At 43.3% G+C, this 282,940-nt stretch overlaps 20 protein-coding genes across 23 annotated transcripts; 14 read left to right on the plus strand and 6 right to left on the minus strand.

Moving 5' to 3' along the window:
- Positions 1-19,054: 19,054 nt before the first annotated feature.
- Positions 19,055-24,931, minus strand: prdx6 (peroxiredoxin 6). Its single transcript, XM_041934670.1, has 5 exons — positions 24,743-24,931; positions 22,786-22,942; positions 20,889-21,032; positions 20,472-20,618; positions 19,055-19,393 (listed from the first exon to the last, which is right to left on the minus strand). The coding sequence occupies exons 1-5, from the start codon at positions 24,832-24,834 to the stop codon at positions 19,268-19,270; spliced, it is 666 nt and encodes a 221-aa protein (XP_041790604.1). The 5' UTR covers positions 24,835-24,931; the 3' UTR covers positions 19,055-19,267.
- A 1,801-nt stretch (positions 24,932-26,732) lies between these two features.
- Positions 26,733-34,785, plus strand: plpp6 (phospholipid phosphatase 6). The gene is made up of 2 exons (XM_041934669.1): positions 26,733-27,509; positions 30,593-34,785. Exons 1-2 carry the CDS (start codon positions 27,017-27,019, stop codon positions 30,958-30,960), a joined length of 861 nt encoding a protein of 286 aa, XP_041790603.1. The 5' UTR covers positions 26,733-27,016; the 3' UTR covers positions 30,961-34,785.
- A 411-nt stretch (positions 34,786-35,196) lies between these two features.
- Positions 35,197-40,667, plus strand: LOC121604925 (flavin-containing monooxygenase 5-like). The gene is made up of 11 exons (XM_041934559.1): positions 35,197-35,212; positions 37,187-37,325; positions 37,448-37,636; positions 37,731-37,896; positions 38,030-38,172; positions 38,250-38,449; positions 38,576-38,711; positions 38,803-39,022; positions 39,116-39,188; positions 39,758-40,010; positions 40,146-40,667. Exons 2-11 carry the CDS (start codon positions 37,194-37,196, stop codon positions 40,305-40,307), a joined length of 1,674 nt encoding a protein of 557 aa, XP_041790493.1. The 5' UTR covers positions 35,197-35,212; positions 37,187-37,193; the 3' UTR covers positions 40,308-40,667.
- Positions 40,668-43,657: 2,990 nt separating this feature from the next.
- LOC121604924 (dimethylaniline monooxygenase [N-oxide-forming] 2-like) lies at positions 43,658-51,903 on the plus strand. The gene is made up of 11 exons (XM_041934558.1): positions 43,658-43,720; positions 45,679-45,821; positions 46,021-46,209; positions 46,327-46,492; positions 46,625-46,767; positions 47,461-47,660; positions 49,201-49,434; positions 49,944-50,065; positions 50,156-50,228; positions 50,337-50,406; positions 50,482-51,903. Exons 2-11 carry the CDS (start codon positions 45,690-45,692, stop codon positions 50,848-50,850), a joined length of 1,698 nt encoding a protein of 565 aa, XP_041790492.1. The 5' UTR covers positions 43,658-43,720; positions 45,679-45,689; the 3' UTR covers positions 50,851-51,903.
- A 6,215-nt stretch (positions 51,904-58,118) lies between these two features.
- On the plus strand, positions 58,119-60,124 carry LOC121605269 (flavin-containing monooxygenase 5-like). The gene is made up of 5 exons (XM_041935130.1): positions 58,119-58,250; positions 58,547-58,735; positions 59,365-59,530; positions 59,675-59,817; positions 59,924-60,124. The coding sequence occupies exons 1-5, from the start codon at positions 58,119-58,121 to the stop codon at positions 60,122-60,124; spliced, it is 831 nt and encodes a 276-aa protein (XP_041791064.1).
- An 8,432-nt stretch (positions 60,125-68,556) lies between these two features.
- Positions 68,557-74,318, plus strand: LOC121605210 (flavin-containing monooxygenase 5-like). Its single transcript, XM_041935034.1, has 9 exons — positions 68,557-68,694; positions 70,607-70,795; positions 71,136-71,301; positions 71,479-71,621; positions 72,235-72,431; positions 73,030-73,165; positions 73,324-73,543; positions 73,671-73,743; positions 73,919-74,318. The coding sequence occupies exons 1-9, from the start codon at positions 68,563-68,565 to the stop codon at positions 74,316-74,318; spliced, it is 1,656 nt and encodes a 551-aa protein (XP_041790968.1). The 5' UTR covers positions 68,557-68,562.
- A 2,266-nt stretch (positions 74,319-76,584) lies between these two features.
- Positions 76,585-81,393, plus strand: LOC121605245 (flavin-containing monooxygenase 5-like). Its single transcript, XM_041935088.1, has 9 exons — positions 76,585-76,716; positions 76,811-76,999; positions 77,121-77,286; positions 77,712-77,854; positions 77,951-78,147; positions 80,220-80,367; positions 80,483-80,690; positions 80,800-80,872; positions 80,979-81,393. The coding sequence occupies exons 1-9, from the start codon at positions 76,585-76,587 to the stop codon at positions 81,391-81,393; spliced, it is 1,671 nt and encodes a 556-aa protein (XP_041791022.1).
- Positions 81,394-92,473: 11,080 nt separating this feature from the next.
- LOC121605251 (flavin-containing monooxygenase 5-like) lies at positions 92,474-95,047 on the plus strand. The gene is made up of 9 exons (XM_041935099.1): positions 92,474-92,605; positions 92,697-92,885; positions 93,064-93,229; positions 93,319-93,461; positions 93,566-93,762; positions 93,874-94,021; positions 94,137-94,344; positions 94,454-94,526; positions 94,633-95,047. Exons 1-9 carry the CDS (start codon positions 92,474-92,476, stop codon positions 95,045-95,047), a joined length of 1,671 nt encoding a protein of 556 aa, XP_041791033.1.
- Positions 95,048-97,200: 2,153 nt separating this feature from the next.
- On the plus strand, positions 97,201-120,457 carry prrc2c (proline-rich coiled-coil 2C). The gene is made up of 34 exons (XM_041934969.1): positions 97,201-97,567; positions 103,655-103,824; positions 104,026-104,200; positions 104,404-104,513; positions 104,774-104,899; positions 105,039-105,346; positions 105,464-105,543; positions 106,341-106,477; positions 106,587-106,674; positions 106,989-107,172; positions 107,275-107,920; positions 108,044-108,216; positions 108,659-108,914; positions 109,034-109,244; positions 109,352-111,799; positions 112,375-112,538; positions 113,272-113,426; positions 113,577-113,976; positions 114,100-114,185; positions 114,278-114,472; positions 114,572-114,829; positions 114,945-115,037; positions 115,187-115,288; positions 115,396-115,567; positions 115,658-115,879; positions 116,103-116,224; positions 116,315-116,469; positions 116,598-116,829; positions 116,959-117,069; positions 117,235-117,429; positions 117,646-117,746; positions 117,886-118,012; positions 118,106-118,348; positions 118,440-120,457. Exons 2-34 carry the CDS (start codon positions 103,710-103,712, stop codon positions 118,716-118,718), a joined length of 8,469 nt encoding a protein of 2,822 aa, XP_041790903.1. The 5' UTR covers positions 97,201-97,567; positions 103,655-103,709; the 3' UTR covers positions 118,719-120,457.
- Positions 120,458-121,142: 685 nt separating this feature from the next.
- myoc (myocilin) lies at positions 121,143-128,200 on the minus strand. The gene is made up of 5 exons (XM_041936177.1): positions 127,490-128,200; positions 124,507-124,572; positions 124,340-124,432; positions 122,378-122,589; positions 121,143-122,287 (listed from the first exon to the last, which is right to left on the minus strand). Exons 1-5 carry the CDS (start codon positions 127,974-127,976, stop codon positions 121,706-121,708), a joined length of 1,440 nt encoding a protein of 479 aa, XP_041792111.1. The 5' UTR covers positions 127,977-128,200; the 3' UTR covers positions 121,143-121,705.
- A 2,832-nt stretch (positions 128,201-131,032) lies between these two features.
- Positions 131,033-140,245, minus strand: vamp4 (vesicle-associated membrane protein 4). The gene is made up of 8 exons (XM_041936078.1): positions 140,047-140,245; positions 138,213-138,314; positions 136,374-136,420; positions 135,928-135,978; positions 134,732-134,832; positions 132,739-132,818; positions 132,531-132,582; positions 131,033-132,445 (listed from the first exon to the last, which is right to left on the minus strand). The coding sequence occupies exons 2-8, from the start codon at positions 138,276-138,278 to the stop codon at positions 132,420-132,422; spliced, it is 423 nt and encodes a 140-aa protein (XP_041792012.1). The 5' UTR covers positions 138,279-138,314; positions 140,047-140,245; the 3' UTR covers positions 131,033-132,419.
- Positions 140,246-140,863: 618 nt separating this feature from the next.
- Positions 140,864-141,895, plus strand: rangrf (RAN guanine nucleotide release factor). The gene is made up of 2 exons (XM_041936076.1): positions 140,864-140,905; positions 141,043-141,895. Exon 2 carries the CDS (start codon positions 141,062-141,064, stop codon positions 141,635-141,637), a length of 576 nt encoding a protein of 191 aa, XP_041792010.1. The 5' UTR covers positions 140,864-140,905; positions 141,043-141,061; the 3' UTR covers positions 141,638-141,895.
- Positions 141,896-145,834: 3,939 nt separating this feature from the next.
- itpa (inosine triphosphatase (nucleoside triphosphate pyrophosphatase)) lies at positions 145,835-147,680 on the minus strand. Its single transcript, XM_041935785.1, has 8 exons — positions 147,600-147,680; positions 147,298-147,355; positions 147,151-147,215; positions 146,989-147,062; positions 146,869-146,900; positions 146,651-146,763; positions 146,448-146,524; positions 145,835-146,216 (listed from the first exon to the last, which is right to left on the minus strand). Exons 1-8 carry the CDS (start codon positions 147,660-147,662, stop codon positions 146,084-146,086), a joined length of 615 nt encoding a protein of 204 aa, XP_041791719.1. The 5' UTR covers positions 147,663-147,680; the 3' UTR covers positions 145,835-146,083.
- A 168-nt stretch (positions 147,681-147,848) lies between these two features.
- On the plus strand, positions 147,849-151,819 carry mettl13 (methyltransferase 13, eEF1A lysine and N-terminal methyltransferase). 2 transcript variants are annotated; one of them, XM_041935841.1, is made up of 9 exons: positions 147,849-148,051; positions 148,684-148,956; positions 149,047-149,515; positions 149,625-149,824; positions 149,922-150,111; positions 150,417-150,581; positions 150,702-150,914; positions 151,021-151,152; positions 151,386-151,819. In XM_041935841.1, the coding sequence occupies exons 1-9, from the start codon at positions 147,899-147,901 to the stop codon at positions 151,676-151,678; spliced, it is 2,088 nt and encodes a 695-aa protein (XP_041791775.1). In that variant the 5' UTR covers positions 147,849-147,898; the 3' UTR covers positions 151,679-151,819. The 2 variants fall into 2 exon arrangements, with proteins under 2 accessions (XP_041791775.1, XP_041791777.1); XM_041935843.1 differs by having other exon boundaries at positions 147,862-148,051; positions 148,770-148,956.
- Positions 151,820-152,237: 418 nt separating this feature from the next.
- On the plus strand, positions 152,238-173,795 carry dnm3a (dynamin 3a). Its single transcript, XM_041936171.1, has 21 exons — positions 152,238-152,817; positions 154,829-154,902; positions 155,610-155,759; positions 155,872-156,075; positions 156,302-156,400; positions 157,293-157,453; positions 157,529-157,671; positions 157,778-157,913; positions 158,088-158,155; positions 158,287-158,425; positions 158,531-158,617; positions 158,734-158,804; positions 158,889-158,949; positions 159,798-159,824; positions 160,604-160,717; positions 165,396-165,505; positions 168,803-168,914; positions 169,515-169,676; positions 169,995-170,218; positions 170,313-170,480; positions 173,440-173,795. Exons 1-21 carry the CDS (start codon positions 152,657-152,659, stop codon positions 173,471-173,473), a joined length of 2,505 nt encoding a protein of 834 aa, XP_041792105.1. The 5' UTR covers positions 152,238-152,656; the 3' UTR covers positions 173,474-173,795.
- Positions 173,796-174,626: 831 nt separating this feature from the next.
- On the minus strand, positions 174,627-177,273 carry pigc (phosphatidylinositol glycan anchor biosynthesis, class C). Its single transcript, XM_041935849.1, has 3 exons — positions 177,139-177,273; positions 176,612-176,843; positions 174,627-176,501 (listed from the first exon to the last, which is right to left on the minus strand). Exons 2-3 carry the CDS (start codon positions 176,837-176,839, stop codon positions 175,845-175,847), a joined length of 885 nt encoding a protein of 294 aa, XP_041791783.1. The 5' UTR covers positions 176,840-176,843; positions 177,139-177,273; the 3' UTR covers positions 174,627-175,844.
- Positions 177,274-178,006: 733 nt separating this feature from the next.
- Positions 178,007-183,408, minus strand: tmed5 (transmembrane p24 trafficking protein 5). Its single transcript, XM_041935468.1, has 4 exons — positions 183,113-183,408; positions 182,274-182,371; positions 182,009-182,189; positions 178,007-180,580 (listed from the first exon to the last, which is right to left on the minus strand). Exons 1-4 carry the CDS (start codon positions 183,299-183,301, stop codon positions 180,362-180,364), a joined length of 687 nt encoding a protein of 228 aa, XP_041791402.1. The 5' UTR covers positions 183,302-183,408; the 3' UTR covers positions 178,007-180,361.
- A 1,118-nt stretch (positions 183,409-184,526) lies between these two features.
- On the plus strand, positions 184,527-225,194 carry suco (SUN domain containing ossification factor). 3 transcript variants are annotated; one of them, XM_041934861.1, is made up of 24 exons: positions 184,527-184,777; positions 202,311-202,431; positions 203,782-203,883; positions 204,263-204,594; positions 205,434-205,574; positions 205,934-206,117; positions 207,041-207,152; positions 207,717-207,844; positions 207,996-208,063; positions 208,189-208,296; positions 209,546-209,651; positions 211,591-211,611; positions 211,916-211,971; positions 212,920-213,011; positions 213,455-213,520; positions 214,319-214,402; positions 216,510-216,591; positions 216,741-218,111; positions 218,241-218,328; positions 218,436-218,540; positions 219,693-219,847; positions 220,164-220,255; positions 221,146-221,201; positions 221,794-225,194. In XM_041934861.1, the coding sequence occupies exons 1-24, from the start codon at positions 184,725-184,727 to the stop codon at positions 222,361-222,363; spliced, it is 4,293 nt and encodes a 1,430-aa protein (XP_041790795.1). In that variant the 5' UTR covers positions 184,527-184,724; the 3' UTR covers positions 222,364-225,194. The 3 variants fall into 3 exon arrangements, with proteins under 3 accessions (XP_041790795.1, XP_041790796.1, XP_041790797.1); XM_041934862.1 differs by lacking the exon at positions 211,591-211,611; XM_041934863.1 differs by lacking the exon at positions 205,434-205,574.
- Positions 225,195-226,022: 828 nt separating this feature from the next.
- Positions 226,023-232,928, plus strand: mysm1 (Myb-like, SWIRM and MPN domains 1). Its single transcript, XM_041935555.1, has 20 exons — positions 226,023-226,079; positions 226,302-226,374; positions 226,465-226,535; positions 227,258-227,332; positions 227,419-227,497; positions 228,604-228,702; positions 228,899-229,448; positions 229,535-229,763; positions 229,845-229,975; positions 230,074-230,177; positions 230,280-230,357; positions 230,454-230,536; positions 230,636-230,690; positions 230,885-230,935; positions 231,203-231,277; positions 231,357-231,545; positions 231,630-231,762; positions 231,907-232,012; positions 232,155-232,212; positions 232,333-232,928. The coding sequence occupies exons 1-20, from the start codon at positions 226,024-226,026 to the stop codon at positions 232,699-232,701; spliced, it is 2,664 nt and encodes an 887-aa protein (XP_041791489.1). The 5' UTR covers position 226,023; the 3' UTR covers positions 232,702-232,928.
- A 361-nt stretch (positions 232,929-233,289) lies between these two features.
- Positions 233,290-242,986, plus strand: oma1 (OMA1 zinc metallopeptidase). Its single transcript, XM_041935504.1, has 8 exons — positions 233,290-234,103; positions 235,738-235,966; positions 236,238-236,411; positions 236,603-236,710; positions 238,202-238,330; positions 238,598-238,672; positions 239,356-239,505; positions 241,616-242,986. Exons 1-8 carry the CDS (start codon positions 233,712-233,714, stop codon positions 241,946-241,948), a joined length of 1,590 nt encoding a protein of 529 aa, XP_041791438.1. The 5' UTR covers positions 233,290-233,711; the 3' UTR covers positions 241,949-242,986.
- The last annotated feature ends 39,954 nt before the right edge of the window (positions 242,987-282,940 follow it).

A 282,940-nucleotide genomic window follows, 5' to 3' on the forward strand; every position in this document is an offset into this window, starting at 1 on the left:
CAAACATTCTAGTTGCGTCCTGCACGTGCACGCGGCCGCCCGTGCGCATGTGCAAACATGTGCATGCGGTTGTGTACAACATAATGACCCACCAGCAGAACTGCACGTCAGGCAAATGACAGACCTGCAGAGATAAAGACTGTTCTTATGTTCATGTAATTCAAACAATAATCTGCTGTGGACTCGCTGATCCTGCCGAGCTGGGCATCTTCTCTGTAATCACACTCCTCACGTTTGGACTGAAGACAAGAGCAACAGTTCCTGTCCTCCACCACGTCTTTTATGTCCTTCATTAATAATACATGAAACCCTTTATAGCGGGGATTCTAAGTCTTTGAAGTGAAATGTATAAATATATTGCTTGTCCAGACACCTAGACTTATTTAAGCGTCTTAGTATTGTTTTCATGTGAAGTCAAATAGGCCCAAACTGAGGGCAGCCTGTATTTCCTGTTCTCATTCTGCAGGCCTGTAAACCAGCAGTCATCTCTGCAAGGACAGAGTGTGCAAGATTTTAACGTCTTCCTCTGACACATGAGTGTCAGCTCTGTGGACATGTGTATTTGTCTCTGTCAGCAGCCCTTCAGCGCCAGCGACGATCAAAAACCGTGAAATAACAACCCGGGAAACCAAACTGACCGAAGTCTCCAGTTTCAGCTGGCAGAGGAAATTAATGAAAAGCTGGAAGGAGGCAGAGTTTAAAAAAGGAGAAACCGAATCAAGGGAGAGAGAGAGAGAAAAAAGAGGCAATTTCTCCTGAAAATATTAGTAATTTTCTGACCCAGGTGCTGTTATGCAGCTCTAGTGAATCACTGTCAGTGGCATTTGCTTCCAGGAAGCATGTGTGGGTATTGCTGCTTCCCACACCAAAACCAGTGTATCCACCCATTCAATTATTCAGTGCTGCAGCATAAATAAGTAAAGTCAGTAAAAAAAAAAAAAAAAAGGATTGAACTGAATGTAAAAGTGCAACCATACATGAAATCTTGTTCAGATTTACTGCTACGTTACATCAAACCACAGCGGGAGTTAAGCGCCGGTGTAGCGCAATGGCTGACGAGAGGGGGACGGGGTATTCAAAGTAGGCCCGGAGTGTGTTTTCACAACTCGAAGCCGAGACTCCGTCCTCTCATCTCACACTACCAGCTGTGTTTTTGTTGTCTTTCCCTCGTTTTCTGTCTTTCTTTTCATTTCAGAATAAGTGCTGACAGGGTCTTTCAAACACTGTAAAAACTTCTCTGTTGCCGGACTCTTTGACTATTGTTCGGTTTGGAGTTGAACTGTCAAAGCCTTTATGTCGAGACAATGCGTGCGTGGACCACATTTAAGACCTTGCGCACTGTAAAGGGTCTAGCCACGCTCCATTCTTTGCTCTGATTTGGGTTGTGTGGATCAGCCTCGCGTAAAATAAACTGTTGTGTGACTGACTGGGTGAAATGTATTGTGCAGATGTGTCCACACTGGATCAAAACCTGCATATCTGCTTGAGAAATCCCCCCCCACCAAAACTCCCCCGCGTCCTAAACTCTAGACCTCCCCATGCACCCCCTTCGGACTCTCCGGGGATCCACTTCAGGCAGCCTGGCTCCAGCGTTCTGCACTAACAGCCAGGGGGTCTCCATGGAGGGCATACCCAAACTGTGAGTCCCTCCCGGGGGCACAGGTACACTCATCGCCCTGGAATCGCAGTGGAGGAGGAGGGTCACGTGTGGTCATAAACACGGTATGAGCAGACTTAATGAGTCACAGTAAATCCCTGATCTTGGCTGACATTCTGTGTTGTTTGGTGGAAATTTCGGCAGGAAAGTTCTTGTGGAGAGTGGGAGGAAAAGGCCTCTGTCCTCTCTTCTTGACTCACTCATTATCTACGTGCACTCACTCTGCCTCTACATAAACCTGAAGTAAGAAGCACCTCACCTGAACTCAGATGGAAAAAGTTGAAAAAAAGCTGTAGCTGTGTGAGACATTTACATCGCTGATAGAACAAAAGGCTCAAAACCTTTTGATGCCATATGCATGTAACTCAAAGTGCATCATCCATTAAAAAAGCCTCATTCCCAAGACTTTTCCCTTAAGTGGCTTCAAAATAAGATAAAATCTTTTCTCCAAGCAGCTTCTGTATATCTGAGTTGTGATGAGTTAAATAATCACATCTTTTGTGACTGAACCATTACAACAAATGACAGATTAGACGTTTTATGCAACAGTTTACAGACAGCTCTGTTACTTTGCTTCCTCTTAAGTTACCTGATTTAAAAGCTTAAGGCCTCAGCTATTGTTAGCCATGTTAGCGACATGGTGATTAGATATTTCAGTGTCAGTCTGTTCACCTCTTTGATCCAGACCAGGAAATATCTCAACAACCGTTTGATGGATTGCCATGAAAGTTTGGGCAGAGGATGAATCCTAATGATGCTAATGACCCCCTGACCTTTCCATCATGCCGCAAGCAGGTCAAAGTTCAATATCTCAAGATCTCCTCGATGGATTGGAACAAACTTTTATACGGACGTTCACGGTGCCCAGACGATGAACCCTAAAGACTTTGACGAGCCCCTGACTTTTCATCTAGTGCCACCATCAGGCCAACGCTTAAAATTTCTCCATTTTTGTCACTGAGAGTTATTAGCAAGTGCTAGCATGCTAACATGCTAAAGAGAGATGGTGCACATGATAAACCTCATACCTCCTTAACATTAACATGCTAGCATTTCCAAATCTTTGCCTTTTGTAGTTTGATATGATAAAGTATCACATCTGTATCAATGCATGAAACTAAAATTTCAGTGGGAGCAGATTTTTTAATTATTGCCTAATGGGATATTAATAATATAATCACCTTCCACTGAACAATTAGTACACCTGACCACACAACATACAGTACAACAGGTGAACTAAACGGTACCTGCTAAGGCGCAATACCTTATAAAATAGCAAGGCCTGGGATTTTTGCTCACTAACCATGAAAGCTAACAAACTGATCTTTGGTGCTGCAGCTCTGTTCATTCTCCCCTGTAAGCTTCTGTTGTCTTCTCACTGCCACAGATTCATTTGCGAATTGCCCTGTAAAAGAGCCACAGGCCACTTAGAGCCTGTTGCCCTCTGACCTCTGGGGGGGGGTTAAGTATGGGAATGAGAGGGTCACAGAGAAGCTAAGGGTTAATTGTAGTCCCTCTTAGAAGTAATCGCCAACATCACCCACGCCTAGCGCTCCCCACTGCCTCCCAGCTCACACACACATACACATTTGACAGCTACAACAGCAGTCCAGCTCTCTATCCTCTGCTGTGTCCCTTCATATCCTGGCCTGCAGGCAAACAGTCCCCCTTTTTATGTAGACAGATAGATGCTCAGCTTGTTTCCTGCTGCATATTTAGCATACCACAGAGCGCTAGAAGGTCAGGCCTTGCCCAAGCCTCTTCCCCAAGGGACTGGATGGGGACTGCACCCACGGGTCACCAAAACACACAACCAGGCATAGTCTCAGACATCTAGACGTCCTCGTGGGACTGAATTCAGCAGGGACCCAGCGCCGTCTACTATAGCTCAAGACACACATGAATGGTGCCTGCTATTGGCAGGATATCTGTAGGAAGAGGAATGTTAATTGAAGAGGAATTTTCTCTCTTTTTTTAATCAGGCTCAACTTATTCTCTTGAACAGTTGCAGTTTGTCATCGTATTTGAGCTTTTCATTTCAAGGACAGTGTGCGGCTGTGTGTGCATGTGTGATGAGTGACATGCAGATGTGTGTGTGTGTGTGTGTGTGTGTGTGTGTGTGTGTGTGTGCACTCATGTGAGGCAGAATGGATGCGATTAGAGGACTGGATTGAGCGCAGCAGGGTAAGAGGGCGAGATGGAGAGACAGAGGAAAGCCGGGTTGGAATGGGAGGGTAATTGGCTGAGATGAAAAATGAGAGTCCTTGACCTTTTGTTACCTCCAGGGATGGCTGATAGCATGAGAGCCCATCCAATCGCCCCATCCCTGTGCCACTCCCTCACCCATAAAGATCTTTAACTACAGGGAGGGAGGACATAAGGGATGAAGGTAAAGACAGGCGGTGGAGCTCAGGGGGGAGTCACTTGGTTGCTCTTGGGCGTGGTGGTCTTTTACTGTGTGTGTGTGCGCTTGTGTGTGTGTGTCAGGGTCTCAGCTGTCTCAGCCTCCATTAGTCTCTAATAGGGCTGTCACTCAGGGCTTTTAACTCTGCTTGTTAGCATGGCAGACAACCAACAAACCTGCTGCCCCTCGCTTTCTGTGCAGCCAGTCCCAATCCCACAGATGTTACCATTAGCATCACTCCCCGCCCACCCACTCATCCAGGTCTCTTCATGTGCAAACATAGACAAGCGTGCTGGCTGAGATGAATCCTAGCGCAAACCGCAGCACCTGCGGGGGAAAAGATTCTCAACAGCGCTGCTTTTCTGGAGCAGAGCACCAACTACATGCAGGCTCAGTAATCTGATGTACGTACAGTTTTAGCGGGAATTCCCCAGCGTCCCCACAGTGACCTGCTGGGTCTGTGTGCAGCGTGGTGACAGGTGTGTCCGTTAATTAAAGCTCAGAGCTAATGACAAGGCGGCAGACCTGAAGCCTGGCTGAAAAGATAAAGGGGCCCAGGGGATGGAGAACTGCCAGCACGAGCACACTGAAGACCGAAATCCTCATTGTTGACAATACATTGAAGAAAAGGGGGCACTTGGTGGTTTGTCTCCATTATAAAAATTCAATTTTACGTTAACGAAACTGCCGGTCAAGGTATTTCTCAAGAGTAAGAGAGCGAAGGAGCAGAACGGTGAATTGAATAAAAGGAAGGAATTTTAAAAAAGGCTTAAATTAGCATGACTTGCTCAATATGGCCCCAGTAACCTCAAGAAATTCCAACTTTTTTTTAAAGAAATAGTCTGGACTTTTGTGGTTAAGACTGTCGCAGGAACGTAGCAGCACACAATAAACTGGAACTCTTCGTCCCACTGCATAGCAGTCAGGTCTTCACTTGTAGCTCTGCAGCACACCGAGAGACAGTGCAGCCAGACTGTGGACTAGTCGGGAAAGGGGACAAAGAGCTCAGATACATGGGAAGTAAATTAGGGCCGAAAAAGGCAGGAACGGGCAAGGACGGAACCCGAGAGAGCAGGCAGCTGTGAGGAGGTGCAGTTTGTCCTTGTTAAACTCACAGCCATATGGCCGGCATCTGAGCTGGTTCTGGAGGTGATTTTTATAGCTGCTTTTATAGCTTGGCAAGCTCGACCTGCTCCAATGAGAGAGTGCCTGCCTACCTGCCAGTGCACGGCCATTCAGCTGATGGAGAGGAATAAACATGAATAATGTCCTGAACTTTATTCTGCATTTGGAATATTAAAAAGCACCAAGATCCTACGCCTTGGAAAGAGATTAGTTGGGTTATACGGTTGAGGCTGCTCCCCCGTCCTTCCCCTTTTGTCTCTTCTTTGCTGCAGTCTTTGCCCCCTGCTCTACCCATCATCCATTTCTCTAGGCCTTCTTCAGCTATTAGAGGGTCATGGAGATATACATCCACTTGAAATGAAAACATTGTTGATTTTAGTCGCATCAATCCCCGCCCTGATGGATAATATTATATGTTATAATAGGTGTACAATGAAGACCTGATGATGATGATGATGACCTGTTCAGGGCTAAGTATCTGTCAAGTGGGAACAAATCACAGTTTAGGTTTCACCAACAAACACGATAAATATTTCAGTATACAGCAGCTCTCCATCACATGTACCCCATTACTTGGCCATTATAATCAATGGCAAATGGCTGCATTTTCAAGATAAGCACATGCTTGACTACGCACACACACACACACACACACACACACACACACACAACATCAGTACTTCAAGATCACTGTGCACATTTTCTTCTTCTTTAAATAGTCATAGAAGCACAGTTCCTTCTAAGTAAAACCACACGATGGGAAACTGTCTCCACTCATACTCACACACATACATTATATCTGCCATGCAGCTAATTTCTTTTCATCTTTTCTCACAAAGTTCATTAGGTTTTGCTGCCGTTGTTGTTTGAGCTGCCAAGCCTCTCCACCAAATTGCATTTCTCAGCCATTTCTCTCAGTGTTTGAACTGGAAATATGAAGAAGATCAGGTTTCCACTGGGGGGAATTGGTGTGTGTGTGTGCGTGTGCGTGTGTGTGTGTGTGTGTGTGTGTGTGTGTGTGTGTGTGTGTGTGGCTAAGTGGAGGTTTCTCGTCCTTTGTGAGACTCTTTTGTGGACAGATGTTCCATGCACATATGGCGAGGCTTGGAGTGGACAGGCGAAGATTATGCACTCAGAGTTTGAATAATTTTTTTTTGCTCTGGTCAGTTTGCTAAACTTGATCAGCAGGAAAGTCCAGAGTGGTAAAAAAAACAAAAAATCATGTGATGTGAACATTATGACAATGAAAGTAAAAAGGCCAAAAATGTTTAGGAAAGAAAAAAAAATGAATGCACAGGAAACAAAGATTTAACCTGCTGTCAGTCAGTGTTAAACAATCCTTTGGTTAGCAGCTTAATTGTCAATGCGTGCAGATGCATCTTCGCTGCAAACTGCAATGGAAACAGACTCAGAGAATAAATCGTGACACTTAACGTCATTTGTCGGCGAAGAGATGAAAAATAGCAGCAGACGAAAATGTCAGACCTGTGTGGACCAATGAGGAGACTGCAACGTTGCTTGAATTAACACACATCCATTGCATTTTCTGCTTTCTGGTTTTCCATAATTTGAGGTTTGAGTGGCACTTTTTTAATTACCTCATCTGGTTGCAATTCTTTAATGGCATCAGACTGGAGAATTAACGCCACCAACTGTTTGTCTTGGTGCGCCCAACTCCTAATATTTGCATAACAGCATGCAAACAGGCTTTAATTCATACTTTATTTTGCCGATTTTATGGAAATTCTGTTCATATTTGGGCCACAATGACTATTGATTTCTCTGTGTCTATAATTGGCCACTTCTCTGAACTAATGAGCATTTTAAATGTGTCATCGTTGGAGGTAAAAAGTTTGAAGCTGCAATTACAGAAAGTAACGCAGAAAGACTTATCTACTCTCAGTCTGTTTGAAAAGATCATCAGAGCTACAATCACCGACTGGCTGGATTGAGATGTGCGTCAAAAGTGAAACACGCACTGACGCACATGTTGGCCGCAGACATGACTGAGAAAAGTGATCGTTTATCTCTGTGCCAGGTGACCACATCTGTGGGGCCCGCGTTCATGTTTACATCATGATAATAGAGTCTCGACTCACCACACTGCCTCACTCCAACTCTCTCTTCCTCCTTCTCTTTTTCATCATGACGTTGTGTTGTGGAGGGCTCGTGGATGGTGGCCAGCTTAAACAGCTCCCCCTCTCTTCCCACCATCCCCCCCTCCCACTTGCTGTCACATCAAGCCTGACCTTCAGAAACTGACTGCAGGCTCGCTTTAAGTGTGTGTTGTGGTTTTGGCAAATGGCAAACAGGGGATATGTAGGAGGGAGACGGAGAAAGAAAGGCACAAATTCAACGGAGAGAAACGTCGGTTAAAAATACTTTGATTTGACAGCATTCATGCAGATGGAGGCAGGCGGAGAACGGCACGGCGGAGAGGAAGGAGAGCTGGAAAGACGGGTGGTACAAAGCTGAAATCTGAACTCCTGCCAAACTATTGTAAGAGTAGCCGCTCCGCCTGCAGCTGTCCTGGTAATCTTTCCCACTGCTCGTTCCCCCTCCACATCTGTCCTCATTCCTCCTGCGATGCCGATCTGATCGCAGAAACAGAGAGGCTTTCTTGGCGCTAAAAACCCTGGCCACACACTAACATAAGGGTACCTCTATGGCCAAACGCACTCCTGCATGATAGGCTGATATGTCGTGAAATCTAAAAGTGTGCATTCCGAAGAAAGAGAGAAGCAAGGTGGAAATAACTCCGGGTTGATGCACGCTAGGGTGAAATGGAGGAGAAAGGAGGGGACGTTAAATGGAAAATGGCCGTTTGCCAAGTGGCAAAGTGCCCTTTCAGCTGTCTGCTTGTTTTATACACACTCCTCCATCACAAACATCTCATCGCTGAGTGTGTGTGTGTGCCTGCAATAACTTGTTCCTTTGACCATAAAACGTTGAAGGCTTTGTTTTGCCGAGGGACTGCTAAGAAGCAACCATTCTCTTCAGCAGACAGGATTGGGGACACAGAGACGTGTAATTTAGAGCCTTACTTCCTGTCAGAGACTCATAAAGAGAGATGATAACACACTCATGGAGATGTGCCTGTCACAAGTTTCTCGACAAGCCTGCCAATGTGTGTGTGTGTGTGTGTGTGTGTGTGTGTGTGTGTGTGTGTGTGTGTGTGCCTGTAAGCGTGCTCATCAGTCAAACCCCTCTCCTCCCTGGCTGCATTCAAAGAAGCGTATTGTCTGCTCTTATCTGTGCATCTGTGCAGAAGGAGGAGAGGAGGCGCTGCAAGGTTGTAGTTAAACCTCCTGTTGCCCCTTCGCTTTTAAGCAGTGATTTATATTCACCTCTCAACCTTTACAAAACAGACGGGGACTGCGTGTTACTGAGTGATGAATGTGCCATTGATGGAAGAAGCTGGGGTCATCTCAGACTTTCAAGACAACTCCGCTTTTCTCCAGTCAGCTGTGAGCTACAGACAGGTGACCGAATAAATGAAAACCTGAATAAATGACTGGAGAAATGCAACTGCCACGCAGGGCTCGAAGACAGGTTTGATGAGTATAAAAATTAGTAATTTTCTTCGGCCTTTGCAGTCACCAGATCTCATCCCAGCTGAACACGGGGGATTTTAGAGTGATGTGTTCGACCACCATCGTCCAAACACTTTTGGAAAAATGTATCAGATCAACCTTTTCATTTAGAGCGCTTACCACCGCGCCACCTACCGACTAATCCGTCCTCAGCTCAGTGATGCTCTCCAAAGCTGTCACCACAGAAAAACGACCTTTTGAAAATACGTTTTAAATCAGCAATAACTGTTTTTTCTTTGTTTTTTCTTTGTTTTTTTCTTTTTTTTTTTTTGTCATTAGGGGGCAGCGCCAACAAGCTGCTAAATGCTCCATTACTTTATATACGCCAGCTGTCTGCTGTTTGGTGCTTGGCAAATTAGGCTACTGCACAAGGTGAGACTGAACCAAAGTGGTAAAGTAGCCGAAACAATGAGCTGAAAGATGCTAAAAGGAGAACTGGAGAATCGTGTGATAACTATCTGAAGATTCCTCACTACGAGTGACATTGTTGATCCACAAATATACTGATCATAGCGCCTTAAATGGATGATCCTCCACTGAAACACAGCAGTCTCGCTTGTAACAGTGAATCAAAAACCTACTTAAGTTTAAGTATAACAGAACAGATGTCACAATGTCGGAAAGTACAAAACAAGCTCTCCAATCACAGTAATGAGGGTACTTGTGATTAGATTGTTGTTTTCCGTCTACGTTCGAATGTTAGGCACTCGGAGCTGCCAAACATGTGCTTTTCAGCACGGTGTGGTAGCACTGGTGTATAACACTATTCTAAGTTGTACAGTATAAGTATTGTTTCTTGCTGTATTTAGAGCTCCCAGCTGAGTAGTAACCACAGTGAATGCAATAAAACAAAGACCTCTATTTGAAAAGGGCTCTGTTTGCTGTTAAAATGCTGGAGCAGTGATCAGGGTATCTAGCAGATTTTAGTTGCTATTTTGGAAAGTAAAAAAAAAAAATGCTCAAAATTCCCCCGCATCCACTATACCACACCGTGCCTGATTGTCAGTGCCCCGACATGAGAAAACCTGGCTGGTCTCGGGCCAGCTGGAGCAGCCCTGAGCTCCTCTGAGAACCAGAGTTACAAAGGCTCACTGTGCTGGAGTGGCACTGAGAACTGCACCCTGGCAGCAGCTCTGAGACTCAACCAACGCTGGGCAACACTTGAAAAGACCTGAGATTTTTCTGTCTGCTATTCACCTCCATCCACCTCGTTCTATTTCCTGCTGGCGTCGCCCTGTCTTAGCTTCGCTGTCTGTCTCTGCCTGTCTGTCCTCCAGTGTCCCTATTTGTCTATAAAACACATTTTCATGGGTGGACTTGGACAGGCCAGATGACTCAACCTGAAATTTTCTTTCTGTTCTCTTTCACCTTCTTTCTCTGTTCATTCCTCTCTCCCTCTCTCAGTATCAGATTGCCACTTTCCAAAATAGCTTGCCCTTTCACACAGTAATCCATTGGCAGCATTGTTTTTCAAAAGAGAGAGTGACAGTAAGAGACTTGGAGACTCTCCTGCCCTGTTTGCACAAGTTTTTTGCATCAAATCCCTTGACAACATGGCTGTGACGTCATCAGCGCGACACGGCTGGGCTAAGATCTGGTGCGGCGAGGTAGAAACATGGTACTAATCCTGCTGTAAGAGGCCTAAATGGCACCCACTAACTAGCAGCAGGGAGGAGGGATAAAGTATTGGGTGCAGGTGATAAGAGGGCAGACAGAGAGAGTCAAGCAGCGGGGAAATCCCTGCTGAGGTCACACAACTATTCTGAGAGCTGACCCCCCCCCACTGGCTTTACCTCAAACTGGGCCCAACTAAAGCTGTTCAATAAAAAAATCCCACCCAAAAAAGCTGTCAGAGGGCAAATACCCTGCCTGATGCAACCTACTTCAATGATAGATGCAACATTATTTGCAATCGGTTTGTATCATTAAATCACATTTTCTTTTTTGTGAAAAAACATGCGTAACCCTGTGGGATATCTGTGACATTTAGCAGGATTTGTGATACTCTATTTGAGTTCAGTAAATCAGGAGTAAAGACAGACAGCCAAAGAATGTCTTGGACTGAGCTTCGGGTCTAATCGCTTTATCCCTGCGTGTGACCACAACACTACTGTCCCAAACACCATTATACAAATACTGTACCGCAACGAGCATTAATATAACTGAGGCCTTTGTGAAAGCTATAAATAACTAGGGTTACTCAAACAAGTCACATTTTTCGACCATTCTTGCACCCGCTGCCACTGAATCAGGTAGGTTTGTCCATAATCCAAGAACAAACAGCCAATATTTGACTTTCCGTTTGTTATTCAGTGTCACAGATAAGCTCAGATGCCACAAGTCGGGTGACGCCCACCAGCCAAGTTGCAACCTTGAGGCTCTGGTGTTAAAAAATGTTTTGTCCCTGTGCCACTGCTTTGGGAAGCAGAGGGTTTTAATAAGCTTTCTGTTATGATGGTTATGGTTAAAGCACTATATATATACTCAGCATCGGCAAATACAGTCGCTTGCTGGTCACTACCACGCTCTCAGCAGCTTGGTTTGCTTCGTTTTGGTGGACATGTCAGCGTTTGCAAGCTAGCAAGCTAGCTTGTAACCCAGAAAACTCACTGGTTCCTGGTGGGTTGAAGCCCGCGAGCTACATTATAACATGAGAAAAGAATATAAGCTAGCTTGCTCATCGGCTAACAACCTGCATTTTCTCTCACAATTTATGCAACGTCGTGCCAAGTAGCATTTTACACTAAACTTGCTAACCCACCAACGGATTGCTAATTAGTTTCTGCAGGATGCATTGTGGTGTGCCGCCATTAGCAGGCCTTTACTCAAGCTCAAGACCAAGACATTATATCATGTTTAAAACAATAATTTGCAAAGGTTATGTGCTAGACTGTTTCCAATCTTTATGCTAAGCTAAGATAGCTGTCTGCTGTATGCTTCATATTTAGCATACAAGCATGAGAGTGGTCTCATCTAACTCTCAGCAGGCCCACAAATAAGCATACTTCCTAAAACAATGAACTGTTAAATAAAACTTGCAAACTGTATAGTGTGGCTTTTAATTTCTCTTAGATGTGATAAAGAAAAGTTAGTAGCCATAGTTTCTGCTACTCTCGTGTCGCGTCTTTTAGCTGAACGTGAAGTGAAATGCTCACCAGCAGTGAGAATGTTGAACTTTTTGGGCGTTCGCACATGTGTGTTAGTTTGCAAAGTGTGTTTGCTGACAGCAGTTTGGTCACATAACATCGTTTGCGTCCAGCTGCAGCCTCGGGTGGGATGCACCCTCACCTATGCAGTAAAGGGCAGCTCCTGACCCTTGATCCCCTGAAGGTTCAGCTCAGACTCGAGGTGATGAGCGGCCACCCTCAGCGGCTTTGTGTCCGGCATGCGGGCGGCGGAGCTGATCTCGGCATCATGGCCACCGGGTCAGTCCAAGGTGTGAAGCCACTGACCCGACTTCTAAGCTGTTGTCTCTTTGCCTTTTTGCTCCCAGCAGACGAACGTGGCTGTTTGCTGGAACCCAAACACAAATATCAAAGTCACACCAACTCGTTCTCACCCGCCTATTTCCTCCTCCTCAAATCCTTTGCCCTACCTATGTATAAATAAACATGTGTACAGGCGGTCGACTCACCTTTCCTGCCCACCATCCCCTACTTAAATAAACATGCAGGGGGAAGCTAGGGGTTAATAGGGCCAAGTTTAGGGAAAAGGAGGAGAAGGGAGGGAGCGAGCGAGGCACTGGAAGGAGGGGTGAAGGTGAGGGAGGCCCAGGGGAGCTCATTATACTCAGACAGAGGAGACATTAACTCACATACACACACTTTGACACACACCTCCAAACTTCTTTAACACACACACAGAGACTTATTACTCTCCATGTGTAACATGTGCTGGCTTAAAGCCCCATTAACACACAAAGTTTTATAAGCGTACTTATTGAAAGCAGTAACCCAGAAAACTCACTGGTTCCTGGTGGGTTGAAGCCCGCGAGCTACATTATAACATGAGAAAAGAATATATGTCTGCACTGCAGGATATTAAAGCGTGTGCAGCACAGATCTGATCTCTTCTATGTGTCGTTTTAAGGTTTGGATTTTCTTATGGAAGCTTCTCTTTATGAAGAACTTTTTTTTCAGGAACAGGCAGGTATATGTGTGTTATTATAATAATATTACAGTGTTCCTTTTGTCTCTCCCGGCCTCGCTCTGTGTTAGCCTGGCTGTGTTTATTTACAAGTGCTTGTTTTATGATCATCGCTTTAATTGATAGTTAACCATGGCTCTGCTCTCCCACTGTTGGATGAACATAAACAAGTACTAAAGCAAAACATGTGTTACTCTCTCAGCTCTGTGTTTGTGTGTGTGTGAGTGTGCGCACATGACCCGGAGTGTGAGAGCCAGGAAAGCCAGACTGGTTTCATTATGCTCCAAACTAGCCCATTATGGTTAAGGAAAATCATCCAAACCCTAAACAGTTGCTATGGCAACGCCATGTCACCTCTCCCTTTTTTTCAGCCTCCCTCTCTCTCCTCGTTCGCTCTCTCACTCTCTCTCTCCCAGTTTCTCCTCGTCCCTCACCTCCGCGGCCTCCACCCATTCTTTGAGCCCCCCACCCCCCCACCCCCTCCTCCTCTGCTCTCTCCACCACATCATACTCGACACACACGCGAAACTTCCACGCACACAAACACACACACAAACGTGGCACCCGCTCTCTCCACCCCGCAGCGACCGGGTTTCACAGCCCCCCCCCCACCTCTCACACCGACTGCCCTCTGCTTAAAGAAAAATAAACCAGTGGAAAAGAACACAGAGCATAAAAAGCAGCAACAGGGTCTTTTTCTTTCCCCCCTCTGCTTTATTTTCTTCAGAGGTTATTGTTCTTAGTTATTGGCCCGTTTATTTCCTTCTCTGTAAAGCTCAAGGCAGGTTTCTGTGTAGGGATAACAGCACAAGGGGTAATTGTATCAGATCCTGTTGATGGTCAGTTTCAACCAGGTCAACATAATCAATATTAGCCTACTGGAAGACTTACACAGATTCTGTGTTCATCTTGATATTGGAAATATTTTGCCTTAGATTATACCAGAAATGGAACTTCTGAGTCCATCATTTTTAGTCTAGCCTTCCTGTCTTAACTACTTGTTGTAAGCCCATTACACTTATTGACCCAATGGTGCAAACTCATGATCTGGAGCCAAACTTTGTTCCAACCTGCAGAGCATTATTTTACATCATAAAGTTTCAAAGGACATAAAATATGCCTGTATGACTGAATTCTGGAAAAATGCATGCAAAATGATGCACAAGACAAGAGGAATATTTCGATTTGAGTGAACAGTGCAGCCATTTCACTCATTGTTAGCATTGTGTAGCTGGAGTTGGACCGAGCAGATACAGTAGTGATACTGTGACAGTGTGAAGTAAGATGACTTTTACAGCCTTAAAGTAATTGGAAAATACACTTGCTCACTGTCCTGATGAGAATTAGGTGACAAGATTGATACCACCCTCATGTTTTTATGTTAAAAATAAAGCTGCAGTAAGCAGTTGGTTATCTTAGCTTAGCATAAAGACTGGAAGAAGGTAAACAGCTAGAGTGGCTAAAACCTGCCAGCACCTCTAAAGCTCATTTGTTTAATCTGTACAGTGAGAAAAACAAAAGTTAGTAAAAACAAAAACAAAGATCGAGTGCAGGAGTTCTATCCTTGGACAGCTTTCCTCATGTGCAGTCTTTATGCTAAGCTAAGCTGTTGCTGCAGCTAATCCATCTAACTGTACAACATACGAGCATTAGAGCAGCATCAATGCCATCGTTTTAAAGCTAGCAGAGAGAAAAAAAAATGAGAGAAACTGCAAGTAAAAGGGTTCAAGTATAAATATCCTTTAAGAATACTGAGAGTGCGGCTCGAGGAACCTAAAACCTCACGCACACATGCTGAAAACATTATTAATGACTTAAAGTGGTCTAGTAGTGCAGCGCTTTGTGGCAGGTCTGGTGGTCTGTGATCCTTATTGGCTTGTGTTTGATGTCTCCTCTTAATGGCAAAGTCCCCTGCGTTATGATCACACACACACACACACACACACACATATACAGAAGCACACTTTATTATGAGAGCAGCCATTTGCCTTGTCGCCGTGATAAAGCTCTTGGCGCTCTATTGAGGTTGTTTTAAAGCCCAGACACCCTTAGCCATTACTCAGGTGATATGCCAGCGTCTGGTGATCAATGTGTCTCTAATAGAGAGAACGGGGGGTGAGCAAAAAGCGAGAGAAAGACAGCGATATTGATAGAGGGAGATAAAGATAAGCACAGAGAGTGATTGCACTTTTACCTTCTCATTCATCACGCTGTTGGTAGAGCACTAACTGGCCCTAACCTGCTCTGCAGTAATAGCCTGTCTGGGTGCTGTATTTACGAGGTGCCATCAAAACAATGGCATTTATCTCGGCACTCGGATCACACACTTTCATCGCTTTTATCATTATGTCTTCGCCTCTGTGTGCAGGTGTGTGTGTGTGTATGAGTCTCGCCCATTGACCCATGCTTTAGCAGAAGTGAGGAAAGCTCAGGGGTGAGTGTCGACTGCGAGGCGGCTAATGCTCCTTAAAGTTCAGCCAAATCCTGAGGTCAGCGTGCATGTTTTCTGTTTGCCTGTCTGACCTTCAGTCTGCTCATCTGTCTTACTGTCCATCAGTACCTCTGTGTTGCTCGTGCTCGCAGACAGAAACGCCTGCAGGTTTTGCAGGGGTTTCAGATCGCAGCCACTGCGGATCATAAGGTGGATTAAACAAGCACCGCAAGTGAGGAAGAAATAAAAAGACGAATTTGACTGTGCAGCGTTTGGTCTGTGCATGGGAAAGGGAAGCTGAAGAAGCAAAAACTTTGATAAGCAGGGTTGAGTGAGTTGGGGGAGGTGCCAGTGTGTGTGTGTGGGAGAGGTGGAGAGTAAGGAGGGCGAGAGTGCCAGGCGATGTAGGAGGGAGAGAAAGCGAGGGCGCGTCTGGAAAGCATCAAGCCATAGCTCGGCATATGTGCGGGTGCGTGCGCATGTGTGTGTTTTGTTGCTCCTCTGGTCTCTGGCTTGTTAACCTGCAGGTCACGGGCAGCTTCAATGCCTGGCACACAGCATGGGAATAATGACCTCTTCCACAGCAAAGCGCCCGCTCATGAATAAACACACGTACATAGAAACATACATCCTGAGTGCGTTCATGGCGTTTTAATGCCGCTGCCTCTCTACGTCAAACGTCCGCAACACCTTTGAAGGAATAGTTAGCCTTTTTGGCGGAACACGTGTATTCGCTTTCTGGCTGAGAGTTGCATCAGAAGATTGATACCACTCTTATAATTGTCTGCCATTTGCCGCTAGCTTTGCTTAGCATCAGACCAGAAACAAAGGGAACACTTGCACAACAACACTGCATATCTTGTTTGCTTGATGCATACACAAAAACAAAGCATAAAAATGACAATTCCTTAGAAGCCCACTGTTTCAGGCCAGGCTCGCAGACTTCCTGGAGTCTGAGACACCAAACTACAACTTGTTCTCTTCGTCTTTTTTTTTTTTTTTTGTACAGCTAAAACACATTAGATAAAATGTGTTTGTGAGCTTAGTGGTTGGCAAATTGGGTTAATTTTGGGCAGAGCTAGGCTAGCTATCTTAATGCTAAACTAAGCTAACAGCGAATGGCTGTGGCTTCATATTTAGCCCTTTTTTGCCATTTATACAAGCCCCTGGATCTTCACAGGAAGATTAATGTGAGAACTACTAGCATGCGCCAATAGCATAGAGCTACTAGCTGGTTTAGCTGGTATGGATTTTCTCATGTTGCCACTTTTCTTGTCTAAAGTTGGAAGTTTGTGGGGGGGGGGGGCATACCTCTCAGAGCAGTCTTTATGTCTTTGATCAGCAGTGTGCATGTGTGTGTGTGTGTGTGTGTCACAGAGAATGGTAGAGAGAGAGCAGCAGCTGCTGAGCTGTGTTTTGCCCTGTGAGACCTGGCCCGGCCTGGTGTTGTATTACATGTAGTGTTGCTGAGGCGAGGTAGGGTGCCAGCGTCTGACACCCGGAGCACTTCTCATGCTCTGGCACAGGCTATTGTAGTTTGGAATTCGAGCAATGCATTTGATCGGTTCGGTGTGTCTGTGTGGGCTTTATTTTGGACGACTCCCGGGGACAAAACAGCCACCAGAGAAGGGAAAGAGAGAAGAGGCAGAGGAGGTAAAGGGCAAGGGTTACCTGACGAATACATGTACTTTCATGGCACATCCTAGACGCCAGCGCCCAGCGTTTTCGTTTCGTTTTTCGTTTTCGATGTGATTCTGTAAAGTGAGCAACTGATTGAAAGAGGGGAAAGAAAAGAAGAATAACATTCCAGTTCACATTGTGTGGATGACAGGAGTGAACAGGAGGAGGACCCACAGATATTTTATCTGGCTCTGCTCGCTCCGCTCCGCTCCCCTCCTCGCTGCGAGGGAATCCCATCTTTCCTCTTTGACCTCGGCGCTCCTCTGACTCACAGCGAATGCAGGGCTGTGCATGTGTGCGTGAGATCGGTGTTCACCTTCAGACCGCTCAGAGTAATTAATACGAGCCTCGGCCGTGCAGTTATGAGGGCTGAATCACTCAAAGAGGAAACCTACACCTGGGTCTTGGCTTCAGCGTCTCGTCTACAGTTGAGGCCGAACGGCTCAGATGGTTCACTTTAAAGTCTTTCATCTGTGTTTGCGCCACAGTGATGCAATGCTGTATAGCTTTATATATACATGACTCTGTGTATTTTCACAGAGGTAATTACTGTGTTTGTCTTCCACTGCACTGAAATGAGATAAAGACAAATTTGTTAGTCTCAAAAACACATGCTTGGCATTGTGAAATGACTGCGAATTAATCCGATTGTGTTATTCCAGCAAGATCACGCAGAATCTCAGTAACATACTGTATCTTCAGGGGTGGAAGAAGTACTCTGCTCCTTTATGTAAAAGTACCAATATAACAATGTAAAAATACTCAACTACAAGAAAACTTCTGCATTAAAATTTCTAGGCCAGAAGTGGCCAGACTTTTTCTCTTTAAGGGCCAAAACTGCAACTCCATGGTGAGCAAAGGGCCAAAAGCAACCACCTGTTTATATTATCATTTTGTTCTATTTTATCTTATACAACTTTTGCCCACTGCCCCCATTTTGAGCATCCCTGTTCTAGAAAGTACAGATGCATTATCAAGATAATATAATTAATATATTATTAATACTATTGCATCAAAGTCTTCATCATTTTACTGCTGTAGCCTGTCAAAATGCAGCTAGCTTTAACCAATTTATAGACAGTTAGGTAGGTTTAGTCCAGTGGTTCTCAGCCCCTCCCAAGATAAATCTGAGGGGTCGTGAGATGATTAATGGGGGAGGAAAGAAGAAGAATCAAAGTTCTACTGCACAGATTTGTGTTTTACTTTGTCGCTTTGTGAAATATTGAACAATTGTATCTCTAAACTGAAATGAAACCTTCTGAGAAGTTTAAAGAGGAAATGTCTAATAACTCAGACCCTTGAAATCATGGCCACAAGGTAAAAGGAAACCACTGGTGTTGAATTTTCTAATCATATTATAAGTAACTGTCAGATAATATAGTGGTGCAGTAGAAGTATAAAGTAGCATAAAATGGATATACTCAAAGTAGTACTTTGAAATTGTAAAACAATAGTTCAGTAAATGTGCTTTGTTCCTTTCCACTGCTGCACCCTCTCAGGCTGTGCAGCTGGTAAGTTTCATCTGATAATGGCATTTAAAAGGCTTTGAAGCACAGAACAAACAGAGCTATCAATTTAAAAGACTAATCAATGGTACATTAAGACATTTAGACAGCTCGGGCATTAGCCTGTAATGCTGAGTTGGCAAAATGATTAAAAATGCAGAGTAAAAGTTTTGCAAGTGTCTCCGTGTACTTGAAAATGTGCCTGAAGAACATAGCTGAACGCAGGCAAGCACTTCATGTCCTCTTTTGAATGAATGGAAATGTAAATAAACCAGTCATTTCAGTCCATGTGGTACCACTCCCTACCGCTGCTATTGTTAAGACCACATTGGTGCAGCATAGTGCATATACTGCCACTTGTTGATATAAAGAGAGTATTGCAGCAAAAGCGCCTGGTAATATTTTTATTTCAGGTTGTAGAAGGACACCTAGTGGCACATGAGGGCATTGCAGAGGAAGTTGATAAAAACTTCCTCCCAAACTGTGTGAAAAGACTCAACAATTCAGCAGACATGTGTGAAAAGTGTGTTTATTGAAGGGAAGTAAACAAGGCACTGTACAACGGCACAATAAACACTCCTGATTTACCGCTGGACACATTGGAGGACTGAAATAATAACCAGTCCCCCAACCAGATAAGTGCATCTATGCTGTTGGTCAGCTTTATGTGTGATTTCCAGGTGATAGAGCAGGAAAGGTGAGCAGGATGTTGTCTTTAGTGTCTCCTCAGGGCTGGGTGTAGCGCAGGTATTTCTTCCCAGAAGGCAACTCTTTAGTGGTCACGCCGTTGGGGAAGAGAGCGGCAGCCTCGGCGTCAGAGAGCGAAGGAATGACCATGACTTTGTCACCAGGCTGAAAGAGACACAAGAACGGACAAATGCGCTTTAGACGCAGGGTCTAGTTTCCAGAACAGTCTGAGCGGAAGCCCTCACTCTGATGCTTTTCTTCAGTGTTGCAAATGAGGTCACATTACAATTAAATTGTTTGTTTGGAAGGAACACACTTCCGATTGTTGTCTGACATCCAGCTGTTGTTCCTATCAAGGTTCCACGCACCTGTTGCAAGTTATTTTGAAAAAAAAAGTGTCGGCTAAACAACTTTTCTTCTACATTTTATTTAACTGGAATTTCACCTGTATTCTCATGTGTTCTTCAGTTCCTCTTGCAGCACGACTGTTTTCTACATAGCTCGTTTTTAGAGTGCTGCCTGTTTTTGTGGAGAGAAGTGAGAGTCCTGAACTGTTGAAAGTTTGCACCGACTGTGAGGTCCGTATTTTGACTGACTTTGTTTTCAATCATTTTCACTTTATCTAAAAGGGAAAAATCGGCAGCGAGGAGGAGATGAAAACAGAAAGGACGTTAGATTTTTCAGTTAAAGAGTTAGATGAGAGGAAACTAAATAGAATATGTTAATGAGTGTTTTACAGGTGCTCACAGGGGGATTTTGTCAACCTTCCCCCCCGCTTTCAGCAATGCTAAGCTAAGCTAAGCTATAAGGCTGCAGCTTCAAGAGGAAGAATATAAAAAAGAAGATGAAGAAGACTAAGCAGAAGATGATGAAAAAGACGACAAAGAAAAACATGATGATGAAGAAGATGATAAAGAAGAAGATGATGAAGAAGAAGGTTTAGTCAGAAGCTGTGAGCATATTCATGGAAGTAAAACTGTTTCAGTAGGAATAAATGTCATTACTGCTGCCTTCACTAGATTAATGTTAATGAGTCGTATTGATCAGATGTTGAAAGTATTATTTCATTTATCTGTTATAATAACATTATCTTGGTGTCACAGCATGTATTTTCTATCTTCAGTGGCTAAACTGCACTGAAGGCTCAAATGTCGTGCTGTGTGTGTGAGTGCACAGTAAATGTAACCATCATAACATCATCTGTCGTTGCATTCATACTTCAGAGTGACTACACAATGATTACCTTCCAGTCCACAGGTGTGGCGACCTTCTTCTGTGCAGTGAGCTGCAGGGAGTCGATAACTCGCAGCAGCTCATCAAAGTTCCTCCCCGTGGTGGCAGGGTAGAGGATGGACAGCTTCAGCTTCTTGTCGGGGCCAATCACAAAGACCTGAAGTGGGTTAAGATGACACCGGATCAACACGACGCCCAGAATATGCTTCTTTCTTTTTTTTTTTTTACTCTAAATACATCCAGAAACACAAACCCATAATGTTGCTCTAATTTGATTGGCTCCCGGCCAAATGATGTGGTAGTCAACAGCAACAAAATTAAATGAATCAAATAGAAAGTCGACAGATTTTTCTACCAAAGACAAATTTTGTTGGCATATGGCATCCGTTGATTTTGGACCATGATCAATGGGGGACAGGTTTCTTACACAGCGGGCGGTGAGGGGCAATCCATCCTTGTCTCTCTCATCGGGGTCCAGCATGCCCAGCTGGACGGACAGCTCTCTTTTGTCATCAGCGATGATGGGGAAGGGCAGAGCGCTTTCAGCCTCACTGTTGAATGCCATCACATCCTGCACAGAGGGAAGGGACCCAATCAGCTTTGTTCATGCACCACGACCACAAGTCCAAAAAAAGTTGGGGCGATGTGTAAAACGTACATAAAAACCGAATGTAATCATTTGCAAACAAACTGTTTACCGCCATCAGGTTTATGAAGTGTTCCAGAGCCCCTGTATTAATCTCCGTTATCCAATCATGTGTCCACAAAGTGGTGAACCTCATTCTATCCTCACTTGTGAGCGACTGAGCCTTTCCAGGATGCTCCTTTCATACCTAATCATGATACTATCACCTGTTACCAATCAACCTGTTTACCTGTGGAATGTTCCAAACAGGTGTTTCTGGAGCGTTCCACATCTTTCCCAGCCTTTTGCTGCTGCTGTCCCAACTTGTTTGAAACGTGTTGCTGCATCAAACTTCAATGACGCTGATGAGCTCAAACATTAAATATATTGACTTTGTGCTGTTTTTTTATGGAGTATGTGCCAAAAAGGATTATAAATTATCACATTCTGTTTTATTTATGTTTTACACAGCATCCCACAGGTTTGATGAGTGACCAGAGGCTTTTAATCTTTAACTCTTGTCTGAGACATCAACAGTGATTTAACATGTTACAGCATGTTACTACATGAACTCAATGAACTGAACTCTGAATGTCAATATTGTTTCCTCCCAGATAACCTGTGAGGACAGAAAAAAAAAAAAGCAGCATGCAGTTTTCAGCTTTTTTGGCAGGGAGTCAGGTGGAGTTACCATGAAACCACACAGTTCATCTAACTGACACTTGGCCAGCGAACATTCCCATTTGGACCAATCGCAGGCCTTTCTGAGGAGGCGTTGTTGTAATGTGGTAACCCAGTTAAAAGCCAATCACAGCGAATCCACGTCTGTGTTGAGGGTTTAACCCATGAATGTCTGACTCGTGAGTTTCCACCAAGATACCACGGAGGCACACGCAGAATTGCAAATGCTATTCAGAGTTAGAGGCGAGGAGGAGTGAGTTTTATTTATCTTGACTGACAGATAAAGTTTAAAGTTTCATGATAAAGTTTCATTACAGGGATTCACAGTGAAAATTCACTGGATTAAATAAAAAACTGACTATATTAAAAGGTAAAGCATATCAAGTATTCTATTAAATTAAAATACAAATTATTTAATTACATGTGATTTAATTTAAATAAGAAGTTCCATTGGATTAAAATTAATTGCCTTAAATTTTCGATTAGTATAGATTAGATTTAATAGAATAAAAGCATAAATTCAAATTAAATACATTTATTATATATAAATTCAATTTAATTCTAATTAAATAAATAAATATGAATAAAATTAATATGGACGGACAGGTAAAATGGTTAATATTTAATGCACACACTAGATCTGAAGGACGCTTTTTAGTTTTGAGGAAAAATTCAAACACAGCTGAGATACTTCAAGTTCATCAGTTATGCAAGCCACATTTTTCACGTGTCCAGGGTGCAGAGAGTTATGCAAACTGTCATCTCCTGTGTTTCTGGATTGGTTTTGGTCAGACTGGGAGGACTGAACTCTGATTACAGGACAGCAAAGCGAGGACAATGTGCACAAGAGATTAAAACAGTGAAGCTGGAAGCTGATCGGCATGCGATCACAGTGACTGATGACTGTGCTGCCAGTGTCTCCAGCTAGGAAGCCACTGAAAGTTTTAAAACGCCCATGTTATGCAACAGAAATATATTATTCCGTGTTATGCAGTGAACATGTGTGTGCATCCCCAACCTTGCTCCAGTTGCTGTGATCCTCGACGCTGTCAATAGACAAGGCAATCATCTTCACACCTCGTTTCTTAAACTTGTCGCTGATCCTAGCGGCGCAGGCGAGCTCAGTGGTGCAGACGGGGGTGAAGTCCCTCGGGTGGGAGAACAGGATGCCCCATCTATAGAGCAAAACACACATAAAGCAACGAGGTCTTTGTTCTACACATCAGAACTCTGCACTCATGTGTTCCTATTTAAAGACTGACCTTGCATAGAGCTTACAGTTTATGGACTTGCCATGTTGCACAGCTCAAGGGCTACCTGTGCTGAATGAAGAACTAAAGGTCGAACCTGCACCAAAGCATGTAATGCACACTGAATAGCTAATCTAAGGTTTGTACATTTATTCTGTTTCATGTGTTTCCTGCATACATGCCTTTATGCACAAATGTGTCCCATAGATGAAGAAGAGGCCAAGAAGCCTAACTGCAAGTAAGAGCACAAGCAGTGGAGCTGAGGCAGAGGAGGAAGAAATGCTGATGTGAAAAGGGGAAGCCGGAGAACATCAAGTCCCAGTAGAGGAAATTCCAACCAAAGATTGAAGCAACAGGTGTCTGCAGATTTGACTCAAGCTCAAGACATTAGCCAGCTGTGCTGTGCTGGATATTTATAATGTGTTTCACATGGAGGGGGCGAAGGGTAAGAAAAACAAGAGTTTTCCTGTGAGAACATCACAGGGCGAGGGTTAGGGTGTGTGTGTGTGACAACTGAAAGTGTCGATCTCGGATCACATGAGTTTTCTACCCCCCGTGATTTGTGTGGATTTATTCTTCAGCGCGTAACAGCGAGCTATCACATGAGGCCGAGGGAAGGAAGCTTTGCTCCTCACAGGCATTGTGATCGGCTGATTACGGACTGACCAGACGCTCAGATTAGCTCAATTCGTAACAGCAGAACAAACCCATTGTCACTGACGCAGTTTCTAAAAGGCACGTCATCAGAGGCTGGTGCTCATTTAAACACAGACAGGAAGTTAAATATTAATCGTTCGATTTTTGGCTGCAAAACCTTCATCTGTGAATTTGCATTGCACAACTTAGTTCAAAAATGGGCTATTCTAAGGCAGATGATTCCTCACCAAACATGCATTGAATGCATTTGAATTGAACACTTTTTTTTTTTTGCTTTGCTGGGATTGCAAGGTTGCACAACTTTTCCACTTGGCAACAACAGGCACACACACAAAAAAAACAAGCTCAGTCGACCAATTGCTTAAAAAACAAAGGGGGCCTTCAAACGACGCCACAGCCGCAACAGTTGACGGCCTCTCCCGGCCTATTCCCACTTAGAAAAGTAAGAATGAAGTCACTGTGCAGCTGCTGTGACTGGAGGGTTACTTATGTTGATGAGCACAGTTTCAGCAGGATGTGACTGTTTGGATAGAAGTTGCTCTCTGAAACAAGTAGATGTTAAATTAAATAAGAATAACACACTCTATGTTCAACCCTGGCTGCATGTGTGCGGTTTATGTAATAGATGCAGCAGTGATAACATTACTTTCTCTCTATGCACAAGCCAGCCAAACCTGACAGGGCTGGACATGAGACTGGATGGCAGGAGCAGATAACATTGTTCACAAAGACAATCAAAAGGCAGAAAAGGTCCACACTGTGTGCACACTTCACTGATGGAATGACCAGAGAGGCTGAAAGACAGAACAGCTGCGCTTTATATCACATTTGTGGTACATTAATATTGTCTGATCCAACCTAGTCACGCTTGTGTAACCTGGCTGTGCCATCCAGCAGGTGTCGCATGAATTAAAAAAAAAAATCATGAGCCTTTGCTGTTCATCAGCACAAAACTGAACAGGCCCGCAGACAGGCGCGGCTCGATCAAACTATGCACCGTTACAAGCGCATCTGCCAAAGCTCTGAATAACACAAGCGGGGTTATGATGGGATGCCTGCGCAACTTACGAGTTGCCCAGGAAGTCGTGGAACTTGATCCTGCCGATGGTGGTGTCGGCCTCGAAGTTGGGGAACTCGTCTCCCAGCAGAAGTCCAGGCATGATGGTCTCTTCTCTGCAGCTCCGGCACGAGAGAACGGAAGAGGGGGCCGATGGGTTCGCCTGCTCGACCTGCAGCGATCAGGACTACACGAACAGACCCGGATAGAGGCGGAGTTAACTGCAGTCACACAAATGCGAGTGCTTTTTTTTTCTACTTCTTCTTTAAAACTTTATTAAACGAACACAAACACGTTACAGAAAGGAGAGATGTATAAACACAGATTCACACAGACGATAAATAATCCACAACATATTCAAAGCTTTTTTGATTTTAAAGGCAGAGTCATATTCAAGTTGAACATAAAAGAAGATAAAAACACATGGCTGATTAAATGTTTTTTCTGCTGTTGTGGGACAATGCAATGGATATTACAATTCAATGTGGCAACATTTTTATTATATTCTTATATGTAATGTACATATAGAGTATTTTTACTCTGCATCCTGTTGTTATTGTCCCTTTTTTAATCTTTTTCTGTCTCTCTTTTATTCTTTGCTATCTGTAACAGTTTAATTTCCCCCGGTGTGGGGTTAATAAAGTTTGTCTTAACTTACCTTTTCTAAATTGAAGGGACAGATGGCACGTCTGTTTTAAGAAGCAGGTAGGTGTGGTTGTCCTGCCCAGTAACACAAGCCCTTAATTGCATTTTGCTGTGTGTGCTTCATGTTTGGTTTTGCCTCATATTGCATCTGACTTGTTTTTTTGGTTTTTGTCCTGTGTGTGGGTGATTGAATGCTTTTCTTTTTTTGTGGGATAAATTCCAGACGGCAGGTTGGTTTTATGAAGCAGGCAGAGGCAAGTCTGTTTTTGTGCAGTAGGTGCATGTTTCCCAGGTTAGAGAAGCTGAGAAGAACACTTTCTGCATCTGTTTGTAGTTTGTTGACACTGCAATGTGAGGCAGTAATACCTAGAACTGACTGATTGATCTAGTAGTCATTTATCATCAACAGTCGCTGGTTTCAGCTTCTCAAATGTGAGGCTTTTCGGCTTTTCTTCAGTTGCTGGATTGCTGTTTGGATGACAGTCAGTTTTAAGATGCAGCCGTGGGCTCGAGCAAACTGTTCTGAGCATATTTCACTGTAGTACTGCACTCAGTATTGTGCAAGTTTACATGTGATGTAGGAACTGAAATGTTGACGAAGCAGTTTGTTGTTTGTATTGTCACATCCTGAGCGTATTGCATGATTGACCTGGGTTGCTTTTCATGAAAGCTGACGAGATGGGTGCAACAAAAGTCATATTTTAAAAGGAATGAAATGTAGAAACTGAAGAGATCTGACTTTTCAGAAGAGATGTTTGCCCAAGAACATTACAACTATCCCAGAGTTCAAAAGTCCAAAGTCTGCTTTGAATTTCTCTCATTTCTTAGGGATAGAAAAAAAAATCTAAATTCGATCTAAACATTTATTTTAATGTGAGGGGAAACTAACAGACATTGATTCTGAACAGAAGTTAAAGGAAAAGCAAATGTAAAGATGAAAACCAACAGTTAAGTAATTACACAAGTATTTTTTTTTTTTTATCCAAAGCCTGATATATGTTATTCCTCTGTGCCACAGAGCTACAATCAATGAGCCACACTGTACTGTACTGGGTGAAATACTCAGTCCCACATACATCATCCCAGTCCAGTAAATACTCAATAATACACTTTTTGATGTTTTATGTCTTCAGGAAGAAGGATTGGGGCTTAGTAAAAAGTCAGAGAGATGGGTGTTGGTTTGCTGACAGTAAAGGCATGAAGTAACTCCACCATTATCGTTTAAAACATTTCTGAGATGAGAGTTATTACAACATCAACCAAAGAGACGCTCTCCACCCAGGTACTAAATGTGTCCTTTAGTCATGAACCATAAAAAAATCACTGACAAAACTGCTTTATTTTATCTTATCTGTATGTTTAATGCCAACGCAGTGCGATGTGGTATTGCCTTGTCCTCATGCGCGCAGTCAGAAGAAACCAGCCACCTGTACTTTTCTGCAAAAACACACCTTCCCAGGGTGCTTTGCGAATAGAACAACAAAAATGGCGATTGAGCTCAGCGACGCTAGACGTGATAAGAATTGTGAAACGTCCAACAGATGAGCTAAAGGAGCGACAAACCGCGCAGCACTGCAGAAAATCTACCCCTGCGGTACGACTACATCCCGCCTGACTGTCCGCGTCGGTTGACAGACAACATGCCTTCCCCTAAAGCTAAAAACCCCGGTCGCAGCGGAGGAAGCCCGGTGCTAGGTAGCTCCAACGGCCGCTACGACTTCATGTCGTTGACGAAGCCGCTGAACCGCTCCTCCCCGCCGCACCTCCTCCAGCGGCAGGGCTCCGACCCGACCACCGCCCGCCTCCGAGCCTCGGAGAGCCCCACTCGGCGCCGGGGCTCCAGCTCCTCCACGGGCTCGGCGAGCGGGCAGGGGCTGTCAGAAGAAGACGGCATACGGCTTAACCCCTCCCTCATCCGCGTAGCGCTCAGCTCCCTGCTCGCCATCGACCTGTGGCTGTCCAAGCGGCTGGGGGTGTGCGCCTGCGAGGACTCCAGCTGGGGCAGTGTGCGCCCGCTGATGAAGCTGATAGAGATATCGGGACATGGCATCCCTTGGCTGGCTGGCACCGCTTACTGTCTGTATAAGAGCGACAGTGCTGCAGGACAAGAAGTCATGCTCAACCTTCTCATGGGTAAAACGCTCCCCCTCGTCTTCCTCCATGTGTCGTCACTCCTTCACACACAGAAATCTGTGCTTATGCAAATGCAGACATGTTTCCAGGTACCACTGCGCCTGGCTGAGGTGCGGTATTTGTGTCACAGTCCCCCCCCCTGGTCCTCCCCTCTTCTCATCTGCCATGCGCAGCTCTTCTGTCAGATCTCACAGGTGGCCCCATCTCCCGTCGCCATTCATGTTGTCATGCTTCTGACCCATTTTACCTCTCCTCCATCAATGCTGGCAGATTCTCACCTGTAGAAGCCATCTGTTGGTTCATTCTGGCCTCAATCCATCCCAGTCCTCCCTCCTCGGTTCTAGTTATAACCTGTATGTTGCCTTGTAGGATGTAAATGAGGGGATGCTTCTGATTTTGTGAAATGTTGCCTGCAGGTGCACCATCGTGTGATGATCTGATGTCTTGTGCTGCAGCTCCTCAGCGCCATCAGACAGTCGGCTGCTGTAGCCTCTCAAAATAATCCCAAAGTCTGTCTGACTGACACTCAGTGGAAGATGATGGTTTAGGTGGGAGGTCGGTTTCATGAGAAAAGTGAGGTGTAGACCAGTGAGCTGCGGCGGGCCATCAACGAAAGTGTTCCTCGATCTCGTCTTCATGAGGACGGTCCCACCCTGAGTAAACCACGGTGGCCTGAGGAAGAGTTGGGAGTCAGGTTTTCACTTTGATGGCTTGCATTGGAGCTCACACTGGTCTGCAGTTAGAGGCATTGCAAAGGCACTTTGTTAGGCTTTAGATTGATTCTATTAACGTTGATGCAGCTTTTATTTGCACTGCGGCAGTTCAGTTCTAACTAATTCTGCTTGCCGACAGGCTTTTAACTTTCCTTGTTGAAACACATAGTAGTAGAGCGAGTTGATCCAGTTTGTACATTAAGAATTGCTTAATGTTAGTGGAGAAGGGTTCGTTTGGCTCCTCTGTGTGTTTGGCAGTTTCACAGTATTTGAGATAGGTCACATCATGTTCCCAGATATGCTCACATGTGGTCGTCTTTCCTGGTAACACGAGCCCATAATTGCAGTTTACTTTGTATGCTTCACGTTTGGTTTTGCCTCATATGAGCATCTGACTTGTTTTTTTTGTTTGTTTTTTGTCCCGTGTGTGGGTGATTGAATGCTTTTCTGTTTTGGGATAAATGACAGATGGCAGGTTGGTTTTAAGATGCAGGCAGAGGCAAGTCTGTGTTTGTGCAGTAGGTTCATGTTTCTCAGGTTAGAGAAGGTGAGAAGAACACTTTCTGCATCCGTTTGTAGTTTGTTGACACTGCAGTGTGAGACAGTAATACCTAGAACTGACTGATTAATCTAGAAATCATTTGTCATCAACAGTCACCGGTTTCAGCTTCTTAAATGTGAGGATTTTCTGCATGTTAGTCATTCTTAATTGAATATCCTCAATTGTTGGATTGCCATTTGGATAAAACAGTCATTTTTAGATGCAGCCGTGGGCTCGAGCAAACTGTTCTGAACATATTTCACTGTTTTCTGACATTTTCAGTTTTGCCGTGGTCAGTAAGTTTACATGTCAAAAAATTTGATGTAGGAACAGAAATGCTGACAAAGCAGTTTTGTGTTGTCGAATCCTGAGTGTATTGTATGATCTCATGGCTTGCATTTTTTCTGAAAGCTTACGAGATGGATGCAACAAAGTCTGTGTTTTAAAAGAAGTTAAATGTTTTAAATGCCCCCGTAGATTAGGAGGTTTCCTGAAGGGCATCTCACCTCACTGTTTTCAGGAGGTACAGCTGCAGTACGAAGGGTTTTCTCCAAGGGTACCTTGAAGGTTAATTGCACTGGATAAAGTTTTTTACTTTATCGAAGTTTTTTTTTTAACTTTATTTTGCCATCAAACATCTCTCTGTGGTCATTTAATATTTACTAGTCCACCCTCCTGAATGTTTGATGTCAGACAGCAAGTGACAGCCTCTGGTCCTCTGCATAGACTGCCTCTATCTGCATGAATATAGACCTGTTATAAGCAGCAGAAGGCTGTTTCTAAGGGACATTTAATGGTGTGATTGTGCATGTTAACCAGTTAAGGATGAAGAAAGACATAAGTCACTGTTTCTTGGACAAATGAAACTTAAAAAGGAACAGCATGCTGCACTCACATTTCTGAACCAGTTTCCCGCTGTAGTTAAGAGCAGCTCTTTGACTGTTGACATCAATAATGAATAAAATGTAAACCGTAGTATTGCATATTTTGCTGAAATCCTTTGATTGAACCCCCAGCAGTGATGGCTCAGTGCCACCCGAGTGTTGCATTAATTTTCCAGCACTGCGGCCCTGCAAGCAACTGTTCATAAAATAAAATATTTTTTATATGCTCAATGCAATGATGCAACTTAAAAAAGTCCACTAGTCCCAAATGAAGTGCAGCAATCGCTGTTTTTAAATATAAGCTGCAGATATAAACTGCAGTTTTCCTCCAGATGTGTTTTTCTTACGAAAAAGATCGTTATCAGAGCCCTGAAACACCTAAATGGAGTGTTGCCATTGTCAGTGTTATTAATTACACCTCTGTTTCACAATAGCAAGAAAGTTCTAGCCAGGATCATCAGTGTTAGGTTTGTTGAGTCTGAATAACTTCAGACTGAGGCAAAGTGACAAACAGCAGGCCCTGGGCATTACATGAGTAATAGCATGCACTGGTGTCTACCGTCGTGTCAGTGTTGATACAACCACCAGATGTATTCCCCTCTCTGGCCTGTTCTAGTTAGGATAATGTATAGGCAGGCCAATTATGCAAATCAATACCACAGAAAATATAGGTGCTGGTCCTGATTTGTGCATATCACCCCAATGAAGGATATTAAACCAATCAGTGATATCATTTTGTTCACAGAGAGTTTGATGCAAATCTGTATCCAGGACACAAAGATGACCTCTGTTGTTGCTGTTACAGTATATATCTGCTATGTCTCTAAATATGTAATTAAAGTGTCTGTCATCTGTTTTTGTTAGTGGTTTTTGGGTTAATCTGATTACATCGCTGCTTCTTCATGCAGTATAACACACCTTTGTCTCCCCTTTCAACCCCTCCAGGCCTGCTGTTGGACCTGGTCCTGGTTACCATTGTTAAGGCAGTGGTGCGTCGGCGTCGGCCAGCGCACAACCGTATGGACATGTTCGCCACCTTTTCCGTGGACCGCTATTCCTTCCCCTCGGGCCACGCCACCCGTGCCGCCATGTGTGGGCGGTTCCTGCTGGCCCACCTCGTGCTGGCTGCCCCGCTGAGGGTCCTCGTCCTGCTGTGGGCCGGCCTGGTCGGGCTGAGCCGCGTGCTGCTCGGCAGACACAACGTGACTGATGTGTTGTTTGGGTTCTGGATGGGCTATTGCCAGTATAACCTAGTGGAGATGCTGTGGCTCTCACCTCAAACCCTGCAAGGGCTGCTGGGACAGTTAGTTTAATATTAAGCACTGTGGGAGGAGGAGACATGGCGCTTTAAATCTTGATTGTTAGAGCGCCTGCACCTTTCGACTTTTAAAGTGATGTGTGAGAAACTGTTTTTTGACCAGAGAAGAAGTCCTCAAATGCAGTTTTGTTCTGCTGTTATCTGACAGTTAAGTTCAAAAGCCCACTTTCAGCTTGTTTCAAGCTTGCAAAAAGTAGCCTGTCTGTAATACATAGTAAACTCACGCCCATAACTGCCATGAATCAATTAAACCCCTTTTTAAGTCCAACATTTGTTTTTGACGCTGCAAGTTAAGTATATTTTTGTTGCTAAAGGAGAGTTAGTTTCACAGTCTTCCCACTTGAGGATTTGACTTAGATTTATTCTATAATTTTATATTATAGACATCAAAAAATTAATGCAAATCACTTTCTTTGGAATAAGAATACGGCTATCCCTTTTCAACTAAGCTTTAAGTTTAATTAAGCTAAAACAACTTTTATTTCCTCCTCACATGACTGCGTCTGACAGGACGAGACATTGCACACACACACCCTCATAAACATGAATTTCACCGCTTTATTTGACCCCGTCATTCTCATTACTCATCAACCAACACATATCACGGATTGCTGTTTCCTAATTAACTGTGATAGACCGATTGACCTTGTTGTTATCAGATGATAATTAAAAACACCAGTCACTTACAGGCTGTTATCATGGAGTGTATAGTTGTAAAATCAGATCTGTGTATGCACGCTTTGGTGTTTCAACACCAACGTCGTCTTTTAATTATTAATATGTTTCCGCTTCTGCAGGGAAAACAGCTTTGACCTGATTTGGAGGTCTAAGGAAGGAAATGTCGTGATTTTACAGCACAGTTTATTCGAAGTCAGAGGAAGAAGTGTGTGGAATCCTCTTCTCTAGGCATCCACAGTTTCAATTGTTGTAATGAGGCTGAAGACTGAAGGAAAGCTGCCTTTTGAACTGGCTCCAGTCTGAGCTTTAGCTTTACATCAACATCTGACAGTATAAAAGTAATGAACCCTCGCTTCGCTATAAATATGGCACTACACAAAACCACAGCTTGGCTCTGTTGATGGTAAAGGAGTCGTAGGTTTGCTGTTTTGCTGAAGGAAAATGGAAGACTGTACATTTCCAATACATCGATCTGTCTTTTCAGTCCTTTTCACTTCCTGTTAAAAGTTAAATAACTTGATATGAAGGGCAAAAGGCGGAGTTACTGTGACAGAGAACAGCGCCTCCTGTATGTGGAGTTCAGTTTAGTTTTGTCTGATTTTCCCAACATTTTGTAGAATCCATCTCTTTTCTACTACAGACTAAGCGCTTTATGGCATGACGGGAGCAAATTTGAAACTAGCCGCGACTTAAGATCTTTCGTAAAACTCGCATTATTCCAACTTTTGACGGGTTTTTGAGCTGCCACGGATCCGCATACCTTTTATAAAGTATGAAGCAAGATGTGACTGAGGTATAACTGCACCTCTGGGGAGCATCGCATGTGTAAATACCCACAGTATATTCCGTTACGCCGCAAGTTCATGCTTGCTCACTGGCTCTGCCTGAGGAGTTTATGTAATAATGACAGAATGGTAAACTGACTGTTTTTATATTGCGCTGTTCTAGTCTGACGACATCTAATTTGAATGCACCCGATTAAAAAACTTGGTCGTTTGTCACATGAAATCTTCATAAAATGACAGCTGGCTAGAATTCTGCACTGTGAAAATGTTCCTACAGACACTGGCTTTTTTTTTTTTTTTGCTACAGCCATACTTACAGGCACTACTAGTCTCACAGAGACACCAGGTTAGTCATTGGTAGACAGTTAAAATGAATTGTACCAGAATGTGTAACTAAATACGTCATTTCCCGTCAGCGCCATGGCAGCACTCAGTTGTATATTGACATCGAGGTTGAACGAGGACGTGGGTTATAATGGCCTGATGGGCTGCAGGGGTTCACGAATCAGTGATTGGAGTTTGAAGGCACGTTATGAAACTGCAGGACGAGAGTTTTTACAGTAGTACAGGGTGCCTTATAGCAATGTTGAGACCCTTTGGCACATTTCAGTGTGAGCTCTGCACAGTTTTGTGAAAATGCATGTGAATATATAGAAAATCCTTGCCATAAACTCTCTAACAGCTCTAACATGATATCACATATGTCAAATAATGGTTGGATAGACTTCTCATGACTTAAATCTTTTGTTTTCATGTGTTAATTTTTTTAGCATTCTCAGTTGAAGATTCACAAAGGCAATAATCTGTGAAGGAAACGACAGCTGGGAGCCACTGATCTGGTTCTGAATCTTCATGTTTAGATGGAGACGTGAGCTTGTATGTATGTACAGCATATGTCCGGGGGTTAATTTAGGTGCATATACTGTTTCTCAGAAGCGGTGTGGTTAATGATTGAGGTTGTATGGTGGGCAGGGATCCAACATTCATATTGACCTTCGAATGGCGCCAGTGGTCTTAATGTTGTAACGGATGGCTGCCCTCCTTAAGTCCCATCTTTATTGTTAAATACTTCACAAAAAATGAATTGCTAATATTTTTCCAAAAAGCTGTGTTGAGCTGGGACTTTGCAAGATTTAAAGAAAAGTAAAGGAATTGCTGTGCATGTGTTATTGCACACAGTTCTCCTCTCTGAGTGAGTTTTGCTGTTGTGCTGGTGTTTAGGACATGACACACACACACACACTTGGCACTGCCACAAAAAACAACACTTGTTAATCTACAAGTGTATCCTAATTTTTATGTCTGTCGGTCTGTTTTAATTTGTTTATTGATTAGGAATATGATCAGATGTGTCGACATATGATTTCTGTGCAAATGTATGATGTGTCAGCTATTGTTGAGTCTTTTTATTTGACGGAAAGAATGTTAAGTCTTTTGTGTATTTGTAGTTTTTACAAATATCATGCTTTTTAAAGTCACTCACAGTCGAGTCACTTTATGTGGCTTGTGCCAGTCGGTCCACAGCAGGTCCAGGTATCTGGTATGAGCAGACTGTGCGCTGGAGCCCCACTGTAGACTCCATTGACCTCTTACATGCTGTGCCCTCTCTGCAATAATTGCCCAATGATCTTCCCGGTGTGAGCGATAAGACGACCAAGTGAGGTGGTGGCTTCCATCCTTTTTATTCCTTTACCTTCTTTTTGCAATCAACACGTGCTGGACCCTGAACTTTGTGACCAAATATTTTTGTTTTTTTTAAGATTATTTCTTGGGCCTTTATTGGACAGTGACAGGTGAAGAGGGATGGACATGACATGCAGAAACGGTCGCCGCCTAGAACCCAAACCAGCAAAGGTTGTGACATGTGCTGGCAACCATTCTGCTACCAAGGCGCTCTGATCAAGTGATTCTTATGATTGATTTTTGTGTTGTTTTACATGTTGATATTGAGGTCATGCGGGAGCCTAAGACAAAGATATTTATCACAGTGATTGCAGATTAGATTTTGCACATTCCACACGTCACCTGTTTACCTCCAGGTTGGGAAGCACCACCGCGAAGAAAGATGCGTTTCATTTGCTTGTTCGGCGCTCAGAGATTGGCAGCAAATGTCACTCTTGCTCTTGCACATTGTCAAACATGAAGCCAGCTTCAATAGATTTCACTGCACTGAGTTTTTGCCTGCTAAATACTATAAATTGTATTGTGTATTGTTATTCTTAATGTATATATATATATATATGCCTGTACGGTGTGTCATATTTAGTGGATTTGAATGTGCTCTTCAATATTCCCTGAGGTGTCATTCCTGAATGATTGATTGTAATGATTTTTAAATAAATGGGTGCCACTACCCGATCCACACAGCCTACCTGCACATGTTTCCCCGAACTGCTCCCCAACTAATTAGGGGCCACAGTTTTGCACTTGTACAACCAATCAGTTTTCTGGTGAGGATTGGGCATGGACAGTTGAGAATAGATGTAAAACTGTCTCATGGCATGATAGACAGACAGTCTGAGAGAGTGTATAGTCATTGTTACTTGAAATCAGCACCAAAGTTCATCCCCTTAATTTGACTGTGAGGACACAAATTGAACTTTAGTCAAAGTCAAACCCATTGGATTTTGGTAAACACAATTTAACTTGATAGTCGTCTTTTTGGGCAGGATAAGAGAGGAGGGAAAAAAGAAAAGAATGCAGCTCTTCAGTCACGCCTCAGTATAAAAGTTTGCTCAGGTGATACTTGGCCCACTTGACTGGCACAGGAAACCAACACAAAAGGTAAGAAGAGCTGGCACACCTGAAGTTCTGCTCATTTTACAACAGATGTGTAGATTGCACCGATTTGCCTTTTTCAGATCATTGTGAGGTTTCAGATTTAATAACTGATTAACAATTATGATAAAGTGCATCCCAGGTCAAAGAGAAATGCTTCTACTTGCACTAAAATTTATAGTTTATGCGTATTCTTACTAGAGCCTACTCACTTGACGGACAGTTACAATAGATTTTCTTGCACTGATGATGTGCTGGCGACCTGTCCATGGTGTTTTCAGAAACATAAATAAGACTAGGCTGGTTGTATTTCAGAAAAATATAAATTCTAACATGAACTGCAAAGTATTTAAAAAAAAAACATTTTATTCAGTCTAAAATTACTTTTCTTGTATGTATGCTGTTAACATTTAACCTTCAACAGTGCAGTTTGAGCACTCCACTCAAAACCTGTAAACGTAGTGTTCAGTACCAGTACCTGTAGCTCTAAATAATATAAAACATCTGGTTTACTCATTACAACAGCTACAAAATCCAACCTGCAAATCACCTACTCCATTTGTAAGTTTTCCATTACAGGAGACTTACAGTCACTCATGTCAGTCCCTGTCAGTATTATTTAGCAGACCACAAACATTTTCTCTTTAAATCGGTCATCACACAGCATAGTGTTGGACTCATCCCCTCATGAAGAGTCTGTGCAAAGTTGCCTCCTGGACCTGCAAAGCTCCTTAATCAAAATAATCTCATTCATGCACACATGGTTAAAGTGCAACTTTAAGGTTGAATTTTTTACTACAGATTGCTTAATGTATTCTGAACATGATCATCTGAAGCGTTTATTTAGGATTTGATATATTTTGCAACACACAAGATCAGAAATTAAGAGGAGAAAGTGTCTAATTTCAACAATGCTCTTGATTCCATATTATGTAATATGACAATTTTGCTTTCGAGGATGGTAACTAAAAGTCAGGTTTGTTCATCCAGTCAAAGTAAACAAACAATCTTGGCATCAACCCTAAGCAGGTCAGTGTTAGGGTAGGCTGGGGAGGCCTTTAACCTTGACTGGATGATTCTGTTGCCATCAAAAAAAGGCTCATGCAAAATTGGACCTGTGTGCGTGAGTGTGTTGTAGTTGGTGGTTGTGAGTCTGAGTTGTTCTAATTTATGCTTCTGGTAGTTTTATATTACATTAAAGCATTTTTCATCATGCTGAATTGTGCTGCCAGTCAGGACGTCGAGTCCATGGCGCCAGCTTTCGTGCACGAGCGTGCACGTTTCCGACCCCTGCCATCAACAGTGGAATCATCTTGACGAAAACATGAACTGTGCACCATAAGTCTTGTTTTGTAATATTTGCTAACTTCCAAATTAACCAGTATGATAATTTCAATAATGAATGACAACCAAATCGTGGTTAGTATTAATTGTGGCTGAGCGATCTTGAAACCCGCCACTTGATAAGGCTAATGTTAGCTAGCATTCGCACCACATTTGTAGCAGTGAGCTACAAACCCAAACCCAAGAAACCAAGTAATTCAAGTAATAGATGAATATTTGAAAAGCGTGCTACAAATTGTTCCATTTAAAGTAGCTCTGTCGTATGATTTCACTGATCTATATTTTATTTGAATTCATTTGGTCAAGCTGATTTACTCCGTAATCTATATAGGGAATTTATTTTTGTCTGTAATGTACACAACAAGATACACATTAAAGGTTTTCTGGTCTAAGTAATAGTTGTGAATTACACTGAGCACTACAAACTGCATTAAAATATACTATCTTAAAACTGAACTTTTCTAAAAGAACACTGAACAACAAACAACAATTAAAGCGTGATCTGGAAAGCATATTACCTAACTGTCTCATGACAGTGGCTTCGACTGACAGTTACACATTTGGATTTATATATTTAAATCAGATGACAGCAATGAGTTGCAAAATAAACTAGCTTTTTCCCTTTTGTTCATGCAGCTCCATCATGGTGCAAAGAGTAGCAGTGATAGGGGCAGGCCCCTCTGGTCTGGCCAGCATGAAGGCTTGTTTGGATGAGGGCATGGTGCCAACCTGTTTTGAAAGCAGCGATGACGTGGGCGGGCTGTGGAAGTTCAAGGCAAGTCGCTGCAACTCCTAAAAAAAACAACCATATTGTGTTCATGCTCCAAGCTATTCAAGTGAAACTGGATGAGAACGACGAAGTTGCTGCCAATTTAATTTCAAATGTCTTGTCTGCAGGAGGTGTCAGAGCCCAACAGAGCCAGTATTTACCGTTCGCTCACCATCAACGTCTCCAAGGAGATGATGTGCTACAGTGACTTTCCCATCCCCGCTGACTTTCCCAACTACATGCATCACTCTAAAATCCTGAAATACTTCAGGATGTATGCAGAACACTTCAAACTGCTGCAGCACATTCGCTTCCAGGTGACAAAGTGTTACCTGAGCAGAAAGGAAAGGTTCATTCAATGTATCGCTGTGGTTTAAAACTATATCTATCTATGTTTTTTATGTATTTTAGACCTCAGTGAAGAGTGTCAAACAGAAACCAGACTACTCACGCACTGGTAAATGGGAAGTGGTGACTGAGAACAGAGAGGGGCGAGAGGAGAAGCATGTGTTTGATGCCGTAATCTGCTGCTCTGGTCACTACACCTACCCTAACCTGCCGCTCAAAGACTTCCCAGGTAAAGACGTGTTTTGCATGCATCTTGCCCACGCTTACATTCTGCATTCTTACATTCTACGCTGAGCGATTTCTTGCCCTTGGCACAAGAGTAACATGACATACTGTGAAGACCTCATTCTGCTGTGTTGCAGGAATTGAGACATTCGAAGGGAAATACTTCCACAGCTGGGACTACAAGGGGCCCGAAGACATGTACGGGAAGAGGGTGGTGGTTATAGGCATCGGGAACTCAGGAGGTGACATCGCTGTGGAGAGCAGCAGAGTGGCCGAGCAGGTTGGGAGTTCTTAACTGCTCTGATCCTTTGACATAACACACAGATTCATGCATTCATTCTTGCTCTCGTCCCGCAGGTGTATCTGAGCACTCGCCGTGGCGCCTGGGTTATCCGTCAGGTTTCTGACAACGGCGTTCCAGTGGACATGAAGTACAACACGCGGTTTGTCGCCATCTTGCTCCAGCTCTTGCCGCTCAACTTTCTCAACTGGCTTTCCGAGAAGAAACTCAATGCCATGTATGACCACACCATGTATGCCCTCAAACCCACACACAGGTATGTGCTGTTAGGACCTCACAGATTGTGTCTCGGCATAAAGTCAGACCTTCTCGTATTGTTTCTGAAGTGAAGAATTATCATTATTATTATCATCATCTGCTCTACCTTCTCTTGCCTCTTCAGATTCCTCAGTCAGATCCCTGTGATCAACGACGATCTGCCTTTAAAGATTCTGTCTGGGTCCGTCATTGTCAAACCGAATCTGAGGGAGATCCGTGGCTCCACCGTGGTGTTTGACGATGGCAGCATGTTGGAGAAGGTCAGAGGACTTTCCAAGAATACCTTCAAGAATATTTAATTATGGACACAATTTAAGATCATCTCTAACTAATATCTCTTCTCCGTTACAGGTGGATACGATTGTGTTCGCCACAGGCTACAACTATGATTTTCCGTACTTGCCGAGCAATGCTATGTACAAGTCTGGGCACCGTGTGGGTCTCTACAAGCACGTTTTTCCTCCCAACCTGGAGCATCCCACTCTGGCCATCGTGGGTTTCATCCACGCCTTTGGAGCCATCATGCCCCAGGCTGAGATGCAGGCCCGCTGGGTCACTCGTGTCTTCAAAGGTGAGGCTGCGTGTCCTCCTGCCACTTGTCCAGATACTTTCCAATCACATCAGTCCATTTACTTCCGTCTGCTTTCTGTCTGTTGCTCTTCAGGACACAAAAAATTGCCCTCAAACCAGGCCATGATAAAGGCTGTTGAGAAGGACACCAGTGATATCCAGAAAACGTAAAGCTAACAATATTCCTTTCCCTGATTATTTGTTGTTGTAACTTTTACTTATATCCCGATGGTGTGAATGGAAGATGACATTTCATGATTCATTTTTAAAACTGCATTTATATGTTTTGGCCACTTGGGGGAAGCCACTGACTCGTTCTTACCATGTAAACGTGTTAAGAGCAACATGCTAGCAAACATGCCAGCTGTGGTTTAGTCAATCGTTGAGGGAAATAGCTCACTCGTTAGCTGCTGCAAGCCCCACTATGCCCACCAGCTGGTCCCTAACTGCATTACATTTATGGGTACGTAGCGTACAGTGAGTTAATCAGAGCTTCTTTAATGAAACAGCTGCCTGCTGCAGCTGGAAATAAAGTTGACAAGAGCGGAGTTGTAACTCACAAACCAAAACAACAGCCTGAAAGCCACTAAAATGCTTTCGCATTAAACATATTCATTTGATATGTTGCTAATATAAAAGTATTGATTCTTGCATCTTTAACGTGACATCAACAAAGCCTATTTAAGCGCTCGTTTGGTGGATTCCTGCATTCTTTGATGGTATATCCTTCCCACAGCTTCTTCGTGTCAAAGTTGACCCCCCTGCAGGTGAGCTTTGTTCCCTACATGGACGACTTAGCGAGAGAGATTGGGGTGCGGCCAAGTCTCCTCTGGCTCTTCTTTACAGACTACCCACTGTTTAAGAGGATTCTGTGGGGACCTGTCACAGCTTACCAGTACCGGTTGGTGGGACCAGGGAAATGGGAGGGAGCCCGCAAAGCAATCTTCACCCAGTTTGACCGCATGTGCCAGCCCCTGAAAACCAGACAGGTCTGAAATGAACAAAGTTTTTTCCATATTCTGTGAGCCTTATGCTTTGTGGATGCTTCAAAGGGAAGAAGTGAATGTATTAAGCATACGTCATAAAGCAGAATTAAATAACCTTTTCCCTCCCGTCTCTTCCAGCTGAAGGAGCAAGAGGCCTCCATCACTGGCAGCCTGATCAAGTTGAGCCTGATCATCACTGCTGGAGCAGCCTCCGTCTACTACGTCCATGATCGCAACCCAACCACCATCCCTACCCTCCTGTCCAAGCTCCGTCTACAAACAATGTGGCTCCATCAATGAAATTGTGTGAATAAGAGAAATTCTGAAACACTCAAAACAAATACCATATTTACTGTTACTAGATCTCTTAAGAAATCTATTTCAGTGTACTCCTGTTTGGTTTATGATTATGGGAATGATTCTTATCACTGTCTGAGCTTCTGATTAATGTTAGAGGTGTTACTGGATCTGCTGCTTAAACTCAAATGTTCATATGCAAATGTTTCTACAAAATATGTGTCAGAGGAAACGTATCCGATATTTAGTGGACTGTTAAAGGTCAAGCACAATTAAACTTACCAGACGTATTTACATCATATTTAACTTTTAAGTCAGCCTGAATGTGAAGTGTTTTTCCTGTGTGAATAAAGTGATATATTAGACGCCTCAGCTGAGTGTCCAGTTTTATTTAAACTATTACAATATAATGGAATAGTACGCCTGCAAGTAACCATTCATGACATAAACAATAGAAATGAATCAAGATGCACGAGCACATAATTATGTGGAACCTGTGTTAAAGGGCCTGCACACAGATGGCCCATCCACACTGGTATTATAACTTATTTCACTGATTACGTCTTCTCAGGAGTGTGTGGGCATGTACAGTCTGATTGACAGCCCCCTACTCTGCAGTTAATTTTGTTGCATCTGTTTGAGTGGTACAAGTTGCACCTTTGTTCTATCTGTTAGCACATTACCACAGGCTGAAAACACCCGTGTGTAAGGCCTTTAAAGGGACAGTTCAGCCCAAAGTCAAAAACAAATTTTTTTCCCTATCACTTAGTGCTATTTATCCATCTAGATAGTTTTAGTGTGAGTTGCAGAGTGCAGGAGATATCAGCTGCAGAGATGTCTGCCTTCTCTTGGATAGATAGGAACTAGATAACACGTGGCTTATGTATTTCAGAGCTAAAGTTAAACCTATCACTGCAGGAAGCGTGCATTTCATGACAATGCAGGGTGTAAACATTAATGGCATCCTCCTGGGCTAAGCTGTCACGTTAATTACCAGTATTGTATGGAAACACAGACTGACTGAGCAGGCACTATGCTCTGGCAGGGTCGATGTGGCAGAGCTGAGACTTTGTAGGAGTCTTGATTACAGGATAGGATGCAGCTGGAGAGGCTCTGGTCGGGGCTGGTGACATTTCATACATGCATGCTTCAGCTGGAACTATGGAGCCCTTTGATGCTGTTTATGCTGTTTGGACTAAGATTTATTACTGGTGATGATTGTAATACTCATCATCGTGAGTTGTAAGCCAAGGACGAATGGCCCTCTCTCTCTGTAAGGTATGATTTATTTATCTATTAGATCCTTACTGTTTTTTTAACCCCTTACATTACTTCTTTCCTGTCTTTTAATGTGAGCCCTTATCGATCATGCTCGCATGACTAGATTACATAGCAGGTAGCGGCTGCTTTTGCTGCACTTTGAAAATCCATTTTTTCTCATTGTGCTCCTGCAACCTGGACTGACCTGCAGAACGATTGAAAACTTACCCCATTTTTATCTTTAAATTAAAAAATTAAAGAAATTAAAGTTTTTAATCTCATAATTTTTCACTTCCTGCTGATCTTGTTTTAGTTGATTCATGCCTGAATTTTGAATTGCTTTATATAGTCCTAAGGTTTTATTGTTTTACTGATCTGGCTTTTTATTATTTGTACTTTTTATTTCCAAACTATGTTAAAAATATATTAGGCATTACAATTATTAAATGATATCATGATGTCACTAAAACTGCTAATGATATGATATGATAAACTGACTGAATCAACTGGGGAGCTGAGTCGTGACATGAGTCCTCTGGCCACTGGTTGGCATTTATTCCCCAACATCCATTCACTGGGGAGGGTATGAGCAGTCAGAAAACCTGCACAGGCATCTAGACTTTACTGCAGTCCAAATGCTTCACATGTCATTCTTAATAATAATAATAGTAATAATAATAAACTATATTTGTCTCATACAAGAATTGAAGCTCAGAATTCTCACAGCAAAGAAATTATAGGCATCAAGTGCTTCACATAAAAAAAGACAAAGAATTAACATTAACTAATAATGTAAAATAGGATGGAGAATAAAACATATTTAATCACAATAGTAAAAATAAGATAGTAGGCACAGTGTCCACACATGAGGTGGGCGAGTTGCGCTCAGTGACAGTCTTGAAGAGCTCAGTTAATACCACATAATTTTGCCATGGTGGCATATTTTTACTGGGTTTGCTGAGGTCATCTGTGTTTACATCAACAGCAATGCTCGCTTGATAAAGTCTGTTATGAAAGAATGATGCAAGTTCTTCACAGTTGGATGCAGAGCAGGTGGGGGCAGAGTTGAATCAGTGGTCAATAGTAGAGAATGATATTCTACAGTTTCCAGCATTCTCCTTAATAATCTTTGAAAAGCAATAATTTCTTGCCAGATTTGTAGTTATGGCTTGGCTTCTTTGTATATATTCTGATGAAGTGTGAGTCCACTTTTCCTCCATTTTCTGTCAGCTGCTGAACAAATTTTCCTTCCTCTCATTAACACCATTGTTGTTTAACCATGGGGAGATTCTGTCAGTCTGCCTGTTTTTAAGTTTTTCAGTAAGATATGATGTACCTTCACCCAGGTCAATATCATTACACACAAACTGAGTAGAAAAAATGGCTGCAATGTGTCCTCCTTTCCTGTTTTGTCTGACTGACTGATAAAAGTTGTAATTTGGAGGATAAGCCTCTATCAGTGTTGCCACACCAGTGTGATGTTCAACCATTTCTCAACTAGAAACATCAAATGCAAATTCCTTTCAATTATGGGATCATTAACTTTTTTTTATATGATGGGTTAACAGGAAAGATGTAATGCTTCCCACTTCATGACCGCCTAAGATACAGATACGATAAGATAAAATGTATTAATCCCCAGCTGGGGAAATTTGGTGTCACAGGCAGCATCAGTAGAAATGGCAATAGTGAGACAACGGAAAGTAAAAAATATAAAATAAAAAGTTAACTATATGTACATTTTATACAAAAAAATAAAAAAATATTACCAATGGAAAGTAGTGAGAAATATTGAAACATTGCACAAGGATTGAAAAAAAATGCATATGGTTGGTTAATACAACCAGCTGATGAGAACATCTGACGTCATAAATGGACAGCCACAGACAATGACAGCAAAGAAATTGTGAGTAAGCATGCATGAGAGGAGTGAATGCAGGATGGCGTGAGGCGTAAGCTAAAATGATAGCCTTCCTGGCTAACTTTCACTGGAGCTTATTTCAAACTCAAACAAGTTCAAACTGGTTCAAAGTCCCTCCCCTGCAATACTGTTTAGCTGACTAGGTGATAAGCGACAGCTCAGTTCATATGAGCTTAGGGGCTGTTTAACATCTGACTGCAGCTGCATACGACCTGCAATCAGCTTGCTGGAGAAGGTGAGAGCAGTCTTTCGGATCTCAACAATAGGAGTATTGTAGTTCAACATAACAACAAAGTGACCTATTTTTGTGCCCCTTGGACAAATGGGATACTTGATATGCAGGAATACACATTCTGCAAGCTGATTTACTCAGCTCAAACTTTTGGAAGTATTCCTATGAGATTTAAACAATTGAATGATATGAGATGTTTGATATTACTGTGCTAATAATAGTGTTACCTGTTCTGTCATAAATGCTTAAAACATGATGAAAAGAACTCTTTTTTTCTGTGCTAGAGCGTAGAAGTGAAGAGGCACTCTGTTCACTCTGTACATTTAATTTGTCCATCTTGTCTATTAAAGTAGCCTAACACTTTAATGCTGCTGCATGCTGTAGTGTTATTCTGAGCATCCATTAGTGCTAAAGTGTTCCTCTGCAACAAGCTGTCCTTCATGAAACAGGGTGGATTATTAACAGAAATTATAGTTATATACAGGGTTTTGTTTAGCAAGCCTTTAAAATATAAAGTCATAAAGTATGGAGGCACTGCTGGAAGGACTGTCATAAACTCCTAGTGTTAAGAACATGTGGTCATATTTACAGAGCTTATTACTGTAGATGTTGTAATGGCAATGTAAGTAGTTTGGATCTATGTATGGTAATATCAGTGGGCTGGTCCAGTACTTTGGGTCATGTTCTCCACCGGATGAATTCTGCTGACTGGGGACATTTTATTTAGTGTCACTATAAGGCTGGCATGTATGTGCTTCAGAGTGGAATTGGATGGATTGCTGTGAAACTTGCTGTGTATATTTAAAAGTACACTATGTACGAATGTGACGCAATGTACATGCATTCATAGCTTTGCATTGCCAATGTGTGGATGGATTGTAACATAACTGACTGCAGTTCACTTAGAGTAACAGCTACCAGCTACCATCAATGAAAACAACGATTTCCAGTTCCACAGTTCCTTTGAGATCCCTAGAGGGTATTCCAATGACTTTAAACATTATTTTACATTTCTTGTAGCTCCACCAGGTCTCTTTGTTCACTTAGCATGTTTTCTCAAGATGGAAATTACTTGTCAAATAAAAGTGACTAATGGGCAAGGGCGTGGTCGACATGAACAGTGGCTGTCATAGTATGTGCATGCCAACTAACCATAATGTATATTTCCATTGCTTTAATTTAAGACATTTAATATACTCGTAGGTGTGTGTTGTCCAAAACTATGTTTAGTAACGTACGAGAGCCACAAGATGCCAGTAGCTACATTTCAAATGCAGTATGGGAACCTTGCACATCAACAAGTTTCCCACAACATGTACCTGCAAATGTTTAATAATAAAAGCCTTAAGATATTTAAGATATGAAGGGTTTCTGTCCACTGAAACACTACAGGGCTTTTAATTTAACACTGATCGAGGAAGTGTTGAGTTTGCATTAACAGCGTAATACAGTAACTTTCAAAGGTCAAACAGCTGCAGATCAAAATGAGGCTTTGTACTAAAATATGATAAATTGTACTTATGAAACAGAGGTAATTAAAAGGACAAATAAATAAAGGCCTGTCTCTAATACAAGCCTGCTTAAAATAAAGGCCTGTTACTTTAGGCAAAGAAAGGCCCCGGTCACTATTTGTGACAATACAGTATGCAGGAAAAGACCTTGACAAATACTGGATGGAGTGGCACAAAATTTTATACAGCATTCATGGTTCACTGATGATTGTCCTAGTAACTATAGCGCCACCATTAGCTAATTGGCAAACTGTAGCATGCAAACATGTTAAAATAACATGCCGACTATTACCTGCTAAACATTACCAAGTTAGCATTGTGTCTGTCACTGCTACCATTTAGCTCAACCTAATGTTGTAAGCTAAGAACAGCCTCACAGAGCCACTAACATGGATGCAGACTCTTTTCAGACAAGACACATTTCTGACTCTTTCTGTCCCTCCCTACAAGAGTGCTCAGCAATGGTTCGACGTGTGGCAGTGGTTGGAGCAGGCAGTTCTGGACTGGCCTGTATCAAGATCTGTGTTGAGGAGGGCCTGGAGCCCGTCTGCTTTGAAAGCAGTACTGATATTGGCGGCCTGTGGAAATTTAAGGTGAGTTGGGCCACTATTTTAGAGAGTATTCAAAAAAATGAATCTTGTTCCCAGTTCAGGATTTGTCTTATAATGCTGTATGGCCAAAGTGCCTTCCTCCTCAACTACAATAAGCTATGATATATGAATGATGGTCACTTTTGATTAAACAGTTAAATCATCTATCAGCTCTATTTCTTGTTTTCCTTTTTGTCCACAGGAGTCACCTGAGCCAGAGCGATCCAGCATCTATCGCTCCTTGGTGGTCAACACCTCCAAAGAGATGATGTGCTTCAGTGATTTTCCCATGCCAGCCAACTATCCAAACTACATGCACAACTCCCAGCTGCTGCAGTACTTCAGGCTCTACGCTGAGCACTTTGACCTGCTCAGATACATCAATTTCCAGGTCATTCCAGTTTTATCATGACAGGAGCATCATGGTCTTTTCAAAAGTTTCTACAATCTGCTCACACAATTTACTAATGTGCGTGTATGTGTTTGTGTGAATGTGGACATGCTGCAGACCACAGTAAGGAGTGTCACACAAAGGCCAGATTTCTCTCTGTCCGGTCAATGGGACATAGTGACCACTAACAGAGATGGAAAGGAAGAGAGACACATCTTTGATGCAGTTCTGGTGTGTTCAGGCCACTACACCCGTCCAGCCTTCCCCCTGTCAGACTTTCCTGGTCTGTGGACAAATAAATCAAATTTTTCAGACATTAATTAATGAACTCTAGTGGGTTGATGTCCTTTACATCTGTACATTCTTGCAAGAAACTCTTATTTTCTTTTGATCTAAAGCACATGTTTCTCTGCAGGACATGAGAGGTTTTCTGGCAAGTGTTCTCACAGCTGGGAATATAAAGATGCAGACGCCTACAGAGGGAAGCGGGTGGTGGTGGTCGGTATTGGCAATTCTGGTGGAGATATTGCAGTTGAGATTAGTAGATCTGCGGAGAAGGTAAGACAGAAGAATAGAAAAGCTTCATTGTTGCTTGGCCAAAACTCACGGGACCTTAGAGAAATGACAAAAATGTGTGCTTTCAGCCGATCCATTGATTCACACAAGTGTAACTTCTTGCTACCTCATCTTGGCTGCTCTTCCCAACACACTTCACAGGAGTCGACTCTTTGGAGCAATTTATTCTGAGACAATGGGAAATAAGTACAACCACAGCTCAGCATAGGTAGTTGGTCAGTGTTCGTTTGGCTCAAGTAGAAAGTTAACGAACGCTTTTAGAGTAAAAGATCAATGCAACCACACGTTCTACTAGCCTCTCTTTCAGAGTTAATATCAACAGTGAATTCCTGATTATTTTTACACATTACATAAAACATAAATTACTTTTATTCCTTAATTTCTGTAGGACTGGACCAGAGACTAACTTACCCACAATGCAGGATCTCCATTCTGCTATGGATCAACCACAATGCACTCCTTATAATACAAAACTTATTGAGATTTGATATTAACAAAGTAAAATACACAGTAGCGCTGTGGCTGGCAGTCTCAAGTTTAACATGAATTTAACTATGTTATTTATTTACTCTGTTACACAAGCATCAGTTTGTTATTTGTTAATGTGTTTTACTTTTAATGTGCAATGAGTTTTAAATGTTTTAAAAGGTTTGTGAGCTTCTTACTCTCTGACAGACATTTCTCAGCACACGCCATGGGGCCTGGGTGATCAGCAGGATGTCCAGTAATGGCCTTCCCGTGGACATGACATCTATCACCAGGCTCAACGACATCCTCCAACTGCTTCTACCCGCCACGCTGGTCAACTGGGCAGTAGAGAGAGCACTGAACCAAAAATGTGACCACAGTTTGTACGGCCTGAAGCCGAAACACAGGTGACACAATGTGACCTGGATAACATCTGTTCTTGTTTGCCTCATGATGCCAGGCCACCGGGGTTTACTGTGCACTTCTGTCAAACAGCTTCAGACATCTCTTTTTTTATGTCAGTGTTTGCTTCGTTCATTCTACTCTGTGATTCATCTTTAAAGCCCCAATTCCCATTTTATGACCACCTAGATTACAGTTGTAGCGTTGTCATCTGTAAATGATTAGTGAAATGCTGGGCGGCGCAGCGACTGACCTCCAATGTTTACCGTGTATTGGATTTTCTGGATGGGTTTGCCCAGAGTTTCTCTTGCAAAAGACACGTGCGTTGCACCTGCCATTGCCCTTACACTTCTTTGCTTATTAGTCTGTTGACACATTTCCCCACAATACCAAAAAAATAATCATTTAGTGCACTTGTCAACTGATCACAATTTAAAATTAAAAACGTATTTCACTGTTTTAACATGCCCACAATGAGATTGCTAACATAAACCAAAGTACTTTGGCCTAGTGATAATGCCAAATTAGAAGTCACGAGATCATCAATAACGTATACCACAGTTATTGAGATATTTTAGTCGGGACCAAAGTTGGACAGACTGTCCTTGTTAACCCTTGAAGAAGCCGGTCACTGCCCTATGCGCTTCAGGGAGGTGTTCAATGCGAGCAGCTCTCCAGCCATTCCCTTTTTTTTCTACCTATGGTTGATGTTAACCATAACAAACGTAAATGTAAAAAAATTGACTACTTGAGCAGTAACTTGAGCAGACTACACATAGCCTACATATGAAAGCTTAATTGATACTTAGGTTGTTTTCAACTTTTACTATTTTGGTATTTCCCACTGCTTTGCTATATTGCGATTTTTAAAGGACCCCACTTTTTGTTTTTGTATAATCTAGTGTAATTCAGCGAACAGGTCAATTTGCAACTGCATCCTTAATTCTTTGCATGCAGGCAGTGATTATGTTCAACATGTACTATGATGTGGTAAATGTAATGCATGGCTTCCACCACCAGGCGGTGCCTTTGAGGAAGTCTAGCAAGAGTTGAAGCAGAAGTAGTGGAGGCAGAACGATTCCTTTTAAGATAAGCTAAAACTTTATTCACCCCACGCTAGGAAAATTAAGATGTTACAGACAGCAAGAATAAAAGAGAGACATAGACAAAGAACAGAAAAGGAAACAATAAAATAAACAATACTACATAATATGCAAGAGTTAAACCACAACCCAGCTTCTTTTTGAGTGCCCAGCTACAATATAAACATAGTACAAAACATTTTTAAATTAAATGCCTTTTGCTTGTTTTAGAACTTTATGGCTATTATTTTATTTTCAATATCTTATGAGACCCCATAGTGTGTTATAGGAGATGAGAGTCCCAAAACAGAAATATTCAGCAACAGTGATGACACATTCTGGGATGTGACATTGCTGCAAGCATGGTGTCATCTGTGCAGACAGTTAGCTAATACTATGGTGTAATGTTGAATGTGACTGTGGAGCGAGATAGGTTTGGTTGATCATTTCCTGTCTTTCCCAGACTCCTGGACAGGAAGCCTTTGCTCAATGATGACCTTCCTCGTCAAATCCTCCAAGGAGCGCTAGTAATGAAGCCCAACCTGAAAGGCTTCAGGGACTCTGGAGTCATATTTGAAGATGGCACTGTGGAGGAGAACATTGATGCTGTGGTCTTCTGCACAGGTTACAATAGAGACTTCCCATTTCTGCCCCTAGCTCTGTCTGAGGGGCCTCACGGAGAGCTGACATTGTACAAGTAAGTACAGTATGTGGTGGTTAGAATTTTTTCACTGAGATATGTGGTACAAGAATGAGAGCTTTCCATTTGTGATTGAATAAAAGAGCATTTGAGAGGCGTAGGCCAGATTCAAGCACTTTTTTACAAAAATAATAGAAGAAAAACACATACAAGAGGGGAAACGGTGCCACCTGATGGCTACAGTAATACAGTTGGGTGGGGATGGATTTTTCAATTCAATTTTATTTATATAGGGCCAAATCACAACCAAGGTTGTCTCAGGACACTTTACATATAGAGCAGGTACAGACCAAACTCTTTATCTACAGAAACCAAACAATTCCCTCATAAGCAAGCACTTGGCGACCGTGGTGAGGAAAAACTTCCTTTTAGGAGGCAGAAACCTCAAGCAGAACCAGGCTCTGGGTGGGTGGCCATCTGCTTTGACCGGTTGGGTGGGGTTGAGGGAGAAAGAGAGTCGGGGTTTGACAAAAATCACAGTTGGGTTTTTTTTTTTCAAATTTCAGGAGGCTGTTTCCTCCTTCTCTTTTACAACCCACACTGGCCGTCATGGGTCTTTTCCAGGCAAAAGGACCGATCATGCCCGTTGTGGAAATGCAGGCGCGGTGGGCTGTTAAGGTTTTTGCCGGTAAACAGTTGTGAGCTTTCCATGTTTGCACGCAGACATACTCAGGGTTAAGCAGCCAGACGTGTCAGTCGGTGTGTTTTTATCTTCAAGGTCTGAGCCATCTTCCATGTGAGAAGAAAATGCTGGAGGTCACTGAGTCTGATATGAGGAGAAACATGAAAAGGTAAATCTTTTTATCTTCACATTGATAATTTTTACATGGACAGGCAGATTATTAATGCTCTTCATGTAGAAAGCAGAATACCGGTTCAAATATGTCTTGTTTTCTTAGCTATCCTAGCCAGCAAGAGGCTGCTCTCCAAATAGATTACATCCCCTACCTGGATTTCATGGCTGGGGAGGTGAGTTCAGCTTTATATAAGACTGTGTATTTGTATTTACAAGACACACACATCATAAAGGTCCTCTACTCACAGGTCGGGGTTCGACCAAACCTCCTGAGACTACTACTGAGTGATCCTGTCCTCTGGGCGAAGGTCTTCTTTGGTCCCTGCACTCCATATCAGTATCGTCTCACCGGGCCTGGAAAGTGGGCTGGAGCGCGTCAGGCTATCCTCACCCAGTGGGAGCGGGTGGTTCGGCCTTTCAGAACCAGAGCAGTACCAGAACCAGAGAGGAGGTCTTTCTTCTGTTCGGCCTGGCTGCTCTTATTTTGGGGAACTGTGATAACAGCTGTGCTTCTGTCTAAAAATGTGTTTGTTCCAGTGCTGCAGGGTACGACTCAGATTATGGACAGATGCAAGATTTTCCTCAAGGACCCCTGGTTCACTGGTTTACCACAGTAACATAACACACGCACATACGTAAGAGGTCTGAGAAGTCATGCACATTACATTCAGCCTCCCTTTTGATGTGATGCACAAATGCTGCACGTGTCATAATATGGGATTATAAAATTGTGAAATTAGTTTCCTCTCTTCTAACAGGTGTGTCAGTTTCAAAGGTCGGAACAAACTGCACACCACCATTAAGCATGCAGGAAATCCAAAATTGAAATCATGGTTTAACATGACACACACAGTCATAAACCTTGGTCAGGAAGAACATTATCAACAGTCACATGGTTCAAACAAAACCATAATGTTCTCATACGGAATCTAAGTTCAAGGTAACTAAACTTGTGTTACACATCATAAGTTTAATTACCAGAACCACTGAGACTCCACACTGGGGAGAAGAGCGATAGGTAGTATTCTGTCGGTGACGAGGATTATTATTATTATTATTATTATCAAAATAACTTCATTTATTTAAGTCTATGTTAACTTTCTCTCTGTCCTTTTAACTTGTGGAAGTGTTTGTCGAATGGGCTTCAGTTCGTAACATGGTTGTGTTTTTACTTATTTAAGTTTATTATCATTTTATTAAAAAAAAACTTTATCTGATTAGTTGCACAGGGTTAGATGAGACGATTCTTACCACTGTCATGTCTGTATGAGTGATACGTAGCAGGAGACGGCAGCTGATTAGCTTATCTTAGCATTAAGACTTGAAACAGGGGGAACAGCTAGCCTGCCTCTGTACAAAGGCAACAGAACCCATCTAAAGCTAACTAATTTACACCTTGTGTGTTCTTTGTTTCATCCATCGCAAACAGAAGTGCAAGAAGCAAATCCAGGCGCAACATACAGGTTTTCTCTTTTGACTCGTGCAGCAACTGGTTTCTGACTCCGGCAAAAACATGCAACTGCAGTACAACAAAGGGCAATTGCTTGAATCTAACCTGTGCATCTAACACTTTGATTTTAAAATTAGGAATTTCTTATTCTTATTTTTTATTTTGATTCTGCTGCATGAAATGTCTCTTAACAAATAGCCAATAAAGTTTGAGACTGTGACACCTGGTGGTTAATATGCTGTTGAATTTAAAGAGTTTACACAGACACACACTGCTTCATTAAAGGCTTGATCATGTGTTTAAATCGTTCATCTTGAGAGACTGAATATGCAGACCTCCACTTTACATTGAAGGGATACTCAGAACACTAAGACAGCAGACCAAAGTTGCAAATTGTGGTGTAGTTGATCATGTTGTTTTCATGACTGTACCGACACTATCCGCTATTTTCAAATGTAACAATGAATTTAAAACACAGCCTATTAATAATGAACAGGATACGTGTGCTTTGTATTCACCATTAATCCTTTCCATCTTTTCTCAGCATATAAAAAAGAGATACATTTTCTTTATCTCAGATCTAAATAGTACTTTGAGACACACATCTGTGGAGGAATTAGCCTGCCAGCCAGACAAAAAGGAAAAAATCCCAGCCTAGAGGAGCCTGCAGCTCCATGAAACAGGCTTTCCTCAGCTCCAGAGAGAGTCATTAAAAAGTACAGTCGGCAGATGGATGACAAGGCTCCTGATGTAAAAGGGGAGTTTGATCTCACGAAGATGCTGTTCAGCATCCATCAGCGAACACCTGAGGAGCCCCAGCTTCCCACATCACCTGTGGAGCCTCAGCCATCAGCAACACTGGAACCAGTTCCGGTTGCACAACATCTGGAACACAGCCTGCGGTGACACCAGAACCAGATCTGACTGTGACATTCACAAGGAATCACAACCTCCTGTGACACCCAAATCACATCCCATAGACCACATATGTCAAACCGATTCCATAAAGGGCCGTGTGGCTGCAAGTCTTCGTTCCAGCCAACGAGGAGCACAGCAGGCCAACCAATCAACATCAAGGGACCACTTAGTTATCAGACTGAGATCAGCTGATTATTTGATTCCAGCCTGGTGTGCTCCTCCTTGGTTGGAAAGAAAACCTGCAGCCAAACGGCCCTTTCTGGAATCAGTTTGACATGCCTGCCATAGACACTCCTGAACCACAGCAGGATGCTGATGTGAAAACCAGCGATGAGATGGAGGTTTACCTTGAGAAGTCCCAGCAGGGTCTGATTCAGTTGGCTGGGCTGGAGCTACATTGGCTCCTGGATGAGAAAGATGTGAGGATATCCAACCTCGTGAGAGAAAAGGTCGGTGAAGTAGAGCAGCTGAAAGAACTGCACAAAGATCAAACAGCAAACCACAAGATGGCGCTCCTCCTGAGACAGAAAGAAATGCTGTCCTTGAAATGAAAAACACTAGAGGAAGCTCTCTAACTGAAAAAGAGAAGCAGGAGGAGGAAGAGACGTGAGGAAACCTCCAGAGTGAAGGCTGCACTGGCTCAGGTGGACGAGGACCTGGAGAACAGGAGACACCAGTCGGAGGTGGACAGGTCCCGAGCAGTTGAAACCTCCAGGATGAAGGCAGCACTGAGCCTGGCACAGGAGGACATGGACGATGAGACACACAGGATGCTGGATGGTAAGTCCTGGCTCCTGGAATCAATCAGAACCATCAAGAGGGGAGTGAGGGATGAAGAACCTGTGACATCCTCTGCCACATCTGTTCAACCAGAACCCAGAACCCTGTCAACGCCCTTCCCCACACTCCCGAACCACACCTCACCCCCACCCCTAATTCTAACCCTGAAAAAGAATACCCTTAATATTAAATTTATAACCAGAAGCTTCATAATATCAAACAAAATATCCAAAACCATTGAAGAAAGCATGTCAGAAGCTTTGGTTGTTATTGTTTTGTATTTGTTTTTGTCGTATTTTCCTGTTTTCCATCTGTTGTTGTAATTTTCACCATGTTGGTGTTGCTCCAAGACCATCATTCATGTCGATTTGATATCATATTTTTGCAACTCAGCGAGAAAGACCAGAAGCGTGGGGGAAGTTAGCGTGTCTAACACGTGGTTAACGTTGTGAAAGGGTCTGTATTGCCAAAACATGATCTTTTCCGCAAACTAATCACGTAGATTTGATGTCTAAATGTAACCAAACTGACAATAAAGAAACCTGAAATTAATAAGTGAGCTTAGTCTAACAATGATCTAACATTAAGTTCCACAGAGGACACAAACCTCAGTCTTCCCTCTTAAATTCCTGTGTTTGACCCATCCATCCATCTGCTTTGCATGTTGCTATGATGTCCCTGGAGCAACATTAATTATAATGTTGGAGGGACAAAACCAACATGGCGACATCAGATAAACCCAGTTAAAATGTTTATCTTTCTCCTGCCCAGTCATGTACATTTTTCTGTGATTACGCGCTGGAGTTAGACTTTGGAATTACAGGTTTGAAGTTTTGCCAGTAATCTTGCAGGACAGATTAATAATTCATCATATTCATCAAACTTTGATTTTGTTTAATTCTTCAACACGAGCTGCAAAGAAGTCTTGTGTGAGTGAATGATGCAAAATGACTACTTGTTCTATACTTCAGACTTTATGACTTGTGCCATGATTCAGTGGTTAAACTACTGGTGTATGTTTAAAATCAGAAACAAGTCTTTGCAATGGCTTTGGCAGACTTCTCGTTCATTTGATGAACTAATTATTATTTTCTAGACACGTCACAAAGGTGCAAAGCTGTTAAAAATCAACATGAATGAAAAAGTACGCCCTGCGCGCTCACTCCAAGACACGGCATTCATTCAAAATACAACGTTTTGATTCAAGGCAGTTCCTCGTCTCACTACTCTCATACAGCAGACTACTACTACACTAACAGACTGACAGGTTTTATGATGACAGGTGTGGTCCGCCATCCCGTCCGCCCAGTGCCTGCACCTCATTGGGTATTAAATGAAGGGAAGCTGTCAAGAGCACAGGATCATCCAGTCAGGCAACAATGTTCACAGTGTGACCTAATAAGATTTTACAATAGAAGGATTCTGAAGGGGGTACAGCTGCACCTACAAGGTAAGGTGATTGATCTCAGATTTCCTTGTGCTCAAATAGATATGCACCATATTACCATCTACACGTTAGTTTGCAGATGACGCTAATTCGTTTTGTGATTTTTAGTGTTTTATTTGGATGCTCAGACAGTTTAAAAACCCTTGTAAGTGTTGCCTATTTGAGCAGAGAGGCTCTCTTCACGTCCACATTTTGGGTTTTTGTTTTTCTGCATGTTCCTCATTCAATGTGATTCAATATCTGCTGATTTGTCAGTAACATCAACAGCAGTGGTGATGTTTGATTGATTATTTGTGTGAGATGAGATTCAGAATGGCTGTGGTGTGAAGTTTAGCAGCACTTTATTAAATTTCTTCATGTTTAAATAAAATTGCTTGCCAGTACATTTGTTATGAATAAGCTGAGAAGTTATTGCTAAAAGGAAAACTGTCCTGAGGTTATTAGATTACAGCTTGAGACCAGTTTCAAGCATTCCTTTTTATTTATTTAAGAAGAAGCTTTTATTTCTCTGTTAAACACAAACTGTGATCTTATGCTCTTTTTCACTCTCTTCATTTTAATTTCTAATTGATTGATGGTAGCAGTGCATATCAATAGAACATGCAAAAGCCAAGCAAGGTTCAACTTGTGATTCAGCTGGATTTGCGAGATCATGCGACGCAGCAGGTTAAAGCAAGGTTAGACCAAGTTCAAGAGCAGGTCAATCTGTATTGATCCATTCACATCTACAGGTTTTATTGTGGGTCCTGTCTTCAATCTCAACAGTTGGAAGTCAGCCAAAAGCAGATTTTGATAAAAGATACTGGCATCTTGCAGTTTATTGCTCCATCAGTGTTTGAAATATTCTGCCCAGTCAGGGAATGTCTGACTCATGTTGTAGGATTCATTAGGTCACTTGCACTCATGATGTTTTACAGGGTCATCTCATGAGAGGCAGTAAATAACGTCATCATGTAAACACACCTACACACTCGCGCGGCAAATGTGGTGTAATAAGTGTTGTAAAAGTGAGACAAACACAGCTCCAAGGTTTAGTGAGGGCGGGTGTGAGTGGCCGATTTTCTTTTGGCTGCTGCTGGAAACCTGCAATAAACAGTGCAGTGTTCTTGAAAGCAAATAACAATCAAGGGATTTAGAAATGTAGCTTGGTCCTAGTCCAGTAAGGGCTTTGTCTACGAGGAGGTGGACCTTAAAATCAGTTCTGAATGTTACAGGAAGGCAGAGCAGCTGGAACTGCACTAATGTGATCTCTCCTCTTGGTTCTGGTCACTAGCCGAGCTGCAGAGTTTTTAATGAGCTGAAGTCTTTTTGTCACCTTGTGATGTGGGACTTGAAGGTTAGAATTTGAATCTCGGACTAACACCAAGACTTGACATCTCCTGCCATGGCCCTGCCTGACATCCGCTGCAGCTTCTATTAACATCAGTTATACTACCATTATTAGATCCACAGTGTATGGTGTACATAGACTGTCTGCTACTAATATGTACATACATTACATGCAGAAATATCACAAATGTATGTAATATGCCATATATACTTTATATAGCTACAAGTCTATTATTAGAGCTGTCACTGTTACTCTGATTGCATCTCTGTCCACGTCCGACCCCTTACCCCTCTCTGCCTCTCTCTGTCTCTCTCAGAGGCAGATGGCCACCTACCCAACAACAGGATCTGCTTGAGGTCTCTGCCTGTTAAAAGGAAGATTTTTCTCTCCAATGTCGCCAAGTGCTTGCTCATGAGGCAATTGTTGAGTCTGGTCTGTGTCAGCTCTATATGGGCAGTGTCCTGAGACCACTTTGGTTGTGTTTTGGCGCTATATAAATAAAAGTGAACTGAATTGAATAGAACTGAATTGAATTCAAACCTCAGATTTAATCCAGGGAGTAAATTTCCCCAGATTATTAAACAGCATCTCTCTTTTTGTTTTGGGGCCAAGTAGCAGGATTTCAGTTTCGTCAAATTTAAGAAATTATTGCTCATCCAATTATTTATTGACAAAAGATAGTTAGTAATGATGTCAATAGCTGCATCATCATTCGTTTCAGCAGAGATGTACAGTTGTGTGTCATCTGCATAAGTAGTCTGAATTTGCTGACTATTTTAGTCAGTGGATTCTGTGACTGTGCCACCGGCTGTATGTCGGTATGTTTAAGGAAGCGGCATGGATTCTGTCTCATTTCTGATAGACACCTGAGTGATGATGTACGTGGTTACTGTTGTTCAAAATTTCACCGATTTAACTGAGCTTCAGTTTGGCAGCTTTAACTTACTCCTTGATTGGTGACAGTGCAAGAGAATGTGATGAAAAGCGTGAAGAGAGGTGTTGGTTCTTGTTGGTTGTTGATTTTAGCGCCTATCTGTGCATTCCTCAGCAGTTTATCCCATGGGTGAGGCATTCTGATGTCAACCATGTATTCAGGGCAAAGAGTCTGCTAAAAAAACAGTTTCTCCAGTGGCAGGCAAAAGACTTTTTTCAGGTGTGATTGACTTTCCTGGCCTCAACATAGTTTTTATTGTCACACCTATTGTCATTCAGCGTCAGTGGGTCATATCTGTTTTGCAGCGAGAGTTCAGGTGGTAGAGTGAGCATCGGTGCCCTCTTATTTAATTTCTTGCTGGATTTGCCTTTACGGCAGATGACATTAGATCGAGTCCAGGCTGGAGTCTTTGCTCTCAGTCGGGCTCCAGTGTTGTGCTAGTAAGAAGCATCATTAGGAAAGGCTAGCTTGGAAGCTTCAGCAGCTGATCCAGTGGCGTTAGGACACATCGGGGATGCTCTACAGCTGAAGTAATCTGTAATTTGTGTACAAAAGTCTGTCCATTTTCAGCAACATGTACAGAGACTGCTAAAGAGTCAATTAATTGCTCATTTCACGTATTTGATGCTGCATTGCAGTCTTTTCCAAACTGTGGAGGTTTCTCACAGTTTGTCCATATTGTCTCCATCCTCATCCAAGGTTTCCAGTCACAGACACAGCGAAAAAGGCTTGTGCTGTTTGGAGGTCACGCTTGCACAGTACCCAGAAATAATGAAAGCGATGAAAAATAAATGGTGCTAGCCTTCTGTTTCTTCCATTAATTTAAACCCCTGTGGTTTATAAGGATCCAGGATCAACTATCCAAATCTTATGGCAGAGAAAAACAAGGATATTTGCAACAGAATGTAATGTATGTATGTCACACCACAAAACAACACACACATTTCCTCTTCCACCTTTTTTCCAACACCAGTTCTGACCTCTATATCGGATCAGAGTCCTCATTGGTCGTTCGTCCTCTCCAGCATGGTTCAGAAGGTGGCCGTGATCGGTGCGGGGATTTCTGGTCTGACCAGCATCAAGGCCTGTTTGGATGAAGGTCTGGAGCCCACCTGCTTTGAGAGCAGCCATGACATTGGGGGTCTATGGAGATTTAAAGTGAGTATTAGATGGACAGTACAATTTGAGAAAGTACCAAGCACAATTAATCTCCTCTTTTGGTCACTTGAACTTCTGTGAGATTTACACTCATGTGCATCCAGTATCATATTAATGTATAGTAGTGCATATTCTCCAGTTGTTATCAAGAGTTTTATATAACAACTGGTGCTGAAGTTGATTTTTTGAGGCTCAACTTGCATTACAGTCACATGTGAGGTGAGTTATTAAGGTGCACTACTAAGTTAAAAAATCATTGTGTGTCTTACCATCTGTCCACTTTTGTCTGTCTGCAGGACGATCCAGAGCCTGGACGGGCCAACATCTATTTCTCTGTGATCATCAACAGCTCCAAAGAGAGGATGGCCTTCAGTGACTTCCCTCCTCCAGCTCATTTCCCCAACAACATGCACCACTCTGAGATGCTGCAGTATCTACGTCTCTACGCTCAAGCCTTCAAACTGCTGCAGCACATACGCTTCCAGGTTAGAGGTCAATATATAGACCATTCAAGCACAGCATTAAAACCACGGACAGGTGAAGCAATAACAGTGATCATCTCGTTACAATGCAATGTTCTGCTGGGAAACCATGGGGCATTCATGTGGACGTTATTTTGACATGTAGAACCTAACTAAACATTGTTGCAGGCCAGTACACCCCTTCATGGTAACGGTATTCCCTGATGTGGCAGTGGCCACAGTCAGCAGTATAATATGCCGTGCCGGACTGCAAAAATAGTTCCGAATGTTTTGAGGAACATGAAAAAGAAAACGTAAATCGTAAATCCGATCCAGCATCTGTGGGATGTGCAGAAAGAAGTCCGATCTGTAGAGTCACCACTTCGCAACTTACAGGATTTAAAGGATCTGTTTTCCGTTTTGGTGCCAGATACCACAGGACAGCTTCAGCGATCTTGTGTCCATGCCTCAATGGGTCAGAGCTGTTGGTGACGATACTATGATACACACTTAAGATTAAACTTATTTATACTAGTAGGTGTGTTCCAGTTCAGAAGCCTCATCATCCAAAGGACGCTCCACCAATGATTTGAACAATCGAATGGCAATATTAATGGAGGATGATCAACAATGTATGTGTGTGTGTGTCTCAGACGACCGTGGTCAGTGTGAAGCACAGGACAGATTTTGCTGCGACAGGCCAGTGGGAGGTGGAGACAGAGAACAGAGAGGGTCAGAGGGACACTCATGTTTTTGACGCCGTGCTGGTTTGTACCGGACACTTCACCCGACCTCACCTGCCACTCAAAGACTTCCCAGGTACCATGACATTGTCACACATACTACACATGAAAAAATTTGTGTCAGTGTAGGAGTTACCATCTCAACTCTAAACAAACTACACCTAGAATTGTTAAGTCTGTGAGTGTCTCAGTTTGTTTGTTCTTTGATTTCCTGTTTCAGGTATTGAGAGCTTTGAAGGCAGATATTTCCACAGCTGGGATTACCGCAACGCTGAGGGTCTGCAGGGGAAAAGAGTGGTGGTGATCGGGATTGGGAGTTCTGGAGGTGACATTTCTGTGGATATCAGTAGAGTTGCTGAGAAGGTATGGTGTATGCATATTAATGAGGCTTTCAACTGAATAGATGCTGAAATTTAAAAGAAAATAAGAACATTGATATTTACCCTCTCTTTGCTGGTCTCATATGCAGGTGTACCTCGCTACCCGGAGCGGAGCCTGGGTTGTGAGCCGTGTAGGAGAGGGGGGACTCCCAGTGGACATGTTAGGGACGTCCCGAAAGGATTTAATGCTGCAGAAGCTCTTCCCCTCATGGAGCGCCAGGATGTTGGAAAAGAAAGTGAACAAAGTATTTGATCATGGACTATATGGCCTGAAACCAAAACATGGGTAACAAAATCTCCTTTTAGTCACAATCATTTATGTCAGCTAATTAACCAATCTGTATTTGGCTCTATCATAAAAGGAGATTAGACAAAGTCAGCAACACCGACAGGTTCAACAGATAAGGGGGAGATTGGAGATTGCAGCAGCAAACAGATTTGGCACGACTGTAGCAGATGAGAACTGGCTGCCCTTCACATCTACGTTAATATGAATAGATGTTCCTGGTCACCTGGTAGCCAATCAGCTGATGCAACACCCTTCAATGGTGTGCCTGAAGAAGCTGCACTTTTTTCCCCTACACCATGTTTTTGTGTCGTTTGCATTTCAGTCTAGGGGCATTTCTGCCCCTTGTAATGTGCCGTGCAGACACTGCAGACAAGCGGCAGTTACTTAACAAATTTAAATTTAATTAATAAACATTACTATGAAATTACAAAGTTATTGAGATCATTTAGCATGCAGCACAGAGGCTCATAATACAAGACATGAGGGGTGTTAATGTTAATCGAAATATGGGCTAAAGACAACATTGTCTCAATTTGCTGCTAAGATAAGATAAGACTTTAGTGATCCCATGCCGGGGAAATTCACTCATTACAACAGCAAGAATAAACAGGAGAGGAAGAAAAAAGAACAAATAAACCATAAAAATATACAAAATAGAATCAACTATTGATGCTTTGTACATAATATACAAAAGAGTATGAAAAATGCTTATATTATATGATATGCATGGTGCAAACATAAGAAGCAAGACATGCATGCAGGTACACGGGGGCAGACTGGTGATAGCAAGATAGCCACAGGGGACAGCAGACAGTAGGGGAAGGTATACAAATTATGGCGTGCTGATAATGTCTGATAATGGTATGACATTTTGCCACTCCGTCCCCAAATCAAACGTTTTAAATTTCTCTTGGTTTAATGTGTATGTTCATGTTCCATTGCCTCTGGAGCGCTCCTTGAACCATATTCAGGGTTCACTCATGCAGCTCTGATGTTTTGTTGGCAGGATTTTCGCACAGAATGCTGTCGTGAGTGACGACCTTCCAGCTCGGATCATCTCAGGTCGGGTTCGGGTGAAACCAAATGTCAAAGAGTTCTGTGGTTCCAGTGTGGTCTTTGCCGACGGGAGCGTCATAGACAAGGTGTGTATTATCAGTATAGTAAAATTTATTCTAAACTTCACTGTGGCACAAACAAGACCTGAACCCAAAAGCCTGACACAGAGGCAGTGAGATAAGATTGAAAGTTCTTAGAAGATTTAAGCTAAAACCAGGAAAGGGTGAAAACCAGGAGATCAGTCAGAGAAGGCAAACCAGACAAGCGACAGGTGAATAATAATCAAACCGGGAAAAGGGCAGGCTTCAGACAGGCGGGATCAGGCAGCTAGAGCCGGTGAGGGCTGGTTAGCTCGGGAGAAGCAAACAGGACAATCTGGTGGGGTACGAGAGGACATGAGAAGCAGGTGAGTAAGCGAGCGGGGAAGGTCAGATTGACGGTGGGAAGATGGTTACTGTAGGACAGGAGGGAGTGACTTCATCTCAAATCACATGACAGAATGAATGTTATGACAATGTTATGACTTTTTTCAGCAAAATCAATATTGAATGGAATTTTGCAAGTAACGGTTATATCCAGTCATGGACGTGTGTGTCATTCAGGTGGATGTGGTGGTGTTTGCCACAGGGTACAACTACAGCTTCCCCTTCCTGCCCTCAGCTCTGCAGGATAAATGTGGTTACAGGCTGCGTCTCTACAAGCACGTGTTCCCTCCTGCATTGACCCGGCCTACGCTGGCCGTGGTGGGCTTTGTCCACGGCCTTGGATCCATCACCCCATTGGCTGAGATGCAGGCCCGCTGGGCTACGAGAGTGTTTAAAGGTAAACTTGAATCTTAGTTCAGTGATTTCATTTTAATTGTCTTTTTAACATATGTTTTTCACTGAATTATTAAATTCATTTTTTTTTATTTGTTAATTTTGGCATTTTAAATCTTCCATAGTTCTCAACGTTGATGGTTTGACTTTAATGAGACTGTTATTCCTTTTTTAACTCATCTATCCAAATTTTCCAAAGGTTTAACAGACTTGCCCTCTGAGGAAACAATGATACAGGAAATTGAGAAGGACACAGAAACCATGCATAAGAAGTAAGGAATTAAACTGATCCGCCAAATTCCCGTAAAACTGTCTACATCATACATTGCAGCATACTTATAAAGGCCGCTGCCATGAGAAAAGCATGACACTATTACATGTGACTGTAGGAAAACAATCATGTAACATCATGTTTCTGAGGACCTGGGTTCACTGCTCTTCATCAGCCTTGTCAGATACTGGAGCCATAAAATCTTAATTTAAGCAAAGAGGAAATAATTTCAAGAGAGAACTTTTTTTAAGCCAGTATTTATCTTCAGAACTGGGTTTTAATGAAGTTATGCATCAGCTTTTGACCACGATGGTGACTGACACTCATGACTGACGCTGTTCATCTCTTCTTGCTGCTCCGTCTCTTAGATATACCTGCTCTGAACGCACCCCCATCCAGGTGGACTACATCCCTTACCTGGACTCCCTGGCAGAGCAGGTGGGGGTTCGGCCAAACATATTACGGCTTTTGATGAAAGACCCCAAACTGGCACTGCATGTTTTTCTGGGTCCCTGCACTGCTTATCAGTACCGTCTGACAGGGCCGGGCCAGTGGGCTGGAGCCCGTCAGGCCATTCTCAGTCAGTGGGAGCGGGTGTTCCAGCCTTTCAGCACCAGAATGAAACCAGAACCAGAGACCAGACCTTCTTCTAAACGGAGCATTGTAGTGATTTTCTCAGGTGTAGCGCTACTGTGCTGCATCTACTACAATAATCACTGCCACACCTTCTCCTTTCCTCTCACATTCAGTTAATCTTAAAATGGTTTAGTGTTCAACCAACATGGCTAAACTATTTAAATCTTGTCAAAGCCTACAGGATGCTCAAAGTTCTCCTCTGTTGTGGTGCGCGCCAATCCCGTTAAACATTACGAGGAGACTGGCCTTTAAATCCAAGAAAGCTAAAGTCCTCCTTATTCGCTCTGAATACCCTCAAGACCAGGTTCTACCACCTCTGAGTTTGAATTGATCACAGTCTCAATGTTGTACACCTCAGGAGTTTTGTTTCATGCTGCTTCCCGTCTTACAAACATATCCAGCGCTGGGTTGCACCAGCGATGCATAAGTTCTCCCTTTCACTGCCAGTGTATCCCAGAGATTCTATTGGTCAGTGCATCGGGTCCTCTGAACATGCAAAATATAACCAGGTTACAACAAGGACATTACAGTTTCTACTATACCAAGTGCCAAGTGACATTTTTTCAGGAAATTTATGGAAATTATTAGTAGATTAGTAAATTATCAAATGACTGACTCATTAAATAAAGCTGCAGTCAGCTCTGATCAATGTTGTGTTATGCAGTATCAGTGAGGAACAACATGACATAACACATGCGACTGTAACTGGACTGAACTGACACCTTTCTTCTTGACTGGCCTACCTCTGACTTCTCATTTCAAATATCACTGCGCTGACAAAATAGTCCCATTACAACACAACCAATAGGACAAAAAAGCCCAAGTGCAAAACAGCAGGGACTTTGAAATACAGGAACTTGCAGGAACTTGCACAAAGGTAGCAACAAAACAATGAATAAGCTTCAGCTGAGCAGAGTGAGTTAATTTCTATGTAGGGTAATAATTAGCTCATGAAGTAAGTCTGTCAATGAACATGTTTCCCTGTTTACTGTGAACTTAGGAGGCAGTGAAGATGCGTTTTTATTGATGTCAGTGCAGTCAGACTGTTCATATTCTCTTGAAAAGGAAGAAACACTGCCTGTGCTCACACCCACATCATGATTTGGCTTGATCAGACAGCAAACAGTTTGCTTACCGGCTTCACGTGTGTCACTCAGACACTGGACATGAAACATGTGCCCAGCATTTGCAAAATAAGATGAGCACCTCAGTGCAGGCGGGTTTACTTTGAAGAAAATCCTCCTAAAGTGGCGAATCTGGGAGAGAAGACCCCAAAGTCCAGAGGCAGTGTCAATTACATGGAAAACAGCACCATCTTGTGACCTGTTTGTGTTACTTCAAGTCAGAAACCAACCCACCAGTGATTGTAAGCTTGTGTTCAGCACTATGTAAGCTACTATAACACTAAATTAATCCATGTTACTAAATACTGCATTTGTTTCATTTTGGTATTTCTTTGTTTGTCAAACTTTACCTTTATTAACCAGAAATAGAAATGCACATAATTTCTTACACATTCTGCCAACAACCTCAAAATAGAAAAATGAAATAAAGATAATATTAAAAATTCAGTGGCTGCTGTGTTGTGTCTACATATCCACCTTGTTTTGTTATGTAGGTTCCTGCTGAGGCATTCAGAACCCTCAAAATTCACTAGTAAATATAAATAATAATGATAAATATAAAATAGTTGTAACATTTTCAGATTAAAATAATCAAATCTGACAGTCTGACAACATTTAACACTGTTACGACACAACAGTAATGCATGAGGTTTACACCATGTCTAAACAAAGACAAATAATTAATTATAAATTAGTAAAACATATGAATAACAAACTGGAGAATAAGCTTCAAACATGTCAGGCCTGCACATTTGATACATTTCTACTCAAAACAGAAAAAAAATATTGAAACTGTATAACTGTTGTTGATAAACACAGTTCATTTGCATATGATTGCACTCTGTTTTTATCTACATTTCACGCAGCGTCTCAACTTTCTTAGAGTTGGGGTTGTCGTGAAACTGTCTCTACGATGCCGTAGGATAGATGCTGGCCTACACGCTGGGAAAGGGAGGGGTGAGGCGAGAGGTGTTCAGTTGGTTGCAATCTGCAACTTCACCAATAGATGCCTCTAAATCATAAGTCATGTTTCAAAGGTTTATACAAACCACAAATTATTATTATTATTATTAATAATAATAATAATAATAATAATAATAATAATAATAATAATAATAATAATAATAATAATAACAATAATTATTATTATTATTATTATTATTATTATTATTGTTATAATCACAATTATTTTACAATTATTTAAAGATAGGGTTGTCCCTGGCTCACTATCATTTTTGTGATTTTTGTGTATCCGATTGGATTTATTATGAAATTGAGGAGAAAGAAGAAAGTGAAGAGAACCACAGAGCTGAATTACGACAAAGATACCCTGCAAACAGGAGGTGGTTCAAGCTCTTTTAAAGCTGAAAGTCACAGTGAGCAAAAAGCTCTAGATAAGACAGTGAAGGGCTGGTTACTTGCTGGGCTAAGTGTCAAAGCTGCAGTATGCATTTAAAACCAAATAAACTGGCAACAGGTCTAAAAATTAAAAGAGATGCTCTTAATATATAGAAACTGGTATCAAATCTGCACATTCCACCAAGCACAAAATGCACAGAAATAGTGCTTTAAAGATGCAAAAGGCACAACAATGACTTAGATGAGTAAGGTGTTAGAAAAGAAGCATCATGTGACTGCTGGTCTTTAAAGATGTAGATTAATCATGTAGATTATAATCTTTGTCTAAGATTTTATAAACTAAATGCTGTTTATTGCAGCATGAAAGCAAATATATTTTCAGTTCATGCAGACTTTAGAGGTTGCACTTTGTCTCCTGTTTTGCATTATCTTGGTATTTATTAAACAGGGAGCACTCACCAGCATAATTGTTCTAGTGACACTGTAACCCCTCTGTGTCAGATCCTGTGTTACTTCTTCTATAGTGCATTTTCTAGTAATGCTGGTATTCTTTGATGACTCCAGAAATCATGGTTAGACCAATAATTCACTACTGAGGAAGGTTTTTGTTCCATTCATTTCCTCATGTCTTCACTTGTTTTGAGGAGCCACACTGGATCAATCATCAATCTGCCCTGTCTATATGCTAAAACCAGAGCTGTAGTTCATTCTACATCTCTCCCTGTGAAGAAGAGGTAAGGCTGATGCATGTTCATGCAGGTGTTGGTACATTTCGCACTTATCTTGGCAAGATACGACATTCATGCATGTGCATCTGTGTTAATGAGAGAAGCAATGGTGGAATGTAATGTACATAACTGAAGGAGAGCGCTTAAAGACAAGTTACAGGTGCTTGTATTTTTTTACTTCACTACAATCTGACGACTTTAGTTACTAGTTACTTTACAAATACATCAGAAACTGTTCTTTGAATAATATGAAAACCAGTTGTTAAGTATTTTAAATAATATTTTTTTTATCCTTTTTAATGCAAAAGCATTCAATGCTCATTCCAGCTTCTTCAAGGTTTGGACTATTGGTTGGACAAAACAAGCTTTGAGCTTTTTTTTCTTTACAAACAAACAATCAATCAATTATGGAGAAATTAGCTGGTTAATCCATGCTTTAAATAATCATTAGTTTTCAGTCCTTTACAAAAAGATGTTAAAAATTAGCTCTACCTCAACCAATTACAACAGTAAACTCCTGCTTTAACATTAATGTATGAGTAATAATAATCTTATGATGTGCTGTATATAGTCATAGGGAACACTGAGTAATTTTCTAATACTTAAATAACATTTTCAATGCAGGACTTTTACTTGCACCTGAGTATTTTTTACTGTATGGTACTTTTACTTAAAGTTAAGGGTGTGAATACTTCCTCCACCAATGGAGAGAAGGACTGTAACTGACGCACAAAAATGATTGCTATTTAGCAGTATTAAGTGTCTCTCTGGGCCTGAGGTACACGTCTCTTCACATGCTTTTACTCTGAACACTGAGAAAAGTCTCCTGTTCAGTGCTTGGTTGTTTAACGGGCAGAAAATACTTGTGTAAATGTTTGTAAATCAAAATATGTACAAAATGGGAACTTTTTTTTGTAACTTCAGTGGCTTCCATGTTTACCTCTGTTTGTTATTGTTCTTTTGCATGCAGTGACTTCAGGACCGAGACCAGTTCACACAGGCCACATTTAAAAAAAACAAACAAACAAACAAAAAAAACCAGACATGAACATGTAGGCTTGCAGAGTGAACGTAGTCTTCCACAAAAAAGAATGTGCAGACATAACTCACTAATTACTGGGATTGCCACAACCGTGCAGACGCGTCATACAACGTCACAAGCTGGGGGTGCATGTGTCGTCCCAAAGTTTTGATATCTGGATTTTTAAATATCTTTATTTTACGTTGTGGCTATGATTTCCATAATTTACCTCTATAATCATTTTGTATTATGAGTCAAACGTATTATCCCAATTATGGCGAGGATCATACTACAAAATTTAAGGCCGTCCCCCTTTCCCCGTTGTTTTGGTTTCTTCCACAAATTGCAGAATGAAGTCGATGCCAAACAGCATGTACGTTCGCACTGCAGCCAGGCCAGGTTTCTGTACACAACGGTAACAGTTGCGCATCACTTCTTGAGGATATAAGGGCTCCATCTTAACGGTGTGTTGCTGAAGAGGTTCGTAGAGCATCCATCCCTTTTTCCATACGTGTGAATACAGTTAGTTTAGTTATGCACATTTAATTGCATTTCAGACATGTAGGCATACTTACTTTGCAACTTTGCAAAGTTGCTTTGAACCATCTTAGTATCCGTCCCCCAATGCTGTTGTTCCTCCTGCAGTCGTGGCAGAGGACACCGGAAGTGGACATGGAGAGAGTGAGGGGTTTCTTTAGGGGTCTTGTCTTGACAGACGTTCATCTTTGTCTGAAAATTACAGGTTATTTATACCTTTACATGTACAGCTCTGAGCATGTTGGTAACTCCCTTTAACCTGTTGCTATGTTCTCTAAATTAATTTGCATCCCAGATTTAGTCCCTTTTTATGTGAATTTATGCCCCTTAAACTTTTTGGGTGTGGCAGAAAAGGTTCAGCTCATTCTCCAGGAAAGCGGCTGCAGAGTAGAAGCTGGTGTAGAAGTGAGTGAATCATTTTCAATAAACATAGCAGCATGAATAACTGATGTGAAACTGTCTGAAGGAAAACACAGTTTGCCCTAAAATAAAGTTGAGCAACAAAAACTTGAAGTTTTTAAAATAATCCCCGATACTCTTTGAATATATATATATATATATATATATATTAAATTGTAGAAAATTATGTCCTTATTTTCTTTTTTTCCAGAGGAATGATGGAGCCACTGATCTTTAAAGTGTGATGAAGCTTAAATCTGATTTGCCACTGATTTGTCTCAGCCCCAAATTGATATAATTAACCTTGATTGACTCAAGCCACTTGAGGCGCCGTCATTTATAAGCAAATTAATTAAAAAACAATGGGTGTGAAAGAGAGTCAACATGAAACTGCTTCACGTCACACCTCAAAACATCTCCTGTTCCTCCAGTTCTGACCTCTCCGTCAGATCAGAGTCCTCGCTGCTGCCAGTCGTTCGTCCTCTCCAGCATGGTTCAGAAGGTGGCCGTGATCGGTGCGGGGATTTCTGGTCTCACCAGCGTTAAGGCATGTTTGGATGAAGGTCTGGAGCCCACCTGCTTTGAGAGCGGCCATGACATCGGGGGTCTTTGGAGATTTAAGGTGAGGGACAGTGCTTTTATACAAACACTGACACAAACAAGCTCATGTTTTCACTGCGCCATGCACTGCAGTCACACTCATTTGTACATTAATCTGTGTATTTATACACATGTCAATCTGACCGTAAATGAAATAAAGTAAAACCTCGGTGGCTCTAATGTTGTTGGAAGATTACTGATGCTAAAAACGAGAGCTGACATTGGTAGTTCAGCTTTTAAAGGACTACACAAAGTTTTATTAAAGTTTGACCCTCTAACTTCCCTTTAATGGTCAGACTTTTTCTCCACTTTTCATCAAACCGGGAAGTTTTTCTGATGTTCTGAACTGGAGCAGCAGCTGTGTGGGATATGTAGGAGACGCAGACAAGGGAAGCGGGCTAGAGGCATTTCGCACATCTGGCCAATGCCTGCTCTCTAACAAATAAGATGGATAAACTGCAGCTCCTAAACAGAACAAACACAGTCCGTCGCCCTGTGCTTCACTGAAACCTGGCTCTGTTAGCACACATCAGACACCTGCCTGGCTTTCACCGCTTCCAAGCGGACCGCCTAGCGGAGCTCTCTGGGAAAACCAGGGGAGGCAGAATCGATCTGTTAAACTCCTGAGGTTTGCCGACGACACAGCATTCACCAACCTCATCTGAGACGATGTTGAGTCTGCATACAGACGTGAGGTGGAACAACTGGTCCTCTTGTGCAGTCAGAACTAGAGTGAGAAGTTCAGGAGAAGCCCCTCAAGACTGCCCCCGATCACCATCCTCAACAATGCTGTTGAACTATCCACTATCTCCTGGGACCTAAGATGGACCTCAATAGACCTCAATGGACCTAAGATGCACTTCCTGCTTCAGCTGAAGAAGTTCAACAACTGCTGATCCAGCTCTGCACAGGAACAATCGAGTCTGTTCTATGCACATCCATCATCATCTGGTTTGGGTCTGCAACCAAACAAGATGAGAGAAGACTGTAATGGACTACAAGGACCGCTGAGAAAATCATTGGTGCCAACCTGCCTTCCATTCAGGACTTATACATCTCCAGACTGAGGGAACGGGCAGGAAGCATCACTGCAGACCCCTCACATCCTGGACACAACCTGTTCTAACTTCTCCCCTCTGGGAGGCGCTACAGCTCACTGAACGGCAAAACAACCAGACAACCCTGGTGAACAGTTAGTCAATCATACAGTGTCACTAAGCCTCTGACACCAAAAACATCCACTGACTGGCCATTATAACCCATTAATGCACAGATTTTAACATGTGCATTCATCACTCACTGTTGCTGTTTTTTTTTTTATTTTGCATTATTTAACTTTTTGTTCAGTTTTTTGTTTGTTTGTTTTTTCCTTTCCTTCTAAACCAGAGTTACATTACTTGTATGTGCGCACATACTTGGCCAATAAAGCCAATTCCGACTCAGATTCTAACATTTCCTGTATCTTTCAGTTGTCACTAAGGACAGCTCTGACTTTGGTAGATTGGTTTGCTTTCAATATAGCAAATAAGTATGTTAAATAATTGCTGAGTATCATTTTTGTTATTCATTATCATTTAAATGACAACATGTGGGCTTGTAGCAGCACTGAAGCAGGATACAAACATACTTTGGTTTTTACTGGTAATACTGACACAATATTCATCAATAATAACACTTTTAAATCCCTACAAGACGCTGAGCTTAAGTTGTTCACACAGGAAATCAAGAGTGTAGAGTCTTAACATTGCTCTTTCTCGCTCTACAGATCATATAATTAAAACAGTATCCTTACTTTGTATTTTAATTGCTGCTGATTAATGTAGCATATCAATATATTAAAACTTTGTACCAGAACAGTAAAAAATCTTTCACCTTGAATTGCAATAACCCTTTAAAGAGACGCTTTAATTACGGACAATGTCATCTTTCTCCAGGAGAAGCCCGAGCTCGGACGTGCCAACATCTATCAATCGGTGGTCATTAACAGCTCCAAAGAGATGATGGCCTTCAGTGACTTCCCTCCGCCGGCTGAGCTCCCCAACAACATGCACCACTCGGAGGTGCTGCTGTACATGCGCCTCTATGCTCAGGCCTTCAAACTGCTGCCGCACATACGCTTCCAGGTGAGTGGGCTGAAGGTGATAAGAAGCTCAGGTAAGTTTTTCACATGGACCAAAGCTTATAAGCCTGCCCAACAGGTCGCTCAACACAACAATCCTTTGAGTCATGGAGGCTTTAAAAATGATTCAACTCCCAACCTGCAAGAAAAATATAACAATAAATTCTCGTTATGGCAGATAAATTGGTGAATTATATATAGATATTGGAATGTACAAATGATACGAATGTATGTTATAGCTGCACATGAATACATTATAGTGTGTTGAAAACTATTTATTGAATGTTTTTATAATGCTTATAAGTGCTGAATAGGGGAACTGTGTGTGTGTGTGTGTGTCTCAGACGACCGTGGTCAGTGTGAGGCAGAGGCCAGATTTTGCTGCGACAGGCCAGTGGGAGGTGGAGACAGAGAACAGCGAAGGTCAGAGGGACACTCATGTTTTTGACGCCGTGCTGGTTTGTACCGGACACTTCACCCGACCTCACCTGCCACTCAAAGACTTCCCAGGTACCATAACACTTCCATTCACTTTTAGCGGCTTCATAACAACAAGGTCAAAAATGCTGCACATGAGAAATGTTGTTTTCAGCCTTTGTATCTCTTGCAGCAGATCTCCCAAATGAATACAGGTTACACATTCAGCACAACGAGTGACTGATTGTTCTTAAACAATTGTTGTTTCAGGTATTGAGAGCTTTGAAGGCAGATATTTCCACAGCTGGGATTACTGCGACGCTGAGGGTCTGCAGGGGAAAAGAGTGGTGGTGATCGGGATCGGGAACTCAGGAGGTGATATTGCGGTGGATATCAGTAGAGTTGCTGAGAAGGTACAAAACTAAACCGAAGTTCTGTACTTTTGTGTCCTTTTCAAATAGAGCAGTGCTTCCTCCAAGTGGCAACCTCATGAAAAATGAAAGCAGTGCTTTCTGTAGTTCCTCGAATGACCACTTGACGCAGACTCCAAAAATGAGTCAATCCCCATTACCCCCCCATATATGAAAAAAAAAAACATGTTTACAGCCTGGTACAAAAAACAGCTTTGGTCTCTGCAGCTAATTTCCCCTTAATTTTAATATAAAACATTCATTTAAATTATATTAAGGCTTAAAGTTATGCACAATTATGGCCATGGCTGCTTTTGAGTGACAGCTCCCCACTAGGTATCAGATCAGCAACCAGGCTTCATTTAGCCGCCTCAGCTCCACCCATGCTCCACCTGTTTGACAATTTTGGTATTAGTCTGGAGTTTTGTGGAGTCAGGCACTGCCAAGATGGCGATGGCTGGAGCCACTGTCACTGAGCTTCACAATGGAGACTACGCCCATGTTTTATGCAGTTTGCGGTTGCTTCATGTTGAATAACTGCTGCCTTTGACTGTATTCTAATAAATGTGATCTAAAAATATAAACGCTGAATGCTATGTGCTTACCTGACCCGCAGGTGTTCCTCAGTACCAGGAGCGGAGCGTGGGTGGTCAGCCGTGTAGGAGAGGGCGGGCTTCCAGCTGACCTTATCGGGACTTCTCGAATGGATATGATGATACAGAAGCTCTTCTCCTCGTGGATCAACAGGATGTTGGAGAAGAAGCTGAACACAGCATTTGACCACACACTATACGGGCTGAAACCAAAACACGGGTAACAAGACAATTTAGATAGACGTCTTGATTGTCTTGATTTTATTGTGTGGTCAACTAAAAGTCTATCTAGCAGTGCCTCAGACCACAGTATGAAAGTAATGGCACAACGTAAGACATGCTGATGACTTTGCTGCTTGCCAGAGGGCCCAGGAATTTCTAGTTTGTCTTGCAGGTGGTCTGAACATAACATGACTAATGCACAAAACAGGATTTGCCTTTGTGCAGAGTGACCTCTTCATGCAGACTTTTCAGTTTTCTTCTGTAGCTTGTCCACTTTATAGTTCTAGTCCCCATGTGCCATAGTTAAAAAAAGCTTTTTCATATATACTTTGTGCACCAATGAAACATTTGGCCTGATGATGGTCCTAGAAGATACTGTAGATCATCTGGGTTCCAGGTGTTTATAGTGCAGGTGCAAAATAAAAACTACCGTTTGTAATTAAGGAGTGTGAACAAGATGTAAATTGGAATATTTTGTCTGGTCTGATTTGACCTAAAGGGAACAATTTTTTTGTTTCCTAGACGACAGTGTTTTTGCGCCTCTGAGGCACTCTGAGATAAAGCTCCCTAACACAGCCCTGCTCTCTTTCTGGCAGTTTTTATGCACAGATCCCTGTCGTGAATGACGACCTGCCAGCTCGGATCATCTCAGGTCGGGTTCAGGTGAAGCCAAATGTGAAGGAGTTCTGTGGGTCCAGTGTGGCTTTTGCAGATGGGAGCGTTATAGACAAGGTGTGTATTAGTACAACACTGTGACATGTGTGTGTCACATCATGTAGAAAAACACATTGTTGGGTTCAATACTGTCATATGGCACCATCCATTTTTGGCCTGTCCTTCCTTTTTCAGAGCTTGATTTTAAGTTTAAGTTTTATGTGTGAGTCATTCAGGTGGATGTGGTGGTGTTTGCCACAGGGTACAACTACAGCTTCCCCTTCCTGCCCTCAGCTCTGCAGGATAAATGTGGTTACAGGCTGCGTCTCTACAAGCACGTGTTCCCTCCTGCACTGACCCGGCCTACGCTGGCCGTGGTGGGCTTCATCCATGGCTTAGGGGCTATCAACCCTCTGGCTGAGATGCAGGGCCGCTGGGCTACGAGAGTGTTTAAAGGTAAAGTACAGCACAGAAGCTAACTATGAGTTTTATGCACATGTTTGCTGACAGCATTCATCACTACACAGGATGTTTTATAATTATTGGTAATTACTTTTTTACTAGTACTATTTATTTCATGCAGGCTTAATGACCCTCCCCTCAGAAGACACCATGATGAAGGAAATTGAGAAAGACACAGTAACAATGCATCAGAGGTAGGAAATAAGACGAATTGTAGAGTCTGCAAGATATTAAGATTATATTATTACGATTTTACACAACGCGCAAATGATCCATCCCTCTGCTGTCTATTAGGCAGTTGCAGTTAGCAGCAATTAGCAGTCGTTTTATTGTTTTTAAAATTTTTTTTTTTTTCTTTCTCTCTGTTAGGTTTGCCTGCTCAGAACGTAACCCCATCCAGGTGGACTACATCCCTTACCTGGACTCCCTGGCAGAGCAGGTGGGGGTTCGGCCAAACATATTGCGGCTTTTGCTGAAAGACCCCAGACTGGCACTGCAGGTTTTGACGGGTCCCTGCACTCCCTATCAGTACCGTCTGACAGGGCCGGGCCAGTGGGCTGGAGCCCGTCAGGCCATTCTCACTCAGTGGGAGCGGGTGTTCCAGCCTTTCAGGACCAGAACGATACCAGATCCGGAGACCAGATCTTCTTCTAAACGGAGCATCGCAGTGATTTTCTCAGGTGCAGCGCTACTGTGCTGCATCTACTACAATAAACACCCTCTCTCCTCTTTCTTCTCTCCTCTGTCATTCTTCAGATCTCCTCAGTAAGCCGAATGGTTATGTGCATGTATGAGCCGTGTTTTTACTCTGTACTAATCTGACAATTTGAATGAGAAATAAAGTTTTTAAAACATCTATGTAATGCTCTGAGCACACTGAACACCTTTGCTTCCTGCTCTCTCTCGTAGCTTTCTTGGCACTGGAAGGTTTGTACAAACCACTTCGTCATATTCACTGCTGTACATTTGATATAATTCAGCACAATTAAGCTGTCTTCTGGTGGTGAATGACAGTATATGTGGAGACATCTCATACATTTTAGTCTTGCCGGTAAAAGTGATTGGAATCAGCCCCGTCGACTACTTGTTGGGCCTCATGCCTGCAGGAGCCAGGCCTGATCTGGGCCTGTAGAGAAACCTTCCTGAGACAAGAGTTTCTATTGCTTGCTTATTGTGTTTGCAGAAAAGTTAAATGTGGGTTACGCAGAATGACTGGAACAAACAAATAAAATCATAAACGTGATGGCCTTCATTTTACGGTAAGGTCAAGTCTATCTGCAAGGTGCTAACAATTGAAATAGTGCAAAGGGAGAAATAATGAATGGATTTATACTGACAGTGACAGTGCATGATGATATTTACATGTTAAAAACAGCACATTTCAAACTGTTAGATGTTATCTATTATGGAGGTAAGTGGATATGCTGGTGTTCAAGGTCTATTGACACTGTAGCTGGTCATCAGAGTGAAGGCCTGTGGGAAGAAACTGGCCTGTCTGATTGTTTGGTACCTGTAGAGGAGAGAAGTTGGCATTGCAATCAGTAATTCAGCGTATTCAAAAAAAATTAAAAGTAAAACCAGCAGACTGAAACACAACCTGAATACCCTTTGCTCTTTCAGTGTGACATGCTTGTTTGTAGAGCTTCCCAAACTTTGAACACTTGCTGCATAAATCATTAATTTAAACTGCTGGAAATCAGTAAACCTATAACAAACAGAGCTTTTAGTTTAAACTGTCCACCTGTATTATAAATTCCTCTTTTTATTTCGCATTTTAACTCATCATGATTGCTCAACTTCTGACTTATAAAAGACTTGATGAGAGCAGACAGTGAGCAACTTATTAATTAACAACTTGCATGTCTAAAAGCACACTTCATGTATGTCTGTATGCATAATTTCAAGACTAAATATGGCCTACCCTGGACTGTGGCTGACATAACACACTCTCAGTCACCGTGATATCGTTGTCCGTGAACTCCATCTTACAGTGCAGCCTTATCTGTATGCCTTTGCACCAATTAAGCAACCGGACCGCTGCGGTGACTCAAGAGTAGCAGGATACTGATAAATTTACACAGTCCCTTTCAGAGCCACTCCTCCCACCGTGCACCGTTGCATGCAGCACGAAAAAGCCGTCTCCGTCTTCAGATCGCACTTGGTAAGAAAATGTAAAATGCAGGCTCTTGGATACGAGGTGTGAACCTGCGTGTGCATGATGTGTTTGAGGAAGCGACAGTTGCAGCGCAGTTAAACGAGTTAATATTGAACTCGGGAGGTTGTCAGCGCTCGCGCAGAGTCACAGGAGAGAGGAAGGTTGTTGTTCGGTGTAGAAGGAAGATTTGGTTGGTTTCACGCCTTGCTTAACGTTCAAAAAGTTAACACGCGGCTTTGAGCCACATATTAATTCGTGTTGAACTTTGCATATGGAAAGTGCGCGCAACATTCCAACATGGTGTTGGAACAAAAAAAAAGAAAAAAGAAAACAAGCGAGCGGATTACTGTCCCTAACAGACAAGTCAAACATTGCTGATGTCTCATGCGTGCATCTTTTTATTTGCAGATAAAATATTTTGCAGACAGACAGACTCTGAAGTATCCGAATCAACAGGCCAGGTAGGAGAAATACCTAATAAAAACCCATGACCAGTTCCCTGTGATGTGCTCCTACATGGATGCATCTTCTTGTTTACGCATACATAGAGCTGCAACAATAAATCAAATAGTGCTCAACTGTTATATTAATCATAAACTATTTTCATAATCGAGCTTGAGCCTTTTTTCTTTAAGAAAAAAAGCCAAAATTCTCTGATTCCAGCCTCTAACGTGAATATTTTCTGTTTTTTTCACTCCTTTATGACTGGTTTTATTTAGGTTTTGGACAAAACAACACATTTGAGGACATCGTTATAGACTGAACAACTAATCAGCTATTCGAGAAAATGTTTGATAGATTCATCAGCAATGAAATGGTTCGTTGCAGCCTTACACAGCATTTTCATGCTAGTGTTTGTCTTCCCTCGTAGAGCTGAACCATGACTCGTCGCGTTGCAGTGGTTGGAGGAGGCAGTTCAGGTCTGGCCTGTATCAAATGCTGCCTGGATGAGGGCCTGGAGCCTGTCTGCTTCGAAAGCAGCAATGACATTGGCGGTCTGTGGAGGTTTAAGGTGGGTCAGGTGCAGGTGCAGGTTGGACTTTGTCTCACTCGCACAGTTTGTTGATAAGGTTAGGATGACTCCCACTTCCTGGCTGCTCTTGCAGGAGAATCCAGAGCCTGACAGGGCCAGCATCTACCACTCTGTCATCATCAACACCTCCAAGGAGATGATGTGTTTCAGCGATTTTCCCATTCCTGCACACTTCCCCAACTTCATGCACAACTCACTCATCATAGACTACTTTCGCATGTATGCAGACAACTTCCAGCTCACCAAGCACATACGCCTCAATGTAAGGATGCTTTACCAACTTGCAAAATGTCGCTTATTTCTGTATGATAGATTGAATGTATAGCCAGTAGAAGCAACTATATAACACCTAGTTTAAATGTTTCTGCCTTTCCGTATTTCAGACTAAAGTCTTGCAGGTGAAGCAGAGACCAGATTTCTCTCATTCGGGCCAGTGGGATGTTGAGACAGAGAACAAGGATGGCACAAGGGAAAAACACATTTTTGATGCTGTGATGATCTGCATTGGACATCACTGCCACCCCAACATGCCACTCCATGACTTCCCAGGTAGGCTGTAAATATCCAGAATCCACCTTTGACACTGTATAAACAAGCCTGTGTTGGCAGCCGTGTGGTTACATAATGCTTTATCAACAGAAAGCAGCAGCACCCAGAGAGAATAATGTCAGTATAATGACATTATAATGGCATAGATTATATATTTGGGCAAAAGGTATAATGTCAAATGCAGAACAAAGTGTTCTTGCGGCAAAAGAATGTTGTTTTTTTCACGGATTTTTTCTTTTCTTGTATTTTAAAAAGTCTTTATGGCATTTTATTGAAACCAAACCACAGCATTAGATCGAAAATTTATATTTCATTTTTTACGTCAATCTTGCAGCAAAAGCGTACAGACATTTATTTGTTTGCTGTAAATGGCTTTGGACAAAAAAAGACAGAAATGTAGTTCAGTCACATGTCTCTCCTCTCAGGCATTGACACTTTCAAGGGAAAGTACTTCCACAGCCGAGACTACAAGACTCCTGAGGAGTGGAGGAATAAAAAGGCTGTAGTGATTGGAATTGGAAACTCTGGAGGAGACATATCGGTGGAACTGAGCAGAGTCACCAAGCAGGTTTGGATGAGATGGTTGCATATATATATTTGGTGTCTGACAACACACTCGTTCACAGCGGCTTTACAGTAGAATGTCCATGTCTGTTCTTCCCAGGTTTACCTGAGCACTCGAAGAGGAGCCTGGATTCTGAACCGAGTCGCGGACAATGGGCTTCCACTTGATTTGTTTTTCAACAGGGTGCTGCTTTTTCTGCAGAAAATCCTTCCCTTTGGTGTACTTTGTCGTCTGGGAGAGAGCCGACTCAACCAAAGATTTGACCACGCTCTGTACAATCTTAAGCCAAAGCACAGGTACAGTATAAGTATTGCATGCTTTGACGAGTTTTTGGACTGGAGGATGTTTTTGCCCTACGAATGGCAGACTCTCTGCACTATCGCTGTAATCCAGACGAGATATCTCCACGATTGTGTGCCGGTCCACAGACAATAGATCTGAACAGCGGTGCTGCCACCTTGACATTCCCTAGGGCCACCCAGGCCTTAATTTATCCTTAAATTATACTGTTTGAAGAGTAAGTGCACTTTGTGCTGTTTTTGTCACCTTCAAGTATACTCAAGTGCACTCAAGTAGTCCTTGAGTGTGTAAATAGTGTTAACTGTAAGTAGTTGCTAAATTGGCACAACCTTTTACAAACCTTAAGTGTACTGAAGTGCACCAGTGAAAATCAGGATTCATGAACATTCAAAACACACTTGCAGTACAATTGTATTATATCACCAATGTGTTGAAAACATACTTAGAAGGAGGTGAAATTAAAGTACACTTTGATTAAAATGCTAATTGTGGAATACAAAGGACTTGAAAATAAGTATGCTTTTCATAACTACACTTTATTACAATTCAAGGTATATGCAACTTAGTACACTTTTTAAAGTACAATTTATAATACACTCACAATAAAGTAAGTACTTTGAAATACCACCAGTTTTGCAGAATTAGCATATTCATTTTTAATACATTTAAGTAGAACTTAATGGCATTTATTTAAAATTATGTGTCAAATATACTTTAAGCACAAAAAGTGAACATTTGCTTGTAATGACTTTTGTATACTTACATCATATTTCTAATACAGTGGAGTATACTGCTTTTTGACCTGGGTGCCGTCAGGGCTAAAGCAGAGGTTTTCAAACTGTGAGGTTGAAGAGGAGGTGTGGAGGGAGAGAGGTGAGGTAAACATACTGTGTGAGCTGCAGGAAGTCAGTTGTTGTAGTTTGTCTGGTTTTGATCTGCCTCCCGACACAGTCAACAGTTGAAGCAGCAGCAGTGGCTGTGACACACAGCTCATGCAGGCAATTCAGGTACATCATCATATTACATATCGAAAATCGTCTTCTCTTTTAGAGTCACAATCTCAACACAGACATGGTACACATATTTTTCGACTGAATGTGACTTACACTTACCAAGGATACGGTTCTCAAATGAATGCTTAGAAATCATAGGAAAAGGACCTCATAACTCCAGAACTTGCTTGAGAATTATCATTTTTTTAAGTTTTCATCAGTATCAGAGTCGTCCAGTGACACCTAATTGTACATTCATGGGTACATTGCAAATAGGGGCTGCAAATAGCTATTACAGCATATTTCTAATGGTGCCAATTTGCCAGAATGTGAACAAATTTAGGAAAAAACACTGTTGTTGTAGCGTAACCCAGCTCCAAAACTTCAAGCATGATTATCCCCCAAAAAGAATTAAGACAAAGAATAAAAAGAGCAGTGTTAAAATCCATCTCTCTGCACTTTTCATGTTCCTATCAATTGACTGTTGGAGAGGCGCAGTTATTTCAGTTTAGTTTTAGGAGAGCCAGGGTGTCAGATTTTGAAAACCCCTGTACTAAAGAATTATAAATTTGATGGGCAGACGATTTCAAATAAATAAAACACTTACTGTATTCATCAAGTTGCAGTAAGAATTAGTTGATGTTGTATGACAATTTCTATTAGTGCAATATTGCATATAATTTACTGTTTTTGTATATTTTACTTTCTGTGCAATAGTAGTAACACTATTTATTAATATTTTTAATTTGAAGGCAGCTTACATTGTTCGTTTTCCACAGCTATTGGGGCAATAAATACTTTTTACATATTTTTTATATATATTTTTTTTCTACATACCTTATTTTTCTTTTATGTAGTCAAATTTCTTTTTGTTTGTATAATATGTGCATATATATAGCCTACTTTTTATTTTGTATTTTGTTTTTTTCAAATGTTCTCTATCTCTGCTGCTATTTTTCTTCCCGCTGCTACACATGCTGCTGTAATGCCCACATTTTCCCGGCTGGGGATAAATAAAGTTTTACCTTATCTTATCTTATCTTAAGATAACTTAACAGTGTGAATGTAAATCTCAGGTTGTTCAGCCAGCATCCCACAGTGAATGACGAGCTTCCCAGTCGCATCCTATCTGGAACAATTCAAGTGAAACCCAACATCCGCAGATTTCACGGCTCCAGTGTGGAGTTTGATGATGGGAGTGTAGAGGAGGATGTTGACCTGGTGGTAGGTTATTTTTGTAGTGACACTCACTCGCTCACACTAACAGCCTCCCTGTTCGTACACATTCATAGACTGTTGGTCAGTCGTGCGTCACTGAGACGAGTCCTCTGTCTTGCAGGTGTTTGCCACAGGTTACAGGTTTTCCTTTCCGTTCCTGGCCTCACAGGTGGTCTCAGCAACTGAGAACAAAGCCTCTCTGTACAAATATGTGTTTCCTCCTGAGCTGGAACGACCTACTCTGGCTATCATTGGTTTAGTGCAGCCACTGGGGGCCATCATGCCCATCTCTGAGATGCAGGCCCGATGGGCCACACGCATCTTTAAAGGTAATGCAGTTTCTGTGCAAACATAATTCATCCTTTTCTCATCACTCAGTCCTTTTATTTTGTCTTTAAGACGGTGAACCACTTTGTCACAATGTCTCCTCTCAAACAGGCTGCACAAAGCTTCCCTCAGTGACTGCCATGCTAAAAGATATCAAATGCAAACAGGAGGCAATGGCTAAAAGGTACTGGAGTGGATGTACTCAACTTTGTGATGACTCATGTACTTCGGATCTGAAAAGTACCAAATCTTGTTGTCCATAACATGTTCAACTCAGGTCCTTTTTTCAGGTATGTCACCAGTCAGAGACACACCATCCAAGTTGACTATGTCAGCTACATGGATGAGATAGCACAGCTGGTTGGGGTTCGACCCAACTTCGCCAAGCTGCTGCTGACTGATCCCAGGCTGGGGCTGAATGTGATGCTCGGCCCCTCAACGCCGTACCAGTATCGTCTCAGAGGGCCAGGAAAGTGGGCTGGAGCCCGTCAGGCCATCCTCACTCAGTGGGAGAGAGTGGCTCAACCCATGCAGACCAGACCCTGTGATGAGCCCCAGCAGAAGAGATCGTTCATGTGGCCTCTGATTCTGTCAGCTGCTGCTGTGGGCTTGGCTTTACACCTTAACAAGAACAACCTCCCAGCTTTCCTGCAAGATCCCACTGCATTGCTGGACTCCATCAAGGCGTACCTGCCTGCACAGTGATGTGCAGTTCATACTTTCTCCTTTTCAACTGTGTACACATTTGTGTAAACATGTCACATGTCAGGGTGGCTTCAAAGGCCACCTGATATTATACAATGCTTAAAAATTGCTATTCAACATATCACATGGTGTGATTGCTAGGACAGTGATCTGGGATCTATATGCTCATATTAGTTGTTGAATAGCTGTTAATCTACAGTTTGAATTATTCTGCTCATTCTTGTACAATTTCTAAATGTGTTTTGTCCTTGTCTCTGACTCTCTTGAAATCATATGATACAGAGGATCTCTCTCTGACATCTCTTATTAATCTTTCCCACCGTAGGCTCACACAGCCTTTATCACAATGCCTACATACCTTGCATTAGCTTGTATAGTGCTCCAAAAAGTCTGATCAGTCTGATGTGTTGAGCTACACATGATGTACCGGGATCTATGGTGTAGTACGTGGGGTAAGAATGTGCCCAACACTTTTATGCTGTTTGTAATTTGCATTGAATACAGAATATTCTGAAAAATGCAATGCGAAAGCAACAAACAGAATAATGTATAAATAACAAGAGATCAGGAAATATCATTGATGTTCTGTTCTTTACATTGATATAATTGTTTACTTATGTTATTAATTCATATGTAACTTGCATCAACCTGCTGCTTTCTACAGTATCTAATAAAAATGGATCACTGTGTTATGGTGCATACATTTTTAATACCATATTTAGCAAAGCTAATGTTTTGCCCATTACATGGCTGCAGGGTAGAGTATCTAAAGATTATAAGGTAGTTACATACTTTACACATCACATTACCATTGGACTGCTCAGGTTAAGCACATCTTGCCATAGAGAAACAGGCCAGTGTTCCGAAATTCATGTAACCAGCTATTCCAAGTTTTTTTGTATGTACATGGCTCTCTTTCATTACCGCCAAGGTCCACCTTCAACCAATGACACCTCAAATGCATCAGGGTAAGAGAGGATGGAAAAGGTCTTGGTATGGGAGCTGTGGGTGTGCATTAGGTCAGATTACTGCTGAATGAGCACAGTGCCTATTTCAATCAGGAGAGACTAGTGAATGAAGTAAAGATAACTGTTTATTATGGCAGATGATATGTGATCATTAAGTTTTTCCAAGTCTTTGGTGCTTAGACTGCAGGGTGATTCTGTAATCGAGGGGTATCGCCCTGAGCAGCAGCAAGATAAGTCCCCCCATGGAGTCCAGACACTGGTGGTGGTTGTGATGGTGGTATTGGCTGATGGGGATGATGAAGCTGAACTGAAGCTGCGAAGACTGGCTGGTGATGGGGAGGTGAAGGGGTTTACATAAGGGCGGCATGAAAGAACAAGGGCAGAGAATCATATTTAAAAAGACAGCAGCCAGATGATAGGCAGAAGGTGAAGGTGTGTTGTTGCTGTGCTATTGGATAGATAAGAAAATCTGAAATATTTATTGGCAGCCCCAGACAATGACAGCAAAGACATGATGAGTGAGCATGCATGAGAGAAGTGAATGCAGGATGGTGTGAGAAATGATCTACAGGCTAAAGCATGCAAAATGACTGACTTTTGCGGAATGATTGACCAGTGATATATATATACGTAGGCTACAGCAGACCAGGCAATGGTGAGATAATGGCTAGGAAGATTAGACAGGAGCTTAGAGCTTCATTAGTCTTCAACTGCTCAACTGCTGTCTTACCCGTGCAACAGGTGGGTGGTTTACATGATTGCTGTACCAAAAAAGAAGTCTTATTTTTGTTTTTCTGTTAATTTCAGTTGTATGCTGTCTCTCCACTGTGTGTACTCTCCTCTGCAGCTGGCACTCACTCCGCTGGTGCGCGCAGATTCAGAGAAAGGTTTGAGGTGAAGCTATAAGGTTATCTCACCATTGCATAGTCCACTGTAGCCTACGCATATATATTTCTGGGGTAATAATGCTTCTATGTTTATTAGGCAGGCCACAGGTTGGCATTCATCTAGATAACTAGTTTGTTAGGCTAATCTTTTTACCCCCTAACACACGGATTCATAGATGTCATCACTGTTATATGGTTATTATATCATGGTCAACATCCAATCAGATTGCTTTATTTGAGTCCTGTGTTCAGTGTTTGATCTCATCAGCTTAATTGATTTTTATAAATATTTGTTTATTCTGAATTTGATGCAGCAACATGTTTCAAAGAAGTTGGGACAGGAGCAACTAAAGACTGGGAAAGATGTGGAACCTCCAAAAACACCTGTTTGGAACATTCCACAGGTAAACAGGTTGATTGGTAACAGGTGATAGTATCATGATTGGGTATGAAAGGAGCATCCTGGAAAGGCTCAGTCATTCACAAGTGTGGATGGAGCGAGGTTCACCACTTTGTGAAACTGTATTTAAAAAGATAAATAATAAATAAACTTCACCTGCAGTCTCAAATGTAAAATGTTGCTTATTTCAGGATGATAGTTGAATTTATAGCCAGTAGGTGCAACTATAGAACACCTAGTTTAAATGTTCTGCTTTTCTGTTGTTCAGACTTGTTCAGACAAGTCTTGCAGGTGAAGCAGAGATCGGATTTCTCTCATTCAGGCCAGTGGGATGTTGAGACAAAGAACAAGGATGGCACAAGGGAAAAAAAAACATTTTTGATGCTGCATTGGACATCACTGCCACCCCAACATGCCACTCCATGACTTCCCAGGTACCACTGACAGGCTGTAAAAATCCTTCATTTTATGCTACAGAGGATGAGATGCATTTTTTCTGACAGTCATGAATCTGTCCTCTCAGGCATTGACACTTTCAAGAGAAAATACTTGTCAACCAGTCAGCTACATGGATGAGATAGCACAGCTGGTCGGGGTTCAACCCAACTTCGGTGTGATGCTCGGGCCCTCCACGCCTCCATACCAGTATCGTCTCAGAGGGCCAGGAAAGTGGGCTGGAGCCCGTCAGGCCATCCTCACTCAGTGGGAGAGAGTGGCTCAACCCATGCACACCAGACCCTGTGATGAGCCCCAGCAGAAGAGATCGTTCAAGTGGCCTCTGATTCTGTCAGCTGCTGCTGTGGGCTTGGCTTTACATCTTAACAAGAACAACCTCACAGCTTTCCTGCAAGATCCCACTGCACTGCTGGACTCCATCAAGGCGTATCTGCCTACACAGTGATCTGCAATTCATACTTTCTCCTTTTCAACTGTGTACATATTTGTGTAAATGTCATGGTGGCCATCTGTTATACTGTTATGCTTACGACAGGCTGGAGCAGGAGAGGAGCAGTGCTAATCACCTGACGGAGAGCGCTGAGACGCACCTGTCCACAATTGGCTAATCACCGGCCCTTTATAAGCAGCCTCCGCTCTGGTCTCGTTGCCATTCCCTGTGTCATTTCCTCTCGCCACTCTCTCTTGTGTTCACCTGTCTCTCGCCTCACTCCTCCTAGTCAACAAAATTTGTTCCACGTTGTGAGTTTTGTTTGTGTATTTTTTCATTATTCGCTAGATCCAGTTTTTCCCATAATGGTGATTTTTAGTTCCTCCTTTACTTTGTCACTTTCTTATCCTTTGAGCGTTCTGTTGGTACTTTGCCCCTCGTGGCTTTTTTTTGTTGTACTTTGTTTTTGAAGGAAGATTTTTGAGTATCGCTTGTTGTAAACAAACCTTGTTTCACATCTGTGCATCTAGGTCCTGGCATCGCTCTTTGTGAACCGTAACAAAGTATGAACAACAAGAGATCAGGAAAAATCATTGATGTTCTGTTCTTTACATTGATATAATTATTTAATTATTTTGTTAATTCATATGTAACTTGCATCATCCTGCTGCTTTCTACAGTATCTAATAAAAATGGATCACTGTGTTGTGGTGCATACATTTTTAATACCATATTTAGCAAAGCTAATGCTCTGCCCATTACATCCCAGGCTGCAGGGTAGAGTATCCAGAGACATCTAAAGATTATAAGGAAGTTGCATAGTTTACACATTACATTACCATTGGATTGCTCAGGTTAAGCACATATTGCCATAAAGAAACAGATCAGTGTTCTGAGATTCATGTAACCAGCTAGTCCAAGTTTCTTGTGTGTGCACAGCTCTCTTTCAATACTGCCAAGATCCACCTTCAAGGAAAGAAATTATGAGTGAGCATGCATGAGAGAAGTGAATGGTGTGAGAAATAATCTACAGGTTGAAGCATGCAAAATGACTGACTTTTGTGGAATGATTGACCAGTGATATATATAAGCTACAGCAGACCAAACAATGGTAAGATAATGGCAATCGCTAGAGCTTCATTATCCTTTAACTGCTAAACTGTTCTCTTAACCCATGCAACAGGTGGCTGGTTTACATGGTTGCCAAAAAAGAAGTCTTACTTTTGTTTTTCTGTTAATTTTAGTTGTTTGCTGTCTCTCCACTGTGCGCGCAGATTCAGAGAAAGGTTTGTAAAGCATTTTTGAAATTGAAAATGAAACTCAATTTTAAGAAAAAATGTGATAGTGTGGGATGTGAAGCTATAAGGTTATCTCACCATTGCCTGGTCTGCTGTAGGCTACGTATATATATATTTCTGCGGTAATACTGCTTCTATGTTCGTTAGGCAAGCTACAGGTCGGCTTTCATCTAGATCAGGGGTCACCAACCTTTTTGAAACCGAGAGCTACTGATTAATGTGAAGGGCTACCGGTTTGATACACACTTCTGAAATAGTCAATTTGCTCAATTTACCTTTAACTATATGTTATTATTAAAAATTAATGATATTCATCTATGTGGAGACACCGATCATGTTGATGATTTCTCACAATAAATATCAACAATGATTTAACAAGATAGGAAACAGATAAATATCAATATGCAACACTTTATTTCTATATTTTCTTCAAGTGCAAGTGTTTTTCAAATTGAACTTTTTCAAATGATCACTTCCACAACAGTCCTAGGAAATCACAATGTCCCATTCTCACGAGCCACTAACATTTTTTAACAAATCATGAATTACTTTGCACCATGTTTTTACAAATAATAAATATATAATATATAATATAAATCATAAATCAACAAAGATCCACTTTCAAATTTTTAAATAAATCTGACTCGTCACACTGGATGCTAAACCACCTGCACCTCGCCAGATCATGGTCCAGCTGGTTGGCCAAGTTCCTGGACTTACCACTGTAGTTGCCCCCAGTTGATCATCGGAGAGAGTGGAGATTACATCGGTTCCATATTTCTCGTCTTCAAGTGCAGTTTTAGCAACTAGCATCATTGCTTCTTTGACAACCTCCTCGTCTGAAAAGGCCTTCTTCATAGTGAAAATTATATGTTTTCTTCCTTTTTTCTGTCATCTTTTTGGGGGTCAGCCATCTCCTCATTTTCGCTTCACTCGCTAGCTTGTTTCCACCATGTTTGTATGATCTCCATCAAACGCTACGTTTTGCTCATGCACACATACTGACGTTTGAACTATACTTGACCAGAGTTCATTCAAGTGGTTCAAGTTTTTTTTAATATATTGTCATTTCCAGTTTACACGTAAGTGCAATTTAATCAAGAATAGCAAAAAAAAAAAAAAAAAAAAAAAAAAAGAAAAGCTAACTGGCGCTATTTGAGCTATTTTTGAAACAGGCCAGCGGTCGACTCCTGTGGTCCTTAGGGGCGACCTGGTGCCCGCCGGCACCATGTTGGTGATCCCTGATTTAGATAATTGGTTTGTTGGGCTAACCTTTGTACCCCCATAACACACGGATTAATAGATGTCATCACTGTTATATGGTTATTATATCATGGTCAACATCCAATCAGATTGCTTTATTTGAGTTCTGTGTTCAGTGTTTGATCATATCAGCTTCGTTGATTTTTGTAAATATTTGCTTATTCTGAATTTGATGCAGCAACGCTCCAAAAACACCTGTTTGGAACATTCCACAGGTAAACAGGTGTGGTAACAGGTGATAGTATCATGATTGGGTATGAAAGGAGCATCCTGGAAAGGCTCAGTCGTTCACAAGCGTGGATGGAGCGAGGTTCACCACTTTGTGAACACATGACTATATGACGGATGTTACCACATGGACTAAAGTTATGTTAGAGTTAAGGTTTTAGTTTGAGAGACATGTAGTCATATTTGCATCACTCCTGCTTTTTGTTTATAATATTCCTGCATATAGGTGAAACTCATTTATACATATGTTATCCTTATAGAAACCACAGTCAGACATAAACACAGCTGTTATTGACCACTGGGATCCCTGCCTATGTGCCTGCACATTGGAGAATTAAACAGCATATGAATCATCTCTCAGATCCTCACTTCATACTCTGGAGAATTTGTCCTTCAGTGGTTCTGGTTCTGGTGTTCTGGCCGACACAACGGGTTAACCCTACAGACAAACACCGAACTGGTGCCCACACTGAGCATATCCATATTATCTTCACTACACTGTGAACACAGTTTGTTTGCAAATGCATTCTGTTTTGTTCAGATTTTACACAATACTCAATAAACACTGAAATTGTCACACCGCGGTGAGGTCTGTCTTGTCATGGGATTTTTGTCTTGTCATTTCCTGTTTTATTTTGAAGGTCTAACTCTCGTTCAGAGCACTTGCCCTTCCTCATGTGTCCCGTGTGTCCGCCCCGATCACCTGTTGTCTCCACCTGTTCCTAATTACCCTCCACGTGTTAAATAGTCTGCGTCTCCCTTGTCTTGTGCCAGTGTGTCTTTGTCCGTTGGCGATTCACCCGAGCCTGTCTTGCCCCTTGGTCTTGCCACAGCCACAGTATTGATCGTAAGCTCTTGTTTCCTCTTCGTGACTGTTTTTGGTTTGCAATTTTGATAATTTAGTTTCTGGTTTATTTTCATTATTTTTAGATCTTAGCCGAATTGTTTTCCTGTTGAGTGATTTTCTGTTGGATTTATTTTGTGATTGTGATTCTAGTTCCTCCGTTTTTTAGGAGTGTATTTTGAGTTCATAGATTTTCTTATCTAGCTTCAGTAAGTCATTTCCGTTTTCATAGCCCTTTGTGTTTTCCTCCTTCGGGAGCGTCTTTTGTTTCTTAAATTTCATAGCCATAGTGAGTCATTGTTTTTCCTCCTTGTTGAGCGTTTTCAGTTTCTTTGTTACTTTCATAGTATAGATTTATTATCGAGATAGCTTTTTGCCTAGACTAAAATAACACTCAGCGAAGTGGTTCTTGGGTTGTTCAATAAAGAACTGTGTGAATTCATTTCTGCGTCTGAGTCCTGATCTGAGTCCCTGCCTGACAGTACACACTGGCCAGTATGGACTCAGCAGAGACCAGCCAGCTCACCGCTGTGGTTCATGCACAGGAAGCTCGTCTTTCCCGTCAGGAAGAGTTCCAGGCAGCCATGACGTCGCAGCTAGGTCAGCTGTCGTCACAAGTGCAGGATCTGATTGATCACCTCCGTCAACCCACCAGAGCCCCTGCAGCGCCACAGCCCTCCACCGCGGCGACACCGGCTCCAAGTTTCCCCGTCGCCGTAGTTGGACCCAAGCTTGCTCCACCGGAACGCTATTCCGGAGAACCAGAACACTCTCCCTTTGCATTTCCCACAGAACGATCAAAAATTGCCTTCATGATCTCACAACTGACCGGTCGAGCGAGGGCTTGGGCTACGGCAGAGGGGGATTGAGAATCGCCACTCTGCGCCTCCCTAAAGGACTTTAAGGAGGCTCTGGTGAGAACTTTTGACCCGGTGACCACCAGCCAAGAGAAGGCTCGAGAGCTGAGTGGCCTAAAACAAGGCCACAGCTCCGTCAGCGACTATGCCATCCACTTCCGCACACTGGCGGCAGAGAGTGGGTGGAACTCCACAGCATTATACAACGTGTTCCTGAAAGGACTCTCCACCTCCATTTGGTTGGTTCCCCTGGACCTCCCCTCGAACCTGGACTCGCTGATCGCTCTAGCTATCCGAACGGATAACAGGATCCACAAACTCAAGCAACGGCGAGGCAACTGGACGTCGGAGGAAAGAGGCTCACGCGCACTAACCCCACACGGCTGGAATTCTGCCACTGGTCTCCGGACTCTTCCCAGCACTCGGGCACCGAGGGAGGTAACGAACCCATGCAACTGGGGCGAACTCAGTTGACACCCGAAGAGCGCCAATGCCGACTGACCGAGGGTCGGTGCTTTTACTGCGGGGAGACGGGTCATCTGATTGCTTCATGTCCATCCAAAAGAGCCAAGCCGGTGAGTCCAGCCTCCCCGGCGGTTGCTGCTCCACGAACACTCACGCCAGTCGAGGTAAAGCACAACACCATCATCACTAACCTGAACGCACTCATAGATTCAGGGGCAGATGAGAGTCTTATGGCTTGGGACTTGGCAGCTAAGTTGGGGCTCAAGTATGAGCCTCTGACTACCCCCGCACGAGGTCGTGCTCTGGACGGTAAGGAGCTGTTCACTATCACCCACACCACGGAACCCCTGGAAACACACATCCAGGGTTATAAGGAAACTATGAACTTTTTCTTGTTTCACTCTCCTTCACAGACTCTGATTCTTGGTTATCCCTGGTTGCGTGAATACAACCCGCACATAAACTGGAAAACGGGGACTATTATGGGGTGGGGTAATGAATGTGTTAACCATTGTGAGTGCCATCAGAACCAAGGTAATAACGTGTCTACGTTTAATCATGTTTCTCTTCAGACACCGAGACCAACCTGAACTCCGTACCTGCCTGTTACCACCACCTCAGAGAGGTTTTTAGCAAAGCCAAAGCCCTGTCTCTACCCCCTCACAGACCATACGTCTGCGCCATAGACCTGCTCCCTGGCTCCACCATTCCAAAGGGCCGTTTATATTCAGTCTCCGGGCCGGAGGAGATGACAGAATACATCCAAACCTTTCTCAAGGCAGGTCTGATACACCCCTCATCCTCTCCGGCCGGAGCAGGTTTTTTCTTTGTTGGTAAAAAAGACAGGTCGCTTTGGCCATGTATTGACTATAGCCCTCTAAATGACATTACGGAAATAAAAAATGTTATCCTCTCCCCCTCATGTCCTCAGTTTTTGACCAGCTTCAGCAGGCGAGAATCTTCACCAAATTAGACCTAAGAAATGCATATCATCTGGTTAGAATCAGGGAGGGGGACGAGTGGAAGACGGGGTTTAACACCCCCAGTGAACATCATGAATATTTAGTCATGCCATTCGGACTCACTAATGCTCCCGCAGTTTTTCAAGCCATGATCAATAATGTGCTAAGAGATTTCATAGATGATTTTTTTTATGTTTACCTGGATGACATTTACTCTCCCAATCTAGAAACTCACCAGAGGCACGTAGTGGCTGTATTACAACGTCTACTCGACAGTAAGCTGTAGGTCAAAGCTGAAAAGAGTGAGTTCCATGCCGAAACCATCTCCCTCCTGGGCTTTATTGTAGCCCCTGGAAGAGTGCAAATGGACCCAGCTAAAGTTAGCACTGTGGCTGAATGGCCCAACCCTGATAGCCGCCGAAAGGTTCAGCAATTCCTAGGTTTTGCTAACTTTTATAGGCAGTTTATCAGAGGCTTCAGCGCAATAGCAGCTCCCCTGCATGCTCTCACCTCCTCCAAGGTCCGATTTTCCTGGTCACCCGAAGCTGAGAAGGCGTTTCAGAAGCTCAAAACCATCTTCACCACAGCACCCATCCTCATCATGCCTGATCCCCAGCGGCAATTTGTGGTAGAAGTGGACGCTTGCAATGAAGGCATCGGTGCTGTGCTCTCACAACATGCTGAGCGAGATGGCAAGCTGCATCCATGCGCCTTCCTGTCACAATTACCCACTTCAGCCACTGGTTTTTCACCTTTCAAATGCGTTTATGGTTATGATCCTCCAGTGTTAACAGATCAGGAACCCGAAGCCTCAGTTCCCTCCGCCCATGCCATGATCCGCAGGTGCCGATGCATCTGGGCGGCAGCTCGACAGGTCCTCATTCGCCAAGGGGACCGGGTCAAAAAAGCAGCAGACTGCAAGCTACAACCAGCACCCTCCTACCAACCGGGCCAGAAGGTCTGGCTCTCGACCAGGAATCTCTACTCCAGGTGCCCTCCCAAAAGCTGGCACCGAGATTTGTCGGCCCGTTTCTGGTCGCCAAGGTCCTTCCGCCTTCCCCGCTTTCTTCTGGTCCACCCCACCTTCCATGTGAGCCAGGTCAAGCCTGTCAAAGAAAGCACCATGGTCCCTGCCCCCCCACCCCCTCCTCCTCCGGAGATGGTAGACAGGGGTCTGGTCTACAAGGTTAAGCGCTTATTGGCTGTATGCAACAGGGGCGGGGGCAAGCAGTACCTGGTGGACTGGGTGGGGTACGGCCCAGAAGAGAGGCAGTGGGTTCCCTCACGCTTCATCATTGATAAGTCCCTCATCAGGTACTTTAATCTGGATCATCCCGAGCAGCCTGGACCGTCTGGTAGCCGGTCTTAGGGGGGGCGTTATGTCACACCGCGGTGAGGTCTGTCTTGTCACGGGATTTTTGTCTTGTCATTTCCTTTTTTATTTTGGAGGTCTAACTCTCCTCTCGTTTCAGAGCACTTGCCCTTCCTCATCTGTCCTGTGTGTCCACCCTGATCACTATTGTCTCCACCTGTTCCTGATTACCCTCCGCGTGTTAAATAGTCTGCGTCTCCCTTGTCTTGTGCCAGTGTGTCTTTGTCCGTCGGCGATTCACCCAAGCCTGTCTTCTCCTTTGTCCTTGCCACAGCCACAGTATTGATCGTAAGCTCTTGTTTCCTCTTCGTGAGTGTTTTTGGTTTGTAATTCTGATAATTTAGTTTCTGGTTTATTTTCATAGTTTAGATCTTAGCCGAATTGTTTTCCTGTTGAGTGATTTTGATTTTCTGTTGGATTTATTTTGTTATTTTGATTCTAGTTCCTCCGTTTTTTTAGGAGTGTATTTTGAGTTTATAGATTTCTTATCTAGATTCAGTAAGTCATTTCTGTTTTTATAGCCCTTTGTGTTTTCCTCCTTCGGGAGCGTCTTTTGTTTCTTAAATTTCATAGCCATAGTGAATGTATCTTTTTCTTATCTGATAATGCATTCTCATGCTAGTGTTTGTCTTCCCTCGCAGAGCTGAACCATGGGTCGTCGTGTTGCAGTGGTTGGAGGAGGCAGTTCAGGTCTGGCCTGTATCAAATGCTGCCTGGATGAGGGGCTGGAGCCTGTCTGCTTCGAAAGCAGCGACGACATTGGCGGTCTGTGGAGGTTTAAGGTGGGTCACCACTGGGTGCAGGTTGGACTTTGTCTCACTTGCACAGTTTATTGATGTTAGGATGACTCCCACTTCCTGGTTGCTCTTGCAGGAGAATCCAGAGCCTGACAGGGCCAGCATCTACCAATCTGTCATCATCAACACCTCCAAGGAGATGATGTGTTTCAGTGATTTTCCCATTCCTGCACACTTCCCCAACTTCATGCACAACTCCCTCATCATAGACTACTTTCGCATGTATGCGGACAACTTCCAGCTCACCAAGCACATACGCCTCAATGTAAGGATGCTTTACGAACTTCCTGAGAATTATGTAACTGTCTTTAAAAAGATGCATAAACTCCACCTGCAGTCTCAAATGTAAAATGTTGCTTATTTTAGGGTGATAGTTGAATGTATAGCCAGTAGGTGCAACTATAAAACACCTAGTTTATATGTTCTGCTTTTCTGTTGTTCAGACTAAAGTCTTGCAGGTGAAGCAGAGACCAGATTTCTCTCATTCGGGCCAGTGGGATGTTGAGACAGAGAACAAGGATGGCAAGAGGGAAAAACACATTTTTGATTCCGTGATGATCTGCATTGGACATCACTGCCACCCCAACATGCCACTCCATGACTTCCCAGGTACCACTGACAGGCTGTAAAAATCCTTCATTTTATGCTACAGAGGATGAGATGCATTTTTTCTGACAGTCATGAATCTGTCCTCTCAGGCATTGACACTTTCAAGGGAAAATACTTTCACAGCCGAGACTACAAGACTCCTGAGGAGTGGCGAAATAAAACGGCTGTTGTGATCGGAATCGGAAATTCTGGATTAGACATAGCAGTGGAACTGAGCAGAGTCACCAGACAGGTTGGACAGTTATGGCTCATCAGGGGCACACACACCAAGACTGATCTCTCAATCTTAAATGAGTGTTGTCACGATGATTTACTTTCTGTGTCGTATATTTACAGGTATATCTGAGCACTCGGAGGGGAGCCTGGATCCTAAATCGAGTTTCCGTCAAAGGTCTTCCCCATGATATTCTCCACACCAGGGTAGTGCTCTTTCTGCGCCAAATCCTTCCCTTTGGATTACTCTGCAGTCTGTCAGAAAGAAGTGTCAACCAAAGATTGGATCACAGTCTGTACCGCTTGAAGCCAAAGCACAGGTATTCAAGCAACAGCATAGTTTAGTCAAAATGTATGGCTTTTGTACTGTGAAAATGTTTTATGACTGACATGCTTGTAAAATTAGCAACCAGTGTGTATATAAATCTCAGGTTGTTCAGCCAACATCCCACAGTGAATGACGAGCTTCCCAATCGCATCCTATCTGGAACAGTGCAGGTGAAACCCAACATCTGCAGATTTCACGGCTCCAGTGTGGAGTTTGATGATGGGAGTATAGTGGAGGATGTTGACCTGGTGGTAGGTTATTTTTGTAGTCACACTCACTCGCTCACACCAATGGTCTCCCTGTTCTTACACTTTCATAGACTGCTGGTCGGTCGTGCGTCACTGAGACGAGTCCTCTGTCTTGCAGGTGTTTGCCACAGGTTACAGGTTTTCCTTTCCGTTCCTGGCCTCACATGTGGTCTCAGTGACCGAGAACAAAGCCTCTCTGTACAAGTATGTGTTTCCTCCTGAGCTGGAACAGCCTACTCTGGCTATCATTGGTTTAGTGCAGCCACTGGGGGCCATCATGCCCATCTCTGAGATGCAGGCCAGATGGGCCACACGCGTCTTTAAAGGTAATGCAGTTTCTGTGCAAACATAATTCATCCTTTTCTCATGACTCAGTCTCTTTATTTTGTCTTTAAGACAGTGAACCACTTTGTCACAATGTCTCCTCTCAAACAGGCTGCACAAAGCTTCCCTCAGTGACTGCCATGCTAAAAGATATCAAATGCAAACAGGAGGCAATGGCTAAAAGGTACTGGAGTGGATGTACTCAACTTTGTGATGACTCATGTACTTCGGATCTGAAAAGTACCAAATCTTGTTGTCCATGACATGTTCAACTCAGGTCCTTTTTTCAGGTATGTCGCCAGTCAGAGACACACCATCCAAGTTAACTATGTCAGCTACATGGATGAGATAGCACAGCTGGTCGGGGTTCGACCCAGCTTCGCCAAGCTGCTGCTGACTGATCCCAGGCTGGGGCTGAATGTGATGCTCGGCCCCTGCACGCCGTACCAGTATCGTCTCAGAGGGCCAGGAAAGTGGGCTGGGGCCCGTCAGGCCATCCTCACTCAGTGGGAGAGAGTGGCTCAACCCATGCACACCAGACCCTGTGATGAGCCCTGGCGCAAGAGATCGTTTCTGTGGCCTCTGATTCTGTCAGCTGCTGCTGTGGGCTTGGCTTTATACCTTAACAAGAACAACCTCCCAGCTTTCCTGCAAGATCCCACTGCATTGCTGGACTCCATCAAGGTGTACCTGCTTGCACAGTGATGCACAACTAATCTTCAGCTCATATCTGATGTGATTATGAATATATCTGGCCTGTGAAGGACATAGTGCTTATGATAATTAACATAAACAGCATAAATTGAATTTGATCAAAATAGATATATAAATCTCAAAAGTAAAAGTACACAAAAGCCTATTAAGTGGCCTGTATTATTAATTCTGAATTCAGTAATTCTTTATCAATGAATACACAGGCAAGCAGCAGCATTTTAACGTTCATGCTGGTGAATGTATGTACTTGTAGACTCTTTGGTGATTTAAACTGAAGTGATGCATTATATATCCTGAGTTTATATGTAAAATCTTTATCTGGAAAATTTGCAGTAACTACAGTGGTGCGTTACTGGTGTAAAGACCAATAAACAATACAATTTCCCTCATTTCAGTTTAACGTCAGACAGAAAAGAAATGGCTACTCAAGTAACATTGTACTCAAGCACAGTACTAAAGGAAATGTACATTACCATCCACCATCTCCAGGCAGGATAATGTGCATTGGTCAATGATGCCACCTAATGGCAGCTTCAGAATCCAGCTGATGCTTGATCTGAAAAAAATAATATTGTATTGTACCTTGTGCATCATACTGGGATCATGTGATCAAGAATCCCCCTCTTAAAGCACATTGAATCTAATGTGGTCAGAGTTGGGAAAGTTGAATGTGAGTTTGTTGTTGTTGTAGTTGTTGTTGTTGTTGTTGTTGTTTTGAAAGATGACATGGTACAAATGAGACATTACATTAAAAAAAATCAGCAATACTAGTGAATATGGAGTAGGGAAAGCTATATCTGTTATTTTCTTTTTGCATTAGTTTTTTTGATAACTGAAATTAGGAAAGGTATAAGCAGAGCAGCAGAGACACTGACACAGGATGTCCTGTTCAGCAAATTTTCACACCATCATTAATAAGGACACCATTGGCTTTGATAATATGAAAAGCTAAGCAGTACGCTCAATTGTTTGTCATTCAATTAATTTGTGGTCAGTAGGATTATAAACCATTGTCAAGCTGATGTGTTTTGGGTTTTGAGTACATATTCATTTAAAGCAGTTCAGGATGGGCTAAAGAAAATCAATTTATTCTTCTTTATGATTTGTAGTCTTTATTTGAAATAAAGATAAAGGTCACATTTTTGATGCTGATAGAACATGCCCACATTTATATCCAAATATAGGCTACTTTTTTGACGTTTTAAAAAGTATACAATCAAAAGTATAAAAAGTCTTCAGCGGATTTATTTTTAACTGGACTTTGAATGGGCTTCGAACTCACCGCGGCTCGTGAACCACCGGCAGACCCCGGAAGAAGAATCGTCCACGCGTGACTCGTTAACATTTGGGTTGCCAGGTTTAGGGACTCATGGTAATTTGAGGGATGTCAACGATTTGACACATTTGAGAATATATTTAGTTAATTCAGATGTGTTTCGTGGTTTTAAGCTTCAACACAGCTGTGTCTTATGAATGTAGCAGTCCACTAAACGTTAGACTGCAGACTAGAGTTAGACTACTCACAAAAATAGTGCTCTTAGCAGCAGCATACATTGACTTTAACGCGACAATGGGCTTCACTTACCACAGCCTCGTTTTAACTGATTGAGGCATACTCCTAAACCAAAAACCTACAATTAGCACTTGCAGGCCAGTAGATTTGCCAAATATTATTCCAGCCAACATCACAGAATTTTCTAACAATACAATATAATATAATATGCTTTTCATGTCTCAATGCATAATATGTACAGACTTAGTTAGCTACTATTATTAGGCCTACCATGGATTATTTTTACTCTAATCCTATGATTAATGCTAGCTATCCACCGCAGATAGTGAACATTGAAAGGAAAATATCTTTTGGGCTTGATGGTGTCAAATATGTCTGTTTGTTTGTTTTGCTTTTGCATACCACTGTCAAAATGTAGAGCTGGAGTTTCAGTACCATTAATGTCAACAGATTAGATAAGAAGTGTCTTGACAAACAAACTGGATCTAGGACCGTGCTCTGAGTGAGTGATATTTCTTGGTGACAGATGTACGACTGAGCACCTGCACAGGGGGTTAGGGTTGAAAGGGGGATATGAGAACGAAAATCTGGCAACTACAGTCTGCCATCTTTGATTGTGCGACAGGCCGCGGCGCGAGCGGGGCCTCACTCAACTAGAAAAACGGTCTGGCACGAGATAACGGGTGGGGAGAGACACAGAACCACGGGACGATTGCGTACCGGTTCCCGCTGTAACGGCCGAACAGACAAGAACAGACTGGCGTCTTAAAAACGGCGCAGAACACATAAAACGGTAGCCGCGCATGTGGAGAGCGGTTTGCTGGCAGCCACCGAGCAAAGTAGCTAACCATCGTTAGCTGAACTGGGTTAGCAGGGTAGCCAGCTTTTGTAATCCGCCGGCCAGACACATATTCGTCCACCACAAACCAGGCCGAAACCGGATTCCAAGTCAGGCCACACAACAGCCGAGAGGACAAAGAAGGCACCGGCGGTGGCAGGTGGGTCAGCATGTCATGCAAGTTGAAAATTTGAAGTTCTGCCCAGTAGCTGATGTGTTGGTGTTCACACAGCGCTAGCTGGTTAGCATGTTTGGCCACCAAAGGGCTGAAAGTGGATGTGATGGCGACTAGTGAGAAACGAAACTATGCTAAACGATGCAAGCTGGCGGCCTGCTCTCTAACAGCACCATATTTCATATTAGACATCAGTGTCGGCGTTGCTGGCTAGATTGTAATGTTAGCTTTTTAGTGTGTAACTTTTGCGTTATTAAAATGTTATTTGAGCCCAGTCTGGTTGAGTTCCGGGCGAACAGGGCCTCTACTCCCTGCCGGTATGAGGCACCCAGCCCACCAGTACTTTGACTCATGAAGAAGGATGGCCTGCATACTCATCAATGGCAGTGATTTACAGAATTCTCAGAAACAGTACGACGTTATAAATTTGGCTGTCACCTCATTTGAATTAGACTAAAATGCTGGCTATGTATAATGTCTTATTACCGTTACTTATAACGTTAATTTCTGTGCACTGATTAACACATTGGTTTCCCTCTCTGTCATGATATCTAGCAGAACCAACAGATGTAGTTATAAAGAAGCAATTTATTGTTATGTGAGTGTGCGCATTTAGAAGTTTGGGTTGTTCAATGTGAAAAACTCATGATTCATAAACTCTATTTGTACATGTGCAAACCACCTGGGAGATTATTAATAGGCAACATGGTGTTGTTTCTATATTGCTTCCATGATTAAAAAGGTGTCTGCATTTAATTAGGTTTAGGGAGGCCATTCAGACCGATATTGATTGGAGTAGTGCTTATTGATTTACCATTCAGTGATATGGCTGCATCAGAGATAGGTAGAAGATGCTGTAGATGGGACTATCTTTTGACTGATGTAAAGAAAAAGAGATGCTAGTGATTTCTGTGTTGTGGTCTTCTACACAATGCACTTAACTTTAATGTAGATGGATATCAAACTCAGCCTTTTATACAATGTCGGTTAATCCCCCAAAATGTTCCCAGGTGTGTACCTCAATCTGTCATATGCAGTAACAAATGTTTCATTTGGGCGTTGAATTCAAGCACTTTGGTGCCTAATGATTGAAAGCAAAGCTACCCTCCCATTTCTTGTGTGCTTGATGAAATTGCCCACAGGTCCCAAGGGAGACCATCTCAGTGGTATTGATGGCCTGGCATTGGAGAATCACACTGATCTTAAATGGATTCCAGTCCTCATCTTTTAACATGCTTTTTGCTCATTTGGCCAAAAACAATAAGCCAATGTAGAGATGATAGAAGAAGCCCTTTTCACATCTAAGTGAAACTTAAATGGTAGATCTTTCATGTGCTTATCAGTTAGTGGATATAACATTGCATTTATACATACTTATAGTTCAGTGTCTTCATGTTTATGTCCACTGTCTACTCCATACACACATTTAAGGATACAAAATTTAAAAACTAATCTAATTGTTGTAACTTTGGCTAGAATACCTAAACATGATTGACACAATATGTCTACCATTGTCATTGTAGAGATTTTGGACCTTAGTTCTTCACTTGACACAACATTACAATACAAACCAATAGAGACAATGACATACAAGCCTGTTCTTCCAGCACCCATCATTTAGGCCATCTACATGATTTCTCATTCTGTGACTTCACTGTTGCATTAGACAGGTCAGTTCCATGACCCGCTGCAAACAAAAGAATGGGGTGCACAAGCACTGTACAGGTAAGTCATCTGAGCCTACCCGCAGGTTGAACCTGGAAACAGATCTACAATGTTAAAGAGTAAGAATGTGCTACTGGGGCACTAACTTTTTGTGTTCCCTTTTCATTTAGACCTCCAATATAACTGCTCCAAGGCTTGTATTTTCTTGATGCTACTGGACACCTTAGTGTGCATAAGCAACAGCCATTCCACTATTAAAATGAACCTTACAATACTGTGAATTGTAAAGCCAAATGCTTGATTTGTTACGACAAAGTATCATCCACAAGACAGCAAAGTAATTTTATTAGCAAGATGGTTCGATGGATGCCAGCCAAATGAAAATTCAGCAGACAGCCAAAATCTGGGAGGATCCTTCTAAACACATACACACAAATAGACTCGGTCTTGTCTAGTAGAAAGACAAATGTTGGTGTTTTGTGTGTATTAGAAAAAGGGAGGAAAAGGGCCTACCTTAATGGATGGACTGCAGGGCTTTCCTCAAGGACCTGTAGTAGTCTAGCAATCTGGTTGTGTCGGGGGAGAAAAAAGCCCAAATTTGGTGGCCCCTGGCACATACTAATGCCTCTATTCCATCCTTTGCATTTATCTTAAGTATTGTTTATTTTAATGAGTTTGCCTGCCCATTTTTAAACATGCAGTGAATTATTGTAAGGGAGACTTAGGCTTCCTGTGTGTTTTAGCCCATACTGTCTGCAAATGGCTACTAATGTTTAAAATCACACTGACTCTGACTGTTCAGAACTTATGATTAATAATAATTAAACCTTATAAATATTTTTTTATTCATTGACACCTAAGCCTGTTACTTTGACAACCTTGCATGTTTTAGTGTGTGTTTCCAATGTATCTAAGAGATGGCTATGCTATAAAAAGCACAGTGTAACTAAAGATAATTAATTCGTTTAATATTAAGCCCATACATGTCTGTTAGTGAACTTTTTAATGTTTGCTGTGCAATCGTCAATTCTCTGCTACCAGTGTTTTCTGAAATGGCGCATCTAATGAGGATGTATAAACATAGCGACTTGCAAGTTGTTAATCAAACTGTGTCATTAGAATCAAAAATTAATATAATGAAGTAGTTGGTTGGTAGGACTTAAAGGAGTAGTTTGGTGTTTGGCCTGCAGCTGGTGCTTAGGAAAGTTATTGAACTGTGGTGCAGGGGTGCAGGGTCATGCTGGAGGTTGGGCTGAGCTGGTTGAGGCTGGGGACCAGGGATGCTGTTGTATGCTTGGTGGCAAATCTGGGGTCTTTTTTTTTTTTTTTTTTTTTGAGAGACGGAGATTGTACACTAACTTGACGCCATATGTTTGGAGGACGCATCCCCAGGTGACTCCAGGGTTCTCCTGTGTTGTCATTGACAGTGAACAGGTAGCATAATTTGTCATCAGTGCACAGAGGAAGTAGGACTGTCATTTGGGCTGGTTGGCCTCTTGCTGGTGTTCTCTCTTCCTGTTTGTTCTCTTAATGCAAACACATCCTCATCCTGTATCCCTCTGATATTAGAATGTATCTATACTCTGGCACACAGACAACCCAGTCCCTCTGCCCATCCTCTGCCCAACACTCTTTAAGCTGACCTTTCACAACAAGAGAATCGTGGCCAATTGACAAAAGATCTTTTCCTGGTGAATCAGCTTTATTTCCTTCTGTGTGGGGTTTGTAAAGATTCAGTCTTGACACCTCTATCTGGTTGGGGACTCTTTAAAACCCTCTGATTGGATCAGGCAGTTTTGATAAAATCATTGTGTGTTCTGTAGTGTGTTGGAGTCCGAGACAAACCCTCAGTAGCCAAGAGAAGGTGATGGTCTTCTAATACTTTACAGAGTGTTTTAAAATGAAGGGCTCCTGCTCCATTCAAATTGTCTTGCATCCCCACTTCCTGCCAAGCATCCTGACTGAACAGGACCAAACTGTACACGAAACACGGATTTATAATGATGATAAATACAACAGTTTCACTTGTCAATTCCTCATAAATTGTATCTGCTGATCTGTGAGCAGTTTTCTCTGCCAAATTTAGAAGCCACACTCAGTCTGGTTCTTCGCTTCAGCTAGATCATTTTTATGTCTTTTATTCTTCCGAAGTACACGCAGCATACAAATCAAGAAGCATGTCTTCAGAGAACTCTGAAGTGTGCAAGTTTGTGACAGCACTTAGACAAGGACTAGTGGTTGGCCTAAAAGACTGCAACAAGACCAGTGTAAACACTAATCACAGTATGTGGTGTCACCTCTTCAAAATTTTAAATCTCTTGTCTGTGCCAAGCTTCAGTGTCCGGTATTGTTTCTGGAGAACCATTTTCAGACAGCTGGAGAGTGTATCTGCAGATTCTTGGGCCCAGAGCCTCAATTGTCGTAATGTATCAAAGTGTCACCATTCCTCAGCCTTCAGGGATCCTCAACTACAGCCAGAACTAGAAAAATGTAGAAGAAAACAGTAAGAGAGCGTTGTGTTGCTTGCACTGTTTCGTTACATTGTCACTCCTTTGAAGAGCTGCACTTAAGCTACATGTTGTACCCTGGTCTTTTAATGGACACTGGACATTTTATTTATAGATCTGGGTATCTCTGATTAATAATGGTTCAACCATGATCCCTCTCAAAGCCCCATTACCTATGTGATGAATTGTATTGTACCAAAAAAAGGCGCTTCCTGTTTGTACATTTTTCTATATTCACTGTGTTCCACCTCCTTTTTGTGTTTTGTAACAAGCATGGCTTCCATTTGTATTCTTCACAGTACTCCATTGTATTGTGCATACTGCCATTGATAGAATGGGATTGGTTATTTGTACCTGCCTGTCCATTGTTGAATCATGTATGCTGTGATGTGATTTGACCAAAAGCTCAAAATGAAGTGAAAGACTGCATAGATCGAAGTGTGCAGAGGCACAGAAACACTTTCAGTTTCTTGACATTTGCCATTACAATACTTACTTTTTCTACATTTTATTTTACAATTACAGTCATCAGCGTCATCATAACTTCTCAAATGAAGCAGTGTTTATCTGAAAAGCACATAAATATGGTCATTCTATATTGTATTATACTATTTCTTTCATTAGAAGACTCATTATCCCACAGCGTAATCTAAAGTATTGATGGAACTGGACAAATTCATATAAGTACTAAGGAGCTGTATTGGCTAACATCAGTACTGATCCCACAGTTAAGTTTTACCGTCATGGTTTGGGCTCTCACAACATTTTTGCAAATAAAAGCACCTGGCTCTTTTTAAACGAAAGGACTTTTCCTTTAAGTGGATGTTCCTTTGCAAACTGTTCCAATGCCAAGTTGCAGAGAGACTGAGCTCATCAGAGCTGTCAGCTCCCCCCAACACACACCACCTCACACACCTAACCACACACACTCACAGACACTGTTCCACCGTTGCTCCGTTAATAATAAATGACCTCTGTGTGACTTAGAAAAGACACTGCAGCCCCAAACATGCTGTCTCTCTGTTCATAGTACTGCTCACTCCAGTTCACTTTTGGCCTTGTTTCTTGCTGCCCCTCCAAGTATCGTAAATCCTGCTCTATTTGCCTTCAGTCCCACCCCCCTCACCCCTGTCAGTATCGCTTGCTGCTTTATTATATGGGCTTCACAGTGCATACAAGATAAAAGTTGGTGTTTTGTCAATGGTAGTTTTTTGTTGTTTTTTTTTTGCCCATGCACAACATATCATTAATTGAAACAGCTGGCTACAGCGTTCTCTGAAATTCACTCACGCTCCGTTTTTTTTACAAAGCTCCATGGGGCCTTTTTTACAGCTGGCTTACTTGGAACAAACAAAGGTCAGAAAAAGTTTGGGCTTTACATTACTGATACTTATTAAAAAAGAAAACATGGGAGCACCCCCTGTCTTATAGATTTGCTCAGGCCATTTCCATTCAGGCAAAATAGTGGATTTGCGACAAAGGTCCTACATTAGGCTTCTTTTGTGTATGCTAGCCTCAAATACAAAGCTTTGCACCGTTGAAATTTAGATCAGGGCAGATACTGACATTGTTAAGTGTACCGGGTGTTGGAGTAATTAATAGTAATTAATATGCAGCATATGTATCATATCATTGTCCATCACAATATTTCACTGTGGACATTGTCGTCATATGACAATACTCAACCCTACTTTGTACCTACTCAAATTCCCCTACTGTCCAGTGTCCAATTATGGTTGTAATTGGTGACCCCCAATACATTTTTGTCTCTAAGTGGTTAATGTCATGTGGTTTGTTATGCTTTTGGATCTATGTAATTATTGTGGGTTGTGGTCTTGTGTCCAGAGCGTAACCTCTAACTTTTGTGGTGCTCTCATTTTTGTCTCACGCTCTTCTACAGGAGGCTGGTTCTGGGGGCGAGGCCAAAGGACCAGACTCAATGAGTTTCCAGCGAAATGTCCGAGAAGTCAGGGCAGAGCACCAAGGCAAAGGATGGCAAAACAAAGTATGCAACCCTTAGCCTCTTCAATACCTACAAGGGTAAATCTCTGGAAACCCAGAAAACTGCAGGTAAGCTCCCATAATTATTCCCGGTTGTATGCTATTGCATGTCATAATGACTGAATGGACTGTATTTGCAGTAGTTTTGCCTTAACTGGGTTCAGTTGATCAAGGGAATAGAATCATAAAAATGATCAAGATCCTACCCTGACCTTCTTTAAAACCCAAATCTTGCTTTTCTCCTACACATGAAACGCTTCTTCATCCCAGTGGCTGCCAGACATGGGCTCCAGAGTTTGGGCAAAGTTGCTGTCAGCCGGCGCATGCCCCCTCCGGCCAACCTGCCCAGCCTGAAGGCAGAGAACAAGGGAAACGACCCCAACGTCAACATTGTCCCCAAAGACGGTAGTGGCTGGGCATCTCGAACTGAGGCAGGGGACGAGAGGTGAATTTCATTAACTTGTGCATGTGTGTATGCATATTAAAACTGAAACTAAGCACTGTCCCTTTTGTGCTTCTCTAAATGAGGGTTTATGTTAAGTACTACAAAATAACTGGTCATATCTAAGTCAGAGGAGGAGGGCTCTGTCATTCACGCTTCAAATTTTAAATTTTTATGGAAACGCTGCCCTGTTACATGTGCCACAGGCAACAGGAGACACCCCCACCCCAGAACAAAGCAGCAGTGCTCCAGTCGCAAGAGCTTTCTGTTGGGGGCAGCCGCTCCTGGGCCAACAACAAGCAGGCACAGCTAGACGGTAAATATGCTCTACACAAGCTTCCAAGCATTACACCTACTCATAAAACATAGATTACCTGTGTTGTAGGCCCATGGTCCTACAGCACTCCAGCATTACAGGCTACATTGAATGCGAACCATTTGATCTCTACTAAATGTGATGTTGTGTTGGAAGGGGTGCTGTACTCCAACTGAGATTGCTGTTTCTCTCGAAGTCACGTTTTTTTATTCAGTCTTGTGATTTCTGTGCATTTCGAATAATGTGCATGTATTGTACAGGGGCTCCTCGTGTGAGCAGCCAATTTCACCAGGAGTTTCCCAGCTTGCAGGCGGCTGGTGAAGGGGAGAAAGGGGAAGGTCAAGAGGAGGAGCCTTATGGACCAGGCCCCAGCCTCAGACCTCAAAGTACGGCCACACTCATGCACATAAACATCATTCAGTGTTCACTGATTGCTTTCTGCTTGCTTGGTGTTCAGGAACCACATGCTTCCTGACTATAAGTCAAGTCCACCAATAAATATCTCTCTTCCTTCTGTCGTCTTAGATGTTGGCAGTTGGCGTGAGGGTGGAGGCAGGAATTTGAACACTGCACCCAGCCCCCCTGAGATGGACAACAGGGCTCCAGAGGAGGGTAGTACGGGCAGTACGGGCCTTGGTACCTCTACACCACCGGGGGAAGCTGATGAGCCTGGCCGAAATGTACCCACTGATGGTCAGAGGGAAAAGAGGGATGGCAGGGAGAGGTTGCCCCCCTCTGGCCCTCCTCAGCCTAAACTTAATGGGGGGCAGCAGCCTCCTGCTGGGATGCCAACTCACTTTGACCCCGCTTTCAGGAGCATGATGCCACCCTACGTAAGTCAGAGTTTGAGATTCTGGGCAGACCACATTCACGTATCAGAGTTACAGTATCTAGTTATAGTGTTGATCTCTTCTTGACCCTGTGTGATGATTACTCTGTTTGTTTTTTAGATGTTCCACGCCTATCCTCAAATGTCTTTTGGCCCAGGGCAAGCAAACTTCAGATACCCTGTACCACAAGATGGAGCAAAGTGAGTTCACATCTTAATGGCTAGGACCTAGATCCCTGGGTTGAAGCAAAATCAAAGATACATTTTTTTATTATATTTTTGATTATACTCTGGATTTTTCCTTGATAATTAACAAACAATTAAAGGTGATTTAAAATGCTTATATAAGATACATACCACCTTTCCTTAACAAGTTTCCTAAACAACAAGCATAAGATGTCGTAAGATCACACTGAAGCACATATTCCTCATATCAGTTCAAAAGGAGTCTTGTTTGTTTTTGGCATGATACTGCATCGTAGTACCTTGTATAGCAGGGGTGAGGAACCGTTTTTCTGTCAACGGCCATTTCACTTTTTCTAATATTCTTCAAGGGGCACACTGAATTATTGAACACATATCACACTAACACTAACTAGCCTTTGCACCCTTCATCTCCATGAATTATTTGAGATGAACTGACACTTTGGAACAGTTTTACTTTGTTTTGTACACTCTGCATCTGCTTTTGTTTTCTTGACAGTCACCAAGGTGCATTGACGTAGTATCAAACACTGTGTGCGTGTTAGGTTCAGGGACTGCTTGGAAAAATGTTACAGTCTACCATTTTTTATGTTTTGGAGGGGGGGGGTTTGTCACTGAAAAAAAAATTGCTTTTTTGTGTTTATGAATTGCCTCGCGAGTTGGATCAAATGGTATAAGACCTGGAGAAGGAAGTTCCCCACCCCTGTATAGAGTTCATTAGAGAAAATAGTTAATGTACTAGACCAGGTCCCATAATTAACCTCACTCTCTCTTTTTCTCTGTTGGGTATTCAGGGGTCCTCGTTCAGCACGACCCCAGCAGGCTCCCCCTCAAGCCTGGCTCCAAGACCCAGACAGACCCTCTATTGTCAGTGCAACAGAACTGAAAGAGCTGGACAACTTAGACACTGATGCTGATGAGGGCTGGGCAGGTTAGTAGCTATGCGTTAGCCCTGAACTCTAGTATTTAAGTAATCAGTCGAAAAAGGAAATTTCGCAGTAGTTACAGTATCTCTCAATCCTGTCCCTTCTACAATCCAGGAGCTCAGATGGAGGTGGACTACACTGAAAAACTAAACTTCAGTGATGATGAGGAGAACCAGGCTGCTAAAGAGAAGAGAGAAAACTGGTGGGTATTTTGAAGTTTGTTTTATCAGATTATGTCATTGTGCATAGTTGTCCGTACCAATGCTTACTAATTTTTACTTGCAACTGTATTACCGTAAAGTTAAACATGATGCTCACTCTGATGGGTTTCCTGTCTCGAAAAAAATTAAATCCTTTGCAAGTCGATTTTCATACTGTACACAAATGAATGGAGATAGGTATGGCTGCCTGCTTGTTAGGAGGTTGGTGCCTTAGGAGAGCTATCTTATGGGGATGATTGTCCGTTGAAATAACCTGTGATGTTTTTTGTCTTAACTGTATTGACATTATTTTCAGGGAGTGGATGGGCAAGGTGGAGCGTATAAGATCTCGGCCTACAGACAGTCAGGAGGGCTGGAAGGAGGGGTCTGAGGACCGCGGGAGCAGTAAAACTTCATGGGCTGACACTGTAGATCCCAGAGCGCCATCACCTGGCAGTGTGGGGCAGTACAATAAGTCGGCTGCTCCACAGGACTACCAGGTAAAGCTGAATACACACCACACAAGCCTCCCATCATGTATGCACTCTTCATTTTAACAGCAGCGTGATGACTGTGTCTGTCCTAATTTCTTTATTCTCCAGGGTGGCAGTCGTCCTGTTGGTGGCGGAGCAGCACGTGGGAGCAAGCCACAGGCTGCAGCACCACCTGGTGCCGAGGAAGACTCTGAAGCCTGGCGACAAAAACGCAAGAAGCCTGCAGAAGTTTCTGAAGCTGTAGAACGAGCCAGACGGAGAAGGGAGGAAGAAGAAAGGCGTATGGAAGAACAGCGACTCGCTGCCTGTGCTGAAAAACTTAAACGTCTCAATGAAAAACACCGCCAGGCAACTGAGGGCAAATCTGCCCCTGCTCAGACCACCAGTGATGACACAGGAGTGGCTCTTGAGGAATCCTCCTCATCAGCTCCTGCTCCTGTATCCAGTCCTGTACCTTCAATCCCAGTTGCACAATCACAGGCCCCAATCATGCAAGCTCCTCTACCTGAGAGGGCGGATCCAGACGTGGAGAGGAAGGAGCGAGAACGAGAGAGAGTCGAACCAAGTGTGGATGAGGAGGATCACTTACCTCGTCAGCCTAGCCCCCCCGTCCAGAGACCTGTGACCATAGCTCCAGAGCCTCAGAGTGAGGGAGAGAGCTCTTTGGTTGAGGTTGGCCCCCTGATTGAGGAGAACCAGGGTGACAGGACAACAGTGCCTATACGAGACTATTTCAACATAGAAGACAACAGAGGTTAGCTATGCTGGAGTATTTCTTTGCAGTTGCATGTATATGATCATTGTACAGGTGCAACTGACTGCCAACTGACTTTCATTAGTCACAGATGCCAATACTCTTGGTTTTGTTTTCTTTCAGTGGATGAGCCCCACCTGTCTCTGCCTCACATGGACACCCCCAGTGGTGAGGAAGTCCCTTTGGCACCACCACAACTGGAAGGAGAGGCGGCAGCTGCTATGCGTCCCTCTGTCACCTCAGGCTACTCCAAACAATTTCAGAAGTCTTTGCCACCTCGTTTCCTTAGACAGCAGGTAAGGAGATCCACATGTTGGCTTCTTGATGATGGCTTGGATGTTGCTGGTTAAATCATAGTAAATGGCTGTGTCAGGGATAATGAATATTAGTTTGATGTTGCACCTACTCTTTCAAAGAAAAAAGCATTTGAGGTTAATTAGATCTTTCAACAGTGGATGTGTCAACCAGTGATAGCTGGAGAAGTATAGGTGTACCTAATAGCATAATAAATAAGTGTATTGGGGCTAACGCCAAGGCTTTGGTTGAAGCAAATGATGATCTTAGGTGGAAATTTTGACAGCGTTGTGTTGTGAGAACAAGCAGATATGATGATATTGAACTGTCTGTAATACAGTGACAGCTGCTTACAATGTAGTATATACAAATTATTTTATTATTATTAGAACAAAGGTTCATTGATCACATTCTCTTTGTTGCTGTTCCTCATTGGTCTTGCAGGAGCAGATGAAGCAGCAACAATGGCAACAACAGCAACAGCAGAGTGGAGGCTCCGTGTCCCCATCAGGTGGTGGTGGAGTTCCAGCTACCCAACAGCAGCAGCAACACCGCTCCATGTATCAACCTATGGGCCCCCACCACCAGCACCTAGCCTCCATGGGTTTCGACCCCCGCTGGCTCATGATGCAGTCCTACATGGACCCCCGCATGATGTCAGGACGTCCTCCCATGGACATGCCAACTAATATTCACCCTGGTAGGGGGTTATGTGGAATAGCAATGGAGAATGAATATCTTTGTTTGTGCTTAATCTACCTAAAAACTGACAGATGTGCCAAACAGCCTGTTAAAAGTCATACTGTTCTGTTCCTCCAGGGAGGATGCCTCCTAAGCAGATTGTGCGCAGAGAGCCTGGTGACAACTCCAGCTCCAGCTCTGACTCCTTTGACCACTTGACTCGACCAATTCGTGACCATGGTCTGCCCTCAGACTCACGGATGGTATGGGGATCGGACCCATACCCACAGTCTGAGCCGTTGCCATCTGTAACTCCTCCAAAAGGACGAGATGAAAGCAAGGAGCCAAGGTGTGTATGTGTGAATGAATGATTGAATGAACTAATTAATTAATTAATACATAAGGAAAAGCTTTTGTTTTCTGCTCATGAAACAATTAAATATTTTTTCTCTACAGGATGGACTCTGGTTTGGATCTGGACAGGGGTCTCCCAGCTATGTATCCCCAGGACCACAGTGCATTGGACTCGCATAAAAGTAACTTTTTCCAGGACCCTACAGAGTCCCTGTCAACATTTACCCAGGGCCCAGAGGATTCATCAGGGCCTCTAGACAGAGTCTCTGTAGGCCCGGCCTTTGACCCTGAGGAGCCAGGACTACCCAGTGGGGAAGAGGTAGAAGCTCTTGGTCAAGCTATGCTCCAGAGGAGTGTCTCGCAGGGCTCCAGCCACTCCCTCAAGCTGGATGAGCCCAGGTTTGATGGGCTGCCCGTGGGAGCAAAATCACTAGAGCTACAGGACACAGGAGAACGGGTTGATGATAAGCCCCAGAATGAACTCTATCCCCAGGCTGCAGTGGCAAGCAACAGGGCTACACCTCCCGCTGATGGATTACACAAACAAGAGAAGCTGCCTCTGCCAGCCCCTAGCAAGCAGAAAACTGACCTGCGCTGGGGTGGGAGATCAGGGGCCGGACGCAGAGAAGGGCCAGGCGGAGAGAGACCTGTCCGCAGGTCTGGCCCTATAAAGAAGCCTGTCTTAAGGGATATGAAAGAAGAGAGGGAGCAAAGAGAAGAGAGAGAAAAGCGTCACGAGAGAGGGGAAAGAGGAGACCGATCCAAAAAGGATCAGTCCTCCAAAGCTCCTTCTGCAGCTGCTGCTGTGTCGGAGGGCTCCAGGCCTCAGGGTGAGGGGAAGAGAGAAGCTGCTCAGGTGGAGGAAATACCAGCTCTTCATCAGAGAACCAGGGACTCCCAGCTTTCATCTGGGGCTCCCACCTCTTCCTCCCAGGAGGAGAAAGCAGACAAGCCACCCAGCAATGACAAACATCCAGAACCCAAACTGCCCTCCAGGAAGGAGTCCAATCTTCCTCCACGTGCCTACCGACGAGAGGAAAGAGAGAGGGAACGTGAGAGGGAGAAGGAAATGGACAAGGACAGAGAGAGAGAGTGGCCGGCTGACTCAAATTTCAAAGGACGTGGTCGGGGGGAGTATTACTCCAGAGGACGGAGCTACCGGGGGACTTACAGTGGCCGAGGCAGGGGGAGTCGTGGTCGTAGCCGGGCAGAATACCCTTACCGAGAACCCCGATCACGCTCTGATTTACCTTCTGCTGGAGGTGCTGCTGCCTTCCGCAACAGGGAGGAAAGCGAAACACGCAGCGAGAGCTCAGACTTTGAGGTTATACCAAAACGTAGACGCCGCCGTGGTTCGGACACAGATTCTGAAAGTGAAGGTGGGAGGGAGTCTGCCAGTGATACTGGACCCTCTGACCGTGAGCCTAGCACCAAACCTAGCCGTCCACTGAGACGAGAGCTCCCTGGGGAGGCCCGGTCTGGGCCCCACAAGCCAGGCTTCGGACTTCCTCACATGGGGGAAAAGGTTGGATCTAGAGGGGATGATGAAAGCAGGCCCAAGCCAGGATTTCTTCCTAAAGGAGAGCCTTCTCGGCGAGGAAGAGGAGGACTATACAGTAGACGAGGTGGGGCGAGGGAACGCGGCGGCCCTCGCTCAGCTCCTCTTAGACGGCCAGCAGCTAGAGAGTCCTCCTCTCAGTGGCCCTCTAAACCCATGGAGACATTCAGGCCGGAGGACACAGAGTCCACACCAAGATATGACAATCCTCCCACTGACCGACGACCCCCTAAATCTGATGGCAAGAAATTTGGCGATGGGGCTCCTCAGAGTAGTAGAGAAAGACCTCGTCGATCCAGACCAGCACGGCCCCCCAGGCAAGATAAACCTCCCCGCTTCAGGCGCTTGAAAGAGCGGGAGGCTGCAGTGTTAGCTAGTGGAGAGACAGCCCCAAGTCCCCCTGTCCCTCTACTCCCAGTGCCTGCTGCTGCTGTCCCTAGCTCTAGCTCTGTCCCTGCCCCAATCTCACTCTCCCCAACCCTGTCTAGAGCTCCAGGAACCCCTGTAACTGTGCCTGCGGATGTGGCAGCCACTATGCCTGCAATGGATTTGCCTTCTCCTATAGAAGCTCCTTTGCCAGAGACCAGCAGCCCCAGCATCACTGCAGTAGGTACCAAGTCCCCTGACTTGTCCAACCAGAACTCTTCGGATCAAGCCAATGAGGAATGGGAAACTGCCTCTGAGAGCAGCGACTTCAACGAAAGGAGAGAGCGAGAGGAAAGGAAAGGAGCACTAGAGGCCGCTAACGAAGCAGCCACTGCCTCTGCCCCGGCACCTGCGCCCCCTCAGGGCTCTCTGACCCCCAATAAAAGTCCTCCTGATGGAGGGGTTACTCAAAAACGTGAAGGGGCTCCTGCAGCCAAGAGGAGTTTCTCTAGTCAGCGGCCTACAGAGAGACAGAATCGTAGAGGCAACAGTGGAGCCAAACCAGGCCGGAGTTACACAGGGGGCAAGGGAGAGCGGAGGGGAGGGGCCAAAGCCGGTCGTAAAGGGTGAGTTTGAACAATCAGGCTTTGTCTGTTGTTAAGCATTTATTTTGTCTGCTTACATTAACACTTGCACAATGAAGTTGACTCAGTGAACAGTGGGCAGTAGAATAACACGGCAGGTTTATTCACACACAATAAACCTTTTGTGCACTATTCCTCCTAATCAGTATAGTAATTAGGTTGCGCTGCAGAACACGAATGCAGAATCTACATGTCTAAATTTGGTTGACAGGTAACTAAACATGGCATAACTGTGGTGGTATTTTTAGATTCTTACTGGACATTGGCTATAACATTTCTATTGCAGAACAGAGTGGAAACGTTTTCTGCCTTCAACTAGTACATCAACACACTTGTTGTCTAGTGGCTTCTATATCGTCTACTTCAGTGAGAGGATGGTGATAAATAATAGAAGCACAATTTTTTGCTTGCAAATGAGAAATTTATTTACACAAATCTTATGTCACTGCATTATTAAGTTACATGTAAGCATTCTTTGTGTCCCAGGCTTTCACTACCACACTGTCAGCAACTCAGTTGTTCTCGCTGTCTTCAACATGTGTCTCTGAATCAAACAGTCCTGCAGCCCAGCAGAACCCAGATGCGATGGCACCAACAGCAGGTGGAGCAGCCCAGAGGTCTACAAAAGAGCAGTCTGCCCGCCGCAAAGATGAGGCCAAACAGGCCGCCAAGAAGCCGAAGGAGAATGCTCTTTCTCAGTTTGATCTTAACAATTATGCCAGTAAGTAAACACATTGATACTCTGACACGTCTCTCTTACTGATGAGTCAAGAGCCGTTACCAGGCTCCCACTGCTCGTCACCTGAAAAGTGAATATAAATAGTGATTAATCGATCTGGCATTTTAAGATCAACGGCATCGTCTGATTGATTGAGCAAAAAATGTCTGCAAACATGTCAGAGACGATGCGCCTTTTTTCCCAAAAAATATTTTTCTGTGTTCAAGTGAATGATTCATGCACTAGATTTATGTAAAAAAAAATGTTAATTGGGACCCCAAACAAAGAAAAATGCTGCTGGGTGTTACTCTGTGCACCAACATTATTTATTTTTGAATTGATTTATGTAGGTTTACAAATTTTTGTTGTCTCTCAGAAACAAGGAGTTGGTGCTATCTACTGATAAATGCTGTTGTGCATTAAAAAAAAAAAAGATTTTTCATTCATAAGCATTTTTAGAAAGTTCAGTTTTTTGATTGAACATGTATTTAGTTAATACATTTTTTTATTTAGTAATTGCTCTGTAGTGTGTTATTTTATAAATGTTAATTTAAGTTCTGCAATTGTCTCAACTGTTATTATAAAATTGTATTTTATACAATACAAAAAAAAACGAGATATCGTGATATTTCTATGGGCCCTCAGCTGCCCTGTATTGACATCAGCCATTGAAAAACCCATATCAGATGACCACAAAATGTAAATGTTTGGATCCCTCTTTGTCCCGTCACTGTAGGTGTTGTGATCATCGATGACCACCCAGAGGTCACTACCACAGAGGACCCACAGTCTAGCACCAATGACGACGGCTTCACAGAGGTGGTTTCCCGTAAGCAACAAAAACGCCTGCAGGACGAAGAGAAACGGAAAAAGGAAGAGCAGACTACTCAAGTAAGAGGAGGCCCAGCTTGTGTTATATTATTTAAAAACTTTTCCTTGAATAGCAGTGCTTTGCTTTGGTGATAATGAGCTGTACCTCTTTGATAGAGTATTGCCTCTATGGATACAGCGTACTGTAGTAATTCTTCTTATACTCGACAGAACTGGAGTAAAAAAGGCTCTGGTGAGAAGGGCAGAGGAGGTGGAGGAAAGCTGCCACCAAGATTTGCTAAAAAGCAGTCATCACAACAACAACAACAACAGCAGCAGCAGCAGCAACAGGCCTCACAATCTCAACCTCCTGTAGCTCCCACACCCCAAGCCCAACAGCAGCCTCCCATTTCTGCTCCCCAGCATCCTCACCTTGCCCCGTCCCAGCCCGCTGCATCCCCTCAGACTCTGGAAGGAACAGTGGCTCCTCTGCCCTCCATCCCCCCTGCCACTGTTGACTTTACCTCAAAGAGCCTACCCCCCGCACCTACGCAGACACACAGCAATCTAGGTACAGAACTGTGGGAGAACAAGGTAGCGGGCTCCACTGTCCTTCCTGATGTCAAGAAACGTGAGTGGATACATCAATTCTTGTTAAAAATGCCTTAAATTTGTCTTGACTCTTGAATCTGGAAATCCAGAAGTTAATTTATCAGCAAGTTGTTATCTAAAATATGTAATATGTTTATTCCAGTTGGTCCAATCAGCCCTCCCCAGCCACCGTCTGTGAGTGCCTGGAACAAACCTCTTACCTCCTTTACTGGCACTGTCTCCTCTGAGGTATGTCATCTTTTGCCATTGTTTTGATGAATGTATGCTCCTTCTGATGCTTTTAACGTGCTAAACCATGAAAAATGTTGTTTTTGTGTCAGAGTGTGAAGCCTGGATCAGAGGGCAGTGTCGAATTGGCAATAGACAGTATTCAGTTTGGAGCACCATCGTCTGCAGGCAGCACTGACAGTGATGGAGTTCCAGCGTTGCTTGAAACTGGCTCTGAAAACAAACTACCTGCTCCCAAAGAACAGAGACAGAAACAACCTCGAGCTGGCCCAATCAAAACACAGAAGGTAACTCTATGGTGGTAGAAACTTTTAAGCTGTCGAACAAACATCACTGATTCCTTGTAATTCTTTAAAAACTCCACTTAAATGTTGAATCCCCCACAGCTTCCTGAAATGGAACCAGTTGAAACCAAGGAGTACAAGCCAGGTCCCATCGGTAAAGAGCGCTCTCTAAAGAACCGCAAGGCCAAAGACGCACGTGGAGGTGAAGGTGAGGGGCTGGAGGGGGGAGTCCCTGGAGGAGTCGTCAGCAGAGCCACAGACTCCAGTCCACCCACCAGTGATACCGCAGTACCAGAGCTGGGAGGAGACATCGAGGGCATGATCACAGTCCCCTCAGCAGAGTACAACAGTAACTCTAAGGTATATCACTGTCACATAACCTCACAGCTCAGCCTTATGTTTGTTTTTGATGAGTGAGTCACGTGAACCAGTTTTTACTAACTCCAGATAACATTTTTATGTCTTTCCCTCTCAGGAGTCTGTCACCGACTACACCACCCCCTCCTCCTCGCTGGCTGACAGTGTCCCCACAGGCGGGAACAAAATGGAAGAGAGTTTGGTGGCAAATGTGAGTACACATCCTTACACCGGCACAAAACACTGTACAGCTTTTTTTTTTTTTTTTTTAATTTGAAGAGATCACACAGTTGTTTTAAGATAGCATTACTCAAACACTGCTTTGGTGTTTTTTTTTTTTTTTTTTGGTTGTGTTTTTAGGTGGCACTACCTCACTCGTTGCCCCTTCCTCGACGAGAGACCCTGCAGCAGAGCTCCAGCCTTAGCACCGTCTCTCCTGCCACTGTTGACCTAACACTAAAGGTACACGATTCAGGAAACTTCAACATGACTTTCTTGAAGAAATATCTCTGTGTAGAGTGTCTGTGAAACATTACCTGAGCTTTCATTTCTTTCTGTCTCCTCCTCAGATGGAATCGGCTCGTAAAGCGTGGGAGAACTCCCCGAGTCTGGAGAAGAATTCTCCGGTCACATCCTCTTCCTCCCCAATCACCTCCTGTGCATCTTCTTACTCCACCTTCTCCTCAGCCTCCATGCCACAGATCCCTGTGGCCTCTGTTACCCCCAGCACCTCACTGTCAGGTAGCATCTTCAGCATACCTCCAACGGTATTGTTTGACTGGCATTGTACAGAACACTGACTCACCTGTGTGCCCCTGTGTCACCCTGCAGGTTCTGGTACCTATACAACCTCATCCCTCAGCACCAAGACCACCACAGCCTCTGACCCCCCTAACATCTGCAAGGTGAAGCCCCAGCAACTGCAGGGTGGAAGTCTGTCCTCCTCCAGCAGTAGCAGTAGTAGCAGCAGCTTCTCTCAGTTGGGCTGCGTGCCCCCCCTCCTGCCCCAGCAGCAGCAGACCCCACAGGTGTACGTCTCTCAGTCTGCAGCAGGTGAGAGAAACATGACGCTGGACCGTGATGTTAGTTACGCTATACCACATGTTGGCTGCTTTGAAATGAGGTTTAGTAAGTGCAGATGGTTTGTTCTTGAACATGATAATCATGTTTTTAATATCAAATTAGAATGCAGACTTTTGTTTTTTGGCAACCACATTAGTTCCATACTTGGAAGAGCTGTTCATGTCTGCTACTAATCACCAATATTTAATCCCAGGTTCTGCAGCTCAGATCCCAGCCTTCTACATGGACACAAGCCACCTCTTCAATACCCCCCACCCTCGCCTGGCACCTCCCTCCCTGGCGCAGCAGCAAGGTTTCCAGCCCGGCCTATCGCAGGTAGGGTTTTCTGTGAGTCAGTGACATGCTCCAGGAATGGTTTTAAATGCCCAAGGTTAAACTGCCCATCTGTGTTTCTCCACCTTATAGCCGACAGCAGTGCAGCAGATTCCCATCCCTATTTACGCTCCACTGCAAGGTCAGCCACAACACCAACACACACACCAGGCTCAGCTAGGACTCAGCACCGGTCCTCCCGTCTCCCAGCCGCAGGACCTGTTCAGCTCCTCTCTGCAGCCTTACAGGTAACATATTACACTGCAGGCATTCTGTTCTCTGCTTTAAAACATAGTGGAAACGTTGTTCCATTTTGACTGACTGACTCACCACTGTTTTGTCATCTGATCCTATGTCCTGATCTGTCCTCCATCAGGTCTCAGCAGGCGTTCATGCAGAGCAGCCTGTCACAGCCCTCCATGATGCTGTCAGGACCATCCCTGCACAGCTATCCCGGCGTGCAGGCACCTGAGCTGGGCAAGCCTCAATCTAATCTGGCCTATCAGCAGCCCTCCTCTACCCAGCACATTCCCATTCTGTTTGAGCCGCAGCTCAACCAGCCGTCTGGCATGGGAGGCTCCCAGCTCATTGACACACACCTGCTGCAGGTAACCAATCTGTTCAAAGGAAATATTTCATTCTTCTTTGTAATATAGCCTGAGATTTTCTCACAGATATCTGTATTTATTTTTTTTGTGCATGTACTTCTATCTGACATATTAGCATCTTTGTTTTAGGCTCGACAAGGGATGAATCAACATTCAAACATGTACTCTGGGCAGGTGCAACAGCATGGCCAGAGTAGCTACTATAGCAACACTCAGTCGCCCAGTTCTGCAATGCAACAGGTAACCTGATACATGAACATGATAATGGACACTTAATGTGTATAAATTTGGACTTGGTGTGAAAAAAAGCAGCATAATTTTCTGTTATTGATAAATTGGTGACTCGATTAATTGCTTGCTCGTTTCTCATGATGTAACATTTGTGTGTCTTTAATCTCTCTCCAGGTGACAGTCCCTCTGCCCAATTCCCAGTTGTCCCTGCCAAACTTTGGCTCAGGTGGAGGCCAGCCCCTCCTGGCACTGCCCCCGACTCCTCCCCAGGCCCAGCCCCCCAACATAAACCGACAGCCCCCTGTCTCCCAGCCATACCGAGGCATCATGGGCCCCAATCACAGCATGATGCAGCCTCCCACCAGCAAGGTACTGTAGACTGTGTGTGTGTGTGTGTGTGTGTGTGTGTGTGTGTGTGTGTGTGTGTGTGTGTGTGTGTGTGTGTGTGTGTGTGTGTGTGTGTGTGTGTGTGTGTGTGTGTGTGTGTGTGTGTGTGTCTCAGACACACACACAGAGGCTGGTTTTGATTTTTAGAAGTGGAGCTGTTACAGTTTTTTTTTTTTTTTTTGTGCTGGCACTTTGCAGATGGACATGGATCTGAAACTGTTTGGCAGTGGGATGGATGTGAAGCCTGGAACCCCTCCTGTCAGTGCCAGGAGCACTACACCCACCTCCAGCCCTTACAGGTACCACCCCCAGATTCACAGACAGACACACACAGGGGAACCAGAAAGCCACAACAAGCGCAACAGACTGAAGTCAACAATGTGGTTAACCCATCATGTGTCATTTTGTCATGCACATTATTCTCACTGTCATCTGCAGGGCCAGCTCCACCTCTCCTAGTAGCCAGTCCAGTAAGATGAACAGTATGCTGTACCAGAAGCAGTTTCAGCCAAGCTCGGCCGGCATGAGAATGACACAGCACTTCCCTGGCCAGTTCAACCCACAGGTGGAGTACTGATCACACAGTCTGTGTTTTGATTATGTTTATATAATTCACTGGTTATCAGCATGAAAGACAACTGTCACCTCTTCATTTCAGATTCTGTCTCAGCCCAACATCGTCTCTCCTCTGGTTCGACCTCCTCATGCTAACTCGTTTGCTGGAGGTGTCCAGCGCTCTCCCATGGGCCCTCCTATGTCACCCAATGTGGGCGGTGGACTCATGCCCCACCCTCGACCTCAGCACCCGCAGCACAGCCAGCACCCTCCCCGAGGACCCCCCGGACCCTCCCTTGCACCCAGAGGAACACAGGCGGCTCTGAAAGCTGAGCAGGACCTAAAGGTCTGGTTCTATATTTGATCTGCTGTGCATCTGATTTATTAACTGGGCCGTCAGAGGGTGACTTCAATTTTTGCTCTGTCGCTCCATGTAGGCAAAGCAGCGGGCGGAGGTGCTCCAGTCCACTCACAAGTTCTTCTCAGAGCAGCAACAGCAGCAGCAACAACAGCAACAGCAGCAACTCAAGGCCCCGCAAGTCAGCAAAGTGTCCCGGCTCGATCAGGGAGGAAAACCCCCGCTCGACACCTCAGCCCCAAATCACCAGACAGGAGGCGACCGCCCAGATTCTGACAAACCCCCCATCTCCACGGCCAAGCCCATACGGACTGGCCCCATAAAACCGCAGGCCATCAAACCAGAAGAGGGCAAGTAAAGAGCGGCCGACCCTCTTCAGATGACGATATGCATGGATGGAAGAGAGAGAGAATCTAGCCCCATTCACTCAGTCACCACCTCATATCAGCCCTGGGGGACAGTGTGGGGGAGGAGGATGAGTTGAGATCCAGATGGTAGTGGTTGCGGAGAGTAGGCGCTGTCCTGCGTATACATAATCCTCTTCTTTCTTCCCCTGTCTTGTCCCACTGTAGGTGACGGCGTTTGAGTTGGATTCTTCCATCGTATTTAGATGGCGATAAAATGGCCGCACAAGTTGTTCCATAGAAATCTACTGTGACAGTAGATAAGAGGCGAGTCGGAGGAAGAAAATTGAAATGAGATTTGCTGCTGAGTTTGCCATTTTTATAGCTCCTGATTTCTGTTCCTTTATTTTATTTCTTTTTCCCCAGTAGGATCACGCGTACTATAGGAGAACCGTGTTTTGTTAACGAAAGAATGAATCAGATTTGTTTTTGTAGTCAAAACCATATGTTAAGGAGATGTCATTTAGTGAAGCACACTTTTTGTTGCCCGCTCTCCCATCATAACTAATCCAGAGATTTGTGCACGTGGAGATGCACCACATTGCCACACATGCGCGCGCACACACACACACACACACACACACTCAACGGTTTCATCCACGGTTACGGCACAGAGACATGAAATCAGAAATTCTGTTGTCATTTTTTGTTTTGGGGGTTTTTTGTTTTGTTTTGTTTTACCAGAATGGAAATGTGAAAAATTGCAGCAGTTAATTGAATTTAATGATTGATTTATTGATTAGTCTGCCTGTGAGCCTTTGCTCATGCCTTCTGCTCTCATCTCCTTGCCTGAGAATTATTGACGTGTTGGGGTGTGTGTGTCGGGTGTGTGTTTGTGGTATGAACAGAGGGGGAAAGCTTGTTGCTGGACTCTCCTGTATATTTAGCCAAAGGTTAAAGCAGCGCAGAGATGATGTCACGGCCTTTTACGATTGCTGTTGCCATGGCAGCACAGTTTCGAGCGGGACTTCAAGGATTACATGGATGATGTATGATCACTACTTACAGTTTAGGGGCTACTGTCACACACCCTTTCACTGCTGTCACACCCATCCTTGCTGTCACACAAACACACACCTATACACACTTCACTGTAAAGCACCCAGACCTGCTGCTATTGACTGATTTCAGTGCCCTTAGCTAGAGTATAGCAGGATAGGGCTATTTAGAGGGATAGTAAACGGTGAGGAGTTGATTGTTGAAACCGTAGAAAACTTTTAAGTGTGTCTTGTTCTTGTTCCCCCTCTTCGCGAGGGTTGACATACACAGAACGAGGAAAAAGATGGAATGAGAAGCCTCGTGTTCTGAAGGGTTTGGGCAGAGGGACACTTATTGTTTTGTTGTCTTAACTGATGAGAGCAATCAGTGCTGTTTTCTGTCTCTGCCTCACCTCCACTGGCTGTCCCACCCACAATGCTTTCATCTCGGGGTTGTGGTGACAAGGGTCCTTCAGATATGTACAGTAGTATGCACCCTGAGGTGGGGAGGGTGTCCTCCTCACCTCAACCCCAGCCAGGGGAAGAGTCCTTGCTTTGGAGGATGAAAGAGGGGAGGGAGGGTAATGTTTTTTTTGTTTGTTTGTTTTTTCTTTTTTGTTCTTTTTTTTTTGTTGAACTTGTACAGGGGTTTCATCGCTGTATTAAAATATGTACGGTCTTATTTACATTCTCTCGGTTTGGTTACAGAAACTAATAAAAATAATATACTGTAAAGATTTCTTTTCTGGGATGTTTGATTTTTACTCGAAGACATCTTCCACAGTTTTTCTCATTTATTTTGCTCTGCAGCTGAATCAAAATCAGCACGAGTTACTTCTGACCACCAGGTGTCACTACAACACTTAACAACTAATAGCATTTCAGGGTGCCTAGATAAGTAATGGGGTAATGCTATGCATGAGTACCACATTTAAATGATCTACTATTTAATTGGGTTGATAAGGTGTAAAAAGATGGCTGTATCAGTGGGAATGAGTGAGTTGGTGATGGTTTATTGATCAGATATTAGCTGTCAGAGCAATGTTTGATTTGCAAGGTTTTGCCTGGTCTTTATCTCCCTGCAGTATGTGAAACTTGTTTATTTATTACCTATTAACATTTATATGGAAAGTACAGATGAATGTGTTGACTCAACAGCCAGAGAATTTTCACCTTTCAACTTTAACATTACAACGAACAGCCTTTAACTGATTTATAAAGTATGTTTATTTATCTTAAGAAGTAAAATCATTTTTCAGTCTGAAGGTTTCCCCGGAGGCTTTGAAACACTCAATCTGGAAGAATTGTGATTTGTTAACCATTAATGAAGTGATTACAGCTGACAATCACTTACCCAATGGTACAAATACTTGACATATATAACATAATAACCACAAACTGTTGAAGTTTTAGAAGGAGTTTATTTCATGAGAATTTTGAACATTACATCATTAAATGTACAAGTACATGCAATATTCAATAAATGCTGAGTGAGAGCGGTTTATTTGATAAACACTTGCTGGTGAAACCCTGTCGGGGGTGTAGTACCACAGGAGTTTGTGTTGTAAGTTGCATTAATTATCCCACTTAGCTTGTGAAATTAAACTATGCTTCATCTGTAAAACCTCAATATATATATAGCTTAACAAGAAAACAAGAAAATCATACATCTGAATAAAAGGCGGTACAAAAATAATTCCTCTAAAAACATGTTTGTGGACCGTGCCACAGCGAAAGCCCCCCCTCCCTACTGAAGAAAAGAAAAAGCAGACCTGCAGGGGACACTGTTCCTCAAACTTCTTCATTTCACTTTGGGTTTGGTAGTTGGGCTCTTCTACACATTGACTCTGACGGTGTTGGCTTTGTAATTTCTACCACCACACACATAATGCTTTAAAGCTTTGAGTCTTTGAAGCTGGAACAGGTGAGCAAATGTCACTTTTCAGCAGTCACTAATGGCGACCTTAGTTGGCCTGCGGGCGACCCAGCTTGATGTCATAGGACACCATGTGGAAGTTGTCCCACGCAAAGAGCTTCCTCTGAGCCAGGTTGTAGTCGATCATGCTGTTGTAGCGGTGCTTGTTCCTGAAGGGGATGTTCACGGCCTTCCCCTGGCTGCTTTCAGTGTCGTACATGTAGTTGATGATGGTGTCGGGCGCCGTGTAGCTGGCCACGGTGTACAGCTTGCCGCAGATGATGAAGGAGTTGGCCACGGAGTTCTTCCTGATGTTGGTCTCCCAGCTCTTCTTCACCTCCAGACTGTGTGGGTCCAGCTGCGAGATCACAATGGCTCCTTTGGCTTTGCTGGTGGAGTAGACGGCCCACAGCCCCTGTTCGTCCACAGCCAGGTCTATGTCCGTGTAGCCTCCCCAGGAGTAGGGGTACTGGCCGTGGAAGCCGGCGTGGGGGAGGTCGCGACGGGCCGCGACGCTTTCAGAGGCCAGGTCGTATCGGATGAGGGTGCGGCTACGACGCCTCTGATAATACAGAGAGCCTCGGTACACAGTGGCACCGGTGCTCTCCACCTGCTCCGGCAACAGGAGGACCTGTGATGGGAAAACACGCAACAATAACTCGGAATGACCTCCGATTTTTGGCTCATTCCTGTCAACGAATATCGTCCAAGTGACACCTACCTTGGATGGAAAGCCTTTAGAGAGTTGCTCCATGTCCTCATACCCAAAGAGCTTCCTGACATCAGCGCCAATGGTGTCAATGCGCCAGACCATGTTGGATCCGTAAGGGGAGACACCCTCAGGATCCTGCATCCAAACACCATATTTACCTTCTATGTTGTCGGCCTTCCTGTGAGTGACCGGCTCTCCAACCGAAACCAGCTCCCCACAACCTGTGAGCAGGAAGGAGAGGAGACATGAGAAAAGGAATGATAAAAAGATTTGTTGTATATAATCAAGACCTTTCAAATTTGTCCGTGTGAAAAGTTGGGCAAGAGCTGTGCCCTAAAAGAAGGCACCTGCTGACTTGCTGCTGACTTGCAGATCTTGTATCTAAGTCTGTTCCACCTTTGCATAATGTTTTCTGTAGCTCTGTGGTCAAGATTAGGGTTTATCTTATGGTTGACGGGTTGGGTTTAGGTTGGGGAAACAAATTGATCATGAAAAAAGCTGCGACACAAACATTTCCTTTAATGGTCCGGTGTTTTTTCCGACAGCGCAGATCTACCAAGTCGCACAGTCAGCGGTAGATCGACGTGTACGGTCCTCGTCTGACGGACGATGAAGGTAATCTGAGAGCTGATCAGGGGTGTGGTGAGGTCATCGTTTCTCATCATGGAAGCAGACAGCAGGTCTAGAGATGCTGCTTGACATCTCTGTTAGCCGCAACTTTGTCTGAGTCACTGCCATCAGAGCAGCTACTGGGCTACAACTCATCCAGGGCAGGGTCGCGCCGCTGCTTGTCTTACTGGGAAAACGATAAGGCAGGCTGTATATTTACCACTGCCTAAAATACACCCCTGCTCTCGGGTCCAGGACGTAGCACCGGATAAAGGGCTAAATAGGAACATGTCTTATAAATACACCTATTGCCATGTAACTTCCCCTCATCAGAGATTGTATGACTTCACGTGGTGGCTGCACGCGCGTTTTCATGATCTCCCAAACAATCGAACCTGCTGGGAGGAATTCAGCAGAGCGAGCTATGACGCCGTTTTGGGAAACCCATTGAGGGACGGTGTAAGAGAATGTGTGACGCCTTCTTTAGGGGTGCTTTCCCTTTACATTTACGAGGCAAACACGAAGTTCAGGCGGGCCCCCATACCTACGGATTGGCACGACTCTGGTATTCTCGGCCCAAATGCTGCAGTATTAATAGCAGTATTTGCTTTGAGGTTGTCAGCGGGGGGTGAGTGTCATGTTTGTCAGGTCAGAGGGGGGAGGAGGAGGACGGAGGAGGGGTGAAGGAGACGCGTATTAGCTGCCAGGACGGGACTACACTGGACTGTACTTTCACTACAATGCACGAGTTCTTCACATTTTTCGCTGCACGTTATTTTTGGCAGCCTTTGGGCCTCCTTTATGAAACATTTCGTACACACAGATTTGATCTAAAAGGGGTTTTTTTTTTGCAAATTAGCAAAAATTCAGTTTACTTGATGGTTTCATATGTGTCGCTTGTAACCTTAAGGGCCTGACAAATGTGATGAATGTATTTCTCTACTCATATAAACATCAGCAAAGCAGATTATCTCTGATTCTCTGTGGGCGTGTTACTGCGCCTCTTGCATTATTGCATCAATCAGTGGGATATCATGAAGTGTGCACAATACAAACAACACAGGGATCCACTTGTGATAACTTTGCTCCATGCTACTAGTGGTCAAAAAACTCCACAGGGGGGCTTTAACTTGTGTCCACAAGCAAAATAAGATCTTTTGTTGTTTTTTTTATTTTTTATTTTTTATTTTTTTGCACAATACAAAAACAGCTTGGGGATTTGCATGATGCCACTTTTTGCAAAAGCTGCGTTATTATTGCTTGGTAAGGCCGCTAAAGTACAGACTGATTTGAAGTCTGCATTTCTGACAGAAATGAATGCAAACTAGTGGATGTCTGGCACGTGTGTTGTCCCGCTCAGACCTGTGTTGTCCTCGGAGGCGTCAGGGGCGGGTACCTCCGTCACCTCGGCCTTCAGCTCCTGGAAGCCTGGAGATCCATACTGCCACGCCGAGTCTGTCAGGAAGAGATGGATTAAGTTGACTAAGAAACAGCAAGCTGGAGGCGTCTCTGCACAAAACGTGTCCCACCTCTCAAACTGCTGCTGTCTCCCTGCCTGTTGGGCCTGGTCATCAGGTGAGACATCAGACTGGAACCTAAACACACACATATACGCACACTTCAGTGATTTCTGTCCCACATTTCACATGTGGCATACAATAGTTAAGAGAGCGTTTGTGTACCCCAACGTGGATATGGCCCTACTGACAGCAGGGAATGTGACAGCAGGAAACAAACACCCCTGAACGGATTCCCAGCTGCTCCGGAGTCAGACAGTCGGTAGATTGGCCGACCATAACACACATACTTGACACACTGGACACCCCATCCCACCCCAGCACCGCCGACGTCACGTCCTCAAAACTTCAAACCAGTCGTTTGGCCCTTTCTGCCCTGTATCGCTGTCAGGTACCGGCCTCCTTCTCTTCTCCTCTCGTTTCTCACCCCCCAACCCTGTCCTGCTCGAGCTCAGCCTCAGCCTCGATGTCAAACAATGTCCGTAAACCCTCAACGGCCTCCAAATACAAGGAAGCCGATGTTTGCAAAAGCGCTTTTCAAACAAGGTTTCATGAAAATGGATGAGAGGGTGGAAGCGCGTGGCTGTGTGTGCGAGCACGTGGCTGCCGGGCTCCTGCACGTGCAGTGTCCGGTGATCTCAGGCGCGTAACGAGCCCTAACGATGCAGAGAATATTAAACACTAGCATCTGGACGCTGACGCTGATTCTCGACATTGATGAAGAGGAGCGGGAGGCTTTCAATGGGGCAGATGAGGAACGGCAGCGACTGGGGGAATGTCGCTGCACGCTAAAGGTGAGGTGAGGGTTGAGCCTGTTTAGAAGCTTGTAAAACTGAAAGGTCAGCAGTGTTTTGAGGGTTAAGGGGGTTTGCTATGAGGCTGTTCCCACAGGACACAGCCATTTATCATCATCACAGGTAAACAGCCACATTCTCCTACTGTCTTTTCCCTTGTGTTTGTGTGTGTGTGTGTGTGTGTGTGCACCACATGTGCCCTCACATCCTGCCTCTTTGTTTGGGATGTCACTGAGCAGAATACCATAAACCTCACATAGACCACACAGGCCCTAAGTTCCCAGAGGAGGCTCAGTCTGAGGAGACTAATCGACCCCTGCTCATAGAGCTCAGCGGAGATGCTGGACCGCAAAGTTCAACTCAGCATTCCCACAATGCCGCTGTCCTGAAACATTTTGCATCTGGGCAGCTTTTTTTTTTTTTTTTTCATAATTCAGGGTATAGTGTGTAATCAGACAGAAGAAAGACATTTGCATTTCTTGACTCGATTTCATTGATCGCCTCTGACTATAACCTGAAATAAACTTTATATAGACACAGTAATATTTTTCTTTATTCAAGTGTGTGTAAATGTGGCAACCTCACGCTGCTGTAGTCTGCCGTTGTGCTCCTCAAGCTTAGCAAATTTTCACTTTTAAATGTGATATTTTTCGTCTGTGTGCTATTGAATGCTGTCAGTCCGCCCCCTTTGATTTTGTATTGAGTTCTGCTTTGAGCTCAAGCCAGGTCTCCCTTTTCTAAAGAACGTTGCTGCTTTTAGCCTGCAGGCTCGCTGGCTTGTGTTGTCACTACTGGTGCAAATTTTATGCGAGGGTCTATTTTTAAAGTCCTAAAATGACATTACAGAATATCGGCTCATATATTTGTGCGACTGAAGCTCATAACCACCGCTTGAGTTGTAAATGCTAAAATTTTCCTGTCAAGGTGACGAACTTCCTGAAATGCTTTGACATTAATCCCCTCTCCTCTGGTGCTGCTCATCTTCCTCTCGCTATGATCTGCTCTACATCTTCCTCTCACCCTCGGCGGCCCTCTCGGTGTATTTCAGTCTGCAGGTGTAAACATGAGGAGCTAAGCAGGTAACCCAGGATATGCAGGAGGTAGAGTTTATGTACTCCCGATGCAGAGCGAGCAGGAATGTAATTCACTCTGAAAGCCAAGGGGGTAAACAGAGAGATGGCTTAACTGAGAGAAGAAAGGGGCATGGGGGGTGAAAAAACGAGCACGGAGGCTAATTAGACAGATGTTTGGCCACTGCAAATACACAGAATACCAGAGCTTAACCTCGCCGGCTCCAAGATAACTCTCAAGCTCTGTGCAGCCCTCTGACCCCTGGACGTATAGTGTTCTTGGCCCAAAGACCTCTGCGGCCCCCTCCATCCTCACCAGCCCTGACCCACCAGGCGTCATCAAAAGCCCTGAGATGAGACCTTGGCATAGAACCACCACTTCCACAGCGTGCATCACATTTCAGCCCACCCCGGACAGGCTATTCGCACCCTGCTCGTCATGCAGAGGGAAACACCAGTCATAAAGACAGCGGGATCTGCTCATAAATAATGAGCCGACCCTCTCTGGCCTGCCACCATCACCCCTAAATGCGGGCAGGAAGCAGGGAGCAGAAACCTGAGCCGAGCCTCTGTGCGGACTAATGCGGCAACCAAAACATTAACCACACACACACACACACACACACATGCATCAAAAGACGATGCACACAGATTACTCGGTTTATTAATATTATTATTGTCGTTATATTTGCTTTGAGGGGATTTGTGAAGGCAGAGATGGGTTCAGGAGGAACCTGAGCTTCGCCTCTGTACAGTGGTGAGTGTACAGAAACATGCATACACAAACACACACACACGGGGTCCATGTGCCTGTGCTATGTACTCTATATGTGCACGGTATTCCATGCATAGATGACATTTGTGTGTCATCACTTCTCTGCTCCAGTTAACCCATTATCCTTCAGCCAGAATTACCAAATGCATATTTCAACAGAAAGACAACCTGTCTGCAGGCTATTATAGTGTCTCAAATGCAGGATGGATAGAATTTAAATATAAAATGCAAAATGCACAATTATCTAAGAGCTGAAAATTAAATAAATTGTAAATTTTCCTTTTATAAATGTCACCAAACTTTGAACATTTTTTAAATAACTCTTAAGTGTGTAGCGGTTTGAGTGTATCTCTTACCCCCGGCAGGCCTCATCAGGCCACCGCCTTGCAGAGAGGGGCTCGGCGGCACCATGGGGGTCTGCGGAGGACAGGGTCTGTTCCTCAGCCTCTCCGTCTCCCTCCTCATCTCCTCCATCCTGCGCTGAAGCTCCCCCACCTCCTGCTCCAGACGTTCCTTCTCCCCCTGCAGCAGATTCTTCTCCCCCACGGCCCGGTTCAGCGCCTCCTGAAGCTCAGGCTGAGGTCTGGCTCCGGCTCTCTGGGGACCCCCCGTGGCCCCTGCGGTCATCTGGGCCACGAGCACCTCCAGCATGCTGAGCCTGGCCTTCAGGCCCTCCACCTCGGGTCCTCCGGTCTGCGGGCAGCTGGTCTCGGCGGGGCTGGGCACGGTGAAGGTGTACTGGCATCGTCCGCTGCGGTCGTTTCCCCTCCACAGAGCAGCTCGGTCCTGTGCGTCACCTCGCAGCAGGAGACCACACATGCACAACGAGAGGAGGAGGAACATACTGGAGACGGTCCTTCCACACAGACAGATCACAGCTTTACTTAAAATTCTCCCTCTGAAGAATTACTTTCTACTGACTAGTCTTCTTTTAATTCTTCAGCTCTCAGCTGGATTTCTCCTTTAAAAATCTCTGTTTCCTTTCTTATTCTGTCTCGCTCTTGTCTCAGGTGTCTCTTCTTTCCTCCTGCTCTGCTCTCCTCTGTCTCTCCTCAGTGGACAGGTCCGTAACACTGAGCTCTCCCCAACAGCTCACAGATATTTATACTATCTGGAGGGGACAGAAGGAGGGGAGAGAGTGGAGAGGTGAAAAGGAGGGAGGGGAGGCAGGGAGAAGGTGGTGGTCGGAGGGGGTCAGAAGCAAAGAGGGAGGGAGGAGGAAAAGAGAAAGTTATGGGATGCTGGTTGTTTTGGGGACAGAAAACAGCCCATTTTCACACAAGTTTGAGTGTCTCTGCAAAAGAATTTTTAAAGCTCCAACATGACAGCTCTGTGTCTTTTAGATTTGTGTCTTTCAGCGCCTCCAGTGACAATTCTTCAAGTCCGATCTGTAAAATTGTCCCCTGATATGTGTGATGCAACCCCTGTGTCGTAGGGGATTTGGCTGAGGATTGGCCCCAGCGCGGCGCAGAAAGCTGGGCCTCATTGGATACAATTACCTCCCGAGGAGCCGGTGTCCCCTTTCATATTGGTAGGGGGCCAGAACGTGACGCAAGCAGCCGATAATGCCTGTCATTGGGACGGGTCGAGGTTACAAGTCAATCGATGACCTGATACCTGATGCTGACCCCGAGCCCGACGTAAACCGGGTCCCCTCTGAGCCTGGGTTTGCTGTGATAGTATGTGTGTTTGTATTCATGCCGCAGGCTCAAATCACTGCAGTTTTTTTTTACATTTATATTTAATACAACATGAACGAGCTGCCGGGAGCCATTCCTCCCTGAGCCCACTTCCTGTCACTTGCTGCCCAGCTGGATTTGTTGCAGTCTGCCTCTTCTCGTATCTTCATTTTAACGCAGCATCGGAGGCACGTTGAAGTGAGGCCCGCTGCCGCAGTCATGCGATATGGAGGATGATCCCTTGTTTATTTTCAGAGAGGCTGGATGAGATGCATGCAATGAGGCAGGTGTGCAGACACACACACACAAACACACACACACCTACCAAACTCAACAATCCCAGCTTTTTCAGCTTTCCCTCATATCCTGCCTCTTTGTTTGGCTTCTTAAACTCTGTTGTTGCTCCTCTCCCGCAGGTCTTCTTCTTACTTGTTCTGCCTCCTTGTACATCCATCTCTGCTGACCTGCCGTGTCACCCCGAACCATAAGACATCACCTGACCCAGATGCTTCACTGCAGGGAGGCCAGAGGGCAGCGGGTGCAGAGGGGAAGTGTTCACACTCTTAAAAACACACACCGCCTCTTGCAGGTTGATGCCAGCCTCACCTGCTTCCGTCGGTGCTCGTTTACAGACAGCTGGTGGTACCTGAGACACGTCTTGATTGATGAGGCCAGTCAGTGATTGGTTGGACAGATGGATGAATGAGGTATGACATGTGTTTGATTTTGAAAACACTGAGTTGCGATGTTCACGGTTCAGGGTGCATCCTCTTACAGGAAATATCTTAAGAATGAGAAACTGAAGAGAGGGAGGAAGGTGGGACACACGAAATGAAGGACTGAATAAATCATCGCAGAAGGAAAAGCTGGGACTAAAACCACATGTAACCAAAAGTGGAGACAATAGAGGAGAAAACAGTGAGGAATGAAGCTCCTGGGAACATAAGAGGAGTGAGAGGTCAGCTGCAAAGATGGAAATTAAATAAAACATTGGAATAATGTTTTATTCACTATAATCCCAATGAGTATCAAATGTGGAGATTTGTTTTCCACTTCCTCTAGATAGTGACACATGCATGTCTCCCCGTACAGGGACAGAGTCTCCACTGGACAGGGTGTGTGTGTGACTGACTAATGCTGGTTGGCACATTGTCCACTCTTCTCTCTTGTGAGTTTAGTTCACTTTTACAGGACTCATATAACCGCTGCTATGCCCGGAATCTGAAGTCATCCAGCATTAGCCCCTAATGGAGGACCAAAACATCCTGTGCTGCCAGCGTGGGTGTGTCTCTGCAGGCGGAGAGGATTAAAATGTCCTCTCATGCGCAAATATTTTGTTTAGTTTTAACACCGAATTCTGTTTTTTTTTTTTTCCTTTGCATATGTCCAGACCAGAGGCAAATTCAAACCTCCAGGCAGCCAGTTTGCAGTTAAAGTAAATGACTTGTGTCTGCCTGCAGCAAATGTCTGTGAGTCCTGAAAAGAGCTGTAACATTTTTACAGCCACTTGTCCAACCAGGACTTTACTACCTTTGATTTCAGTGCAATTGAGCAGGAACGCAGGGACCGTCCAATGGTACGCAGGCTTTTCATCACATCAACATAAACGAGTGCATGAGATGAAATGACCTGTCTCCTCTTCATCTTCAAAGCTGAAATAAAGCCGCCACACCCTCCCACCGTGCGCACCAGCAACGAAGTGTGAGCCGAAAGGCCATCTGCCATAGATCAATGAAGTGAAAGACCCCTGGGGTCCATTTTAATTTGTGCTCCCTCAGAAGAGGTGGGCAGTGCTGGCTGGGCAAAGAGCAGAGCTGTCAGAGTGTGTTTGTGTCTACTGTCCTGAGAGGATGAGAGCAGCGGGTCTGCCAGAACAATAACGCTTCACGGACCCCAGTCCATCCAACTTTAGTGCCATCGTGGGACTCGCCGCTGCCAGTAAAGTCACAGACCAATAAAAAAAAGTCGAGTAATGAGAGGAGATAAAAGAAAGCTCAAGACTTCACTGGCTCTCCAGAATGGTCAAGAGTGGAGGGATGGCATGGCAATTAAGTTTTTCCCTCTTTACCTCCACTCATCTTTCTTTCCATCAAGCCATTCAACCTTTTCTGTTTGCCTCTGAATGCTCTCCATCGTTACCATTTCAGTTTACAAACTGCTTATTCTCATTTTGTTTTCAATGATAACCCCGGTTCTTTAAATCACAGTAAACCAGACCAGTGCCAGTTAAAATCAGTTTATTTCAGAGCAAAACAGATCAATATATCACAGTCTTCCAATCCAATGCCAGAGTATTGTACATCATTACAGAATCAATATTTACAGCTAAAATAAATTACATTAAAAATAATAAAATGACAATGTAGAGTTGTATGCATTGTAAAGTTAATTAATTCAGACACGTTGACACCTAAGTTTGTTTCACAGCTCTATTAAATTATCCCTCCTTGAACATAATGTAACAGTAGAGAGATGAACTCTGCCTTCAGTGGGAAATACCAGCATTCATACAAGCATCACACTGAGCGACCAGCAAAAATAAAAACTTAAAAACTGTGAAAAACGACAGAAAGCGGTATTAAACTCAAACACAAACATGTGCAGAGTAACAGACAGGTTAATGTCACGAGCAGGAAAGTAGGATAGCCGTGACAAAACCGGCCCAGAGCTCAGCACGACCCAGGAGGAAGGTGAGAGGTTGAGGGTGTAGAGTGGCGAGAAGACATTCATAACCTGGATGATTTGGTTTGTCATGGTCCTGCTGTACAGTATAAGATGCTATCAGGAGGCAGACGGAATGGAAAAGCGGTGATTTATGGTGTAGAATACGCAGCATGTTGTCTGAACAGATGGCGTTCCTTTCTAATCCCTTTTCCAATCACCTGCACTGATGAGGAAACATACCTGATAAGTTTCTATCAGAAAGCCTTTCTGATGATTAAAAGAAGCGACCTTTGACTACGCAGATGAACCTCAGATGTTCCCTCGCCTTGTGTTGAACCGCCGAGTGAAAATGCTCCCTTTGAACGTCAGGTGGTGAGAAGACGGCACACGAGGAATCATGGGTAGACATCTGAGGTTCGCTAAATGTTAAAGCCCCGTTACAGGAGGCTGCTGCAGCAGATACAGACCAGCTAGTCGGCATGGATTCCCTGCCTTTACAGTATCTATATATGATGTAATATGCACAACCTGGAGTTTCCCTCTTGTCAAGGCAAAGACAGGCCCTACATGTGATATGTATCATGGAATGGAGCACTCCTTCACATTGACTAGAGGGCTGAGAGTCTGCAGTTTTCTCCAAAACTGCTTTAAAATATCTCCCCAAATGTCCTGTGTCCCCTTTCTCTAGCTTAGTTAAACCAAGGGATCGAACCGAGCCTTAGTACTGATCCCACAGCAGATTTATGTGGAAAAACCAATGATAAGATCTGTACTAAGGGCAAGTTGAGGCCAGATCTCAAAGGGTACACAGGCCGACACTGAGGGGGGTGTGGGAGGCTGGCTGGCGCCCCCTAGCGGGAGTGAAGAACTATGTGCGGAGAAGAGAGAGAGAGTGAGGAAGGGGAGGAAGAGAAGGGTTCTCCCCCATCCTCCTCGTCAGACACTAGCGATATCGCAGGATCACTGGAACTGAAAGAGAGGAAGAATATTTAATGAGTTCTATACGTTATCTGAATTTAAATGAATGTGCGAGTGCGTCTGGTCAAATACTCACTGATGATAATGAGCAGGAGAGCGACGACTACCAAGGCAATAATCATCTTCATCTGTGGAAGAAACAACACACATTAAAACACATTCCACTCTGAACACTGGACGCCTGCGACATCAGCTTCGATGCAAACAAACAAAGACACGCCGAAGACGTCACACGCTCGAACACACACACACACACACACGTTAAACAGGCAGACGGCACACACCTTCATGTCTCTCCACCACATCCTCCTGTGCAGCTGTTTGGCTCGGCTACTGAAGGCAGACGCGTTGTCCGATAGGCTCTCTGGAGCGGCACGTGACCGCAGCACAGTTGTGGACACGTGAGGACAAACATAAAGTGGAGTAGAAGAGGGGGAAAAAATGTTAATCACAAGGCAAACAATAAGCTGCCGATTGTTTTGATTTTGATTGTTGGACTGCTTGGCTCTGTGTTGTGCATGTGCAGTCCGAAGGTGTTACAGTTATGTAAGCCTTAGCTCTGGTGGTGAGATCACTGTTTTTTTTTTTTAAATATTGGCATGAAACACTGAACAAGTTGCCGAATTTATACACATTTGCTCAGATTTCCACCCTTCTGTCCTTGTCGTGATGTCCCTCTCCAAAATGCTCGCCCACACCGCTCTCTGTTTCTTGGATACTGTTGTTAACTTGATGTTTATGCATGCTAACAGGAAGGTTACAGCTCCCTAGCGTGCGGCGCTGTGCTTGTCCAAGCCCCCGTCCCTCCTCAGAGCCTTTGTGTCTGTCATGTGTCTGCCGTTTCCACGTCCACATGTCTGTTAACGACCTCCCGCCACTACAAAGAGGAGCGCTCAGAAGAGGCTTCTGAGGAGATGCTTGTTAATCTCAGGGAATTTAACAACGGGTTCCCTGCACATGGGTCAGACAGCAAACTGCAAGTGTCAATCACAGGATATTATATTGCTCACATAAAGACACCTACTAAGGACAACGTGTTCTCTAGAGACACGCAACCAGCCACACAAAGGTCCACAGACCCACAAATACAGCGAAACTCAGAGACTCGTGCAAACACAGATGTGCTCCAGATGTGCATCATTGTCTTGGTTGGCTGGTACAGAGAAGAAGTTATACAATCTCTGTGAGGACGTCCCTGATGAGGCCCAATAGACGAGGCAGGAGACACGAGAGCTTCAGGCTCACCTCTTCATCCCTAGAGGATGAGGAGGAGAAGATGAGCTGTGCGTGTCTTGTTGAAAGAGTTGCATGTGAGTGAAGTTGCGAAACGGAGCGAGAGTTTTGCACACCTGCCTGATGCACACCGGGCGAAAAAAAGAGCGAGGCTGTGTGAATGTGAGCGTGAGACCTGTCGAAAGGTTTCAGACACACACCTGGCAAAACACTAAACCTGGACATATCATTACCAGCTTTAAAGTTTGCCGAGTGTATTTGCATGCACGCAGCTGTTACTACAGTGCACGCTCCAGGTCCTGCAGGAGAGACAAGTTGCACCATGTTGTTAGACTACCTCCGGACAAAGTTAATGTTTTGTTGATTTTTCTGCAAGTCGATTAATGGAATAGTTGATTGACAGAAAAATAATCGGCATCTATTTGTGAATTGAATAATTGTTTCATTTTCAGTGTGGTTCCAGCCTCTCAAATGACAGGATTTGATTATTGTTTCTTTGTCATATATGTCACATAAACAGAATATCTTTGGGTTTTGGACTGTTGGGGAAAAAAACTCCCAAAAAACAAGACATTTGAAGGCATCACCCGAGACTGTGGGCAATCTTAACAGTATTTTCCACTACTTTCTGCAGCAAACTACTTTTTACTTGATTAATCTAACAGACTGACAAAGAAACTGTAGATGCAACATGTCTATTTAGTCAGTACACAGTACTTCTTCTGGGCAGGGATCACAGCTGCCAAATATTAAAAATATTCTAAGTTTGTCTCATATGTGGGCAGGTTTGAATTAATTAACAAATGCTTTTCTTTTAAAACTAATGCACAACATAGAAATGTTTCCATCAGTAGAACCAAATGCTGAAATAAAACGAGGATAACAATCCCCAGAGCCATGTGCAAACCATCTGTGAGCTACCTGAAACAAACCATTAAAACAAACCAGATTTATAAAACATTCCCTGTAGGGTTTGTGTTAACTTCATATCATTTTGTGTATGTGGATGCACACAAAAACAGATGCTTTCTCAGCGTGACTCACCCGACTTGTCCTGCAGGTCGTCGAGACGCTCGCCCCTCTCTATCACCTTGGAGATGTTCTCCTGCATCACATCGATCACCTCATCAACCTGCGACTGCACCCTGAGGACACAGGTTGGTGTGAGGCACGGAATTATAAATAACAGACATGAATCAGAAATGACAAAAAGTAGGATTTATCACGGATTTATCTTTTTATGTTGTTGTTGTTCACTCACAGCAGCACAAACACCTGTTTTTCCTAACAATATCCTCTTCTATATCTAGCCTTTTCCAGTTGGCAGGCAATAAAAAGCCTGTCAAAAGGTTTTACAGCCTCACTGTGACCTGCCAGCACCTGTTTCACGTGTGCAGAATTACATTCAAATCCTTGCTTTATTCACAGCACTCATACCTGAGCATGGCATGACTAGTCCGGATTACCCGTCAGTTACTCTTATTTAAAAGTAATTCTCAGCAATACCTCTCAGAGGGGTGCAGGGTCAGCAGGAGGGAGGACATTGGCAAAGAAATAAAAAAGGCGGAGAGGCTCATAAGTGAGATACAAGACAAAGGAATCTGTTTTCTCTCATGACAGATCACATTTTCCATTACCAGTACACTGATTGTCTCAGACAAGGGAATGTGGGAAATTATCAGTCATGGACTTGTGCTTGATTGCACTTGAACTTTATTAAACATGCAAAACCATAGCCAGAGCAAAACAAACCATCAGGAAGATGCATGGGCTGCCACAAACACACATAAACACACTGTGAAGACCTGACCGATGGGGTTCAGGATCAGACGCACACAGAGGTGAAGAGCCCGGGCAATGTACACACAACATTCCTGAATTCGGTAATGGTGGCATCTGGTTTCATGTGCTCACAATGACAAACTGTCAAGAATGAACAGAGTGGGGAGAAACAACCCTGGGTGCCAGACAGTCTAAACAATGCCCTCCTCTGCTCTCTGCCTGGTTCTGGCTGGGGGTTAATGTGGAAACACGCTGCAGAGGGGACTGGGACTTCTTGAGAAGGTTGCACAATAACCTGCACCAGCCGGCCTCTCTTACACAATCCACTAACAACCTGCAGCTTCTGGTAAACATGACGAGCCATGGTTGCATAACACCAACACCAAAACTCAAGACTGCTGGCAATACTGCTCTGACCTCTAGCTTTTAGATGTCATAAAGAATGTGTTTGTACTCACTGCTTCATTTTGTCATTCTGAGGTCCAAATCTGGGTCCTGTGGGCCCTCTCCTGGAAAACAAGCATAAACAAAGTCAAACCAAATGCATGTATGAATTTTCTTCTGTAACAGTTTACACACTGTTTATTTTGTGCATTAGGGTTGCAACGGCTAAAACAAATCAGGGTTTCATGGCATCACAATTTATTACACGACTATTATTACTGTTATCGGTTACAGTGACCCTTTAAGGAATGAAAACAGAAGGTTTTTTTTTTTGATTGAACAAATGCTTTATTATAACTTAACAAAATACTATGTGCTGACAGACATGAAACTAGATATAAATTTGATTTCACTAATGTGGCCAAATGCAACACAGTAGATACTGCTGCAACCTTAAATTAGTACTATTGATCCTAGCATCTGGGTTGTCTAACATGCATTTGAAATAGAAAAAACTCACAGAAAGAAGTCTTCTTCCTCATCAGAGTCTTCCTCCAGTAGGTTCCTCTGTAAAAGAGGAAAGAGGTCAGAGGTCAGATAAGGTTGTGTCCGGGATATAAAATGACTTCTGTCTCGTAATCAGAACATCTCATGGGGAGAGATGGGACCACTGAACACTGAAAGCTTTCCTACACTGATCCTGGACAGTTCTGGTTGCCTGATAACAACTTTGGGTTTTGGTGGTGGTGATATCACCCTGTCACCTACAGTGTGTCACAATGGTTCCTTGATTTTGGACAACCAGGTTTAAAGGGCCAGAATTTTGTATTTTAGCACTACAAATTATTTGGGGTCAGGGACAAGCTTCAGTTCCAGCATCTTGTCAGTTAAGGGGTCCAGACAAAATACATTCCAGGCACCCACAACTGGTGTTGCTGGTACAGAGATATGAAACATACATCACCAGATAGCTGCTGTACTGATCATTAGATGCGTTTTTTTGTCTGTCTTGAGATGGCAGACATGGCCAAATACACTGCTATCATAGTGCACACTATGAGGACTTACTTACAATAAATGACTGTTGTTGCTCTGCTGTTGCCAAAGCTCAATAAAAACTCTTCCTCTTGTGCTCACTCAACATCTAACAACTCAAATCAGTTTGCTGAGACGCCAAAACGACCTTGAACAGAATCCAAGAAAAGAAGAGAAAGGTTTATAGGATCTCTAGGTAGATCATCTAAAGAAACAGACCGCCATGATCACAACCATGTCTGAACCAACTGACGGCTTTATAGGGGCAGAAAGTAGCCTGTGTAAAATGCTATTCATAGAGATTTAGTGAGGACAGCAGCATTAAATTCTCACAGGAGAGGAACTGGAGCAGGAGGAGACTGGAAGAGTCTGTTTCTCAGTGGATAGCACACAGGAGTACTATATTCACTGCCACTGGGAAAGAAAGGTCTGAGGATAGCAGACAATACATGCATGCAGGATGTTGTTCCATTAGTTTAAGAGCTGCATCATTTACAGTGTGCAGAAGTGTTTGAGTAGTAGTTTAGCTTAAATCTCTAATTTGTAAGTCAAATTTGATTTAAGAGCTGAGAGAGGTAAAAGCTGTGGATGCTCTGTAATGTTGACAGCTGCCAGCAAATGCTGTGCCAATATATGCATTTTATGTTGCTGTAAATAGAGTCATCTGCAAAAAAGCTGAGGGAACGGTGGCCATATGATCATAAAGAACTTTATAAGTGGAGGCACTAACTCGCTCCTGCTGTACAACCTCATTCTTTCTTTCTTTCCACTGTCTTGCATGGGAGACACATGGGAGAACTGGTAGCTATTATCAGAGGACAGGAGGTAGGGCTGTTAAAGGAAAGCAGGGAAGATTGAAGGGAGATTTTGTTATGTGAGTCTCCCTGTAAGCTTGGCTTTGATCCCAGTTCAACACAATAACAAGCAGGCTTACAGAAAAGAGGGCTGAATAAAGTGAGGAATCAGGAGGAGGACAGGGAAGGTGCAGGTGAGCGGGTGGGATGATGTTTGATGAGAACCAGGCTTATGGCCAGAGGAGTTTCTGGGGTTTTTTCACTTCTTCCTCTTTGAAATTCTTACCTCCTTCAAAGGTTAACTCTCTCCTGTAGTTTTTACAACAATTGACACTTCAAATGAAATGTTCCAATAAACATTTCTTACTTCTATGATTTCCATGTAAAGGAAAACAATGCATAGTTGTTTTTAGAGTGCCTGACAGCGTTCAACCTTTTTCTGATGACAGCACATTGGCTTTTTCTATCCTGGGCTGTTTGTTTCCTCCATCCCCAGATAATCCCAAACACTCCCTCCATCTGTGTCTCACCCTCTCGCTGCGGATGGATCCTGTGACCTCGTCGTCATTGAGGTGTCGTTTAAACTTGGGGGGCATGTTGTCTTCAGCCTGCTCCTCCCGATCTGGCTCCCTCTGTAGGATAGGAAGAGAAACAGCTCATCAGTTCGGATCTGCAGCACTGTGAGGAGAGCTCTGTGAAAACATGGACACTCCTCTACACACCTGCACCAAGTCACAAAGGACCTGTTGCTCATAAGTGTTACACATGGCAGCATGCTAAAGGAGAGTACTCTAATATTGGTGGGTGGAAGTGAGTGATTTGACTTGCAGGCCTAACCACAGCCAGGTCCTGCCTGGAAGCAGCAGATGCAGAACAAAGCATTAAGTGTGTGAGGAGCAATCTGAGGAGGCCTCTGGTCCCGACACTTCCTGTTAAACAGCCTGACTTTGTTATGAGTCACAGAGTAGATTTTGTTCATTTCCTCTGCAATCTAATATTTACCTCTGGTACATGTTATGAAAGCGGTTCTTCCATTATGCCAGCTGTGTGGGAAATTTTGTTTCATGCCTTGTCAGTTTACAAAGACATAAGAAATATTACGGTAACCTACTAAGATACTACCTTATATTTTTGGTGTGAGCAGGCATTCAGTCTCACTAGCCATGAAAGGAAATGTCATCATATCTCCATGTAAAAAACTACTTTTTTGGATGTGGAATACAAGCTGTTCTTCCAATTACGCCCCCTCAAATCTGTATTTAGGTGTTACTTGTTCCAAACAGTGCGACAAAACAAAACGGTGCCTCAATAAAGTGCCTCTGTGACACTGAACTAAACAACATGTGATCCTCAGGCCCTACAGCAACCATCAGGGGGGAACACAGCAGCCTCACACATACACACACCACCTCTCTCAATCCAGCAACTTATACCATTGAATCCAGTTCAGTCAGACACTGTGGCTTTCTCAGCAGCGTCCTTTTCTGGCAATGCGTTTGGAAAAAGGCCTTGCAGTGGCCAGGAGAGGAGAGGAACTTTCCAGTGAGCAGAGGAGAAGAGAAGCAGAGGACAGGGCTCTATCTGAAGCAGGGTCAGCGTGAAGAGACACAGAGAGAGAAAAGTCAAGAGAAGCCAAGTCTAACATGTTGTGGTCGCAGAAGGAAGCCTTGAAAACAAACTAGTCTCTTTGAATTTTGAAGGTGCAATCCAGAAAAACAAATATTTGAATTCATAGCAAAGCTGTGATTTATAACAGAGTGAAAAATTACAGTGGGATGCCAGGTTTGGACAAAAAATTGAGTAAACTGCATCATGATTACCACAAGCAAAGACTGTACATTATTTATGATCACCATCAATTTATGGATTGCAAATACAAAGAGGAGACTGCAATACAAAGCCTAATCAATTTCTAACAAAGGAGGAAGATAAGATGATGTGTTCATTGAGTCAAGCACAGCTATTTTTAGCTGAGTAGTGTTATTTATTTAGCTACTATAATAATGGCTTTAAGGTCTGAAAAAGGACAGTTTAATTGAGCCAGTACTGAAAATACATCTGTGGAGCACAGCTGGTATCAGGAATGGTAATTATATTACAGCCGTTGACAGCTGCTTCTAGCTGAGGTGTTTGTTAGCCAAAATATACACACGCTACTTATGCTACGTCAGACTATCGTGTCTAACACATTTTATTCATTAATTTACATTAGTACGCCACAGTAATTATCCTGACAAGGGACCAATGTGAACGCCAGCATAGCTAGCTCATAGCCAATTTAGCTAGCTCGAAAGGCCGCTTGGTTCTTTTACAAATTTAGCAACCCGGTTAGGATAAGCTAAAGATGCTAACGCGGCTAGCTACCTGCTGTTTCCCTCAAGATCCGATGCTCGATGATGGCGAACACAAACACATACAGAGACTGTGGTATTGGTTAATCCGGGTTTTTCAGCATTCGAGGTGGCTTCACACTTTTGTCATTTTCCTGTCAAATGCTGTCCAGACAATGAGGCAGGATTATCATCGTGGATGCTAGCGGTCCGCTTGTCTGTTCTCCGTTTCAATCAGCTGACCAGGAAATGAACACAAACTGCTGGAGGAGGAGGAGAGGGGCCGCTGCAGATGTTTGACAGCGTGGGCAAATATTTATTCTTCGTCGTCGTTTTCATTCTTAATGCAGCAACATTCTAGTTCTTCAAAGAAATATACATTAATTTAGTACAGCTTACTCTAAGTAAATGCACACATATAAGCTAGCATGAACCAATCTTTGTAGATTTGACATTTTAAAATAATTATTATAATTAAAATTACACAACAGCACGTGAAGTAGCCTACACCGACTTTAGAGTTCTCAAATATTATAATTGATAATATGCCACTCAATTGTGGCAATTTGTCTGTTCAGTACTTTTGGTACTTTAAGCAGGAAGTATCATACTTATATAAATATATGTAAGTAAATTCGGAACTGCGAAACTTTTTTTTGGAAAGCAGGTAAGACCAACTACAATGAAATCATTGTAGTTGGTCTTACTTTTATTTTTTACTTTACTTTTACCACGATTTCCGAGTACTGCCGCCACCACTGCTCCTTTTAGTGTGTATTTCCGTTTTACCTGTAGGTGGCAGCAGTGCGTCTGCCCTGTGTCTAGCGTGCCTAAAATTTGATGGGAAGAAGAAGAACATAAACTTTTACCGGAAGAGAACGTTGGATTAGTTGGTGAGCTGTTTGCTGTCACGCGGCTTTTACAGCTATATTATTACGTTTTATTGAATTTATTTGAGTTAAAAAAACAGACGGTGTTTTTGTAACAGCAGTTAGTTAAAAACAGACTGTTTTTGCTGCTCTTCCTCTAGAGCTGCTTACTGTGTTCACATGGAGACGCAGAGTGCTGCTCAGTCTCATCCTCTCTTTGGAGGAGCGCTGTCAGCTGTCCTCCCTCACAGCGCCACAGACATCAGTGAGCTGAGGGAGATCCCGGACAACCAGGAGGTGTTTGCCCACGCACACACCGACCAGAGCCTGATCGTGGAGCTGGTGGAGTACCAGGGTCAGGTGGCAGACCAGGACGCTGCCAGGTATCACTTTGAAGACATAGCAGGCAGCAACAAAGCTTTAGAGCCAGGTGCTTTTGAAGTGACCAGTGTTGTGGCCCTGTCCAAATCGGAGCTGTCCCTGTCAGACTGCAGCTGTGCCTGGATGCTGACTGGGACACAGTGTATATCTAAATTCAACGAAGAAGCAAGGAATACAGTGACCCTTCACCTGGGCCTGTTCAGGCTGCCACAGTTCTCCACAGATGTCCTGATAACCTTCAACGACCCGCAGAGCATCAGCCCTGACAGCAGCAGTGCTGCTTCAGCGGCGACACACAGGGAGCCATGGACGGTGCAGGACTTCCAGCGCTTGTTGCATACTCTGACTCTGCACAACCCAGGGCTGTTTGGGTAGAACGATGACTGCTTTGCAGATTTAAACACATTAGGCGTGTGTTTATCCTGGATCTAATGAGAATCTGGCACGCTGCATGCTTTGGTTCCCAACCCAAAGGTTTTGCAAAAAGTTATTTTGAGCATTGGTCCTGTCCCTGTCGTGACACCTAGGAATACATGTCCTGTTATGCTTTTGATGTCTGATTTGTTCTGGCAACTAAAAATTAACTGAACATCACATGATGAGAAGAAAGTTTTGTCATAATAAATGTTTGGATGAAAAATGTTTGACTATTTCATTGTTTTTTTTACCACCTGACTGAGATTTATTTATAGGTTAAAGACGTTCTAAAACTGGACTGTAATCCCAGAGATCAGTTTAAAATTGTTTCTGTTTCATTTGAAGGTATACACCTGAGAGAAATGTGAGATTCAAGACGAATAACAAATTGCACAGACGTGCAAAACTTGTTTCCCACCACATTCCTCGTTGCCCACACTTCTCCTATCTCCTTCTTTCTCACTTGTGCCTCTCCTCCTTTATTTTGCAAAATTCTGCCACCATCCTTCACTATCTTCTTATGATTACACATGTAGTTGCAAACAGCTAACAGAGAGCAGAGCAGTTTCTGTAATGCACAACCCTCCCCTCACAGGATCACTAAATATTCACTTGCTAACACCAAACTTGTGCTCCACTGCTAAAAAATTCCATATAATTTACTGCATGAAGATAATGAAAACACATAAGTAATGCCAAAGGTCAAAGTAGAAGACAGAAGGTTTAAGGTGAATTGAGACTCTGCACGTAAAGTCCCTCTGGAGAAGATAAAATGCAGCTAATATTCATAAAGCCTTCAGTGGGACTTGAGTTTGGTCATAAACTGAAAATTGAGAGGACGAGTCCCAGCAGGAATATGTATTAGGTCAACTGTTTCCATCATTCACTGCAATGGCCTCATGGTGGAGTAATTCATTAGCCTGAACCTTGAAAAACCCTGGAAAGACTTCATTCAAGGGTGAATTTGGTGAAACACAAAATTTATGGAATGGAAATTGACCCTCATTAATTGTTGCTTTAAAGCTAAAACCAGCCCTTTCAGATTTGAGAGTCTTAAGTCATACAATATGTAGTCGAAGCTATTTTTCTTTAGCTAAGTGTGCAGTTATTTGAAGAAAAATAGTTGAGATTTGAGTGTGCCATTAAATAAGATTCACCAGAGCGAGGGAATTCAGGTAAGCCTTGAATAACAAATAACAGGAAGTACAGTCTGTCTCCCCGAAGCCACATCAAACCCTTCTCTTTCTCTGGTGCAATCGTGATGGATTAAGATCTCATAAAGTCAGGCATCCTTTCCTGTCAGTGATCCTAGTGTAGCACATTCCTTCATCAACCACAACAGCGGAACCTCTTTCTGACTACCTTGGATAAACGTGCTGTTATTGGTTCTCTTTTTCCGAAAAACATCCTGTCTTTTAGACCTGAAGCAGCTTTTCAGAACCTCCTCGGCATCTGTCTTAAAGGTCATGCCAGGAGACATGCTTCTTGAAGCATTATGGCTTTTTCCAGGTCCTGAACACAGTCGATTACAGAGTGGCTACCGGGTTACTACAGTGCAGTGGTCTCAAACCTTTTGGCCTGTGATACTTGTCATATGCTTGTGCACAGACAGAGTAGTGAACAAGAGAGTGATTGTCTCTTTCTTCGTTGTTTCATTTTGATCTATTATCGGAGGAGAAAAGAAATCAGTGGAGGCAGATGTAAAAATAGTCAAAACAAAACAAACAGTTTTCCTATTTCATTAATTATTTTAGGGCTCTCCAACATGTTACACTGCCACCTTGGATGTCATAATACACAGGATGAGAGACCCTTACTTAGAGGGACAACAGGCCAGTTGTGTAGCTCATTGCATTCAAGCATCTCCGAGGTTTGCTGGGTTTAAAACTAAAAACTGAGAAAGTTTGTTGTAGTTTGACTCCATGCATTAAACATGTAATCTCATGGTACCAGTGGCAGAAGTCTTGTAAGCTTGAAAAAGCCCTGAATAAAGTGTTCTTGTGTTCAAGGTTCAGGGTAAACTGTCTTGTCATAACCTCCGTATACAGTACTCAGCATACAGGGCAACAAAACGGTGAACAAATTAAATAAAGATAGATGAAAAAAAAGGACAACAACATGGGGAAGGGCAAGAAGTGGAATCACACGTGTAAAGATGAGTCTCATTTTCTTAAAATAGTTTTAAAAAGGTCCTCATTGATGAGTGTACACAATAAAATAATCTTCTCTTACCTCCTTGCCACATGTTGAAGATTCATTTTAGGCCAAAAATGGCAGAATAATCATTATTTATGAGACAAATGTCATATCTCATCTTATCTAAACAGCGAGCATTTGTATCTTTTTTAAGTAAGTCACATTGTTGCACAGTAGCTGGTGGTTAGTTTGAATTGGGGCATGTGGTACTGGAGTCCATCATATTCCAGACATCACATGAGGATAACATGTAAACCTCAGTGTTGTACGAAGGAGTGAACGCCTTTAGAAGAATTGCTAAGTTAAAGTTAAATGAAACAGCCCCATGTCCTGTCCCAGCTGACGTCGCACGTCTTAAACCTTTTAAATTCTCAGAAATGCAAACTGTGCATACAGCATCTTCTCCCCAGTTAGCGCTGCAGCACTGGCACTAACTGTGTTGACTTTGTGTCGCAGAGGAAAAAGCAGGGATGCCTTCATGGCGATGTCTTTGACCTCCAGTGACCTGAAGTCTGGCACACATCTACCATGTTCTGTTAAAGGACTTGTCTGACAGGTGAACTGAACTCCCTAATGAAGACAAATACAGCTTTCCTGTTCCTTCGCACAACAATTTGCTACTTTCTGGCAAGACTAGAGGTCTAAGCAAACAGACTGGTCCAGTCATCAACCTAAAGCAACATTTTTCTCAAGAATGTTCACTTTTAATCACTGAGTAGTTGTCTTGTACATGATTAGAAAAGCTTCATATAATAAACAGTGGTGGAAGAAGTATTCAGGTCTTTTAAAAGTAATTGCTCTGCTGTAAAATGTCCACCGGGACTGATGCATGATTATGCATGACAACATTAGATTGTTAAGACTGATGCATCAGTGAGCAGAGTTGTTGTCGGCTCGAGGTGGAGCTGGTTTTAACCTCTTTATGTACAGTTTGGTAGTTTAGTCCAGTGGTTCCCAATGAGGGAGATGAATGGGAGAGGAAAGAAGAACAAAAAGTTCCATAATATTTCTGTTTTTATTTTTATAGGTAATGTTTTTCCTCCAGTCTTTGTTTTTGTAAAATACTTAAATGAAACTTTACCTGAAAAAGTTGGAGCAGAAATCTCTCTTTGGTGGAACTGACAAGTCAGACACATCTGAAACATGACAGGAGACCTGAACTAGTCCCTGTTTTTTTTAGTAACCAGTAATTACAGCTGTCAGATGAATGTAGAGCAGTAAACTGCTTCTGAATCACACTAGAGGCATAAAGTAGCATAAATTGAAATGGTCAAATAAAGTACAAGTAGCTTAAAATTTTACTCACTAACAGTACTTGAGTAAATGTGCTTGCTTACTTTCCACCACTGACCATGAATACATAAAAAGATATGAGGAAAGTACACACTTGAAGCAAAAGTGCCATTAAATATGTGTAGTGTAAAATATTTGGAAAAACACACAAAATAACTTAATGCCATTATACTGCTGACATTAGTTGTTTCTGCTGTTCTGGTCTCGCTCAGAGGATGTGTGTATTTGTGCATGTGTGACATTTCCAGTACATCTGGGAGGAATCAGTCACAGGTGTATGCATAGTTCTCGCTTGGAGACTTGCAGCTCCAGGGTCATTTATTACCCAAACTCCCTTGTTATCACGGTTGTGTTTGTACTGAACCCCCCCGTCCAGGAGCCAGTCTCTGCCACAGAGCGGCTGCTGCTCTCATCAGGATCCTGAAGCTCCTCTTTTTTCATAATTTATGCTCTTCTCCAAGTCCACCTTTGTCAGTCCTTGGAAGCAAAAACTCAAAAGCTTGTCTTTGAGTATCCACCGTGGAACAATGAAACAAGTCTTCCAACAGTTTCCGCTGTTTTTCTATATCATCTGGGGCCATTTTTAACATGGTCAATTCCTGAAAATTCCAACCATTGACACATGAAAGTCTTCACTAAGAATAAAATTGAAAAAAGGAATTTGTTTAAAAACTGACAAAATATTTATTGAAAATAAGAGAAAACCCTTATTATACAGCACCATTTCCACTGCAGATTCTACAATCAAACATCGTGATCACAAATATGTTATTCATATTATACTTTTCTGACCCAACAGTGAAACATCTGAGTCATAGAGGAGTATCCTCTTCATTGTCAAATCCAATCCAATAACTTGAGTTTTGATACATTTTGCTCCTGATTCAGAACCTGACGTCAGTCTAAAATGACTCTTTAATCCTCCTCCTTCTTCTTCTTGCTCTGTGGTGAGGTATTGTTGGTTTGAGAGAAGTGCTCAGACATGGCAGCGAGTGCCCGGTAGCGGTGAGAGATAGAATTCTTCACTTCTTTTGGCAGTTCAGCATAGCTGCAGATGAGAGGGAAGTAGTCAATAGTCAGTAAGGACATGGTTGGCATAATAGTGATAAATAGTCTCAAATGTGCAGCATAAGGTGAAAGGAATCAAAGCAGATGCATTTTGTTGTATGTATGAACTTATCTGCAGTGCTCAAATTATTCCTAAACTGAAAACTGAGTGTGTTGACCTCTGGCTCCCCCTTGTGGTTCAAAGAGGAAATGTCAAGCAGTCCTTGCTTACGTTTTGTCATATCCCACCGGCTGGAAACAGGGATCCCATCCAAAGTCTCGAGGTCCCCTGGGTTCCACAATGTGTCCCTTGAAATATCAAGAGAAAAGAGTGAATAGAAATACACACACACACACACACACACACACACACACACACACACAGACACACACAGACACACACAAACACTGAGCCCGTTTGTGAGAGATTCTGACCTCTGTTTTCCCTCTAAAGAGCTGCACTGGTTCATCTTTCCCTGCAGAGTAAGCAAAGGTGCAGAGAGCCCATGCTGATTTATCTTCAAATCCAGCTAGGAGTTTGTACAAGCCTGCAACAAAATATTCAACAAGATTAGAGATGCTGGATGGCTCACTTCACATGTTCGACCCATCTGTAAATATCTCAGCAGTGTTTGATTTACTACCATACTTACCTTCTGGCTTGAGTTTATCCAGGAACCATTTTCTACAAAAATTAAGTTTAGTTGTAATTATTACTGTTCATTACCACTATTAGAGACAAAATGGCTCAATCCAAAAATTATTATACTAACATGTAAGGACCGGGTAGGCCTCCCAAAGCCTTGAAGCACAGACATGTGTCCTCCACTATGACTGGCCCATCAATCTGAAGAAAAAAACAAATAATAGATCAGTTTCAATCATTCGACTGTAAATACAGAATATTTACTTGCACGACGGTATAGTTACAGTACCTGCCGTGCAGCCTCCTTACACTTCTGTATGGAAATCTCATCTGGCTCTCCTTGGTATTCGGGCACTACAGAAAGAAGTTTGGCGAGCGATTATTGCATGAAAACAATTATTATTATTCTACTGGTGGTCTCTCTTTTTATACTTACAGTCGATCTTTTTTGATACTAGTTTGTAGGGAAACTTGTCTCCAAGGATCTGAATAACCTGGCGGACATGATAAAAAAGAGAGTATAAATCTAGCAGGGCTGTTTTTTTTTTTTTCAATCAAATGAAATAAAGAAATTTCTGGATTAAATTGAAGATCATGTTCACCGCCTATATTGAGCGAGTACAGACTCGAACAGCATAAAGGCAAAAAGTGAACAAATACCATGCCGGAAACGGGTTGGACTGTTTAGAAAATCACAAGTATACAATCTATCTGAGATATGAAATATTTGACTCTTACCTCTTCGAGTTTCTTTGCGTTTCCAGTTACGAAGACCACAGACCTGCCTGCTGGCACAGCCATGATTAAAGACACCGGGAGGACAAATAACACCGGACCGACCACTTCCGGCTCAGCAACGACCAATAAAATCAGCTTTGAGAGCATCAGCAAATCACCGTGCACCATATCGTCCAATCAGCGAGCGGTACCGCCAGCAATGTTGTCCGGCTTGAAAAGCGCCTGTGCCATGTGGCGAAGTGGCTGTAAACAGTGGCTGTCATTGAAAACTGAAACGTTTTGAGCGATTGCAGCTGACAATGAGTCTTTTACCTCGCACTTCCGAGGAGTTCAGCTCCGCAGAGTACTGGGAGAGATTCTTTAAGAAGCGCGGAGACAAAGCTTTTGAGTGGTATGGAGACTACAACAAACTCTGCGGCGTGCTGCATAAATACATCAAAGTCCAACATAAGGTAAAATACCTTGTTGAGCAGGATATGCAGCGGGACAGCGTTAATTCTATACAAGTGTCTTCTCGTTACATTTAAATGCGGCATAAACAATTTGTTTTGATAATTTGCCCAATATTAGCATTTTCACTCACTTCAGCTAATAGGTATGTACTTTAAATCAGTGTGGCTCGTATTGAAGACTTTGGAATGGAAAGGTACATGTCGTTCTTTGGCCATTTGGGGCTCTGTTTCATAATAATACGCTTCAGTCGTTCACAAACAAGAATGGAACAAGGTTTATTACTTTGTGAACATATGATTGTGTTAAGGATGTTAGTACATGGGCTCAGGAACACTTTGTAAAGCCGTTGTCTGTAAACAGTTTGTTTGCAAATGATTGCATTCTATTTTATAATTGTTTTACACACCGTCCCAACTATTTTGGAATCAGGGTTGCAAATAAAGCGGAGTGAAAACTCCAATGTTTTTCAATGAATTGTAGTGGAATAGAAATATAATGTAGCATAAAATGAACACACTCAAAGTACAAATACATCAAAACTATACTTGCAGTACTAGTATAAATGGGCTTAATTATTTTCCAACACTGCCGATGACATTAACTGGTTAATAAACGGTGTACTGTCCTTCAGGTGTTGGTGGTCGGTTGTGGTAACTCTGAGCTGAGTGAACAGCTGTATGATGTTGGCTACAAACATCTAACAAATATTGACATCAGTGAAACAGTGGTGACCCATATGAACCAGCGAAACGCTGAGCGCCGCCCGGGCCTCACCTTCCAGCAGGTGGATGCTACCCAAACTCCATATGAGGATGCCAGCTACCAGGCTGCTCTGGACAAGGGCACGCTGGATGCCATGGCATCAGAAGAAGAAGGAGCACTGGCTAGGAACATGCTCACTGAGGTAAGAAACTAATGGGTCAGGGTGTTAAAAGACCATATGTTCTTTTTTTTTTTGCTCAGTTGTTACACAACAGCTTTCTTGTGTCTGCAGGTGGGCCGTGTGCTCAGTGTCGGCGGCCGGTATGTTTGTGTGACGTTGGCTCAGGAGAGTGTCATCAAGTTGGCTGTGGAGCACTTCGTTCAGCTGGGGTGGGCGGTGAGGCTCCACTGTCTGCAGGAGGAAAGTGGAAATGAAGAGGACTCTTTCGCTCTGCCCGTCTTTGTTCTGGTCTGCACCAAGTTTCGTCAGCCCATGCCCACGCCCATTCTGGAGATGTGTGTTGGGGAAGATGGAGCCCCTACTCGTCTCACACAGGTGGCAGAGTTGTTGTCGGCTGTGAGGGAGCATCAGGCTTACTCCGTCTTGAAAAAGAGGCTCCGAACAGGCACCGACTCCAGCTCGAACCCCACCCTCACCCTCTGCAACGCCAAGACTGGCCAACCCAGATACACTCTCACAGTGCAAGATTGTCCCCCAGGTGCCAAGGTGCCACGATCAAACCAGTTTGCGATTTTCATTGGTGAGCTCTCCTGCTAACTCATCATATTGCTGCTTTCCTATGTAAGTGATGTTGGTTGTATTTTGTTCTTGTTTGATGGGTTTTTTTTTTCCATTCATTATGCTATCAGTGCCGCAAGGCAGTGAGACAGCTTGGCACTACAGCTCCAGTGAGGGTCAAAAGCAGCTGGCAGCCAGTGCAAACTTTCGGCGACTGGTTATTGTGGCAATGCACAGGAATCAGGAGTACAAAGACATGCAGGCTGTCCAGTCAGAACTCTCACCAATGGTGATGGACCTGGCTCCCCCAGGTATACCAGCAAACCAGCAGGTAAATGCACACAAGTATTCCTTTCAGAGATGTATGAAACATTTTGTGTCACAAATGTGCATTGGTGTATTCATTTGAGCTCTCTGTCCCCTTTCAGGTGCCGTTTCTGTCAGTTGGAGGTGACCTGGGTTGGCGAGAGGAGGTCAGCAGGGGTGTGAGTGAGCTAAGTGGGGAGTACTGTGTGGAGAATGTCAGAGGAGAAGACGGAGAACTGTATCGGAGACTCGTTTTCCTATCTAACACCGCCCTCGTCCAGTCAGAGAGCCGTCTTGTCTCTTCAAATACTGGTCAGTTCTTTTTCCTTGTTCACTCTAATTTGTTGTGCTCTTCTTTTCTTCACATTAATCAATATATTAAACAATGGAGCAACGCCAACAATGCATATACTTACATGTTGAATTAAATGAGCATACACCTATTAAACACGAATACAACGAATATTAACAAAAAAGAAAATAAAACAGAATAAACAACAAAATAATAAAAAAAACAACCAAACAAACAATAATATCATATTGTATTATAATATTACAACAGTTATTGTAGTGTAGATGTAGACTGGTGACATGAATGGATATTAATGTCCCTGCAGCATCCAGTCACAAGAAGAAAAACAAAAAGAAGGTCAAGCCAACAGCAGCTCCAACAACATCTTCAGCCTCTCTGTCAGTGGACAGCGGCTTCCTCTGCTGCGCTCACCATGAAGTGATGGTGGCTGGCCTCGCCATGCTCGGGGTGGGCACGCCACAGAACGAAGGTCAGTTCACATCTGTTTTGTGCAGTCTTGTTGATGAAGTAGAGGAGTATGCCAGGAGGAAATACTGACTAAACAGCCACAGTGATTTAGCTTTTTCATCCCCTCCATCTTCCCTCTTAGATGCTCCCGTGTCAGTGCTGCTGGTGGGGCTGGGTGGAGGAGGCCTGCCTCAGTTTCTACGGGACTTTGTGCCCAACGTGACCGTTGAAGTTGTAGAACTAGACCCTGTTGTGATGGCGGTGGCAAAGGAATGGTTCGGGTTCCGACCAGATGATCGCCTGACTGTCACTATCGGGGACGGCCTTGACCGTATATGTGCCCTGGAGAAAGAAGGTGAGTGAAGGAGTCGAAAGAGAGGGCAGTTAAAAGTACGGCTACAACAGTGAATATATTGACAACATCAAGAAGTGACCATGGCTATATCTTTTTTCCTCTGTAGGGGGGCGTTTGTTTGATGCCATCATGTTTGACGTTGACAATAAAGATAGCACTGTGGGTATGAGCTGTCCTCCCGCTGCCTTTGTAGAAACCTCGATCCTGCAGAAAGTCTGCAGCCTGCTAACCCCCAGAGGTACAGTATTTTTACCAGTTTATTTCCCTCAACCTGCAGGGATCTGTCATGTTTTCTAGAAAATAATAATGACAATAAATGTATGTCTTTATTAATACATTGTTGATAATCTTACTGTTTAACGGTCTCATTCCAAGTGTAAAAAATCTTTGTTTTTGTTTGAAATATTTCATCATAGTTGTGTGTTTCATCTACATGTATTCCTCCTTCCCCTTTCTGCCTCTTGGGACAAGGTGTATTCATACTGAACCTCGTGTGCCGCAACACGGCCTTGAGGAAAAGCGTGCTGGAGCGCGTGAGCGCTGTGTTTCCCGCCATCCTCTCAAGGAAGATCGAAGGGGAGGTCAACGAAGTCCTTCTGTGCTCCCGTGGTGAAAATGAGACACCGGACGCTGCTCGCATCCTTCCATCCCTGAACAAAGCAGCCAAGAGTCTGCAGAGCGCGCTGTGCTCCAACAGGAGTGGAACCAACAGCAGCCCACATATAGACATTGCACAGTTGTTGAAAGACCTGAAAGTAGAATAAAGCTTGTTTGCGACCAGAGGGGATGAGAGTTAATCATGTGTTGAGACTGTGGCAGTTTGTTGAAGATACTGAAATATGAGAGTGCTTTGGCTTTTCCATTCAGTGCAATGTAATGAAAAGTTTTGATGTATAACATGCACAGTCACAAGTAAAGAGCATTTTATTTTTAAGTCCTTATGAATCCCCAGTGCTGTTAGATATTTGAATTTGCAGTGTGGTTATTACTTCTCTTTGACTTGCTTCAGGTCTCCAGTGTACTACACGGTGCACTCCCTCACTGCCAAAGAATCCGGCCGTGTTATTTACAGTAGATGAATCTTCCACTCTGGTTCTAGTTGCAGTGTTTATATGGCTGCAATGGAGCCCTGCCCTCGCTGGATGTGTGGGATTTTAAATAGCTGTCGCTAGAGGAGTGAACGCTTGCATGGTGTCTGACAAGTCGGGCTGCTTTCAGAACTGGCTATGAGTTTGTCTGTCCTCTGCTTAAAGGGGCTTGCCGAGTGAAACGATCAGATTTTCTTGCGCATGCGCAGAAAATTTGATTCCGTTAGCTGTCAGTAGAATGTTTTCCTCCTATCTATGGACCAAACTCAACGCAGCGACCAGCGGCTAGCTTCCTAAATGTATCCGGAGTTTATGGGAAACACGCCACGAACTTTAGGAGTTTTAAAATAACAATAATGTCTATAGCGAGCTGTTTTCGGAGGGTTGAGTTCCGCGACTACAAACTTGGACACTGTCGTTCTTACCAGACACACTCACGGTAACGTAACTAACGACTGCTCAAGTTGAAAAAAGTTAGCACCGTCCTTCAAGACGCGTATTATTTTTAGGTTTTTCTACATTTCAGTCATGAAAATAGCACCATTGTAAGTAAGAAACTAATTATGGCAGCTACTCTATCGACTGGCTTAGCCTAGAACCGGGGTGAAACAGGACTTTCAGGAGCCGGACAGGTAGCCCGGCTACTCCGTTGCGATGGGCAACCGCGGGATGGAGGAGCTAATCCCGCTGGTCAACCGCCTGCAAGACTCCCTGAGCACCGTGGGGCAGAGCTGCAGCCTCCACCTGCCTCAGATCGCTGTGGTTGGTGGCCAGAGCTCAGGCAAGACCTCCGTCCTGGAGAACTTTGTGGGCAGGTAAGCCCTCTCTCAACGACCTGTGAATGAACTGGAATGGGCGTAATCACTTTCACTATCCCTTTTAACTGCACCTGCTTTAGGTGGATAAGCTTTAGCCACATATCAAAAAGGTAGTCTCTAATAAAACACCCTTTATCCGGGTTTTGTATATTGTTAATAATGTCTTTATTGATATTAATGAGTAATTTAAAGATCCGTTATTGATCACATAATAGACATTTAATAAGTTAATAACTTGTTTTTCCAGGTTGTGAGTTATACCTTTGTTACCTGTCCAAACCAACCCTGGCCAAAATCCATTAACAACAAACAAGTCTATAACTTAAGATCTGATGGCTTTTAGAAAGAGAGAAATTTTATGACTGGATTACCACTGAATCAATAATAAACATCAGCCAACAGTATTTTTAACAACCTGGCAATCCTAAACTAGTCTTTATCATTGGCTTATATCTAATCGTTGAAGCATCAGCAAATGATTTACCAACCATTTATAAAGCGTATTAGTTACCACTTATAAACCTCTTCTTTCAATCACCTATACATTGCAGACTGTATGTAAAGTATATTTATAAACCATGTATGTCTTTATGTACAATCTATGCCTAGAAGTTATAAACCCCTGCTTCATAATAGGTCACCCTAAATAACTGAATGACATCAGTGACAAAGTGTTGCAAAAATGGCTAATTCTAACAAAATACTTTACAATTCTTATCAGTGCATATGGTTCTTGACATCGTATTTTAATAAGATAGGACTCTTCAGACACTTAATTTGGAATGTGCTGCTGTTTATTTGTAATGCTAAAAGTAAATAGCTAAAAGTCATAGGAACTGTGGTTGAGGAGCTGGAACAAGCTCAGAACACAAGGATCTGTGTTCCCCTGAATTGAAACCAGGACTTCAGGCATTGACTGTAGCTAATTACACTGTCACGTGCTTGTCTGCCCAGCACTGATATGGCATGATTTGCTTATCTGGAGTGGTGGGTACCGAAGGTGCCAGTGTCAGTATATCAGCAAATAGTGCACCAACTTATCTCAGTACCGGGCTCTGTAGGGGTAAATGAAGAGCAGGACATGAGTATGGCTCCTGAGAAGTTATGGAATCTGCATCCTTTTAGTTAACGTACAAGTCGTTCAGTCAACCAAAAATGAGCTTTGTTGAATTCACATCGTATTCTGGCCTTTAACCTTTCAGTGGCCTTAAAATGCTGCAGCCTGCTCATGACTAACAGGGCTGTTTGGATAGAGGTTAAAAGTAAGTTTCAGTTTGTGACAAGAAGACTAAGTACTTCCATCCTGTCTGAAAAGAATGCTGGTGAATAAGATAATAGTTTCCTAGTTTCGAGACAGTAGAGCTCTGTTGACTGAACGAGACATATGTATTGTCAACAGCAGCAGGCCATCCATGTCAGAATATGTGGAGTAACTGTAGAAGACTGTTAATGCTTGCTTTCCTGAGTGTGTATTGATATTTTATCACACACCTCAGTTCTTTGTCTCAGCTGTGAGTATGTTATGACATCCCCTTTGTGGGGAACTGTGCCAGCTTTTTGATCTGACAGGATGCAGTCAAACAAACTTCCTGAATCTGGTTTTAAGAGGAAAGAGAGTGATTACTTTTTGCCCTGTGCATTGTGTGTCTTTATAGTTAATACTATATTAAGCTTTTAGTCTTTTTACATATGTCTGGTATGGCCGATTGTATGGCAACAACTCTCTTAGCTCTTTTGATCAACTTTCAGATATTTTTGAACATGGAACATATGGCCACTAAAGTAAAATGAATGTACAGTGTTTGTATTCAGTAATGCTTTACTGCGAATGACTGTGATATTAAAGATTTAAGTTTGCATTGACACCAAGCGCAGTGGCAGTTTATGTGTGTGTGTGTGTGTGTGTGTGTGTGTGTGTGTGTGTGTATGTGTGTGTGTGTGTGTGTGTGTGTGTGTGTGTATGTGTGTATCTGTATCCTTTTCCAATTCAGTCTTTCTTTTCCAACAGAGACTTCCTTCCACGTGGCTCAGGAATTGTCACTCGCAGGCCTTTAATCCTTCAGCTGCTAAGTGGTAGCACGGGTAGGTAAGACTCACCCATATCCACTCATCCAGTGTTTGCATTCTGCCATTCTTAAGCTTGTAGGTAAAACTGCCACCAGATGGCAGTATGATATTTTACAATGGCTGAGGGTGACTTTTAGGTCAGTGCTCGTTTTGCCATCTTATGGTCAGGACCATTAGATTGCATCCTGTATTTTTTTTGGCCCTCAGGAGGCAGGATGTATATCATTTGCATTATCTAAAAACATCTCAAGTGGCTAGAAATGTCTCAACAGAGTGCAATTACAAATAAATGTATAATGAATCTAAACTAAACTTTTTTTGTGCAGCACCTTTCATGCAAGAAATGCAACTGAAAGTGCTTTACAACAAAGAATTTCATGTGCTTCACATAAAGAAGGCATCGAATGGACATAAAATAGGGACTGAAATAAATGCAATGAAATAAAGTTAAAAATAGAGTACATAGAATGCATACAATCAAGAAAAATACAGCATTTATATGCAGCAGTGCATATGTGAGAGGGAAAGCACAGAGGATTTTGGCCTTTTTCAGGAAAGTCAAAGCTAGTTAAGGCCAAATTAAAGACTAACTAAATGAAATATCATTTATGTATACTGCTGTGTGACATCATGCACTGGACAGATCTGATATTCCAGCGATCCTCCAAAATTATGATCAAATTATGTGTCTCATTATTCACCTGTCTTTTTTTTCTTTACAGAGTATGGTGAATTTTTCCACTGTAAAGGAAAGAAGTTCACAGACTTTGATGAGATTTGCAAAGAGATTGAGACAGAGACATGCAGACTCACAGGATCCAATAAAGGCATCTCTCCTGTTCCCATCAACCTCCGGATTTATTCACCACAAGGTACCACAGTGTGCTCAACATGAAAAATCCATTCACGTAAAGTTTATTTCTCTGACATACGTATGACCTGTGTGTATATTTGTGCTCTTCTTGTGCATGTGTGCGTTTGCAGTGCTGAACTTGACTCTTGTGGACCTGCCTGGCATCACCAAGGTGCCTATAGGCGACCAGCCAGCAGACATAGAGTATCAGATACGAGACATGATCATGCAGTACATCTGTAAGGAAAACTGTCTCATCCTGGCCGTCACACCAGCCAACACTGACCTGGCCAACTCTGATGCACTCAAACTGGCCAAAGATGTTGACCCACAGGGTAAGCCAGACATATGTGGTGGGCTTGTATAGTCTTTGTACTTGTGTGATGTCCTGCGAATGGCTCTACACCCTGGTGTCTTAATTGCCATTAATTATTACATTATTAGAACGAAAATGTTTATGTCTAAAGGTTGAAAGGGCTTTTATATATTATTCATATTTCCACAGGTTTTTAAGTCATATTTGTAGACAAAGAAATTTCCTGTTTCTCATCTTCCTTCCAGGCCTGCGGACAATTGGTGTAATCACGAAACTGGACCTGATGGATAAAGGAACAGATGCCCGGGAAATACTGGAGAACAGGTTGCTTCCCCTACGCAGAGGTGTGTGTGTGTGTGTGTGTGTGTGTGTGTGTGTGTGTGTGTGTGTGTGTGTGTGTGTGTGTGTGCCTGTGTGCCTGTGTGCAATGACATGTGTTTACTTGTCTTAAGCCACCTAGCTGTAATGTACTTACACTGCATCCAGTGGAGGCTTTTATGATTCAGATTATGTCGGTTATCTGCAACTAGAGGCTAGGTGTCGGGTGTCGGTCAAGCTTTCTCTCTGTCTGACTCTTTCTTTCTGTCCACTTTGTTCACTGTCTTTCTTTTTTTTCCAACAAACAATATCTCTTTAGCTTGCTCCATGTGTTGAAAGATAGTCATGCACTTCGTATGACATCCCCGTAGTGTATGCATGTATACTGTACAGAGATGCAAAGATGATATTAATGGCTGGCAGTTGTGTGTGTGAGAGTAAGAGACAGCTAGAGACATACAGAGAGAGGCAGGGGAAAAGGCATGGCAGGGATCTCCTGTGACAGTGTACAGACTGTGTAAAGCACCACCAGGTGCTGGCTGCTTCATGCTTCTGCTACAGTGCTAATGCATTAGCCATGGAAGCCCACAGAAATAACCACCCTAGTAGCAGCATAGAGCGGGAGCATTAGATATGGAGCCTGGTGCTATTACATCTATTGCTGTACTAAATAGGGGATTTGGCCCACTATACAGCTCATGCTCTGCTGTTTCACAAACATATTCATTTCCTGCTCGTATGCTGCAGTCTTCATGGAACAAATGGCAGGCTGGGCAGAGTTCCCAAGGACACGTCGAAAAATGAAAGTCGAATCTGTCGTACACAATAGTCCTTGATTGTTCCTTCCTCTTGTTGCACATTGTCATCCTTACAATGATCACATGCTCTTCATTTCCGTTCTTATCTCTTCCTCCCCAGGTTACATAGGGCTAGTGAACCGCAGTCAGAAGGACATTGATGGGAAAAAGGATATTAAGGCAGCTCTGCTTGCAGAGCAGAAGTTCTTCATGTCCCATCCGGCCTACAAACACATGGCTGCAAGCATGGGAACCCCGTATCTGCAAAGAATGCTTAACCAGGTTAAAAATGCACCCACACATAGAGAAGTAAATACATTGTGTGTATGTATTTTTACTGATAATATTTGTTCGCAGCAACTGACAAACCACATCCGGGACACTTTGCCAGCCTTCCGGCTTCACCTGCAGAGCCAGCTTCTGGCCATGAACAAAGAGGCTGAAGAGTACAGACAGTACAGTCCTGATGACCCTGCACGCAGGACCAAGATACTGCTACAGTCAGTCAGTCAGTCATTCTGGATCTGTGTGCCTACCCATTTAATGCCTATTATATTCTATTAATATTTCAGTGCATTTCCTGCTCTGTGTGTTTCTGTCTTTCAGGTTAGTTCAGCGCTTGGCTGTCGACTTTGAGAAGCTAATCGAGGGCTCAGGCGACAAAGTAGACACCGTTAGTCTGTCAGGGGGGGCTAGGATCAATCGAATCTTCCATGAGCGCTTCCCCAATGAACTAGTCAAGGTGTGTGTGTGTGTAATTCTGTGTATGATTTTTGATTGTCTTTGCGCATATGTAGCACTTGTCACATAGTAGCCCCATGAATCCTGTATGTGCATTAATAACTGCAAGGCTAATTTGTAATGCTCCTCCGCCAAAAGCCGACTCTGACTGACAGCCTGCTGTGCTTGTCTTCAGATTGAGTCTGATGAGAGGATGCTGCGGCGAGAGATCAACTATGCCATCAGAAACATTCATGGCGTCAGGTGCAGTATAGTGTTCTGAGGATATGCAGAATGCTAAATGTCAAATAGTTTTTCATCATTTATAATTGACTGTGTTTTTTCCTGGAGCCAATCTACCTTTCGTCTTCCATCTTGCTTCTCCCTCCCTATAGGACAGGTCTGTTCACTCCTGACATGGCCTTTGAAGCCATAGTGAAGAAACAGATATCAGGGCTAAAGGGACCGTGTATTAAATTTATTGACATGGTCAGTCAAGAACTAATCACCACTGTGCACCAGTGTATCAACAAGGTATTAATGTGTGTGTGTGTGTGTGTGTGTCATGTACTTATGCGATGTAGCATATGCTTCGGGGTGTCAAAACTATCTGTCTTCTGGTCTGTTTTCTCTTTATAGCTCAGTTCCTTTCCCAAACTGCAAGATGAAACTGAGAAAATTGTAACGAATGAAATACAACAGCAAGAGACTAAATGCCGGGACCAGGTCATTCACACACATTTAGACATGGAACTCACAAATTATTTTTAGATTACTCTACTGGATTGTTAAGTTTTGTTGTGGGTCTGTTTCTTTAGTTAATGTATGTCTGTTCTGTTCAGGTCTTGTTACTCATTGACATACAGCTTGCCTACATAAATACCAAACATGAGGATTTCATTGGCTTCACGAAGTGAGTACCATTGTGGGTTTTAAACTATAAAAAGAACTATACATTCTAAGAGAGTAAATAACATGGGCTCCTCTTCTCTCTCAGCGCACAGCAGGCGTACAACCAAAACAATAAGAAGGCTGTTGCAGGGATGGCAGGAAACCAGGTGAGATTTTCATTCACAATGAGTGAAACATTCATGATCCCCGGAGGTAGCATCCAAATGACTTTTGAAGGTTTAACCACCATCTAAATAATCAAATGATATCCCAAAACTTAGACCACAAAGACTATTGCCTTAGCACCAGTTTAGTCTTGTTTACCTTCCTTCTTCTTCAGAACCATCTTTGTCGCTTTCAGTGGTGGAAGAAGTGCTCAGATGTTTTGCTTAAGTAAAAGTAGCAACACCACACTGTGGAAATACTCTGTTACAAGTAAAAGTCCGGCATTCATAATTTTACTTCAGAGAACTTATAGAAAACTATGCAGATCTAAAAATACTAAAAATCCTTTGCTGCCAATGGTTTTCTTTTTTTTCAGTGACGTCACTGTCCCATGTGTTATGCATTAATCAGCATTCATAGCTGCAGATCATGGGACATTTTTGAGATTTTACTGCTCAATCATCCAACCAGAGTTGATCTTGGCATTTAAAAGGAACGCAGTCAAGCAAAAATTAGTTTTTTTTTTTTCTCAGTGTGTTATGACTAATATGTAACACAATATTTATGTGACACATTTAAAAGCAGGAATAAATACAACACAACCCCAGTATGACAGTGTTTAGTCGGGAACATTGATGTATGATGACAATATTAGTTGAACCATTTTAACAACAGCTTAAAGAATTAAAAAATGTTGTCAGTTGTTGACACAGTCTCCGATGTTGCTTTCATAGTTAATTATTAAAAAATCAGTATCAGTGTCATCCCCAAAAACATAATCTAAACTCCTAATAATATAATGAGAAAATTAACACTTAATGTTGCTCCTTTATCTCCTGTTTCTCCCCAGGGTGTGGCCCCTCTTTCAAGTCTAATAGTAGGAGACCAATCTCTTTAAGCCCACTCACTCACTGCTGCCTCTACTGGAAATATTTCTATGCAGGATTCAAGCTTAAGGGTTGTGGGTTTGCATGCTGCTGATGGCAGCAAACATGCACACTGTCAAAGGGGCCTTTTATAGCTTTATTAATCATGTTTTTCATCATCTGCAGCTGATACACTGCTAATGTTTCACACTCTTTTCCTTTCTTTTCCAAGTTACAGATTGCAGTATTTTTTTCTCTGTGTCTCAACCCAATCATTTTTACCTTCTGCAGTTCTGCTGCTTCATAAATATGTGCAGATGTTAATATTTTCCCGGTCTGCAGGATGTATGTGTCACTCCTTGATATCTGTATGCCATCTCAGACTCTGTTCTCTTATTCATCGCACATCTGTCTTCCAGTCTCTTCCATTCTGTTTCCAGAATGTGTTTGCTTTTGTTTCAATGCTTACTTTGTTTATTTACCTGTCCGTCTAGTCTTCTTTTTGACCACTCATGCCCATCGATGGTCAGTGAAATGTTTTGATTATTGCCACATGGCTGCATGATCTTTCACAAATGTCTAAGAGGCAAATATCTTTCCCTCCATCATCAACTGTTTCTGACCTTTGCTCTTATTTTCATCAACAAGGTTCACTCTCACTGTGAGACATATGTTGCACCCTTCCTATGAATTATACCTTGCGACCTCATTTTCCATAAACCTCTGAATGTCACTGTGATGGTGCTGGCAGTCCTGCCATCTGAGCTCCTTACCCTTGGCTGTTGTTCAGGTCATACGCAAGGGCTGGCTGACCATCAGCAACATCGGCATCATGAAGGGTGGAGCCAAGGAATACTGGTTTATCCTCACTCCAGAGAACCTGTCCTGGTTCAAGGATGATGAGGTAAGCCATTCACACTCACATTCATGCTTGAAACAAAGGGATCAGAACAAGACATGTTGTAATCTTGAGCGATATTTTAGGAGCTTTATGAATAAGAAGATAGCGAAGTCAAGACACAGCAGTGCACTTAAGTCATCACAAGTTTATTAACACACATCTCAGGTTGAAACAGCAGGTTTCTTGAGAGGTTGAGACATAATTAAGTATGAGGAAATCTTTATTGTTAACACCCTTCCTGTGAAACCCCTGCAGATTTATTGAAGTAAGTGGAAGAGCTAGTGGCCCTCTGCTCTGATGTCAGTGGGGCTGCCATCTGTCTGCCTGTCTGTGCCTGCTGTACAGGAGCAGAAGGTCTGCACAGCAAGTGTAGACAGGCAGACACACCACAACAGTCTCATCCTGTCACAGTTGGTATCATGGGAAGAGGAAGGGGCAGACTACAGGAAGTGAGGTCAGGAGAGGGTAACACATCACAGCATTTGTATATGGATAGAAACAAGCACCTGTAAACATTCACATCTGGATGAAAACACTGCAGACGATGCTGTTGTGGATGAAATTCAGTTGTTGTTTGACAGCCATAATTGAGTGGTTGATAGGAACAATATACAGAATGCGTTTACAAATAAGTTATTGTTCTTGGTAACCGCACTTAAATGGCCCAAAGTCCGAGTTTTGGCAAAAACTAAACAAACGGGCCCTTTGTGGACGCTTTGTGACATATGACACCATTAAATGCATAACTGAAAGAGCATCTTTTGCCCTGTTTCACTGTACAGAGAACAGTTTTCTTTGCTCTTCACTCCTGCCACCTGGACCTGCAACTGAGCCCCTCCATTTCCCCCATTCATTCCTCTGACGCCCCCCCTTCCCATTCGTCCAGCTCTCTGCTCACTCTTCCCCTTGCTCCCCCTTTTCTTCCTCTTCTGGGAGTTCAGGCATTTGGAGCGGCTCACTCTGACACAGCTGGAGCTGCCCCAAGCCAAACTAACACACACACACACACACACACACACACACACACGCACATATCCACACGCACAAACACACACACACACAGTGGGACAGGCTTGTGTATACAGTATACAGTACACATGCGGCATCTGATGTAAACAAACTGGCATGCAAATAGTGGAGAAAAATATACACTCACTCAGACAGACACACGGCCACTTTTCAGATAAACACTGGATCACTTGAACACAGTGTTCCCAGACACAGCCCCAGGCATGCATATTGTACACACACAGTGTTATAGGTTTACAAATCAGCTCGCGCACACACACAGACTTAGCACATCTGTGACAAATAATACTAAGACAGGCAAGCAAATATCTGTTGACCACATCAGAGCAACGAACTTTGGCTGTCTGCGGATGAAACAATGAGACACGCATGTTTCACTACAAGGGTTGATGCTGATATGAAAGTCTGAACCTTTACAATTAATGTTGGCCCTGTTAGACGAGACTTTGTTTGATCTTTGCGTTTATCAGCTGTGTTTGGAAAGGCCTGAGTGCAACTGCAGTCACCCATATTATCACAGAAGATCAGATCTGCTGCCTTTGCACATGCATCTGTGTGTGCACATACAGTCGCACAAGCCAGGCTTCTGCTTCTTCTCTCTTGCAGTTCCCGCTCTCGCTCTCCCCGCCCACACTACCTCCACAGACATTTCTTTTTTTCTACTACTGCCCCCCTTTTTTTATTTTCTCTTTCTTTACCTCTGTTGCCTTTTCCTCCTTTCTCTCCCTCTCTCTGTCTGTCTCTCTTTCTCTGTCTCCCCCTCTTTCTTTCTCTCCCCCTTTCTGTGGTTGGCAGTCTCCCTGGGACTGTGCACATTCCTGGCTGGAAAATCTGAAGCTTTGTCCAAACACCAGCTTCCAAGATCTGCCCAGAGAAATCCCACATGGCTGTTTCTACACTCCAGACCTCCCCTTTTGACTCCCCCTCTCTCCTCTCAACTCCTCCACAGTCTCTCTCACAAATGCCCCCCTCCTCACTCCCCCACCCCTTCCAACCTCTCCTCTCCATCCCTGTGTCGATTGCTTCTATACACTTCAATTTTTAGGTTCTTCAAGGCCGTACAGTACATTTCCTTTCTGTGTGCCACAACAGTTGTACCCTCATACTGACCTCATGCTGAAAGTGCAGCATAATAGTTCAGAGTTTAATCTCCACAGCACACTGAGCAGACATACATTCCTTCACCCCTCGACTACCATGGCTCCACCAGGCAGTCTGAAGAAAAACAGATGGCTCACGCCTATACACTTAATCTACATGCTTCCCTGTGTGTGTAGGTGTGTGTGTGAGGCCTGTTCCAAATCTCAGATCCATTAGTCTATAGGAAGAGGAGACACAGCTTCGGACACAGCAGCTCTGATGTATGATTCTTCACGACCACCCTGACACCACTGGGAATATAACACACACATGTGCGCGCACACACACACACAGGCATGCAATATACACAACAGTGCCATAATGTCTATGAACACAAGAGTTATCATATAGCCGCAGAGATTCACATGCAGAAACTCAAAATACCCAATGAGAGGGAATCTGGGAAAAAAAAAAAGTTAAGAGCTTCGCTACAGTGAATGCGGAAAAGAAGCTCAATTAATCAGCTAGTTTTTAGCTTTTCCACCTGAAATATTGTTAAAATAACTGTCAGTCACAAGCTTCTTTTGCTTGAATGTGTTGCATGTAAACTTCTCTGTCTTGAACCTATGTATCACTCACCATTAACAAAGACAATGATTTCAAGGTGACAAATGCTACAAAATGGATGTCATTATGATCAATGTCGAGTCGATGACTGCAAATTGAAGAGTTAGAAGCTGGTGATATTGTTACACATTTAAAGGCATTTGCACCCGTTCAAGCAAGAAACATCAGACAGTGTTAGACCCTAGATTGGCTTCAGCGTAGAGTACATGCAGGTTTTCACGTTGTCCTGAGTCTTGCTGCTGAAGCACTTCCTTGCACAGTCTAACCAATGTGCAGACTACTGTACACCAGTAAGATCCTGAACAGGTAGTCTGAACACTGGGATGACGGAGCAGGACCCTGTCTCACTTTCTCTACGGCCTCGCCTTTTCCCACTCTGGTTGTTTGCTAGCAGTCCAGGCCACGGCGGAGAGGACGCGGCAAAAGGTTTCCTCTGTTATTCTTTTCTTTCTTATCCTGTCCCGGTGTTGAGTCGCAAGGCGAGGGATCTCTCACACACATCAGACGTCCACTCCTACGGGTGTCCCTCCTCTGGAGATGTCAGCGTATCTCGAGTCGGGGCGTCTGCAGGGCTGCGTCCCGGCGTAGTATCCAGTCTTGACGTGGCACATTCACTCATTGAGCTAGGGATCTGCCTGTTCACTCGGGGAAGGCATAAGGAAATTCGGGGAGTGAGAGAAGGAGATCAAGTTAGGGAGGAACTTAGCAGCCATATATGGTTTGATGGGACCCATGGGAAATCAACTTTGGAGTGGTCTGCAGTTTCTCCCCACTTCTCCTGCACACTCTCTTCTGCTCTCCATGTTCCTCAACCCTTCCTCTTCTACTCTAGCAAAATCCACCTCCCCCGATCCCTCTATCCACCTCTATCCCTCCTCTTCCTCTCTTCCTCATCTCTACTTTCTATTTCTACCCCATCAGAGCACCCTATACTCTCCCCAGTCTCCTCCCCTTCTGTCTAAAGCGATCCCAGATGTTGCCGTATGAGCGCCAATCGCGTTCTGTCATTTTTTTTTCAGCCTCTGTTACAGGAAGTGGGCCCCTTTGGAAAAAAGGAAAGAGGAACGAGGGAAGAGAGTCGTAGGGTTCAGGGGAGCACTGAGAGAGGGAAGACCGAAATGTAGCACCAGCACACTCAAATCCCATACCACATGTGTGCACGGGCTCAAACATAGGCGTGCACGCGGTAAAACATGCAGGATTTTTAGGACGCCCTCTTTCGAAGGCATGCTTAAGTTGTCTTTTCTATGGAAGTGTCTTTACCCCATCCATGGCTGTTACTGGAAGCCCCCTTCTCGAAGGTTAGAAAGAGGGAGCAGGCCAGGGAAGAGAGATGAGGGGGAAGGGCTTCACTTTAGAAGAAATGTTGTGTTAGAGCTTGAGTCTGAGTAATGACTTTCACATGTGAGCCCGGCCTCTCTCCCTCTTTTTTTTTTCATACTCCTCCTCTCATTCTCTGCCTCCCTCCTCTGTACCCTGCCTCCATACTGTCTGGTTCTCCTCACTCTGGCCGCTCTACTCCTCCTACTGTTCCCTGTCATTCATAAGTCGCCGTGGTGATGACAGACTATAGACTTATGGCATCTCTTTCCCCCTTCTCTCTCCCTCTTCCACTGTCCTTATTTCGCTAGTTAGTGGGTAGTTAATGTGAGGCGGTGTGACAAGCAGACACATCATCTGATATGTTCCACATCTTCTGTTCGCCTCCCCCTCTGACATTTTTCCTTCTACAATTCAGTGTCTTGGCCCCGCTTTCTTCTCTAGGGGCAGCCTGAAAAATATTTACTACCAGACATACAACTATTTTAGCCAGAGCCCCCAAGTGAACTGTCTCTAGCCTCTGTTGTTTTTTTGCTATCAACACCTGTGTTACCTCTCTGTGATGTCATATTTTACTCTGCATACCTCTGTCAAACTTTATCTCTTCGAATTCTCTCTTTTTCAGGAGAAGGAGAAGAAGTACATGCTTCCTCTGGACAACTTAAGGCTCAGAGATGTGGAGAAGGGCTTCATGTCCAGCAAATTTGTCTTTGCTATCTTCAACACAGAGTTAAGGTTTGTGTGTGTGTGTGTGTGTGTGTGGTTGGAGGCCTGTGTTTGTTTATGGGCATGAGTCAGAAAAGGGAGTTCTGTTCTTGTCACCTGCTTGCTGAAGTTTTAGTGATATTTTACAAGGGTGGACATGTCAGAGGAGGAAAGGGAGGAGATGTCAGAGTGGTGTTTTGCCCTTCCTTTGACCTCTTCGGTTCAACTTTGCCACCAGAACTGAAAGGATATCCAGTGGGTGCCGTTTTTTTTTTTTGTTTTTTTTTTTGCCTCCAAGTATAAGCCAGGCTGTTGAGGGCAGTGCAAGGTTTGAGTTTGCAGGGTTTATGTGTGTGAAACAGATTGAGAAAGACAGAGAGACAAAGAGAGAGCATAAGAGAAAGCAGAGCGAGAGAGTGTTTAGGAGCTGGAGCTGACCCAAAGCCTGGCTGATTGTACCAGAGCATGTGGGCTTTGTTTATAATTCTGTGCTATGCTGCATTCGGACACACAAACTGGATTTGTGTGTGTGCGTGTGTGTGTGCGTGTGCGTGTGCGTGTGTGTGTGTGTGTGTGTGTGTGTGTGTGTGTGTGTGTGTGTGTGTGTGTGTGTGTGACTTTGCCAGTGTGTGTGTATAGACCACAGCATACCGACGGCAGGCTCATTAAGCAGCTAATCAAAGCCAGAGAGCTTGGATCAGAGATGAGGCTGCTCTTGTTTGGAAAGAATTGCTCGACTCACCACAAAAAGGAGGGAGAAAGAAGAATTGGAAGGGTTGAGAGGAGAAAGAAAGCGGGAGAGAGAGAGTATCAGAGCCATTGGCCAGGAATGTGTCAAAGTCTGTCCTATGGCGCCCCCCCCTTTCCTGCGCCCTCACTCTCTCTGTTTCTCTTTCTGTGTTTTCATGTGTGTGTGTGTGTGTGTGGCAGACATTGCAGTGGTTTTGTCCCTGTCTGACAGTAATCAAAAACCTCAGGAAACTCTTCGAATCTAAAGCAGTCAAGGCCCTGTGCTGAAATTCCTCAAGATGAGTGAAAAAACTCACACCGGCCACAAGCTGAGGAGAGGATAGCAAAAGGGACGAGGGGGAAAAAAATGTTGATGTGAGTGATAAATCAGCACAGAGAACAATTTTAGTGTGTGCTTGCTGGTGTGCACGAATGCTAGTGTCCTGATCTTAGTGTAATAGCACTCTAGTATTGTCATTGTTGGCCTGGCTCCCTGTCTGTTAGCCACCACGCCCTGACTTATTAGTCTCACCCATCCTAGCCCAGCCATACGCTCACAAACTGATGACCTATTTCTTGATCTTTCTGTACGGCTGTAGCTGGAATCCATCCCCTTTTTCGCTTTCCACGGCTGTTGTCTCTCTCATTCTCACACGCACAAAGGTTTCACATATTTGAGGTTAATTGCTATGTGTTCTGAATGTGAGAAGGGAACAACAAAAGGAGGAAAGAAACAACCGAGTGATTAAGGAAAAATGTTTAACAGATGGGCTGCAGCCTGCTCCAGATCCTTTGCTTGTTTCTTGCTTTGCCCCCACAGCCAAAGCAGAGAGATTGTGCGATGGTGTGAAGAGGGAAGTGAGAGGAGCGGTGGACGGGAAAGAGGAGCCGGGGAATGAGTAGCGTGGAGAAAATAGATGATGGAGATAAAGGGATAAGACAACAGTTTGAGGAGAAATACTTATGTGTCTGTTGATATTTATTTGTGTTTATCTGCCTAGTTGCAAGTGCTTTTGTGTGTTTCTGTCCTAAATATTTGTCAGTGAATCGCTTCTCTCTGTACATTCTTTTGGTTTAAAATATTATGTTTGAATGATCATGCCGAACTCGCCCAACCTGTTTTATCCTTTTTTCCATCAAGCACCTGTGTTCAATCTGTGGTTCCCAACAGGGGGGTGACTCTTGTGGGGTCCAAAAACCAAAACCCAATGATTTGTGTTTCCCCTGTATCAAGTAATTTACACAAGATGGGGGAATGGGACGCAGGTCAGCCAGCTCACCACTGAAACATGTGGCCATTCCCTTCATACCTTACACTAGACTGGGCTGTGACAATTGTACTGTTACTAATTTTGTCCAAGACATGTTTTGAATTTTGGTCTTTCTCCCCTCACGAAGTTAAAGAGAGTCTCATAGCCTCGCTATTAAATCACACACAAACTCACCCACATAAGAAACAGGTTTATTTTATATAAGGACATCTTTGTACATTTCTCTATAGTGCAAACCAAATAATGGAGCATGAAAGCTCTGAGAAATAATGAATAAGATTCAGTTTTATTTCATTCATGGCATTGTGTGGCTTTTACAATGTAGAATAGTAAATGACAGGGTTCACGCTTTATTATTTTTATACAAACACAAGAAATTATACTTTAAAAGTTAAATCTTGTCAATGAGCCAGTTTGAAGATGTAGGAAAGAGGATGGTATTTTCCCTCATCTGTGACGTGTGAAGGCACTCAGGTGACTTTTCTTTGTCTGGAGGAAACTGAACAACACAAAATTTGAGACCACAGCTTTTCAAGCTTGATGATAAGGAATGTGTTGAACTCACATGTTACGCACAAAGGCAACCTTGTTTCAGTAACATTTGGCTTGTGTACGAAGTGGGTCACAAGCTGAGTGAAGAAGAAGTATTAAGAAATTAGAATGCCGAAAGCATCCATGTGGTGTTGGTACATTTTTTCCCTCTTTGCTCTGATGTCTTCTTTTAAGCACACTGCACACTGACTGATAATACGCGGTCTGCATTATCTCAGAAGCTCTCAAGATAAGTGATAATTAAAGTGATTGATACAGCATGTGGCTGAGTCTAACAGTGTTTTACGGGGGACGGTTTTTACTACAACTAGGGACTGCTTTCCCCTCTTCCCACAAGATGTGGAGCAAGATTTGTTTTGTTTCCACTGGAAGTGAACATGGTAAGAAAGAGGAGACAGTGTATAGCTAAAAATGACTGAAAACACCACTGCTCAGCTGAAAGTATCCCACGCACAGTGACGAAAACTCTGGCCGCATCACCTACACCGAGAAACCAGTAATAACATGTCATTACAAAAAGGTCAGGGTTCCTGTTTTGGATAATACTTGTCATATTTGATCATTCAGCTAGTGTTACAACCCATGGATGGCTTTGATATGTGTTTTCTAGTGCGTAAGTAAGGTAACCAGTGGGTCAGTCTCCCCACAGCTTGGCATATTGGTATGAAGAATGTAAGGTTTTGAGTTTATTTCTCTGTATTGTGGAAAGAGTGTTATTACTGGCTAGGAAGCATAGTTTCTGGAGACGTCTGACAATATTGCACTGAATTTGCAGGAACGTGTATAAGGACTACAGATGCCTGGAGTTGGCCTGTAACTCTCAGGAGGAGTTGGACAGCTGGAAGGCGTCACTGCTACAGGCTGGAGTCTACCCTGAGAAAGTCACCGTTAGTACCCTGACCCCGAAGTCAACCTAATTAAACCCAACCCTGACCGAAGCTGCGGGGAGCTGCACCTGTCTGCACCTTACCTTTGTGTTGAATGCGCTCGTAGCATTTCCTAACCTCAAACCCCGGCCATAACCCCGTACCCCTCTCTCCATGTTCCCCCTTCTCTTCCCCTGCCAAAACGAAAAAGCAAGTCCCCCACCCCTTCCATCCCGCTCTGTCGTTGGCTCTTCAGCACAGCATTCTTGGCCTATGATGTCACTCCAATGTGTGTGTATGTGTGTGTGTGTGTGTTCTAGTCTGTTTCTAATCAGCAGTTCCCCGTCCCTCACCCGCTCCCCCTTTTCTTTCTTCTGCCCATTCCTCCTTACCTCCCTCTCTCGTGTTCCCTCTTTTTTTGCTCTTCCCGCTCTATACTTCTTGTCCCAAGTATAGAATAGATGACAAGATATGGAAATACACGTAAGGCTGAACTTTATTGCTTTACACATCTGTATTAGCGTGACATTACCAGATGTGTATCCTCAGCAGTCACTGCAGCACGTAATACCCTAGTTAAAAATATACTATAACTCCAACTCCACTCCATGTTTGTCCCAGGTGGATGGCCAGGGGAATGGAGCGCCTGAAAATTTCACAGACCCCCACCTGGAGCGTCAGGTGGAAACCATTCGGAAACTGGTTGACTCCTACATGACCATCATCTATAAGACCATCAAGGACTTAATGCCAAAGACCATTATGCACCTCATGATCAACAACGTAAGCTTTCCAGACCAGACTATTAACTTTTTAATAATTTTCCCCTTCCTTCTTTTAAACTTTCCAGCCAAAACCTCACACACAGCTGAGCAAGGTCCGTATTCCCCTGTCAGCCGTACAAGCATTCACCGTTCGAAAGACTATTTGAGCCTGTTCCAGTGATTTGACAAAGAAATGAGACACCATAGAAGCAAAATAAAAAAGATTTTCACCACCCCTTTAAGAATTTAGAGTCATAATCCCAAATCAGAGTGAAATATCACTTTACAAAGTGTAACATTTTGACTTGTCACAGCTGTTTGTAATCCCTGTCTGTAGGTGAAGGAGTTCATTAGCTCTGAGCTCCTGGCCCAGCTCTATGCTCTGGGAGAATGCTCAGCACTGATGGATGAGTCACCAGAGCAGCAGCGGCATCGGGAGGAAGTGCTCTGCAAACACGCCGCCCTGAAGGAGGCGCTCGCCGTCATCGGACAGATCTCGACCTCCACCTGCACGACCCCTGTGCCTCCACCTGTGGACTCCTCCTGGATACAGCCCTCCAGGTACAGACGCACAGTCAGCGGCGCTTAGATGAATGCGGGGGAGACAAACGTGTGCTACCTATGCCTGTCACTTCATGTTCTCTTCTCCATCCAGTTTGCCACTCCCTACAAAGTCAGCGAGCATCGGCAAGCCAGTGGTTCGTGGCCATGCCCCATCTGCTCCTCGGGTGCCCGCTCACACCAGACCCGCTGCCTCCATGAGCGCCGATGGCCTTCGGCAGCTCGCTGGCCAACCCAACCGCGCTCCACCTAGTGTGCCAAGGTGACTCTGAAACCACACAATTACAGCCTGAAACCTGACCTGTTATATTATGACGACCTCCAGTGTGTCACTCAAGCATGCACTGGCATACGTATATGCATACACACAATCAAACCTTGCGCTACAGAGGCACCGGGGCAGAGGGAGTTGTTATTTGAGCTGGGTGGGGGTCTGCTGGAAAATGTGTTTCTCATATTCTCTTTCCCATCAGCCTCAGTAGACAGGACTTCTCTGAGCTTTCTACTGGAGCCAGAGACAACAGGCTGAGCGCTCTGTCAAGTTTTCATCTTTCTCTCTGTCCTTCATCCCCCGTTTTCCTTCTCTCTCCTAGCATGCATTTGTTTTATTGCTTTCCCCAGTTTCCCTCATGCAATAACCGTTATTTTTCCTTTTCCCCCTGCTTCTTTTTCTTGTACATTTCTTCACTTCTCCTCTTTCACTGGTTCCTCCCCTGCTTTTGGCCTGTCTCTCCTTTTTCTCTCTGCCTCATTTCCTCTGTGCTCTCCAATGGTTCTTTAGGTTCTTTCCCGCATAGAGTCTCCCTCTTTCCTTCTCTGACTCTTTCCATCCAACCTTACCCTCTTTTCCCTACTCAGTCTCCCTTCCCCCTATAGATATACATGGGGCATGAGGGTACTTCTATAAGTCTATTTTTTCTCCTCTTTATTTATTCTCATCTTTGTAAAGTCTGTTGACACATCTGGCTGTGAATTGTGTAACAATCAAAATGTGTGGCGTTATGGCAAATTAAAAAAAATCCATATAAAAATACAAAAAATATATGCATGCTCCAACATGTGGATTAGCTCCATCTCTCCATGTAGGCTGTAGTAATCTCTAATAACCATTATTTCCTCACCATTTCTCTTGCTTCTTTTTTCAAATACTGCCAAACCCATGTAACTGTCCGTGTAACAATTTTTGCAAGTTTTCACATATTTCGGGACAAGCCTCTAATTCAGGGGTCAGCAATCAGGTTACACAATGGGCCAGTTTTGTTTTTTCTTTTCTATCAAAACTGTTCAGTGAAAGGCCAGCACAGTTTGATAGCTGCAGTGGAGACATCCAGTGCTGTGAAAAAGTATTTGCCCCCTTCCTGATTTCTGTGTTTTTTGCATATTTATCACTCGCAAAGGTTTCAGTTCATCAAACCAATTTTAATATCACACAGAGACAACCCAAGGATATATAAAATGTAGTTTCTAAATGATGATTTTGTTTACCAAGGGGGGAAAAAATACAAACCTATCTGACTCTGTGTGAAAAAGTAATTGCCCCCCCTTGTTAAATCACAAAGTAACTGTGACTAACCACAGTTTTGGGAAAGCTGAGTTCAATTTCACAGGCCACACCCAAACCTGATTGCCACCACCTTTGTTGAATCAAGAAATCACTTAAAAAGAATCTGTTAGACAAAGTGAAGTAGGCTACAAAATCTCAAGAACAAACGCATCATGCCACGATCCAAAGAAATTCAAGAAGAAATGAGAAAAAAAGTGACTGAAATCTATCAGTCTGGAAAAGGTTACAAAGCCATTTCCAAGACTCTGGGGCTCCAGCGAACCACTGTCAGAGCCATTATCCACAAATGGAGAAAACTGGGAACAGTGGCAAACCTTCCCAGGAGTGGTCGACCAACTAAGATTACTCCAAGAGTGCGACGACAACTCATCCAGGAGATCACAAAAGAACCTAGAAAAACATCCAAAGCACTGCAGGCCTCTCTGGCCTCAGTTAAGGTCAGTGTTCACGACTCCACTATAAGAAAGACACTGGCCAAAAATGGCATCCATGGGAGAGTTCCCAGGCGAAAACTACTGCTGTCACAAAAGAACACAAAGGCTTGTCTCACATTTGCCAAAAAGCATCTTGATGATCCTCAAGACTTTTGGAGAAACATTCTGTGGACTGATGAGTCAAAAATTGAACTTTTTGGAAGGTGTGCAGCCCGTTACATGTGGCGTAAAAATGGCACAGCATTTGATAAAAAGAACATGATGCCAACAGTAAAGCATGGTGGTGGCAGTGTGATGGTCTGGGGCTGCTTTGCTGCCTCGGGACCAGGACAACTTGCTGTGATTGACGGAAAAATGAATTCTGCTGTTTACCAGAAGATCCTGAAGGAGAACGTCCGGCCATCAGTTTGTGCCCTCAAACTCAAGCGCTCTTGGATCATGCAGGAGGACAACGATCCTAAACACACCAGCAAGTCCACCTCTGAATGGCTCAAAAAGAACAAAATTAAGGTTTTGGAGTGGCCAAGTCAAAGAGATGAGATGCTGTGGTGTGACCTTAAACGGGCAGTTCATGGTAGAAAACCCTCCAATATGGCAGAGTTGAAACAATTTTGCAAAGAAGAGTGGGCCAAAATTCCTCCAATGCGGTGTGAAAGACTCATCACCAATTATCACAAACGCTTGATTTCAGTTATTGCTGCCAAAGGTGGCACAACTCGCTATTAGGTTCAGGGGGCAATTACTTTTTCACATAGGGCCAGACAGGTTTGGATTTTTTTTTTTGCCTTAATAAATTGAATCATCATTTAGAAACTGCATTTTATATATCCTTGGGTTGTCTCTGTGTGATATTAAAATTGGTTTGATGATCTGAAACCTTTGTGTGTTATAAATATGCAAAAAACACAGAAATCGGGAAGGGGGCAAATACTTTTTCACGGCACTGTAGGCCGGTGTTTCAAATATCTTCATTTGTTTGAATACCACTGTACAAAAGCTCCACTGACAGACAGGACCTTCTGAATAGTAAACAAGTCCTTCTGAAAACCATGATAGGTGGATAATGAAACCTTCATTTCTGGCCATTTTCATGAATCATTTCTTGTGAAATATATGATTAGACTGCAGAATATGACCATTTTCTTAAGGATTTCAGCAGGTGTTCTGTTAATATTATTGTATTGAACCTTATAGTAATATCTTTAATTTGATCTTCTCTCCAGGAGGCAGCCCCCAGCCATCCCAAATGTAAAATAACAGATTACTGTCTATTCAGAACTCCATTACCCATCAACCCCAGTGATCCTTCCAGCTGCAGCTGACTGCTACCCAGAGACACCCAGTGACCTGTGTGATGTGTAATCCATCTGAAGCAGTATGCTGGGCTTCTCTCCGTCTCCTCTGGGAGCTGCTGTCTGCAAAATTCACCGAGTCTTGAGCCTGTTTTGTACATAATATCATTGGCCATAAAGGCTGGAATGTGCTCGACCGTCTTCTGACTTCTCTCAAGTGCCTGAACTTTGTGTAAATAAAAAAAACAATTTTGAGTTATTCTGCTAAGAGAGAGTACATATGCACTATTTTTTTTTTACTGTTTTTCAATAAACAGGTGCTTTATTTTTGAACGTGTATTCTGATTTCTCATTATGTTAAGGTTTGAAATGAAAGAAATATTGCTTTCAATGGCATGTTGTCAACATTATCTCTTAGCATTTCCCCACAAGCCAAAACAAACTTTTGCTTATTTTTGTAGCCAATATCAGTGTTTTTTGTACATGTACAGGAGACCTTCTGGGTGTTGCAGGGGTCCCAAACCAATGACAGCTTACGCTGACTAGAATTTAGCATATAATAATGTTTAAGATGAACTATACACTCACACTCAAACTTTACATACCAAAAATGTTATTTTTATTGAGTGTGCAATAACGCATCAAAGTTTAATGGGTGTCTTTTGGCTTGTAGGGCCCCCTGACATAGTTTGTACCCATGATGTGTGCCTGATTACCAGTACTGGTTATGTCTCCAGTGCAGGTAAAACATGATCTAAATGGACAGTAAAACATTATTTTAAACAGTAGTCTGTGACGTTGCTGTTACCGTGAAGCACTTTCCTTGCTTGTGGAAGTGTGGTTCTGTGAGGAGGAGGGAGGCCGCACAGTCACTAACAGCTTGACTGAACTGTGAAAGTCGAGCTTCATCTGCAGCTAAATGGCGCCGCCACAGAAGTCAAAGCCCGCCACCGCATGTCATCCCACGGCAGGAGGACGAGAGGTGGAGGTGTGACACCTAGCGTCCACCACACAGCTGCTGGATGCAGCCATCCATGCCATGCACACAGAAATGTGCTCACAGCATGAATTTCTTGGAAAGCTGGCCACACAATGGGTCCGGAAACAATAGTAGCAGCTCTGGTTTGGTTTTATTTTATTGAAGTTGGAGCCAGAATGAAGACAGGATGATGTAATGTTAGCTGGTCTTTACATCATTGAAACAAAAACAAACAAATAAGGAACATAAACATGAGCTACAACAGTTCCACTCTTCCTCTCACTAAATACTGAACACTGTTTTCCTGTTTAAATCAATACATCGGACGGGGCAGAAAACTGCTGCTGTGGTGCTCTCTATAGGCTGAGGGTTTTAAAGCAGCATGACCTTCGCAACAGGTGTTTTTCATCAACCGAGCCCGCCAATCTGATGTCACGGGGTGGGGTGTGGCCGGGAACGCAACATGGTGGACAGTCCAGAGAGAGACAGCAGTTTTCTGCCCTGTAGGATCAGCAAGAGCTTGTTATGCTTGACTTCTCCCTGGCTGACCTGTGCAATACTACATTATTAGAAAGGAGCAGTTAGGTTAAGAAAAATAAAATCAAATAAAAGCTCATTATTTTCATTGTTAACAAGCAAACCGACCCGCCAGAGAAAACAGTTTGAAAACTTAGCATTCTGCCAAAATTCAGTTTCTCCGTCACAAATTTAGTGGTCTAAGATAAAACGAGCATCATTGACAATAACTTTGATATATAATTTCATTATTGTTTTACAGCCACTGAAGTCTAGATAAGAATGAATATTTGATTACATAACTTTCACTGAGGAGACCTTTATTGCAAAACCCTTTAAAATATACATTTGTAATTCTGTTTAATTTTAACATAATTCAAAGACATACTGAACACAATCACAACACATGAAACATCTCCCACAGATTATTTTTTAAAAAATCACTGATTTCAGATTGGTGCATAGCATCAGAATGTGTCCAGTAGTGTAAGGCAGCATTGCACATTAGCTGATACCTTCTATACAAAGTCTAAGGTCAACACTTCTAAGACAATAGCAGCTTGAACCTTTAAAACATCTAAGACAGGCATGTCCAAACCTGCAGCCACATGGGAATAGAATACGGAATAGTTTGGACATGCTTGATCTAAGAAGTTGCCTTGGCTGTCCAGACAGATGTGAACCAATGATAAAAGAATTAACATTTGTCAGTTTCGTTGTACAGCACCAATATCAATACTGCAGACTGACTGTAAATTCATTCATATAAAATTAATAGTTGGCTTACACTTCCAATGTAACTGAAGTCAGGAGCACCATCTGCTCCTCTTCGCTCTGTCCATTAGTGAAGGAAGTGGCTGAGGTCCTCATGAATCTCAGCCTCATCCCAGGGTCCATGGATGTTGTCTTTGTGCCTCTGCAGCCTGACTAGCAGCAGCGGGCAGAGCAAAGTTACACTCCCTAAGGCCAGGGCTAAGAGCACAGCTCCCCCTGGCCACTGGGACCCCAGACCACCCACTCCTCCGATACACACTCCCACACACAACCCAGTAAACTGGCTGGGGGCGCTTTCCCTCAGTCTCTGCAGCAGGCAGGGCCACAGGGCGAACACCAGCAGGGCACAGCTGAGCATGGCGAAGGTGTGCAGAGCCCCAGGTAATCTGGAGGCTAGACACACCGAGGCAAACAGGGCTGCGTTTAGGGATAGGCTGCCAGGGGGTGAGGGGTGGGCGTAAGGGAATGACGCCAGGTGGGCAAGCATCATCATAGCAGACATAGCATACACTGTGTCGGTACTCACAGACTCTGTTAGTGTCTTTAGAACTGGTGAGAAGCCAAAAGTGAAGGAAAGAAAAATAGTGGCACTCTGTAAGTCGGCCATACGGGTCCGGAGCTCACAGCCTGATTCCAGTTGAGACGTCAAAGCTTGATGAAGTCCATAACCCAGCAGGGCGCAGGCAAGGCTGGTCCACAACAGCCTCTCAGGGGACAGCAGACCCTGCGAGGAAAGCAGAGAAGTGGATTAATTGTGCTGTTAATGCACGCACCGTTCTGTACAGTAATGACACAGTGTGCGCTGCAAGGGCCACGGACTTTCTGAAGATTTACCTGCTCCATGTAGAGCCAGAGGGTGATAAAAATGGCCACACAGGACAGCTGCTGTCCCACAAAGCCTGCTTCTTTTACCACAGCCCAGTAGCGGTACTGCCGGATGCCCTCATTCCTCCGTAATTCCTCCAGGAACCGCTGGTCCACATAGTTATCAGGGAACGGCTGGCGCTCCCACAGCACCTTCCGCCAGGGCACAGCTGGACCCGGTGCACTGTCTGGCCCCATCACACTGAACACAAACACGAACACGAACACACACACACACAGAGAGAGAGAGAGAGAAACACACACATTTGTGAGCAAGACTTTTACACAACTACTACTCAAAGCAGGTGATGGAATTCAAAATTTGACATTTAGCTAACTTAGCTTTACAGAGTGCTAGCACAAAACTACCGGTACTTCCGGCTTTGACACGACACTAAAATCAGACAAGCCATGAGTACGTGTGTGTCTTTGAACATTAACATGTTGACGATGTAACAAAATATCTCCACAAATATCTAAAGATACTTTCCACTTACCTGGGATGGGATTTTGTTCGGTCGGCAGCAGTGCTACAATCTCATCATGTCCTCATCCCGGAAGTAAAGCTGTTAATTAGGGTTATAGCGCCCCCTGTTGTTGGACTGGTAAAAAGCCACTGTCGACTGTCTGTCAACCTCAACCGACAAAAAGTCATGCAAATAACTTCATCCTTTTCTTTTTTCTGGTCAAGGTATCTATGTTGAATATATATGGCCACAGTCCAACATGAAGGCAAAAAGGTGAGTTAACCTTCACAACCCAAATTATTCTCATGATGCTTCTGCCAATACAAAGAAACATTGATTGGGAACGTATCAATCCTGCATTTACACTTAACAAGAGGACATTTACACTGACATAATGCCTTTATCTCTTTACCAGTCCACATACAGTGGTAGCCTTTTTGTCATCTTATGCTTAGGTGTCTCTTACATATAACCTCGTTGACTCTGGTTCCATATGGAACTGTGTCTTAACAAAGACAGTGCTTCAAGAAGGACTGGATCAGCCACACAGTGTCCGATAGGCCAGTAAGTGTCACGAGTCCAACTGTAATACTGTGAGGATGAGTGATGATGATGACCAATACCACTTCCTGTTTTCCCAGTTCTCCTTAGCTGCGTTCACTGTACTTAACAGGAGTCTCAATTCTGCACTAAAGGAGTGTTTAATCATCAGATCTGTGCTGCTGCATGCTTGAAGAGGCCCTAGCTTTCCTACAGGTGTCTACATAGCTGTTTTATACACCCTCTCCAAACAGAGTAACATAATTCAGGTTGTTTACAAAAAACAACCCCCCCCCCCATTTTTTTTTTGCTCAATAGGAACACAACAAAACACAGAGGTCAGAAAAAATTAGGGTTGTTTAATTTATACACATTTACAACTACAGAACATTAGTTGAATAAATATCTTATAACATCACTTCCCCTCTTCCCCCACTGCTCCATCAGGGTAGTAAAAACTCTTTTTCAAAGACAGTGTCGCTCCTCACTCAGAAACTTTATAGTCAGAATGAGTAGGATTTGTCAGTTGCAGTTTGTAAACACAACACAACCCTGTGCTGTTATTGGCTGGGGGGCCACACACCCACTGCCCAAAGGTGGATGTCCGGAACCCCTCCGAACACAGTAAAGTAAGAAAATACAGGCGGCGGGCAGGGTCTCCGTCACACACTTCTAGCGGGTCATACGTGATGATTGAGAGGGATTATTTTTGCATGAATTGATACATTGTTTTATAGGAAAATCCTACATTTTCACCCTTTAACGATCTCCAACTCAGTTACTTTGAAATACCTTTAAAATATTTATAATCCTTTATTTTTATAGAACTTTGAAGTACTTTAAAATATATCAAACTGGTTTTAACTGCAAGTTCATATTACTCATCCATCACTGACAAGACAGAATCTCAACATACGGTACGTTAATTAAACTTTGGACACAAAGGGACATCAGGTAGGCAGAGGAATTAAGGATGGAGACAAGCACGTAAACTGAGACAGTGGATGGCCGTTTCTTACAACCATCCCGATTGTTACTGCAGGGACCCACAACACATAAAAACATACTGTATGGCAAAACTGTATCATTTTAAAACAAACAAAGCAGACCCCTTAAAGTTTTGTTTTACAGCACTTCCAACATAAGGCTGTTAGATTCTGAAGGCATGAATTCACTGAATGATCTTTATCTTACAGCAGAGGGCAAATTCAGACAACACGGAGCTTCCTGTTCGTGTAGTGAGCGACCAAGTAATAAGTAATAATAATAAAAGCAGTTCTCTTGGCAACCATAGTCATGAGCCATGGCAGTGTCTTAATACTATACAAGCAACCAGTGAGTCAAAAACCTCCTGAGCAGCACTCCTTCACTCACCTATCAGGGCAAGTAGTGGGCCCCCGATAATCCTAAAACAAACAAACAAAAAAAAAAACTTTGGGGCCCATAATGTCAAATTATGCTCTCAGAGGATGAAGACAAAACATAAGTTGTTCTGTGGCACCAGAGGCAGTGCAATGATCAGACTTTAGATTGTAATGATGGCTAATAAAGTATGAATATCAGACCAAATACACAGATGGGAGCATTTAAGAAGACTGCTGACATATAAGGCAACGAATGGCTCGTGCATATTAAACTGAACAGTGCACCCATGTAGTAGTGGTAATGACCTTCCAGGTGTCGGTACGACAGGAATAGACTTCTGTCACCACAGAGACAGGTGGGCTCAACATCTTCACGCAGTAGGTGGCTGTAAGCAGACACTCACCCGCCCGCCAGCAGCCGTGAGACAGAGCTGGCTGACATTTAGGCTACAGGCCCACAAGTCATGGCAGAGGGGAGTAGGGTAGCAGTCATTAAGTGATTGGGAGATGGCCTGTTTCCTATTCTCAGACTCCACCCTCCTCTTGGTGCCAAAGAGCAGCAGTAGCAGCATGGCCCAAGAAAAACACCTAACTTTTTAGTATTGGCATGAGAGGGAGAACTGAATTTCTATGAATAACATAAAAGTCCAAGGCAAGGGGAGAAATATTCAAAGGCCTCACAAGCTGGCACAAGGCTGGCGGCTAAATACAAACCACTAAGGCATCTCAGTAACACACAAAGGAGGGGAAGATTTTTGTGGGCAAGGACCTCTGACAGACTGGTTGCACTTCCCACTCCTGTTTGGCAGAAGTAAATTCTTCAGACACCATACCATTTCTTCATCTAGCTTAGCTCAAATAAAAACATGTCCAAAGGAAAGTGGACTTTTTTGCAATGGGCGGCTGGCCTGGTACCTTTAGGCTCAGTTAGAAAAATAGTCACATCATAAACGTGCTGGTTATGTCACTTTCTGTGGAGGCTTACACCAGCTAAGGAGGACAAGAAAACAAAATACAAGTTTTAAAGAGAGACAAAGATTTTTTTTTTAAACTGTAGCAAAGAGACTGAGTTTGCAAAGTAGAGAGGCTGACAGTTATAAGTTCCTGTTCCAAACTGGGGACTCCTGATGTCCCACAAACTCCAGTGGACTGAAGAGGAAACCAGTGCTGACTTGTTTTTAAAAATGTCAAAATGTCTGTCTGTTTGCATATGTGTGCGTGCAGATGTGTATGTGTAGATGACACCATGTGTTAAAAGTCACAACCCAGGAGATCTGGTGAAAAAAAAATCCTGAAGGTATCTGTGGACAAATCCGTTCTCTTTGTGCGTCCCTCCATTTGGGGTAGTGTTATGTATGAATTTTCCTTTTATCTTCAAACAGCGAGCGGACGAGGTAAACCTGAACCGCCGACACCAACATCATAACAATGAGATTTACCACAGACCAAAAGTTCACCCTGTCAAAGTTACTTTCCTGCAGGTTTCTGTCGCGAGCCTCGAACGCCCGCAGTACTGTCTGGATCTGCACACTTTTTCCTAGGCGACCCTTCACGTTGTTGATGGTGTCCTGAAGGAGACGAGAGACACAGGTCAGATTGACAGAGTTTGAGAAAACAATAGTTATACGAACTTTAAGCTACATTGATCCTTTTGACACTAAACTATGTGCACAAAATTACAAACCGGCGAGATCAAATTCTGATTTAGATCTCTAGGGGCAGTTTTGAGTCTGCAAACAAAGCAGCTCAATCAAGTGAGTTCCTTCTTCCATGAGAGAACAACTTCCTACACAGCTGGAAGATACATTTCCGCCTTTAAGTGAGGCATATGTGACTTCTGGCACAAATTAAGGCCGTTTCTGGTGGCGAGGCAGTGCAGGCCACCGTGGTGCAAGCTGAAGCAATTGGCTGCCCTCAGCCAATAGGTAAGAGTTCATGACATTGTCTATTCTTGTGACACTCTCCTTTGTCTGTATTAGGGTTTTTCCATGGACCCAGATCGGTCCATGCGAGTCACAGCATGGAATAGCTGCAAAGAGCTATGACGCCGTTGTCCAACAGAACCGACCACCTCCCCTTAGCTGTGTCCTTAGCGGCTAAACTTGTGCGTACCTGCGTTGGCGACTGGAGGAAAAGCTCTTTACAGTCTCTCCATGTTCAGCTCACAGTATTTTTGTAGCTTCTACATACATACACATATGACCCTTACTGTACAGTTTACCGATGGCCAGATAGGAGCCATATTAAGTCACTGCTGATACAAATTTCCTGCTTTTTCTGCTTCACATTCAAGGCTTTTCAGTGGTGAATCAGCAGGATGTTTTCATTATAAAAAAGGTATAGGAGATTAAATGTGTTTGTCACAAAGTTAGTGGAACTGCACTAGTAGTGCTATTCTTCAAGAAAGATAGGTCTAATCAACCAGACTCTGCTCTTGCTGGTGAGCAGATCATTTTTAAATTATACCAGGGAGGAATAGTACAAAACAGAGGCAGCCACTGTGAATTGACAAGTGGTGGAGGTAACAGGCTCTTACTGTGGTTTGTGACTAGCAAACCTCCATCATGTCATCAAGGTAAACTAATTGACCCTGCTTTGCTTTGGAAAAAACACCATGCAAGCATGGTTTGGCTGCATGGCATGGCTCTGTGCCACCACCTACCCTTCTACGGAAAAACGCTTCATGTGGTGGATCACATGCTACATTACTGGCAGCCCGCTGGGTCACTTTGAACCCCCCATGTCATCCTGTGAGCATAGGTGGCACAGTGACAATATCTCAAAGGAGACAAGAGACAGGCAAAGTCTGAAACACTCTGAAAATAAAACAAGTACACTTTCAATAAGATTTAGCTCCTCACTAGTTCCGTTCATGCTCAAAAGTTCCCACAGAAACAAAGCTATTATACAAGAACTCTGGAATGTGTTGCATGCAAATTTCATCTTTTCTGAATAACAAAAAGCTGTGGTCCATCTCAGACTGGTGGCATTCTCACCATAAGGTCTTCCAACTTCATGTCCAACATGTCTGTTCCATGGACATACTCCTTCCAGTCGTCTGGATCTTCATCTGCGTCCATGTTGTCCAGGATCAACTCAAAGAAGATGACCTTCTCGGAGACGGCACTGAACGTGTTGTCAAAGCAGAACATGTAGTCTCCGTCGTCAGTTTCGACACTGGAGGGAAAGCAGAGGCAGTAAGAGCTTAAAGGTGTGTCTGTGTCGGTAAGGTATGTCCTCCAGATCACCTACGTAACCTACGTGTGCACTCCGTCTGACTTGCGGTAGTCACTGAACAGCACTTTGCCTGAAGGAGAGGAGATGAAGAAGTCTACATCGAGACCTGCACCATCTAATACCTGTGGACAGTTGAGGACAGTCAGACATGAGAAATGAAAGGGGGGCAGAGAAAATATTAGAAAATGGAGAGATATTAAAACAATATTGCAAGTTTGTTTTTGCAGGTATTTTCTCCAGAGACTGTAGCAGACTTTGTTCTGTTCTGTTCTCTCTCTTATTTCGTGCATAAAATGTTAGGAGAGGTAGTTTCTCCTCGCAAGGTCTCCCTCATTCTCGACTGTGATAAGCCTGGTCACATTGTCCTTCATGGTAGACACAACAACGGACATATTACATGCTTAAGATGTCTCCGACAGGCAATAACAACTACGAAACTCTCTGATTTCTCCCATCTTATAGACACACCAGAAAGTACACCTGTAGATGCACAGACACCCGGCATAACAGGTTCTCAACAACATGACAAACGAGACGTGGGCCACATAACCCGCTGCTAATTTGTATAGATATAGATCATTTGATTTACACAGCAATTTATCAGTGTGCTTTGTTTGTGGTTTGCATGGACGTTATCTGTAAATTAGAACCACAACATAAAGAAGACGTGAACAGTAACAATACAAGAAATTATCAACAGGTTTGACAAGTGTAATGTTAATGTTGTGTAAATGTTGACTGTCGTTTAACGTAGGCGTTATCATTGATTTGGCACACTGCAGATAGAGATATCTAGTTTGGGTTTGCTTGGCTAACGTTACAATTTCATTCAAGATTATCCCAGTCATGAGAGTATTTATGACCTGATATTCAATCTCCAGAGAGGCATCTTTCTTCATGGTCTGGTAGAAACATTCCTTGCGACCGGCGGGCAGAGTGAATGTGAAGTCGCTGTCCAAAGACTGGGAGAAGGCAGCCAGCACCACAAACCTCTCCGAGACGAGAGCGGCGAACACGGAGAGGACACACAAAAGTACCCGGGCTGCCTCCATAGCCAAGCCTGCGCGCTTAAAAGTCCCAAAAGAGCCCAAATGGTGTTACAGTAGCTAGCTACTGTACTAGTGAGTAAGCGACGCGATGGCTAACAGTGTTCGCTCAAACTTCACTTCTGTTGAAATGTTCTTCAGAGGCTGTCGACAGTTCAGGACCTCGCCGGTTTAAAACAACGCCACATTTTTATTTATTGCTTCAAACAATGTCGAATAAATTCGCTATTCTATTTTAATTATCTCTAATGTAGATATTTTTTGTATCGTATTATATATATCGTAGTCGACATATATTAAATAAGATAAAAAAAGTAAAGGCACACTTTTAGGGCTCTTCTCGGATTGCATTCTGGGATATGTAGTTGTTTTGTTCCACTGGCGTGAACAGAGGGAACCATAGAGTGCATTAAAAAAAATAAATCTTAATTTTAAAAACAAAAGAGTAATTGACTAATACAAGTTATAGACTTAAAGAAGGAAGACATAGTTGACAATGCATACATATATAAAGACGTGTTTTTGGGACAATATGGGGCAATGGGGCAATATTTGTATATTCTTCAGACTCAACAGATTTTAAATATATTATTATCATAGCAATATTACATCAAAATTAGGGGCAGTTTAATCACACTTTGATTTCAATGACCACTGGAATCACTACACCAAGTTCCTGCCCTATTAAATGAAACCAGATGAAATCACAGAATTTATGATACAGATAGACTAAAAAAGCCGCATTACGCATTAATATTTAATAACGATTGTCTGTTTTTGAAATATGTTTTCAGTTTTTTTTAACATATTTGTATTCTTTATGAAGGTGTTTTACGACAAAAGACAAAAGTACACCGTGTCCACACTCCCTCAACCACTCACCACCCATCTCATCAAGTGATCTGCCATTACACATAGTTGCCTTTACAAACACAGGTGTCAACATTAGTCATTTATAGTGAAATGTTTGACATCAGACCATTGTGCAATTACTTTAAAATATTGCGTACTTTAGTGATTTGCTGATTAAGAAAATAGGTGACGCGTCCCGCTCCACCATCGCCAAATACCCGTCAAGTCAGGGGGCGGGTATTACCAATACCGGTGTTGCCACGTGTCCTATGATTGGTCAACAAATCCAGTGGTCGGATTTAATTGGTCAGACGTGAGCAGGGGTTGAACTTACCGAGAGTCAGCTACCCGTCATCAGCAGTGGTTGCTAAAGCTGAAAAAGAAGTGGACAGGCTGTCCGCACAATGACAATTAGCACACCTCCAGTGTAGGTTTTAGGCACAGAAGACAGTCGTTTGTTCATTTGTTATTAACACAGGCTCTCAGCCAACAAAAAGCTTGCCTTCGGTGTATTGTGTAGCCGTGAGAGATCAGAAAAAACCCAAAGAGCGAGGATGTTGGTCCCCGCGGGAAGATAATGAAGAGGCTGCGCGTTTTGTTGGTGTGCCTCATTGTAGCTCTCCTGTGCTGGTAAGCGTTGCCCGTTCCATTCACGTTATTAATGACATGTTAAATAGCTATGGTAACAATAGGTGTAATGATGAGTTAGATTGTCAGTCACGTTGATTTGCTTAATGTCTTCTGCCGCATAATATTCGTCAGTCATCAATGTTCAGTCATGAGTCCACCTACACAGCTAACATTATCAGCTAACTGTTAACGTAACGTTACAGTGTGGTGTGATGTTTAATTGATCTGTAACCCAAAAGACGAGCTTGGCCATGGCTTTGCCTGTTGGAGACATACATTGTTGATAAAGTTTGTTGTTTCAATGGTTTTAGTGATTGAGTTGGTTCGCTAGCCAGCTGTTGAATAGCAGCATAGCTAGCTAACCTAAACTATTGGCTATGATAGCAAACCAGATGGCTGGTTATTTTAATCTTGACCAAGAAATACAGAAAGTGACAGTGACAAGCTGTGTGTCTTCTCTCTTCAAGATTTATGTTGTGTGATTTTCTCTACCTGTAACGTGGAGCTTCTATTAATCAGTATATCACCATTCCTTTCTTTATCAGTTAATCGAATTATCTATCTCGAAAGTACCCAAAATCATATGAAATAAAGAAAATCAAATATTTCTCTACATTTTGGCAAAAATGTTGGCATTGTTATCTTAATTCATAAATCACTAAAATACTAAGAAGTAGGGGTCAAAAAGTAACTGTCCATTAACCAACTGTATACACATCACAGTACACTGCAAACCTCTGAAGTGCTGGAGTTTACAGTCTGTGTGAAGTTGGAAATGCAGTGTGAAAGTATAACTGAAACATCGATGTACTCGTACGGATGTAACAGATCTGTTATTGTATTCAACAATGTTTACAAGTTGCACTATAAAGCATGGTGTGTGTACTTCCCCTCCAAAGTAAATGCATCTGATATCTGATAGATTAATTTGTTTAATCTCAGAGACATGGTGCAGGTAACGATACGCAGGGTTTGTGAAATGGGATTAGCAGGCCAGATAACATGTCTTTATCCAGGTTGGTGACTCAGGAGCAGCAAAGCATTTGGTGTGTGTTTCTTTGTGAGACTGAATCAATTTACTCAAAGTAGTTGATTAAAGAAAATAAATCCAAGACACTTTGGGTGGATTATTAGTCACTTCTTTGATTATAATGTTTACATCAAATGATACCCTGATACCTGTGTTGCCAGTATGGAGCCAAGAGTTGTAACACATAGTATAATGATCAAATTCATTTAATTGATACTAGAGGTCTTTAATCATTTTAGTCTAAAATGTGCAGTTTTTTTCACTTCTCTGTGTTTCCTCCTAGTATTAAAGGAGATTTGATTGCTCGTGTTTTATTGAGCATAACAAGCGTGAGGCTTATGTAATTCCCTCATCAATAAGTAAAACTGTTTCCAGTACACAATCTGGTGAAGAACCTTCTAGTGCTCTTGCTCTGCAAAAGACATGCAGACTGTTATAAAATAGGTCTTTATATTTGGTCAAACAGAAAAGAAAAATTCCAGTCTCAGTCATGATAAATCCACATATCATCTCTGTTTGTAACCCTTGTCCCTTTTTTTCTGAAGAATGATCACATTCTCACAGATAAGATTATTTCAGAATAGTTCAGGTGTTGCTCAGATAAGATTTTGTTAGTACTTTTTCATCTTTATAGCAGGGATACAGACCGATGGATCAACATGTTCATAGTTAGCCATCTAAAATTAAGAAAGGCCCAAGAAAATATTGAGTTATTGATTTAATTCAAGAACGATTGCAGCCTTGCAATTCAGGTGTTTGCTTGCTTAAAACCTTGGTGCACTTTTTCACTTTCCCACAAACTAACTAATGACCATGCAACCACAAGCAAAGACCTCATCACTAATGCAAGCTCTTCTTAGTGTGCTGTTGTCGGCCTCTCACTCCTCCATGCCAACTCTCACACGTCCCACTGGGAACAGAGGAATAGGGAATGCAGCTCTTGCAGTAATCCAAAGGTTTCCAAGGCAGCAGTAATTTTAAGCAGAAAGGGGCTCTGTATTAGAAGGCTGGTGGCAGAAGACTGTCATCTTGATTCACCTGCTGTTATTGTAAAGCCCTGTGCTGCTTGAAATGCTCAGCGCTAATGTTTCCGGTTCAGATACCTTTTTTTTTTGTTATGGGAAGTCTCTGTACATTGCGTTTAGACTGCTGTATCATCACAGCAAGACATCTCTATGCTGCAGTGCTCAGTAAAGCACAGCAGAGTGTATTTTGTTTGGGTCTTGCTGCCCCTTCACTCACTTCGTCAACAGCAGGGATCTTACAGTATGCTAGCTCAGGCTGTCGACATCAGCATCGCTGGAAAAGTTTGCATGTAAACTTGAGAGTGTTTTGCGTGACGGTGCCTATTTCCAGCCAGGTTGATTGTCCGTAATGATAGTTTACCACGCACATAATTTCTCCCCATTTAGATTTTGACTTTAGTGCTTAGTTGTCGTCTGAGTGCGGTGTGTCAGCTCTCCTCAGTGACCGAACTCTCATTACAGGTTACGAACCGATAGATGCTGATAGATGTTGTTGGACTTTCTCTCAAAGGGCTAGCATCTCTCTGCTAATTATATTCCGTAAAACTTGTGGAGAGCCAAAATAAACAATTGGCTCATAGCGTTTGTACAGGAACATGTACAAGAGAAATTGTTGATAGGTTTGTCATCATCTCATTTCGTCCCTGTGTCATAGGCTTATTAGTTTCACAGCCTTTTGAAGATTATTGTTATGTAATGTGATTAGCGCTCGAGAGATAATTCTGCAGTCAATTGACCAACTGGGGATTTTATATTCTATTAGCGTACAGACACTCTCCAGTCATCCATAGCATAACAAAACTGGCAAAGCATTATGATTCTCTGAGCATATGCAGATAAAATAAAGTTGTTCACCCAGTGCTGTTGAATCTGCTGACTCACCTGATTATTGCATACTTTAATGCTTGTGCTGTTGATTTGTCTTTTATGTAATTAAATGCCTTTGATTGCTTTAGAGTACTTTCCTTCTGTTAATTATACCTAAGGAGGTGTTTTAATGTTTGTGCTCTATGTTTTGACACCAGACCAGTAAGAGGACACCACAGGGCTCTGCTTGTCCAACCTGTTTTCTCTCCTATATCATATATAGGGTGAGATGGTCTATATAAACTTTCACTTGCTCTCTATTGCCAGATGAGTTTCACAACTCAGTACTTTAGCAGTCTTGTGTGTGAACCTGTGCTTTCCAGCACAAATATCATAAATATCCTTGCTATAACCCCCCCAAAACAAAGTTCATAGTCATTTAGCACTTGATTAAATATAGCATCAGGTAAATTCCCCTTCACCACACACACACTATGAAGTGTTGATGTTGATAAGTAAAGGCTTAAAAATATTTCTTGACTGTGCTCCCCTGTCTGAATGGTCTCCTCTGTAACTTGCTCAAATGCAACATGAGCCTTTTTATGCAAAGAAGGAAGCCTAGAGGACCCCCTTGTTAAAAGAACTATGCGTTCTGCCCACATTGTAAAAGTTCCCTTTTTGAGGCAGTGTGTTGCATAAGTAGATCCTCCTTGTGCTGCCCATGTGCATCAGCGGCCTGGGTCCCTGTTGTCACTGATAGCACCGCTTGTATTTCCCAAAAGTAGACCCTCACCAGCACCTGTACAGGGCACTGAGAGTAAATGACGGAGAAACAGAGGAGGCTCTGTGTGTGTTTTTGGCTATCCCAGCCACAAGAGGGGAGGGGGGGGGGGCGGAACTCGAAGGTAAAATGGAAGGTAACAAAGCAAGCCTTGGGCCACAACATTGTTGCTTGCTTTCGTCTCTTCCTGAATCTCATCGCCTCCTGGCTATTCATTTTGTCCAGCATCCCTTGTTGTAACTTTAATGGTCTTGTAATACTGTATGGCTGCTGTGATTTACATGGTGTGTGTCCATACACGTGTTCATTTTTTCGGTCCTCTTAGCTCTGCTCTGTGCTGGTGTTGTCCTGCTGGGTGTGTGGGCTGTGTGAGTGCAGTTGTTGCAGTGTTGTTAGTAAGGGGTTATCTGGTTGTCGGTTGTCTGGCTGGTTTTCTCATCCTATCTTGACGAACTTTCCGAGCAAAGATGCATATCTCAACCCTCAAATGAATGATATCTAAGCTACTCTTTTTTTTCTTTCTTTTTTTAAATGTAAGCATTTAAAGCATTGATGAACCTACAGTAAAGGACATGGGTGTGTTTCTAAAGCAAAACAAAAAAACCCCTACAAGGTTATCTGTCAGAACAAACATGACATTTGATCTACATGTCAAAAAAACTACAGTATCACCTTCTTCAGCGAGCAAACCAGGCCCAGGCCTCTTGTTTGGAGACAGTTGTTTGTCTTTTGTCCAAGTTTAATCAAAGACTACCTGATAATGCTCTTGTTTCTGTCAGCATTTTCAGAATTCAATTTGAAAAACAGTTTAGGGCTGAAAAGCTCAGTCAATCAATCACTTAATCAACAGACAGTTGATGATTTGATCAATTGTCAAGTGAGAAGGCTGGTATCAGGCTTGCTTGTTTTATTATATATTATTTGTGATATAAAATTTTTCTAATTTCTTTCCTAAAAGTTTCTTTATGTTTTTTGATTGGCAGACAAAATATGGAATTTGAAGGAATCACTTTTTGTTTTAGGAACTAAAACAACATTTATTTTATAGTATCTATTGAATGGGTTGTATAAATCATTTAGATAGGATTACTTCACTCTGTCTGAGTGAGAGACTGGGTCTGGCTCAGTAAGTGAGAGTCCATCTCTCTGTTGTTGTTGTAACAGGCCAGAGTTTTAGCACTGCGGGCTGGCAGCTCTAGTTTTATGTGAGGAGACAGAGCTGGACTGGCACTCCAGAGCCCACTATTGTTCCTGCCCATTGGCCATGGAGACTGCTGAACACATTGAGCTCTCTAGCCTCCTGGCCTTCCTGTCTCCCAGCTGCATGGCTGTCTGTATATTAAAGGAATGGTTCAGGTACTTCTCAATAATCAGTGTATTACCTATATTAGATGGCAGTCAGCATGCTCCATTTAGTGAAGTAGAAGGTGCTGGCACAGAAGCTAAGCAATGTATTCCTGTTGTAATCACTCATTATTAATTTGTATTTGTCGTCTCTTCCACAAACTGCTGAAAGTACAACCCGTTTTCATGTATGTGTAGGAATACGGAAGTTCTACGGTTGAGAAAATACCAATAATAATAATAATACTAATACCAAAGGAAAGGGCTGCCTGACAGCAAGGTAAAATGCTGAAATTATTCAAAATTTAGCGTACACTTAAACTGTTTTAGGTGGGCCTTTTTTCAGGTGCTGTCTACAGCAACACATTGCTCTGCTTCTGTGCTGGTGCTGCTCTCTGCTTGTCCAAACTAGGGAGGTGCCGACTGCCGTCTACTGTAGGTAGTTCACTGAAAATTGATGAGCACTTCAAACAACACCACTTCAAAAAGCCCGAACTATCCCTTTAATGGTTTATGCTGGCACTTGTTGTAATATGAGTAATATGAGCAAGTCAGAGTGAACCGACACCTGAGGTAGTGTTAGGTGAAATGGGCACACCAAGGTATCTGAGGTGAGCGCTTAACAGGTTGGGTGATTTATTTAAAAAAAAAAAAAAAAAAAAACTGTGTGGCAAACAGATTTGATTGGTTGAGAGAAAATTGAATACAGCATATTGAATAAAGTCTGAATGAAGACAGTTGGAGAACAGTAGAAAACAGAGGCACTTGGCTTCCCTCCATTAGGTCAGGGGTTTTTTTTTGCCTTTCGATTAAAACAAAAAGCAGATGTAACAAAGGATTGAGTGTTGTCTGTCTGTCAGCTTTGCGTCCAGCTTGTCTTTCACTTCCTTTACTCAGAAAAGAATTCAGTAAGCTCATTGGAAGTGTGCTGTTTTTGTTAACCTTGCACATCAACATATTTTGTACTGTGAAGTGTGTGTCATAAACTTGCATTGCCTTCTGAAATGCTTGTCAATAAAAAGAGCGTGGCGTGAAATGTTCGAAAGCCTGCACTTTTCTGCGGTGAGCCCCTTAACTACCATTTTTCTAAAGGCTCAATTATGACACTCTTTGCTTTATTTTCTGGCAGCAGGAACGTCTTTGCAGGATCTTGTTGCTCACATAATATTTTTCTGGGAATACTGTGGGTTGGCCTGCAGTGAGAGTTGAATGCAGGCCAGTGGCCTGAGGCTCTGTCAGTGGGCAGAATGAAAATACCACTGTTAACTGTGTTAGTGAACAGTATACTGAGGGTGGAGACTGTTAGGCCTTAAAGGTGGAGACTTGGGTCAGAACACTAACGTAATGCAATGTTATTGCATGTGTTTAGCTGTGTGAGAAGATGGTATGGCAAGGCAAGAGAGTTGATGTATTTGTTGATTTCACAGCTGAGCCTTTAGGTTAACTTTTTTTTTGTTTGTCTTTTTGCGGTTATACAATACTGTGCAAGTTTACCAGTTTTTTAATTGTATGCTATGAGCCTAAATTAGGCATGAAGTTGTTGTTATGCATCTCAAGACGGTTTTGATAGCTGGATACTGTTTATACTCTGTTTTTCTTTTGTTTGTTTTGTTTTTTCATTTATCATTAAATCAGGGGTTGCTTTGCTTTTTCCTGCCCTCCCAGAGAAAGGCACTATTTTTCCCCTCCTGAAAATGCTATCGTTTCTTCTCTTCCCCTCCCCCTCTCTGGCTCTGCTCGTTACTGTTTACCTTTTGCAGCTACTGACGGGCTGTGCTTGTACCGTGTGTGGTGGTCTATTCCTCTCTTTGTCTTTGTTGATGCTTTAGTCTTGTATGCTAAAAGTGTGTAACATGTGTGCCATGTAGCTGTCTGGGCTTGGGCAATGTATAGAGCAATGCCTGTCCGTCACTGACACACAGGGCCACAAAAGAACATTGTGTACTAAAGCTAGTACAGGCGCTTTCATATGATGACATACCCATGCTATCAGATCTACTTACCTCAAGCCACTGGCTGAGTGCAAAATCCCATCATCTTATTTCAGAAGCCAAAATAATAAGATCTGTAATGGACATCAGGATCAAAGAGACCCTTCATCTAGAGTAGGCTTGTTGTTTCAGATGTGCTACATATGTCGTTCCCACTGTATATTGTCTTGTTGAAAACGTATCACAGTATTCATGTCAGTTTCCAGTGTCTTCTTTTTAAAAACATGCCGTTTCCTCGCTCATTATGAGGCTGCTGTTTGCATCGGCGTATGTTTGGTTAATGCAAATGTTTGACCGTGCTGCAGCAGATTGGTACACTGTGTACCGAGGTGAATGTTTGATGAATTTTTGTTCTCCTGCTGTGCCTGCTGATGCACACGCACTAAGAATGCATGTGTATTGTTGTATCCACACCCACCCATGCAAACCCACACTGGCCGAGTGGCTTTTCCTATCAGATTACATTATATCACATGGCTGCGTCCTTCAGTCCCATTGTCCTGTGCCGATGCTCCTGATGTCACATTCCCAAGCCTCTTTGATCCCTGTCTGACTGGGGCAACTGCAATGCTTCACAGATTCACTGTTGCCGTCATACTGTGACTGCGGGGCTTTTGTCTGACTCGGCATTAGAGAATGTGTTTAATTTGACTCCTGATAAATGTAATGTTATGCAGGCAGTAACTTATATAAATATGAAATATAAACTGAATGAATTATCCCTGAAAATCATGCTGTTGTTGTAACAGAACTCAGTATCTGTTAGATTTAGTTTGAGGTCTTTCATATCTATACGATGATAATATTTGTATAGCTAGGTGCACTAAAAACTCCAAACACCTGCTCCAGTAATTTATTTTGATTCATTTTTTTTTAGTCAAATGTTTCGAAATTAAAATGTACTGTGAATTTTCTCAAATTGTTATATATGTTGCTGAGATCAATTGATTTTGGTCTTTTAGTCAAGTAACATAGGCATTTGAACTGCAAATCCTTAATGCAGTAAATTTAAACACAATGCTCTCAGTGCTCTCCGAAGTCTTCACTCATTTTATCATGAAACAGAAACACTACACGCTGGCATGCCAACAGTTGTAGAGGGAACGCAAATATATTTGCTCCAAAAAATGATCAAGCACAACACTTCTTTGGCTTAGGCTTGTTTGCATTTGCAAGACAGTCAGGGTGTCTGTGCCCAGAGCCTCTCTGCCACTTCTCATTTAACAGTATAGATCATATGCATGTACCTGACTTGGTGCTATTGTTGTGTTAATAGAGGTTTAAATTATATTATCTGAACTGTTTTAAATAAGTTATTTAGTGGCCAACACACAGTTTTCTAGCTGTTAAGTTTTGTCTCTGGATCAAAATGTCTTAAATGTCAGTGGGCTGCAGGCATGTTAAGTGAACATAACCCAACAGGAGGAGCAGTCTTTCTTCCGCCATGTGACTTGGCCTACTTGGTGCTACAGGTTTGCTTGCAAATAGAGGTGTGTCTGTTCATTCACTCTACATCCAAGAGAAAGGCTCCTGTGTAAATTTTTGAAGGATTTATGTGCGTCACACAGCCACTGTAGTCAAAGAAAGATCCTTTTAGACCAGAAAGTCAAACAGGCTTTACAAATAGCCTAAACCAGTGTGGATTATATGAGTATTAGGCCTGCCATTATATAAGAAGTCAAGTGTTTGATCAAATTGGGATCATCTGACTTTAAGAAGAAACAGGATGAAGTGAAGTCATTCTGCCAGGAACTCCTGGGCCTGTGCCACTGTGTTTACTAGCATGGCATCTTAACAAGAATGATAAGAAAGCCACTAATCAAGTTCGCTTTGAACACAATCATGACATCAGTTTGGAGGCACTTTGCTGTTCCATTGCATGAGTTTTATTAAACCAAGCTCATATAATAATCACCCAGTTTTATTTATGTATTCTGTTGATGTAGGTGTTGGATTTATGTTTTAACCTTGTATGCTGCTATCAGCAGTTATTTCAGACAGGCTCTGTGTTTGAAGTAAAGACAGTAAGACACATTATTTAAATAATACTAATGATTTAAATTAATATAAAGTATAATGATTTCTTTTAATATCTGATTGTAGATGTTTGTGCATATGCGTGCATTAAATTTTGAAAAATGCAGATTTAGTTTAATAATTTGCTACTTCAAACACCAAAGAATCTTGGTACACGTCAACTTTTAAAAACTTGCTGATCACAACAGATCTGGATCAACTGGTTTCTTCGATACTCATACCTCAAAATGGGTTTATTGAGTACGCATAAAAATTGCGATCATATCTAGCTTAGTAACTTTTTGGGTTTTTTTGCAGTGTGGGTGCAGTGATGTTGCATGCAACATACTAAAACACAGGTTCTAACCATTCAAATATACATTTTTGCACATTATATCCATATGAGAGAAAACCAATACAACAAGATACGTACGACTTGTATGTTATTTTAACATAAACATGTCTTTGAAAAGATCTGCATACATGCACATGTCCTATACCGTGTTGAATTATTTGCTTTTATCAGCTTCACTTAGATTTAATTTTCAGTGAAAATGATGTTGTGTGAGCAGAGTTTCCAGTTGGTGCTGGTCCATGTGGTCCATCTTGTCCTGCAAAATTTCAATGTCCCGGACATATGGGAGCCGTCAGCTACGAAACAGGCTTCAATGTAATCCCTACAGGGCATTTGCGCACCATCAATATACGTCCGCTTAAAGTATTCAAAGTGTCTGACAACATTATGGAAAGGATCCCTACAGAGAGTGACCTTTTTATTAAAGAGTAAGATCTGTTTTGTTTAACCAGAAACAGTTGTATCGCTCTCGCCAAAGCAAAGTAGCTTTATCATCATAAAACACACTTCATTCAAACAGGACAGAAGCAAAAAAATAACGCACCAAAACATTCTTGAGTCATCTCTCTGCCGTTCCAACAATCAACAGTTACTTTGGATTTGCACAAACAAACTCTTAATTCACTGAATCGGGTCCGGTATCAAATCGATTTGAAAATTTTTACATCGGCCTAGATGCTTTGACTCCAAAGCCTGAAAGTCTGACAAAGAAAAGCATTCATTTTAGAGTTTTGGACCAGTTAGGACTGACTTCTTGCTCTGCTGTGCTCAATACAGATCCAGATTGTGGTGACAGGAACAGGCCTGGGCTCATAATTCTCTATATGGACTATGCCTCTCTCCCTCCTATATGGCACACGGCATTAGAGCACTTAAGGAAATGCACCCGCCACTCCAACCTCATTCACCACTTACAGTGCATTTGATCACTTCCTACAGAAGAAGATTAGCAAATAGAGCAGCAATGCTAAGCTCTGGGGCTAATGTATCTGCTGCAGGTACACATATGCATACATTTCCTCACATCTTTCCCTTGACCCCACTGACTCTCAAACCTAAGCTGAGTTATTGATTTGTTAGCATTCTAAGTGAACAGCTACAGAGCATTAAACTGTGCCCAAGCATAGTAAAGATGCACTGACCGCTTGATTGCTGGTAAATCATTGGCTGGTTAAAAAAGGATAAATGGGTTATTGTTGATTAGCCTGTATCAATCTCTTCTGCCCAGACCCAAGACCAGAATAGTTTCAGTAAATGGACAGGGAAAGTGGTCAGATGGACAAAAAGTATGAGCCAAATGCGCAGCGGTCAGCAGAACATCAGATTGCAGTGCAGATTTATTTCTGAATCTGTGTTTCCTATTTTGTATTTTGGATGTCAAAGCCTTCGCGGCTCCAAAGAAAAACTTCTCTGGCTTTACATTGGAAGAGGGATGTAGGGAAACCACAGAGCAATTTCTCCATGTGTGCAAGAATTCAAGATAGGATATGTTTGGAAAGGGGGAAAATTTGTGCTTAATTATCAGGCAATAAACATAACTTATTGTTACCAGTCACTAGGAAGGCCTATGGGTGCCTGAAATGTACTGTACTGTGTGTGTGTGTGCATGTGTGTCCATGTGTGCGTGTGAGAGAGTTACAGTGCTATTCACCAGTTCAGCCACTGTATCCTGGCTGCCCCAAGGATGCACCAGTGGGGAGGATTATGGAGGATCAGCAGGCTTTAGAACAAACTGCTGCTCTACATTATTCCATGCTTCAATGTGGAGAGAAATTAGAACGCACACACGAACCTGCACACACAAACACGTTCAGCCTTCTAAGGCTGAGCTTTTAGGCTCTGCCCCCTTTTCCTCAAACAGTGACGCCATGTTTTGTCTGCCTGGCAGATGCACTGGCCTACTTTTACTGGCAAGCCCTGGCGCATCTCCCTGCCCCACAATCCACCTCTGCCCACGTGGATCCTGGATTCTCTCTTTTTCTCCCCATCTTCCTCTCTGTTTTTTCTATCAGCTGCGTATGTGTAGGTAAACGAAGTGTTGAATTTGGATTCTCTGCCTGCTTGAAGGATTTATAGGAAACAGCTGGATTTAATTGGCCTTTTAGTGCGCGTGTGCGTGTGTTGGTGTGCGTGCGTGTGCGTTCTCCAAGCACATGAATCAGATCAGTTTATAGGGTAACTAACTTACCACATCATCACACTGTTCTCCATCAGCCTTTCCCGTATTATAAGATCATTTCACCACGCGTCAAGAATAATCTGAACACAGTCACAGAAAAACAAACTGTAAACATTCCTGTTAAATCATAAGGACATAACATAAGCCCAGTGACTTCAGTGCATCAACATTTGTGACTCCTTCCTCTTACACTTTTGTTTTTCTGTCTCACTGTGTTTTCTTACAACAGCTGACTGTGACGCAGTTTAAGTCATTTAAGACAATTAAGGAGGGTAGAGACTCAAGGTACATCACATGCTGTCAGTTAGTTAAAGGCTATATATGTGTGTGTGTCTGTGCGCGTGTGTGTGTGTGTGAGAGAGGGAGAGCCAGACAGTTTATGTAATAAGCAGCAACAAGCTGATTTCAGATCTAGGCCAGGAGAGGGTAATATACTTTGTGTGTTGCAGTGTCATGCTGTGACAAAGATGAGCTTGCATGAGAGGGCAGAGTGTCAAAGCTCTCTTGATCAAGAGTCAAAGGGAAGAATGTTGGAAGCAGTAAGACTATAGGACACAAGTTCACACATGTTGTCATGCTAGATGCCTCCGAAAACCTTTAGTCACCAGGCAGACATCCTGCCTGAGAAGAGGTCAGAGCTCCGTTTGCATGCCACACAGCTGGTGATAATGTTTGACTTGCTGCTGGCACATGAATCTGTCCTCAGCATGTTGTCTCTGCAGTTTTGTCTGCTCTGAGTCAACTCAGTTAGTTGGTACAGTACAGTAGAGTTGGTTCATACCACGTCTCCTGGATCTGAATGGTCCTAAAGCCAACAGGAAATATCAGGGGATTTGGCTGTTCGGAACTAGAATAGACAGTGTATCAGGACATGTAGCCAGTGTGTCTGTTTGCTTCTGCAAAGCTTGATTATATTATTATGCATAGGCAATATAATGGCTGGAAAAGTAGAAAGTTTTCAAAAGGCTATGGCTCAGGTTGTAGTTGTGTCCTCAAGCAAGACAGAGACTCCATCAGAGCTTGAGAGGAGCCGCTTTGTGCACTCTCATATTTCTGTAACAGGTGTCAAACAAGCTGATAACGTTCTCTTCAGCAATAATTTGAATATAACAAAACGACTGAGCTGTCTGGAGCCGGAGAGGAGCATAAAAGACGGGAAAAACTTCTTTAAAATCCCCAGGTGCTTCTGAAGTGGGACAGGAAATGGGGATAGAGAGAGAATGAGGAAGAGTGTATTTGCAGGCTGCTGACTCATTAGTCTTGCCTCAGGCTCTTCCTTCATTAGCTTGGCATTGACCCACTACTGGTATTTAATGTACATTGCACATTTCCACATGTTAGTCAGTGGTCTCTGTATTTCTCTCCATTTGTGGGTCAGACGTTTCCCCTCCCACTATTACATAACCATTTGAATGAAAAAGTAGGTCATATTATGCCCCAAATCCTCTCAGACCAGCCCCCTTTCACTTTCTCTTCTATCTTCTCCTTGTCTTTTTTCATTTTTAAGAGGAATTTTAACACTCTGGTCTTCTTGAGTCGGATCAGGGTGGCTGGTTGTCACTTGTTTTACAGTGCAGGGCATTTATGGTCTTGAATTGCGCCACATGTTTTAATATCTGTATTTGAATTCTTATTATTTGAATAGCACTCTGTTAGGCGGCAGGTTCTAGTTAAACATCGTTTCAATGAGTCACATTGCGGAAGTTGGTCAGATTTGCATCCGTCATCACGGACGTTTGTACAGAGCTGTTTACTCTGTGACGTGTTCACTTAAACTTGCAATGTGGAATGTAATCTGTTTGTCATGTGTATTTACACAAGTGTTGTTTTATCTGGGAGATTGAAGGCCTTTAAAAAAATGATAAGTTAAGTTTGTTAGCATGAACAGATCATTAAAGGTGGAAAGAGAAGGATTTTCCAAGGGACCAACTTTGGCTGTTGTGTTTACAAACTAAAACCAACAAATCCTACTCATTCTGCCTTTTAATGGAATAATTCCATCAGTCAGCATACATTTAAGATGAGATGATTCACGTTTTTGAGAATACAGTGAATTATATGTGCAGTTAAATGCAGCTAGCGGCTTCTCCAAGTAAAGCAATGAAAAGAAAAGAGGGCGTTGACAGGTAGCGTGTGATAATAGGAGATGATGTCTTCACTGCTGATGAAAAGCTATCTGTTATGACTCGGGCAGACGTGTTCATGGAGGAGGTAATGTCTTAAAGTTTTATTTAGGTTACATTCAGTCATGTTCGCCGACCTCCTTCCTCTCTCATCCAGGTATCATCATGGTGTTTTCCCATGTCGGCTTTGGAGGCATCCAAATGAAACGCAATGTTACCTTGAAAACTGAAATTAAAATTATAGATTTCTCTGGGTTTGAACAACATTTGGGATACTGTATACAAGAAACTATATAACAGAGATGTAGTCATTTTTAGACAAATGTGTTCTATTGTGTGCATAAGTGACTCAGTGTAAAGCTTAAAGCTGCTTATTCTAACTAGACAGTGAAACATCTTAGGTTTGTTTCAGAGAACATGCAACAATGAGACCTTGATATGAAATTCAGAACACTTCTGGAGAATTCGCAGTCCTAAGGCTTTGTGTCATCCAGTGCAAAGAGGCCTGTAGTGACATTCTGAAGTAAGTCAACAGTGAGTGAGTAAACAGATCATGCAAAAATTCAACTAGATCTGCACTAGAAGCACTTTCCTGTAATCATCTCACAGCTGCGAAGTTCTGACCAAACAAGGATGAATACTTTGATGCTGATGAAAAGCATTGATGCTTTGCACATTTTTGATATTGTGTGTTTAAAACAATGCAATCTCAAAATGATATAATGTGTGCTTAGGACGTTTTAGGATTTTTTTATTGACTGCATATACAATAATACTTCCTGTTACTCTCCCTTTTTCATCATTGACTTTGTGTGGTTTTTTTTTTGTTTGTTTTTTATCTCTCTACCACTGTATTTAAGTTCAAGCTCTTTCCCAACTGCTTTTTTATCTCTCTACTGTCTGCCCGTCTGCAGGTCAAGTCATGAATAATTTTTGAATAACTCATACAGACTGCACACATTTGAAGCACCATGAGCTACCGTACATACTGAGAGAGATTGGAAGGAAGCTAAGTGATGCATTCATTGCCAGGAATCAGATTTTTTTACTATTTACGATGCCTCCATGTTAGTGTTAGCTCTTCCTGTATTGCAGTGTCGTTCTCTACCTCACATCGTATGCTGTTATGATCTTTGAGTGTGTTGTTTAACTTCGTTTTTCCTGTTGGGGGCAAATAGTACATCTGTCTTGACTGAACACATACTTTGATGCTTTATAGATAAAGGGGACATGTTCATAGTTTTGACTCTAGAAAATATTTTTGCTATGATGTTGAGGAACAAAAATTCTAAATATACGCTTGACTTTAATCATTAGATTTGTTGTACAGGGATTATATGTTGTCACCATAATTTGCTGGCATTTCATTTTCACAGCAGTGTGTTACATAATTTTGTTCGTGTCATCCTCAGTAAGGATGTCTCCGTGCACATCCATGGATGTTTTACAGTCTGAGGGTGGGGGACCGAGGGGGCATGTGAAACGCAACACAGTTACATAGTTTAAAGCTATGGAAAGCTAAGTTTAGCCAGAGCCTATATTAGCTCGTGGTTCATATTTACCCCTTAGTATCTGTACACTGCTCGGCTCTTAGGTTTCCTTCACTGGCTTTGTGTCCCCTCATAGCCCTTTAGCTGAAAGCATATATTTTGAGCAGTTAGCATGTACAGTATAGGAATATGCATGAATTTCATCATGTCCAAAACATCAGTAAATGTCACGTCATGTTGGCAGAGTGAGCCATCTCTCTGAATTGAGGAGGGAGTGTTTCTGCTTAGACGTGACATTTTGCACCCATGTTCAACATTCAGGTGAAGATGAGTCAACCATAAAAAAGGCAGCGGTATCAATTTCGCCACCAAGCCTCAGTTTAATTCACTACAATATACCCAGCAGGAAAAACATGTTGTATTTTCAGTAATGTGTCAACACTCGTGTCCAAAAATTCTAATAAATTTGGTATTTGGTTTTCTTTCTGAGTTGTCGTTTGCTCATAAATCTGATAGGGCATATAGCTCAGCTTTCAAAAGATCCTCTTACAAATTAACTCTCAGCTGGATGTTCTTGTCGTCTTTAATCTCGTCATTCAATCACCTCAGATGTAATGAACAGAATCCAGATGGAGAGGCTCTCTGAGTGACGGGACACTGACTGGCACAGATGGTTGCCTCTATGTAATTGTGAGTATTTGTGCTCACTGCTCATCTCCCTCCTCCCGACAGCCAGGCTGACAGGGTGCTAACATGCCTGCCCATGTGTCCTGCTCTCTCCGAACGTTGATATTTGACTGCTCAAGGGTAACCGCTCCAGTTTCACATCACATGGTTGTTTCTATCAGAGCGTTGCGTCTTTGTGCCTTATTTCACGGATGCAATGTGCCGTCGTGCTCTTAGTTTTGCATTTGCATTTCCATAATGTACACATGCCTTCAGGATAAACAAACAGTGTATGTGTTGCATCTTTAAGCACATTGCCTAAAGATGCTACAGAGGTTTTTCATCTGCTTTGACAGTAATGTTGTGTGTATCGGTGTGTGTCTTTGTGCTTTTTATGTTGATGCCTTTCACTTTAACTCAATCTGCTGACTGACTCATTGAAGTTCATAGAAGTTGAGCACATATATAGTTAGTGAGTGAGGTGTGGAAAAACCCTGTTAGCATCATAGCAGAGAGGGAACATGTTTAGACACACCTCAGCTTCATTTTTCCCTTCCTCCACACTTAATTTCAACTCTGCTGATAAGGTAACCAACTGAGAACTAGCTGTCTGTCTCTTTTCTGTGTCCCTATCTTCTTCTGTTTTGTTTTCTTATCATTCTCTTGACCTGTCTGTCTTCTATTACTCCAGCTTGCTCCACCTTCGCATTCCAATGTATTTTGCACTCTCTGTCATCAGGACTATATGCTGTCCTGCACTGAAAACTTGCTCCTGTTTTTACAGTAGCCCCATTGCCTGGCAGAGATAATGTAGGTTAGTCTGTGTTCCAGGCTTCCGCTCTTCATGTCGGCCCTGTTGGCCTTGAGCACACTTCAGGTACAGAGCAGCTCTGTTTTGCTTCCGTTCTGAACTGCATGTTATGGGTAGCCTTGAAAGTAGTTGAGCATAATTGAGTGGACAAGAAAACAGCCGCTAGGTATGCAAAACACACAGAGGCTGAAATGAAACTTTCCACAGCTATAAAAGTTGCTCACATGCACACACATGTGAGTTGAAAGAAGACTGACTTTTATTGACACCTGAATGAGTTGCAGCAATAGCCCGGGCCCTGCTAAGCCTTATAAACCAAAATTAACAAGGAGGAGGGGTCAGAGAAGACTGATTCAAAGAACTGAGTTTGCCTTGAGCAGTTTACAAGAGTGCACAAATAACAATAGTGGAATTGTGTTTCACTGTTTATTTACACATGATTGTTCACTTTCTGCATTTGTCTTGTTGTCTGTCATATTTGTACTTTCTCTCCCTTGAGTTAATCTCTCTCCCTTTGTGCTTATTCTCATTGCACATTCAGCCTCCTGTGCTCTCCTAAACGCACAGTATTTTCATTGCCTGTGCCCAAACAGCTTGTGTCAGTTTTCCCTTCCAGGAAGTGCCTCAACTGTGGAGGATGTGATATAGTACAGTTTCAGCATTCTCTTAGTTCAAAGGCACCCATTGCTTACAGCATATTGTGCTGTTTTTAACCTCTTATCTATGTTTTTAACCCTTACTATGATGTGGAACTAGCTAAGTGATGCAGGGTGTTAATGATGATATATTTTCATCATGTTTTGCACCTACGTGTACAGTAACGGGCATTGATTACCCTACATGTTCCTCTTGTATGGTCATCACAATAAGCTTGCATTGTGCTGATATATTTTTTCCCCCCTGTTTGTGTTTCAGGTACCCCAGTCAACATGTGTATTGTTCAGAGCAGAGCTTGTCTGGTCCAGGTCAGTCTCCTGGGGACAACAACCCTGAAGGCCAGGAGCAGGAGCAGGAGCAGGACTCCACGCAACACAAGGTGCGATTAAGTTTGGCACCTTTACTTTGAAGAACACATACATTTGATAAATGATGTCAAATAAAAATCCAACTTCTTATGCATTTTTTAATTTTGATAATTAATTCCACACCTGGGTATGGGAATTATTGTATTCAGTGAGCATGAATCGGTCAAGAAGGAGATGCAGCACCTCACCTGCAACTGAGTAACTAGGGCCTGTTCCTGGAGCCAGGGGGGAGCTCACTGGCGAGTATCAGGTCGCCAGGCCTTGAACCATATGGCCTGGTCGCTGTGCCTTCGGTGCATACATTGCTGGTTCATCTTGTTGGCTGGCTGTGAGATGGCGAGCAGTATTATTAGACTCACTGCTAGTGGTGACGTGTATTTGTGCTGAGTTAGCGGAACACTAAGAGAACAGTGGTGGGAGTTGGTTTATGCACTTTTGTGGCCCACTAACCCCTGGTGAGAAGTCGGTGGCATGGAGAGAGGAGGAGGAGTAACTGTAAATAATTGTGTGAATGATCTGGGAGGTCCTGGATTGTTGAGGTGAGCCGGTCAATGGTGGAAGAAGAGAACGACATATCAGTCCTTTCACCATATCTGTCTAACATGAAGATTAGAGTAAAAAGTTACTTAGAAAACTGCCCGGTTACACGTTGTCAAGAACATAAGGTAGGTTTCTCTATATGAGTCATGTAAGTGGTTGTTAAACAGGTTTGGACAAGACCTGTGGGGTTAGAGTTCAGAGTCCACAATGTTTACCCAATTCTCCGCATGAGGTGCTGAATAATGTTTGAGACTAATCCATCTTAAGTCAACTAGAGTTTCCCTGAGGTGGACTGATGCTGGCTCAGAGCTGGGCCTGGATTAAATATTTGGTTCCCTCAGCAATTATGAATGGGCGCTCAGAGTTGTGTGTGTGCGCGTGCACATGTGCGCGTATTAGCATGAATGATGATTTGGGGAAGCGAGTGTGTTTTGGTATGCATGTGAAAGTACAGAAGAAGGGGAATCATTGTTTGTGGTCCAGCAACAAACAGACATGCCAGGGCAGTTCAACAGGCCTGGCAGTCTGTCACTGGCCTTTATAACACGGTCTTTGTCCATCAACAAAAGGCTTTTTTCACAACCTGAAATGCAAAGACCTTTCACATCTGACATTTTCACACAAAAAGGCATTTTTAAAACTAAACAAAATCCATCAATAACGTCTTTCAAAGAGATTGAATTGTCTTCCTGCGGTGGTGCGTCATTTTTGTCAATGAGATTTCATATGTTGTAACTGCTTGATCAATATTTTAAGCTGCTGTACAAGAATGTGGAGCGTGTGGTGATGTGGAGTTTTTTTTTTTATTTGTTTTTCCCTAGGTGTTGGAAGAATGGACAGCACACACATCATACGATATGGGACTAGAGACAGAGAGAGTAGCACTAGAGAAGCTGGCAACACACGATGTACACCAAGAAGAGGTAACGTCATACACTGTGTCTTGATAAAGAAAAAGAAAGCTGGATCATGAATCATATTTTTATATATTTAAACTTTCTTTAACCAGGATTCTGTAAGAGTTTTAGTCCCTAAATAGGACAACACACATAAAAATGGTAAATGAGGAAAGAAGTTGGTCTCCTGTTAGGTTCCACTTATGGCTTTTAAACCTATTTTTGGCTGGATTTGTTAGGAATTGTGCCTAAAACTCAGTTCAAATATGATAGTATGTTTGACTGAATACTCAAGAAAGGTTTATGAAACTATTAGAGTATTAGAGATGGTGCTGACTTTTTATTTTATTAGCTGCTGATGGATAATATTTTCTCTGTGAATGTTTTTTGTGTTTTCTCTCAACAGACTGTGAATCCTCAGGAAGCTGAGGTGAAGGAGACCAAGCCGGAACCAGAGTCTGATACTGTACCTGTCACTCCTGAGCCAGAACCCCACCCAGACCCCCAGGCTGATTTAGACCTACAGACTGACACCCAAGACCACGACCAGGAAGTCCCTGTGTCCACGCCAGAACCGGTTCCAGCACAGGGCCAAGCGTCCACAGATGCCCCAGCGCCAGCAGAGATCTTCAGTGACGCTCCTGCTGCACACCCCAGTCTGGACTCACATCCAGCCACATCCCCAGATGAAGCTGAAAACACACCTACCTCACTGAGTGCCGGCCAGACCCACACAGGGTAAGTTTAGATTCTCTTCCTCAATCCAGAGACCTGTTCTCTGGCATTAGAAGTTGGCTATAACCACAGAGAAGTCACATTGGTGAACTAAAAATATATAGAAAATGCATGTTCCTCTTATGATGGTTAAAGCCAACTTCAACCCAGTCCAGGTGTGACTGTTTCCCAATGCTGCCATTATCATGCCAGAGGTTTCACATTTTCTTTGATATTTTTGTTGGTTAACTTTTGTTCCCTTCAGTTGTTTTATTTCAATTATTTTGTTTTTTTGATTGAACCACTGTTACTGACTGATCACAAACTAAAAGAGAAGCTCAAAGGAGAGTTGGCCCGACATCCCGGATAGCTCAAAGTCACTTTTCATGGAATTAGCGGACAGCTTCATGAAATCACACGGAACGACTCATGTAGAGTGAAATTTTCTCAAATGGACTTTGTATGGAAAGTCATGGACTTTGTGGAAAATCACCTGTGTGGACAAGGAACTTTGACCAGGATCAGTCTGGATTTCCCCTGGACTGAACCTTCAAGAAGAATACGTCCATCCAGCGGCAACATTTGTGTTGAACAAAATCGTCTGTCAACATCAGAGCATTTAAGACACGCCCTTCAACCGTCCCACCAGCGAGCAACCTCTCCATTCCCTTCATCCATCCATTTCTTTCTCCACTCCCTCTTTCTCCTGCTTTTTCTCTCTCTCTCTGTTTCTACCTCTGCTCTGTGTCATTTATCTCCTCTTCCTCGTCCCCTTCCCTACCTCTCTTACACCCCATCCTCTTGTCTCTACCCTCCCCAGTGTGTGGAGGTGTGGTAAACGCCATGTCCTTTCTTTCCCTCAGTGCAGTGTGGGTTGCCAGTGCAGGAGATGAACTCCCAGTAGACAACTTTGTCTTTGCCGAGCACTCTGATTCACAGTGCGGGGTCATTCCCCCCGAACTGGCAACCTGTGAAAACTCTCCTTTTGGCAGCCCTCTCCTCAGGTGAGTTTCTAACCCCCAGAAGCCAATCAAAGCACAGAGACAGGTAATGAAGTAACAAGCTACACCTCTCTGCTGTGCGCAACCGTCGACCGCTGGCCTTGCTCTCCACTTTCTGCTGCTTTTTTATTTTGAATTTCCTTTTTTCCATCGTTTTGCCTGCTCACCACCGAGGACTGTCAGAGCTTTTGAATAAACTGATCATTTTTTATGCTTTGCATCGTATGTCCAACATTGCAGAGGACTTATTCGTATTCCCCGTCCTTCTTCTTCTTATCCTTATTCCTCCCGTCTCCATTACCTTCTCTTCCCTCCAATTCCTCCTCCCTCTCTACCTCCTTGCCCCCATGTCTGTGCTATAGTGTGGATGAGGCTGGCATAGAGGACCAGCGGTCAGACCAGAGCCCTAGCTCTGGTCCAGAAGCAGAGGTCCAGTCCTCTTCAGGCCATGTGGACCAGGAACAACAGCAGCAACCGGAGCTGGAGGATGGATTATCGGATTTGGACCTGGAGGGCAACACTTCCCAACACCACCAGGAACAGAAGGTAAGAAATGTGTGGTTCCCCAATATTTCTCACATGTATGTAAGATAAATTAAATGGAGAAACAAGGTGTCTAAGTGATTACAACATGCCAAATTCAAGAATTATCAGTGCAGCACTCAAAAGTATGAGCGGTTCTCATGAGTTCCAGTTCAATTTTTGAGCAGAGCGTGAGTCTTTTCAGTCGATATGGGCAGAGATATACAAGCTTTGAAGTAAAATTTGACTGTTCAACCCTAATCAGATATAAACATGGACAGGTGGTGAAAAATCACAACTGTGAGATCAAAGTATGATCAGTGTGCACAGCTGTTTGCAATGGACAGCTTTTGAATGTTTCAAGTGGCAGGAGCTGAGTCAGCTTACTTTCAGTTGCTTTTTCATGGTTGGACGATAATGAAAGACGAGTGTATCCGGGGGAATTTACGTACTTTCACGGGGATTGTGGGAGTTTTGTGTTTGTACATTATTCTGCTTTTTCACAGCCAAGGCCTGGTGACTAATCTGTAAGTGGCTGGTAATGACTCCTGTCGGAACTGTTCGGGTGTTTACATAAGAGGCCGTCTGAGTCGGTGGATTTTTAGGATCAGACTCTCGTGAGGTCCAAAAGGGTGCTTATATAATCCATCAAAATATTATTCACAGCTCAGTGCATCTCAATGCTTTAGTGGCCAGGGGCTAACTGACTGCCATGAGCTGTGGATGGGAGTCATTTGATTGTTCTAACACATACTATGCCTTTGTGTTAGTGGCTGGTCAGAGCATGCAATTCATGTAATGCATCGCAAATACCAGGATACAAATAATCTCATCATATTCATATATGCTATGTTCTTGCATATCAAGATATAAGCATATAAGGAGATTTGGTGAGGGATGTCTGTCACTGTGAGCCTGTGTGTGATATATCTGTGTGTGTGTTTCAGGCAGGGGATGCCAGTACTGCCAGGGAGACAGATCCCTCAGTGCCCAGCAAAGAAGACATCCCCACCTTCGACGAGTGGAAGAAACAAGTCATGGAGGTGGAGAAAGAGAAAAGTAAGTGCATACATTATTAAAGCACACATTCAGAGGTTTGTGCACAAATGGAAAGAGAGATGCTACATCAACAACTGTGTGCAGTGTCCCGTAACTTAGTTTGGATCCAGAGTCTCTCTCTCTCTCTTCGTGGCTTTTGGTCTCACAAAGCTGCACAGCTCCAAGATGGCCTAATGATGTTAATCTCAGTTTCTGACACAGGCCCAGGCTCAATTTGCAGCATCGCTTCTACAGACAAAAGAGGCCTTTAGATGTCAGTTTTAATCTGCATCTAATTGTGCAGCGTCTTTGTCCTTCTTGGCACTAGTTTTTTGTGCATTGTCTACCTCCTCTACCTCTACCCCCTTTTCTCTTTTGCTTCCTTCCTTGTGTTCTATTCCCGTCTATCTCTCTCCCCATGTCCCTCTCTGTTCTCTCTTTCTCCCTGTGCACGTCATGTGCAGTGGTCAGCAGAGCGTGTGTCTATGTGTGTTGCGTAACCCCTCTACTCGTTCCTCCCAGGCAACGCTCTTTTTTTTTCCAGTGTCTGTAATTGGTCGAATGTAACACTCCGTCTCTGTCCAGGTCAGTCTCTCTATACCTCAACCAGTGGCAGCCCCCATCCAGTGAAGAAGGTCCAGAAAAACTTCAAGAATAACTATGCCTCTGTGGAGTGTGGTGCCAAGATACTCTCTGCCAACAATGAGGCCAAGGTTAGACACACATCGCTCCTGTCCCCTGTTGCCTACACACAAACACTTCGCAGTCACACAGCTGAGGATACAGCTGTCATACTGTTCTGTTGTATCAGCAAATGGATGAAACCTGCTCCAAAATCTCTACATTCTTCTGTTTCTTCTTCAGAGCACTTCAGCTATTCTCATGGAGAATATGGACCTTTACATGCTAAATCCTTGCAGCAACAAAATCTGGTGGGTGCACGGACAAACACTACTGCTACACACACAGTTCTGCCTGTAACACAGCCTGATTGCAGATATACAAGTTTCATATGTGTTTGTCTGTTAATAAACATTCTTTGTTTACCTCTCTCCAGGTTTGTGATAGAGCTCTGTGAGCCTATTCAAGTCAAGCAGCTGGACATCGCTAACTTTGAGCTCTTTTCATCAACACCTAAAGACTTTTTAGTTTCCATCAGTGACAGGTATACTCACTTTGTTTCTTGTATGTTCAATCTGGCTGTGTATTTTTATTTTTATTTTTTTTATTTAGGACAGTGTACATTGATGGACATTGCTGTAAATGTGCCAGTTTATAGCTGATTAGCTAATTTTCAACTGTAGTCCTTGGCTAGAATGTTAATTGCCTAATATAAAAACATGGAAGTACACATTAAAAACATGGAAGTACACATAACATATAAATACAATTACAAAATACACATTTCAAAATTACATTGTCAAGCACACAATTGAGTACAGTCCAACTTAACGAGATCCAGTTGTCTCAGTCTACTTAATGGACACACTTCTGGTCATCCTTTAACCAGTCTTTGAGCTTTCCTTTAAAAGAGGAATATGTAAGACATTCCCTTATTGTGGAGGGAAGACTGCTCCAGATGTCCCCCCCAAGACAGACACCACATTTCTACCAAATGTAGTGCATCTGGAAGGGATCTCAACGTCTCCTCTGTCGCAGGCCCTGGTGTTCATACCCCTGACAGTCCTGTTTTTTATAAATTCGGCCAACATCAAAATTGATTGGCGTGTTCTCACAGGCGTGAGGTTGATTTGTGACAAACTAAAAGCACTGCATTGTGCTATGCTGCAGCATCTGCAGGCTTCCAGTCCAGTTCTTTTGTTGTCGGTCACAGTGGTATGTCGTCTGCAATCAACAATTAACAATTGAGAGAACAGGCAGGAAGGATTATTGCGTGTATTGGCCTGGTTTATTAAACACCAGTAGAAGAAAGCAGCTGGTCAGTACCTGTGAGTGAAATCTTTTTCAGGACAGGAAGAAGTTGTGGTGATCAAGTTTAGCATGTACAGAAACCTGCAATTATCATATTTCTTCGCTTTAAGCATGGCTAATGTAAAGTCATAATGTCTGTAGGCAATTTTAAAATGCATCATGTGCAGCCTTTGAAATTGCAGCAGCGCCATATAAAAAAATACATACCCAGAGGAGGACTGGTTAAAATCATCCCCTTCCTCCTATATTATCAGCTCTAACTTTAGTGCAGCCTGAGCTTGTGTTGTCTTGTCTGGATTTATTTCCAGCGTCATCTCGCACCACAACTCATAAATTCACCCTCTGGCATGGAAGGACAGACCTCCAGTCACATGGAGTACATTGGCATTTGCACCAGCCTTTGAGAACATGCCAAATTTAATTTGAAGCACAATGTAGCCCTCACGCACAGGCATCTTACCTTTCCCATGTTCTCTCTGCAGATATCCTACCAACAAGTGGGTAAAGCTGGGTACTTTCCATGCCCGAGATGAGCGCATAGTCCAGAGCTTCCCACTGGATGAGCAGCTTTATGCTAAATATGTGAAGGTACAGCTTTTTTCTTCCTCCTGAGCTAATCACACACTTATGTTTCAAGGAGAAGAACAATAAACAATTAATTTGTTTATTATCAGAACTTACAGTTCCTAGTCAATGAATATACACAGATGCATTCATACACATGGGTTAAAGCTGTGTTTCAAGCTCAGGGGACTCACTTATGACTTCATGGTAAGTTAGTCATGCTGTTAGCACTGCCTTTAACCCCTCCCTGATGCAGAAGTATGACTTGGTGTGAATGAATGTGAGATTTCATGACAGAACTCCCTTTGTAAGAACTAAAGGGCAGATACGCATTACTGTCAGCTTGATTATATTTGAGTACTGGGTGTCACAACTAACTGGCCAAGTTGGTCCAACTCTGTTGCAATCTGGGCCAAACACTGCTGACAGTCAGGAAATTAAATCATCATTAAATCAGTGTTTAATTGTTTGCATCCTGCTCAAGTTTCTTAAAGTTGTTCCTACTAAGATTACTTTAAACTTCAGACTTTTAAACACTGATTTGTGCCACTGAAAGCAGGACCTTTTGTGTGTAAGCAGGGGAAATTTTATTTGCGAATCCAATTCATTCAGGCGTCGGTGTCAGCTGATACAAACTCCTACCTGCAACTCTGGCTGCAGAGTTTACACTCACTGCTTTCTGCATCTCTACATCCACAGTTTCACCCAAATTAGTCTCCTCTTGGCTTAAATTGAAGCATAAATAAACAAGGAAAAGTGTCCTTTGCTAATCATCTATTTTTCTTCTGGTTCAGTCACACACATAGCCTCCTTGACGCTGAGTGTATTGTTCGCTGTATTTATTCAGTCATTCAAAGTGTGCTCCATCCTGACTGACTGATGACCGAGCATCTTTTAGTGAAAATTAATTACATGTAGGGTGTCTGGTCTTTCTAAGCTTCAATTAGTGCTGAATCTATCCAGTTTTCACACAAAACAGAAATGTTACTGGTCACAGGACAACACTAGGCTACACCGATTTGAACAAGTGTTAATTTAATAAACGATAAGTATGCTTTTCTGAACTGTCTGTCACTCTTCTACCCTCAGTGTTACTCACTAAATATTCATTGTGCAGACTTTTTGCTCAGATGATTATTCTTTTTATGTGGCGAGTGTGGGTGTTGTGAGTGGGTCCTTCTGAGATTTGTGTGCTCTGTTATAAAATGATTGTGTTTTTGTTACATAAACGGATTTTTTGTCTCGAGAGTTTGAGGATTGCCTGCTTCCGGTACCACTCTTATCTAAGTAGCTGAAAACTGTTACGTCTTGTTCTGATGTCTTACATCCATCCTGAGCGTGTCTGCCTCTCTCTGTCCCTCTGTCTTGCGTATGCATCTTTCTAACTGTTTGTTAGAAACCTCTTTCTGCAACCCAGACTCCAAAAAAAGTTGGGACGCTGTGTAAAAACATGGATGAAACAGACTGTGATCATTTGATAATACTTTTTGACTTATAATCGATTGAAAACAGTACAAAGACAGTATGTGTAATGTTCAACTTCTCTAATTTTATAACTTTATAATGAACTCGCCACCAGCAACACATTTCAAAGTTGGGACAGGAGCAACAAAAGACTGGAAAAGTTCACTTTGTGAACACATGATTGTGTAAAGGATATCACAACATGGGCTCGGGAACCACCATCAGTGAACAGAGTTCATTTGCAAATGATCTCATTCTGTTTTTATTTGCGTTTTATACGGTTTGCCAACTTTTTTGCTGTCAGGGTTGTAGTATTTTGTCTGTGGCCTGTTACAGAATAACGATTCAGCATATACCAGCAGTGTGTTTGTCTTATGAAAGAGCCAGACTGTATGCAAATGCCTGACTCGCTTGTAGCTTGAATCAGTCCTTACTCATTTCTTTCTCTTGTTTTCTTTCTCTCTCCTCCTGTCCTCCTCCTGTCTTCCTCTCGCATCAGATGTTCATCAAGTACATAAAGGTTAGCCCTCTTCTCTCTCTGTCGGAGGTTACGATTAGCCGTTAATGCACTCCTGTAATGTTGTCATACACTTTAGTGGGTGAGCTTTGGCAGAGCAACATGTTTAATGCATGTGAAAGATATTGAACAAGTAGAACATGCACACAAACCGTATTGTCAACGCTTGGCAATTCTAGTGTTTATTTTCAGGTGTGTGGTGGTATTGTGGGTTTATGGAGTGGGCGCACATACATTATTGGCGTTGGCATTGTTGTGAAGGTGTAGATGATATTTCAGTGCAACAGTTTGTCCACTTTCCCCGCAGGTTGAACTCCTCTCCCACTTTGGATCAGAACACTTCTGCCCGCTCAGTCTCATCAGGTAAGATAATAAATACTGTAGCTCGCCTCAGTTCATTTTCTATTCAAAGGCTTCTCTTTTTGTATTTTTAAGTCATCATTAAATAATTCAAAGTTGAAGAATTTATACACAAGGTTACTGCCCTTTCTTCTTATATATAAATAGAAACAGGAAATTGTGTGCGCCTGTTCTTAAAATTATACACAGCTTTGTTCAAGATTTCAACAAGTAATACAACTTTTATTTTACACAGGTGAAAAATGTACAATTCTTAATGTTTTTTTATTATTATTGTCCTGAAGAAAGACTCCAGTGTCTCACTTCACACTATGTTCTGTCATAAATCCTTGAATTCTGCTGTATTTCAAGTCTTGTTTTTTTGCCATATGCACTTATTAAATACAGAATGTGGTCACTGCAATTGCTGCACAAAAATTTACACCAAAGTTCAAGCATTTTCTTGTACACAGACATTTTCTCTTCAGCTCATTTTCCACCACACAAAGGACTTAGACCCCACCTACAAATGAGCTGTTAAATTAACTGAATAAAGTAACAAGACAGAAATGTTACTTCATACTGTACTGTGTTTATGATTGTAGGGAAACACACTTCACCTGGGTTTATCGTGCTGTATGATTAATATAGAACAAGTGTACACACAAAAAGCTCTGCGTGTGTGTCCACATGTGTGTCCCAGGGTTTTCAGGGACTAGTTTGGAATGAATCGCTGTTGGGGTTTTAAGGTGCATTAAAGAAGGTCAAAGTACTTGAGATTCTCTTTTTTTATTAATTTTTTCTTAAAATCTGATCTGAGCAGCATGTCTTAAAGAGCATCTATTCTCCAGAAACATTTTGCCACCTCTTCTGTGTTGTAATAACAGCCCATGTTTTTTTCTGCAGTTACCTAAGGTTTGTTTGTGTAACACAATATGTGTTTGTGTGTGTGTGTCTGTGTGTTTTGTCTAGGGTGTTTGGTACCAGCATGGTGGAGGAGTATGAGGAGATAGCAGATTCCCAGTACCCTTCAGAAAGACTGGAGTATTTGGATGAAGACTATGGTAAGCTGGTGATCTCTTGTGTCTTTTAAAGGGAATTGTCCAGCTACTTTTGCAGCATTGGTTGAACCATTTTTACGTAACTTAACTAACAGAAGACAATAAATGCAGGTATTAACATGAACGTTATTTTAAACTGCCTCACCTGACAGCACAATACATACGCTGCAAATTAAGACAGCAAAGGACCGTGAGAAGAGGGTCAAATAACATTCTTGCTCTTCAACTTAGTCACCAAATGTCACCAAAGTTAACTATTAATACCAGCCGGCCTTTTGCACCTCATTTATCCTTACTGACTCCTCAATTCAGGCAGAATTTTGTATATGTTGTTGTAAAAAATCTAATTTATTAAGTGTTGAATGTGATTGAATTTTATTTTGTGGATTTTTAAGTCTAGGTATGTATTTTGTTAGATATAACCTGCAGTATGTCCTTCTCTTCAGACTATCCGCCTGGCTACCAACCGTCAGAGGTCAAGGCCTCTAAAAACCTGCTTGGCTCTGCAACCAGTATGTACACACAGACGCACACATGCATATACAGTGCATTAACAAGAATAAATGACAATATAATAATAATAATAATATACAGCAATACAGTTGATATCAACGGAAGATTAGATCCATTTTGTGTTTTGTGTTTGCTTTATTGTCCTTAGATAGCAGAATAAATTTAGACAGTAACTCAATAACGCATTAATAAGTATTTAGAGTTAAAAGCAGGTATATTTTTCAAGTCTTTTACTATGATCCGGTCTGGTGTTAGATATGGACTTCCCTGTGAGGCAGAAATATTTCCTCAGTATCTTACTCTGCTTCATATGGTATCACACACACATATGGATGTATGCTGAGGTTTGGGTTGCAGAGAAGTTGCTGCTTGCGCTAGTCTTTATAAAATACACACACATGTGCAAACACACTGGTGCCCTTCTGTCTCCTGACTTAGCAAAGGGAGGACCGGTGCACACACAAACACTGTACACACAAATCTTCAGGGCTCAGAGCATCAAAGCATGAAAAACAGCAGAGGAATATAATATATCTTTTAGAAGGGCAGACTCGGAGGGGAACTGGACAAGAATGAATGAGAGCTGAAGGAAAGTGTGCAGGAAAAACTGCAAAAGAAAGCTGGAGTAGGGGAAATAGTGTAGAAGCAGTTCAGAATAGCGGTGTCAGAAAGAAACGTAGGAGAAAAAGGAACAACAAATGCCAGAGCCTGTGGTTTTATTGATCCGTGTTTAGCCACAAGCTGCTGCCTGTAAACTTATCAGGAATGTCATGCCTGTGTGTGTTCTTTTCCTTTAGATGCCATCCTAAACATGGTAAACAACATCGCTGCTAACGTGCTGGGAGGCAAGCCAGAGCTGGAGGGTGGAACAGAAACAGGAGGTACTCATGCCTCATGCACGTAATACTTCCATTTTTCCATCTGGCTCCACCTTTCATATCCACAACTCTCTCTTGTAAACGCCCACTTTTCGGATTTTCCACCTAAATCCCGTCCTGTCATTCTAATGTGGGAAGACAAAAATCTGACATAAATAACACCGCTGTGGTCTGCGTCTCTGGAGCTGTTTGTGGGATGCTGCATTTCACTCCATGTCATGCACCATTTTGACTTACTTGCATAGTACTGATTAAAAGATATGAGCTTTACTTAGTTGGTGCAGAAATGGTGCAGAAATGCTTCATATCAAATTATTCCTTTTCTTTTTTCCTTTGAAAGCCAGAATATATAGATTCCTGAACTGTACTCTGCAGGAGAAATTGCCCGATGCTGAGTTAACTCAACAATGTATTTTGAAGGTGTCTTATGGCTGAAGTAAAAGTACTGTAAGACTGCTGTTCTGCAAGCCTGCTTGATACACAATAACAGGCATACTTCAGGTTTAAGAGGTCAACCGGTGCATTTGCTTTCATTGTCTTGAAGCAGCCACACCTTATGTATGACTGGTTTATCCATTTAATACTGTCCATCATTTCCAGATCAGTGCTCAAGAAACAAACTTGCAAAGATTGTTTAGCTTAAGTTACCCATCCTGTTTTGTTGTCACTACATGCTTGTCCTTTTCATTTGTTACGACTACATAAATACTTTTCTTGAGACTATTGCACAATGGTAGTTAATGGAAACACAGTTATTCACATTTTCTTCCACAGACTTAATAGCATAAGCTTAAAATAACGTAAAAATTACTCCACATTTCTGTAGAAAACCACTGTACAGTCCTGATCTCTGCTTATCTTGCACTGCTCGGCTGCCCTGTTTCTCCCTCTCTCTGTCTCTAACTGCCAGCCTGCCTGTCCTCCCACATATTGTTTGTATTAACTGCTTCTGAATCTAGGTCACTTTATTTCCTGCGAATGTGCGAGCGTATGCATAGCTTTCAATGCTTATGTGTATATATGCTGACTGAGCCAGATGTTTATGCGGCTTTTGGCAGGAGGTCTCCAGCAGCATTTCAGAAGAACTTTGGCTATCTGTGTTTTACTTCTTGGCAGAGGAGCATAGATGAATTAAGACTGAGGGGGGGCCTATGACGCCAAGGCTGTTCCTCACCCTGTTTACCCCACAGAGAGTTGATTCAGTATCACTCTATTTCTCTGCTTTCCTTCATGGCTTCTAGTTAAAGGAAAAACTGTCTAACACACAGGTTTCGCCTAGTGTTTATATTTTGTTCATGCTCCTTCACAATTTCTTTGCGTTTCTTGCGGATTTGCGTTTCTCTCCTTTAACCAAAACGAGATTTATTGTTGTTGGAGAAAAACTAAAAAGTGTCTCTTTCACTGCTCGTTAAAGTTACAGTGCTGATTTTCATTTACACTGGCAGTAAGCAGGGAGGAGAGGGTGTGGGAGAGAGTTCGAACTGGACTAGACTGGTTTACAGTATTTCTGACTTTCCCAAACATGGGCTTGCAGCCACACTGTGCTGCAAAAAGGGTCTCTGTTCTGAACTCCTGCAGCCACATAAGCTCTGTTTCTGTCAACATACTTTTTTTTTTCGCACATTTTGAAGAATCACTCTAAGAAAGTTAAAAAAAACTTTAAAAAACTTCCCCAATTTCTCCAAAAAAAAGTTTTTGCGCTCACTTGAGGTGGTATATGCCTTTTTTAATGAAGACTTAATGCGCTAAATGGGACATGGAAACACCTTTTCCTTGTTCTGATGTAGTGAACATGACATGACACTCAGATGAGTGATCAGCTGTTTCAGCTCTGAGAGAAGAGGTAGTTGTAGAAGAAGATTAGTTTCTTCTGATTAAAACGTCTCCTCATGGCTCGACACACATGCGACGTAGCCTTGCTCCCACTGATACATGAAACACACAGAAATGTCACATTTCTGTTTTCTGCATTTTCACAACCCAGCTATAGCAATCCAGCTATGGCACTGGTGAGAAATTTGCCACTGCCAAGCTATATGGTTCTGTGCAGTCTTAAACAGTAAGCAAGTCCTGTTCTGAGGTTGTTAATTGTTATTTGTCCAAATAACAGGTAATACAACAGCAGAGGTGGATGAAAATGAGAGCACAGAAGTTACACCAAAACCAGCTGAAGCACCTCACGAGTCAGCAGTGTAAGTGATAAATCATTAGGAATGTTAAGTGATTCATATCTTTCTATCTATAAGGTTGAATTAAGTTGGAATACAACTACATTTGATGTCGTTTCACATCACTTGTCTTCTATAAAAAACTAACTTTTATATCCGTGTCTTTTCTCCAGACTGGAGCATGCAGAGCCAGAACACCCTGCAACCCAGGAGGACTTAAGTGTCCCCAGTGATCCTTCCACACCTTCCTCCTCATCCGCCGACTCCCATGAGGACAGACGGATTGTCACTCTGGTAGAGGAGGAGGAGGAAGAAGAGCCCAGACAGTCGACTGTCACCCTGATGGAGGAGGAGGGAGAGGAAGAAGAAGAGAAGAGAGAGGAGGAGACGAGGAGGGAGGCAGACAGAAACCAGTGGGAGAGCCAGACTTACTGCCCTTTCTCCTCCTTCTCTTCCCTGTCTCTGTCCTGCATGGCCACGCTGCCGGAGCTGCTCCATCGCTGGTGCTCTGCCAGACTGGCCAAAGAGAGACTCCGCAGCCTTAGGCGGAGGCAGCTGAGCATTCAAACACAGACGAACCCTGATACAAACACTCCTTCCCTCACACACACGCCTCCCCTGATGCTCGCCCCTGTTCCCACACCGCTCAAAGAAACCCTCCCCCTCTCAGAAAAAGTTCCAGAGCCCGAGATGCCCGTTAAGACCCAAACTGAGGGCAAAATCGCAGGTGAGGTACCCGCCACACGTCCCGACACCCACACCCCTGAATCAAACGCTCCAGAGCTCAACATCCTTCTAGAGCCCAGTAGAACCGCCACCATCCCCCCTCACAGTTACTCAGGCATACACAGCTCCCTGGCCTGGCCTACCCCCACTCACGAGGAGAGGCTCCTTCCTCCCATTAAAGACGCAGCCCTGGACCCCATCCCCACTCCACCCCTCCAAGCCGTCTCTATCCCAGAGACGCAACAGGCCAGTAGTGGCACCCCCACCCTTGCTGTCAACTCTCTCCTGCAGCTTGTAGCCTCTGAGACAGCTCCTCCTGGCGTTGTGGTTTCCCCTGTCAAGGAGCAGCCTGTCCAGCCTCTTCCTACTGCGTTGAGGCCCGAAGACCTTATCCCCCCTCCCACAGAACTGCCAACAGCTCTCCCACCAACTGACACTGACACAATAAAGTCAGGGGCAGACAGCGGGGAATCACAGAGACAGAGTGTCTCCTCTTCTCAGACTCATGGGGAACAGGGGGACTCTCTCAGTCAGACAGGAGAGCCCCATCGGGTAGAAGACACAGTGGACGAGGACCTGTTAAGCTCCAACGGGAACGGGAACGTCCACCGGTCAGCCACAGACTTCTATGCAGAGCTGCAGAACGGTGGAGATTATAACGGTGGAGCAGTGAACGGGAACGGCGTGTTATTAAACGGGGGAGCGGTGCACGGCTCCAGCCAGAAGGAGAGTGTGTTCATGAGGCTGAACAACAGGATCAAAGCCCTGGAGATGAACATGAGTCTGTCCAGCAGATACCTGGAGGAGCTCAGCCAGAGGTAAACCACTGAATTATATAGAAATAAGTACAAAGCACTTCTTTCAAGTTTGTTTTTTGGTGACTTATTCGATTGATACGACCAGGGGTTCCTTTTATAGGTTGTAATTTTTGCATTCGTGTTCTTCAGATACCGCAAACAGATGGAAGAGATGCAGCGAGCGTTCAACAAGACCATCATCAAACTGCAGAACACCTCCCGCATTGCTGAGGAGCAGGTCAGTTTACATGAGGACACTCAGAGCAAGACAAGTTGAAGCAAAACAGTTACGCACGATTGTCTGATAGCACTGACTGACAAATGACAAACTGTTGTGCATTTCAGGACCAGAAGCAAACAGATTCCATCCAGGTCCTGCAGAGCCAGCTGGAGAACGTCACTAAACTGATGCTCAATCTCACCGTGACTGTCAGCCAGCTGCAGAAAGAGGTAACATACCTCTATCGTTGATTGCTATTGTATGGCCTACTGCTCATAAAGCGATTACGTGTTCACGCTGTTATTCTTCAACCAGTTCAGAAATAATGTCTGTTTATCGTATTAGTTTTGAGCGCTGAATAGCAGTGTAATAATGCAACCAAGATAATAATTTGTACAGAGTGTTCAGTTTAGAGATTTTATTTCTCTGAGGATAATAACAATCTGCATACAGGGTGTTCCAGGTGGATCGTGTGGCTTTATTAACACCACAGTGGTTGTCTGCAGCACAGCACTATTCATCAAGCAGACTCTCCCTTTTCTCTACTGAACACCCCGTGCCTAACACAAACCACTGTTAGAGTTAGAAACGTGTTAAGTTTCCAGCTTGCTATGCACATTGATCTCAGCAACGAGGTGTTTGAAGTCGTACTGAAATTTAACAGACCATGTGGAAACGAGGCTGCGCAGCACATTTGTGAAGGGACATACTGAAGAGGTGACGGCTGAAAGAACATGGACAAATTGTACTAATTATGGCAAATACCGTATGTGACTCATTTTTGAATAATTGAAGCCTCGCCAGCAAACTGTTCACTGGGACATGAGACAAAAAGCAGCTGGTGATACAACATACATACATTTGGCGACCATGCAAACACGCTGATGAAGAGTCCCAAATATTTCTGTTGGCGCTGAACTTTCCATGATCAGTGACCGACTTTCCGACTGACCTTCATTGAGCGCATTCAGCTCCAGTGCAGCTGTTTGACAAGAGGACTTTTTTGTTTCCATAAGGATTGAATAACATCAGATATGCATGGGATTATGAAAGATAAACACGCATGAATGTAGTTGGCAGACACAGCTGGGAAGGAATTCACTAAATTATAGGAAATGTACCACATTATCTAAAAAAACAGGAGAATATGCTTTTTGTTTCGGACCCTTTGCAGACACTCTTTGGAGCAAAGCAGGTTTTCAGTAGTAGAATGACTCATTTGTTATTTGTATTGTCCATAATCAATGTCAGATACTGTCCAAGCTTTCTCAGTTAAGGACACAGTATAAAAAACACAACCTGTGGGGACAGACATTAGTGTACAAGATTGTGTTGGTTAAAATGGGATTCATTTTCAGACTTGTTGCACGTTTTCTCTGCAGGTATCCGACCGTCAGAGCTACCTGGTGGTCTCTCTGGTTCTGTGTCTGGCTCTGGGCCTCCTGCTGTGTCTGCAGTGTTGCCGCAGCTCCTCTCCCAGTCCCAACACCAACGCTGCTGCTCTTCCAAAGAGCAACCACTACCCCAGCCCCAAGAGGTCAGTCACACACACACACATTCCTGCCATGCATGAATAGAACATTTTGCCTCTGAAGGCTTTGTGTTTTTAATTTGCTGAGTTATTTATAAGATCATTGTTCTACCATTCTCCGGTCTGTCATTATGATCCCCTACACCCTCTTTTATGATGCTGCTGCTGCTTTTGAGCAGAGCATATTGGATCACTTCCTTGCCTCACTTGTCATCTGTTTGCTTTAATGCTGTCAGTCCTGTCCTGCAACTAACGGCAGGAGGCTTGAGCACCGACAATAAAAACAAAACTTAACAAATGTCAATGTCATTTTTCTTGCCAGATGCTTTTCCTCCTATGATGATATGAGCCTAAAGCGCAGGGTGACCTGTCCGCTTGTTCGCTCCAAGTCGTTCCACTTGTCCTCTACAGAAGGTAAGAGCCCACTCTCCTGAACACATACATGTACACACACTATACACAAGTCTCTCCTCTGTTTTTCTGTCTCTTGCGTTTCTCCCCCTGCCTTTGTCATTGAAACATACGCTACATTATCGCTACTGTAGACCCTTTCAGGCTAGTTGCGTCAGACTGCTGCAGGCTCTTTCCACATAACTGTCCAGTACTATCCTTTCTTCATTCGTTCTATCTTTCCAACTCTCATTCCGTCTATATCTCCACCGTTTCCTCTCACACCATGCTTAGTGGCTGATATCCCTGGTGTTGCCAGTGCCTTGAGCAACACAAGCCCACAGGAAGAGGCTGGTGCAAGTAATACAAGAATGAAGTCTTTGACTCATGAAACCTAAAACTCCCCCTGCTGTTCATTATCCCTCAACTATCTCTGTGTGTGTGTGTGTGTGTGTGTGTGTGTGTGTGTGTGTGTGTGTGTGTGTGTGTGTGTGTGTGTGTGTGTGTGTGTGTGTGTGTGTGTGTGTGTGTGTGTGTGTGTGTGTGTGTGCGCGTGAGAGAGAGAGTTTTGCCCTTGAGGCTGAGAGGCTGTCATTGCCAGCTTGCGTCCACATGCAGGCTTAAGGAGTATAATTATAGAGCATGATGCTTCGCTGGCTCATGGTAGACATTTGCAAGTAGTAATCAATAATAAAATAACATGCTTTTGGTGTGATTTTTGCATTTTAGTTTTTTAGTTTTAGTCAAATTACTTGTGTTATCTTCTCTACAGACAGTAAGCCATGGTCATAATATGGATTTTTGCCATTGTATCTTTCAATGAAACTACTTGCAAGGTCACTTCATGCTTGTTACATGTATGTATTCCTGTTTCCCATTCCATCATTAACCTGGCCCCTCTCTCCCCTCCCCAGTAGGTCCAGATGACTTGTACATTGTAGAACCTCTAAGGTTTTCTCCAGAGAAAAAGGTACAGTGTCTGTTCCAACTGCTGCTGTTGGCTGTGACGGCCGCCGTACTTTCAGTGCTGTGTGTTTTCTAGTGTCAGTCAGTCTGTTCAGTGAGTGTTTTAGAGCAGGGCATGATTTCTTCATCAGTCACTGATTTCTGCTCTCAGTGGAAGTAGCCAAGCTAATGGGAGCAGCTGAAGAGTGTTAAGATTCAGCCCAACCTGTTAACCACTTCTCTGCCGAGACTGCGTCGACGGCATGTTTTCTGACTTTGAAAAAGCTGTCACACACCGCTCCATCAGTACACCATGTTCTTGTGCATAAACACTTGGTGAGGTGAATAAAGCATGGTGTACTTTGTGTACACAGCACAGCTTTGAGAGCAGTTATGAATACTTTGTTTAGAAGTACTTTTGATGATATTTGGATTTCTTCCAAATCCAACATTCCATCATTCCCCATTAAACTTTCCAACCCTTCTTTGATCCATTTGTGTGACTTCAGTGACCAGCACAAAAGTGGTTAATATGGCTTTATATTATTACGTGTAACTTGGCGTTCTCAATTTTTTTTTTCATCATCCGCTCCTCCTGTTTTATGTTTTTCCCACAGAAAAAGCGCTGCAAGACAAAGTCTTTGGACAAGGTTGAGATTCTGAAGGCATCCGATCCCGCTGCTCCGCTCACAAACGGGGGTCCAAAGTGCAACGGTTTCCAGCCATGCCTCCCTGCGCCGCCACCACCTCCACCCCCTCCTCTTCCTCCACCACCTCCACCTCCTCCTCCTTCCCTCCCACCACCTCCCCCTCCCTCTGCAGAGGAGGTGTCACTGCTGCCCACTTGCACCTCCAAGGAGTTCCCCTCAGAGACCAGCAGCTGCAGCTCGTCCACCCACTCTGAGGAGTCCTACACGAGCCGCCTCCCCCCTCCCTCTCCCATCTTCCCCTCCGCTGGCCTGTGCAACGGCCATGGCCTGCCTTTCCCCTTCCAGCAGCCCCCCGCCAAGTCACGTCAGGAGAAGCGTTCGATGAAGCGGCGGAAGTCGCGGCAGACAGAGCTGCAGTTCCCCACCATGCCAGGTGGGGGCGTCGGCTCTCTGCCCAGCCTGCAGCAGCTTATGAAGGGAAACAAGGAGATCAGTGTCGGGACCATCGGGGTGACAGCCGTCACCGGACATGTCTGAATACTCACACCTTTACACAATTTTTTATCCACAACGCACACACACACACACAGACACACACACACACATAAACTATACGGTAGCAGACTTGCATAGTAAGGAGATGAGGTCTTACTGCATCCCAAAGAACCACATTTCCCATGAGCACCCAGGCGCACCGTGGAACTGAAGTGGCTATGGCATCAGTAGCTCCACATCATCCAGTCCTGATCCACTCCTGTCAAAGACGTGTTTACGGTTCTGTGCCTTTATATCTGTTCTAGACCTTTTAATGCTAAAAGCATGACATTTAAAGAGTTGTTGATGTGGACAGAGAGACACTGTGGTGGGAAGTGAAACATTGATACAAGTCAGATCCATTGAAGTTTGTTCAAGGTGTTTTTTTTTTCTACTGGATAAGCACATTGTCTAATGACAGTTGAGCACCAGTGATCTTTTGTCCCCTCTGAGCACAGTGAGGAGAGGTGCTGGCCTCAACTCTACGTTCCTTCACCCACGGGAACATCGAGAAGTATTAGGCTGCTCTTCTGGATGAAATGCGTCGTTACGGAAGAACTGCGGAGCATTACAAACTACTTCTCTTTTCCTTTTTTCCTGCTGTCTTCCATCGCCATCGTTTCATCCATTCTGTCTTCTTATTGCATCCTAACATGACTGCAGGTGTTTGTATGGGACCAGAGTGTTAAACTTTCGCTGTACAGCAGACTCTCCGTTTCTCTTCCTCTGTCTCTGTCAGTCTGTTTCAAACCAACAATCAGAGCTGAATGAAGAACATCATTTTGCATGGGGTGAAAAAGTCTAAGTGTGTTAGCCCTTTCAGTTTAGTGTCACATTTAACCGCACAGTACAAATACAATTGCAGCAGTTTGTAGATCCTACTAGCTCACAATGAAATGCCTCCACTCTGGAATGAGCCTAAAAAGCTTGCTGACAGACAGAATGAAGAGAAATTGCTCTGTTACAGTAGATATTGCAAATGTGAGTAAGGTTAAGTGGGTTCAAAGAGGCTGGAGCCAAGCCAGGAGGTCTTTATTGTCTTTTTCTGCTATATTTTATTATTTCTTTCATCCGTAACTGAGCCATGCTCCTCTCTTATCATTGCTGGTGTGATCTGTTTGAGTTATTCTCGCGACCAGTACGGAGGTGAATGTTTCACGTTCAGGGTACAGTGTACTGTCGGTGCACTTTAGGTGGCAAAGCTGAACGTTTACACGTCGGCCGCGCACACATATCCTACTGGGACTCTGCAGCTGAGCCTGGCTGGCCAGATTTATTTATCTATTTATTTATTTAAATGACAGATTTTTCTAACGTAGGCGCTGGCTCGCCAGTCTTCAATACTGCAGTGTCACAGTAGTTTATCCATGTGAGTATGTTACAGAGAAATATAACAGTGCAATACGCTCAACCATGCTTACACACGACCACGGTGGAAGGCTTGACCATCTTTTTACTCTGCTTTTGTGCATTTGAGCTTGGGTGCTGGTATTATCTAACAGTCCCAAATTCTGTTTTTCTCCTGAAGTATCAGACAAGTGCGATCGCAGTCACATGTCCTGCAGCAGCTTTATATATAGGTAGTTGAGTACAGAGTTAGAATAACTACAAGCTTCGTAGGATCATCATACTGCTGCATGTGTGTATGCTCAGAGCTGCTGGGTGGTTAAAAGTAGTGGAAAGGGCTATATTGAGTTCTTTATTGTCCCGTCGTGTGCGCATGCTTGTTTTAGCCCCTTTGTTGACCCGCTAGCTAACCAGTTTTAACTCACCCTGTTGATGATTTCATGACTGCGTTAACATTCAGTTTAATGTTTACACTTGAGGCAGATTCAGATGTGAAAATGGGGTATTAGTTTGTTTGTCCATTGTTAAATAATAAAATTGAAATGCATGTTTTTCTTCATGTATGCAGTTTCTGACTGGCTCTGTGTGGTTGTACATTTTGACAGAGACAGAGAAATTCCTTCTATCTCTACATCTCTAAAAGAGCACCATTACCTCTTCTCACCAGCTTCTACTGCTCCACTTTCTCTCTCTACATATCTTTATCCAGCAAGGTCACCTCTAACCCTCCCATTGCACAACTTTCCTGTGACTGTGAAGAAAAGTTTTAATATGCCTGCTTTTATTAACCACTCTACCGTGCTCCCGTTAGGAGCTCGTAACTCTTTATCAGTCCACATGCCTGCTTTCCCGACCAGCCGATCTGTCTGTGCATCCTCACTCTCATTGTGCACTCAGTCTTTTATTCACTTGTCATTGCTCTTTGACTTTTATGTGTTCGCCCCACCTCGATTGATAATTGTGGTTTGTGAGGAAAAGAATATGAATTGTTGTTGAATAAAGGGAACGCAGCGAAGATGGGTGTGATTTGGAACACTATTAATGTGATTGTGTATGTTCCACAAGCCGAGAAAATCATGTTTTTTTTTTAACCCTTGTTTTTGAATGTGTATGATCTTATGTTTGTGTGTGTGTAAACCTGTATGCATGTGATAATTCCTGTTGTTGATCTCATGTGTGTGTGTCTGTGTTATGAGAAAGACTACTTTGAATCTACTTATCCCATAACACAGCGAATAGAGAGAATGCCCTCAGAGAGAAATTCTAGGAGCTCGGTGTGCACTTTGAATGACTCCTCATGCCTTTTTGTTTTTCTACCTTATATGTCAAGTGCTATCTTTTCTTTTTCTCTCTCTCTCCCGCTGTCTCTCTGTGATTACTCTGAGGAGCTGCACAGTACTTTTGAGCAGGAGTGAGTGACTACAAAACTGTAGTGCCATTAGAAACTGTGAATTTCTAAATAAACCCTTTTTTTTGTTGTCTTTCAACTCGTCTCTGACTTTTTTGTGAATGCCTTCATAATCAGCCATAGTGTGTACTCTTTGTCAATCTTAAATCCTGCCTAGTCCATAAAGGGGAGAAAAATGGGAGTATTTTTTTCCCCCTTTAAAGAGAGGGTCTCTGCTCTGAATGCTCTGGAAGTGATCAAGTTGAAACTGATCATGGGATTAGCCACAGGGGGTTGCATGCACTGACATACAATATTATAAAAGTCAGTGCATGCCCTGCTAACTTCGCCTGATTGGCTGATAAAGACTTATTTCCAAAGTGCTTAAAAGCTGTGACAAGGGAATCTGCTTAGATCATACCTGGAGACCGAGTAAACTTTCTGCTGTTGCTTTCAAATAAAATCCAGCAAGGCAGTTTGAATCTCTGTGTGAGGCATTGTTCATGCTGGAGAGGCAGACATGGATATGAAGAGAGGCTGTCTGAATCTGTTTCACACCGACACTCAGCAGATTTTATACCAAAACACAATATATAGGACAACATAATATTATATGAAAGCATTGGATGGAAGCTGTGCTGCATGTTATATTTTCTTAAAACAGAGATATTTAGCTGTCAGACATTTAAACTATTTTTGTGACTTACTATCCCGCTGTTTTGCTATATGATACTAGATAACTATTGCATTCTGCAGCCATCTAAAACAACTCGTGATTTTTTTTTTTTAAGTTGTGAAGTTGAATAAGAGCGCATTCAAACAGGATCATTATTAGCGATTCGTACTTCCGACCACAAGGTGTCGCTGTGTGTAGAGCTGTGCGTTGTTTTTCTCCAGCGCGCAGTCTCTGTTTACGTTTTACGAACATCATGGAGGACGAGGTGGATGTTGATATCGAGGGAGACGAGTTTGAACACAGTATTAGGTGAGGATGTTTACTGTTTGTGATGAATTAACATTTACGATGGCTGTTGGTGATGTTTGCTGTAGTCCACGGTAGTTTACGGATACCTGGCTGTAGTTTTCAGCCTCACAGTGCAGGCTAATGCTGTGGCTAGCTGTCCTGTGTTTGTGTGTGTGTGACGAGGGTCTCCTCGGGCCACTTCACGTGCTGTATTACCAACAGCTTCTGCTCGCTGTGTTGCAGCGAGCTGGATGGAGGAGGTTTAGTCAAGGAGCAGTTCACACAGTCCGCGTGGAGGAGCAGCGCTGGGATACTGGTATGACCTCCTGAAGCTAATACTCGTTCAGCTGGCTCCTGTGTGACTTTTAATGCTTGTGTTGACTCCCTCTGTCTCTGTGTTGTGCAGCCATGGGAGCTGGACAGCTCCATCAGCCCAGAGAACAGAGAGGTGATCGAGAGGATGCTGCTGGAGGAACAGTATCCTTTCACTGACCTCAAATGCATCACACAACCTTGGAAATTATATTCTTAAAATGCCTGCACAGACTTCAGTGGCTTAACTGCAAACTGCAGAGCTGATGAGTTCTAATGAAATCTACATTTTGCACTGACATATTGCCATTTAAGACTAATGTAAATTATAGTAGCTAAAGACTGGGTCTATATTGGTAATGATAAATTTAGGAGTGCTGTTGGTTAATTGATCACATGGGTTAAGGCGTACCTTCCGCAGAGACTCCTTGTGTTGTGGCATTATGATCCCTACCTTGGGACTTGTCCCTTGCAGTCCAAACCCAGGGATCAGCTGAAGAACTTGACCAGACAGATTCTGTAGTGTCTAAAGCTGTCCAGTGTGAGGAGGCCTGAGAGAAAAAGCCCAAATGTCTTGACAAATATTCCTGATTTAATAGAACTGCTCACTGAAACTACTAATTGCAGAAACTTAAGACACAAAAACTAGAAAGGGAAATAGTGTAAAAAATAAAGAAGGAATAATTTAAATTTATTTTTAAAGAGTCATTTATCTCGTAAAGTTAGCAGACAGAACTCCTTATAGCATCTCAAATTTGGGGATTTTGATTTTTTTTTTCTGTTACATGTCGTTGTCAATTGAACTATACTACACCCTATATTTGTTTAGATGCATATCTTGGACAACTCTCATTATTAAGTCTGTTGGTCCTGAACCATACTTATAGATACTACCTGACAGGTGAGGAGGTTCATAATCATATCTGGGGAAGTGACGCTGACAGCAAACCCAAAGTGAAAAAGTAAGTCCAGATGTAACCTGAGCAGAAAAGAACCATTTCTCATGTTTGTAGCATTCATGTCATGCTTGTGTCTGTCGGATGTTTAGGTCTCCGGCAAAGGCCTCGGCCTCGGGCTCCTCTACTCGTTGGTCCAAACAGGAGAAGGAGCTGTTTGAGGAAGGACTGGTAAGCTTATCAACATGTTGTCATTTGTCTGTAACAGATTTAACACTTGAGGCGCTGTGAGTATATTGTGTATAATACCAAGGGGCTAAGGCAGGGGTGGGCAAACTTTTTCACTTGTGGGCCACAAAGGGTTCTAAAATTTGACTCGGGGGCCGGACCAGGAGCAGATGGATGGAGTGTTTTGGTAATCCACCTCATAAGAGAAAATAAAATATCATGAGATATGTAGAACACATGTGCTTTAATTTCAATTGAAAATGAACAAAAGCATTACAACTAAATATCTGTCTTTGAAGTCCCACAGAACTGAGCTATTTATTGAAATGACTCTTTTTATTATTTTAAAGCACTGAAAGTTGTGTTATCCTTAAGGATATTATCATCATCAGTCTCCTCCTGACTGTCTTCATTTAAAAAACGGTAGGAGATGCAGGTCTACTTGTCCTCTCCTTCTATTCAATCATCCCTAATGCCAAAACTCAACAACGAGCAGCGCGAGGACGGAACAGTGACAACGCGCCAGTATGTGGAGCGCGTTATATTTGATCGCGCTGCATTTGCGCACTTGGTTTTGAGAACGTACGTGCACCTGAGCACCACATATGTGCATCCCTTAACAGACAGAACAAATTAGTTTCAAATGCATTTTTTACATAACACAACGGAGAAACGTACTTTTAATTTCAGTGGGAACAGTGTTGTTGGTCTCCCTTTTTATCCAGCGCATCAAAGTCTGGAGTCAGTTTTCTTGCTGTATCATCGTCTTTAAACACCGCCTGATCGGTGTTCAGTCAAAAATATTTAGTTGTCCACTCCTTATTAAAAACTGGACATTCTTAGCTCCGCTCATCTTTACAGAAGGGCTGAGGGTCGAAGAGTAAAGCGCAAACGTGGAGTAATACGCTTCACCTCAACAAAGCTCAATGTATCTAGAGTGCGCCATCTATTGGGAAAAAGCCAGAATTGCAGGGAAAATAAAACATTAACAAGGTTTATTGATATAATTTGTTCAAGTTCGGCGGGCCGGATTAAATTTTGTAACGGGCCGCATATGGCCCTCGGGCCGTAGTTTGCCCATGCCTGGGCTAAGGTGTGTTTTTCTGCAGGCTCAGTTTGGTCGAAGGTGGACTAAGATTGCCAAATTGGTGGGCAGCCGCTCTGTTCTTCAGGTGAAGAGCTATGCCAGGCAGTATTTCAAACACAAGGTGAGACTTGACTTTACCCTTTACCTTTTTTATGCTTCCTGAGCACAAAGACAGGGTGTACTCACAAGTCTCCCAAAGTTCAACTTGTGCTGTCCTCATTATTTAAACTCTTTCTCACAAGCAGAGTGCATTCCTCAGGAAGGCTTCGGAAATAAGAATCACTCAATCAGTTCACCATCTGTATATGTTTTTTCAGGCTAAATCAGAACCCAGAGCTGCAGCTCCCTCTGCAGGTCCTGTGATGTCCTCGCAACCTCCTCAGCCCACCTCCAGTCAAGCATCCACTTTGGCAAACACAGTCCGTATAGAGAAGCTTTCAGATGAAGAGGATGAGGAAGTAGACATCACTGATGACCTGAGCGATGATGGAGACTACGACGATAAACCGAAGCCTGTGCTCAAAACTGGGTTCTGTGAGCCAGAACAGCTAACGGGCACTGAGATCGAGACAGACACAGGAAAGCAGAAAGAGGCAGGTCTGACTGAGACAAAGGACCAACCTAACTGCATCTCCCCATCTCCACACAGTCCTCAACCCTCGTCTTCCCTCCCTTGCTCAGAGAAGACTGTTGTGACTGGGCTGGACGAGAGAGGCGTTGAGAGAGGATCCCCACCTCCTAAAAAACTTCAGGAAGGAGCTCAGACAGCCTCTGAGCAAATGGCTGAGGAAAATGAGGACCAGAGCTCCCAGTCTGAGAGCTCAGCACAGACTGGTCAACTTGAAGATGCCTGTAGTGACGGCACAGGTAAGACTTTATGTGAATCCCCCTCCTGATTATGTCCCTACTCTTTTCTCTTGTGAAGTTACACTGTGGTCGTATTTGCCTCTCAGATTCTGCTGACAAGACTGAGCAGAGTCTAGCTGATAGACCAGGAGAAGACCAAGAGGAGGAGGAAGAGGAGGAGGAGGAGGAGCTTAAGGCCCCAGAGCAAGAAATAGAGATGGACACAGAGACCATTGCTGAGGATGAGAAGCAAGCTATCCCAGAGTTCTTCGAGGGACGACCATCCAAGACCCCTGAACGATACCTTAAGATCCGAAACTACATCCTGGATCAATGGTAAAATTAAGTGCATATTTGGTAACTTATTTCACCAAAACTCTGCAGAAGAAGAAGTTTTCAATTTATTTTGTTCACCAGGTTGAAGAGCAAGCCCAAGTACCTGAACAAGACGTCAGTCCGCCCTGGACTGAAGAACTGCGGAGACGTCAACTGCATTGGGAGAATACACACCTACCTGGAGCTCATTGGAGCCATCAACTTCAACTGCGGTAACTTTACTGAGCAGATGACAGCATTTCTCTGTTCGTTGAAAAAAAAAAAAATATGACTTCCCTTTTCACATGGAACTCCATCTCCTCTCTGGTAGAGCAAGCGGTCTATAATCGTCCAAAGGTGGTGGACCGTGCCAAGCATAAGGAGGGCAAAGACGTGCTTGAGGCCTACCAGCTGGCCCAGAGACTGCAGAGCATGGTAGGTACCCATCAGCTCCTATACTCTGACACCCAGCATCAAGCATCCAAACTATGAGTTTGTTGGACCTCAAGCTAACTGCTGATTGGCTGCGCCTTGTAGCGGACCAGGAAGCGGCGTGTGCGGGACATATGGGGAAACTGGTGTGACGCTAAAGACTTGGAGGGACAGACATATGAGGTTTGGACACATTGCAGTTGTTCAGCAAAGAACTGATCACTGGGTGCCTTCACATGAGTGTATTTACTGATCCTGTGTCGGGGGTGTTTTCATCAGCACCTCAGTGCTGAGGAGCTCGCTCTGCGGAGAGAGGAGATGAAGAAGCAGCCTAAACCCTGCAAGATGTCCAGATTCAGAGGGTGAGCATGATGTATCCACGCATGCATGTGCTGAATTCAAGACAGCCTTGTATTTATTCATATGTGTGCAAATATTTATTGTTCCACTCCTTCCTCCAGGTCTTTTGATCCATTCCAATTGATTCCCTGCAGGTCTTTTGGAGAGGATGTACAGGTCAGGGGCCATTTACTCTATAATTTTGTCTTCATCACTGTAAAAAGCATTCATTCAACCTTGTATCTCTAGAATTGACAACCGTATCAACCAGTGTGGACCCAACTATTATTCTTGCATTTTATTTGAATTATTTGGCATCAGGTTTTTAAAGTTGAATAACTGTTAAAAGCTCTTCTTTGCCCTTCCTCCAGGAGCCATTCCAGGTTATTGTGTGCGCAGAGACTCTTCTCATAATGGACATGGTATGCTATACACACAACCACACATGCTAAAAGGATTCTCCCTTCGGCATCACACGGTCATGTTAAGAGTTAGTCAGCTCGAAGAAAGTTTCCTCACTGTGCTGCAAGTATGAACTGAGAAACAAGCTTTGTTTATCCACTGACCTGTAAGGCAGGCTTGTTTCCCTGCTTTTTGCAATATTACAATATGGAACTAACATCTAATCTATTCTGTCTTTAGTTTATTATCACTTATTGCATTTTAAAGGTTGTTGTTATGATTGTCAGCATGCCCACGTGTCACGGGGGGAGGTCATTGGCCTGCTAGGTGGAACTTTCAATGAGGATGAGAAAGTATTAAAGGTAGGAAAAGGCGTGCAAAGCAACAATGTGGAAGAGGAGGATATTTATTTATTATTAACGATCCTTTGTGTCCGTTCAGATCTGTGCAGCAGAGCCATGCAACAGCGTGAGCACAGGTTTGCAGTGCGAGATGGACCCGGTGTCTCAGACACAGGCCTGCGACGTGCTGTCGTCCCTGGGCTTCAGTGTGGTGGGCTGGTACCACTCACACCCCTCCTTCCACCCCAACCCTTCCGTACGGGACATAAACACACAGGACCAGTTCCAGGTAAAATGAACTGAGGAGAGGAGTCACACTGGAGTCAGTCTTCATTAGCATATGATCTGATTCCCTTCGCCCCGATTGTTCCAGAGTTATTTCTCACGTGGTGGAGCCCCCTTCATCGGGATGATAGTGAGCCCATATGACCCAGCCAATCGCTCCCCTCACTCCCAAACTACCTGCTTGTTGGTGAAGGAGAGCCAGGAGCCTTCAGGCCCACAGAGTATGTCAAACACACACAATTCAAAACTTCAAAAACAGTTCAGATGAAGAGGCTTTGAAATCAAGCTGACAATGTAGGTCAGTGATTCCAGCACAGTAGCACAGTTTATCCTCTGGCTGAATCTCTCTCGCCGTTCCTCCCCAGAGCTGCCCTACAGATTCGACTTCCTGTCATCACAAGACATTCCAGACTGGGAACAGACGTTGAGGAGAGCTCAGTGGATCATCCACAAATACTGCCAATCACCCGGGTGAGTGAGAAACAAGACTGCAGAGGTCGTCCTGACACATGGTCCAGTGCTGATTCTGACTTTTTGTGATTTGGAACATTTTGTCTTGTTTGTAAAGCTTAATTGTGAAGTATCTAAACTGTTCTTTTTCTGCTCTGGGTAGGAGCGTGCAGATGGACAAATTTTTCCGGAAAGACTCCCATCTCACTTGCCTGGAAAAGGTCTGTCATGCCATTCGCACATATTGTATTGGCTAATTCATTACCTGATTTACTTCTGCCCCTACTGTTCTACTTTTTCTCATTTCACATGACCTTTTTTCATCAACCACCACCCTATAGATGCTGTCATCTCTGGCCAGGTACCTGGAGCCCCTGCCAGATGAGGAGGGAGACCCTTTCCTCACGCAGATCCACGCCCTTTTCCAGTCAGACTTTATTGCCAAGCAGCAACTGCCTGACCAGGAAGAGGGAGAATCTTTAAATATCTCATCCAGACCAGTGGACTCAGACGACCTCGCTTATGATCAGCTGTTCAGTGAGGAGAGGCCCCAGGAGGGAGGAAGAGACTCTGATCCAGAGTCTGGCAGAGCTTCAGAGAGCAGTGTGCAGCCCACCACACAGACCACAGACACAACCTCAGAGACAAACAGCATCATGGTTTTACATCTGGGCTCTGTGCTGTCGACTGAACACGACTATTTACTGTGATGGACTGTATGTCTGACTGAACATTATTTAATAAACTTTGATGTAAATATGATGTTTTGTATCTGCATTACCAATTTACACATTTAGTTTTAAAATATGTTAATATCTTTTCTTTAGCCAAAAGCCCTCACGTGTGCGTGCATGCGCGCGCGAGAGAGAGTGAGGACGGGTGTTTGTGCCGTTGAGAAAACGCATTTCACTCTCAGTTCTGCAGGTTTCGTTTAAACACGAGAATAAAAATGTATTTTCATATCTGTGCACTTGTTCTTATTGTTTTTGTGCAGCAGCCCGATATATGTTTATAGTCCTTTAAGGTGCTGTCGTTTAAAACACAAGGTCTACGGTTTATTGAGGTAAGTTACACCTTCGTCTCTTCAATAAGGAGAAATGAAAAAGTCGCAGTACATGCTAGCTACCAAAGCGATTAGCTCAATATGCTTAAGTAAATGTGTCCACGGGTTTTGCTGGTTGTTATCTTAATGTAGCTAACAGTTCACTTTAAACTGTGGACAAATGCTAATTATTCGTCCGGAACGTTCTTCGCCGAGTTGTTTCCGGGGTGGGTCATTTTGTAGGCGCGCACACTAAACTGCTGTAAAGTCCTGTTCACTCTGTTCGTACTAATAACATTTAGCGTCGTAAACTAAGTGATATTACCTCGGGGTGTTAAGGTGTTACAGAGCAAACTGCTGGGACATATGCAAACATTTCAGTCTACGGTTGTCGGGTAGTGGTAACCAAGGTTAACCTACATGTGGCTAGCGGCACTGCTATCAGTGACATTGGCAGATGTGAACAGTTAACTGTGTTCGATATGAAAATAACTAGGCTGAGTGAAAGGAAAGTCACGCTGACGGCTGATAGCAGCCATTTCCACATTAAGATGAGGATTTGCAGCCGCCTCAGGTAATAACAGGTGACCGTGCTGACGTCGTCTTCAGTTGCGAAAGACTTTGCTCCTGTTCGGTCAGTCTGGGGAGTGAATCAGTGTCGCGTTACCAGCAAGGACAATGGTTTTACTTTGTGTTAATGTTTTTTTACGGAGCAGTCGCTTCTGTTCCATTCCTGCACATCTCACGCGATACTTCCGGGTCTGCAAACAGGCTGAACTTTTAGTGAAGAAGCCACACTGTGTGTCCTCTCAGATCAGCTGTCACAGAACAACAATCTCGGCGTACCTCAGAGGCGCTCCGACAGGACCGCCTCTCCGATTCTGCAGCAATGGAAGGACGGCGTGTTTCCAAAGTGGAGCCCAAACCGCTTCACCCCTGCACTCTGCTTCCGTCCTGTCACAGCGCGGACACCGCTTCCACACCTCGGCCCCCGCGAGGGCCCTGCCTGCTCCTCTCTTATGGCTGGTGCTCAAACCTCTGCAGAAGCTCCTGGCCATAATACTGGGCAGGTAGGAGCCGTGCGGGGGCTACTTCTAACCATTGTTTTCTCGATTAACCGATAAGTTGTTTGGTCTATAAAATGTGAAAAATGTGGATCGATGTTTCCCAAAACCCAAGATGACATCCTCAAATGTTTTGTTTTGTCCCAAACCCAAAGATATTCAGTTAACCTTCATAAAAAAATTAAGAAACCAGAAAACATCCACATGTAAGAGGCTGGAATCAGAGAATTTTGACTTTTTTTCTTAAAAGATTACTCAGAGTAATCAATTATCACAATAGTTGGCGATTAATTTAATAGCTGACAACTAATAATTGTAGCTCTAAGCTGTACAGTGATGACTTATTATTCTAGAGTAAATGGTTAGCATTGATTCATCACAACATATATAAAAAATAAAACAGTCCACACTTCAATTTGTGACATGTACAGTACATAAAGGGAAAAGGAGTTACATACAATTATTTCGAATACTTTTATAAGTATTGTTCTCAAGTGCAAATAGTGAGGCAGGATAGAGAACCGTAATTTTATATTCAATGAACACACATCTCATGAATTGAGATGTGTGTTCATTGCTGTAAGGCACATTATTAATTAACTGTACTTAATGCATTCACTAAATAACACATTTTAATTGATATGTAAACAATTGTATTAATTGTGTAACATAAATAAGAACAAATCAATTACCTTACAAATTTCTGTTAATTAACTTTTCCTTCAACTGGTGAAAATATTCCCTTTCATTATCATAACATAGATATAATACCCCCTGTTGCTCCTCTACACTTGCATACACACTCCCAGTTGCACACACACTAATAACCCAAACACAATAGCACCTTCTTTAACACACACACCCCACCCCCACCCCCTCAGTTTCATTTCACAATTAATTTCTAAACTTCCTTTTGCTGTTGCTGTTGTATCTACTCATCGATCAAACATCTTTTGCCCTTTCAGGTCAACCTTGTCAAGCCACCGACTGTGCTATCTTCTGTTTTGTTGCCTGTTACATCTTGTTTCACTCGTTTGAAAAAATAAAATCCTGGCAACAATTAATCACTGAGGTGGACTGACTATGATGGCACACATTTGGCACACATCAGGCTCTGTAACACACACTGTGAGTGAGGCATCATTACGTTTTTTTGTTTTGAGAACTGAATTTGGAAATATTTTCAACCCCCCATCATGGAAGACCCTGCAGCACATAGAGCTGTTTTGTTCAGTCACTGTTTCAAAAAGCCTTGGTGCATTTGTCTGCTTAAATATGTTGTCTCTGTTTCCTCTGGGCAAACACACCAAACTGAATTCTGTGCATAGAACATAATTGCGAACATATTTTATGCGTGCTGCTCTCTTGGCCAGACCAAGAGAGAAGAGATTATTGATCTGAGTGGGTCTGCCTGGATTCCTACATTTCTAACTGGAACATTTGCTCCTTGTACTTCTACTTCGATTTTCTCCCTATATTCTAAACATGCAAATTGTCCAGACATGAAAGTAGCTTCAAATTATTCTTTTCTTTTCATTTTTAACACTGTAGGGCAGCATGTGATTTTATAGTAACTGCATGAGGCTGTGTGAGCTACACAAACACATATCACAGACCTTATGGCCTTCCTCTGTGTACAGGAGTGTAAGGAAGTGGTGGGTGGCTCTACCAGACAACCGCCGGCAGCTCCTGCGGGAATGGGCCTGGCAGCGGCGTTGGCATCTGACAGCGGGAGCAGGTGTTGCTATGGTGATTGTAGCCCTCCTTCTCCTGACCCACCTGGATGAGTCTCCAGTGACGGGACGGACCCGCCTCCTGGTGTTCAGCAGAGAGAACTACATGGAGCTGGCAGCTGCGACTTCAGAGGTGGTGAGAGGAGGAGGGGGGTCAGCACATGGTGTGTGTGTGTGTGTGTTACGGAAAGATGACCATGGATGGTTTTTATTGAGATGGAAACAGTGATGACAGGTAAAATGACATTTAGTGGATGGACGAAGGAGGAAAAATATTAACATGAAGAGAAATTATGCTAATTGAATGATTCCTAAAATGCTCAGGTGTGTGTGTGGTGTGTGTGTGGTGGGTGTGTGTGTGGTGTGTGTGTGTGTGGTGTGTGTGTGTGTGTGCGCGCGCACTTCAGTACATGGAGGAGTTCGCAGAGCTACTGGTTCCAGTCACAGACGCTCGTCACCAGGTGGTGGAGCGTGTGGTGCAGCATCTGGCACAAAGAAACAAGGACATCCCTGAAGTGTCGGATGTCACCTGGAGCGTCCACGTGGTGCAGAGTCCCACTGTCAACACCTTTGTCCTCCCGGTCAGTAAAGGAAAAACAGATGGAGAATTACAGATTTCTGTGTCTTTCATGTCATAGCATCCTTTAATTCATATGTGAGGATGTCTTTAAGCCTGCTTCTCCCATAAAGTATCCTTGTGCTAGTGCAGGGTAGATCAGGCTATATTTTTTGCTTACATTTGTTTCCTGTCCTTGTATTTTCCTTTATGTAGAACGGGCAAGTGTTCATGTTTACGGGGATGCTGGACACCATTACAGATGTTCACCAGCTCACCATTATCCTGGGACACGAGATGGCTCATGCTATTTTGGGACACTCTGTAAGTGCACGACCCTCAGCAGGCTGCGTTTGTGATTGTGGCATGATAGCGTCATATACCATCATATTATTTAATGTAGTACAACTCCGATTCCAAAAAATCTGTGGCGCTGTGTAAAAAATGAATAAAAACAGAATGCAGTCATTTGCAACCAAACCGTTGACTGACAATCATACCCAATCATGATACTATCACCTGTTACCAATCGACCTGTTTACCTGTGGAATGTTCCAAACAGGTGTTTTTGGAGCGTTCCACAACTTTCTCAGTCTTTCGTTGCTCCTGTCTCGACTTGCTTGAAGCATGTTGCTGCATCGGATTCAGAATAAGCAGATATTTACAAAAATCAACTTCAGTTTCAACCTAATGTCTAATGTCAAAGAGGATTCTTTTTTATTTCCCTTTTACACTGGGTCCCAACTTTTTTAGAATCCAGCTTGTACATGACCTGACATTGGGAGTCAATCACTTTCTTTTTCAAAGATACTATCCACGCAGAAGTTTGTCTGGATGACCCTGAAACATGTTGACGCAGACGCACAAAGACACAGGTCTACTGAGTTTGAGGCAGTAAACATGCAAACCTGTTTAGCTCTGTGGAGAAAGAATTCAATTCCTCAGCCCGAGGCGCTGCGGAGACGTGTGTACAGTCTGCTGACATTTGAGAGGATTAGATGATAGTCACAGACCTTGCTGTGCATGAGGATGAGTCACTGAAAACACTTCAAGTGCAAATAATGTTCAAGAACAAAGTTTAGTTATTTAGAAGCCCTGGGCACACACGGTAAAAGTTGCAGCTGGACGTCTGCCAGGTCTCTCCCTCACAAGGTTGTAAAATATGTATGTGGACCTATAGGTATGTGCATTATACACTGACATCTCCTGACTATTCATCATCAGCCCCCCCACTCTGTCTCAGTATAGTAACAGCTCAAGTGGCATCAGTTGCAGTGCAGTTGCATCAGCCGGTGATAAAGACTCACTGACAATCACCTCCAAGCACTCACTAATCCTGTCTGTGCTATGATGACCAAAGTCTGCCGACCTACGGCACTGTCGTCCTTTATTAATCCTCCACAGATGGCTGTTTTTTTTTCTCTGCCCACAAAAGCCCATTTTTCTTCCTCTAAAAAAGCATCTAACGAAATTGTGGGTATTTCAACACTTTAAACATCCTCGGAGGAAATGCTTGAAGGAGATTTTAATTAGATGAAGGGAATGAGCATCGATGGGCTTGGTATTACCCAGTAGGTGTGCTCTGTCGGATTGGCTGTTAAAACCTCTAAATCTGTTCCAGCGTAAAAGTTCCACTAAAATAGATGGGAACAATCAATATGTTCCAGCTGCCTTGTTCACCTCCCCCAAACTTTTTACCTCGATATTTCTCTCTCCCTCTATCCCATTATCTTCTTTTTTGACCCCGATCCTTCACTTTGCCCCCCTGTCACCCCCCTCCTCGTCATCCCGCGTCTCTCTGCTGTCCTTCCCCAGGCAGAGCAGGCCAGTCTGTCTCACGTCATGGACCTCCTGTCCCTTATTCTGCTGACAGCCATCTGGGCCGTGTGTCCTCGAGACAGCCTGGCACTGCTGGGACAGTGGGTACAGGACAAGCTTTCACAGGTGAGTACCTCTCCAGAATGTTACTCATATGCACCGTGTGCCACAATTTCCCTATTTCACTCAATTGAAGAAGCATCAGTATTTTTATACTTTATGCAATGCAAACACAGTGTTATCATATGTTATTGTAGTGCCTTTGTTATTTTGTAGATCTGTCTGGAGTCTGACAGTTAGATCTCTGGAACAGGCCTGCACTTCTGTTAAGGAATATGTTTGTCAATCTTAGTTTGTGCAACCTCATACACACAGCATTTCTCTCTCCCTCAGCTGATGTTCAGCCGTCCCTACAGCAGGAAACTGGAGGCTGAGGCCGATCAAGTGGGATTGCAGTTGGCTGCTAAGGTATCGTCATCCCCAAGGAGCACCACACTACCCGAGAAAACTGTTGTATAATGTATTCTGTGGCTCAGGAAGAGATATTTGAAGAAATGTCAGTCTGCTTTCTGCCTGTTTTTGCCCACTTTTCAGTCTGTTTTTGGCCCGTGGAGATAACCCTGATCCTGTCATCATTATCTCAGTTAGGGCTTTTGATGTGAATGCTTTAACAGAAAACCCGCATAACAAACTGGAAGAGTGGGCTTTGAGAGAAGTGGCCGCTGTGTTGCACTGTGTGAAATATAGCATCCAGTATTTTTTCATTCGGCCCACGGAGACTAAAGACACTAAATGTCATGATGTCTTGGCCTCTGCTGCTTTGACTTCGGTTTGACTTTTTTTTTACCCCAATTTCTGAAAGTGCAATACTAAATTGTCACACCTATAACATAATATAACAATACTAGAGCTTTTACTTTATGGGGTAATCTATTTAATAGTGCAAAATTACACGCGTCTTATGTAGCTGCTGCTGTCAAACCTTGTAATCTGCCTGTTGAGCACTAGGGGGCACTGTTGTCCAACTAAACTAAACTCAGATGATTCGTCCATAAGGATTTTCATGGCACAAGCCAGAGGGAGGCCACATTTTGAGCGTGTGTGTTTTTCTGATTCCATGGGGGGGGGGGGGGGGGGTGTGTCTTTCTCAGGCCTGTGCAGATGTGCGAGCAGGTCCCGTATTCTGGCAGCAAATGGAAATCAGAGACCAGCTGAGAGGAGAGCCCGCCTTCCCTGAGTGGCTGTCCACACACCCGTCGCACCGGAACAGATACACTCAGCTGGACCGCCTCATACCAGAGGTGCAGACACACACAGCAATGCTCAGTCCAAATATCATCTGAAGTTCCTGTTTGACCTCAATTATATAAGTAAACACATCCCTGCTGCTCTGATTCATGTGTTTGTCTTAAGTAAAAGACTCTTTGATGCCCGTGTGAGGAGAGAGCCTACACATGTCTGTTGTTTAGAAGAAACCGTGTAGCTTTAGGTGCTGGTGGAAGGAGTCTTAATGGAACTAATGAAGTGTCTGGAGAGATGTGCATCCACCTGCAGACATGTGGCGAGGAGGGCAGAGAGGAAGAAGAGACTTGGGGAGGAGAGGAAAAGATGCAAGGTTTTAGGAAGGCAGGAAACACATTTTTGCCACACAGGGGCCTGGATGCCTGAATGTCTAGGAGGCTTTGAGCCGAGGACCTGAAAGAAAACAACAGCATGGCGGCGGCTCGATCTCACAGGCTCGCACACTGTGGCAAGACAATCAATGGTATCTTAAGGCGAGAACGAAATCAACAAGCAGTTAAGACGGCAACTTCTGTGGAAACTGTCAGCATCCGTGATCATTACGTCTTATGTGTGTGTGTGTGTCTGAGGCAGAGAGACAGAAAGAGAGAGAGACATGTGCGTTGTATTAGGCAGCAGCCAATTTAACCTTGAGCGTGAGTTGGACTGTTGGTACGCAGTCAGATGCTCCAAGCACGAAAGACGAACAGATGGGTAAACCACTAATTGTCCATCAGGTGCCTGTGTCATTCAGTGTGTACATGCCCTGTGTGTGAGCGTGTGTGTGTTATATGCATGTGCCCATGCATCATATCATATCCCTGTGTGGTAGATTGACCTCTAGCAGCAGTCGTTGTCGAGGCCAGGCTGCAGCACATGCAGTGAAGAGATGAAGACTGTTGTTTGGGGGATTTGTGTGTGTGTGTGTGTGTGTGTGTGTGTGTGTGTGTGTGTGGGCGGGCGTGCGTGTTGAGAAAACTCTCTGGTATCCCTAGTACCCCCCCCCCTCACGCCCCAACTGTTCGATCCAACATGGAAGCACATATGATCCAGTTAACAGCTGAGCTCAGTGAGGTGAAAGTGATGCATAATGCGACGTTTTTAACCTTGCGAGGGGTGACAGCATCAAGCTATTTAACCTGACTCCTCTGAGGGCACTCCGCCTCCACTAGTGCGCTCATCATCCTTAAGCAGAGCGCATTAAGTCCACTGCTAGCACGAGAGGGAGAGCCTGTTGAGTGGGAAGCCAAGTGCATGTATGCGCTCAGAGTCTTGTAGGTGATTCTAAGTGAGAGATTAATGAGTTTGGTGTGTGTGTGTGTGTGGGTGGGTGGGTGTGTGTGACAGACAGAGAGAATGTCTCTAACTGCTGGGAAGTGCCTGTAGTTAGTCCCTACCAGCTCTGCTTACCCAACCTGCATGATTTCAGGAAGAGACTTTATATCTTATAATATTTAACTGATAAATAAAATTAGAAAAATAAAATGTGCAGACGTTCATTCAGGCCTACTTTAGAGATGCCCTGACCTTTTCTCTAGCGCCATCATCAGGTCAAATTTTAGATTCGTTAAATAGCTTGTGACCAAATAATTGCAAAACTCATCACATTTCCATCATCCTCGCTGCTAACATGCTAGTCTGAGATGTGTTGGCATTTAGCCTAAAGCACCGCCGCGCTTTAGTGCAGCCTCACAGAGCTGCTGCAGCAGCGTGGCTGTAGACTCTTGTTGATTGTCTCTCTGGTGTCCTATTTTGTTTGTCTGACTCAGTGCATCTTGTTATCTCAGTATCTTTATTCTTTGTTGTCTTTGTTTGTCCTTCACTTGCTCCCTTCTGTCTTTCTGGCCTTCTTCGGCTTCTATTCATTTCAGTTCACAGCTGCATTTTGATGAAATCCGTATCTACTTATCACAAAAGTGAAAAGAACGAGTAACTGATTTCTTGTTCTAATACTCTGCAAACAAAAATAACAAATGGCTCACCACTACACAAAGACATTTATCATAATGCTTTTCATATCCATCTTTGTACTTAATGTTAATTAAGTTCCTGTCTGAAGTTATGATAAGTTGGTACGCATTTACCTCTGAGAGTGGCTTTATGTCTGTTCTTCATTCGGTCTCTCTCCAGGCTCTGGAGCTGAGGGAGAGTTGCGTCTGCCCTGCTCTACCTGCTGCCGACCCTCGTACCGTCTTCTCCAAGAGTGTCCGTGTGTTGCTGGAAAACGCTAAGGTCCAGGGGAGAGGAGGGCAAGAAGGAGCACACAAGCCCCACCTGCCTCACAGCGCTGCCTCACTCCCAACCGGACTGCCTGCAGCTCTGCTTGCCCAAACTCCCCTTCCTCCCTCCCCCAATGTGGATCAAGAAAGTAAAGGCCCAGTCCCACTTGTGGCTTCAGAGTTAACTGGATCTGCACCTGTTCCTGCTCCTGCTGAAGGGGAAGTATCCCAGAGCACCAGCTGAGAGGAGTGTTCAGTCCTCACAAACTCTGACACAATTATAGTTTTTCACAGCCTATTTGGATGAGTGAGTGAATGATTGGTCAGGTTGCATATTCAGCAAACTATTTACTGCGGCATTAAGACTGTTTTTATTGTTCATTTAATTTCAGAGCCTGTGGTTGCACAGGTAAAGGGGTAAAGGAGGGGTAAAGTTCCCACCCACCATCCCAGGGTTAGTTCTTTTCGCTCCACTAGAGACTCCTTCTGGTTGCCAGCACAATGGTGGGTGGAGCTGGGGGTGTTAGTGTAAAAATGAATGCCTGGGGTTTTTCTAAATTTGGAGAAAATTGGAGGAAAAAGTCAAGCAAAATGAAAAAGGAAACACTGAAGGCCCCTCCTAACCTCTCCCTGTACTGCAACACCCTGCTGACTGAACTTCAGAGAATGTTAACCATGGCGGGTGACCACAAAGATGCCCCATTAATTAGATAACCTCGATGAGGAAATGCCGAATGAATCTTAGTAACGCTTCCATACGTTGCAAGATTAATATGTGCATTATTCATCGGCACAGCGGCAGAGGAGAGAGTAAGCACTTTGTGTGTGCATGTTGGAGGCTGCGACCATGGCAGGCAGAGGACATCTACATTCTCATTATGACTAGTGCATTCTCATGCCACACACACAGCACTTTATGCATTCTCCAGCCTGGGGGACTTAATGGTGTAAATTTATGCCGGGTTGTTTGCAGGTTTTAAAACACAGCCTTCTGCTCAGGAATGCCAATATCCGCCGTCAAGCTTTGAGAAATCTTTCATGGGATTTAGTAAAATCTTATTTAACAAGGCAAGTTGACTGAGAAAACATTCTGATTTACAGGAACAGCCCAGGGGAGAAGTCGCACAATGAAGAGGGGAGGGCAGTTATGGTTCATATGTTTGTAATCTTCCGTGTGTGTGTGTGTGTGGATGTGTGTGTGCGCACGCTGAAACAAAGTGGCACACTTGGTTAAACTGTGAAATAAAAAAAAAAGTGCTACTGTGCTTTCATGTGAGATAAATTGTTTTATTTGTGTCATGCATTTCAGGTGCAGGGCCTGTATCAGCTTACAAAACATCAGTCAACAGTCTTTCCACGTGCTGCATGAGCTTTGTTTTGCTGCAAACAGGGTAGGTCTATATTAGAGTCTTTGTGTGTATTAGAGTAAGTGGCCAGTGATAGGGTTTGTGCAAAGCTGTGCAACGAATATTGGTTTTTGCATATCAATACCTCAGCAGGAACGTGCTCTGTTTGCAAGTGGTAGGGGAAAAAAAAAAATTCCATTGCTAAAACCACCAAAATTAAAATGGCAAAAGGAATGAGGATAATGGAAACACAATGGTATATGTAGCGTGTGTGTGTGTGTGAGGGAGAGTAAGAGAAAATTATCAGCCTGCGACATTGCATAAGAACATCAAAACCCTTCTATTGTCACACCAACCAATTAGGCAGGGGGTGAAAGATGAGAAGAGATGCATACTGAGTTGTTGGCAGTTTCCTCTGAAGTGTTCGTATGTGTGTGTGTGTGTGGCAGCAACAGTAGTCGCAGTTACTTATTGATGCCAGGCTCCTGGGGAAATTCCTTGCCGGCCTCTCACAGCCGATCAGACAGATGTAACGTTTGGAAATCTCGTAGACGAGATTACAGCAAGGCAGACGTAATCAAACGAAAGCTACTAGAATTCCCATCAGTCAGCTTTACCGCAGCGCTTTTGTAATTCCTGCCAATTGTTACAAGTTCTTGCTTCTTGAGTACAAGATCAATCTTTTGATGTCTCTCTATTAAAGACCATTCGGAGCAACATGCAGGTCACTTTTTGAGCGAGGGGCCTCCTCGCTTTCTGCTGCAGACGACGAACCAAAGCTGAGACGGCGTTGCTCTTCCAGATCACATACATTTGACCCTTTTCAGGATTTTAGGCTCTGCAGCTCTTGGTTCATACTAACGGAGACTTCCTGTTTCCTGGTCACATTGTTGTGCGCATGCTGAAGCATCTGGCTGCAGCTCTCTCACCACTCAGAGAAATTGGAACATGAACAGGCAACAGATGACACACTCACACCCAGAGGTAATTGTAATGAGCGTGATACAATACACACACACACACAAACAAACACACACACTGCGCTGAGTAATTGTAGCCTACTGCTGGAGTCTAAACAATAACTGCGACAGAGAGCTTAATCAAGGAAAACAAAGAGACAGCAGTCAGATGCATTGAAAGGACAGAAATAGAAAACAGACGAAGCAGAATCATGGGGAATCGAGGAGAAAAGAAAAGACTTAGTTCAGGTGTGTGAGGTGTTATTTACATTTAAATCAAACATTTGATTTTTAACACTTTCACTCAAACGCTGGATGGGAAAGTCCTACTGTAGCCTTTGTGGTTTCTCTGTGTTCACATGCGAAGCCTCGGGCAGATAAGATCTGTTCCACGGTGTGAGTTAGAAATCAGATGTCTACTTCATGTCTGTAAATTCACCTCAAGTCTCGGATTGTTTGTGGTTGTATATTCATCCGCCCACCAGAGACATCAGACAGCTTCTGAGACCTCTGACAAACCGCTCGCAGGTATTTAAAGCTATAGACGAGCAGCGCCGAAAAGTAGACGAAAGAACAAGAAAAGGTGGCACACCCACAACGGAGAGAGCTGAATGCGCGGTAGACGGCGAACTTGAGATGCTGTTTCCCCAACAAAAACACTCCCAGAGAGAGTCGGGCCAGCGAGAGAGCAGCCCAACACATCTGCTGTGTAGGTGGCTGAATGATGTCCCAGAATGCAGTCTGGCAACCCTCTGACCTCCCTGTGGAGTGTTGCTCGAAGTGGCTCAGCCGCAGTTCCATTTCTTGGATACGCCCCAACACACACATACACATCAGCTGGCTGCGGCGTGCAGAGAGAATATGGTGATGGAAGTGTGTGTGTGTGTGTGGTAAAAGTTGCTGTGTCCTTCCGCTGCGCATTAATTATACATGTGGCATGTGGGTGTCTGATTGAAATGAATATTTTACTGCTTTTAATCACTGCCATTGCCAGAGTGATGGAGCATCTGGCTGTGTTACCTGGGTAATTAAAGATGCTGTCTCACATACGCACACATGCAAGTCTCAGAGGTTGTGTCTGCGGTACTCCAGAGGCTTACTAATGAGTCGAAATTAGATTCGGAATGTTTTAAAGCAATGGGGGGAAAAAAATAAACTCATTCTTTTTTGCTTTTGTCTAACTTGGATTAGCAAAAAGCTTTTCAAACAGGTCAGGGGACGGTGGAAATCCTCTTGTAGCTGATGTGTTTGGCGGAGGTAGCCTTAGCTGTAGCTAAATCTGACAGTATATTGTTATGTTAGTGTCTACTTTTGTATAACCTTTATTCTAAAGGTAAATTTTAAACTATCTTTGTGTTTTGTACAAACTCAAATGACAGCAAGATGTTAAATCTGCTGTGAACTGGAAGTGTGTAAATACCCACTGACCCACCCAAAAGATGGGGTTCAAATGACTACTTTCTGCTGTCTAGGAGCAACTTTGTCTTTTGCTTAAATTTGTCACTTCCTGCACTGAGGAGATCCCCCCCCCCCTCAACTGAACAAACCTGACACCAAAATGTTATTTTTAGCAAATAGGGCAAAACTGTGGTGCTCAGAAAGGCTGGGGTTGTTCCTCTCCGGAGAAGTCTACGGTGTAATCTAAGTAGGCTGGTAACACAGTGCATTTTTCCCCCTCACATAAAAGCCTTGTCTAGTGCAGCTTTAATGTGGGAGTTAATGTCTGCATTAGTCATACGGTACATACAGCGCGTGCCTGAGAGAGACATGCTTCACTCAGTACAGCTTTAAATATCTGTTGCAGAGAGTTCAGACATTAACGCAAGCATGAATAAAAATGGACCTCCACTTTTAAATCTGGTATTTTTTACATGGACTTTGGTTTTCTGGGGAACTGTGCCCTCTGTTGTCTTCACCACAGTGAAGGAGCAGTCTGGCGCGGGGTCGTCGAGGCTATCTGGGTATTCTCTTTCAACACACAATACAGGTCTTCCTCTAATGGCTCCTCGTGTCCTCTCCGTCTGTCTTATCATCTTGATCTGTGCGTGTGTGTGTGTGTGTGTGCGTGCGTGTGTTCATGGTTGAACTGGTAGAGGTTTTTATAGTCTGGCTGTTCTGATGCTATTAGAGATTAGGATGTTAACACAGTCCCTCATCTGACTGCATCGATCCCAACCCTCGCAGTGGAATCGCATTAATACTAACAACATCAGGTACAAGCTTTGTAGCTCCCTTTACCCCTCTCTCTCTCTTTTTACATCTGCTTCCCTGTCAGTGTTGATTTAAATTTGAATAACCAGCTTTCTTCCCGGTCTTTTAACAAGGAGAGGGTGCAATCTAATGAAGGGAATGAGGGAAGGAAGATTTCAGAAGCAGAGGGGGACGAGAGGATGTGAAAATGAGATGAGATGAAATGGTTTAAATCAGTCTTCCTCAGCCGCCCTGACACCGGTAGCTTTCCGTGTTTGAGCGCATACATCAAGCCACAACTCAGAGTAAGCATATTAATATAGTGAACAAGTTCCTATTTTATGGGCCTGTGAGAAAAATGAACAGCACGTAGCAGCACGGTTTACTCAGGGACAGGTGCTGACAAGGTGAGATTCAAGCTTGTTGATGACAATGAAATTAGAGCAAACCTGACGTTGAAAATTTAAGTTTAAATACATGTGAGTTCAGAGTTCTACATCTGCCTCGTCTTACTCACTGATACATGCCAGTTTACATTTGGTTTAACCCCTGTTGGGTGCCCCACCCATTACCCGAGGAACCCCCCCCACCCTTCTGTGTCCGTCAGTGCAGTGGTCTTCTTCTCGCCTCTTCTGTGATCCATGTGAATTCATCAAGACAACATGGAAGAGAGGAATTCAGACCAAAACACTGTCAGTGTCAGCAAGATTTAACAAACCATGATGGACCTGGCTGGCTGCAACTGGCAAGCACAGCTGGTGTTCTTTGATTTCTTCCACTTCAGAAGAACACCTTCAACACTAATGTCATTCACACTCCTTAATTAACTTAGGAAAAGGTTTGATTTCAGCCATGTATTGCCTGTATGGCTGTGGAAAGGAGTGTTCACAGAGCAGCCAGCTCTGATATATCAGATTTCTGAGCCTCTCATCAGCACATGAAAGCACCATTTCCCACAGAGCCTGCACCACGGTCTGCTCTGACTTCTGCATAAGTGGTGTAAACAGGAGGACCCTGTCAAGGTTCAGCTGTCCTGTAATCAGTGGAGGACTCGGCGCAGGAAGGGGGGGCCTGTCCAAGGCATACCTAAAGTAAATTGATAAACCATCTGGAGTACATGTGTGGTTTTGGTCTCTTTTGAAAGGTAGCACTCTGAACTTTCACCCTCGCCAGTCAGAATCACTACTGCTGCTGGCACTGAGTCATGGAAGTTTGAACACACTGAAGTAAAAGGGTTTTTTTTTCTGCCTCAATATTTTGTGCAAATTGATGGACGCAGATGAGTCTTTATGGGACTTATTAGCTGGAAAACACAACTGGGACCACAGCATGAAGCCTTACCCTAGTCCAAGTTCAATAACAACACCATAGAAACGCAATATTTTCATGTTTTCTCCAATGGTATATCTAGGTGTCCTCCAAAAATGGCAGTTTACTATATATTTATCTACATAAACATCTGCATTTATATTAATGAAATCTAAAGTTGGGCTATCTATATTCATACTGAAGGAATCTATACCTATGTTTTGGCTACATATTTTTACATTAAGGCCATTCATTATATTTATTACCTTAATTTGTGTGTTATATCCTTAATGTCACGGAAATTCTTGATTTGAGGTGATTAGAGCTGTAAAAAACACACTGAGGTGGCACGTTGGCATGAGTTTCATTGGCTAATTGAAGTGTCAGTCATCTGCAAAATCACTTGCAATTGGCTCAATCTTTACACAGAGGAAAAGAAGGCGGTCCAATGTGTTAAATTCAGACTGTTATTGGCTTCTCTGGTTGCTAGGCAGATCGTGATTGGTCGACCGAGGTGTCATTTTCAAACCTATGACTCCAGCAAGTTTACCTGTAGAGAAGAAAATGTTTGTCAGCATAGTTTCTGAAGTTGCACCTGGATAAAGACAAAAGAGAAGTGGAAGAGGCACCTCACCTGCTAATTTGAAAGGATAAATCAGCATTCTGTGGATTATTATCATGTTTTGGACTAAATATTTTTTACTGCAGTGGATTTTGTGGATCTTTGTCAATGATACCAGACCACTTTTGTTGGGGTTTTATCAATTTGTGGATCATGGAGAGACAGTGCGTTAATCGGTGAGTTGCCTCAACGGGTTGTCAATTATAAAAATGTTTTTTGTCTGGTATTAGCATTTATTTTGCCTGGATTCACTTGAATCTTGGCTTTCTTATTGTCATTATTGAGTATAAACGGGAACATAGTGTTTGTGTCAATCAACGGGAACACAAATAAACAACAAATTCTGTAAGGTGTGTGGGCCATTGGAACGGTAAGGGGCTCCAGGTTTGAAGTTAGTTAAAATGGACAGGCTAACTTAAATGGATTTATCAGTATGTGTGTTTCCTTTAATATGCCTACAATCTGACTATATCATTACAATTAGGTGGGAAAAGTGTTCAGCCTCGCTACATTGTGTTGTTTTGAACCACTGGCTAACAAGAGGTAATTTGCTAGTTGTTTACATTTGCTGTGAAATGGTCACCCCAGTTTTCAGTTCAGTTCAGTTTTATTTTTTATATCTCACAGATTGCCTGATACTTGATACTGAAAAATGTCATCAAACTAATTGCAGTTAATATTTACTGAGATTGTAGTCCTGTTCATCTTGCGTGATTTCTTTATCCCCAACATCATCTGTTAATAGATTGTATGGCTGGCCATAATCCCCTTGCCCCTCCTTGGTGGTGGTCCAAGTTGCTAGCAGGTGCAACATAAGAGGGAGGGAGATGTCAATCAATCAGAAAGGTCTGTACTGACCCCACACAGTCTGGAGAGGAGGTCTAATCAGGCAAATAAGTGAAAACACCTGAGTGAGTTCACCACAGGTGTGTTGGGACTTCCAAAAAATAGTTGTGTTCAACAGTTGATGCAATGACGAAAGAGGTGCTTCAGTTAATTGATGATGATGCATCAGAAAACCGCAATTGCAAATACTTTTGAACACAGGGGAGCAGCAGTGAGCCCACTTTGCAACCAGCTTGAGATGACTTGAAAACAAACTAGACAAAGGTGAGAATTATGCTTTATTCGAGGCAGCGTTACTGTTAAAGAATATCTTTGACATGAACAGGAGAAAATGCTTCAAAGATCATAACTCACTGAGTTCAAATGTTTGATAAAAACATGGTAATGCTACAAGTTCTAGCTTATTAGGCTAAATATGTTAAGGCATTTCATACAAATGAACATGAATTGGGCCAAAACATCCTACAAGATATAGTTTAATGTGCTACAATGTGCTGCCAGTTATAAATTATTAGGCTAACATGCTACACATTATTATTGGGCCAAAACATGCTACAAGTTTATATTTATTAGGCTAAAACATGCTACATATTGTTTACTAGGCTAAAACATAGTATACGCTCAATATTATTTGGCTAAAATTTAATATAAATTGTAGTTTAAGTGTGTTAAGATAAAATATGCTGCAAATTATTGTATATTAGGCTAAACATGTTTCAGACATTTATCAGGCTAAAAGATCCTACAAGTTCTAATTTATGAGGCTAAAACATGCTATGATTTCTAGTTTATTAGGCTAAAGCATGCTACATATCATTAGTTAGGCTAAAATGTGCTGCGAGTTCATTTGTTTGGCTAAAACATGCTAAAAAACAAGCTATAGTTCATTATTAGGCTGAATTATGCTACAAGTTGTTGTTATTGAATGGTGTGAGTATTCCAGGTGGTGGTTATTCTGGGGAAAGGCACTTGCTGTAGGCATCACTGTATGTGTATGTGTATGTGTATGGCAGACTGATTGTGAGTGCGTGTCTGCCTGCTTACAGCTACTTACCAGGGATATTATAAGGGATTAAGCCAGGAATAAATTAGAATAATTTCACGTTAATCCTTGTACGTTTGTTTCTGTGACGTTTGTTTTAAATTTGACATTATAATTCTCGGCTTACTGCCGAGGGAAACCAGCATAACATCTGAGGAAAACTTTAATGCCAGCCACTACATGCTATTAGCTAAGGTTCACGAAATAGGCTTAGTGCCAAAAACCTCAGTGACTGGGAATAACTGCATGTTTTCTGCTGGTCTGAGTCCAGCTGAATTCTGTGGGCTGTACATGTTTAATGAGAAACTTTGATAGCTGAGACTTGGAAATTGTAAAGAAAAACCCACAGAGCCCTCACTAAACCAAAGCGCAGACTCACATTATGCCTCAAAGACTTACAGATCTGCCAAGAAAATGAAGTTCCACAGTGTGCCGGGTTGTGTGTGTATGTCTGCCTTATTACATGCGTGTACCATACGGGGGGGTGGGGGTGTTGAAAACAAGTATTGAGAATCTTATTTTTGTTCTCCCACACATCTTCTCAGTTCACCTCCCCTTCAGTCGTCCTCTCAGAAAACCCCATCTATCCATACATCCATCCATCCTCACTCAGCTTAAGCGGTGCTGTCTGTTCGCTGTCTCGTTGCCATGGTTCCCATTATGCTTCCTGCCTGCTCTGGTTTGAAGGACAAAGCGCTGATGATGGATAGTATTTAGAGAGAGCAAGAGGCAGAGAGAGAGAGAAGCAAAACGACGAAAGAAAATGTATGTGCATATGTTGTACCTTTTTTTTGCCACTGGTTGTTTAATGTCATCTCTCTCTCTCAGACACACGCACACACACGCACACTGATCTTCGATCCGCATCCCCAGGGTTCCAAGAAAGGTAGAAAGGCAGCTCTACACCAACACTCCCTTTGGCGTCAGATGTTTAGCTCTAGCAAGCCTTATCTTTTAACTGATCAATAAGCAGGTGGTACAGCACTCCCTCTCCTCTCTATGGGATAGGCTGCAGTTACACAGGACTGCATCAAACCAAATCAGCCTGCACGGGGCCCGTGCTTTGCTTGGTGACCGTGCTGCACACCGTGTAGCAATACAGGAAAAAAGGATTTGCTCTGAAATCTATAACCAGCACTTGATGACTGAGTGCGTGCAGTTGTGGCTTGAGTGTGTGTGTGCGCGCGTCCGTGCGAAGCCTTCAGACTGTCAGAAATTAGGCTAAAACCGTGGACTTTATTTAGCTGACCTGGTTGGAGCGTGAGGAGGAGTCAGCGAAGATGAGCGGGGAGGGAGGTGGTCATGGAGTGTGTGCGCTGGTGAAAACAGAAAAGAAGGAATGGAGGGAGGGGAGGAAAGAAAGAGCTTAAACTCAATCCTTTCTCCACCACACGCATAACCCCCTCCACTGTGCGATTCCCCCCCAACCCCCTCTCTGTTATTGTAAGGGTCTTAGGGCCTGCCTTAACTTTTAATAAGAGTCTTTAATAAGTCCCCAGATCATGGCTTGGTCGGTCAGGGCTCCTATTTCAACACAGCTCTGCTTAATCTCACTCTAAAATAGATCTGCTCCCTCCACTCTCTTACTTTCAGCCCCTCTGCCTCCTCTCCTCTGTATTTCTCCACAAGATTGTGAAAGTATTTAATACACTGCAGGGGGATTGCATTGTCCTCCGGGTTTGTGTGTATGTAGGCAATCTAGCAAAGGTGCAGTATATGACTGGGGATGAGCTATTTCTGTTTCTGTTAAGGAGGATCAACAGGAATGTTTTTGAGGGGAAATGCTTCAGTTTTCATAGCATGAAGGGCAAAATTGGCAATGGTGAGGACACATTTTTGTATGAATGCAACTGTAATTCTCTGTTAAATGCCCCCCCACAGGCTCCTGTGACTGCCCTTTCACCAAAAGTGACTCAACCATCATGCACACAGTGTGTGTGTGCTTGTGGCTCCTAAGATGTGTTATCTGTGCTCGGAGTTCCCAGTTTCTGCCCGGTGATGCTGTGATGCGTCTGTGTGTCATACTTTAGTTTCAGTCTCTTTGGCCTACTTAGGCATGTTGTAAGTAGCACACTGAGCTGCTTCTCCCATCCCCGTGGACTCGGGCTGAATAATTGAGTGGTGCTGAGGCAGGGTAATAAGCTACACTGCCGCTGTAATAACCTGCCGGACAATGTGTGTGTGCGAGTGTGTCAGCGAGCGTGTGTGTGTGCGCGCGCTCGTGTCGCTCGTGCGCGGTAATGACTGCTATTACTCCAGGGCTCGGGAAGCAGACACACGCTGTCCAAGGAAGCAGACATGTCGTGTGAGCATGTGTGTTTTTGTGTCGCCTGCGTGCAGGCTACAGGAGGACGGATGCGCGATCTGGTTTGTAATCGCGGTCTCTTACAGATCAGGCCTGGCAGGAACCTCCTGACTGGTCTTGTGTCTACGTTTAAGAGCAGGTGTCCTCACTGAGAGCTTCTCATGCTGTTGTTTTTATCCTCCAAGTATCTTATTTTATATGCAATGCCTTTTTCTAGCATTTGTCATCTGGTCATTTTGTATGTCCTGATAAAGGAACCTCCTTTTGTTAGAAAAGGTTTTTGTGTGCATGAAATATCAAAATCAAGCAAGCAGAGCTGCAACAACTAGCTGATTTATCAATTAGTTGTCGACTGTTACTTAAATATCCAGCTATTTAGATAATTGATTAATTGTTTTGATTCATTTTTCTAAAGAAACAAAAGTTCTCTGATTTCACTTTCTCAAATCTGATTTTTTTTCTCCAGTGTCGTGGACAAAACAAGACATTTGAACATTGTGCTTTGGAAAAAAGTGATCAATATTTTTCCCAATTTTCTAGCATTTTATAGAGCAAACAATTAATCAATAGATCAAAAAAAAATTATGAATCAAAGTTGATCTCTTGTGATTTGTTACTATCAGAATACAAAATAATGTAAGCACCTAATAGAAAATAAACTCAGAAGTAACTTATTTGCAGTCACAAACATGGCTGCAATGTTGGGACATCAGATTTATTGACAGTAAGATAGAATTGTTACCTGTGCCCAAATTTCAGGTGCGCCAGCTGGAAAACACCCTGTTAAATGATTCAGTGTGAACTATGATAGAAAGTATGACCCACCATCAAAGCGGAGTCCACAAAGTTAATTTTGTTACTTAAATGGTAGAAGTTGTTTTCTATCAACAACATTTTGTTTCCCGCCCACAACTCTGCTCCCACCTCCTCCTGTGTGTGTGTATTTTGGAAATACCCCCTACTGTCAAATGGTTCACATAACTCAGCAGTTTCCCCTCTGCCAAGCACCAGTATCACTGTGCAGCTGAGTAAACCTCTCCCCTGCTGTAATCTCAAACCAGCATCACTTAGAGCCCATAAATTCTTAATGCACCGTCCTAAACCTGAAATGCTCTCCAGTTTCACTCCGCCTGGTCCCTTTTCATCTCTCTCTGTTTTGGATGACCGACCGATTGGCCGCCTTTTTGACTGATTGGTTGATTCTGTTTAATAATTCAAAAGTGAAAATGACAAGTAAAATTCAGGCGCTCACCAGACACCGTGTATCACACCTCCCGATGCCACCATCTTTCCTCTTTCTGCTTTGTACCTTGCACAGATGAAAGCAATGCCTCCTGGTTACTGAAACATGACAAATCAGAGGGAGAGTGCAAGAAAAGCCATTTATCAAAAAGTTGGAGTTGACAGGTGTGTGTTTTGGGTTTTTTTTTTCTGCAGTGTCGCAGGTAGCTGAGCATATTCTTTCTGCTGGCTTTGTGTACACTTTGAAGTGCGTGTATGAGAACCAGGGGACTGGAGCTACTGTCCTCAACGTGTTACATGCAACAGTCTGCTGCAGACAGACACGCAGACATTTCCTCTCGGCAACCTGCGTCGCCCTCCCTCTCTCCTCTTGTCAGTCATGTTTCCTTTCTGTTGCTGACGTCTATCCGCCGCCGCGTGTTGACAGCCAATATAATGCTCTGTCATTCAGTCACCTTGTTGCTTGGCTCTGGTAGCTGCGTTAACAAAATCACCCTGTTACCCAGCTAACGAACTTCCGAAATGGCACACTCTCTCTCGCACACGCACACCGAGTTAAAGCTGTCTGTGTGATGGATGTGCCCTCGCAGACAGAACTGCTGTGTGTTGCATCTCAACCTCCAGCCTCACCTTCAGGCTATACCCACTACCGTGTGTGTGTGTATGTGTGTGTGGACAGAGTGTTTAATCATGAATACTTTTTCTGAAAATACAGAGGAATGTCAAAAAACCAAACATATAAAGAAGACTCACTCACTCTCTCACGCACACACACACTCACACACACACACACACACACACATAGAGAGGCTCCTAGTGGCTGATAAAGACCTTTTGGCAGAGGCTCTCCTCTGTGCTGTGGGCTCATTAATGCTCTGAGTGTGTCCCTGTGACTGAGGACTAAGCCCTCAGCTCTTATCAACAACACCAGGCCTGGTCGGCTACACACGCACACACATCAACACACACTCTCTCTCTCACACACACGCGCACACATTGGATTATGAAGAGTGTGGATAAGTCGCCGACATCAGCTTCGATATCCCCTTACAGGACAATGACAGACACCCCCTCTCCCGTCCCACTGTCACAGTCATGGATTGTGTGGGTGGTTGGTTGTGTGTGCGTGTGTGTTTGTGTGTGCGTGTGTGTAGGGGTTGGTGGGAAGTGGGATGCACTGCTTTCCAATTGATCCATTTGTATTTGTTGATCCATCTGTACACAGTCCCTGTCATGGATAGGTCATTTAGTGTGTGTGTGTGTGTGTGTGTGTGTGTGTGTGTGTGTGTGTGTGTGTGTGTGTGTGTGTGTGTGTGTGTGTGTGTGTGTGTGTGTGTGTGTGTGTGTGTGTGTGTGTGTGTGTGTACACTTGTGCATTGTTGGATGTGTCATCTGGACACAGGATGACATAAATGCTTACACCTATCCTCCTTGTGGGTACTATTTGTTTCCTCCAGCACACACACACACACACACACACACACACACACACACACACACACACACACACACACACACACACACACACACACACACCACACACACAGAGGCACAAACTGTGGGGTTATTTACATATTTATTACTGCACTGTGCTTGTGATTAACTGGGTGTTGGTGCAGAGTAATGTTACAGGCCTGGTTCAGTGAGGACAGCGTGGGCGGCTGGTGGTTTATGGCTCTTTCAGGTTGGTGTGTGTGAATTGTTTGTTGTTTCCATGTATTGTCTGAGCCCTCTGGCTATATCTATTCAGCTTGGTGGAGAATTATTATTACTTTATCCTCAGGGAAAGCAGAGGTGACATACTGCAACATCGGCCACCCCCCCACCACTCCCTGCCATGTTCCCCACACACACACACTTATGCAGACTTGAGGCATCTTCCTCTACACATGTATTAACACCAAGGTCATGGTGTAGCCCCCCCCAGGAATTTTAAACATCAAATCTTATATCTTCTCTGTTCCCTGCGCATGATGATGAGGGAGCAACATGTTTACATGCAGCCATAGGAATAGTCAATTTTTTTTTACTGTGATTTCCCTTTCCAGTGTTCTGTTAGAAAAAAATCCTGCATTATTAAAAAGTCAGATTTTCAGGAATGTTACGCAGCGGTCTCGTTTTCAATTTATGCATTTCAACAAATGTTGTTATGGGCTTTGAGTGGATTTTATTGGCCGAGAGATCATGACGATTGTTCTGCTTAGTAAAGACCTTCAAGTAAAAACATGCAAATCACCAAAATTGATGCTGTAGTTTTAACAAGAGTGGCAGTATTCTTTTACATGTCCACGCTCTCAGTTCTTTCTTTCAGCCTGCGGCTGTTTTGGAAGATGCAGGGGACTCTCCTCACATCAAATCCCCCTTTCCCCTTTGTCCAGCTCGCCCTCTTTTTCTCATGCTAAGAGCAGCAGATGTTGAATTCACAGCATACAAAAAAATATTTTTTTTTCCATTTTATTCTGAGCTTTTTAATCTCAGCTCTCTGTACAAGAGAACAAGTGGACCGGATGTCCTCTGGTGGGTTTAGATCTAATCATGTTGAAAGGCAGCCAGTGTAGCCTGCAGCGCTCGATAATTGGTTGACCTCAGAAACACTCCAACTCTTTCTGAGGATTTGATATTTTACCGCCGATGCTAAAATGCAGACGGCTGGTGCTAACGATGGTCCTTCCAGCTTTACTGTCTAATTCATCAGATTGTCCTCCCAGATTTGGACCATTCATGCGGCTGGCTACTTATTCACAGCTATGTTACCATTACCATGGCTAATTAAAGACAGCATCTGGGGCCTGGAGAGGTGGAGAGGCAGAAAGGGCAGGTTTCAGTGAGCAACATTTGGAAAGCTCTGTCAGTGATGTAACACTTGGGGAGTGGGCTGAACTCAAGGACACAATCTGAAATTACAGTTTGTCCACGATTTGTGTTGATTCCCTTTGCAAGCTGCACAGGCTACAGAGTGTGTGCATGTGATAGTTTGTGTGTGTGTGTGTTGTAACCCTTCGGCACATCTGGTGCACGCGTGTGTTCCTTTTGTCTGTTGAGGGAGTTGAGAAGCATCTCTTTAATTTGGTCTATAATTGAATTTGGCCCATGGGCATGCCATACTCTTCTGAGAGATGGCAGCAGATGAGATGGGGATGAAAAGAAGTGGCAGGGAGAAGGAGACAGGAGGAGAGAGATGGCTTGAGCGAGCGAGGGAGGGAGTGGAGAAAGAGGAGGTGGCATATGGGCGGAAGGTGAGAAAATGTACAGTGGGAAGGAAAGGGAGACGTAGGAGGAGGAGGAGGCTGGGGGAGGACACAGCATTGCATCCTCAGTCATCTGTGAGACTTCATAAGTAGTGGGTGCATGGGCGAGTGGCTGGCAGTCAAGTCAATATGACATATGAATATTGCAGGAGCCATTCTCTCCCCTCCTGCCCCTTCTCAATTATTAATGTCTGGCTCAGAGTTGGCTCCACTTTTACTTCGGGCCTTCCTCTCCACTACTCCTGAAAACAAGTGAGAAACAGACAGATGGACGAACAGACATTAAAAACAATGAGATAAAAAAAGAGAGATGTATGGCTCAGCATGCAGAAGGCAGAATGAGATGAGGTTGATCTCATCGTACTCTGATAATTTATTTCTGCAAGAGAGATGGAGTTTACTATTCATTTTCTGCAGTGCATTGTCAGTCCAACCAAACGAGCCAAAAGAATGCAAAGGCCTATACCAATATACCAATAGCTGTAGGCATGACCCAGTGCTCATTACAAGCAGTTGCAGAAATGCAGAGATCAGCCATTTTAATCACCTTTTCCTTGCATATCTGTGTCCCAGAAAAACGTGTTTATAAGTGCACTCTTAAAAGCACCAGGTTTTAGTTTTAGGCTACACGTTTGATACCCACATGTCTGTTATACCCCATATTCACAGATGTGTTGATAGTAAATCCTTTTGAAGGGTGTGGAAGAAATTACAGCTCATGGCCTTTTTTGAAAATAAACGCTGTGGAGTTGTGTCAGGTTGCTCGGGGTGCGCTGCTTCAAAAAGAGTTGGTTGGTTGATAACTGTTGGTTAAAAAAGAAGGGCACGTGCATATTATTCCTGAGCCTCCGTCAGTAGTGATTGCACAGTAGTGTGGTCGCGGTCGGATATGCTTTATGTCTAGTGTGTGGCCTTGAAATCAGACATTTTTGTGGAAAATACAGAACCAGAAAATGATTTTGAAGAACTGTGACTGTAGCTGTTTTCACCTTTTAATTGTAGATTAAACAGTTTGCTCATTTTCCCCTGACAGATTTAAAGTTAGCTGTGCAACAGGTGCAAGTGCATCGACCTATGAGGTAGTGGTTATTCAGTCACAACATGCCCCGCGTGGGGGACGGTGGAACGACCCGGTCGACCTCCGTGTTACTGGCTACACTGTTGATATGCCACACATAATTTACACAGGTTGTTTGGAGGATAACCATTAAAATGACTAATAACTCTTGTCATTTCCAATTCACGTTAAGTATTATTCAAAGGCATGAAAGCGTGACATTAAACCTGCAAGTGTGAGTGTCACATCAGATATGTGAGAGCCGATAACCTTAAATGTAATACATGCATGAAGTAAAGTTTTGAATAGGTCACGGCGACTACATTGATATAATGTGACTGTTTGTCCTTGAGTTACACCATCGCTGGGCAAACTGTTACCATGACGCCAGCCAGGTCGCTGACATCATGGCTCCTGTTGACCTTACTGGCAGGTGAGGGAGGAGGGTGCGTGGGAAGGAGAGGGTGCGCGAAGAGGTGCTGTAATGTGTGTTTGTGTGCGTGAAGGCCGGAGGGTGGGCGGGCTGGGGTCGCTGTGATTGACGGGGTGTTGGCAGGACACGGGCGCAGCAACGGGGTGATCAGGGCACAGGAGATCCGCTCCAGCTGGGTATGAGAGCCCAGAGAGTGGATGTCAAGGTCTCCCGCGTTGTTTACACACTCCACACAGACAGTCCAACACATTTTCGCATGCACACACACACACACACACACACACACTGCCTGTGTTTTGAATGTTGACCTTGTTGGGCTGACAGAGTTAGCAGGAGCAACACCTCTCTTTGGCAGCATCATCTGTTTGCTTAGAGCACTGCATTGTGTTACTCTGTGTGTGTGTGTGTGTGTGTGTGTGTGTGTGTTTCTGCACTGCCTGTGCAGTTTTGGTTAGACTCCCACTGGACCCGGTGATTCATCCTTTGCATATCCACAAGTTAAGGAATGGATGTGAGAAAAACAGGCGAAGAGGAAGAAAGAGGGCAAAAAGCAACAGTAGGTTTAGTGTGCCGTCGGCGTACAGTGGATGTTAGAGGAAGCCTGGAACCGACTTCGGCTGGAGAAGAGCAGAGATAAATTCGGTCTTTGAACTGAGCTGATGAAAGCAAAATTGAGTTGAACTGAACGTAGTTTTTAGACTTGCATCTTCACTCAGCACTTAGAGTATGTGCTGTTCTGATTAGATCCCTGGTGTGAACAGCACCCAGAGTCAAACCTGCTCCTTGTGTTTGTTCCTGAGTGAAGATAAAAAGACAGTTAGCTGCAAGACTTTGTCAGCCCAAGAGGCAACATACAGAGACAAGATGTATTGTTGCTGTGCTTCAGACAGCAAGTTCAGCCCTTCAGTCTGATTTTCAGAGCACGGACAGGTCCGCAATCGAGGCTCAATACGTGTTCAGTGCCAACTGAAATGTGTCCTCATTATCTAATCAAGCACTGACAGTTGGCAGCGAATGCTTGTTCAGATTCTTAGTCTTGTTTATCTACTCAAATACTGAATCTGAATGACTTTACTGAGTGCAGTCTGTGTTTTCTTATGGGAAAAATATTTTCTGGATGCTTGTGCACGACAATATGAAAACACTGACTCATTCACAAGCTGGGCATGTGTTTTTATGAAAAAGCAGATTAGTTGGAAACATGTTTGTCTTTTATGTCTTTTAACATCTTGTTCGAGGTTTGCAGATCCATACAAAAATCAGACCAATCAGGAACCCCTATCGCCTGTTAGTTTATTGACTGAATATTAGTCGTAGTGTATCAGAGCTGAAATAACAGCAGCAGTTAAACTCTAACTTGCATGACTGTGCTGTGTTGTTTTTTCTGCAGCGTTACCTGCAGCTGTGTACATGTTAAACTGCGTATTTGCAGTTTGTAAAGTATATCTATACCACATGAACATGCGTGTTTGTGTGTGCCTCCATACAAATCGGCACAGATGCCTGCATGCGTGTGAAGCGGCGTCCCCGCCCGTGCGTTGCAGCTGCTGTAGCGGTGATTGACGAGGAACTGTGAGTGTGCAGCAGGAGCAGAGCTCAGCCCCGTCTGACTGATCTGTAAATATTCCCTCTTTCTGCTGCCTCAGCAAGTCTCTGCTGGAGCACAGCACATGGATCACATTGGCAGGGCACAGGCAGGGAGGGAGCGAGGGGTGTGGAGATGGCTAACAAGTATGGGCGAGTGAGAGGGGAGGCAGGGGGAAACTGGGCGGGGGGCTGGAGAACCGGTTGGAAGAGTGGAGTGTTCGAAAGAGTGGAAGCAGAGGGAGAAGAGTGGGGCTGCAGAGCTCTCTTCATCAGAGCTGCAACATTGGGTCCTCAGGCCCTGCTGGACCCCAGCCAGAACCACACAGCAGCAAACACAGAAGATTGACTCCCTCTGTGCCCCTCTGCTGTTGTCCCAGCGTCTCTGTCCTCCTTCCCTGTGTCCTCTTAATCTATTAGCTTCACTATGGATAATAGGGGTAGAACAGATGGATGGAACCGGAGAAACAAGTTTGTTAATCAAAAGCAATGAAGTCGAGACTGCATCTGCGAATCCTCGCCGACAGCCCAACACAGCTCAGAGCCACCAATGCTTTCATCGACGAGCGATGAGATGTGCGCTTCACGTCCAGTACGAGTTTTGCCTTCCCAGGCCCCTGACCTCCTTTTGACTTGTTTACTGTTTCAGAAATATGGCGGCTAAAACTAAGACGGAGCAGGCAGATAAGAAAAAGTCAGACATAAACAGAAACAAACAGGTGGAAAGAAAGAGGCAGGTGAGGTAGGAATTTTGTTGCCTTGCTGCTTGTCCTCAGCGGTGAGGTGCTCTCTCTCAGCACTCATGGTGAGAAGGAAACGCTCGGCTTCAGATGAAATGGACATATTGATATTAAGGCCGGTCCTGCAGTGGAGCGTTGCTGGGTAATTTCCTAAAGTAAAAGGACATTTCAGTCATGACCTTTATGAATCTATTTCTTTTAGACATTTCTCTCTGATGCACACATACAAACTCACACACACACATCCTCATATTCACATTTCACAGCAGCGACATGCCGAGTGTTTCGGGGTGGAACTAAAATCTTTTAAAGCCACTTTGTAAGGTTGGTCCACTGGCTAATTCCATTCAGTGTGAAATGAAATTGTGAGCTTCTGTGAGGCTTGTCCAAGTCTTGATTCGGAGGCCTGCAGCTCCTTTAAAGGAGGATTTTAAAAAGAGCAAAGGTTTGACATAAAGTGGCTTTGTTGATTGCGTGAAATTAGGTCCTGTATAGGGGTTTTTTACACTCCTCTGCTCTTATGCAAGACCCCGTTCTCCCTCTTATATAAAGCCTCCTAGCATTTCCATTACTCTTTTGACAGAAGCATACGACAATAGCTTTCCTGTGTGGTAATGTGATTACATTAGCATGGGGGGAATGGAGCCAGTGCTCCCAGAAAGCTCAAATCAAACAGACTGCTCTCTGAATGGCTGTCAAACTAGCTGTAGACACCACCAAGTTTGGCAATACTTGGCACTTGCCAGGTTGCAGGTGATTAGAGAGCCTGTTGTGTTTATAGTTGGTGCAGATTTGGAGTCCACTTACGTAGTAACTGTGCTGCCAGGGAGAGTTTCATAGTGCAGACTATAAGATTGATAGCCCAGTTAATAGCACTGAGACTGCTTCCCTCCCTTACCGCTTTACTCATAAATTATCTTTCCCTAAATATGTGAATCACAATAATCTAATTATCATCCCCCTCACTGGTAGTGATGACACATCCCAGAAAGCACCTGGCAAATTCTTGCAAAACAAAGTCACTGCTGTATCCCTCCAGCGTCACACGTGCTGGCCTCTAAAACCTTTTGCAATAACAAAGGATATCTTGTTCCGATTAAGACATTATCTATTAGTGGCTGCACTGGTTTGTCTAGTATTAAAACTGCAGCCCTAACAAGACCCTCAAATTTGGTTTAATGAATATCAGATCATCATCTAGCGAAGCCTTACCTACAAATTATTGGTTTATGTGAAACATGGTGAAAACCAAATGTTTTCTTAACGTTAAAAGAAGCTTTGTCGCGTAACTACACCTTCTCCCCATGCTGCGCGTACTGCTAAACAAGGTGGAGGTGTTGCTTTAAGCTTTATTTCAACTTAACCTCCAATAGAAAAATCAATTTAATTAATTTGAGGCTCTGGTATTAAAACCATCGCCATCATTGCGGTACTCTCAAGACCACTGGGCCCTTACTCCCAATTTTTAGAAGAATTTGGTGATTTTTATCTAAGATCTTATTGGTGACTTTGATCATAGTTATTAGTAGCTTCAGTAGTCACTTAAATAAGGCTGTTGACCCTCTGAGTAAAGCCTCTTATTGATACTTTCACTCAGTTTGTACATGAACCTGCTCTTAGCAGTGGTAGCACCCTGGACTTGACTCTCTCCCTTGCGATAGAGGTGTTTCCTCTGTTTCATCTGTGGTGTCGGATCACTTCCAAATTAAATTTGAAGTCACACTAGCCTGTCCTTCTAATGTTTGCGCCAATGTTTTTACTACCCGGCACATTGGCCTGGCAGCTGCAATGGCACAATGAACAATCGCCTGCAGTCTTGGCTCCTCTCTCAACAGCAACGGAGCCTTTTGAAAATTGTACTCGTTACTTAAGCACAGCCTCTTCTACCCTTTCTACCCTTCTTGATTCAGCTGCACCTCAAACTACCAAAATAGACAGTCAAAGGCCTACACCTTGGTTTACAGATGAAACGTGCTCCAAAGCAGACCTGCAGGAGATTGGAGCATGATTGCCGAAAATCAAAACTACAAGTTTTCTACATCGCATGGCATGAGGATGTGCTGAGCTATAGGTGAGCTCTTACTGCTGCAAAAACATCTTTTTTCGCTTTGCTTAATCTGTACCAGTAAGAACAATCCCAGATCTCCTTTTGATAATGTAGGAATTTTCAAGTGGGGTGGCCCAAAGCTGGCAAAAGGATGTTTAGAGGTGGCCACAATGTGTTGACAGTGTGCGTGCACAGCATGCAGAATTTCTTATGCCGTAATATTCTACAAAAGATAGGTTAAAACATTAAATAGTAGTCCACATGCATACACGTACCTGTTGATGGTCAGCCTCCTGTTTTGCAGAACGTTAACGTAACTTACAGAACCTTTATAGCCCAGTTTCTGTGAAGAAAACAATAAACACTTTGGAAGTGAGAGAAAAGAAGCAAGCATGATCACTGAAGAAGTGAAGGGAAATGAAATTGTTGTAATTTTATATGGAGTTATATGCAGTAGTTTGAGTATTGCTTCACTCAAAGTAAATACAAAGTAAGTACAGCAGGAGTTGGCGTTGGGGTGGAGGAGGGAGTAGGAGCAAACATTAGGAGAAAAAGCATCAATTAATTTATTTATTTACTCTATAATGAAGCGATGAAAGAGGATAGAAATTATTCAGTGTGTGTTGAGAAAAGCAACTTGGTTGCTATGTTATTATGTTTTTACAAAATGAAAGAAACTGCTACAGAGACGGTGATAACGTGTTTTCTGTCCAGTCAGCTTGACTTCGAGCCTTATTTTCCCGGAGAATGTACCCGGTGACAGGCAAAATTGCATCGTGAAAACGAGGTTTATAGGGAACCAGTCGGATGGTGTCATTCTTAACCATTACATTGTGCAATCAACATTTACTTCATAATCTTAAACTGCCTATTGCCAGTTTAACAGTGGTAAATAAATAGGGACATTTTCTGAGCTCGTTTCCAACAATTAGGCTATTAAGTAGGTAAACATTCAATGCAAACCACCAAAACAGAAATGCATCATGCAAACCCGAGGTTCTATCTTCCTCTAAGTTTACACAATTTGTCTAATCTGAATCATAAAGTATACCATACATTGTAGCATATACTGATACAACAAGACAATAAGCATGGACGTTTTTGGATAAAGAATAAAAAACAGCTTCTCACCATATTTAAGGCTGTTCAAGTCATGAAATTGTTCTGCAGAATGAACTCCGAGGTGTTAGTGCACTTATTTTCTTTGGGTTCCTGAACTTTATCATAATAAATAATAATCGTATCTGCTCTTGGATCAATAACAAGCCATTCAAGGAGCTGAAGAGGACGTTCCCCAAAAGGTAGGCTACTTTTAAATATTAATAATCATAAAACTACTACTAATAAACTGACGTCATGAAAGCTACACCTCGGATTATTGAAATAGGCTTGCAAGAGACGTAGCTAGAATCAAAAAAAGTCGCATGTGTCGTCATTCCAAACAAAAATAGGACTGATCAATAAATCTCTTCAATCATATTTCTTTTTTCCATTTTGCTACTACTCAAAATTACAAATCCAGTGTTCAAAGATGACTTACCTACTCTTATAAAATTGTCTGAAATCCAAACAAGAGACTGAAAGTTAAAAATATCATGCTTCATGTTATCATGCAATCCAATGGAATAAAGATGACCTCAGCAGATATCATGATAAATCTACTGTAACATATATTCTTAAACAGTTTCTATTTAAAATGAGGAATTCACTGCATGAAGAAAACTAATGCATAATCTTATAAGATTATTGTTGCTATGAAACTAAAGCATATCAGAATACTGAATGTAAATACAGAGTTGATATTACCCGTCATATTACCACACTCTCCGATATGATGAATATCAAGTGATTTTGCACACTGACACAAATGTGATATAATTGGAAATAGTTTTCCACATCACGCAACCCAATATACACATATGTGTTTCATGGCTTTCGCTTCCTATTTACTACACTTGCAGTTTGCAGTCTGTTCTGTATGCAGTAGCTTAGCTAGCATTCATCAAATACTGACACTCTTAAATGCATTTCACATGTGGCGCGACATTGTTTCCTATCTTAAAACAGCATCATTCACCCATTTGCATGTTGACGGGCAAAACATTTGACAAATTCGTCCATATCAAGCACTCATTCTTAGAATTCCAAGGCTCTCTCAGGGCAGAGAAACTTAATAGATAAGCCTCTTGACTCGATGGACCTCATGTTGCAGATCTTCCAAGTTAGAATTATAAACTTCTGCACAGACAAACAAGATTTTCTCTTCCAGAAAAATGGTACTATTAGGATGCAGAGCTTGAATACCTTTTCATTTTCATTATTTTGCAGTTCTGTTTGGAGAAGCATCTATGTTACTTTAACCATGCAATCTAACACAGGGTAGAAGATGCTTTGACAGAATGTCTCAATATTAACTAGTTAATTCCTACACCAACCCATTGTAGATGTGATTAACGACCCATGCAGTTTAGAGCTGGTCTTCTATTGTCTATTTTGTACCATTTCATCACTTACAAGTACTCTCTACCTCAGTCCAGCATCCTCATCTCTATGGTGTTGCAGTGTATCCAGTAGGACATCTGCAAGTTTGACTGCTCTTGCCAAGTCAACTGCAGCATGTCTGACAAGAGCTTTGTGTCTGGTGTCTGGACTGTGTGTGTGTAGTATCTTCTAATACACTACCAAAAGTCCTATGAACGTCACATTGATCTGGGCAAGTAGATCCTGTGCATCAACCGCCCTGACCCCACCACTCTCATGTGATGTTCTGAAAAACTGCAGGGAGCCTGTCCATCAAGTTGCATCAAGCTGACTGCCTTCACTTCCCTGGGCTGGCCTTTGTACATCTCCTACTGATCTTTTATCCACTTCTGGTACACAAATGAGCTGGACATTAATGAATAGCAAAAAAGCCTCGCGCACAGATGCCCTCGCGTCTACAAGCACAAGATTTAAACAGTGTGCGCTGAAATGCACATTAAAGGCATACTTTGCCTCCTCGATTCTGGCAGAGACACCTGAGTGCTTGCCGCTCATTACAGACGCTCTGTAGTAGTCATACCTTTCAAGGCTACAGATGATCATGTTGGTCAGGCCTGCTGCATCCAATTTATCAGCTTGTCGAAAATCTAAACTCTCACGAGCAGCTCCATCATAGTAATATCTTAGAAGAAAAGATTTTTTGCTATGGTTCTTCATTTCATCAGCAAGCACACAGAAGACCTGAATTTCTTTAATTATGTTACTGCATAACATCCTGGCCAAACAATCAAGAGCTTCATTTTGTATGACCTTGCTCGTGTGTTTTGCTTTGCCGCTTGCATTCATGCAAGGTTCTCTTCTGTTTTCTTTTTGCCTGTCCTTATTTATGGCATGGAGCGTGGGGGAATTTATTTTCATAACCTTTGTATGTTCCTTCCATGCATTCATATGGAATGTTCCATGTTCCTGGTATGGTTCCTTGGTATGTTCTTTGGACTTTGCACAAAGCCTAAAGCCTGCATCTTTATGCAAGGCTTTTTTTTCCAGTTTCAGAAAGCAGACGTGGGGATAAACGCTGAATCAGATGCATTTGGGAGGGAATAGTGACGGCATGCATAACAACAACTTGAATTCTGCCTTACTGAGTATTGCAGCCATTTACAGGACTGGCACCATATGTCAGTAAACAGCCTCGTTTCCTTGGAGTGTCTGTAGGAACGTCTTCAGTCGCAGCTGGACAGAACTCTGCTTTGGACTGTGAAATGTCAGGCACAGTAAACAAAATGTAGAAGAAAAAAAAGTAATATTACATCTCATCTATAAATATTAAGCATTAGTTTCACTATCTACTGCTAATGACTACATTATTTGCATATGCATTTTTCAAGCTATTAAATCATGAAAGTGACAACATAATTTACAGTGCAATTATTGGCTCCTTGATGAAACTGAGCCAAAGGTTTTAGAAATGAACACAAGTAATGTCAGCAATTTTAGTGCTGAGAAAAATTGCCAAATTGAATCTAAATAGAGAGGTTTTGGCACAAATATTATGTCTACTTGTTTATTTTTACAACCTTTTTGTCTTATCTTTACCATGCATGCTGATAATTCTGGAGGGCACTGTGCTATATTACAGGGATGCAAAGTGTCATAGATGTGAGCTGCCACTAGGGGCAGAGTGGTTAAGTGTGAGTGAATGACAGAATGAAGGAAGGAGCAGGCATAGCAACACAGGCTAATAAAAATATTTTGATTGTCAAGTCCGTAAAGCTTGTGCACTGATGAAACTCTTAACCATTGGCTTCATTGGGAACAGCATAAATTGGGGCAGATGGCAGGAGCTCATTGGTGCCGTCTGCCGGATGCTGTCCTCGCCATCCATTCTCCAGTTTCATTGGACACGTCTAACACATATGACAGCGTTTAATGACTGTCTGCTACATTCATACCTAAATTCTAAAACTTATCACATATCAGCTAATTTATTTTACAAAAAATCAATATTACGAGCTTACTGTTCACAATCACAAAGTAAAGAAGCACTTAGAGTCGTTTACCATTAATTTTTAAAAAAACTCTAAACCCACCTAAGTTTAAACTTAATGTTAAGACTGTTTTCCCATTCTTACTTGGATACAGGCTATATGTGTAGTCCACAAGAAGTCCTGCTGGGAAAGAGTACTTACATGTTTTTTCTCTGTTTCTCTGAGTCGATTATTAGACTCCTTGTGATGCTGACTGAAAAGTTATGCGTGTCTGTGTCATCGCCCCTTCGCCTCCAAACTTGAATGCGTAACATGTGCAGGCTAGGTGTTAGCATAAAAGTAGTTGCATTTTTGTCTAAAAATTCTAAACAAAAGCGTTTGGCAGTGATAAAAAGGAGGCTACCTTTGAGTTAGAAAGGCAGCAAAACTGAACGTGCAGGGGCACCAAGGCCGCAGTGACTGATGGGCATCAAGGCCAGACAGAGGTGAGACTCCTGCCCTGCTTGCAAGACAAGTGTGCTATACATTATTGTTCAGAGAAGCAGAAGCAGAACATAGATGAGAGAGCAGCGCAATGTCAGCAATAGCACAAGCAGCACTTCAATGTGGAAGTAATAGACATCTGATTAACAAGTGCAAATATTATACAGAATTTGTAATTATTTCTTATCTGGATTAAACAAGTGGCATGTTCATATCACCAGCACCTGTGACAATCATAATCCAGAATTTACAGACTGTGAGAGGAGAGGTGTGGACCTGGGCAACAAACATCAAAACAGATGAGGAGGGGGAAGAGGCGGGTGAGATAGACAGGGAGATAATACACTGCAATAAGCAACCCTAATCTTTCAGAGGTTTTGGGTAGAATCAGACTTTTAATTTAAAAATATACTATCTGATGCATTATGCGGCTGTATCAGGACAGAATTAGTGGTCGGAGAAAGTGAAAAATCGCTGTTAACGTAGCTGTCCCTTTAACGTCACCACTTCAGGGAGCGAGAGGGAATTTCCTGAATCTGCTGTGCAGCCGGCGTCATCAGTGGAGAGGATACTTCGTTTTTCATGAGACTCTTCGTCTTACTTGGCAGCACTGTTCGCATCAATTGGCATCAGTGAAGTTATCTGACATAACTTTTCGATGCAGATCACGCTCTCAGGCTGAGGGCTATCAACATCTCCAGACAGTCCAAATGATTTTCACGCTGTCTCTTTCCAGTTTTTTTTTTTCTGGTCTTCTTTGTATCACAAAATAGAGCCATTCATGAAATTTTGGGAGCAGCTCGTTATGCGCATCCTGACCTAATAATTATTCTCTGTCCTGTTATCAAGATTGTGGATGGAGGACACATTAGGTGTATAAAAAATGAATTGGTTGTCCTTAAGTTCCCCGCCACACCTGATCTTCCTTAGCAGCTAGAACCACTGTCAACAGTGTCAACATAGCCCGCAAGCAAATTTCATCTGCCCAGCGGAGCTGACGAGAGCATAACAATTTAAAAGCTGACAAATTGCATTTACCATTTTTAACCTGTGCTGGAATGTTCCGCTGAGAAGTTGCGTCCTGCTGCTTGCACGTGTTTGTGTTCTTGCAGAGAGCGGAGTTTTGTTTGATTTATGTCTCACCAATAGCAAAACAGCTCTGCCCTTAAAGGCGAGGGGGTCTAAGGGCAGAGGGCATTCCAGGTGCACTCTGGTGATTGCATGGATCTCCTGTGCTGCCGGGTTGAAGATGTGCGTGAAGCATACATGTTTCACAGCGTGCAGCGTCTTTGCAGCATTTTAAGAATTGTTTACTGTCATGGCTACAACTGTCTATTCTATCAGAATCAGCTTTATTGGCCAAGCATGTGAATACAAGCACAGAATTTGACTCAGCTTGTTGTTCTCTCTTGTGCATGCAGCAGTAGTCCACCACAAAATAGTGAAAATAGTCTCTAAATGAAGACAGCATGTTTCTCACTGGAAATTATTCACTGGAATCACACATGTCAATATAGTGACAACTTCCATTTCGCCAAAAAATACACTTTGTACCTTTTATTTAGTTCCTTCACAACATATATTATATGACTGTGGACAGACATGGATGTAAACTGCTCCCTGACTGGTTGGTGGAGACACATAACCACAAGGCGGTAATTCTAGTTCTTCATGCTTGGGCTGTCAAAATCCCATCTAAAGCTTACTGCCACAGCCGAGCCACACTTGCATCACTCTCCGTGGATATTAGACATAGCACTCTAGGACACTATACGGAGTATTATAGGAAACCCATCAAATGAAAGCAGCGATGCAGGCTGCTCAATGCAGAGCCATTCAGCTGTCACATTTTTATATTTAAGACATGTTTAAATTGCCTCTGTAAATTTCAAGTAGACATACTTTAAATAAAGTGCTTACTGTGCAAAAAGGTGAGGCGTCAGAAAGCATGATTTTGAAAAATTATTTTAAATCAGTTTTAGTTCCAGGAGATTAACAGGCTTTTTAACTAACAGTAAAAACAGTTATTTTTCTACTTTTTAGAGCTGCGACTAATGATTACTTTCATTATAGATGAATCTGTCGATCATTTTCATTTTCAAATGTCAGAAAATGCTGAAAAATGTTGACCATTAAATGTCTTGTTTTGGCTACAACACAAAAATAATCAGTTTACTGTCATTGAGTACTAAAGAAACCAGAAAATATTCACATTTTAGAAGCTGAAAATAGAGTATTTTAACATTTTAGCTCAGAAAATTACTTAAAATTATTAAGATAAGACTTTGTTGATCTCACAATTGAGAAATTTACACAAAATAGTTGGTGATTAAGTGAATAGTTGACAACTAATCGATTAAGCGTCCTAACTACTCATGAAGTTTTTACTTAATATACGTTTCATCATGCTGTAGCTGTTTAACCCCAAACAGCTCTATTGTCATTTCCCCCCATTTTGCTCCTTTGCTGTTTCCTAATAATTGCTGATGCAATGACCCAGTTTACCCAGAGGGATGTTTAAAGTTTCACATCAGAGAGATTACCTTCTTAGTTTGCAGTTAATGTTTCGCTTCTGTAACACATGAAGTCAGCACTCTCCAGAAATGTCACCAAAAACTCGGATGTCAACCAAGTTCAGAACAAATACGCAGCAGTAACTCGAAATGCCTCTAAACAAACATTTCAACTGAATCTTCCAGGTTTGTTTTATGATTGTGTCTGTCTTAGCGGTGCTCTGGTAGGACCCTGGGATCACAAGAAAGGCTGGTGAAGCTTTGTGCCGGCACACCTCAGAGACATCCACCCTCCGCTCCATCCGTCTGTGTTGTGGCTAATGGCCCTCTATTCTCTGTCTGAGCTGCGCTTTTACTTCAGCTGATCTCACCGAGCAGATAGCAGAACACTATTCACAAGTTTACAATGCAGCTTAATACTGTGAGACCATCTTTGATTTGGCTTTATGTCCTTATCAGGTCTCCGTATTAGGCTTTTATGGATATGGATATGTGCGTGCACAGTAAATGTGTTTGTGAGCATTACTGTTAGCGAGTACAATAAAACTACTGTGCCTCCTTTTAGCCCCTCTTAGCTTTGAGTGGCTTTACATACAGTAAAGGGTCAGGCAGAGCAAACTACTCTATACACTCTCACACATGCGTGCATGTGTGTGTGCGCGTGTGTGTGAAAACAGGGAGAGAGAGGGGGCTTTGTCAACGGGATTTTATGACCCCAAGTTGTCCTCGTAATTAACAGATAACCTTTAATGAGGCATTGGCCTCACAAGCCCCAGCCACGGAAATGTCACAATTAAGCAGACACTGACACATCCTGGGCCTACACACAAATGCACGGACAAATGCGCACACACACTTATGCTCATACGCATATAGTGGGGAACGTGTTAAAAGTGTCCTGTCATGCCATAAATGTCATCTGACTGTAATGTTCAGGGTGTGCGTCGGTGCTCTTTGCAGATGGATCGTGTGGGTGGGATGGAAACAGGCTGGGAAAGATCAGCCTGTCACAATGTGTTGTCATCCCGTATCTGGAGGAACAGCGAGCCGAACGCATGAACAAATTAGTCTAATCTGTGGACTGTGTTGATTTAATCAAGTCTGTCGTAGCAGAATCCATTCCACACAATTAATAGCTGATTATTAAGACAGTTTTATCCCAGATGAAACAATGTCACAATCATTTCAGAAATGTGAACAGCGGGAAACGCTTAGTCTGTAGACGGAGTTCAAACCCCGCAGGCACCATATCTCGCCACAATCGGACCCACTCCTCTCTCCTGTGCACTCACAGCATCCCTTCGAGCTCCGCCGCTCCGTCTCTTCCCTGCGCCCTCTCTCTGTCCTCTTCCTTCCTGCTTCCTATCTGGCCTCTCTTTGAACACAACTTTTTCCGACAGTCCATTTGCGGGGAGGCAGATTGATGTGTGCGAGGCGTGGGTGCGTTTCCGAAGAGACACACTACAAAGAGGAAGCACAAACGCACGCGCTCACAGAGCAACCATCTCGCATCCAGCCAGAAATCCATCAGGGAGCTGTTGTCTGTAATAAGGTTAAACTCTGCCCTGGACGTGGTCACCGGGGTAAACTCCTGAGCTGTCATTTTCTTATTGGGGCTAAAGAGATTTCTAGTTTTTGCCTGGAAAAAAAAAACCCCAACCAGTTTGACAAAAGCAATAAACTCACGCCTGAACTCTGATGTCATCTGATAGGTCTGCTGGGCTTTCTCCTGGAGACCAAAATGCTGATTTATTTAAATATCCATGAATATTATAATGGAAATGTATGGATGTCTCTTTGATTCAGTGAACTACACGCTGGGATGATTCAGAAGAGGGAAACAGCCTTTCAAAGAGTGACATGCATAACGCTTCTAGGTTAACAGATTGTGAGAAAGATGCTTATCCTGTCCACAAATACACACACACCCAATGAACTTTATGGCATGTTGATGTTGAAAGGGGAAAGAGATGACGAGCTCGGCTTTCGTTGGCTCTGCGGCAGCGGGTGAGGCTGTGTGTGAGTGTCCTTTCACTGTAAATCGGTTTAGAAGTGAAACTGTCAGCTTGCATCAGGCAGATACGTGACGGCCTCTGAATCCAGACGAGATGTGTGTGTGTGTGACGCTTTGTCGGCCGTTCTGCGCCGCAGCCTAATGCAGAGATGTACTCATGTACTGTATTGGCGGCATCCCCCACCCTTTTGCGTGCGCGCACACACGCGTGCGTATGCACACACCGACTGTCAAGATGTACGAACAGACGCAATCACATAGATATTCCCCCCGCATCTCGAGCTCTCGTCACGCCTCCCTGACTTTCTCTCATTGTCTGAATCCGAGATGAATGCGCACTCAAACACACACTCAGACACACGCACACATGCACAGTTGCACAAATTACACCACCCGCACAAACACGTTCTTCTTTAGGTTAGAGGACAATTTGTTCAGCATCTGTGAAATTAGACATGGGTTTACAATGTAGCCTTTTCAATACTGATCACTGTCATACAAGTCTAGCACAGTGTGTGTGTGCGCGTGCGTGTGTGCGCGCGCATATTTTGTGTTTTATTCAGAAGACAGTTAAAGAAAACTCTGTTGTGCCTCGTGTTAAGTTGTCTTGTGAGCAGGCATGAAGCTTCAAAGGTTTGATTTAATTCAGACTTTGTGCACAAGGACACCATCTTAATGTAATGTATTCATAGACCCAAGACATGTGCTTCTGTTTTGTTTTTTTTTCTTTGTGCATATAACCAAAATGCTCTGTCATGCAGGACTGCCTCAGGCCTACATGGGTCTGTAAGCCAAGACTGAATTGCTCTAAGCTCCTTTTATTTCCTGTCAGTGAGCCATCCATTCACAAACCACATTCACCATTTAAGTTTACTATAAAATCTACTGTAAAACAAAGCTTGCATAATATCCTCTGTTTTGCAAGAGCTGTTTGGGCAAAAGCAGCGATTCACATCTTCGTATCTGCAGATGCTTGAAGGCCGTGTGACTATACGACAGACTGAGTGGCACCGAAAGATACCAAAGTGTACTTTGATAGAAATATATGGGAGAAAAATATGAGGGAACTGAAATTTGATAGTAATGTTGAGAGTCATAGATTTCTGAATACAGCAGGGACATGCGCTGATATATTGTGGTACTTCCATGGCAATGTCAGCTTTTTCTCCCATTCGAAATTGAATTTTGTTTTGCTCAGACAGTGTCAACTTTCGAGTGATTTGACTTGTATTGTGTGCTGTCCTAGCCACCGATTAAAGTAGCATAAATGTGCCCTGCTATATTTATTACTGCCAGATGTTTCCGCTGGAGCTTGTTTCCTGGTTGTTATATGTATTTATTGTTTGTGTGAAGCCAATTTTCCAGTTTCCATTTTGGTACCAAATTGCAGTAATACAGAAAACAAAACAAGGAAATGTTACTCATCTAAAATTCTAATTCTAAAATCTTGATTATCTTTGCACTAAATTTTGATGACATCAACCTCAGCTGTAACATCCGTCTGTCTTTCTGGTTTTCTTCCAGGCTCTCTCATGCGACTGTGGTTTTGAAGGCTGGTTTGTTTCTGTTGTCTTGTACACAGGGTTGGGGACACAGAGTCATTTTTAATGCTGCAGTAAATGAATTAAAGAAAACCCTGTCTAAACCTCTGCATCTGTGGGATTCCTTTTCAAGAGGGGCATGTATTCTTCTGCTGCATCACAGTGCAGGAGCTGTGTCCCTGCATCATATTCAAAACGCACCACACAAAGGTGTAGCCAAGCTCAACGTGCTCCTTCTCCATTTATCCATGCAGTTTCGTCGTGCTCGCATCATTTTACACCTTCCAGTGTGTTTGTCCAGTTAATGACATGGATTTATGAGCGATAACCACTGGAATGGAATCCTGACTTTACAGTTGATGAGGACAGCGGTGTCAAATTCAGCTCAGCGGAGCATAAAGAATGTACTGGAATTAAAAAAATAAAAAAAAACGTGAACATGACATGTCAACCATGAGTGGTAATCACAAACTGTGAACAGAGAAACAATACGGTCATTTGGCTTCATGCATGGAAGACCCGCATGCACTATTAAATAAGTGTCTGGTCCGAAATGCATGCTATGTGCTGCGATGGCTGTGCCGTCCAAAGTCAAGCAAAAGAAGGCAACCTTTGAACTGGAACAGCCACTGTCACCCTGTTATGATGTGTATGGAAGAGTAATACAGACGTCGCCTCGCTGTATGGCATTTCTCTTCACGAGGGTTACATAGGCTGCTGTTGTGGAAGTGTGTGTGGGAGCATATCAGAGAACTGCACCACAAGCCTGCGTGTGTGTGTGCGTGAGAGAGACTGGAGTCCAGCTAAATCAAAGCTGCCTCTGTGCTTGCTCCCTGAATCCCCCGCCGGTGAAAACTCAGTTTGTCTGGGAGCTAAAAGAGACTGGTGAATTATTAAAGCCTGGTGAAGCTTCACTCATAGAGAACCAGCAGACCACTGAGACGCCACAACACACACACATGCACACACACACAAAGTCCAGTCCAATCCAATGTAATGTCCAATGTAATACCCACAGGGTACCATACTCACAATCACTACACATGAAGAATGTTGACTGCTCATGCTGAGCAAAGCTGGTGGATTTCTCAGTTTGGAACTGCAGATGGACTGCTGTAGCCCTTCAAACATCCAGCTGTATGCTGCTCTCACTACAGCTCACTACAGCAGGAGAGGGAATCAGCCCATCTGGGTTCAGACATTTGCATCTTGTAGCCTGAACCCGAATCAAGAGTCAGACAAGATTTATGAAGAGCTGCTGCCGCCTTGCGCTGTCTAACCTTTTAAAGATTCATTCTGATGACATTTCTGTTTCATTCGATAAACAGCGAAGGGAAAATAGGGGACCAGAAAGTACTGAGTTGCGACCTAGCTCTGTATAATTGGTGCGGTGACACACCGGCGTGGGCAGTTATAAATCTGAATGCAAAATGATGCAGCACATAGGGGTTTTATAGAAAGGTAATAGACATTAGCAATACACAACACTTTTCAATAAATTGTAGCGTGACTCTCTCCACCTGCCTCTTTATAGCTGTGTGCATAGTGTCCCTCCTCACTGAGGTGTGTAGATTAAAGGTGTTTTGTTTGTCATCCGTAATGTTTCGAGTCATTCCTCTCTGCAGTCGGCGCTACCTCGGCTTGTGGTTCACTAGATAACTTTGCTGCACTCTCAGAACACCGCAGCCTGGCCCTCCAGAGGATGAAGGCATATCTCATGACACAATTTAGATTTTTAGAAAACCCCGAAATCCAGAATATCTGTGCACAGTTGCTATTTCTCGTTGGAGGCACTGGAACAGTTGTTTGCATGCAGGCTCAGCGGGCCTAATAAGATGTATGTTGTCATGGATAACGAAGTCCTCATGTATCTTAAATTTGTGATGTTTAACTATTTAATGGAGGTTTTTTTTATGATCAAGCAGTACTCCACGAACTGATTTCTTCTATTTCGTAGAATAATATTCGACCATCCTGAGAGAATAGTCTTCTCTGTGCTATAAACATGTAGGTGATAAAGCATTTGCTAAAACAACTTTTTCACTGGAAAAAGTGAGTACAGAGAGAATAAAGCCATGGCTTACTGTGCCCAGTGGTTTAATTAAGCTGCTGAAATTGAGCTCCTATCGTGTAAGTGCCATCTATACACCCATTCACATAATAGCGGTCCGTCCACCCGTCCCATTCTCATGAACACACATCTCAGGAACGCCTCGAGGGAATTTCTTCAAATTCGGTGCAAATGTTCACTTGGACTCAAAGATGAATGGATTAGATTAGTGGTGAAAGGTCGAGTTCACTGTGACCTCACAAAACACATTTTTGACCACAGCTTAGGAATCCTGATGTTAATTTTGACAATATTTCGCACAAATGTGATGAAAAGTCCACATTTTCACATTTGGTCAGATACTGAATTGGTGACACTGATTTTGGCGTCCACCTTGAAACTGTGCTGATTGTGTAGCTCCTCTGTGCTGCCGCGCTGAAGGTGTGTATGAAGCTTCCATGTTTTATAATGTGTCGCTTCTTTGCAGCAGCACATCCATATTTGGAGCATTCCTTCTTCACTACATATAACATGAGTGTGGACAGACATGGATGTAAACTTGGTTGGTGGAGACGTACAACTGCAAGATGGTAATTCTAGTTGAAATTAAACTAATCCATTGACAATATATCAGTACTTACATCCCTGACAACCATGTGCCTTCAAACCTGTATTTTAACCGAGTACGTTGTCATTTTACAGATACTGTAGCACTGAGCAACAGTGTGATGAATGCCAATGAAGCACACAAGTATCGATGCATATCTGAGATAGTATTGGTAACAGTGCTTTCTATTAGTGCTGAGCCAGGTTTTTCCATAGTAGGATTAATTAATCACCAAAATGTTTACCAAATTACCTCTAAAATAGTTTAAACCTCTGGGCACTCATTGACAAATGCCACCATCTGCTATTCCAGAAAGGTTAAAACAAATGCATTCAATTATTTGCTAATGCTATTTGATCAAGGTCTAGTAGTGATTATCAAAGTCCTTCAAGCCACCAGGTCCGCCACAGTTTCTCTCTGCGTTTGCCATAATTTTCTAGTCCAGGGAGATTGCAGCTAATCTATTCTTGCAAGCCAGTGGCAAGTTGGAGCATTATCTGCTGTGTGTGGCAGCCTCCATTGACTGCTGCTAGTCAAGCTGGCATTCATTATCAAGCAGGTAATAACACAGAGCACTGGGTCTAACTCAACCGGCAGTGGACTCATTAATATAAACAGGACCCTAAACCCAAACTCAATTTACTTGAAAGCCTCTTCGGAGACGGGGGGTTCAGTGAAGAGCCCTCGCCCGAGTGTGTGTCTGTGTGCGCGTGCACCCGCGTGCGTGTCTGAGAAAGGTATTAATCATTCCTCTCCCACAGCCAAACACACCAATACACAAACAGTTCTGAGTGTGTGTGCATGTGCATTACAAAGCTCCAATTAGATAGCTGATCAGTGGTGTATATTTAAGTAGTCACTCATCTCTTTTCCCTCCCCACCCCCACTCATATCTCTGCCATTAATGAGTCCAATTAGCACATGCAAATATTTACTTCTAACTAGCATTTGTGATTTATCACACTGTTCACTCTTTAAAACAAACAGTCTGAGCCGTTCGTGTGTATGTGCGTGCGCGCGCATACGCGAACGTGGGTTTTCCGCTGTTTATTCATGAAGGCACGTCAGCTCATTAGGCCCTCCTGCAGAGTGAGATCATCAGCAATGCGGGGAGAGGAATCAAAAGACGGTGTAAAGAGGAGGAGAAGGAACATCGCATTATTCCTCGCTGCAGTATTCGGCTATGCAGGCACACATACACCCCCATGTATCAGTCATTGATTTAGGGTGTGCGACTGTAATGGGTACCACTCCACCACCATCAGATTAATGACACCCAGACATCGCAGAAGGCACTGGGAGGGGGGAGGAAGTGGGGAGGAGGGGGTGGAAGGAGGAGATTAAATAGAGGGAAACAGAGAGATGCTCTTTTGGGGAGTTACTGCTGAGGGGTACTTAAATGTGCTGCACATAGCATTTTAAGATATCAATGCATCATTGGCAAACGTGTTATGATACCTTTGTAGAATTGGCGTATATAAACGGCTGCTATTCAGACACTAGTGTTTCTCAAAATGGGACCAAATTTGCCTTACATTTTTGCTTGCTTCTGTGCTGCATCCTCTGTGCTGCAAGCTGTCCATTTCCTGCAAAATCAACCTGATGCCAACGCACAGCACAGGCCATCAGAGGCTGCAAACTATACTTCTGAATCAAACTACAATGTACTTTGTGGTAACTGTTTGGTGAATCTAAAAAGCGCATGATATACTGTACTTTTTTTTTTTTTAAACTATTTTTACCCACACATTTGCGTGCATTAAAAGGTCAGTCAGACAGCACATTTAGGGCTGAATCATCCCTTCATCATCAATTGTCCTATTTGAGAGGTTTAGATTTTGCACGACATAGACGTACGTAACCAAACATTCTGGCACTTTTGGCCATTGTTGCAATGATACGGTCAAAGAAGTTCCACTTCTAAAAGCCTGCGAACTAAACAGAAGATGCCAACATTCATATATAATTGTTTGCATATCGGGGAATCATTTTGGAAAATCCTGGAAAGAGAAAGATCTTGATTATCACACCGTGTCGTGTTTCCTGTCTGTTGGTCACCAGAGAGCGAACACGTGGGAGTTCGACCGAGCCCAAAACAAACATTAATATATTCAAGAGTGTGTACCAATTACTTTTTATGATTATCTCTGACCTGTAGGTGGGTGTGACGGACGAGAATTGTTTTCTCAGGTCTCGCCGTGAGCCTGATTGTACAGTATATCTGTGTGTGTGTTTGCATGCGTGCACGTGTGTGTGCTCTAATCTGAATCTAATTTAATCTGTGATCATCCGCGATGTTTTATTCATCTGAGAGTCACCAGCTAATGGAAAAAGGAGGTGCACATGAGTCCACATGCATACAGTATGTGTTTGTAGGTGTCTGCATCTGTGTGTGTGTGTGTGTGTGTTTTGCGGTTTGCTCTCTGACCCTGATTAGCCATGCAGATACAGTAGCTGCTCTGTAACCTGTCTGTGGAAAATCTGTAGGCAACATAGCAGCAGAATGAAAAGAGAAAGGAAGGCGGAGGAGGAGTGGAGCTTGCCTGTTATGTATATTGACTTAGTGAAGTTATCTGAACAGTGTGTATAAATCCAGGCATGGTCATGTCGTGTGTGTATAAGCCCGTTATGATACCTTTTGTGACCGTTTGTGTTTTGCACTACGTACAGTACTTTGTGTGAACAGCTTCGTGTGACTGAAAACGCTTTATTATTGACATACTCAAATTCATAACTGCAGACCTGATGGCGTATTACAACGTCAGATGTTATTTAGAGGGCTTGAGTTTCTCTTCTCTTCTATAATCCATTACATCTCTAGTAGTAAATGTTAATAAGTTAATATGATATTTATAAGATTTTGGTTCCAGATGCCCTGCAAGCATTTTCCAGAAGTTAAACGGCCATTGAATTTTTCCTCTGATGGGTTAAAGTGCTAAAAAGTGGAGCTCTACCAGTCTGGCAACCCAAAACATGTCATTCCATGAAAGGCTTGGAACTGATAAAACATTCATGATTCATAACGATTAATGAAGCATTGCTTACAAGTTGTACTAAACCACTTACACTGTGTGTCTTGTTAGACAGTGGAACCAGTCTTACTTCAAATGTAACCGAACGCCTTTTACACTCTTCCCATGTGTTCTTTGAGTGTCTGCTGTGTGTGAATGACTCTGCGGGAGCCTCCATCAGCAGAGATGGAGATGGCCAGCAACATCCACCCTTTGATCTCCAAAGCTGTGCTTGGCGAGTGCTTACTTCACAAATACGAACGAGAGGGAGATTCTTTTCAATTATTTCTCAGCTTCAGCATTCCAACACTGCACCTCATCCGCTTCCTCACCCATCCGTCCCCTCACCTCACCCCTACCAGCCCCCCCCTTTTCTCTGTCGCTCAGCAACCATCCGTAATTAATGAGCTTTTACAGTTCGATCTGATCTGCCTCAGGATTGGACACGTCTGATAAGCCGAATGGAATATACACACAGGCCTGCCCCTCTCTGCTCAGCACTGCCTGGAAATATAATTACTTGAGAATGAATACACACACACACACACACACAGTTAAACACACACAGACTGAGTAAGGTTAATACCAATCTTTTTCCTCTTCTCTGCACTAATTAGAAATGTACTGACGAGAGTCATTTGTTTGGAAGTTGAATGCACTGTGCACTTGTTGTCATTATTCAGAGACTCCGAAACTTAGATAATTAAATCTATTTAATGATACGCTTTAGTGAGCGTATGTGTTTATGTTAATGACATGCTCTGATGCTCTTAATGAGCATGTGACAGTGGCAGGGAGATGGAGCGGCATTCCGCATTGTTCAGCCACTCATTACTAAACAAAATCCATCTCCCCGCCGCCAAATGACAGTGAACGCGCTCGCTTATCAATCTGCCCCTATGGCCTCACTCGACGGCTGTCAATAGACTGTAGCCCCTTACAACATCTCCATCACCATGGAGCAGAGGCGAAACTCCATTCATGCCGGATTTCACAGATGTGGTGATGTTCCAATACCCCTTTGAGTCCTCGCGTATAAATCTGCTGGAGAATGATGCAGGTGAGCAGGACACAGTGAGCATGTGCGGGCATAAAAACATCCTATACAGGCACTCGTTCTGTGCGGAGTGAAGCAGCACAGTCAGGTTTATTGCTGTGGTCATAGCAACAGCCAGGAGTGGAGATGGAGATTACATTTTTTTTTTTTTTTTAGTGGTGATGCACTGAATGTCCTTGTTCGGATGAGAGCGAAGGAGAGCGAGGGATGAAAACGCAGTCAGAGTGAGGGATGGAGAGAGGAGGGAGGGGCGGAGAGGGCTGGAAGAAATGTGAGAGAAGACTGAGCGGAGGCTTTCTTTCATATCCTTTCAGCTGTTTGTTCTACAAGCCGGCAGACTTCTGTGATGAACTCTTTCTGAGTCTGTCATTTTCTTCGTCCCGCCCCCTTGAACAGACGCCCTATCTACCTTTGTAGTGATATTTTACTGTTAATTGGTTTAAACAACACCTAACAATCTTAACATTGTGGACATGTTGCTCGCCAGGCTATACGTTCTCCAGTCTAACCCTGTCTGACACCGTCGCTGCAGTCACTTATTTCCCAGGTTGTGCCGTTCTCCCAATGGGTGATGCTCCATTTGACTTCCCCTCCCACTGTTTATGTGTTCATCTCTTCCCTCTCCTGTGTGCGGGTGTCTGTATGTGTCGTCTGTCTGTGGCTAATCTGTGTGTTAAGGAGGGCTGAATAAGCCTGTCTTTGTCAGGGCATTAGGTTTGGAGAGGATGAATATATTAAATGATAAATGGTGGCAGTGAAGGTGGCGGCGTGTGGATTTGGATTCATCTGAACGCCACCGCCCCTCTTCCATTTCCGTCTCCCCTGCTGTCATAAGTGTGCATTTATGCGGTCTGTGTGCCACTTTGCATGTTAAAGGGTCAGTTCACACAAATTGCTTTTGTCATGTACTGTCTGCGGTGACCAGTCATGCAGATACTTTTAGTTTTATGTCCTGAGGTTTTACCGCGGGCAGTTTTCATAGGGACCATTCATTTTTTCGAAAGTAGTTTCACTGCGTGAAAAGTGAAATTCATGTCATCAAATGCAATTTTTCACTGCTTGGAGCAGTTCAGATCCTGCGTGACAGGACAGGAGTGGACACATATGTGCCATAGACAACCAACAGTGTGCAGGATTTTATTCCTCCTCATTCTGGTAAAGGGGAAGAACATATCAGAAATGCACTCACAGAGGGTTTTCAGGAAAAACCCAAACTCTAACTTTGTTATTTTCCCCAAAGGGATATTTGTCTTGCAGCCCAGTGAAACATAGACTTCACACAGAACTGAACATTCAGGATGTTTGCTTGGTGGTTGCATGTTGATATTTTAAAGCAAGAAAATGCACAGCTGAACCCTGACCTCAACACAAACACACCTTGTAGAAAACAAGGAGATTTGTGAGAAGAGAGGCTGGTAGCCTACATCTCAGCTCCATCATTATTAAACCCCCCTGAAAGTGAATCTCCGAGCACTTGGAGTGATGTATACTTTGGTTAAAGGAGGAAGAGGGGATTCTGCTATTAGGTGGAATGTGGTAACCGTGAGAGAGGAGAGGAGGGGGAAGAGGCAGAGCGAGAGCAAGAGAGTCAGGCTAGGAGGGGGGGGACTAGGTTGCTGACTCTGAGCTTTGCCGCGGTGAGCTTTGAGCTAGCGACTCTCTGTGCTCTCCGGCTGCGCGTGTCTGTGGGCTGCTGTGGTGCAGACCGTAGCCTAGCCGCGTTAGCCTCCCTCCACCACTTCCACAGCTCAGTCAGCCGGCAGCTCCGGTGTGCTTCAGCTGCACTTAGGCTCTGCAGTCTGTAAGTGTCTCTGTCTGTAGCTGAGGATTTCCTGAACCCCCCTCCCTCTCCTGCAAGGATTCTCTCTCGTTCCCGGCCAAAGGAGAGAGACAGAAAGAGAGGGACAGAGAGTGAGAGGAAGAGGAAGATAGGAGGAGGAAGAGCAACAGCGGGCCGGCAGCGACCTTCGTGGTGTGGTGGCAAAGCAGAGGAGGAGGAACGGGCACAGGATCCATCAGGTGTGTGTCAGCAGCACTTCAAGGGATGAGTACGAGAGAGTGTGAGAGAGAGTCTGCTGTGGGTTTGAATTTGTATTCAGAGGCTGTGCATGGTACAGTAGAAAGCATGCTTCCCACCCTTCCTGAAGTACAGATATATGTCAGAGGGAGAGATGCTTACACTTAACTGCACTGCAACAACACGCATTTCATACTGTAATTGAGCACAAGTGTTCAAGTTAAGAAAGAAGTGCAGAGCTGAGGGGGAAGAGTTGTAAGAGGCGAAGGGAAGCACTGAGAGAGATATCCCTCTATGACATGCTGTAGATGGATACATCCTCAAAGAAGCCAGATATAGTGATGCTGATATGAAGAGAGAGAGAGGACAATATAAATGGAGAATACCAGAGATGGATGGAGCAGAGAGAGGGAGATGTATGTTGTGCCCGCTCAAGCTCAGCGAGGATGACAGACGTGTTTGTGTGTGTGTTTTGTGCTGGCTTGGACTTGGCTCGCGAGAAAAA

The sequence above is a fragment of the Chelmon rostratus genome, chromosome 4 (genome assembly GCF_017976325.1).
Source record: "Chelmon rostratus isolate fCheRos1 chromosome 4, fCheRos1.pri, whole genome shotgun sequence".
NCBI classification, from domain to species: Eukaryota; Metazoa; Chordata; class Actinopteri; order Chaetodontiformes; family Chaetodontidae; genus Chelmon; species Chelmon rostratus.

Bases quoted from the DNA above. Each gene is read 5' to 3' on its own strand.
- itpa (XM_041935785.1), bottom strand. From the start codon at position 147,662: ATGGCTGTGCCAGCAGGCAGGTCTGTGGTCTTCGTAACTGGAAACGCA. The intron at 147,216-147,297 runs GTAAGTATAAAA...TTCTTTCTGTAG, and splicing joins AGTATCAAAAAAGATCGACT to TGCCCGAATACCAAGGAGAG. The intron at 146,525-146,650 runs GTCAGAATCTCT...TGATATTTCAAG, and splicing joins TCTTTAGAGGGAAAACAGAG to GGACACATTGTGGAACCCAG.
- myoc (XM_041936177.1), bottom strand. From the start codon at position 127,976: ATGTTCCTCCTCCTCTCGTTGTGCATGTGTGGTCTCCTGCTGCGAGGT. The intron at 124,573-127,489 runs GTAAGAGATACA...GTGTGTGTTTAG, and splicing joins CCTGATGAGGCCTGCCGGGG to GTTCCAGTCTGATGTCTCAC. The intron at 122,590-124,339 runs GTCTGAGCGGGA...TCCTGCTCACAG, and splicing joins CGCCTCCGAGGACAACACAG to GTTGTGGGGAGCTGGTTTCG.
- LOC121605251 (XM_041935099.1), top strand. From the start codon at position 92,474: ATGGGTCGTCGTGTTGCAGTGGTTGGAGGAGGCAGTTCAGGTCTGGCC. The intron at 93,230-93,318 runs GTACCACTGACA...CTGTCCTCTCAG, and splicing joins GCCACTCCATGACTTCCCAG to GCATTGACACTTTCAAGGGA. The intron at 94,022-94,136 runs GTAGGTTATTTT...TCTGTCTTGCAG, and splicing joins TGGAGGATGTTGACCTGGTG to GTGTTTGCCACAGGTTACAG.
- mysm1 (XM_041935555.1), top strand. From the start codon at position 226,024: ATGGAGGACGAGGTGGATGTTGATATCGAGGGAGACGAGTTTGAACAC. The intron at 229,976-230,073 runs GTAACTTTACTG...CCTCTCTGGTAG, and splicing joins AGCCATCAACTTCAACTGCG to AGCAAGCGGTCTATAATCGT. The intron at 231,546-231,629 runs GTAAAATGAACT...CGATTGTTCCAG, and splicing joins ACACACAGGACCAGTTCCAG to AGTTATTTCTCACGTGGTGG.
- dnm3a (XM_041936171.1), top strand. From the start codon at position 152,657: ATGGGCAACCGCGGGATGGAGGAGCTAATCCCGCTGGTCAACCGCCTG. The intron at 169,677-169,994 runs GTAAGCTTTCCA...CCCTGTCTGTAG, and splicing joins TGCACCTCATGATCAACAAC to GTGAAGGAGTTCATTAGCTC. The intron at 170,481-173,439 runs GTGACTCTGAAA...TCTTCTCTCCAG, and splicing joins GCTCCACCTAGTGTGCCAAG to GAGGCAGCCCCCAGCCATCC.
- prdx6 (XM_041934670.1), bottom strand. From the start codon at position 24,834: ATGCCTGGACTTCTGCTGGGAGACGAGTTCCCCAACTTCGAGGCCGAC. The intron at 21,033-22,785 runs GTTGGGGATGCA...CCCTCTGTGCAG, and splicing joins ATCACAGCAACTGGAGCAAG to GATGTGATGGCATTCAACAG. The intron at 19,394-20,471 runs GTAATCATTGTG...TGTCTCTTTCAG, and splicing joins CCACACCTGTGGACTGGAAG to CCTGGTGACAAAGTCATGGT.
- prrc2c (XM_041934969.1), top strand. From the start codon at position 103,710: ATGTCCGAGAAGTCAGGGCAGAGCACCAAGGCAAAGGATGGCAAAACA. The intron at 111,800-112,374 runs GTGAGTTTGAAC...TGAATCAAACAG, and splicing joins GCCAAAGCCGGTCGTAAAGG to TCCTGCAGCCCAGCAGAACC. The intron at 118,349-118,439 runs GTCTGGTTCTAT...CGCTCCATGTAG, and splicing joins AAGCTGAGCAGGACCTAAAG to GCAAAGCAGCGGGCGGAGGT.
- pigc (XM_041935849.1), bottom strand. From the start codon at position 176,839: ATGGGGCCAGACAGTGCACCGGGTCCAGCTGTGCCCTGGCGGAAGGTG. The intron at 176,502-176,611 runs GTAAATCTTCAG...CTTTCCTCGCAG, and splicing joins TCTGGCTCTACATGGAGCAG to GGTCTGCTGTCCCCTGAGAG.
- LOC121604925 (XM_041934559.1), top strand. From the start codon at position 37,194: ATGGTGCAAAGAGTAGCAGTGATAGGGGCAGGCCCCTCTGGTCTGGCC. The intron at 37,897-38,029 runs GTAAAGACGTGT...GCTGTGTTGCAG, and splicing joins GCCGCTCAAAGACTTCCCAG to GAATTGAGACATTCGAAGGG. The intron at 39,023-39,115 runs GTGAGGCTGCGT...GTTGCTCTTCAG, and splicing joins GGTCACTCGTGTCTTCAAAG to GACACAAAAAATTGCCCTCA.
- LOC121605269 (XM_041935130.1), top strand. From the start codon at position 58,119: ATGGTTCAGAAGGTGGCCGTGATCGGTGCGGGGATTTCTGGTCTGACC. The intron at 58,251-58,546 runs GTGAGTATTAGA...GTCTGTCTGCAG, and splicing joins GGGGTCTATGGAGATTTAAA to GACGATCCAGAGCCTGGACG. The intron at 59,818-59,923 runs GTATGGTGTATG...TCTCATATGCAG, and splicing joins TCAGTAGAGTTGCTGAGAAG to GTGTACCTCGCTACCCGGAG.
- suco (XM_041934861.1), top strand. From the start codon at position 184,725: ATGAAGAGGCTGCGCGTTTTGTTGGTGTGCCTCATTGTAGCTCTCCTG. The intron at 205,575-205,933 runs GTGAGTTTCTAA...TCTGTGCTATAG, and splicing joins TTTGGCAGCCCTCTCCTCAG to TGTGGATGAGGCTGGCATAG. The intron at 206,118-207,040 runs GTAAGAAATGTG...TGTGTGTTTCAG, and splicing joins AACACCACCAGGAACAGAAG to GCAGGGGATGCCAGTACTGC.
- plpp6 (XM_041934669.1), top strand. From the start codon at position 27,017: ATGCCTTCCCCTAAAGCTAAAAACCCCGGTCGCAGCGGAGGAAGCCCG. The intron at 27,510-30,592 runs GTAAAACGCTCC...CAACCCCTCCAG, and splicing joins CATGCTCAACCTTCTCATGG to GCCTGCTGTTGGACCTGGTC.
- LOC121605245 (XM_041935088.1), top strand. From the start codon at position 76,585: ATGACTCGTCGCGTTGCAGTGGTTGGAGGAGGCAGTTCAGGTCTGGCC. The intron at 77,287-77,711 runs GTAGGCTGTAAA...CTCTCCTCTCAG, and splicing joins GCCACTCCATGACTTCCCAG to GCATTGACACTTTCAAGGGA. The intron at 78,148-80,219 runs GTACAGTATAAG...TGTAAATCTCAG, and splicing joins AATCTTAAGCCAAAGCACAG to GTTGTTCAGCCAGCATCCCA.
- LOC121605210 (XM_041935034.1), top strand. From the start codon at position 68,563: ATGGTTCAGAAGGTGGCCGTGATCGGTGCGGGGATTTCTGGTCTCACC. The intron at 70,796-71,135 runs GTGAGTGGGCTG...TGTGTGTCTCAG, and splicing joins TGCCGCACATACGCTTCCAG to ACGACCGTGGTCAGTGTGAG. The intron at 71,302-71,478 runs GTACCATAACAC...TTGTTGTTTCAG, and splicing joins GCCACTCAAAGACTTCCCAG to GTATTGAGAGCTTTGAAGGC.
- vamp4 (XM_041936078.1), bottom strand. From the start codon at position 138,278: ATGCCCCCCAAGTTTAAACGACACCTCAATGACGACGAGGTCACAGGA. The intron at 136,421-138,212 runs GTGAGACACAGA...CCTCTTTTACAG, and splicing joins GATCCATCCGCAGCGAGAGG to AGGAACCTACTGGAGGAAGA. The intron at 135,979-136,373 runs GTGAGTTTTTTC...CTTGTTTTCCAG, and splicing joins GAGGAAGAAGACTTCTTTCT to GAGAGGGCCCACAGGACCCA.
- oma1 (XM_041935504.1), top strand. From the start codon at position 233,712: ATGGTTTTACTTTGTGTTAATGTTTTTTTACGGAGCAGTCGCTTCTGT. The intron at 236,412-236,602 runs GTCAGTAAAGGA...TCCTTTATGTAG, and splicing joins TCAACACCTTTGTCCTCCCG to AACGGGCAAGTGTTCATGTT. The intron at 239,506-241,615 runs GTGCAGACACAC...GTCTCTCTCCAG, and splicing joins TGGACCGCCTCATACCAGAG to GCTCTGGAGCTGAGGGAGAG.
- mettl13 (XM_041935841.1), top strand. From the start codon at position 147,899: ATGAGTCTTTTACCTCGCACTTCCGAGGAGTTCAGCTCCGCAGAGTAC. The intron at 149,825-149,921 runs GTAAATGCACAC...GTCCCCTTTCAG, and splicing joins GTATACCAGCAAACCAGCAG to GTGCCGTTTCTGTCAGTTGG. The intron at 150,112-150,416 runs GTCAGTTCTTTT...ATGTCCCTGCAG, and splicing joins TCTTGTCTCTTCAAATACTG to CATCCAGTCACAAGAAGAAA.
- rangrf (XM_041936076.1), top strand. From the start codon at position 141,062: ATGGAGACGCAGAGTGCTGCTCAGTCTCATCCTCTCTTTGGAGGAGCG.
- tmed5 (XM_041935468.1), bottom strand. From the start codon at position 183,301: ATGGAGGCAGCCCGGGTACTTTTGTGTGTCCTCTCCGTGTTCGCCGCT. The intron at 182,372-183,112 runs GTCATAAATACT...AACTGTCCACAG, and splicing joins CTCTGGAGATTGAATATCAG to GTATTAGATGGTGCAGGTCT. The intron at 180,581-182,008 runs GTGAGAATGCCA...CGTCTCCTTCAG, and splicing joins TGAAGTTGGAAGACCTTATG to GACACCATCAACAACGTGAA.
- LOC121604924 (XM_041934558.1), top strand. From the start codon at position 45,690: ATGGTTCGACGTGTGGCAGTGGTTGGAGCAGGCAGTTCTGGACTGGCC. The intron at 46,768-47,460 runs GTAAGACAGAAG...ACTCTCTGACAG, and splicing joins TTAGTAGATCTGCGGAGAAG to ACATTTCTCAGCACACGCCA. The intron at 49,435-49,943 runs GTAAGTACAGTA...TTCAAATTTCAG, and splicing joins GGAGAGCTGACATTGTACAA to GAGGCTGTTTCCTCCTTCTC.